General features: G+C 41.4%; 1 protein-coding gene across 8 annotated transcripts; it reads right to left on the bottom strand.

Moving 5' to 3' along the window:
- Positions 1 to 2,909: 2,909 nt before the first annotated feature.
- Positions 2,910 to 188,507, bottom strand: DOCK3 (dedicator of cytokinesis 3). 8 transcript variants are annotated; one of them, XM_066558288.1, is made up of 55 exons: positions 188,395 to 188,507; positions 169,231 to 169,314; positions 161,114 to 161,154; positions 159,221 to 159,276; positions 156,888 to 156,984; positions 127,947 to 128,095; positions 120,009 to 120,093; positions 112,404 to 112,445; positions 110,517 to 110,671; positions 95,220 to 95,301; positions 90,744 to 90,804; positions 88,604 to 88,751; positions 83,976 to 84,064; positions 81,769 to 81,894; positions 72,421 to 72,545; positions 68,216 to 68,378; positions 67,662 to 67,768; positions 66,795 to 66,966; positions 66,243 to 66,340; positions 64,509 to 64,592; positions 64,078 to 64,178; positions 62,748 to 62,829; positions 58,467 to 58,637; positions 54,382 to 54,574; positions 53,335 to 53,462; positions 52,238 to 52,384; positions 50,119 to 50,217; positions 47,920 to 48,014; positions 46,344 to 46,419; positions 45,370 to 45,470; positions 45,036 to 45,094; positions 43,490 to 43,638; positions 41,161 to 41,246; positions 39,342 to 39,368; positions 39,124 to 39,219; positions 37,399 to 37,459; positions 36,819 to 36,912; positions 35,987 to 36,135; positions 31,274 to 31,360; positions 29,626 to 29,730; positions 25,715 to 25,856; positions 24,872 to 25,038; positions 24,253 to 24,339; positions 23,615 to 23,794; positions 22,561 to 22,644; positions 21,184 to 21,300; positions 20,648 to 20,769; positions 19,046 to 19,181; positions 18,420 to 18,501; positions 16,380 to 16,532; positions 12,955 to 13,073; positions 11,965 to 12,052; positions 8,537 to 8,659; positions 7,871 to 7,953; positions 2,910 to 7,386 (listed from the first exon to the last, which is right to left on the bottom strand). In XM_066558288.1, the coding sequence occupies exons 1-55, from the start codon at positions 188,429 to 188,431 to the stop codon at positions 6,880 to 6,882; spliced, it is 6,297 nt and encodes a 2,098-aa protein (XP_066414385.1). In that variant the 5' UTR covers positions 188,432 to 188,507; the 3' UTR covers positions 2,910 to 6,879. The 8 variants fall into 8 exon arrangements, with proteins under 8 accessions (XP_066414385.1, XP_066414387.1, XP_066414388.1 ...); XM_066558290.1 differs by having other exon boundaries at positions 12,955 to 13,055; XM_066558291.1 differs by having other exon boundaries at positions 16,380 to 16,472.
- Between the last annotated feature and the right edge of the window lie 42,443 nt (positions 188,508 to 230,950).

The following is a 230,950-nucleotide window of genomic DNA, read 5'->3' as shown; positions in this document are numbered from 1 at the left end:
GTTTACTTACCAAAATAGTGCAGTTATGAAACATCTTCACACTAAGAACTTTATACATTTTTGTAGAACAGACGATAAGTGATTTTATTTGGTTTGGGATTGGGAAATGAGTCTCTGTATTTCAATATGGGATCTTCAAATGAGTCTGAGGAAAACCAAGGACTCCTTTTGTGGTTTTGTTTTTTTTTCCTTCTTTTTATTTATAGTTTGTTTCAGCATCTAGAATAGATTCCTTGCATTTTACTTTGTGCCATTCTTGATCCATGGTGAGGTTTTTGGGGCTCTATTTGTTCCACCACCCTCCAGGCCCTGTCTCTCTGAAGCATTAGGGATTGTCCTGGCTGAGACCTGGGTGATGCAGAGCTTGTGCTGCTCCTCACTGTTGTTTCTTCCTAGTATCCAATCTAATCCTGGTCTTTGTCAGTGTGAAGCCATTCCCTTGTGTCCTTATCACTCTAGGGCCTGGTCCAAAGTCCCTCTCCTGCTCTCTTGGAATGCCTTTAGGTGCTGGAAGGCGCTCTGAGGTCTGCCTGGACCCTTCTCTGCTCTGGGCTAGTCAGCCAGTTGAGTGGGCAGGAGAGTTAATTTGGCTCAGTGCGTCTGTGGGGATTGGAGTCCTTGGGAGGTGCAGGCAAACAGAGGCTGTTCCTGGCAGCTGTGGGGGCTGGGGCTGTGCTGGCTCTGCCTTCTGAGAACACAAATCTCTTACAGCCATGGGGAGGGGTGCAGGGGCTCAGCCTTGGGTGTTGGGCTGCGAGGACAAAGTGATTTCTGTCAGGGGGGACAGGAAGCAGTTTGGGAAAAGTTAATGCAGTACTGCTGTGAATGAATGCTGAAAATAAGATGAAGTGTAATAGATCTACTATTCCAAATCTGGGTTTAATTTATGTGGGATTGACAGTAAAGGCCATCAAAAGAGAGAAGTGGTGTGTGAACCTTCTCTTAAGACACCTGAGCTCGGAGCTCTGCCTTGTGAACTGTCTGTGTTTGTGTCCATGGCTTGTTAAGAATCATCCAGAAATGGAGGCACATTTATGCATAGGGTGTAGAAGGCTGCATCTTTCATCTGCCAGGTTAGAGTCATTTCTAGAGGTTTAATTTCTCCTCTTATCAGCTTTGTAGTGAAATTCATACTGAGTTGGACAAGTCATATTTTGAAACTGTGTTGAAATTTTCTTATTTAGATAAGAAGAGGTATTTGGACATGGGATTTAGATTTCAATCTGACTAGTGGCAGCTTAAATAAAGTATTGGATTTGCACTGAAAAAAATTGTTCTGTTGGTTTAGCAGAAACTAGAGTATTTTTAAAACTCTTGTTTAAAGCTGAGGACTTCACACATCTTTTGTTGTGCCAAAACACAGTGTTTATTACCTGTCCTTGGTTAATTTGTCTGAATAAAAAATACTTACTTAACTAAGGTTTAATAAGCTGGCTTAGAAACAGTCTCAAAGGGTCTGATTGAAGACAGGGTGAAGGGTTGGGAACATAAGTCCCAGGAGGAGTGGCTGAGGGTACCAGGGTGTTCAGGCTGGAGGTCTTATCACTCTCCACAGCTGCCTGAAATGTTGTGGCCAGGTGTGGGTCAGCCTTTTCTCCCAGGGAACAATTGACAAGAAAAGAGGAAATGGCCTCAAGTTGTGTCAGGGAAGATTCAGATTGGATATTAGGAAAAATTTCTTCTCTGAAAGGATGGTTAAGCCCTGGAACAGGTTGCCCAGGGAAATGGTGGAGTCACTATCCCTGGAAGTGTTCAAAAACCTTGTGGATGTGGCACTTCACAATATGGTTTAGAGGGCAGAGTGGTATTTGGTTGAAAGCTGGACTTGGTGATCTTGGAGGTCTTTTCCAACTGGAATGATTCTATGATTCTATTCTGGGACTGATACACACTTCAGTAGCCTGTTACAGTTTCTCTTCTCAGTATTTGTATGTGGTGTGTGCAAAGGGTGCCTTGGCAGTCCATGTACATCCTGAAGAGTCAGACTTGCTGCTAAATGTCTTTTGAGACAGGTTTCAGAAGTTTTTTTTTGTTGGTCGAGACATTAAATGAGTTATTTTGCCTCCTGTACAATGACCTGGCTTATTAGTGGTAATGGAAGAAAATTTGAGATTAGGAGCCTGTAGAAGTCACCATAGCTCTCAATTCCCAAATCCTGTGTTCATACATGTCTTAACTACTATTCTTTCACATCTAGTCTGTTAAAATGATCAGTATTTAAATACTATTGCAATAAAAGTGTAGCAATCTTTTAGGCAGTGAGACCTGGTGGTTTAACCCCAGCTGATAAGGAAGTGGCACCCAGCCACTCCACAGCTGTCCTAGGGGAGAGCTTTGTCTCTGAAAGTATGGCCCCAAAACTGCCTGGGGCTGTTTCAAGTGCCATGTCCATCTGCCTGCCTAGACCAGGAGGGGGCTGTACTTGCTGCTTGCTTCAAGGAGTTGATATTAAATAACACTTGAACATGGAAGCTGTTCCCTCGCTACACACGAAGTCCTTTAGGTTGGCCCCCATTTTGCCCATTCACACAAGGGTGGGAAGTGAGGGCTCTTCCTTGTCTCTTGTGAAGGCTTGGAGCAGCCTGAGGCTAGCCCTGCCTCGAGGACAGCAATGACCATATGTGGGGGCATAGAATGGAAGAAAATAAAGACAGTGCAGAAGGCAGTCTCACCCCTGAGGAGCTGCAGCTGTACAAATCACCAAAGATTAGGAATAGGCCTGCCCTTAACAGGCCACAGCTGTGTCCAATAAGAAGATGAGTGCTACGAAAGAGTGGGTTAGCTGGTTGAGGAGGGATGGAGTTTGTTGGTTGTGCTGAGAAGGAGTCAGTGCTGCAAGGAGCTGCACGTGAGAAATCACTGAGAAGCTATGGAACTTTTGCAATAAGATGACAACAACCATACAGCTGTACTGTTTTAATATCAGGTATTAATCTTTAATTCCACATCACAGCAGTCGAGTGAATGGGTAAGGGAAAGGAACCCAAAACAAACGGCAGATATTTACATCTAAAATTCACACCACTTATTTGTTGGTTCTGGAAACATGCTATCACAATATATACAATGAAGTACCTTTAGGACACTTGTACAAATTAATTTTTTCCTTTTGAATTTGATTTCCATTATAGATAAGATAGCTGTTTTCATTTTATTTTAAACATGAATACACAAAAGAGAAGTGGTTAGAGGTTTTTGCCTTTTTTTTTTTTTTAAATAAGCACAGAATGCCAGAGGTTAAAAACACATTTACAGGGCAGAATACCAGTCAGACATCACAATCTATACATTTTTTGCTCAATTTCCTGTACAAATACACAGCATTCAAATGGGGGTATTTACAAAGAAGCATGACCAGAGGAAATTTTAAATATCACATAATTTGTTTCCCAAAGGCTCTTGCTCTCTCCAGCCTCCCCAGTTTTGGCTGATACTCCACAGAAGGGATATGCAATATCCCTTACCTAAAAAAGGGTAAGTAAGCTAAAAACCAAACAGAGGAAAATACGAAAAAGGATCTGATTCTTGCATACAGCAATAAAACCAACCCAACTATTGGAAAAAAAAGTAGGATTCAGAGAAATTGTTTTAATTGCTTTTCTTCTACCACTGTAGCTCCGTCTCAATTTTGTTTCAGATGGGGCCAGCAGGTACACTGATGATGGAGAGATTTATAGCAGAATTCCACCAATTTTCTCAGGAATGCACATGCTATTTTCTTATGCAAAGAAAACCCAATGAAGGCAAGTACACTGAGGTTGAATTAGAGTTAGGTATAGAATGTCAAGGTCCTGTTCAAAACATCCTCTTGCTGTGTTTTATACAAGGAATCTTCAAATCCTGTTGGGCAAGTGCAACAACTGCTGTTGCTTCCACCTACTCCAGGACTGAGCTTGACGTTGGAGTTGTACTATGCTAAAAGACACCTCACCCTACAGAGAAATAGTAGTTCCAGGCAATATTAGTTCCAAGATTCACAAAATCTCAATAATAGTCTTTCTATCTTCTGCTCCCTTTAAGGCAAACACTGAAAAGGGAGACAGAATACTTGGTAGATATCAGAACAATAACAGAAATTTAACTCCAGAGAGGCTTAAATTTGGTAAATTCAGCAATTTATTCCACCCTTCTTTTTGTGGACCTGCCATAAATTAGGTATTTGTACACATCATCTGATTGATCTTCAAACTCTTGCAAATACATAGGAAAGCCAGACTCCCCAAATGGACTCGCTGCTGTTGTACCAGGTCTCTAATCAGAGCAGGATGATGCATTTTCAGAGACTGCTTAGGGATCTGGTGGGCAGGTTTTCCAGCTGCCTGGGACTCAGTCCCATGGTAATTGCATTCTTGGTTCTGCAAAGTTTTAGTTGCAAGACCTGCTGGTTTTTCACATTAAGGAAGCTCGGTAAGTCACTACATTTACTACTTTTAGTCTTGCTGCCAGGAAAAAAAAGAAACTGGGGCAAGGGAGATGGAATTAAAACTTCTTTGAAGAAATTCACTGGAAGAGTCTCAGTGGGATTGGAGGATAGCATATGTGAAAACATTTCACCCTTTTCTAAGGAATTACCTTGACTTACCTTTACTGAAAACATCAGTTGTTTTCCTACATTTGTTCTATACCAGAGATCCAGCCTGGTTTGTTAACATTGAGGACTGTCCTAACATTGGAAAACTCTCCTTCCTGCTAAAGATGAAACATCCACTATAGGCCAGATTTTATTGTCATTGTTTAAATTGTGAAGGATATAATGATTACAAGCAGCCTGTGTTAGTAACAAAATAGAGGAAGCAAGAGAGATTTTGTTCCAGCCAAATAGGCCATTTAAGAAACAAATCCATAACTTAGTAGTTTTGCATGGGCTAGAGCTTGAGAAAGAAAACAAACAAATCCTCTTAAAGTCCCCTTCATACAACTGCTGAGTCTAGACTTTATACAGCCAGACCTTCTTTAGCCAGTTCAGAAACCATGTACTCTGCCCAGTCACTGTATTTAGAGGTAGTGCTAAAGGTGACCTGTAAAAGATTTATAATAATCCTTTTTTGCTTCTTTATGCTGTTTTTAGCAGGAGAAACGGAGCAGTTAGGCAAGAATTCAAGATGTAAGTTGGGTGCTGTTCCTGTTTCTGGCACTAATTTATATGGTGGAGGTCTTGAATGTGCTTCAGATTTTTCAGTGGTAGGAAAGAGGGAGGGCTGTTTCCAGCCTACGGAGTGTGCTTTGCAGTCTGCAGGTGAATGGGTTATAAGGCAGGCTAGAATGTGTGTGGGTATAGCAAGGGAAAGGAAGGTGGCTTGTTCATATAAAAACATTAAATATTGGATACTATTTTGACTGAAAATTTCTTGATAAATATGAAAACAGGAATAAAAGGTTTCTTAGAACCACATTCTTTTCTTTGTAAAGAACAATATTACCCACTGATATTTTTCTCCTGAACTGTACAAGTGCTGATTAAAAGGCATGTTTTGGGTTCATAGACCTGAACTGTCTTCAGCTCTGCACAGTTCTGGTTTGTGTGGTGTGGCTTGGTTGCCCTACAATGTTCTTCAGTCCTTTCTAGAGCTTATTAATAAAAAATACAGGATGGGGAAAGGGTGTATTGCTGCCTGAGGAGAAAAGGAAAAAGAAATCAACCTTCCAGAAGAGAGGAGCAGCAGCTCTAACTACACATTCTAAAGAAGCAAAAGAGGAAACAAACACTTGTTCTTTACAGGTTGCCTTTAAGGTCCCTGACTCTGGGGTGTACACTTGATACCAGGCATTGCTCAAGTCTTGGTGTTTTCTGTCTGCTCTGAGAGATGGGAGATTCTGCACACCAGCTGCAGTGAGTTGTTGGGAGGGACTGAGGATATTAACAGGAATGAATCTCAGCTCCTGGGTGATGGAAGTTGGTGAGAATTATGATGTTCAGCCCTGAGGCAAGGATTGTTGGATATGATGCATTTAAGCCACCTTTTCTTTACTGGCTGGGTCAGCAACCAGCTTGTGGCATGAGAAACTCAATTTGGTTGGTTTTGTTTTAATCTGGAATAGAAATGCTGGTGTCAACAGCCTGCCCAAAGCTGGGCATGGGAAAGGCCTACAATGAGGTTGTAGCTCCAGTAGCCACCAACCTCCTCTCATTCTGAAGCACAGATGAATAACACGATTCCCATGAGAAAGCAGGTTGGCTTAGCCAGTGAAAGCAAAATTTAAGAAATGAAACAGTACATAAAAAACAAAGGAGGCAGAGTTTGTTGGAAATGATATCTTGGAGATCAGTGCATCAGCACTGCTTTAGATTGCCTCAGCACCTATGAACGAATGCAGGGAGATCACTGCACAGATATGTACAATCCTGCTCTCAAAAGAGCCAATTTCTTCTTAGAATTGCCATCTTTCCACTGCCTGCAGCTCATGCACCTTCCAGCCTGACAGTTCATAGAATCCCTGATTTCAGCAATGAGCTTTCAATTCTGTACAGCAAAGAAATATGTCCCTAGTGCAACTGCTTCTACTCATGTGCGTCTCAGAACTGGGAGGAAAGCAGGTTCAAAATCAACTTGCCACATTCCCCCCATTTTCCCCTTCGCTTAAAATTGTATTTTTCAGCTTCTGCAAGTCTCTATGGCTCATATGCCGTGTGATGTGGTTAAGAAACTGCAGAAGGAATAAACTGTCCACTGCACAGAAAGTTAAAAAACATAACGGAAAGGTGTAAAAAGAAATTAAAAAGGAAAGCAGCAACCTGCCATGCTGGCCCAATTGCTTTTGTGGGCTTCAGACGTAACCTCGCGGCAGTAGAAAATCGGTTTGCTGTTCTCCGAGTCCTGCTCTCTCTCTGTCGTATCCAGACCTGGAATGCCAATGCCAGCTGCGTGCCAGGAGCTGTCCCTACTGCTCGCTGATGCCGTGCTCCCATGCCACCCTGGCCTGCTCTTCCTTTCCAGCACTCACTGGTTGGGACACTTTACGATGCAAAGGGCGGTGTTTGTCATCATCTTCAATCATCATCCCCTCCTCGTTCTCCATGTTTGGCAGCCGGGAGTGGTAAGGTTTGGGGGGTAAAGCAGGAGGGTCCATGGTGTCCTGAGGAATGACTCCAGATGGAGCAGAGTGGCTTCGGCATGGCTGGGATTTGAGCGACTCCAGGACATCAGGCTCAGAGAGACTGTACCTGACAGGGAGGTAGGGTGTCTCTAGATCTTCGTCAGTGTTCCAGGCCTGGCTGGGCACAGAATCCATGGTGTCTGTGCGAGGAGGCGGTTCAGAAGAATGTCCAAAATTGCTCTCGCTCAAGGAAGAGACACCACTGCTGGCACTGCCAGATAAAGTGGAGTTACTGCCGTCTAGACCAGACTGCGGACTGGTGGGCGATGCAGGGATAGGATGAAGAGGGGACTGTTTGGAGAGAAACAAAACCAGGTTAAAATTGACAAACGAGGCAATGCAGCACCTTGTGTGTTGATCCCCATTTCAGCTTTTGACAGCCTTGTTAACAACGGCACAGTTCCATTTATGTTCAGAATGTCAAGGATTATTGGTTTACATGTATGGAAGTACCACTTGTGGGCAGACAAGTGCACTCAACAACACCAGAGCTGTCAGAGAAACAGCAGCTGAGGTGATGATCAGGGTGCTGAAATCACAGCATATGGTGCAAAAAAGGAAAAGGGAAGGACCTACAACCCGTGAGTTATTTCGTAGCATTCAGCTGTGGAATAGTTTAAGAACTTTCAGTGGGTTTTCTCATGTGCAAGTTACTAGCATGTTATAAATAGTGTTTCTGTGTTCATAAGCTGTTTGGTGGGAGCAGAGAAGGGGGGGATCCCTTTCAGGGGCCCATTGTGCTCCTGCATCCCCCTCTCTGCTCTCCTGCCATTACCTTGCGCAACGTTCGTGCAGGCAGTGCCGGAGGAGCATCACTGAGCTGGTGGTGGAAGGCATCGAAGTGCAGTGAGTAGTGACCTGGAACGAGACAAGGGTCAGAAATGCAGACTTGTGCTGTTTCATTGCAGCCACAGAGCTGGGTTTAGCTCTGTAATGCCAGGTAACAGCTCCAAATGCTGCTAAGGCCAGCCTAGGGCTGCCTGTCTGATGGATAATGCGGAGTGCATCTGTCACACACAGGCTGCTAAGGAGAAATTAAGTGCAGAGAGAGATGTTTCACTGCTCCATTATCGAGAATGTCATGGCAAGGCAACAGGCTCTTAAACAATGAACATTTAAAGTTTCATTCTGTAAGCCTAAATTATTGCTAAAGTTGGTCATTGGTAAGAAGCCACACCAAGCTTTGGCACTCTCACACTTACTTAATTCTAGTCCCAAAGTACACACAAGTCCACATTGCTTAAGGACTGCAAGAACTTGAAGATTGGAAAAAAAACAAACCTGAAAACCTAGCAGACCAGTAAAGACTATGGAGTTTTTGTTTCTGGTTGTTTTTAGAGAGGTGGGGGGAAAAGGCCATAGTCAACTTTCAGGTGGTCTGGTTTTGTGTGTGTGTGTGACCTGCAGGCACTGGCAGCAGGCCTGCTGGGCACGTCCTTACCATGGGGCAGGCTTCGGGGAGGCACTGGTGGGGCCAGGACGCTCCCAGCGTGGGCTGACAGGAATGGCAGTGCCTCTCGGCTTCCGCTGTCCAGGCTCCAGCTACTGGGTGCAGCTGGCACCGCTGAAGGATTGAAACAGATGTAACTAACTCGGGTAACAGGACAGGGAGTTTGTGGGGCCAGCACTGGCTCTCCACTGTGCTCTTCAGCAGCAGAGAGATAGATTCCAGGGACTCAGTGAATGGCAGGATTGAAAGCACAGAAAGGCTACAGAGTGTTAAGTTTAGAGATGCTTTGTTAAGGAAGTGAGAGTTAGGTGATTGCAGGGCTAGTCTGCCCACCTCCCCTACATCCCTGGGCTCATTTCTAACAAATCTGAAGAGCATCAGGACTCTGTCAGGATTTTTGCAAATCAGTGTGGAGGTAAAAATGAAATCCCACCAAAGGAATGGTGGCTGGATCTCAGGTGTGAGCTGTCCTGCTTTGTGGGGAGTGGTGACAAGGGAACAAGGCAAAACCCTCTGGAAACACAGGACGGCCTGTGGCTGCACTGCAGGCACAATGAGGACTGAATAAAGGACATGAAGGAAATTATACCTCAATCTGTTTCAATCTGTTGCAAAAGAAATTACTTCAAATCTTCAATTTACTAAGCTACAGAGTTGATCAAGAGCTTTGATGACAAAATATTTAAAGACAACAGTTTGGCCTCCTTGTATTACAAATTCTCCTGAAGAGATCAAGTCTCTGTGAATCAGGAAGTATAGAGAGAGCAATGCTTGCTGCATTTAACAGAGAGTGAATATTAACTTCATGGACTTGGTTTTTCATAGAAATAAAAGCTGCTTCTTGACATGAACATGAACCTTTTTCAAGATCTTGAGAATTCTGTCAACCTTGAACATTATTAAAATGCACCTTCCTTCCAAACATGACTTGATTTATTCTGAGAAGAGACATACAATAGCTGTATGTTTATTTAAAAACAAATAAGCTACTGCAATTTCTTCAGATTAGCAAAGAAAGAAAAAAGTAATTAATTGAGCCTGTCAAAGAAAACTGAGATAAAAATAGCTTTTTCCATCTTCAGTTTGCAAAATGGAAGCCTGGTGAAATAAACATGGAGTTTGACATCTGAAGAGGATTTCTCCTTAATTAAAATGCCTGCAGCCATTCTTGGTGCATTTCTTTCTAAAATGACTTTGAAGGGTTTCTCTTTTTTTTTTTTGTCTCCCTAGTTCATGAGTTAGCATGAGCACGGGCTCCCCAAGGCCTAAAATTCCCTAAAGTAAAAAAGATCACAAAGTGACAGCTTTGTAAGACAGAACAAATCCCATCAAAATATAAAAGTATTTTTTTTTTTAAAGAGAGACTCTCAGCCTGAGAACCTGAGAAAGGCTTATGAAGAAGAATCTTGACAGAGAGCAGGTTCAAACCAGGGCCTACCTCTCTATATAAGTAATGAGGCTCCAGATGGATTTTCCCTGTACACATGCCAGAGTGCTCTAATTTGCACTACTACAATTGGTGTCAACGAGCTAAAACACAGGGACAAGATGCAACAGCAGTGCCAGCCTTGCTCATCTCTCCTGCCATATCCCATCATCAAATGAAAAGGAGAGAAAACCTGATTTCCTTGGCCTATAAAATTATTGCTGTGCTTGTTATTTTGGGGTTTTTTTAAACACTGAGATGCAGAATGTGAATGCGAAGAAGAACACTGGGTACCCAGTGAAAAATCCATTTTTGCTTTCTCAGTGTTCCCTCATTCACAGCCTTTTTAGTATTTAGGAGTGCAGGAAGAAGGTGAGATGATTTTGAAGAGTGGCTGCTGCCCAGTAAAACCAGTGTTTTAGCCAAAATGCTTCAGGGAAGAACCGAAGCAGGGAGCTCCCAGTGCTGTGACTTAGCCCAGGTCTCTGTCTGTGACTGTTCAGTGGCCAAGTTTCATTAGTGGGGAGGCTGCATCTGAACCATTCTGCCCCAGGCGACTGATGTCACCAGTGTCACTGGGAATTACCAACCAGAACTTCTGACACGGCCAGGAGGGGCTGGGGGACTGCCGACAAAATCCAGGGCAGATGGCATCTCAACTACATCGAATGCTGAGGCTTCAGGCCTGCCAGCAGCACCTGTAACTGCACTGTGCCACCAGCCAGGCACAAGAGCTGGGATTCCTGCCTCACCATCCCCACTGAACATCACCTGTGTCTTTGGTGGCTTCTTAGGGATTCTGTCTTTGATCTCCTGGCACTGAATACCACACTCCTGCATAATATCACCCACAGATACAAATTCAAGTATTTTTCCTAGACAGACAATAAATACTTATCAACCTTCCTTTTTCAGATCTTTCTCCTGTCCAGTACAAAGATCTCACCATCTCTGTCATATGTTTGGTTCAAACTAACATGGCTAAGATGGAGCTCCTAATGCCTCACTCCCCATCTGAACTCTCGTCATCACTCATTATTGGCATCAGGTCATCATTCTGCCATTTATTCAGAACTGGTGTTTGGTTTCAATCTGGACCACTCATGTTGAAGTAGGGGATTCTGATTTATTAGAAATTCTAAAATAAAATTTGCTTGTTTTTTTTTTTAAGGTACAGTTTAGTTCTGAAACAAAAAGACAGATAAAAATCTGAATGTATGATGTAGGTCAGACTAGATAGTTGCAGTGGTCTTTCCTGGCCTTAAAAATCTTTTAAGATACCATTTTTCCCAGCTGTACATGACTGTTGCTTGCTTAGGCAGCCTCCTTGTCTCAGATTCTGATTCAGGAATTTTGCCCTCTTCTGCTTTTTCAGAATGCTGCCTTTCAGATACTTTTTGAGCCCATTATTTTGTTCATGGCACCTCCTTCACAAGCTGCTCCTTTTCTCCTACCCCAAACAAATTCTTTTTCCTCTTTTAGTTTTTTTCCCCCTGCAGGGACTCTGCCTGTTTTTTTTCAAAAGAATGAGTTTAAAAAGCACATATTGCTAATGATAAATAAATATAAAACTACCTCAGAGAGAGATTACAAGGAATGCTTGTATTTTGAGCAATACATGTGTATTAAAAACCAGTATAACTCATGAGTAAAAAATAGAGTCCCAGTCTTGGGCTGTTCTTAGATAACTTCTCATTTGCTGCTTTGCAAGTTTGCTTGACAAAGGCTGCAGGAATTGTTTCAATAACAAAATGCTAAACTCAGAAAGCTTTCTGAAATAAGGAGGTCTGTGCCACCCCACCCTACTGTGAAGGCTCTGAAATGATGGTAGGTTGGCAGAAGACCCAGTTAATTAAACTGTTAATTAGAAAAGTGTGAGAGAAATGCACTCCGCCAGGAAATGTAGAAGCCCATTTGTTACTTGCTGTAGCATGAGCAGAGGAATAATTTTTAGCTAGCAAGCATGCATGCTGCAGAGGGAAAGGAGGAGTACCTTTCTCAGCCACAGACAGGTTGGGATCACTGCAAGGTTTGCATGGTCCAATCATCTGCTGGATCAAGGCGCGCTGGAAATTTGGAGGCTAAGAGAGAAGAAAGTTAGCAAAGAAGAGTTAAAAAAGTTACAGACCAGCTGAGGCAACATGGGGACTTTCTGTTCCTTTTTTTTAAGCGAAGAAGTTCTTAAACTAAAGATTCCCTGGGAACCTTAACCTGTGCCTACATTGGCAGGTACTGCAGTGCAGGGTGAGTGGATCCCTAGGGCGTAACAGTGCTGAGGGCCCACAATTCCTGCTCTCAGGAGGAGTTATTTCAGACCAGCTCTAGCCTGGCCTTGTGCCCATTAGCAGCTGGAATACATTGTTTTCCCTCTGAAGCTTATCTTTGGCTTTGTTTGATCATTGACTTTGCATGCTTTGAGACAGCTCTCCAATACAAGTGGGAAAAGTGGGCAGGATCAGGAGATGCCTCTCATCAGTGCAGGCCAGGGTGAGATTTAAATGCTTACATGTAGGCATACTTTTCAATTTGTCCCTGGAAATTAGGGCACAGATTTTTTTAAACCCATGTATCAGAATATTATTTCAACCTCTCATGGTTTCTGATACCTCTGGAAATCATAAAGTTATTTAGAATAAACTTGGAGGCTAGACTGTAGGATGGATGGCCATGGTTCTAAACAAATAAAGAAAATGGTGTGACAACTTGCAATGGACCAGGGCTCACAGGATAAAGTTGGGAAATGAGTCCATTTTCACAGGATGCATCTGCCCTTTTAGTAGTCACTACAGCTTGTATCACTCAACTGCCACAGTGAGTTCCTCCAGGGGTGGACTAGGAAAGCTCTGCTTCACCTCTGAGAATGATCCTAAATTGCTGTGCTTTCCAAAACTACAAAAGAAAGCTTTAAAGTGGTCAAAGCCAGCAGAACTACAGGCACAGTTTGAGGTGGTTGAAGTGAGCCAGCAGAAATGAGAGCTGCTACCTGTCCGTTTTCCATGATGGCTGCGGGATACATGGCGCTGCTCGGTCGGTCCCGGTGGGCTGGCAGCAACATCATCATCTCCCGAGAGTGGCGGTACTTATCTGGTAGAGAGGGAGAGCCTGTAAACAAGTGAGAAAAATCACGTACACGGGACAAACAACAGCCATGTCTCTGCATGCCCAGGGATCTCAGTCCTGTGCACTTGGCTCGGACACATGAGCTCACAGGACTCAAGGAAACATGGTGCTGAGCCCACTAAGCAGCTGGCTGTTGGTGGGTGCATAGCACGAGGATGGAGTAAGAACTGGCTTCTTATATACAATTAAGGACATAGCACGTAGGGTGTGTAAGATGTGTGTGTCCCTAGTTGTATGTTGCAAAGTGCTTCCTTTCAAACAAAAAAAAGTGGGCATCTGTGTGGAATCAGCTGTGGCTGTGCCTAATGCTCCTTTGCCCCATAAATTGTTGTAGAGTTACAGAAATGCCATAAAATTGTTCATTTTAGGACTGAATGTGGAAGAAAAGGATAAAAGCTTGAGATACACCATTCAGTTAAAGCAGAAATCTATGGGAATATACTTTATTCCTTGGTTCTGGATAGAGGTAAATGTTGCCATTTGATTGGTGCTATCTTGGTCAGCTTCCTCTTGTTAAAGCAAACCAACCCCAATAATAAATAGCATATTCTATAAATGTGAGAGGCACTTTGCTTACAATGCTGCTGTAATGATGATTACTATTGTGTTGCTGTACTGAGCCCTTTGATGACACCAGACATTTACCAATGCTTGGAGTTTTGTAGTAGGAATAATAAGTGGGATAATAAGGAATAATAAGATTTATCTATTAGTTATCTGTATAGCTGTCATTTAAGATATTGGGGTATTTCATGTAACAGCTTCCTGGCAGGTGGAATTACTTGGGACTCATGTCCTTCAAGATGAGTGCCACGTAACAATACACCTTCTGATGTGCAACAGCTGACAGTGGGTTTGCCAGAAGAATGATTCTCATTAGTGACTTCCTAAAGTCTGACACTACTGATACACACAACCCTTGGGATGCACAATATTAGGCAGGATTGATGTTGTGAAGCTGCTGAAGTGAGCTGTAATTTGCACTGATAGTTTGATTGCGTCACAAACACGCACTGAACAGATGGCAGCACACAGCGCATTACAGAGCCATGCCGGCTTTTGGGGAATACATGCCCCCTCTGGCAAACTTCCACAACCACACACATTACCTGGACAGCACTCCAACATATGAGCAAAGGCATTGGTGCTGGCTGATGCAGCTTTTACCCCAGCAAAAGCAAACATGCAGTTTTGGGGACTAATATTCAGCACACAGTGGAAGGAACAATGTGTCCAGCAGAATGCAGGATAAAGTCCTACAATTGCAACATTTCCATGAAGGGGGGCAGATGCCAGATTAATCTACACCCCCACTCTGACATGAACAGTAGCAGAGTATCTGCATTCTAGTCCCGAACTCATTTTCTCCCCAGACATAGAACAGAAACATAATTAGACGACATTCTTTGCTTTATGTACAACATTAGCTTGGAGAACACAGTGTTAACGCTTTGTGCTGAGTCTTTTCCTCACAGGTCACAGATAGTCCTGTTCTGCAGGACAAATGTTAAGATGCTGAACTTTTAGGTGTGCCCAGAACTACAGCACAGCACAACCTACACTGCAAACTTTCTTTTTATTTATCTTGTCATCCTTGCTCTTTTATATCAAAGACCAAACCACCTCTACCTGCTGTCAGTTTATATGGGATTACAGAGTCAAAAGACCTTGGACTGCAAGACCAAAAAAATCCCACATGTGCTGGCAGAGTGTAGTTTAAAAAACTGGTACCCTACATTTGTCATTAACTATAGCTATAAAAATGGTAACAGATTATGCCAAGTGTCCAGTCTGCAAACAAAATATAAGTATTGCTGCTTTGGACAGATAGCACAATAACCGCAGCTTCTGGCTGGCAAAACTTAAACAGCAAAGTCAAAAAAAGCTTCTAAAGCTTCCAGAGCAGACAGTGGCCATAATAAAATGCTGCAGCATGTGCCAGGGCTTACTCCTTTTAGCATGTAGCTTGGTGCACTTGATGTGTGCAGCACTGCAAGTACTTTCTAATGAGAAAGGAAAACCTCTGCTAAGGCCAGAGACAGTTTTGCTTTTGAAATTATAAATATATTAATCCACTTGTGACAAGTATTAATTTTAAGGAATAAACTGAACATTAATGTAAACTCCAAAATAATTTAATCTCTTCTGGTTCATCATTTTTATTATGGTTATGAAAAGTTTGCTCCTGCACCAAATACTAATTTTTTTGATTTAAAAAAGGAAGTTTTAATATAAGTACATGTATTCTTGTGAAGTGCTGAGTAAGACACCAGGACTCAATTTCTACAGGGGACAGTGTTGAGGAAGCAGCAGGGATGCCTTTAGAGGCCAGTCAAGTGTCATGTGGGCATTGCTTTTTGAGTGCATTGGAGGAGTCCTAATTGCATTTTAAGTTAAATTACTGATAAACCCTAGCTCACTCCTAGCTCTCTCCAGGCCTTTTTGAGGTAGTTTCTTGCTTTCTGATCCCTGACTTGTGTAATCTTTTAACTGCAGTAAAGTTCAGCAGTGCCTCATGAGCCACCTCAAATGAAGTCAAACTGAATTGAATTTCTTATTGACCTTTTACACAACAACAGTGGTGCTTCCCTGACAGGGAAGGAACTACTCAAGGGTCAAGCCGGGTGAAAACTGAGATACATACTTGTAATAATGTCTATTGTTAGCACAGAATTAGAAAATTCTTGCAGTATTCTGGGTTCAGTTCTAAGACTTCTGTAACAGTGATAAAATCAAATAATTGATCAACTTTCCTGATGACTATCCTTTAAAAATTCTTTATAGATTAATAGCTTAGTTATTTTCTTTGGACAAGCCAAAGAATCACCTATGTTGCTATTTTAAAAATCCATAAAAAGGTAATTTTTTGGAAGTGGAGAACAATTTAAATTCCTGGATTCTTAATACAAAAGGTCATGGCTTCCTTTGGTCACTGATGGAACTAATTTGTTTTAAAGATACCCATCTCCTCAGGAAAGGACTCTGCAGTAAAACAGAGAAGGTGGTCTAAGTACCTGCATTATCATTTGAATAAATGAGAGAAGCATTTAAAAATCAGGCTAAACCCTAGAAATCCTACCCAACCATGCTCAGGTTAAAGCCACACAGGTGGCAAAGATGTTAAGTTGATAAATTTAGGTGGCCTTTACGAAACGAATTGTTGGCCTTTGTCCACTTCCCATCTGACCAGTGTTCAGCTGCAGCATCGTGACTCTTGTAGCTTTGGTGGCAGTCTCAGCAGAAAGGCCAGGGGTTGGATGGGTCATGGAGACTGAACTATCCTCTCACCTCTAGAGGTGGTCCCTCCAGGACAGAGATGAGGCACATGGGTGGGGGCAGCGTGGGGGAACTTGCACAGCTGCCGCCCATGCTGTATCTGCTCTGTGGGGAAATAGAGGGCTTCAGCCTCCAGTGGTGTCAATCCAGCACCTTTCACCAGCGCTAAATTAAAAAGAATATAAATAAATACCAAAAAAAAAAGGGAAAAAAAAAGGATAGAGGTGCATTGGCAGAGCTGCATGTCATGTCTGTGAAGTACCTTACTCCAGCCAGTGATACTGGTCTCATTTTCACAAGCATCAAATTCACCCAGTTAAAAAACAAAACAAAAGGAAGAATCACCAAGGAGAAGAACACAGCTGCATTATCACAGTGGAATTTAAGTGTAAGGGCTTTTTCTCATTAGGAAGAGCTCCATTTCCAACAGCAGTGTTGTAATAACCAGGACAGTGACTGGCATACTGGGAAACACAGATTGCATCTGAGACCTTACTAGAAGTGAAATCCCACGACTGGGTAATGTCTGAATGCTGTGCTCACCTGATCTAGAAGTGAACAGAATAGCAGAGAAGAAACATTGTATCACAGGCTATATAAATACTTTTCAAACTCATTACTTCTCTTACTGTTTCCCATTTGAAATCTGTCTGGGTCCCATCCCTGGGAGGTGCTGTTGGCTCACCCAGAAGCCCAGAGCCTTTGAAACATTCATCACGTTGGTTTCTAAGCAACAGTGAATAATACCGTAAAGAGGGAAGCTGGTGATGCTTTGCAGTCACCAGGCTCAGGAAGACTGTCACAGCCTGTCACAGCCTGTCACTGTGAGCCTGTCACTGGACTTGTAAAGTGGAAAACAGCGTGAAACAGTACAGCAGCAAAGCTTTCAGATCCCCCCAAAGATTCACATGCCAGCTGAGGCACATCCACTTAGGGACCTCTTCCTGACATGACAGCCCTCTCCTCAGTTCCATCTTCCCTCTCCTGATATTCCAGTTTCACCAGGTTACTGTTTGTCATGATTTTCCTTCCAGCCCTTGGTAATTAGTGCAGCTATTTGCCTTTATTTGAAGATGTTCACTTCTCACCTTTCTACTCCATCTGATCCCTCAATTAAATCACCTTGCTGCATCTGTGTCATAACAACAGCCAGTCAATTAGGATTTTACTGGCAGATGGAGCAAAAAAGCCCCAAGACTGCTTGAGAGAAAGGGCTCTTCTCCATATTCCCTCTCCATCAGGAGACACAGAATTCCCCTGTATGGGAAAAGGGGTAAGATTTAAATATCAGCCTTTATCTCTGACTATATCCTGGGCACCTTCTTCAGAGGCCTGTGAAAAGAGGTGTAGAACCTGCAACTGAGAATCCAAAATGAGAGGAAAAAACCAAAAACCTTGAAGAGAAGTTGTCAAAGTCAGGAGATCACATGGAGTGGTTTTGCTTCAGCTGGGGAAGAAAATAATTAGCAATATCAAGACCAGCTACTGTAACAAAAAGGCAATATGAGTACCCCCAGAGTCTGCTTTTATATTTTTCCTTTCTTCAAGAATTTCCCAGCAGGGAAGCCCTTCTTTATCTCCATTATTTAAAATTCCTATCTTTCAACATTCATCCTATATATCTACTTTGGTATACACATGTTTCTGCTAAACTGCCTCAAGTCTTTTTTTGTCATAATATCTTTAAGCTTGTAAAATTATTTCTTTGCCTTTGTCTTCATGATCTCTCTTTTAAGTACTATACTGAGGACTATTCTTGTTTTCCTCTAGACTGCCTGCCACAATTTTGTGGTGGAACAATGGAAATCATTATGAAATTCAACTGCCTGAAACCAGCATGTATTAGAAATACATTTGATATATGGATGAAAAAAAGCTTAAATGGGGAATTAAACCATTTGTAAAGAAAAAATATTGAAGAGGTATTTACATGTCCAAAAGAGAAACAGTGTCACATGTCAATGTAGGTGGTGTTTCACCTGTAAGTCAGCAAGGTTGCCAGCTTTAGGGAGCACCTGCAGGTGCCCCCCAGCAGGGCCTGTCCATGCTTACCTCGAGCGCTGGAAGGGGCAGAGTTAATCATCTGGGATGGTGCTGAGTGAGTGGAGCTCAGGCTGGAGGTGGAAGGACTAGCCTGGGATGAGGATAAAACAGAGGCATTGGTGACTGAGCCTTGGTACCTGGGCTTAGGATAAACAGGAGGCAGAGAAACCATCGAGCGACCTGAGCACATCAGTGCCTTAGGGATTTACCTGTCTCAGATGGGCCAGGGCAGCCTCTGCCCAGCTTCAGTGCAGGCCACTGCTAACCTGCACTCAGGACTGTGGGACTTGTTCCACCTCCCCAAACCAAGAGCTGCACTAACTGCACATGTTCAACAGGGCAGGTTAACAAAATGGGACAAAAATGTCACTTTCTGAAAGCAGCAGGGTGACCTTGGACTGCAGTACCACAGTCACTGTACAAACACAGGGGATTTCTTCTCAAAGTTAATCTAGTGAGTTACTGTCATATTTCTTGAACAACGTTAGATTCTACCTATCCAGTTCTTTGAAAAAAAATATCACAGACAGATCCAAGCATGTGCACAGGTAAAGTGTACTGCTCCTAAGCAAAACCCTCTGGAAGGTGTTCTGTGCTGTTCCCACCCAGCGCTGCTGGCTGTGCTGGAGCTGTACCTGCATGTGGTACATATCCTCAGCAGTCTCCCCCACAGAGCTGTCTGTCAGGATAACCAGGTTTCCTGTTTCACTGGAGGTGTGCGACGACAGAGAGGATGAGGAGTGTCGGACTGAACCAAGCATGTTCAGCGGGCTGGAAAAAAAAACAGAGCAAGGGCATAATTATTTTTTAAACCTGTTTGTGAAGCCTGATTTTTTTCCAAACTAGTAAGTACCTGCAGTTACCTGCTGCTTTAGGTCACCTCTAGAGGTCAAACACTTTTGAAAAGGCCAAATGAGCTCAAACAAATCCATAAATGTGGGTAAATATGAAAGAGGTGACAAGAAGATTACAGACAAAACAGAATAGTATATAGGATGTTGAATTTCAGAACCCCAGCCCAGGGTATTGTCACATTATGACCTTGGGTGCATATTTGTTTTGTTTATAACAGAACACACTGAAACCACTCATATTTTTAATGCTGAGTGGGAGCAGCTTAAAAAAACCATTCCAAAGGAATCCAAGCACAAGACACATGGGTCAAAATCCAGTTTTCCTTATTGCATGCATTGGGCCTCAGCATTACAGTTGAAGGCAATTTTGTAGCTGACAGTACATTAATACAGCCCAGCAGGTGTGCAGGCTGTACCCTGATCTCCCTCAGGGAATGAACTTTTCTTTGTCACTCTGAACCACACACACAAATACACTGTACACTACAGCATTTCCCTAGTTTGTCCTAAAAACTAAAAAAGCCTTTTCAAAGTGAGGAATTTTGAGGGGAAAAAAAGCTATCACCCAGATACTGTTTATCAACTGCTAAGCCATGGGAGCAGTATAAGCTACTCTGTACTAGCATAAAGAATGTCACCATCCTGGATTCATGGACCAACTTTCCACAGCTTTTTATGCCAGCCTTTAAAACCAGCTAAAATATAGTGACCCAATAAGAAAAATAAACACAGAAGAGCAATTAGCATTTTCAAATAAGCAATGTTGTCTGGATATAAAAACCACTATTTTGTCCTTGTAATGACAATTTTTATCCTCTGTCATTATCTTAGATTTAATATATGGGCATTCAGTTTGAAAAAGCACCACAGGGTAATTTTTTGATGTGCTGATCAAAACACCACAGCAGCCTTTCTTGTATTTGGCTTCTGAGTTAGTCAGAATTATAAAAATAATGATGTTAACAATTTTGACCCTTCCAAATGGGTACATATTGAGTTGGGTTCTAAAACAAGCCATACAATTTTATGGTAGATAAGGACCCAGTTATTTGCTCTAGGTGCAACAGAAGTAGGAGAGGCTGAGACCTCCGAAGTCAGATTGAGTCTGGAGAACTGAGGGGCAGATTTGTGTTTCTGCCTCTACAATAAGTAAAGTGGTGGAGTCACACCTGAAGGTGTTCAGCATTTGCTGCAAGTTGGATTTCTCAACTTTCTTATTCCAATTGTCCAACTTCAATAATTAGCACTGAGTGAAGACAAAAGGCACTGCTGCCTGAACTCCTGCTGCCCTCCTGCAGTCCTGCTAACACTCCTTGGATCCTGGAGCCTTGGTGGAACAGCGTGCAGAGCCCCTGGTGTTGGGAAGAAGAGGGGAGGGGTTACCTGTGTCGATGCACCAGCTTGATGCTCTCGGGGCTCATGGGGCCGTGAGACACCAGCACATTGCTGCGGGGGGTGCTGGAGCCAGAACAGGCTGGGCTCAGCTTATCCAAACCAGGCAGCTCCTGCAGAGCAAACACACTTCAGCTAAGTCACTCATGGAAAAATGCCAGTTTTCTTCATTCATGCTACTTCCAGTTATGGGACTTCTTTTGAAGAGAACATCCAACACTTCCTGTTAATCTTCCTCTGTCTTACATAATTTTCTGCTATGTGAAATAGCAATTGAAAATTAAGCTTTACAATTGCTCTGTGATACAACAAAGAACATACAAATATTAACAATTCTTGTTGAAAGGCCAAGTTAACCTATTTTCTACAACTGCCTTCTTGCACAAAAATCAAGAATTCCATTGGTAATTTGGCAGTCCAGTAGGTTTAATCAATGCTGTATCAGCCCAGTTCTTTTGTGAACCTTACTACAACTGACAGATGTTTAATCATATAATTCAAAATGGGAAAAGTGACTGTTGGCTTACATGGTACAGACTGGATCGCATCATCTGGAACTGATCTATCAGTTTCTTATGCAGGGGACGCATTTCGGGGTGTACAAATTTCTCATGGACTGCCAGACCCACTCCTAGGACATGTACCTGGAAAAAGAAAATGCAACATCAGAAACCCAAATGAATTGTGTCTGAGAGAGAACAAAAGTCTGTCCTGCAGTTCTGGCAATGTGCAAGGAATATGCCACTGTCCATTATAAGACTGCTACTAATTAAGCCAAGCCTTGGAGTCCTGGCAAGTTCATACTACTCCAACAAGTATTTAAGTGTGAGACAAGTACATTTGTGTCATGTTGCATTGCTTTTCTTAGGAGATAACTGCAAAAAAAAAAGCCCAAAAACAGCTAGATTCTCTCTGCAGAGTGAACAGCATTTAGCCCTCACACAGATAATGCCCTGTGACAAAAACTCCTCCCAGTGCCAGGGACAGGGTCTGAGCTGCCAGCAGAGACTTCTAAAAGGAGTTTCTGATAATTGAGATGAACAGCAGCAGTGTGGCACACGCAGTCACTCCTCCTGTTCCTCATTAGTTACTTCTAAAGGTCACTTTTTCAAAGGACAAACATATAATATTAATGATTGAATGAGATTATATAAGGTCTCAGATGAAAGAAAATAGCAATGATAGGAGGCTTAAGATGTATGTAATTCCTTACATGATCCAAAGTCTGTACAAACAATAACTAATTAATCTTCAAACATCTCCTGAGGATTGATGGGAGATAAGCATTATTTTACAGATGGGGAATCTGAAATGCAATTCAGTGATTTGTTGAAGAACAAACCTAGTAGCTCTATTCAGATTTGGGCACATTGTTTAATGGGGTATATCTTTCCAAACTTTCAGTTAAGAGGGAGGTGATTATCTGATTTCATTCCCATCAAAGCATCCCGCAGCTTTATCTACCAAGATGTTTCAAAGAGGACACTATGGAAAAATAAAACTGCAGATAATATAAATAGGCATTAAGTTTTCATACATGGCTCTGCCACTTTAATCTCAAGCCTGACCTGTCCTGCCTCCGATTATCTTTGAAATTTGCTAGGAAGACATAGTTCAAAATGCCAAAAATGAATGGCAGGCTTGAAATGCAGAAAGATGTCTGTTGGATAATAAATGTAGAAAACAAAATAATTGTACTTTCTGCTGAGCTTCCTCATATCCCATAAGGTGACTTGTCATAATCGCCTTGCCCACTTCCCTCTTGTTTTTTGTTTGAATGTATTTAGGTCTCCTGTACCAAAAATCTTTTGCTTGTGAATGAATCAGTTGGATCTGATGTTTAGACTGACTGCTGATGAATCCAGACAATGTAGCAATGTTCTTCTGCACATGAAAAATAGTACCTGTTCCTGCATGAGTTCCTTGAGCTGGGTGATCTTCTCTGCGTCTCCGGGGTGCTTTGTGATATAATCCTTATCAAAAAAGGCCTGCAGGAAGAGGAAAAAAAAAAGTGCCTTTTGCTTATAGGAAGGTAGTTTCATCATAACTTGGAGTCAAAGGATGAAAGGAAAAGGTCCAAAAATGTTAGGAAAACAAAAAATATATTAAGGTAACAGCAGAGCTTAATTTTATTGTTCTTTAGCACTCTGGGATGCAGAGAAAATGGGCTTGGCAGCTGAAACGATTCTGTTGAATCATGACTCTGACCAAGTTTCCCCCTGTGACAGTGATGAGCAATACCACTAAGCCTTGTATCTTCCAGTTATTTGAATTTTATAGTTTCCTTCACATAACTGCCTAAAGCTAAAGGAATTTAGTGAGTAAATTGGCAACTGATGTAAAGCCTGAAGAGCATTCTCTCCATGGCTCCGTTGCGAAGACCAACCCAAATCCCTGAACCACTCCTGCAATTTTTCAGTATTTTACCCTAAACCTACCTTTTGCAATGCTCAGTTTAAGTAACAGCTTGCCAGAGATAATGCTGGATAACATATTGTATTTAACATCATTTTAGTTTTACAGTGAGTCTGAAATTAGCCCATCAGCAAAGATAATGGTTCAATAGCATGAATTAGTGCTTTTTCCTGATTCCAGACCTAATCAGTTACCACCAGTCCCACAGCCTCTATTGCAAAATGAATTTATAATATAAGCAGTATTAAAAAAGCTGTGTCACTGTTTCACCTGCCAAGTGAGGATTTCCAGATAAGCCAAGTGTCATCCTTGAGAAACCCTGCTGTTACCTGTACCTATTTCCATGTGAGATCCCAGCTCCACCCCTGGAGCCTCCTTGCACGTGGCTATGCAAGCACTGATGCAGAATAACCAAGTAGGGGGTATAACCCCATTTTTAGATAATGCACATGAGATTTTCTTATCTTATTAAGCCATACTGTAATTGAAACAGAAATGCAAATAGGAAGGGTGATGCTCAATGAGAAGCAGAGCCTGGCTCACCTCCTGGTACCGCGCAATTCCCCCGTTAACGGCGGCATCAATCACTCCGTTCAGACACATGCTGAGAAGATTAATGTTGCCATGCATTTGTTTATGCTGGTACTGGCTTATCAGTGTCCTCAGCTCCTGGTTTTTGTTCTCAACCACTTGAATGGCATTTTCCAAAGGACTTACTTCAACCTCAAAGGCAATAAAATATACTTTAATTCTGTGGACACTTCACTGAGATTTATTATCTTCCTTGTAATAAAATGGTACTCCAGGATTGTTCAGTGAGCTCCCTTTGCTTTTACTGCTTTGTAGAAAATTAGCTACATTAACAAACTCCACTGTTGGCAGTGCTGGATTTCAGGTCACTCGGTTGCAATAATAGATGTCTTTCTATATACCAAAGACATGGCAGCAATGCAATTATTCCATCCTTTTGGCACTGTCTCCATTATATTATTAGCTAATACAATTCCCCTGGTTACATTCAGCCATTATTTAAATGAAGTGGTAGAAAAAGGATGTATTTAACTCTTGGTAAACACCATTTTAAACTGCAAGATTTCAGCCCAACAAGTTTTAAGCTGCCTATCCCCTGTCCTCAGTAACTCATCATTTCGACCCCCAATTACAGGAATTATCAATGTTACCAGTTCTCTTCTCTCCACTTCAAACCAGCGAGAGATCCCAGGCAAACTGTGAGTCAGGGTCAGAGTAGTGCGTTCAATCCACAAGCTCTGCAAGGAGTAATTGAGGCTGTGAGGAACAGTGATCACAACCACATCCTCTGTACTCCTACTACAAGTGCAAAGGGGGCAAGGCTCAGAAAAGAATGCATTAACCTCCCAAGCATTAATTCTGTAGAAGGTCTTCCTGAAAGTCACTTAAACAACAAACCAGGAATTCAGCATGCTTGAAACAACACATTCAGCATTTCTATTGATTTTTAAAACTTCTCCAATCACCAGTTGCGTCATGGGACCCAAAAAGACATTGTAGACCTATATGTCAGTAATAAAAAAAAAGTCCAGCCAAACAAACAGTGTCTCTGAGCACTAAAATAACACACCTTTAAACTGGACAATGCTTTAAGCAGGTCAGAACTCAACAATATTCAATCAGACCGTGGACTTAACCTGTTACTTGAGTGGCTGTAGTATCTGGCTATCAAATCAGGATTATCTAAAAGGCTCTGTCAGCATAAAATAAGAAAACAGTATTCACCTTGAAGAGATGAACACTTAAGCACGGCTTATTTGCTACTTGTACCTTAAACTCGTTCTCCTTGTCCTTGGGGCCCTTGTGGAAGGGTCTGTCGTAGCGGAACTTGCGGATGTTGTTGACGCGGTAAAAGCTCTTGATGCGATCGGGGACACGGTCCATTTGCAGCACGTCTATATTGTCTGGGATGGGAGTCACTGCATAGATCTGCAAATCTGGAAATTGTGCAGTCAAAGAAAGCTTTATCCATGTGTTAGGAAAGACAAATAGGAAACAGCAACCCACACAGGAGGCTCCATTTGCTGACAGTGACATTATGGTTCCAATCCTGCACAGTATCCATGCTGCTCTCTCAGAAGCCAAATAGTGCGGGTTCCATGACTAAGCTCTGCAAAGTCCCTGCAGTCCCCTTAAATGTGATGTGGTTCAGTCCTTAAATGCACTGAGCATTGTACAGGTGACCAGTGAGAAGAATGACATTCACAGCCTTGGGTATAAAAAGGTTCAACAGTTTTAAAGAAAGGGAAATTGCAAAAAAGTAAAATATAAGCAGAATGGAAAATAGTGCTTTGGAACTAGTATCTGTTCCCAACAAAATAATGGCCCAGAGAAGGTATGAGGAATACTCCTAAGGACACACTCTGTGTGCAATGCCAGTGCTGTTGGTAAAGCATTAAAACATGGATATGACTGAGCACAGCCTTTCCCTTCTACATGGAACATGACCTGCACTACTCCCCAAATAAAAATTCACTGCTCTCTCCAACACCATGTCCCATAACAAAGCAGTTACTGTCTGCTGCAGACAAGGTCTGTTTTTGTCCATATGCAGCTCTACCTCTGTGCTCTGCCCCAGCTCCAGGGAGCGTTTACCCTTTCACAGAAGGATACACTGGGCATCACACTGCAATATGGAGTCGTCGGGGTGGTTTGGGTGCTGCATTGCAATGGCTTGGGGGAACTCGCTCAGCATCCTCTGCTGGAAGGCTTCCAGCCTCTCATAGTCGTGGCCCCGACACACATATTCTTTGTTCTGCAAGAAGGACAAGCGTAAATTAGTCCTTAAAAGTAAGTTAAATTCTAGTGACTTCTGTCTCACTTTAAATGTTACTTCAAAACCAAAGATAAATGACTGGCAATGTGAGCAGCTAACATGAGAGCAGATGTATTTTATCCCTTCATTTTTCTTTACAATGTATTTCATGAAGAAGTGATGAATGAGGAGACTATTCCACTGATCTCTGATTCAGGCACACCCAGCATTCAGTCTTGTGGTCCCTTCTTACCTGCTTTTCGGAAAAGGCACTATTTTTAATTGGACTATTCTGAAACCTGTCAACTAAAACTTAAGTCACCAGCTTGGCTGTTCTACACTGGGAAAGCTGCTGTCAAATACAGTTTATACCAGATGGATAAAAGTCCTGAGCTTCTGATAGAACAGAGGGAGATATGTGTTTATCATTTTATCAGTTGTCCTTGGAAAGAAGTTGCAACAAACTATTCACAAAAATCACTGTTTAATCACTGCTGTATTATCACAGCCATACAACCCAGCCCTGATGGTGATGAACAATACATGCTCAGGAACTCCCCTGTCAATAGTACAGTAATACAGAAAAGCTTTACCAACAATTCTCAGTGGCCACTTAACAAATTCCCCTTCAGCCCTAAAAGCACTTTCCTCTTGATGAACAAAATTTCATTTCTGCTAATAATGGAAAGCTGCATTTAGATGACTCTTGAGGCATTAAAGCACTTGTGCAGAGTTCTTGGATGCTTTTTGAGCTATCTCTTAACTCCAAACAGCACAATAAAGGATTTCTAAATTCCTCAGTGTCAGGAAGATTATATTCCAGTGTCTTAACCCTCACAAACCACAATTTTCATCAGTATTAATATCTCCTTGTGCAAGACCAATCAAAGCAGGCAAATTCTCTAATTTTGGTAGTTTAAACTCTCATACAAATAATAACTAGAAGAACAGGGAGGCTTTTCACCTTCATAAAACAATTAAAAAATTAATAAAAAAGAACAGTCTTTTATTTATTGCATTTAGAGACTGCAGTATATTCAAGAATGTGTTGTTAATTGCTCTGGAAAAGGGATGGGGCCAAGCAGTTCTTGATCTTGGTAGGAAAATCGAAGGGAAAGTAGCAAAACCAGATCATAAAACACAGCCAAGGAGTTATCTTTGGCTTTGCATTTCAACTTTGTGGAAAGGAACTCCTGTTCAGGCTGTGACATGTGTCACCTTGTATGCATCAGTCACAGCAGCCAATGGACTGGGAGAAGAATCACATGATGAATCTTGACAGTTCAGTCTGTAATGCTCAAACTTTGCAGCTATTATTAAATTTGGAGTGAGCCCACGTTTGAAGGTGAATCTCTTCATGACACTTACTGTATTCTCTGTTTTAGCTTTTGATTGCAGCAATCTAGAAAACTGTAAGCCTATAAATAAAGTTATTGTGATTCTAAAAATAATGCCCTCAAAACACCTCAAAGCTAAATTTAATAAGACTTCAGACAGATGCCAGCACAAGATCTCAAAACATGGCTTGTCAGGCCTTACTTGAACTTCTGGTAGATGGAAGATATGGACAGTTTTAATTTAAATTTACTTTTGCAGAAAAGCTAGAAATAGATGCAGAATTCATGGAAACATGAACAATGACTTTTCTAGACAAAGGGTCTTCAAAAATCAAAGATACAGAAAGAAGTGGTTATTTTCTGTTTTAAGCTATACAGCAATAGAAAAATAGATGAGAAAAGGGCTTGGAGTTATTTGATCCCTTTAAATCACTCCCATATCCATTTGAAGATTTTAAATCCATGTAAATCTTTTTCTTCTCTAGAATAGCTGCTTCCAATCTCTTTACAGTGTGATCCATGCTGATGTGACTGCTAATGGGCTTAGTCTGTGCTCCACAATGTGTGTGCTGTATGGATCATTAGGGAGAGAAAGGAGGAGGATGACTTTTAATGAGATTGCTACATTAGTAATCTGCTATCAGAAGTACTGCTACCAAATATAATTGCAGAATTAACAAGGATTATAATTATGTACGCTCGTGCTCGCTGGTAGTTTCTCCAGCCAAGGATCCACGTTGTTACAGCACTTTGCAAAGAGTCAGGGCTGAGCACAGGAAGCTCAAGCAGTGTCAAACACCTTGGCCATGCAGGATCCAAGGGAGGATCCACAAGATAAAAAGATAAACTCTGACAGTACTTCAGATGTTAGGAATGCTTGCGTGCCAGGATGACTGTGTCGTCACTCACTCGCTGAAATATTTGTTGTTAGATAATAAAACCAGGAATTGTCACTTTTCTCTGGAGATCTTCATGGGGCAGCTCTGGGTTCACACTGCAGCACCCATTCTTTCTTTGGATTCCTCTGCAGGGCCTCTACACACTGCTTCAGGCTGCTGCAGTCTAAATTCTGTGAGGAGCAGCTGGGGAGGAGGGGCTCCGGCTGGAGAAAAGGAGGCTCAGGGGGATCCCTCTCACCCTCTACAACTCCCTGACAGGAAGTGGTAGCCAGGTGGGGATCAGGCTCTGCTCCCAGGGGACAAGGGACAGGGGGAGAAGAAACTGCCCCAAGCTGCACCAGGGGACATTCAGGCTGGACATCAGGAAGAATTTCTTTGTGGAAAGGGTTGTCAGGCATTGGGAAGGGCTGATGAAGCCCTTCCCTGGAGACAAGTTGTTCAAGAAACAAGTGGACACGTAGCACTTGGTGCCATGGTCTGGATGACAAGGTCAAAGGTTGGACTGAGGATCTTGAAGGTCTTTTCCAACCTAAATGATTCTGTGATTCTCAGATTCTGGCACTGTTCACCTTCAAATAACATTAACCACCATCCTTTATGCACTGGTATTTCTTCTCCTCGACTAATTTCAACTTGCCTTTATTACCCCTGCCTGTGTTTCCATTGAAAGACTATAATTAAACCCCAATGTGGAAATCCTTCTTAAAAAAAACAACAAGCAACTTCATAATCAGAGGGGAGTATAAGAGGGCAGCTCTCAAAATAGCTTGGTTTTGTATGGCTTCATCCTGTGTACCTTGATTGGTACCACCTCTTGTCCAACCATTCCTTCAAAGAGAACACAAACCATGCACCTCCAGTCCTTGAAAGCTTGCAGTTACCTTGTCCTGTCACATTCAATGGCATCTGCCATCAATTTGCAGGCAGCTCTTGGAGCACTTGTCAGATTATATTCCTTCCTTGCTCTAAACTAGCAACAAGACATTGTATAAACAAATACCCATTTAAAGTTTGATTCCTCATTAGGAAAAGAAGAAAATTTCACTTTTTAAATGGATTGGTACACCAGCAGACAATGAGCTCCAAGTGAGGACGTGTCCAAAGAAGCTGTTTGGCTTTTGTCAAAGAGAGGAAATTTTCACTTGTACATAGCATAAGAGTCATCAGGCTGGGATTAGAATTCTGTCAAGTGAGACTTTTTTTAAAGTGTGATAATTTGAGATGATGAAAATTAGTTGTAATGACCCAACATTGCTGCAATACAGCATTTTGCTTAATATAGAGGCAATTTGTGCTGCATCTGCAGAACATCAAAAATTCACAGTGGCATGAGTCAAATTTCTGATCTCTGTTCCCAAGAACATTCCCAGTGGACCGTGTCCTTCAGTTCAGCCAGAAAACTGTTTTTATTTGTGCAGGCATAAAAAAAATATGCTGAATAGTAGGCATCATATCTCCAAAACAAAAATACAAAGCCTTAACAGCTACTCTGAGCCTGGTCACTTTGTCACATCCTGTATAAGTTTGGCTTACCCGCAGGAAAAAGGGGAATTTTCGACCATAGAAACCAACTCTGAAAAACTCCGGTTCTAAGCGCTGCTGTTCCATGATATTGTCATAATAGGTAGCTTCCATTTTCTGTGGAGGAAAGAGATAGCTGCTATCAGACCCTTAAAGCTGCACTTAAAACATTGACATCTCAACACTCATTAAAATATCACATTACTCTTTTACCCCCGTGATTTTTTATGAAAAGACCAAAATTCTCTAAAGATAAAAATGATTAATTAAACCAGTCTACATGGTAGAACAGACTGAAATATCACCATACTCATTTTACATTTTGCAAGATGACATATTAATTTTTCCCGGTTTATCTTATTTTAAATTAAACAGGTCTTGCATGTAATTTTCTTTGCATTGCAGAATTAATGGCAAAGCTGAGATTAAGATCCACGTTGCCTGGCTCACAGTGTCCTATTCTCTCCTACAGATCAAAATCCATACCACTGCCTGGAAAATTACATCTAATTGGGTTTGCCTTAATTGAGTTGAGGGGCATGAAAAAGGATATAACAAAATTAAATCTACAGCTCTGCGCACCAGAAGGTTTAACATGGAAGAAAAAGGTGGTTGCAAAGAGGAAAAGGACTTTTTTCTAGTTCCAATCAGCAGTTTTGTGGAATTGTGCCAACAAAGATGAAGAGTGGGATTTCCAGACTCTTTGGCAAACTGAACTTCAGGAATTTCACTGTGGCAAAAGGTGTCTCTTCAAGGAGAAGAACCAGTTTGACACCATTGCTTCCACTGCAAGGAACCCTAACTCGCAATACTGCATCCTGGTTTGTGGTCAGTTCCCACAAACATTAACTCCCAAAGTCACTGCAGGAAGCATCAGGGAATGTGGTGGTGATGTGAATGGCACAGAGAGTGCACAGCCAAGTGCTCTCTTTAGGGGCACTTTGGAGAAAACAGGTTCTTCAGAAGTGCAGTTTATCAGACCTTGTTAGACAGGTGTCTTCAGATAAAAATAAACTGGACTTTTTAGAAAGAGAATTTAAACCACTGCATATGTCCATGCAGCATAAATCTCAAATTTGGATACGTGTATGCTACCCCAGGGGACAGGAGGAGATGAACTGTTTTTCACATTCAGAAAGTTTTTAAATAACAACAGGAACTTCAGCTTTTTCTGATTAAAGCATGATGCTGCAAATGTGCCCTGATTTCATCTTGTGTTTGATTGTACCAGAGGACCAGATCCCTGTAAACTGGTAAGAATGCTATAAACATTGGTCTTCTTCATTCTCTCTCTCATTCATCTTATCTCACTGAGGCACAAGCTGTCCTTGATTCTTTTGGAATTAAAATGAAATATGTATTAAAAAATAGGATATTTTATGCAAAAATATATGTAAATATGCCATTGCAATAGCAAGCCCAGCTCCTGTGTGTGTGTGCTGCCTTCATATACTCACAGGATTTTACTGCTACCAGACTCTGGAATTATTTCAGTGCACCTACAAAGTCATCAATATGAATCAACGGCAAGGAGTCTCAGTGAATGCATGGAGCTCTATGAGGAATGTGATACTTTGAAATTCAGAATCTCTGACAGGAGAGCAGGATGCTCTGGGCAATGAGGCAGGAGTGTGCAAGGAGGGAAGGTGCAGGCACTCACCCGGATCCAGCTGAGGCTCTGGTAGTCATAGAGGCTCTCGTACTGGATGGCCAGCTCTCGGCACAGCGGGATGCCGAACTCCCAGCTCTGCGGGGCCAAAGCAAATCACACTCACAGCAAACACAATGCTGCTGCCAGCTCAGCTCACAGCAATATGGAAACTCAGCTCTGGGAACTCATTTGGTATGAAATGGCAGAGATTAGATGGGAAAACGCAATGTGGTGAAACCATTTCCATTAAATAGCAGATCAATTCCTTCAAAGATGGGAACAGAGGCATATGTTCCATGGAAATTGCACACACATACTGCTTGTTCTGACAGTTCATTTATGAGACTGGGAACTTATCTGGGAAAGATAATAAAACTAACAATTTCTCTTCGTGCTAGACACCCCTTCAACCCACCCCCAACAGCTCCTTTGCTTTCTGCACTAGAACTCCCTGGAGTACAGAGTTAGGGCTTGGCTCTCCAGCAAAGTGCTCCCCTTCCAGGGCTGCTCCTTCCCACTGGAAGCACAAACTGTCAGGCAGTGGGAACACTCCAGTACACAAAACATCCTCAGAGCTGACCTGCATTACTGCAGTGAATCAATATCCATATTCAGAAAGCCACTCTTTTCTTCAGCTCCCAGTCCCACACAATGGATCTCTCCTAGCACACCATACTCATCATCCCAGAGGTCAGGAGGGACAGAGACCCACACCCACACTGAGAGAAGGACTCTCCTGTTACCTCAAGTGGCTTTTTGGAGAGCTCATTTTACACTGAAATCTCCTCTTCCATCACCTTTTACCTGCACACACTGGAAGCCTTTTAAGGGAGTGGCTGTTTCTTACCATGCTTATGGTAAAGGACTTAGAGCACCAAGGTCTCAGTTGAACCCTTACTGGATTAAGTTTTATTATGCATTACTGGGCTAATTTGCCAGTTGTTTTACATGGGACCCTGCTGTAGTGAAAACAAAATTGATGTGTGAGTTAGACTATCATCTTAAGTTTTAAGAATATTAATAGCAATATTGTAAATTCTTGGAAACAGTCATTAACAGCAATTATGTAAAATATTAGCACTTAATATGGAAACAGTTTTTCTGCTTACATGTTACCTTCACATAAAAAAGTGAATCCCTACTGTTTGATATAATTTATGAGGCAGTTTACAGTGTTTCCCTTTAAGCCTTCATTTGTAGTGTCTGTTCTCTCCTTACTACCACTTCCCTACTACAGCTCTTTAGCTTCATTTAATTACAAAAGCTTCAATAAAAACTTGCTAAATAAAACATTGTACCAGAATACCAGAATCAATTTGGATATTCTGATAGTATTTGTAGTTTGGGAGAATGGGAGGCCTGAGATTTATTTAGATCAAAGCAATAGACACAATAGGAAAGGAACTGAAAGACCAGTTTCTTGACTACTCTGAATATTAGTGAGGTATTTGTGATCTCAAATTAACAGGATTTGTGCTGTGGGTTGTCAAAATCCATGACACACAAACTGATTCACTGAACTGAGATCAACCATAGTCAGTTAAGTGCATTTGCAAACTCAAAGACCACTGCATTTTTTATGGCTGCAGCACATTCTTTACAGAGATACTATACCTAGATTTTCAGTCCTCAGCTGATCTATGTTCACTTCTAAAACATCTAGCCAGGAATAAATGGCTTTTTTTCCCACAGAGAGTGTGAGCAGTCTTACTTCCAGATGGGATGCTGTGACTAAAGCCTACCTAACTCTCTAATCTCTCTTCTGGACAGAAGCAGAAATCTCACCAGCTGTTTTCCCTCCAGATGATCTGAGGGATGTAACCTTTTCATGCTCCTTTTCTGATGTCAATTAAATTAACAACATGCAACCACATCTGATTTCTCTATATACTACCTCTTCTCCATGTACCCTGATACAATTCCTGTCATCCTAACTCAGGCTCTCTCTTTGTCTCAGTTTCCACACCAAGAAATTCAACTGTGCTACCTGAGTATTCTGCAGATACAAGATGAGATAAAGAAGTGAAGAACAACAACATACAGGTAACTTCCTAAAGAGAAAATGGTTGGTAGATGTTTGAAAGGAAAAGGAATGAATGGATATCCAGGTCATTGGAGCTTCAGTTTAAAAATCTGTGATGCTAAAAAGTAACATCTTCACAGTACAGATAATTAATATGTAATTCCATGTGACATGCAAGTGCCACTTCCCTCTTCAAATAACTTCCTGATGTCTCCACTGCTAATTTTCCTCATTAGTGCTTCCTGTTTTTCTGACCTGTGATGTGTTTGCATGCTGTGTATTACTTGAAAGCCACATTCACAGGGCACTTATTGCAGCTTTCTCCTATGGCACCAGTAACTCTCAGCTGACTGCACACAAGAGGGCTCAGGTAGAGACAATCATCCCTTCTGAATGCCAGCCTTTATTCACTCACATCCCAGTGTGCAGATTTCTTTTGGAAATGATTCCCATGAGGGCACACAAGAGAAATGACTTCAAGTGTTGGGATATGGAGCACATGATGAAAATTCCCTAAGTGCTTTGGGAATGCTGCTTTGGGTCTCTGTGTGCACTTGGCTCCACAGGGAGGACAGACCCTGCAGTGCCATGGTGGGAGCTGCTCAGAATTGGCAGGGAATAAATCCAGCAGTGAACTGGACACAAAAGGGCTGAGTAGATTTTGAGTATTGCTGTGCAGAAACATGATCAGTCAGCTTCAAACTGTTCCATTCACAGATGTCTTCAACTAGAGAACTTTTAACGGTCAAAATTGTAACTGAGGGTTAAAAATATCTTCAATTTAAGTTATGTACTTGCACATACTGCCAGCTGAGCCACAGACCAATTGACAGCAGAGCAGAAATCAGCAGGAGGAGGCACATGACCAGTGAAGGCTAAAAGGGCTTTGGAACACCATGTTCCCTCCCAGCACAGGGCTGCTGCTGATGCTGCTGAGGGTGGGAGTCAGTTCTGCACCCACTGCAGCATCCCAGGCCTGCCACAGGCTGTGCCACTGGCATGTCACAAGACACCCTTGTGGGCAGTTTTCCTCCCATTCCTGTCCTGAGAAAATTCTCCTATAAAGAAATGCAGAATTTTTACAGACTTTACACTCTGCCTTAACACCCTCACTTGGTGGAAGAGGCCAGGAGCAGCATGAGAAATGAAGGACAACAACAAATCCTGCTCTGCAGAACCTGAGGAGGGACCATCTCAGGAGAGTGCAGAAAGAAGCTGTCAGACACGAGTAGAGGGAAGCAGGTTTCTTCCATTCCCTGAGCTGCTCCCTGTCACACAACAAGAGTGCTGAAAAGGAGGCTTTGGCTTCTCAGCATCTCTCAGTTCCATAGTCTGAATGACATGCACACTGCTTAAGTGGATTATTTAATCATTCAGCTACCATTTGTAATAAAGCAGGATTAAAACACAAATCAAGTAACTCCAAAAACATCCAATGGGGAGAAAATCTCAAGAGGTTAACACTCTATAATCTGTTAGGAGTTTTACAGCCTAATTATATCAGTCATTTTTTACTCTACTTCACTGTCTATATGGATTCTCTGTTGTTGTCAAAAATACAGGCTCACTTGCTTTCCATGTGCCTCTATCATCTTTGTCTAGTCAGAAAGTACAGTACTACAGTATTTGCACAAGCCAGTTACTTGTTTTTAAATGCAGTCTGAAAACCCCTGAAAATTCCTGAAATGAGAGAACCATATGCAGTGTTATCACAAAAGAGCAACTCTGGCAGACACAAACACAAAAAAAAAAAAAATCACTTCCTCATAAATGGGCCATTTCTTCCTTCACATAGGAATCTGACTTCCTTTTGCAGGTTCTTTAGAAAATGTTTCTGCCATATGCAACTCCTATTACCAGGACTGGGAATGAGTTATCTGGAATGGCAGCCCCATAAGAACCAACTCACATTTGTATTTAATGCCACTGTCATTGCCATCATGGGCAAAATCAGCCCTGAGGCACACATACAGACATTATCTCCCAAGAACATAAGCTGTAGGAATTTTCCTAGAGAAGGGAAAAAATTGAAAATACTCCAACAGATGATGTCACTTTTAAGGTTCACCTCTGAAATGTTCCCAAAACACCATGACACAAGGGACTAAAACATCTACTTCTGCAGTAATTGAAAAAAAAAATAATTAACTGTAGAAAACTCATACTCAATATATGAAATTGAAATGGATTGATTTTCTTCTTGTGCAGTGGATGGAATTGCACTTTAATTGAAAATAACTTTAAAATAAGTGACACTGAAAAGACTTAAATATTTTTCAATAAAGAGACCCCTATAGCATTTGCCTGCCATTTCCATGTGTAGGTTAAGCAGAAAACAAGTTCTCAAGTGAGTCATAGCACAGCAGTTTGCATGGGGAGCTACAAAATGCAATCCCACCCCCCAAAAGCCGAGGAACAAGCACTCTGCCACATCAGCTGATTCAAGGCTTGGTTTAAAGGTTTAAAAATGTTTTGGTGTTTGTCCTGTTGGCCTCCCTAACCCATTCCAAATGCCCTACATAATGAAATACCTTTCCTCATATCTTTTTTTTTTGTCCAGAGAGCCAATTTGTCATGTTATAAACCCTTTTGATCCAAATTTACTTCCAGACTACTGGACTAAGATGATGGCTTGCAAGCCCCTAAGTCAGTCAGGAAAAGGGAAGGAAGCTGCTGGAAGAGAGAAGAAGTTGGCATACCTTCCCTTTGTTGAAGTAATGGATAATCTTACGGCACAGACCTTCCTTACGTTGCCACTCTGACTGAGATGGGTAATGCAGGAACTCTCTCAGAGGTCTGTCCTCCCACTGAAGCAACTCACAGTACAAAAGCAGAGTGAATGCAGCCTCTGTGGGAAAGGCAATTATGGAACACTGAATCAATGAGAGCACATAAACACAGCCACTATTAAAGGTCATAGGCCTGCTTCTGACACAGTCTGCGATTTCTGACTTACAGTTTGTGAAAAAAATCTCAACTCTTAGGGGACCATTAAATTAGTCAATTACTTAAAATAGAAGCACAGGATTTTTAGGTTCAAATCTGTCAAATTTCTTTTTACCAGCTACTTGATTTAAATGCACAGTCAGATGTTCAGATCTGTAACTAGATTTGGGGCCTGCAGCTGTAAACAGAGCTTGGACAATGCAGCATTAGAGTCCATACATGTTCCAGTGCTCCCTCAGCACTGCAAGGCAAGGAAATATGACAAGTGATAATATAATGGTGCTTTTGCTAATCTTCCTTTAAATTTCATTCTGCTGCTGTGATTTTTTTTTAATCCATCTTCTTCAAAGAACACTTTAATGTAAAATTTGAAGTGTAATTCAATAATCATATGGTTGTGCAGGCATAAACAGACAGTATTTAACTTGAGGAAAGGAGCTGGGCCTCAGCTTCTTGCCTTCCCAACTGCAATAACTGATTCATGCCAATTCTTCCCAAAAGAATGAGCCAGATATTACATACCATTGGGAGAGTTAAAAAATGCCATGAGGAGCTCAAGCAGACTCCAGGGAATGTCCCTCTCACCTGTGTAGTTCTCAGCCTGCAGGTGCATGTCACAAAGCTTGTGGATGTAGCGGATGTACATCTCCTCCTTGTTAATTTCAGATTTGTAGAAATTCTGTGAAAGAAAAAACAGAGCTGTTACTCTTGAGACTCTCCATTCAAGCACTCAGCAGCATCTGTGGATGTGAAAAGTTATTGAAAAGAGAACACATTCTTAGTGGAAAGAAAAGTAATAATTCTTTTCACACTCACACTGATCTAACCCACTAATTTTATTATGGCATGACTTTTTTTTCCAAATGAAGGTAGTCAAAAGCTGAAAGAAAAGGTGAGAGAAATTGTAGAACCTGTGTCACAGGGATACACAGAACTCAGCTGGACACAGCCCTGAGGAGCCTGACCTATCTGGCCCTGCTTAAAGCAGCGAGTTGGATCAGAGGCCTCCAGAGGATCCTCACAATCCTCTGCATTTTCTTCTGTCATCCCAGTGCTTGGATTCTGAAGCTACACTTGCCTGACATAGATTCCTATCCCAGCCTCTCCCATCCCAGTTTCAACAAGATTGCACAGTATCACAAAGAGATAAAGGAAACACTTTTACCATTAGGTTAACAGTGCAGCCAATCTTCTTGTTTTCTGTTTCATCTCCTTTCATACAGTCCCTAAGAAAGCAGAGCAGTGTTGAAACAAACATCTGCAAAAACAGTCCTTTTAAAATAAATTTGAAGCAAGGCTTCTCTGGATGACAAACAACAGATAATCATATACTTAATTTTATAAAGTTCCTCTAAGAAAAATTTTCATATTAGGGCTTAGATGATGTGAGAACTGAGTGTCCCCTTACAAGTTTGCATCTGTGAACAAGCCCCTGAAATGACTGTTCCTTCATTTCTTACAACAATGTGAACAACAATCAGATACAGTGGTCAAAAATAATCCAAATGCAAGATCTACTATAAAAGTAAAAACTCTTATTCACCCAGATGTAAACATTTAGTCCTCGTCAAAGGGTTGGCTTCCATAAATGCAGCTTGCCAGCGTGGTGTGGCACACAAGGACAGAACCTGAGGGATTTAGACTAGATTTCTAACTTTTGCAGAGGTAAGTTAAATCACAAAATTTATCTTTGGTTTCTGGAATATTTTAGAAATTATTTCTATTCAAATGGTACAAGAGACTTAAGTTTTTAAAGCAGTGACACAGCAAATCATCTTGAGAACTTCTACAGCTACTGACTGGCAGCTGGACTCTAAGAATTGCCTGTGTATTTCCAAATTCCAATGCCATATTCCAGTTCCCTGTTCTGGGAATGACAAATCAGCTGCAGACTGAAAATCAACTAAAAATTGGTATGTGTTTCTCAATTAAGCATGGAAATGTGTACCAGTTTGTCAAAGCTGCCTTCTGGCAGCTGTTTATCATTAAAAAACAAAAAACAGAAACCAAAAACACACAACACCCTCCACCTTGCCCCCCAGAAAACCCCAAGCAGCTCCCCTGCACTCCCTTTAAACGTGCCTCCAGTACCTGGTTGTGCACAGTAGTTGTAGAGCAGTTGTTGCCAGGAAAAAACCAGGAGATTGGATTAAGGTGGTAGGGATTACAAAAAGAGCAAACTAAAAAGCACAGAAAAGGATTTGGGACTGCAGAACACCCAGCCTAGTCAGGGTTTCACCTCTAATGAGCAGCAGCAGAAGAAAAAACTATTTGAACTCCTGTCAGTAGGCTAAAGATAGAAATATCTGGGGCAGTTCTATATAGGCTCAAATTGTCTATTATTAAAAAAAAACCCCTCTGAGTGTGTGTATATATATAAATCTAAAGTTAAAATATTTCCTTCTAACTAAGTCAAAGCACAGCTGCATTGACACAACAGTCCTGCAAACTTCAGTTTAAAACTAAAGGAAGGCTGCCTAATTTATAGTGAAATCTTGCTCATGAGCCACCAGCTGATGTGCCAGAGTTCCCAGATGGAAGTTCTCCTGCCCTGCAGGCCTGGATGAGGCATTCAGCATACCTTGGTTCAATGAGGCTTTGGAGATCACTCTTGCATTTATCATCTATTTTGCTGAATTAGGTGAGATCATTTCAGTGATAGAAAGAATTAATGTTTGAGCAAGCTGAATAAACCTCAGTGCAAAACTATCAGGAACGAGCACACAAGAATGAGATGAGGATCTGGAATGGTTGCTCAGGACCCAGCAGTGATGTGTTGGCTTGCATGTATGCAGCTTGATAGTCAACAAAAACCTTCCCTGTAGGAATTTGGTGCCATGTCTTGACAAAGTTCCCACACTTAGAGCATGTTCTTGCTGGTGCCAGGTACCTGTAGTCGAGCAGACGCTCCATGAGCCGAGTGACGGACGTGACAAAAGAGATCCCAGTCTCCCGCCAAGTCTCCTGCTCTATCTTCTCCAGCAAACTGTTTGGAGATGGAAAGACAGCAGCTGAGGCTTCCAGGGAAATGGTACAGGGCATGCACACTGATACAGACAACTTGGTTTCTCCTTCATACAACAAATTCCAGAAGAATTAGCATCTTACCTGGGATAAGGCCCAAAGAGTTGGGTTCTACTCCAGGCAGCATGAAGTAAAGACAAGGAAATTACAGAACTGACAGGAGAAGGGAAAATATCCTCACACTGCCATTTAACAGATATGAAAAAGAACAACACTCATGGCAATACTTGATTCCCACATTATTACCTGTAGCTTAAATACCACTACCAGCAGTCGAAACTGAAAAGGAGTCCAAACCTACTGCAAATATTTCTTCTTTGCTCATCTCTCCATAAATTTTCATCTCTAATCAGCAACAACCGACCCTGATTCACAGTGTATTTAAACTGGAAATAACAGCAATCTGCTCCTACCTAGCATAGACAGTACAGTGAGCACCCATGTCACACAGTTGTGAAGGAAGAGAGAAGGCTGGACCAAGAACATTGAACATTGTGTTTAAAAAGTGAAGAAAGAAAGCAAATTTACATGCCAGTTTTTGTGAAACTGGATTTCCAGTCAAAGAACTTGCCACTTCTAGGAAAGAAATTCTGTTGGGTATCACATCCTCCAAAGAGGCAAACTCTTCAGTACTGGCAGCTGAGGGAGCCAATTCCCTTTACAGCAGTGTAGTTGAGACAGTAAAATTCAGGGTCAACTGTTTTTTCACACAGCATTTACTAATTTGTGGAATTTTTTCCACAAATTTTATGTTTCCTCATATTGTTCTCAGACAGCTTGGTGGGAGATATAAACTAACTGGTTGCTGTAATTCCTGTGTTTCTTGGTAATGCATTCAATCACTACCACCTAAAAATGAGTAAAAAGCTACAGCCCTTGAATTTTTAACATTTCAGGTAATGAATGTCTTCAAGTGGAGCAAAGGCACATGATTCCTCTTGCCACATGAATAAAAAAAAGAATAGATATTTCCTTTCCTTTATTCCTGAAATAGACTTACTTTATCTGTACACATAAGATCCAAGACTTCCCAAGGCTGAATATACACAAATCCAAACTGAATACATTTCCATACTTCCTGAGGATAAGCACATGGGATGGGCAGGCTTATCTAGCTTGAAATGAATGAATGTGCAAATTCAGAAACAATTATTGATTCCAGCAAAACAAAGGTTTATGCCTCAAAAGCTGGTGTGCTATTGGAGGCCATGTAAAATTGGAATATATGGCTAAAATTCTCCTAATGATCTCTCTGGCTCACTAGAGTATTAAAAAACTTGGTTTAACTGCTCTGGACTGTCAAGAGTTTGAAATAATTCCTTCTGAAATAAACTAGGAACATTTGAAATTAAATTTGGAGACGGATCAGTAATCAAAGGTGAAGTGTAAAGTCAGACATAAAATCTTCAACTTTATCCTTCTGAGTGTGAATTGTTGGTGTCACAGGAAGTGTCACAATGGACTCTGGAGGAAGCAGCTGGCAACTGTTGAACCAACCAAAACATGGCCTTCAAAAATAGGAGGAAAGAAAGGAACATGCTGAGGAAAATCTCCTTTGCTCTAACAAGGCCTGACTGTAGATAGTACAGTGTCTCTCTAAACACTCCTGAGACCAGGATCTCTCTCACTCACTCCTATGGAAAGAGAAGGGCCCTGGCTCCTCCAGCAAATGAATTTTTGATAGGAGGATGGTAACCTGTGCAGCCTTTTATTAGCTGTCACAGGGAGAAGACAAAGAGGAATTTAGGTCTCTGCATTACCTCCAGCACTACCTCACTGAGCCATTCCATGGCAGCCAGGCAGCCCCTTCCTGCCCTCCCCAAAGATCTGTGCCTGCACACATCAGGGCCTGACTCCTGCAGTGGCCCTGCACAACACAAGAGCATGAACTGGCAGAGCTTACAGCAGGCTGAAGAGTTCCCTGTAGTTCTCATCACCTTTTCCTTCGGACACCAGGCTGTCCAGCTTATCGATCAGCTCAGCCTCCACCTGCAGGGAGAGACCACATCCATCACCCAGAGACTCTTCCAGTGACCCAGCACATCAGGCAAACTGGATCCTGAGCTGCAGCAGGACATCCAGCACCACTGCTCTGCTCTGCTGGTGGAATTGATTTGCAATCACCCAGCCATCATTATATTAGAAGATTATTTGTTCATTAAACCCCACTTTTTAAGCCTCTCTATGATTATGTGACACTTCTGCTTTTTTCTTTCACTTATATGAAGGGCCATACCAGCATCATTATGTTCTCTTAGAAAGGTTTTGAATACATATTAATTCCCACCCTAAATATCAAGTGTGATATCAGATATTCTCATAAAACTGATTCAAGTGCAGAACTTGATGTATGTAACATTAAACAAAAACAACTTCATGAAGTCAGAAATCTTGCAGAAGACAGTTTCACTACTAGTGAAGACAGAGGCTCCTAAAGGCTGAAACTATTTGCAGAAACATGGCTTACTTTTATTTAAAGACAAGCATAGTTTAAGCTTCTCTATGTTTTTCAGCTGCCAAATAGCAGAGGAAGTAAAAATGGGAAGGAAAACCAAATCAGCCAGTGGCACACAAATGGACTTGGTGGTCTTGCTGCTGAATCATTAAAGGGAAACCTGATTTCATCCCTGAATCAGACTGTATTGTTATCCAGCCTTGCTGAAAAAATAATGTTGTAAAAACATGAACTAATGAAGAAAATTTAAAAAGAGCTTGAAAATGAATTTTCAGGGGTTTTATATTTTCTGACAAACAACTGAATATTCAAAAGGCGAAGAGAAGCTCAGAATTAAAAAAAACCTCTCCCTTTGTTTGTGATCTACAGTGATTACAGAAATCAGTAATGCCTGTGTCCAGCTATCCAGCATTATACTGGAAAGCAAATAACTGCCTGGTTCCAGCAGATAATGTTAATGAGGTTTATTACCTCTTGGGGTATTTAACCATTTATTTAATCACTAAAACATATGATTATTTCATCTTTAACCTTAGAAGGTTACAATATATGCTTCATAAAACAGTGTGGAAATTTGCTCCATAGGTAATTTAAGAAATATTCTTGGAGCTGTAGTTTAAGATACATTAGTGAGTATAAAAATTAAATTAAGATTACAAAGAGTTCATCTTGATACAGAAAATATAAATAGGCCCAGAAACTTGAAGGTGACTGTAGATGTTTCATACTGTAAATTCCAGAGAAAGACTGTTCTGTTGTTATGCTAAAACAAGTGGAAAGAGGACTATGATCAAAATGCTATTGCAATAATAATAATAGTAAATAATAACAATTATAGCAATCATGGGAGCTGCAGAGGAAGAAAAACAAGCTCCTGGTAATACTTTTCCACACAGCCTTTAATAGATCAGGTTATGGGAAGGGTCTGCTATTCTCCTGGAATGATAGATTAGATCTGGCATTTTAATGACTGTGCAAATAACTAATCACATGAATTATGATAATTTAATGGTGATTTACTCCTTCACAGCACTCCTCTGCAGAGACTGGCCCCCAGTATTTCCCCAGCACAATGACAATGAAACACTGTCATCCAAGGATCCAGACCAAGCCCATCCTTCATTAGCAATGCTCTGCACTTCAGGGATCTGGTTTGCAGTGGAAAATCTAAGCAATTCTCTGACCATGACTGGGAAACAATGATGAAGATTTCTCTCCCTGATTTGCAATCAGAGCTCACAGCAGGTAGAAACTGCAGAGCTCTTGCTGGACTTAACCCTTCCCAGAGAGCTGCTGCAATTTCTGAAAATAAAAACAGCTACAAAGTCTGTTTCAAGGCATGGTATAATGATTTAATTATACAATACCACTTCCTAGCTGCAACCTGAAGACAGAGAAGCAGAGAGCCCTGTTTTCACAAAGACTGGCTAAATCTTTACATCTCCATTTTTGGTTCTCAGTCTGACCCATTTAATGGCTGACTAATAATCTAAGTGAAACCACTGGGAGAGTGATAGCCCAGCACTTACACAATTCTTTTCCCCATCTGTGATGTGCTGAACACATCCCTCCTCTTCCCCATGTTCATGGGAAGTGCAGTTTGCACTGGTGAAACAATCTTGGGGGCCTTATGAATTAGGTTTTGAATTTTCTATTTTATATAGATTTATGTGACATATTCACAGTCAGAAACAGATCAAAAAATACAAACTCCTTGCTTCCAGCTGGACACTGCAGAGAGAGAGCAAGGAAAGGAAGGCTTGGGCAGTGCCCTCACCTGTTTGAAGTTGCCATTCTTTCTCTGCTCCCAGTCCATCATGTCGTGGAAGATTGGGATCATGATATTCCGGACTTCTGGTTGTGGAACAAGGGTAACACCCAGAAAGGGGCCAATCATTCCCGGAATAAAGTGAATCTTGTGCTCACCTGTACAACACAAAACAATGGTAATTAAATAAAGGCCTTTGCTATCTGCCACTGAGAAAACAGGGAACCCTTGCAATAATGACATTTGCACAGTAATAAGCATGAGCACTACAAAAGCAAATATTCTTTTCCTGAAAAGGAATGAAAAATCAGTATTTGCTTTACACCATTTCTTGCAAAGTCTCCAAGAACATTTTTAATTTCACTGTGAAAGCCTTCAGCAAAAAATGTCAGTGCATTTTACTTTGCAAAGGAATTCAAACTGCCAAAAGTAAACCAACTAAAACATACTAACTGGGGGAAAAGAGGCCAGGGTACTTCCAATTCATGAAGATTTTGAAAGGGCTGGTGAGAACAGTGGTACTTAATAGACACTTTTAGATTTCAAGGAACTACAGAGCTCTTGGTCCCCACTGCTGTCTGCATTTCCTAACTGCCCTTGACTGGGACCAGTGGATCTTGTCGAGGAGGGACCTGCGGCACTTTGCTGACAGCCTCTTCTGAGCCATGTACTGCACTGTGCAGAGAGAAACTCAACAAAGCCTGATCTGGAACAGCATCCAGTGATAAATGTCTGCATCTCCACATCCAAAACTGGCTTCTCCTCAGCTGAGAAGTTTGTCAAGTTTGTTTTTCTGGGTATTGAATCTCTGTTACCTTGGAGGGCCTTCTATTCTCCACACAGCTCCTTTGAACTGTGACCAGTTCTGGCTGTATCATTTTAGTTCTACAAGACAAATCAGGCTTATTCGGTTTTCTTGCTTCCATAGTCTTCCTGACTGTTGTCTGAACCTTGTCCAGCTTGCCTTGGGTTGATATTTTTTTGTGTTTTGTTGTTTCTTTTAGCTGTAGAAAGCAGGACTGGGCAGACTGATCTAGAATCAAGTGCACTTAGAGAAAACATCATGACAGTAATATGGTGCCTCTTCTCTTACTCCAGATTCTTATATATTTTCTCAAAAATTACAAAATTTCCTTTATTCATAGCATTTTACAGGTAGCTCCCCTTCAGCTGATTATCACCATGGTACATTTGTTGTCTTTGATTGTTTGAATGACAACTCCTACCTACATTCCTACACACAAAATGTTTCTCTTTGGCTTGGTGAATATTATGCAGCCATATTATTAAGGTATCCAATCTGACTTGTGTCACTCCTTTGCTGTCTTAGTGATTCACCCCTTCTCACATCCTTGTATTTGTGATCTCTATCAGCAACATTTTGTTATTTTCCTCTAGAATATAGTGCAGAAGAGAGTTTTGGTGAGAGAAGTGCTTCTCTTCAGAGAAACAAAGGATTCTGTGATGCCACAAAACATTTAAAAAATTTAAAAATCTGACAGGAACAGGGTTTTCCTTTGGCTTTGGTTGTCAGGTGAGAGAGGGAGAGGCTTACCCAGGTTCTGCCACATGCTGAAGAGCTCATAGGCCATCATCACTCTCATATCACCATACCTGAGAGAGAACAGAGACACAGATGCCCAGGGAACAAAAACTTGCAAGGCAGTGATGTGAAAAAATAATCAAATGGTTAAAAAAATTCAATTCACATTTATGTCAATGTAAGAGCATCAAACAACTTGACTGATCACTGATTGCTGTATTGGGAGATTTAGTTATTTATTTCCCAGGCATTTCCACATCCCAGGTTTCATAATAAATCACAGAGACTTATAGTAGGAAAATAAGGCTCTTTTTTGAGGTGGGAACCCAACAAAACATATCCTTACTTATCCAGAATCTTCTTCCTCTTGGGTGGTGTGGCATTTTCTAGTTGGAGACTCGGCTGGTTTATAAACAAAACTGCCAGGCTGAAATAAGAGTTCCACACCTGTGACAAGCAAAGGAATTTTATAACATTACACTCCAAGAGTAAGTTTTACAGAAGTGGAGAAAGACAGACTCCTTTTGGTAATCAAGGGGTAACTTCATTAATATGTCTCCTACTATGGAGATACAAATTAACTCTTAAAGGCACAAATGCATTATTTAAACCCCCACAAAAGCAATGCCACTGGGTTTTCCTCTTTGCACCAGAGCTCAAGAATGAATAAATTTGGTGACATCAGCAAATTTTTAAGTTGTTTTTCTGTAAGTTGAACAGATATTATCAAATCTGTTCAACCTACAAAAGATCTCTCTCAACCGGAGATCAAATGATATCACAAATAGAATCCCTGAAATTTGGTCTGTTTTCCCAAAGGCATGAGGTTTTTGCCAGCTTGGTGTGTGCCCTTGTCCCTAGATGCATGTCTGGCAGCTCTTCCTTACCACCACTGAACTTACTGCCCATCTCCAACTACATCAGACACAGGGACAACACACCCTAGGACTGTGTTCCTCCAGGTTCTGTGTCATCAGCCAGAGACCTCTGGGAGAATGCCCCAGCTTCAGGAAAAGCATTGCCCGAGTTTACATTGCATTATCCATCAGACAGGTGCTCCATTGGCCCCATGCTTATGGAATTACCAATTTCCTTTATGAGGGACTCAATTTCCCTGATTTGATCTCACACTGTATCTGTTCTATTTCCCATCAATTCCACAGCAGATTCCATTCCTGTCCTTTATCTGTTAGGTTATCTTCCTGACAGACACTCTAATAAATGCTGCAAATATCATCAGCTAATGCAGAGGGCAGCTCCTGTTCCTTTGTTACTGCTGGTTTGAAAAGATGTCAGAACATTTTCTGAATCAATTCTTACTTTAAAATCGAAGTCCGTTTCTGTGAAATTCTTATGCAGGGCAGAAGACAAGTATTGAACTGTTGTAACTATGATACTGCAGCCAAAAACAAAGAAAAGAAAACAAAAGAGAACATTTGAATCTGGAATACAGCATATTACAGGGGTTGGTGGTGCTGGTTTTACTACAGGTACAGAGAAGTGCGTTCTTTGTGTGATCTCTGTGATATTTACACACAAGTCACTGTTCTTTGCTTTAATGAACAATTTGTACTAATTAATACAAGATTATGAACTTCCACTACTATTGTAACTTCTAGAATTTACACATGAGCATTTAAAATCCTGTCTATTTTGTATGGCTGGGCCATATGACCACCAGGGAAATGGAATAATACACTCCTTTTCCTCCTGTTGTAAGCAGAAAGGTTTTTTTCCCCAGAGGAGAGTAACTCAAAAAGTTTGATCTGTCCTTGTTCTTGTCTATGCAACAGCCCTTTATCTCACTCTCACTCAAATCAAGATATTTGTGAGTATTTTGCTAATTTTTGATTCTGTGTTATTTTTTGTTGGTGGCTACATACACCTTAGTGAAAGGCAATGAAGACACATGATGGATTCAGGAATTAATAAATGGCATGTAGATAGGGCAACAGTAATATCAAAAGAAGAGCACATCTCTATTCACATGCAAGCAATACTCCAGCAGCACTGCTAAATGGAACTGTCAGCCTAAAGCTTTGTGGCAAAATGATGCCCAAGGCAACAGGTAACCTGCAGCATCTGAGGGAGCCACTGTTTCAGGTGGATTTCTTTTTTCTTACAGAACTTGATTGAATCTTTATGCTTGAATTCCTGAAATCCACTTCTTTCACTTCTCATTAGCAGGATGGACTTGCAGAGCATTCAGCTCAGCTGAGCAGGCAGCCTTTAGGAGCATTTCCATGGTGTTTCCTCAGAGTGGGAATGCTCCAGCTGTCATTCAGTCAGTGGGAATTCCACAGCTAGGTTAGCTAAGGGATCATTCCAGCCACCCTGTGTTCAACACTGCTGCTGATCCACAGTACTTAACCCAGCAGAAGCAAGAAACTGAGATAAAATGGAGCATGAAAATGGCAGATGACAACTGAATTGAGAAGGAACTCTGTGTAATGCTTTGGTGTCATGGCTGGGGTTTGCTCCCCCTTTCCCAAAATACCCAAGAGCCTCTCCCTGCTCGGCTACAGAGGGATGTTCATGGGAAAAACCAGAAGTTCAAGGCAGGGATTCCCTGATAAGGGAGGGAGAGGCTCATAAACAGCCTTTGGTGTGGGGAGCTGGGCTCACCCTGGGTGCTGGAACTTCTGGGTCACTCAGCCCCTCACCCTCAGGGCAGCTCCTTCAGCTCTGCTTTTAACTCCTGGCTCTGAGAATGCTGCTGGAGTTTAACAAACCCACAAACACAGGTTTGGTCCAGAGTGTTACAATAACAGCAGAATGAGGATGAGCACTCCAGAATTCCTGTCCTGATCCTCACATCTCAGTCTGAGGAAAAACACTGCCCCCAGGCTTTAACTGCCACAGAATGGCAACATTTTATACCTGCTCCTCTACTTACTTGCTGGTGAGCAACCTCATCACCATCCAGTCTCGAGGAAAGACACTCATCTTCATCAGGTTCCGAAACACACAGAAAATTTTCAGGAGGAACTCCTGTCACACAGGGGAAAATATGTAACAATCAGCAGCAGTTGTAGGTGAATCTGTTTTCTTGATTCTAAGAAAGACAATTAAGCTAAGTGTGCTCTACTTGAGCTTCGTGTTGCAAGGCCATTCACCTGGAAACATGAAAGCAACACCCCTTGGAATATGGCTCTATTCCTTTTGTTTGAGTTTCATATACAACTTCCAGCTTCTTTAAAATCTTCACTTCTACAGGGAGATGAAAATCTTCCCAATGTGCATAATTGTATCTGACATCTCATATTATCACCCAGAGTTCAGTGTCAATTTGCAGCTATTTTCAAATATACTGGACTCATAATCACTTTTTAATGCATTCATTTTATTAATTTATCTGTCCAAATTTCTTTGGACTTATGTCACAATTTGAGAACTAACCACACCCCCAAGCCCAATAAAACTCCTACACAGGCTTTCTAAAATAGTAACAGAAAACCCCATTTCTGGCAACACACAGCAGCAAAGAGCTCTTAGACACATTCAGCTGGATGTTTGCTTTCCAAAAAAAAACAAATCCCCAAACCTGAAGACATTTCTGGTTTTTGACTACCTGCACCTCCATATCTGTACAGAACAACAGGGAAGATCAAACGTGAAAAGTTGTTTGCCTTGCAACCTATGATTTTGTTGTTTTGTTTTCCTTCCAGACAAAATCAAAATAGAAGAGAAATTGGCAGAGTTGGGATTCTTCAAAACCATGCTACCATTATGCCTTAATGGAGGGTGTCTGATTAATACCTTGGTGTAACTGAGCTCAGAGTAAAGCATTAGAAGCTCCTTGACTTTTGGCTTCATCTTGCCTGAAGTGTAACAGTGGTAAGTGAATAAAATGCCTTTCCATGCCAGAAGAAGTACTGAAAATATTATAACAGCCATATTTGATGGGAAAGTAGAGTAATATGTAAAATCTTCAGCCTTTGTGGTACTCTTGGAACATATACTCAGATTATATGAGATAAAACAGTTCTTTTGGGCATAACAATAAATTTTAGTTCAATGACCTTTCCACAAGTCTGACATAAGAACTATAGTTTAGATGGCTTTTAAAATTTCTATTAAAATTTATTATGAATTAATTTAGTAAATCATTTTCCTGTGAGCAATTTCAAAGTTATCAGAAAGGCAGCAATCTCACATAACTATCAACCTGAGATACACTGAACCCTGCAACCTAAAGATAAGAATTTTGTCATTCCAAATTCATGTCCCTAACTTATTCAGCTTCTCTATATGCACACAAAATATTTAAAAGCTGAAAATCTATCCAGAAAGGACTTCTCACTGCTTCTCCATTTCATTTGTTAAGGTAACAGAACATTGTTAAGGTAACATTACATTGTTCTTATTGTGCATATTTGAGTGCCATGCAAAACAAAATCATTTTATATAAAAGCTTGTCTTTATTTATAGGATTAGTCTGCCTTTTAAACAGGCTTTTGCTGGAGATACTCCTCTTCCCCACTGAAGGTGAGTTAAGAAGTTCTGCTGGTATGAGATGTGAGATGTGCCACTTCAAAATGTCAGAGCTCTGTGCCCCTCACCAACCCCTGCTGTTCCTGAAGAGCCATAATTTAAACTGATGTTCTCAAAGAAGCATGCAGCAAGTGAAGTGGTAAGGTTACAGCTTTCCCAAAAAATATTTCATCTGCTAGAGACATTTGTAACCCCCAAAAGGCTTGAAATTCTCTTCTGGCATAAAATCAATACCCTTTGTAAGAAAGCTCCAGTGCATACTGAACATGTAGCAAAATACTATAAAACAACTGACTTCACATTCACAGGACTAAAAAGCCCTGTTCCTCTGCCTGTCTTTTATATGTAACAATTACAATATCCTTTATGCCCAACAACATCTATCCTGGGACTTTATTTGCTGTTATAAAGATAATTCAGTGCCTTGTGGTCTTAAATGTGTTTGTGCAACACTGCACCAATGACTGTAAAAGTGAAAGGGAGGTCCCTGAACAGAGTGCCAGTGGATAGGAATGATTAACAGGCAAGTGATGCTGGAGGGATTCCCCTCTGCTCTCCCATTCTGAGGGAATCACCCCACAAACATCACATCCTTTTATACCTTCAGCTCATCCTTGCTTTGGAAGTTGTCCAGTAAGTGCTGGAAGTGAGTGTCTGACATCTGACGAAGCAAAGATAAAAGGCAGGAGACATATTCTCCCTGTTGACCAAAGGAGAAACTCTTTCATTCAGACAATCTGAAATTTCACAGATACAAAGCTTAACCAGGGGGAAGGTATAAAGGGAGGGGTCTGAAATGGCCCCAATGCCAGTGAGGGGACAGCTGACATGCACAGAGATTGAAAGTACTGCAGGCTAACAGTTCCTGAGTTACTGTTAATACAGGGATACACCTCCAGGAGGCTCCTCCACAGATGCCAGTTTTAAAGGTCTTTTAATCAAAGTTGTAGTCTAAACAAAAGTAATTTAAAATTATTAATACAGACATTAACAAATCCCCCTCCAAGCATGCAGGTTTTGACAATACCTTTTTCAGGTACTTAATACCCAGTGTCTGTCAGAGGCGTGACTGCAGCTCATGCCAATAGACATTTGGTTTGCCAGCAGTTATTTGAACTAAGTGAACATCTCTGACCACTAAAGCAGTGACAGCTTGAGATCAGGCTGGGCTACAGAGGGTGTCTGGAAGCTTGTAAATGTATGGCTTATTAGTGTTCACCAAGTTCTGTGCTGTCAAAGCTCCAGTACTGACAGATCTGCAGCCAGATTTCCTGAGCACAGTTTGGGTAAGCCTACATGAGCAACAATAACATTTCTGTAAATTTGCAAAGCAGATGCACCCTAACCAGTTACCACAGCATCCCAAAGTGTTTTCCAAAGAGGAGCTCCCCCATTTTACAAATCTGAAAGCAAAGCACAGAGAAGTTAAGCAATCTGTCCAAGAGAACAAGCAAAGTGGTGCCAAAAACATCAGGACTGGGTCTGTTGACTGCCAGTCCCTTGCACGACACTATTTTTTTCTGCAACAGAGAAACTAATTTGGAAAATGCACAAATCTAAGCCATATCTAATAAGAATCCATATATCACTGTGCTGTGAAATGTAAATTGAGGAGCAAATACAAGGGACTGTGCCTTCCATTTTATTGCTACTCTTAAATGGCTCAAGCATCTACCCAGAAGCTTTGACACGGGCTGTTGCAAGAAACTTTCCAGGGCTGAACTTCACGAGGAAGAAAGATGTGCTCTTCTGTGTGGGCTGGCATGTGGGAAACAGCAATAAGTCAAATGGCAACAGTAAAAAGCAACTGAGATATTACTGGACATTTGCAAGCCAGTCCCTTTTCCTTCAGTATCAAAGCACATCTTGTTAACTGAGCTAACAAGGAAAGATCCAACCTTCTCTCTTGTGTGAGAAGTGAACCTTAGTGCACATCTGCCCCCAGCAACACTGCTGAGGTTTCAGCCATTTGCTAAAAAACAAGTCTAAAAAAAGGATGTTCTGAACAGCAGCTTAACATCCTATATTGTGCAAAAGCTGCATTAGAGACTCCGACAAACAAAAATAGGCTAAAATAGAAAAGGGCAGAAATCCAGGAAAGAAAAAGGCTGAACATCAAAATTCTATTCTTTTTCTTCTCTTCCACCGCATGTGAAAGAAAAATTTCTTCCCTGTGGCTAAGGCTGCCAGCCTGGGTAAAGTGGTGGCTTCTCCCACCAAGCTCACTCAACAGCTCACTTGACTTAGCATCTCTTAATTTCTTTTGAAAAAGTATGGTGTGTTTCATTTACATGAAATAATCAGTGACCCTGGACAGCAGCTCTCCAGGGTGTTAAGTAAAGAGATTTAACCACAGAGCACTGTCATATCCTCAGTTTTGGGGATCACAGCCTGATACTCATTATAGCCCTTGGTGAAACCACCTCAGGGGTGAAGCCCCAGGCAGCTCCCTAGTACCTCAAGTCTTAAGCAATAACTCTCAATCACAGCTGCAAAGACAAAAAAATAATCTGGAAATCCACTAAAGCTTCCTGAGCTCCACTGCTTCCTGCAGCCCTCACTGTGCAGGGAGGAAGGAATGGGTTTGTGGCTTATTAAGGGAAAGAGACAAAGCCCTGGGCATTCATGCAGCAGAGATGATGATGAGGTGCCAGTGGTGGTGAGGGACTGAACCAGAGGTTAGAGAAGCAGGAAATAGAAACTGATTGTTAGTTACTAACAGTGATTTCTGCTGTGCACTGCGGGCAGCGCTGCCCTCTTACCGCCTCCTGAGACTGCGATTTACTCATGATTGTGAGCAGAGTTTGTAACAGCACGTCCAGGAGGCTCTCCACCATCATCTCAACCTCCTCCACGACATCTCCCTCCTACAGCAAGTGGTGAGCAAACACACAGTTAGGAACTGGAGAGCTGGAACTGGTAAAGACAGCTCTGCTGAGTGAGCCATACCAGGCTCCCTGGGACAGAGAGCTCTGGAACAGGCTCACAGAAGTACAGTCAAATTCCTCATTGGGCCCAGATCCTGTTGTTCTGTCAGAGTGTGTGTGTGTTACCTGGACAGTCTCTGATGGAAACATTCAGGGTCACAGCCATAAAGGTTAGTCTTTAATCAAAGGTCTAGAACACAACAGGAGCAGATTATGTTCAGGAACCTTTACTCCATGGCAGTATTATTTTAGCTTATTTCCATGATGCCTTTCATCTCATTCTTTTCACACAGAACCTTGACTTGTAATTGGAAATACACATATTGGTATGAATTATATTTAGCACCGTGAGCTTCCTACTTTAGTCAGGTGGGGAAACTTCACCACCCCCTCTTTGTGAGCATTGCTTCACATGATCCAGTTACCATTTGAGATCAGAGTATTATGACCGTCAAAGCTGGGTGTTGAAACTCAGCAGCAATTTCCAGAAGTAAGTGGGAATTCATTGATTGGATAATTTTAGAGTATTCTTTTAATGTGAACCACAAAGTGCTAGTTACTGTCTCTTGCAGAACTACAAGTCCTTGAGCTGTGTAGAACTTTTAAACTCCACTGACATCCAAGTTCTGGGCTTGCATGAAGAAAATTAAACAGTGTCAAAGCTGGGTGTATGTGATTCCCTGCTCCCAACAGCAAGCACAGTCTGTAATCAGGATGCTCTGAGTCACACACAGAGCCAGACCCTCATTTCAGATGCTCTCCTGCTGACAGCACAATCTTGTTTTTAAAAGGTTCTTTGAAAAACCTGTATTAACCTATAAACCTATACAACCTTCATTTTGCTAAATCAGAGGTGCAAATAAAAAATTAAAACCACGTAGCAGATTTACCAAAGAACTGGTCTTGATTATGGAGAAGATACTACTGAGGATCCCAGAGCAGATAAGCAGCTCCTTCTGCTGTCGTAGGTGAAGGTGAATGTGGTGAAGGACCACAGGCAGCAGGATGCGCCGGGACTCTGGATGAAGGAAAATCATTACAAATGTAAGGAAAGAAAATATTTACAAACAATGCCAATGGATGGTTTTGACAAAATTCTGTGGTGTTATTCTCACCTTGTACTGAGTACAATAATTTAAGTGCACTAACTTGAGGTCCTCGCTACAGGAAAGAAAAACCCAGTGGAGCTTTCTATCTTCCACTTTTACCTTCATAATTTCTTTCATTCAGACCTTCATGTATGAAATACACTCACAGTCTTCAGCCATCTTCCACTGAGTTCTTAAAGATTTTTTAAAAAATTCTGTTTTAAAGTATATGTAAGCAATAATATAAGTATATTTAAGAAAAATTTTAAGAATTAAAGAGTTACTAAAGTAACTTTACAGTTGAGCTAAAGAAATACTAAAGTTACAACATAAAGATTAAAGATACTTTAAAGGCATGTGGTGGGTTTCTCACAAGACTATCCCCCCTGCTTCTCAGGCATAAGCTGGCTGGAAAGGAGATTTTCTTCCTGTCCATGGTAAGAACAATGTGAAATGTAAAGTGAGATTTGTCAGTTTTAAAAATTAACTAATTTTTTAATGTATGTTAATCAACTTTTAGTAACTACAATTTATCTATGATGGATTGATAAACATTTCCTACCACAGTGAAACTTGTAAAGTATTTGTATTGAACAGTTAACAGAATTACTGAATATTCTGAGCTGGGACAAACAAGGATCACGGAATCCAACTCTGAAGTGAAAGCCCTTGGGAAAAGAGGGATCAAACCCACAATGTTGGTTTTATTAGCACCCTGCTCCAACCAACCGAGCGAATGAATGCATTTATCAATGACGCTGCCAAGAGAGACAGTGACCAACATTACCGGCATTCAGCAGGAATTGTTCCCAACAGAGGCACTGCAGAAGCCCCCTCAGGCCAGCTCACCTGAGAAGGAGAAGAGGCGGCTGTCGACCGTGCGGGCGATGGACTGGAGCTTGACCACGTCCATGGACTGGCCGATGTGCACCGTGCTGGGCATGCTGCCCAGCGTGCCCCGCACGAACTCCGCCACCTCCTGCACCGTGAACATCTGCAGCAGCTCGTCAAAGATGGCGGGGAACGAGTTCAGCAGGGCAGCCTGCGGGGACAGGAGCGGCTCAGCACCTGCAGCTCCCCACCTGCATCCGTGCAGAGAGGTGGCAACAACAGGAACACTCAACTAGGGTCTGCACAAAGCTACTACAGACTGTGCTAGGGCTGGTGGTCATGGCTGGTGGTACCTGGAGCTCAGAGTGAACGAGTCACATGTAGCATAGAAAAATCAAGTGCTGCTGCAATAGTGAATCTTAGGATAAGTAGAGCACATAGATACAGCTTCAAAAAGCTGTATTTTAGGAGACAGCTTATAAAACAGAAGAAAAATTGAGATATCAGACAAGTTAGTCCATTTTTGTTGATTTACTTTTTTCAGTTAATACAACACTTGCTTCTGATTAGGGAGTTCTATACCAACTGTTAGTACTAAGCAACTACCTAAGACAGTTAAAACTCTTCAGAAAATATTCTGAAGTGAAGAACCTGCTGACAGACCCTTAACCAGCTCTGCCATGTGACATTCCAGGATTTCTGCAGCAGGGGTGGGGTGTGAGTCCATGTGAAAGAGGCATCACATCATGCGAGTGTGCATGTGATTCTTGCAGTAGCAGATATTTCCAGTAAGCTGGAGCTATCCTTGAAAGTGCTTCTTGAAGTTCAGAAATGGTTCAACACAACAGCAACAAAAATCCCTTCACGTCTTATTTCCTATTCTCCAATTAATTTTTTCACAGGAGTAGTAAATTCCATGCATCAGCCTGTGCTCAAGTTCTGCACATTTGGTGTCCTATCAAACAACTGCCACCACCTCTAATGTTTTAAAATTCTTCCATTCCTCCACATCCTACCCAAGCTTCACACCTGCTTCCTCATTGTAACTATTTTAATTCCTAGATGGTTGTTTTCTTGAGCCAGCCTCACCTCCACTCTTCCCTTCCTGCCATTGCCACCTCCCTTCCCTGAAGTTCTCCACACAAACCCCTCTCAGTGTTTTCCTGCACCAGCTCAGATTTATCAGACTTCACTGCAGATCTCTGTTCAGCTTTGTCCTTCCAGAGTCTCACCACTGTCAGTATTTCCTTTTCCTCAGAGATTTTTTTGTTTTCTCATTGCATAAACATTTCTTTATCTCTTCCATACTGACATGACTCTTCTAATCCATATAATCCCAGCCTCCTTTTTTGCCAGGTCTTTTTTCCTTCAACAGTGAAATCTATTTAATAGTATTTGAGCAAAATCAAGTTATTTTTACAACTAACTTGGTAGAGCTCATTAAATTATTTTGAATATAAGTTTACCTCCTTCTTCTACTTGTTCTCTCTCAAAATCTTGTTTTGTTACAATCAATTCAGATTACACAAACCCCCACAAGGCCTCCTGGGTGTTGTCACCTATTTGTTCCTGCATATCTACAATGTACTAACAAAATATTTAAGTATAAATTGTTTCCTAGCTCCTGGTACTCTTGGAAGGCAGTAACAGCACAAATCCAGTCACTGTCTTTATCTTTGGGATAATACAAGTGAAATTACAGTATTGGCTCAACAAATCCTTACAGGAGTTTTCCTAAACTTTCTGTTACTTTTAAAGCAGAAGGATTTCTGTATAACCCCCAGCAATCCAAGGGTAAGCATGGGATTTCTTCAGGAAGATTTGGAGCTGTCCTGAGGCAACATCATTTCAACAGTTCTTTGAAAGGTCCCATTATTGCTCAACACCCTAAAATATGCTGGAGCATTAGTCATGTCAAACTAATTGCCTGGGAGGAAGGAAATCAGTTTTAATCTCATTGCTGGAAAAAAACCTCAAGATACTGAGATCTCTCAGTTATCTTGGAGAAGAGGACAAGTGTGAGGGAAATTGTGTGCCAGGGCCTCGAGCATTTCTGTGGGTATTTAACTATTGTCCAGATTTCCAGAAGTAATAATCAAATAAGAAACAAATGCTTGGCTACCCTGAACAATTTGATTTATATAATCTTGTGTACACCCTCAGTACTGTCTTTTTGGTGTGTGGATGCCATAAACTGATCCATGAATAACTGAAATATTCCACATCTCCAAGTTTTAAAGTACCGGCCACTTCAACATCACACTCTAGTTTATATGCAGGAAAAGAGTGTTTGGGGTAGGGAAAGGAGATTAACTGGGAACATCCACAATGAAACACTTGAGCAGTCCTGGGGATCATTACTTACAGAATTAAATGTCGGCCTGGTTGTGCCCCCACCTTTTTGTGGGGCACCTGTCCCGGCTCCGCTCGCCTGCCCTCCAGGCTGGGGGGCCTACGGGGCAAGGGGGTCAGGGGGCAACACAGTGGCAAGGGGGAAACAAAAAGTAAACTTTTCAAAGATTCAACAAGGACAGGCTTTACAAATTACAAAAGTCCAAAGTAAGAAATACCATAGTGAAAGGAGAAAAAAAATTAAGAAGAGAAACAAAGAAAAAAAAGGAAAATTCCCCATCCTCAAAGTGACTCTCCCTCTCTATTTGGGACCAACACAACTGGAAAACATTCAGCAGATACTGTTTCCATTCACCATCACTTGGTCTGCAAAATTCTGTGCACTGATTGCTCTTGTTCCTGGCTCATCTTATTATACCCACTAATGGGTGATTAAATAAAACATTAGAGCAGCTGTTCTCAAATCTTTCAGAGCATCTCCTTAAGAAAGGGATCACTCCACTGGCAGCTTCCTGAACCAGCAGAGTCACTGCTTGGCTGCAATGTTCACAGCAGCTGCTTCTTGGGCAAAATACAGCAGGTGTTCCAAACACCTGTAATTCTGCATTAGTGATTACAAACCACCTTCACATTAACCAGGGAGCTCTGGGTGCTCCATTCTGACATTCTCTGAGCAGAGGCATCAAACAGGATGTTTGACATTTAAAATTTAAATGCAGCAGTATGTAATGCAGTACAGAGGTCTTTAAAACTGAGCCCAAAACTCAGCAGCATCCTTATTTACTTGGAGTATTGTCTTCAGCCCACATGGAATCTTCATGAAGTCCCCTGGGCCATATTTAATGATGCATTAAATATGAGTATGGGCAGCCCAACATGTTTGTGGTCAGGCTGCACATGATTCTGACTGTAATTTTAGCACATGCTGGAATTGTTTACCTGAGTGCAAATACATCAGTTGAACTTTTCACTGTGATGCTGCTGTGACCATAAGTATTAGTTTGAGGTACTATAATGAAGGATTTAGAAATTCTTGAGGCCAACTGTTGCATACAAGTAGAGATATTATAAAAGAAAGGCCGTATAAAATCAGGCCTTGCTCTGCTAAATTAGCACCTGGCCTGTTATTTCTTCTAAGTGCAGCTAGCTAACTTCCCATGTGAAAAATCATAAGAATGAAAGCAGTTAACACAACAAGCTATTCTGGTAAGAAAACCATTTGCACCTGTTTTAAACAAGAATTCTGTCTCATAAGAATCAGTGAAGAAAATATGGAAACTAACCAAATATAGAGAGATTTGACAGGCATACACCCTAGCTATCACCCACCAATAAACTGAGTGTCAGTGTATTGCTGACCAGTTAGGTTTAACACAATGCCTTCTGATATTTCCTATAAATATGAACTATGTGAATAAAGGCTTTTCCTGCATGAAGAAACTGAGTCCCATCTGCTCTGTTGCAACAGCCAACCATAGGAATGAGGGAGACTTGAAAACACAGTTTACTTTTGTGAAGAACAAAAATTGCATTCTCATGTGAGAAGTCACTTCCTCCTAGAGCGCCCCCAGTCCAGCTCACCTGTGCAAATCCACTGTCTAATGCCATTAATGGGTGTCTTGTTTTCCAGCATCAGCAGCTTGTTAGGAGGGAACACTGACCTGCATTTCACCCCCATGTGCCCACACCTCCTACCCGTGCAGGAACAGCTGCCTTGTGGTTTGCCAGTGGGAGTGTAGGAAATAGCAAACCTGTGTGAAGATGAGAGTCTCAGAGCTCCTGCTGTCCAAGCTGAGCACAAATCTGATGGACTGGAAAAGCTCCTGGATGCTGGAGCGGAACTGCTCCTCCTCCATTCCACAAGTAGCTCTGGAGTAAAGGATCCGAGATTGGACAATGAACTTGAAAAGATATTCCAAGGCCTTAAGGAGCAGGAGAGGAAGGAGATCAAGGCAGAGAAAAAGAGAGAAAGAAAAATAAAGGAGCTTTAAAGAGAGCCAGGAAAGACTTTACATGCATAATAACTAAATTCTTGAGCTTTAGAAAGGAGAATGAAAAACAGGCTTTATAAGTTACATAATTCAGTTGAGGAAGAACTACTCTTACCAAGTACCCACTCTCAACCAATAATCTTTTTTACCTGCATGTGCCACTAGCAGAAAAAGTATGCATTTACATCAAAGGAGACAAATCTGAGTTACATCATTTGAGGAAAACTCTGGTCAAGGTATGAAACTTCTGGTTTTCTCATGACTTGGCACAATGAAGTGTCTGAAGAAGCTGTTCTGTTTTCTTTCAAAATTTTGTAATGGCATTATATAGAACTGCATTGATTTGGCAGCAGTGACCATGAAGAAAACACATTGTTCTGAGCAGCTGTAACAAGTCACTGTCCTATCAACAGTTCTGAGACACCAGCCCAGCAAGGTGACACTTCACACACCTCCTTGATACTGGCTGTGCACAACTGGCTGTGCCAGAGTGTACCAAATATCAGGGACATCACTCCTGCTGTTAGTGCTTAACAGGATTCACCAGCAAAGCAGGATTGATAGAAGACATAATTCATATTTTGATGATATCCTCAAAAGCCAGCACAGGAAAACAACAGGCTGGAGATTCAGCAATCAGGCTGTACAGAAACCTTACTAATATTAGTAATTTTTCACTGTATTCCATGGAAATACAGTCATATTAGTTAGAAATTTTTCACTGTATTCCATGGAAATACAGTAATATTAGTTAGTAATATTTCACTGTATTCCATGGAAAATGCTCGTCTCACTTCAATGCTGGGAAACTGGAAGTTAATTCAAATACAAGTTTTGCTCCCAAGAGATATTTTTGCACCCATAAGAGTCCCTCACTGAACCACCACACAATATGCACAAGTATGCAATGCTATGTTGTAAGCTGTAGAATGCCACAGGTTTAAGGATATAGAAAGGGAATGTGAAATTCCTCATCAAGTCACCATGGATTTCAAAATGCCATTGACTCTTACAGCCTCCCCCCCCAGAAATTATGGCAATGTTGGTAATTAGCAGTTATTATTTATACTTCTGTACTAAACCATCTCTCAGTGAAGTTTCCTTACACCAAGGAAGTTGATCAGGAAATATCAGCTGTGTTCCTGGCTCCAGACAAGACAAAGGCCAGTTGGTCCCAGTCAGCTCTCCAAGGCTGACAGCCCTGTGCCAACACCAAACCCAGCACATGCAGTGCTCATAGGAGCTGCTTTAGGCCTTCAGTACACACAACCATGATTCTCATCTGAAGGCTCCTAACTTCAATGTGAGGATGAGGTTTCGCAGTGAACAGAGCATTTGTGTGTGAACCTCCATAATTCCCCATGGAAGGTGAGACAGCAGGGCTCAGAGCACTGCACTTCCTTAGCACAGACAGTGAGCCCACACAGGCAGTGAACCAAGGAGTTCCCAGTGTTTGCACACGTGGCTGGGATGCTAAAAACACAAACCAAGTCTTGGCAGCACAAGTCAGCACCAGGACTAACTTTGGCTCTTGCTACCTACAGCATCACAAATATGATGTGAATTTGTGACTGAAGACATACAAGTGCACTGAGATAAATTCCCAGCCTTCAGTGATGTTTGGCATGATATAAAAGATCAGTGTCAAATTAAAGTAGGTCCCTTACAAACACAGTCTGTGTGCACGCTCATGTAACAAGTGAGCACCTCTGCCCTGTGACCAGCAGGGAAGACTCAGGGAAAACCTCCTGAGGGAGAAAAGCCCTTGCTGTTGGTTCCCTAATCGAGGCAAAACCCACTTATAGTTCTGCTGGAAGATAACTGAAGCTGGAAGGGCATTTCCTTGACACAGTTCCTTAGTTCTTAATTTCCTCAGGGACAGCAAAACTGGCTGTGGAGCCATTCATGGACACTTGGTTACAGAAATCCCCTGCGAGGCACAGGCAGCTGTTCCTGGATGGAGCTTTTGTGGAGCTTTGTATAGGGCACAATAAAGGAGCATGATGCTGTGTTCTAGGTAGAAATGTCCTTTCAGTTATAGCTTCTCCAAGTTGCACAGGAGGTTTTGAGAATTAAGAGCAGTCTTGAGGGAGGTAAGAAATTTTAGAAGTCCTCTAGAACTCTCTTTGCTACTGCCAGGGTTGGAAATCAGAATCCTATGAGACATCTGCATGTCCATGATAAATGTACATGAGCAGCCAGGAGTTGTAAGAGTGCAGAGTATTTCAGCACCAGCTTTAGGGCACTACACTGAACAGGTAATTCAGGGGAAAAGGGATACAGAGCTATCCTGTTTTCTCAGTCAAAGAACTTCTAATGCAAGGAGTGTGGTGAACAATCAAAGACCACAGAAATCCCCAACAGTAGAATCGGGTACTAGTAATGACACATTAGCAATGATAATGTCTCTGGTACAAACTTTCTCCAAATGCCTGAAATACAATCTGGAAACAAAGAGGGAAATCAATCACTTCACTGTAATGGGAGAAGACCTGAATTTGGGCCTGCAAGAGATACCTGCAAAGGCAACTGTCTGAATAAGATGTGACAGCAGCGTGGGTGGCAGAGGATGTGCTGTCAGGTCTGCACAAACTCTGCTGGTAATTTTAATTCCTGTGCTTGGAAAGGCTTGGGCTGTCAGGTCTGCAAACTGACCTCCCTCACAGAGGGAACAGCCACATTCCAGGCCAGCACTTGAGAGCCTGAGTAAGCAAAGAGCTGCCTTGGAGGCCGACACACAAGGTACCATATTCACAAACTGACTTCCCTAACCCCAGCTGCTGAAAGACATTCCAGCATTCCTGTCATTACTATTTCCAAACAGGACTGCTGAGGTTCAACAAATGCAGATCACATAGGGACAATATCCTACATCTCTATTTGCTGCACTGCTTAAAGCACTAATGAGTGATTTGAGAGGCAAGAAAACCTCTTCGAAGTCATTCCAGCTGGAGATCATCTTCTCATCTCATAACTTTAACAGCTTTTTTCTCAATTAAAAAAGGGAAGATAATGATAGGAAAAAAAAAGAGAGAAAGTTCCAAACTCCTTGAAAAGGATCTTTGCCCTATTTTTACCATTCCATATGAATCTGTGGTTGAAGATTGCAAAGAAGATGTTCCTAAGCATGTCAATATCTACAAAGCCAAAGTGAGCACTGCTGTAATGCCCTTTGTATTATCTGAATAGGATCCTAGCAGGGGATCTGGAAAGTGAGAGGATGACATTGGCAGTGTCCTTCACCTGGAAGAGGTTGCACCTATTTGAACTGACAAGTGATGAAATCCAAGTGCTGATCACTGCCACTGCTTCCAGTTCTCCAAGTGCCCAGACTCAGGTGTTAGGACACCAGCCCCCTTGGAGGCAGGTGGGCATTCACTCAAAGAAAAACATCTTCCTGCAAATGTTGGCATCTTGTATTTGTGCCTTGACACACTGACTTCCAGGCTTACACATGGTTAAATGAATATTTATCCTCTGTAATAGCACCAAAACATTCCTGGTGTTTCTCACAGCTGTGCCTCCCTGGGACATCATGCTCCTATCACAGAACAATAGGTCAGGTCCTGTGCTACTTCTGAGGATTTTCCATCCAAGATTTCCATCCACTCATTTATCTGCTGCTTAAAATACTCCAGGACTTCAACCCGTGCTACAATGGAGCTGTGTCACAGCCAGAAATGAAGAGCGAAACTTTGATCCATAGCACCCATGCCTGATACACTCAAATCTACTGCTGCTTGGAGGGCAAGGGGTAGCCCACATCAATGGAGTATTTATGCACTGGATAAAAGGCCATGGATCTAAGTCCCATTTAAGTTCTCCACAGGGTTGCAAAAGGGCTTAAAGGGACTTAATTCTTTCAATTTTTTCAGCACAAGAATGAATCTCCCCCTAAAACTAAAACTGTGGCTATATATAAAAAAACCTGGTTAAGCAATTCTAGGAAACCAGTGCCACACGACCCTTGATTCCATTTGCAGCTTTCCCAGCCCTTCTGTGTCCCAGAGGAGCAGGCAGCAGTGCCCATTGGATACCTACTCTCATTGCCTCCTGGATGTGGTCCTGGCGCACGAGCTCGGCCGAGCGGTCCATGTACCACTTCAGACAGCGGATCAGCTCCCTGGGGAACAGGAACAGCAGCTTCAGCACCACTTCTGACAGTCAGCAGACATCCTGGCTTTAGGGACAGATCTCTAAACCAGTCTCATTTCACTTTATTTCAGTGGTCAGTTACAGCTGTCCTTGATACTGAATTTACATTTATTTAAGTTTCAAAACCAGAAAATTATTTCTTCTGTGTAATTGACTTGGACCATGAGGAACACTGAGAGCACATAAAAAAGGTGTTGTTAGAAAGACAGCTTTGATAAAGGCACGGTTCTAAGACCAAAATATACATTTGTTTTAATAAGAGATCCCAGCTCTCATCTTAGTAAGAAGCTTTTAGAAACTGAGATCACAAAGAAAATACCTGCATCTATTTTGCTAAGTACACGAGACCATCTGGACTAACTTACAAAGCTGTATTAAACCCATGTTTTATTTCAGACATCTGAAAGAGGTGCTAATTAACACAAAGCAGAACACCTTTTTACCCTCTGAACACAACTATGCCTTCCAGTGTTGTATATTATCTATGGGTCTCTATCTATGGGTTTCTACCATTGATAAGAGTATTTTTTACATTTATTTTAATTACACAAAAATGTGAATTGCTTAAAAGAATCAAAAGAAATTATTAGCTGTTTTTTATAGTTTACTGTGGCCAAAGATAGAATATACTCAAATATACAAAAGCAATGGTCTAAAAGAAAAACCAACAACCTGAAGGGTTACTGTTAATGCTTTCAAAAGGTCTGTCTTATTCTCTGATGCAAGACTCTTTTGAATACCAGGAAATAAGGCAGAATCATCAAAGTGACAATGACATTTAAATTTCTGATCTACTGAAATGAAACTGTAACCAAATAGAACATCTTCTGTGAATATCTGTCTACTTTGGAAGTTACAATTAGTTCTCTTAGCTTTCACACAAGTCATGTATCCCAACATTCTTAAGATGAGGAATGCACATGCTCTTGGGAGCTCATTTGTATAGACTACAGACTGACAATGAGTTGTTGCTGAGTGTCTCTTCAGCTAAAAGAAAAAAAGAAAAGAAAGATTTGCCAGGCCAGAAGGGAAGGAGAAATGCCCAACCATGCTCAGTCACTGGTGACATTTGGCAGCTTTTCCCTGCAGCTGTGCTGGAAAACTTCCAGGTGAGTAGTTCTACTTTTGGGGACACTGCTGCCAGAAAGGTCATGATGGTGGCACCATTCCCAAGCTTGGTGATGCCACCTCTCAGAGGGAGGAACACAAGACCTACTTGTAAGCCAGAGCTCCTGCAAAGTGCTTCTGGATGTAGGTGTCCATCACGGGGCGGAAGTGGAAGTACTTGCTGTCACGGAGCAGGTTGATGATGAACACCTGGGGACATGGAGAAGGGAACCCAACTCAAGGAGCTGCCAAGTGACTACAAACAAGTGACCCAAGGTAAGGAGCATGCAAATACAGGAGCTGCTTTGAGCAGTCACTGTTGTTTGAACAGGTATTATTGGTTGCTTTTCCCACATGACAGTGAATAGTGCTGCCCCTGCATGTGCTGAGGTCAGCCTGCCCTCCTCAGCCAAGATCATTACAGAAAGCATGGCTGGACCAGCCGAGTATTTCATATCTGACAGAAGTCCAGTGACTAGTAACATGATCATAAGAAACTTAAAACTCACTGAGCATGAGGTAAATAATCCAGCAGCTTACCAGAGACTGAAAGACCAACAGACCATATTTCTCTGTGTTGTCATCCAAAACTACAAACAACGTGTCCAGAATATCTTGTAGGAACTAAAACAACATAAACAAGGAAATTTAAATTGTATTCAAAAGGTTATTTCTCCCCTGCTTTAATTAGTTCATATATGTTAATATCGTTGTAAAACACTTGGCAAGGATAAATCACTTCAGGTTCATCCATATGATGTGATAGATTTTAATTTGATTTTACAAAGACAAATTTTTCTCTTTATTCTGCAAGGAATATTTTCAAACAAAAGTGACAGAAAACCAAAAAATAAGAAATATGTACTCTATACCTGATTTTTAATTTTGACTGAGTGTTCCTCTCACTTTAAGCTGACTGGAAGTGCTGCCTGACACCAGTGGCAAAGAACTTGCTCTCATTCTCAAATCATTGGAGTCTCAGGTACTGTTCAGCATCAGATCTGAGGCTGGGCAGTACATTAAATTATGTTTAATATTGAAATTTTTGTTAAATGAGAGAAAGTAAAGCTTTTCTAACAAGCATTAATTGGGGCAAGTTACATGTTGCCAATTGCTTCTTTCACCCTTAACTCCACAGCTTGTTGAGCACTGACAGTTCAGTGATTCTCTTTCTGAAAGCACAGTCTCCAAAAGGATGACTGTGAAGGAGAGTGCTGGAGATTGTTAACTGCACACTCTCTCATGATTTTTTAATCTATTCTACTTAAATTTCTGATGTGGACAACAAGAAATAAATTATAACAATTTATGAAGTCCCTGAAATGATAAAATGTCTTTTATTCTGAATTATTACATTCTGTTCTTCATATCCCAGTGCCAAATGACAGCTGATTTATGGGGAGAATCAATTACTTCTCCCCATGAAATAATTCAATCCATATCTTTCTTCTTCTTTCTCTATAAAAACCAGATACTTGTACTGCCCTACAAATGAGGTGTACAAAACATGACATTCTTGAAGAATTCCAGTATAAATGGGATTTGTGCTGCCCTGTTACTGTTACCAAGTTATCACAAAGAGTAACATTCATAACAGATATGGCAGCACTCAAATGAGTTACAGTGAAGTGGCTTTAATGATAAACTCCTTATTATGTGATAGGATTTTTCTTCAGCTTCTTCTCCTTGCTTGTTTGTGTTAGAAATCAGCTTTTACTTCCAGATTTATAGAAATAAATCCTAGAGAAAGTTCCCAGCACACCTAAGATTATCAGGAACGAACTTTGTTTTGCTGGGACTACAAGTATTCAAAGGCACTTGGAAGTTCTGGGCCCTAAGGAAGCTCAGACAACACCAGATTATCATGGAGAGCAGCAGTGGCTACAAAACCTGGTGAAATGATGAGCTGGCAGCCAGAAGACTGGTGCACTGCTGGCTGGATGCAGCAGAGAGCCTCTGCCAGGGGCTGTGTCTGCACAGCAGCTGTGTGGGACTGCAGACTGCAACGACTGGTGCTGAGGAGCCAGCACGTGTGGCTGAGAGAATCTGAGCAAGGATTAGCTCTGCTTTGATCCCACAGACCGACTGTGCACTGATTCTCAAGGGTATCTTCCTGTCCAGTTTCACATGATAATAAAATCCCAATTCATACAGGGTGGAAATTCACAGTGTGAATCAAAAAGCACTGTGAGAGGGAGCCTTCAGAAGTGGCCTGCAGGTCTGAACTCAGTGCCTATCACAGATACATCCAAAGGCTGTTATTTCATGTAGTACCTTAACAATCTCCTCGCCACTGACATGTCTCAGTCTTCCCAGAATATCCATCACTCGATCTGGGTAAGCTTTCCATTTGAGCAGGGCAAGCAGATCCACTGCAGAGAGAGGAAGGAAGAGCTAGAACCACACACAGAGGGAAGAAAGGCAGCCCCAGACCCATCAGAGATTCACCACTTTGCACTTCACCTCTGGATGCAGACCACACTTCTTGGGAAATGACAGGTGTATATATATAATGGAAAACAGGAAGTACAATATGGAGTGAGTCAATACTGCCAATGGAGAAAGGAATGGCGGGATGGAAAAGGGCTTTGCAAAGAGTAAAGGCTGCATTTTTCCCCGTGTGACTTGACACTGCACTGTGGACAATCCACTCCTGTTTGCTTGTGCTTTAGGGACGTTGCTGTAAAAAAAAAAAATCTTACTGAGCCACTCTGTCAAAGCCAAGCAAAACAAACTCTGGATTGTGTAGAAGTGCTAACAGTGAATGTTTTTTCTCTCTTTCCTAATTCCTGCTGCCTTGGACAGTCTGAGGGATCAGCAACTCACCATTTTGGGTCAGTTTGGTAGAAGAGAGCTGTGTGGAGACTGAGAAGGACTCTTTGGTGCTGCGCTGGAAGATGAGGCTGGAGGGGATGTTGGGGCAGCCGTTGTAATCCTCCTTGCAGCAGGGCAGCCCCAGGTAGAGCGCGTGGTTGTTGAACGTGCTGTTCTCATCACACTGCAGGGACAGCACAAGGGATGCAGTTGCACCTTGTCCATCTCATCCCACACACCCAGAGCCTGTCAGCAGTTCCCCAACAGTGCCTGTGTTGGGATTTTTGTGGGTGCACACCAACATTTCTAAGGAAAAGCTGTGCTCAGGACCCTGGACACACCCAGAAGAGACCCAGCTCTACAGAGTGATCTCCAAACCACTGCCTCCTTAGAACTCACCAGATCTTCCAGTTGTAAAATTAGTGCTGCTGCCTGAAAATTGTACTGAACAAATAAACCCAGGTGAATCAGCAGGAAGGAAAAACCCCAAAGCCCAAATCTCTTGCTGCAGGGCTGCCAAGCTGTGGCACTGCAGCACGAGACATTTGAATCCAGCACAATGTCATCTTGCAAAGGCACAGAGCAATGCCTCAGGCTGGTAGAAGTGCTGAATGCTCACGAACACCAGCGTGTTTGAAGGCAAAATGGATGGGATTAATAGCAGATAAATCATTATCACCAGGATGGAAAAGGTAAGCTGCACCTAGAATAGAAGGCTCTAGCCAAACCATGTGATTCTGAATGTATAAAATTTTGAAACTACTATTAATCTGTTCCTCACAAACTTCTAATAAGGGGGAGATGGATAATGTAATGACCATTAGTCATTTAAGTAATGAAGTAGAGATGAGCAGTGAAAAGTCTGCAGAGAACTGGTACCTTATAAACATAAAGCTCATGGATATCATCTGACAAGGTCGTGCCATCATCTCTCATCAATGGGGTGAATGCAAAACCAAAGAGCTTCTTTTCTCCCTTGTCTTTTGCTGCAGCAAGAGATAGAAAGAAGGAATTGTATTTGTGCATACCCTGTCAATATATACAAGATTACTCACCAACTTCTCCACATGCCTAAAAGAAAACAAGCTACATAACAACTTTTCTAATTCCAATATATTTTTTCTGACAAGCTTCAAATCAAACACAGACATGCCAAACATAGCAAAATCTAAACTGTTTATCCTGCAAAGAAAACATGTAGAAAACAACAAAAGAACAGCAGGAACAAACATCTACAAAGTGCTTTACCCTGCACTGATTGTTCACCATGTTTTCAGTGTGCTGTTTGATAAATTCAGCACAAGGTGGCTTAGCAGAGCCCCTTCAGTGTATGTCAGGCTGGCCTCCCTTTGCTGCTCCCACCCAGTGCCAGCCTCATGCAGCTCTGGCTGGGCCTGGAGGAGCCCTTTGGGTTGCCCGCGTGCGGCACTCACTGGAGCAGTGGCGGAACTCGAAGCGCAGGTGGGAGCCGCGGAAGCGGTCGATGGGGATGGGCAGTTTGATGATCTCGCCCCAGCGCGGGCTGTTGTTGTGGTACAGCACGAAGGAGTGGTAGGCGCTGCGGCTCGGCTCGCCCGAGCCCAGGCTGATGCAGTCCTGCCACCAAAGGAAACAGCACCATTGAACACAGCACATCAGCACCCAGGGGGCATTTACTCAGCCAGTGATAACCTTGATATAATTCATGACTTTCTGTAGACATAAAGGAGCCAGCAGCAGAAATTCAGACACAATGAAATGTGAACTTTTAGGAGATCTTGAAATTTTGTTTTGGGTCAAAGGGTGAACTAAGAGACCTGTGCTACTGGATGAATCCCAGTATCTTAAGCTTTTATTTAAGCTAAGTTTTCCATCAAGTACTGAGTAGATACAATAAACACCTAAGTCCAAATAAATAAAATTGAGTCCAAAAAATAGGACACAATAGGACCAGCACTTGTAATATTAGCTTTCTGTGAAAAGATCCTTTAACCAGATTTCTGCTTCAGTATCTCAGTTCAGAAGTGATAAGTGACCTTTCCAAGCTCTTTACAAATATTCATCTTTCAAAACTACAACTATCCAGCCTCACCAAGTATCCCAGAAACTTCTAATCAAGTTACTTCCTCAGTGGTAAGCAAAGAATTACTGTGTTAACACTCATCACCTAAAAACATAATTGGATCTAAATTTCTTCAGATATAACAAACTCAGAGATCTTGCCCAATCTGTGCCTTTACAATAATACAGATGAAGAAAAACATGAACTGATATTGTTCAAAAAATAAAAAAAATTCCTAAAATCTTGAAGTCTTGAAAAAAGGACAGTAAAAGGTCTTTTGTGATGAAGACATGGAGCAGGAAGCCCATTTTTTACATATGAGCACTAACCCATGCTCTAGACCCAGCACTGACAAAGAGATGCAGGAGATACAACATCTCTCAAAACCAAGCAGAAAAAAGACAGCTTGGAGATTCTTCACTTTCAGCATGTCCAAGGATAATGAATCCAGGAAGAAACAAGCTAAACAGACCAAGAATAACACATGTAATATAAATTCTGATGTAAAAACCCCCCATGGAACAGTATGATGACAAGAACTGCTACTGGTCATTTCCCCAAGGCATCTCTAAATTCTAACCCAAGAAAATACCAGAAATGTTGATTTTTTAAATCTGTAACCATCTGACTGCCCAGTCAAGAACATCCCATTAACCAGACCCAGTTAATTCAACCTCTGGCAATAATCTGCTGGCTTTGAGAAAGTTAAGAATTTGTGAAGGAGCCCAAAAGGGAAGAAATGCTCTCTGGAATTCTGGGATTCAATGCAAGGACAGCCTACATTGACAGGGACTCACTGCAAAGGCTCTGATCCAAACTGAGTGACTGAAGGCTGAACTTACACAGCTCAGTCCTCTCAAATAATCCTCAGCAACCACATGGGATGAGCCACAACCCCACATTTTTTGAATACAGCAGCAAGAACTCAGTGATGCAGATAACAACAGGTTAGAAGAGAGCAGTGCCAGCAACCCAGAACACCTCTAAGATCCCAGTTCTGTTCTGTACAAGAGTAAATGGTTGGGCTTCAACACAGCAATTCCAAAACCTCATTCTGCATCAGGCTCAAAGGAGCAAACAAAACAGTATTTCTATTTTCTCTACAAGGTACAGTAAAAATTCAAATTTTAATGTGAGCTTTTTTTGTCCCATCAAGAAGCCACCTGCTCTGGCTGACAAACTGCCAGTCTTTGAATAGAGTTGCATGCTGTGAACTTCAAATAAATCAATAGTGTCTCCTTCTGGTTGTTAACTTAGCTCCCATGCAGTTATACTACAATCTATTGTCTGAGGAGGGCAGACTGGTAAATCTTTAATTCTAAATTGTGATCTGCAAAATACAAACATCAGACTAATCTCCAGACACCTGGTGACCCTGAGACCCAAATATGCAGGGGAATTAGAGGGCAGAGGCAGGGAAGGAAAGCTAAACTAGAAAACCAATCAGGAAATCTCTATTGTTAAAGGTGTGCCTTGCAATTCATAGGCTATTCCTGCTACTGGAATAGAAAGAAGAGAGAAAGGTGTCAAAGGATTTTTTTAATATTTTTCAGCCTATATTGAAAGATACTAACAATTGAGTAAGACCATTTTGAGAAGGAAATATTCATTTTCATTTTAAACAGCACTACATTCTGGAGGTAATTTCACTCCTTTCAGTAGGACTATTTCTGTATCAAGATACACTCAGCAGCAATGAGGAGCTGAGAAAATTCTCATTAATGCTGTGCATGGTTCTGCTAAAGGCTTCACAAAGGCACAATTCAGATTTGGGTTGTGCTACTGGTTGGGACAAGTTTAGGATTTTACTCTAATATCAGATGAAAACTCTGGCCACTTCCCCATGCTGTGTAACTGCACACAGTGTCTCTGTTGGCAGCTCTGCTCCAGAAAGGCCATGGGGCAGGGATGGTGGAGGGGATTCCAGCCAGGAGCAGCAGCCAGTGCTCCAGGGTCAGTGAACTCTCAGGGTTCTGCCCACATTCACAGGCATCATGAAACACCAGGAACCAAAGATCTCCAGACACAAACCAAGTGTCTCTGCTGCTCTGGCTGCCACCATACAGAGGAGCAATACCATAAAAACTGGGATAGAGAGTTTCTTTTAAATATGTAGCCTAAATTTTAAAACCCCACAAAGATCCTTTATATATAAAGTCTCTCATTTATGGCAAATCCTAGAATGGTTTGGGTTGAAAAGGATTTTAAAAGCTCATCTTGTTCCAAACCCCTGCCATGGGCAGGGACACCTTCCACTAGACGAGGTTGCTCAGAGTTCTATCCAGCCTGGCCTTGAGCACTCCCAGGGATGGGGCAGCCACAGCTTCTCAGGACAATCTGTTCACCTGCTTTTTTCTAACTGGACTGACCATCCTTTCCAGTATTTGTGCCATGCCTGTCCCACCACACCATGTAAAGCCTCGGTGTACTTTCCAATAGTAATAACAGGCAAAGACAATGAAAAACCAACTTCATCTCTGTGAATGACCATTCCAACCAACATCACCCAAGTTAAGACTGATAATGACTAGAAACTATCTGGCTTTTGTATGTAATCATTAGGCACCATTATGTATCAACATTTGAAGATGCTGGTACTGCAGTTTGAGGGACTTCTCTTTGTCCTTGGCAGACTGAATTCAACTCATGATTACAACTTTGCCACTCAGTTTGAAAAGCTTAGGCAGAAAAGGAATCTGATCTTCCTGCAGCAGGTCTGAGCACAAATGAGTTCCTTACAAGAAATACACTTCACATTTAATGAAACCACAAGCAGTTGTAGTAATGAAAGTTCTCCTTTCAATTAAAACCAGAAGATTGTGGCAATGTATTCCTACACACTTCTAGGTGTATAGATTCTCCACAGTAATGGCTACAAAGCCCATTTTATTGCAGTGGGGGTAAAAAAAAGGTAGGGGGAAGTTATTTCTGATAGCTGCTCATGCTGAACTACTTCCTGTTTACTTCTCTATATTCACAACCTCCCACCCACCTCCTTCTCTTCAACAAAACTAAAAAAACAGAGGAGGTAAAACAGGAAACATAAACAATCCCCATTCCCAGCTGGAATGGAGCCAACCCTGGGTGAAATTTTATTCAAGTTATTTTCCAGAACAACATTCAGTATTGTAACCCAACAGCTCAGATTTAGAAGTCTCCCTTGGAATCACATTTCATCGTGTTTGAATGTTGTATGACACACATTATTTAAGTTTAGATATGCCTATACTCCTTAGTTCTGATTACAGTTACTCTAAATTTTTTTACTTTAGCCACTGACATCACATTTGGAAATCACACAGGCTTTTCAGTTTATGAGTATTTTCTCCAAGTCTTCTATCCCCATATAAGGGAAGTGCTCCAAATCCTTACAGATTTATAACGGACCATAATACAGAGCTTACAAACTTCACAATAAAAAAGAGAGAGAGAGAGAGAGAGAGAGAGAGAGAGAGAGAGAGAGAGAGAGAGAGAGAGAGAGAGAGAGAGAGAGCCAGTTTTATTTTAACTCTTCCCTTGCATCAGAGACTCTGCAAGAAGAGGATGTGCCCTGCAGGGAGCACCTGAGGCTCTCAGGGAAAGGAGAGCTTTTCTTACCTTGAGGATTTCCCCATCAGCATAGAGCACGTACATGGTCACCTCGATGTTCTTCTGCACACTTTTGCCACCCCTCTCAAAGTCCCCCTTCTCCAGGGTCAGGTACAGGTCATTCCTGATGTCACCTGCAGGGACAGAGGGAGCCACAGCCTTAAACTCCACAGGGGACACCGGGGCTGTCCCAGTTCCATTCTCACATCGTTCTCTGTGTTCTGCAAGACGATGGCTGATGCCCAAATCATTCCAAGCAAGTTAATTGTTAATAAGGATGAACAGTTTAATATCAGTGCATAAAATCAGACCATTGTTAGTAATGCCTTTAATAATGTGAACTCAGGATCAATACTGGTTTTAATTATGTAAGTGGGGAAGGGAAAAAAAAACCTCTTACTGCTATCCTGTGCCTTGTTAGCTGAGCTGGAAGTGTCAGGCTGAGCCTGACAAAACATCCTTAGCTTCAGACTTCCTATTTCCAATACATTTTACAAAAAATAAGTATTTTTGTGATGATCAGAATAATGTTATGTTCAGCTAGCCTTTCAAGCATTTTCTGTATTTTCATGATTTCCTTTTATCATAACAACAAAATAAAAGCAGCTTTTTTGGGAACCTGATCACAATTCAGTTCAGATGGATTAGAAAGGAATTATAAATGTAATTTTTTGCTAGATTTTGGCTGGCCTCTGGTATCCATATGCATGGCTATATGAAAGCAGGCAGTATGGACACTTGCCAGCTTCTCACTACGTCATTTTCAGGAGCTTTCAGACCAAATTACTATATTCAGAAATAGAAATGCTTGTGTCTCAGCATCTTGTTATCCTGATTTTCACAGACTCTAGCTCACTTGGTTTGGTTTTATTTTAGAATCTGATTTGGGAAACTGTTTTCAAAACTAATGTGCTCAATTCTACAGCCTACACCAAAAGGACAGCAGGTATCACCTATTTTTCTGTAAGACTGAGTTACTGTCACCATTTTATGATGGCTCACACTTAACATTTCTTTTTATCCACTTGCCAGAAAGGCAAACATACTAAAGGGCAATATATAAAAATACCAAAACCAAACAAATAAAACAATTCAAACCCTTTCGAGGCAAGTATTTTGTTAATCAGCCCCAAGACACTAAATAATGAAGTAATGGAACAAAGCAGAAACTCCTTCAATGTCTGGCTTCTTCCATTTGGAGAAACTGATGCAGTTAAATCTCTGTATTAATCAGAAGCACAATGAAATAAGGCAGCATTTCCTTTCAGGCACTGAGGGACATCCTTTTGTGCCCCTCAAAGCAGCACTTCAAATTCTTCCTGAAGTCTAAAACCCCACAGAACTTGTTCCTTAATCTGCTGCAGGGACAAACAATAGAAGCTCTCAGTCCTGCCTTTGCTTTCAGTTTTATTTCTGGAGATAAGGACAACTCTTTCAGCATGGAAAACCCAGCTCTGTGGCTGCAGCCAGTGTTTCCTGCTGGGAGCTCTCTGTGAATGGCAATCTGTGTGCAGAACCTGCTCCTTTTTCCAGGAGCCTCCCTCTCCTGCAGGGTCAGTGCTGGGAACACCTCCCAGCCAGAGGCTGAGCTGTCAGGGGGCATCAACGGGGAAAAGCTGACAGCAAGAGCCTGGTGAAAGAGCTTGGATATTGGATCTGCTTTGGCTTATCAAAGCACAGCACCAAATGCAACAATCCACAGGCCACAATAGAGAAAATTATCTTGGGGATCAAAATCAAGCTGAGATACCTCTATCCTGATTGTAGGGATAGCAAGGAAATACAAAATTCATCACAAAATATGGTTTGAATCTTTTGCTTTGAAAATCCTCCTGCTTAACAGACTCCATCCCTTTCTCTCAGTGGTTTGCTCAATTAGGAAAAAAGTTTCAATTTGTATGCTGTAAATCTTAATAGAAATTAATTGTGCTCACTATAATTAGCATTTTGGAGCTCCCTACTTATGACCTCTTTTCTGGAAGGCAGTCTGGCTACACAAAGTCCAATGTTAGATAGCAAATCATTTTCCAGCCTAAATTAAAGGCAGCATTTGGTTATATATAGCATCTTATCTTCTATTAAGCTTAACAGGAGGGATATTACTCCACTAATTAAAAAAAATGCCTTTGGGGTGGGGTGTAGAGGATCTAAAAACCAGTGGATTTGCATAAAAATTAAGGGAAAAGATGGGAAAATGTATTATAGTGAAATACAACAGTGTATCTTCTCTTGTAAAATAGTCTATTGGCTCTTCAAAAACTAAAAAAAGGTCACTACATACAGGAAAAATAGGAAGTAAATGTATCTAACAAAGACAAAAAGCAGTTAACCGTGAGGTAGAGTGATTATTTTGGTGGAAATCACCTTCCTACAAGGAGCAATCTCCTTTTCCTAGCATATGAGTTGACCTGAGGCCTCACAAGCCTTGTGGTTTTGGGAGATTTGAGCTCTGATACCCCAGTGGGTGGCACAGAACCCAGAACAAGCGCTTGAGCACAGAGCAGCTCATTGCAACCTCTGCTCTGAGCGTGCAGGGCCAGAGAGAAAGCTCAGCCCCACGTGGGGCTGGGCACGCAGGGGCACCTGAGGGACACCTGAGGGACACCTGAGGGACACCTGAGGGACACCTGAGGGACACCTGGCACAGCACAGCCCCACGGTGGCATCAGCAGCACCAGGAGTGGCCTGGGCAGCTCCAGCCCCACTGACTGCGACGTGCCCGGGCAGGAACCTGGGCACACAGAGCTTGGCCAGATGAATTCCATTGGAAAGAGACAAACAATGAACTTGTTTAGGATGTCAGACTGTTCATGCAAACGACTGCACAAACAGCCCTGTGCCTGTGACAGAAATCCTGCATTCTGGGGGATGGCCAGGCTGGTACCTCAGCCTGGACCACAGAGACCTCAGACCTTCCCAAACAGCAGCACAGAGCACAAAAGTGGGTGAGCTGTGGCCTCCCACCATCAGAAGAGGAATAAGAAGTGCTACAAGGCCAGTGGGCCATGGGTATTTATAGAGCAAAGCCTGCTGATGTCATTCATTTTAAGCTGAGGTCTCTGTGCTGGAGGATGGCTGTCAGGGATGAACTGAAAACCTCAGAGTTTTCAGAATGGGATTTGTTTCAAAACCCATCTCTCTACAAATGTTCTCCAGTTAAAAACAAAAGTAAACTTCTTTTTAGCATAATCCATGTAGTTTTTATACACATGGTTACTGACATTAATTCTGTATCAAGTGCCTTGAAAGACAGTATTTTCCAAGATAATATCAAAAAATCATTTTCTGATATTTTTGGGGCTCTTTCTTTATCAATTCCCTTCACCTTTATTGGGGTTTGGTTTGTATGTTTTAACCTATTTACAAGGCCCAACGTTCAACATACCATTGTTTAAATTATAAATCATAAATTATAGCTTGGGGCGGGGGACTCACTTGCATTGACATGAAACTATTTTCATGGTAATGGGGGGAAAAAGGAGAGGTGGAAAAGGCTACGTGAACCAAATATTGATTTTGCATTTGCAGTATAAAGGAATGTACTGGAAGACTTCCAAATAGTTATTTATAATTTTCAAGACTTAATAACCTGAAGCAGCCCAACAGCCACTCCTTGTCCAGTCTCCAGCAGAAGAAATGGGAGTTTATCCTGACAGGGTGTGTAGGTTTTCCACTGAAAGATTGACCAGTTACTTGTACTGCAAAATAGTAACAATTTACAGGAACTGTCTCCATTCAATCAAACACTTTTTATTCAGGGATCCTAAGGATTTTGGTCCCTAAGGATAGGAATGGTCTCTGTTTTGTACAGAAGAATACTATATCAAAAAAGGGTACATAATTCACAGAAATTTCTGCAGGAGAAAGAGACACAAATTTCTGATCTCTCAATTCTAACAATTTCTTTTTCTGAGCTTGTGACTTTGTGGGCATGTAATATATCCCTGCAAGCTGGGGAAAAGTGGCAGCTCCCAGAAGTCTGCATGTGTAGGTCTAGTTTCAACTAAGTAAAATAGCTATTTAGCCAGAGAATATTGGATTTTTTAAGGTGAAGGTTTGGTCTTTAACAATTTAGGCAGCCAAGGAAAAAAAAACCAAAACAACAGAATATTAGTGTTTAGGTCTATTTTTATCAAATTGCTGCACTGGTCCTATTCACTTGGGCCCCACACTGTGATGCACTGTCTGCTGGACTCTCTTAACACCCCTGGGTTTGGCATCTCTTCAAAAATAGTGGCACTTCACAGAAGAGTGAATGGGCAAGAAAGATATTGAGAGTCTCTTCCACAATGGCTTCTGAAGAAAACCCAAACCTGTGCATTTATGTTCTGTCCATAAATGAACAACCAGAGCCAATCAGCATCACCCCACTGACCTGAGCCAAGTTACAGCAGCTCCAGCTGAGGACTTGGGCCAGCAAGGAAAGGCTTTGAAGCAAAGCATAAAGTGTAGAGGATTTGTGTTCTTGTGCAGTGTTATCTATCACGTGTTCTGGCTCTGTTTGTCTGAGCTCCCTGCAGGGGAACTGCTCTGCTTCCTGGCTGAGCCTTTCCCACTACCCTGCACATTCCCCCTCTGCATGGGAAGCATTCCCTCTCTTCCCAGGAGCTGCTGCTTTGGAGGGGCCAGTGATGGGCTCCTGATCTCAAAGAGCACAACTGAAACTCCACCCTCAGCTGGAGGTGCAGCTGCCTCCAGTGCAAGCCCACAGCTTCCTGTGAAGGGCAGGGACTGCAGCACAGCTGAGGCTGACGGGAGCAGCTTTGTGCTCATCACATCACTCAAACCAAAGGGACAAGGACAAGTGGCCAAGGGTCACTGGGAAGGGTCTCCAGCACCCCTGTCCAGCTTTCTGGCTGCCCCTCAGGACTTGTTCTCCCCACTGTGGGACTCTCCTGGCTTTACCAGTGCCACTCCCTCTGCAGCCCCCCCATTTTCCCACTGCACTCCTGGCACAGTCCCACTCTGGGGATCACATTCCATCCCTTTCTGCAGCTCATTTCTCTGGCCCTTCACCAGCCAGGCAGCAGGTTTTTTTTAAGGCCTATATTCTTGAAATAGTTACAGGGAGCAACTATTAACATAATTGTGAGCAATATTACAGCAACAAGGGGAAACAAAGCTTTTATCTGCTGCCTCTATGGCAAATTAAATTAGCTTTTTTTTTCTCTAAGAGAACATTATGCAAGTTTAACTCCATGTGCTTCTCCAGCTTTCACTGAGCAGAACACAATTGTTTCAAAGAAAAGGGAAAAGCAATACTTATTAGGTTATTTGCTACTCATTGTTTGACTTCTATGTATAGAAAAGAATTCATACAAGGCCCTTGTTAAATGCAGTGATTTCCCTGGAATGGTTGCCTTTCAGTAGTAGGAAGTTGATTTTTAATGCTTTTTGTCTCCACCAATTTTCCATTTCTACAAGTTTATTTATGACAATAACACTTTTTATTCTCACTGTAGATACTTTTTGGTGATAATCATTACATAATTATGGCTTTTGGTCTTATTAACACTCTTGCCATGAACATTCTGAGAATGGCTGATGGATTTTACCATGTCCTTTCCTCAATGCATTTTCGCCATGACTTTGTGCTCACTGACTGAACAGATGCTGCGATGCTTCTCACCTGTTTCTTACTGATTCACCTGTCACAGTTACTGAATTTGCCTGAAAGCCTGTGGTATGAAGAGAGACAAAGTCTCCACCTCCCTGTTATCAAAGTTTCCTTGTGATGTTATGATTTGCTGTCTTTATCAATCCCAACATTCCATGGAAGATATGAAAATGGGAAAAAAGCAAGCAAAAAGCAGACATTACACAGAAAAGCAGAAACTTACACCCAACAATCTTCATCTCTGCATCAGAAACAAAGGGGAGAGAATAAAGGGAAAGGAACAGGAGAGAAGCCAGGAAATTAAGACAAGGAGAGAGAGAAAAAAGAGAAAGAAACATCACTCACAAGTCGGAGCTGAAGCATGCACTTTTCATCAGAGGATCAAAGGAAAGACAGAATACTTATCAGCACATGGGCAAGGGGAGGGATGTCCTTGGGGGACTGACAAACACCAAGCCTGTGCAACAGATTTCTGCTCAGCAAGTCCTGCCCAAAGCCCAGCTGCAATCCCCAAGGAGCAGCAGAGGCCTCACTGCTCTCAGCTCTGGGAAAGGTAAAATTGGCACCATCAGATGCATGGCCTTAAACCCAGGAGCAATTTAAAAAAGGAATTAAAAAATCAAACCACAAATGAAACCCCACCATAAGTTCTTCAGGAGGCTGGTTTGACCAAACCCCCTCTGATTTTGCCAAAAAAGATAACTGAAGTCTTTATGATGCTCTTGTCAGATCACAACACAGTAGGAAACAAAGAACATTTTATCTTTACAAAAGAAGGCAGGAAGGGTTGTTTTGTACAATATTAAGCTTGTTCTGCATAACCACGCAAGATACAAACCCATAAAGAACCAGTTTCACTTTGTTTCTCAATCAGCTACCACTGATGTTTCTCCTATCTGAAGGACAGAAAAAGAGGGCTTGATACAGGGAGCTAATGCTCCAGTTAAAAAACAAAAAGGGACAGGAAAAGAGTAATGAGACACAGCTACAAAATTTTAATAGTTAAGATGTGCACATGTGAGAGGATTTCCTGTTAAAAAAGAAAATGAAAATGTTCAAACCTATAACAAAAACATTAAGTTGAAGTGCTAGAGCTATTTAGTTTTTTTAAAAACAGATTTCTTGGTTCAGCAGAATGATCACTGCTTTTTTGAAGTACCAGGTGACATAGCCTTTATTAATTTATTCATAAAAAACATTTTTAAACCACACTGTCCTGAAAAATCTGTATCCACTTGCAAAATACAAGTCATGAAGTTTCTGTGCTGTTTTCTGGAAGAGGAAACCCTGTGTTTAATGACAAACAGTTCTGAAGCAAAGCAAGAAGAGCTAGTTTGACAAAGACTGTTAGAGCAGCAGACATGGCTGAGAACTGCTGATGTGCATGGCAGGCTTCTGTCTTTGGTTAGGGGTTTTTGTTTCTCTTTTTTTTTGGTCATGTCTGTCCCCAGTGAATTATTTTTCAACTTCAGACAATACTCATAAAGCTAAGGAAGAATGTTTGAGCCTGGCTGTAGAAACATAAGCACAAAGTCTATTGATAGACATTCCTGGTTCATGCAGCTGAGTTCTACCCTGGATGTCAGGCAAACTCCAACCCCAACTGGATCTGTTGTGTTAAAAACAAACAACAGGCAAATATCTGCTGTCACTTGAGTACATCAAACATTCTTTGAGTTCTACAAAAACCCTGATTAGTAATTAGACTGAACACTGCTTGCTGCATCAGTGGAGTTCCATTACATTTCAATCTCCTCATTTTCCAGAGATTTCATTTTTCTGGGGAATACCCAAGATAGTGAAAGCCTTTGTTTGGAGCCCCATTCATGACTATCCCTCTCTTCACAGCTCCTCTCTACTCTGGCAGTTTATACTCTGTCCTCATTTATAACTACAGTGAAAGTTGATTCACACTTCCTCAACTGCTTTGCTTTTCTTCCTTGGTGTTTACAGACATGCACAAGCTGCCTTTCCTCACTAATAGAAGCATTATTCCCACAATGCCTAAAGCTTTGCATCTAAACTCAATATATGAAAACCTCTTGTGGCACACCTGGAATCAAGGAGAAGTTCTGTGCCCAGACCCTCTAGAGAGGCAGGAAGCATTTAATAGCAGAATGGTGATCCTTTCACACATTTGCTTATATCAATCAGCATTTTGAGCATATATATGTGTGTGTGTGTGTGTATAAATGTATGAGTCCAATCCCAAACAGGTTATTATCTTAAAACCCCAGTGTCTTCTCCAAAAAGAATTGTGGTTCTCACAAAGAGAATCTGGAAATTTGGATTAGCTGCAGTGAACAGAGAATTTTAAAAGCTTAGGGTGGAAGCACTTTTTGTATGAGCTCTGCTGACCTGTTTGCTCTAGCCCTGGCCCAAGCCTTGCCCAAAGCAACAAACACAGGGGACACTCTGTGCACATGCAGAGGGGCCAGGGCCCAGAAAACAAAAAAAAGTTACTCAGGGGAACACAGAGGACACAAAACTGCTCCTTCAGTGGCCTGAACCACCTGAGGTACAGCTTTATCTACAGAAAAGGAGGATCAAGCAGTTCTTGCAGGAGAATCAATTCCCTTGCACAGGTGTGTAAGTGTGACACACCCAGGTGTGATCTCAGTTACAGCAGATCACCCTGCAGCTGCTGTGTCTGTACACCAGCCTGCAATAATTCATCCTTTCCCTATTTGATTGCTTTGGGTTATGCCTGGAACTGCTATGAGGTCATTAAGAACCAAAACTTATAATTGGCTTTATAGCCCACATCCTCTGCTGCTCTGTTATCACTGTTTTCAAGTTCATTAGTAAATATACACATGTTGTTCTGAATCCTTTGACTCTTCAGTTTCTAGAAAGGCTTCCCACCTACTCCCTATTTTATTGTGGTTTCTGAAGAGCTCCCATAATGAGGCTACAACTACTTCTGGTACTGATGTCTCACTGCAGCCTTTTGAGTAATAAAATCTAATGCTTTTCCCATTATGCTTTCATCAAATCTCCCATGTCTGTAAAGTCATCCTTGGGCTTGCTCATCACAGCAATGAAGTAATAGTTCAAATGCTACTAATTAGCAAACCCATTTCTTACCACACTGCAAAAGTCAAGCCACTCTAACACCAAGTTTTATGTGGCTGCATGACTGCCCACATTCTGGGCCCTTCTCTAAATGAACTCTTGGCTGTGCTGGGGCTGCCAAGCCAAGAAGCATCTCCAGCTGCTGCTCCAGAGGTGAGGAGCAGAGGAAGCACAGCAGGGCTGCAGCCAAGACAGTGCATGGACCAGCTGCTCTGTGAGGCCAGAGGGAAAATCCAACCAGGTCTGCACCTTCTCTGCTTCTCATTACAAAAGGATCACACAAACTCAAAAACATCAAGGTTGCAAAGTGGAAACTCATTTTTTCCATGGTTGGGATTGTTGGGAAGAAGAAATGTCATGCATTTAAAAAGAAACATCTCTATACTGAGGGTAAAAAAGGGATATTAACTGGCAGGGGTTTGGGGAATATCAGAGCAATCCTTCCAGATCCCCTTCTATCCACGTGGTTTTAACACTTGCTATCACTGTAATGTCTGTTCCTGACAATGTTTTAGCATTGGCCTCCCCAAATCTGGCATTTACTGATAAATAAGACAACTCTGTTACAAATCCCACTCAAGTAAAGTGCCCATCCCAGTGGCATTCCATTGGGAGAGTATGAGAAAAGAATAAGCAGTATTTTAGCTTGGAGCTACTCTGTTTACCTGGCATTATAACATCAGGAAATCCCAGCTTCCTGGTGACAGAAACACCTCTGTTAAAGATCATGGGGTTTTCCCTTCGGATCTGCTCCATGTCACCTCGAAGAAGCTGAAGAGATATTATAAGTCCTGGGGAAAAAAACCAAAGAGGTTCATTGTTTCTGACCTAAGAATTAGATTCTGTGTGTACAAAGCATGCAGGTAAATTAATGTTTTGCTCCACAGTTAATTTAATACAAAATATAAACACAGATTTCTTTTCTCCCTTGGAGTAATTGAAAATGGAAATAAAGGAAACAAATCTGTTATAAGGGATCAGTTAAGAACACAATTATATTAAAATACAACTCCTAACAGTCAGAATACTTAATTTTGCAGACATGTCCTGGCTACAGAAAGTACTCCCATTATTTCTTTTCCTCACATGCAGCAGGTTATGACACCTCTGTCTGAGGGACCACCAACCACACAAAGCTCTGGAACATCTCTAAAGCACCTTTAATTTTGCTTTATTCCATGAAAAAATGTAAGTCTCAAAGTGTATCTTTTCCACTCATTTCTTTAACTGCTTCATAGAGGGCTGATGGTTTTAATGAAATTCCCAGCAGTTCCTCAACATGTTTCAGGAGTGCCAACTGGCCAAAGTGACTTCAGCAACCAGCTCTGTGATTCAGTGGATCATCTGAACTAGGAATAATTACACACTTCATCTCAGTCCAGCTGTTTTCTCTACCTGCTTTTAATTTACAACATAGGAGAGTGTACTGGGAAAATGATGAAGTCCAGCATTACCATATGAAAAAATACTAGGATTGAGCTCAGCCATTCAAGACCAGTCTCATTTGCTAAGCACATACTACCAGCTCCACATATCCATGAGAATTACCTGCACAGAGCAATTTTCCACATTCTTTATCTCCTTCAGAGTCACTTGGTCAAGAGTTCTTTCTGTCCTCTCTGTTCACTGCCCAGAACAACACACACCAAACCAAACCCTGCCTTGGATGCACATTTTTGCACGAGCCAAAGTCAGGCTCTTTCCTAAGCTCAGTATCTGGGCTTTGTGACCAATATTTAGTCACCATTTTCTCAGACAAGTTACCAGGGAAACAAAACCAGGAGTATCATGTACCTCCCACCCATTTCCTGCCTTCTCCCCCTGAAATAATTTTCAAGCCTGTTGTTTGGCTTCAGTCAAATTTGGCAAATAAGTAGATACCCAGATTACATGAAGATTGTATACATTTCATGAATACTGGGAGTTGGTATAAAAAAAATTGAGGATAAAGCCTTAAAATGAAGGAAAAGAGAGGCCAACCAGCCAGCTGGACAGTCAGCATGTATGTACTCAAAAGCTGCCAAAACATGGACTTGCAACTGCCCAGCTGGGTAGGCAGGAGAGCACTGCAGGGAAAACACAGGCTCTGAAACCATGGAAAACATCCAAGCCCTTTGAATACCATGTATGAGGGTGGCTGTGAGTACAGAAGGTTTCACAGCACACAAGAGACATGTTCATTAGAAATCAGCCTTGACTACTTTTGACAATTAGAGGAAAACTTGTTCATTTTATATCCTTGATTGCTATTAAAAAACAAACTAATGAAAATAAATCTTAAAAATTCCAGTATAAAAGGAGTGGAGCAAATTTGGAAGTTCAGACATGTTGCTCAAGTTTTCAAAGTTATAAAGAATTTAGGAAGATCTTTTATTAATGACTAGTGGATAACTTTAACTGTAACAGGAGGAGCAGCAGGGAATGAAACCAGCTTTACACACAGTAAAATTCCATATCTGCAAAATGTTTTATTTGCTTATTGTTGTGCTTAATCTCTTCTATGGGAGTGTGCACTACATATTCCACTAGTGTCTCAATATGCAAACAAGCAAAATTAAGACAAATTCAGTACTTGGACATCAGCATGATTCAGGCACTTGGTAATGAATGCAGAACTGGCTGTAATGAAGCTGAACTGTACCCTATGAGCTGCTTCATTGGGAATGGGAGAGCAGTGATATCTCTGAATTAGCAACTGCATACACCATTACATGAGGTAAACAGATAAGACAGGCTTTACTTTCCCTATTTATCTGTCATTAGCTACAAAAGGAAAACCTCCCATCTCAGTGCATTTCTCTGCTACAAATAATCAGCTGTTTCCTAGAGGAGATGCTCAGCTGTGGCTCTGACAAGCTCCAGAGATATTTACCATAGTTGGAGCTGGGGGCTGTGTATTTGGTGCTGGACTTGCGGATGATGTTTTCATGGATCTGGCACCATTCGTTCTCATTGGTACACCTGCAATAAAAGAACACTCATTCAAGTTAAATGCTTTCACTGAACCATCTTACAACACAACAGTCACCTTTGCTGTAGAGATAATATGAAAGCTTGTAGGGTTCAGATGAATGAGAGAAATCCCACATAACTCTTATTTTTAAAAGTGGAAGGAAACAAAATATTGTCTAATAGTTATGTCCCTTCAATGGACGCTTGGAGCTGGTGGTGACTCTTCTGTCATAAAAGCCATTGTCCCACTCTTCAGATTATGATAGAATGAAGAAAGCTCTGGACATTCTATCTGAATTGTCATGTAGAAAATGAGTGATTCACTTCTGTTCAGGATCCAAAGCACAGCATGCAGGAATTGAAGTGCCACTGAGCCAGGAACCAAGGAAACCATTCCCACATTCTGAGGCCACAGGCTACTGTCCCACAGGATGGGAGAGACCTCAGACTGGGGAGAGAAAGGCAGAGGACTGAAGTGGCCTTCTTTATCAAGCTTTTAAATGAAAGATGAGCCATATAACCTTCTCCCATGTGAAAAAAATGGCACCTTTACCCCAAACAGTGCTAGTGGTAAAAAAGGAAGGCAAAGCAGTATGTTGCTCAAGTCTAACTGCATTTTAAATACATCTGTGCTTTACTTAAATTACCATGGCAAGATTCAATGATACCCCACAAAGTCAGCAATTTTTAACTCAGCAGCAATAGTGAATCTCATTTCTCCTGAAAAGCAATTGGATTAAACCATTTAATTAAACTTCTGTCCTATTGACTCTTAAAGGTTAAAAAAAAAAGTAAAGCTAATGCTCCAAGCTTTCAGCTCCTAGGAGTTTTGAGAAATAAACCACTTTGTAAAACTTCTCCAAGGATATTACCATTTTTCCCCTTTTTTGCTTCCCCCAAGAGTACAACATGTCAGCACAGCCAGGGTAAGACACACAGCAGCTCCTGTGAAGACAGGGGGGATGTTTTTCTTGCTGCATTATGTAACTGAAGAACAGCATGGCAGAAGGAATTCAGGCTATCTACAAGTAGGAACTGGTAATTTCCTACAGCTTCAGTTTTGCAAAACCATGTGCTGCCAAGAATAATGAGGTAACCCCCAAAGCCTGTGATGGCACAATTACTGACACCCCTAAATGTTCTCAGAACTGCAAAAGGAACAGAGACAACTTGGAACAAATTAAACACAGAATATTTCACTTGCTCTACTGCCCACCTCCTGTAAGTACTGTGTCCCTTCTGGGAGGAGACACCAGATCCCACAAGGTCACACAAGGCAGATCAGCATGAAGTGACCTGGCATCCTTCCCAGGATGGTAAATTGACTCTATTTGCACCCCCAAAACAATCCCTCAAAACCAAAACACAACAGAGCTAAGGCACTAACGGACAGGACACCCTGCCAGTAATTGTAGTGTTGTGTGATAATTCAGCTCACTCATCAAGAAAAAAATTATCTTCACATTGTCAACACATTAGAAGCCATTTATCCTACACCAAATAATATTCTCCTAAAAACAGAGAGAGAACCTGTAGCACAAACTCTAAACCATCCTCCCTCCTCACAGTTACAAACAAATGTCCAACTTGTGGCCATTTTTTAGTTGCTGTACCAGCCTATGCAGTGCAAGTTAAAATAGGTTTCAGCCTCCAGTGACTTATGCCTGCAAATTAACCTGCAACCAAGTCATCCCAAAATCCACTTAAAGGCAGCTTAAAGCCAGTTTTGTACCAAGTGCCATTGGAAGTTGTACTTTGCATTTCCTGAGTGCCAGGAAGGAAGATCTTCTCCCAGCTTTGACAGGCTGGCCTGGAAACACTTGGAATGTGTCTTACTGTGCTCACAATTTACTTGTCCAAATAACAAGTGGATCAAAGAATCTATTTCTCCTTTAAATAAGAATTCACTCCTGAGCCATCCTTCACCTTTGAGGCTGGCTGGTTGTGCAGCAAATGCACATTTGGAATGTTTTCCATCCCACAGCAGCTGGGGACAGCAATGGGATGGGAGCTCTTGTCCAGCTGGGCAAACAGCAACAATAGAACAGCAAAAGGGAAAGGCATTCAGGCATTAACAGAGAAGAATTTCAAGATCTAGGGCTGGAGAAAGAGGAAAAAAAAGATTGAAAGAAAATAGGACAGGAAAAAAAACCCAGAAAAAGTGAATATGGAAGAGAAATGCATGAAGTTTTCAGGGGAATTGTAAGATGAACACAAAGACTAACGTTCAGTGAGCAAAAAATTTCAATAAAGATAAAAATTAATACAAAATATTAAGTTACTTCAGAAATAATGGACTGAGAATTTAGCTTTCATCTCACTTTTAAATTATTTTACATATATATTATAAAGAATAATAAAAGTATGCTTTTGCATAATGAGCTTATAACTACAGTTGTGGTATTCTATCCTCTTAGGGAGATTTTAACATGACTGTGGTATTAACAAAGAGAAAAATCTCAATTGTGAGAAAAAAATATTTTTCAGACATAAATCTTTAACAATAATAAGGCAAGCTGAGAAAGATTGGTGAAGTAAATTGATTTTTTCTTCCCCTCCCATAAGCATTCTCTTGTGGATTCAGCAGAAGTCTCCATTTACAGACCATGTATTTGTTTCAGCCTTTGTTAGGTTTTCAGTCTTTGAAATTTTTTCCAGCTTATCCCTATGAAAAGGCTTTTCTAGCTGCCTCATTTGTGGCAGCTGTAAGCTTTAACCACATAGAGTATAAAAGGAATGCTTTTTCCTGCTCCTTGAAAAGTACAAATACACCTCTCTCCTTACTTCATCTTTATGATGTTTAGGAATTGGCCTGAGGCATTTTAACAGTAATCAAAATAAGAGCAGCAGGTAAGGAAATCAGTTCAGGGCTGTTAAAGCACTCATATTCAACTTTAAATTTCCAAAGGACAAAACCCTGTCATTTCAATTGCAGCCAATGAACAGGAAAAGGCAGGTTAGCTAAAGGAATGAGCAAAGAGAAGATGCAAGAGACAAACCTGTGACAACTCTGTCATGAAAGACCAACAGCTACCAAAGCTGCAAAGGGAATGAGCTGGTATCCCTCAGATATATCCATGTTCCCCCTGAATATTTCTGCTGGAGGTTTACACAGAACACTGCAAACAGCAGCAACATAAAAGAATGATGTACAAGGCTTACAGCAGCCCAGGAGAGTGATAATAGTGATAAAGAATTACAAACATCTGATTACAGAGCTGAATTCAGCCAGGGGCTCTCCCTGCCCAGGTGAGGAACAGCTGGTGCAAAGCTGCTGAGGCATTTGGGCAGAAACTGTTGGTGCTCTGGGTGCTGTGAAGGGAATCCACACTAACAGAACTCTGCAGATGAGCAGGAAGAAAAGGGAAGCTCTGTTGCCTGAGATTTTTATTCCATCACTGTACCAAGACTTTGTGCTGCTCTAAAGGCTGTGTGACTCCACTTGTCACTGACAAAGTCCAGTGTTTCAACAAGGTTTTTCTGTTCTATTTTTCAGAAGCTAAAGAAGCATTAAATGGGCGACAAAACAGAAATCTAATAATCAGAATGTTCCATTTCTGTAAACATTCAAAATGTTGCAGTTGCAATATATTAACACCATATCCACAAAGCAAATAGAATTCTCCAGCCAAAACCCACTGCTCTGAGATAAGCTGGAACTGAATGTAACAAAAGGCCAAGACTGGCCAGATTCTACTGACAGAGAGAAGAAAGAGGACCATTTTCTTCTCTATAATTTGACATTTTTGCTACAGTTTTCATAACTTCTGGCAAAAGAGTAATGAAAGAGCTGACTCTGAGAGACTTTTGTTTGCACTTAAGAGATTTCTAATGTATGAAGAGACACCCAATAATCTTCAGTGAACAGTAAGACAGTTTTTCATTTAGTTTCCCTTGAAGGTCACATTTTCTGCTGCTGAATGCACATCCCAAAGAATGAGAAAGTTCCATAACCCACCAAATTATCTTATTACTCTCAACAGTGGCCACAGACCACAAAGCAGTGTCAGCTGTGCCTCAGCCCATCTGCAAAGCAGATCTTGCCAGTATTTATCCTCACTGACAAGGGATTTAAATATTCCCTGCAGTCTCCAGACAGTTTGTCTGTGGCCTCTTCATTACAACTGTGAGACCACATTTCATAATAAGAATGTTAGTTCAAAGTTCAAAATCACAAATAACTGAAGACAGATTCCTGCTCAAAAAACGTTGATTTGTTTTGAGAATTTGGTCACACACTGTTGGCTTCAGTTGTTTTCTACTTCTTTTGTTGGTTACCATGAGTGGTAAGGAACAGCAGATGAGGCATGAGATATTATTCCCTTCATCAGATGAAATGCAGCACATTTCTTTGGGTTTGAGCTCAGCAGATTTTAAATAATTCACATTAATAAAAGAGCAGCTTTGCAAGTCACATAGATTTGGGCAATATTCAATAATTTCTGAAGCATTCCACACACCTGAAAGATCTGTGAATAATATTCATTAGTTTTTATGAGCTGCTGGAATAATAAAGAAGCAAAAAACTTCCTTTTAGGAGTTACTCACGTGTAAACTTTGAGCACAAAGTCCTTTTCCTCCTTGATTTCCGAGAGGGACTGGAGCACGTCCATGATGCTGAGCACGGCGCAGCCGTAGGGGCGCCGGTAGTGCAGGTGGGGGGGCCCTTTCTTGGAGTCATTGAGCAACATGCGGCCTGAAAGGAGGGACACTCAGACATCAGGGACAGACACACAGCCACATCCTGCCTACTGTGCTCCTTACAGCCAGCACTTGCAGCCCCAGGCTGCAGGTGACGCTCCTGCCTGGCTCTGGAGGAGCTGGAGGTGCTTTTGCCCCAGCCCCACGGGCTGGGCTGTGCTGGTGCCAGCCCAGGGATGCTGGGCAGGACTGGCACAGCACCAGGGCTGCCTCTCTCCAGGAGCCTGGGGGGCAGGTCTGGGAGGGGACACAGCCAGGACAGCAGACCCACACCGGCCAAGGGATGTCCCAAACCTTGTGACATCTGCTCAGCAGCACAAGGGAAAGGAGGAGTGGGGACATTGGTCACTGGGAGGTTTGGCTTTGTACAGACTGAAGCCTGGCTTCCTGGGAAGTGACTGGATACTGATGGCTGATGGAAAGAAGAGAATCAATCCTTTGCTTTCCTTTGCTTCTGCTCATGGCCTTTGCTTTATCAGACTGCCTTTATCTTCACCCATGAATTTTCTTCCATCTTATTTACTCCCCAGCCCCATCCTGCTGATGAGGGGAGTGACAGAGAGGCTCGGAGGGCACCTGGTGTCAACCCACTAGAGCTCTTCACTCAAACTTTTCAAATCCAGAGGTCCATTTGAATCTACACCTCACGCAGCCAAAACCAGCCAAGGGCAAAGTGAAAAGCATCATGTCTGGCCAGCTTTGATTTGCAGCTCCATGACACACATTTGCATCCAGCTGGGCTGACTACAAATCATCTGTGGATGAGCCAAGAATATGGCTGTACTCATCAGTCAGACCCACAGAGATTCACTGTGCTCCTTCCTCAGAGTGCACTATTTGCACAAATTCTCATGCTATTCAACTGCTTTAAGGGAATGTATGATATATTGCATATAACACATGTAATATTATATATTGCTTGTTTATCATGGTTGGATGGATCCTTCTTGGAGCACAGGAAGGAGAATTCTGAGGTGCAAAGCTGCTCAGTGATTAACATCCTATTACTGAGGCAGTTTTTAAATAGAGCAAAAGATGCCAAGGCCAGAAAAATCACTGAGATAATCAAAGTGAACTTGTAACATTACACATAATAATTTGTCCAGCCCTTGCATCAAGGTTAATACAGCATCTTTGCACAGGCTTCATTTATCACCTCAAGTGATAACAGAGCAATTCTGATGTGTAGGCTCTTATGATATGGGAAGTCAGATAATGAAACCCTGACCTCTCTGACACATTTGTGGCTCTGAAGGCACACTGCCATTCCCAGCACAACACACAAAGCTGCTTAGAGCTGCTGTACTTCAGAAAAGGTGCCTGTGGCTGTAATGGGTGTGAGCAGTGACTGGGCTGGCAACAGGCTTAAAAACCCTTTCCTTGCAAACACTGCCTGGCCATTCTTCAGTCACCTGAAACACACGAATGGCACTGCACTTCTCACTTGTTTGCAATAATACAGCTGAGGAAACTGTCTCTGCTGCCCCTACTATACACTGCTAACATTTCAGGACTAATATTTAAAATAAATCATACTTAACACGGGTAAAATATGTATTTGCACCACAGACTGATACAGCAGCACACAAATCTTGACATAAATTTGTCTAACAGCCTCTGATTTACTTGATGTGGATGGTCACACAGACTGATGTCCTGCCCTGCAACCCAGCTATAGCACCAGTAAAAAGATCTCATTTGAAATTTTTAGACATTAAACAAAAAGCCTTTTTACTTTGTCCCTCTCCTGTAGATGTAGTGTTTAATCAAAAATTCAGTTTCAGACTCAGAAAAACAAAATCACTGCTAAACAGTCACCAGTAACTTTCTAACACTTAGCTCCATATGGTCTGAATGTCAATCAGTCTATGACTGAGTTTTCTAAATGTATAAATCATTATAAAGTCAGCTAATTAAAACATACATTTAAGAACACTCTAAGAGCTCTGTTTATTACATACATTTCAAGCACTAAATCATACTGTACCTATTCGGATTACATGGGCAACTATGTACAAATCCCTCTTCATGTCCTTGCTGCTGAGATCCTGAAAGATTAGAAAAAAGAGAGACATTCCAGCTTAAGTGCCTGCAACTATAAATGTGGATGAAAACTCTGAAATCCCATGTTACAGAAAAGCAGGCCAAGAATTTTAAAAATGAGCTTCAAGAAAAACCAAACAACAGGAAAAAGAGAACCTACAGAAGAGCAAAAGGAAAGTTGAAGTTAAAGAGGACAAATAAGTGTTATTAACTCTGAGAGAAATTTAAAAATAAATAAAAAATTAAGAAAATATACTTAGGAAACTTTTCAATAACTCATTACTGCAGCAGTTTGCATTCACATGTCAGAAGCCACCTTAATTGCAATTCCTTGGTATCTTGTACTTTTCACTGATAACTTCATAAAGAACCAGCAACTTCTGAGACATTCCTCCTGCATTTGTATTTTTTTTTAGTTACAGGAAAGGTCTAAGAAACATTTCTTCCCAAAAACCAGTTTTCCCTATGCCCCTCACCTCCCAAACAAGACTTTGAACAGATACTGTGTACTGGGAGAATATTCATCTCTGGTTTAGACTGATGCAAAAAGGCTCCTTGTGCTCTACAGCGACAGCTGCTGCCTCTTTCTCTACTGAGTGCTGCCATCTCACTGTCAGGTAGTACTTACACAAAAATTAACGGCAACAGTTTCTGATTCAGATAAAATTTAGAGGTTTTCTTTAAAAAGTTCCTCAACTATGTGGTATTATAAGCACTGTAAAAGGAAATAATGCTATTTTTATATAAAGAGGGGAAGAAATTTAAACTGTGGACATCTAAGATCTGTCATCCCTAATCTGAATGAATTTAGAATTAAAACCTGCATTTTGCTGAAAGCTAAAACATGAACCTTAAATCACACAGGGAATTTCTTTCTCATGTGACTTGAGAACCCAAAGCCCAAGCAGTGAGATAATGATGGCAATGCAACTCCAGACTACAGTGCCACACAGCCAAACAAAAGCTGGCACAGTGACTCAGAACTAGGCAGAAAGGGAATTTATCCTAAGGAGAAGTTTCAATCCCTTCCCAATTGTGTTACATTGCTGAACTACAGCAGGCAAGTAATAAATTCATGGCTGTACCTCCTTGCTCTCTAAAAGCAGCTCTGGATTTCCCAGGGCAGCATATGCAGGGAGCTGCAGAGCCACTGTTTGGGATGCTGCTAACCAGCAGATCTGTCTCTCCAGAGCCAGAAAATGAAGCCACATCAACCATCCTTAGCATTTCCTCCTCAGGCTCGATTTTGCTGCTGCACCAAGAAGGGAACACACTTTCTAGGCTTTCTCCATCACCCAACATACCAGGGTAACATATGGTAGCCTTTATCTTGCATGTCTTGGAGACATGAAGTTCCACACTAAAAGGGATTTGACATAGTTTTAATCTCAGAAATGCCTGACAAGACATTTCAAAAAGCAAAAAAACTTGGAGGTAATACTTAATGCTCTAGAGAGCAATAGATTCCTGAAAATATCTGTGCTTTGACAGGGGGAATTTTACTATACCATCAGATTACCAGTTCTAATTAACAGCAATTTAAAGAACTATTTTTTTCAAAGGGCAGCTGTCAAAACATCAGAAAACGGCAGGGCATGAACATATTGATGGGTTCACACTTTATTTGTGAAATTGGAAAAGCAACTAAAGTGTCACAGGCAGAAGACAAAAAATGTGGGCCCAGATGGCCTTGCATTTCAGTTTGTACAGCACAGGCTTTTTATAAGGCAAGAAATTCCTACCATGACATGGACCAAACAATCAAAAGCCCCAGCCCCTGTGAGGAAGTTTTCAGATGATTCCTCTGCAGAGAATCCATGTACATCTCCAGGATCAGGAGAGGATAAAACACATTTACTGTTTACTCTAAGAACTGCACCCAGGGTGGATATTTGTGGGTATTTCCCACATCTTTCTGAGCTTCCTAAATGATACTGACTGATACACAACATAATTCCATTATAATTCTAACTGAATGACTTTTTAGAAAATCACCCCTAAATTTTCTCACCTCTATTGGGTATGGAAGAGAGTTTCTCTACAATAATGGTTAGTTCTTTACAATGCTGGTTTCTAGAAAGGTCTGTTTGTGTGTTAAAAAACCCAAACACCATCACAACAACCCCCAAACCACTGGAATCAAGGATATCTGTCTGCCAGTAATAAGTTATTTAATTCACCTGCCAACCTCACAGGCCACAGAGAGTAAGGTATTTAACAAAAATAACAACCTTATACAGTGTAGTTACATTTTAATTCAGACCCAGGAATGTTTCTTACATGTGCAGAGGCTGAGGTTTGCTTGAGTGAGCTTTGATCTTCAGAGCAAGCAGTTTCTCACCTTTGCTGTGATATGACAGCAGATGTAAAACCCAAGCCTGGGTAATTTTGATATCTTACACAAGGAGACAGCTGAACCCTTAGAAGTAACAGAGATAGCAGGAAAAGACAGGGATCCCTTGAATTATCTAAGATATGGGCTGCTTGCCTTGGGCAAAGAGGAGAGTTTTAGAAAGATATTGTGGTGTGGTGATGTAGGGCAAGGAAATAAAGAAATAGATTTAAAGTCAAGATGAACACGAGCCTGGGAGAAGACCTGAAAATCACAGAACTATCTTATCTTAGAAGCATTTCATAATTAAGAAATTATCATAAGATCAAACCAGATAAAATGGTTATTCAAAACAGCAAATATTTATTGCTCTTTTACTACACTTTGGAAAGGTCTTTAAACACATTGATGAAAAATGCTGTTTTAGAAGTGTGAGATCTTTTGCACAGATAATTTTTCCAGTTATAATTCCTGTTATGTAGAGTATACATTCATTGTAATTTTTGTTATGTAGAATACACACTCTATAGCAGAAGAGTGAGAGTCTAAGCACCTCCACCAGCCAGTGCTGGAGTCTGAGCACCCTGGAGAGCAGAGACTGCAGCAGCTTGGGCATTTTTGCATAGTAATAGGAAAGGGAGCTCAGGAGGTATCTCTGGTCAGGACTGGGGCTGCACTGGCAAATCCTGCAATCCCAGGGCTCCCTGCTCTTGGACTACACTAGCCCTGCTCAGAATATGCAGCAGGCCTCTCCTGGAATTGTGTTATGGCCCTGGCTGCAATTTATCATTATTTTTTAAAGGCTGTAAAGGCTGGTTTGCAGATCACCAGAGCAAAACTGTTTCACACTGTTCACCACACAGGGAGAAACAGGACACTTGTTCCATGACCCCAGGTTGTGTGGCATGGGTCAGGGTGGGGAAGCTGGATGCTGAAAATCTTTTTCACGTTGATGAACCTCAGAGGCCAGAAAGTGCCAAAGTTGATACAAAGCCTGTGCTGCCTTTTGAGATTATTCCTTAGGGCAGCTCCTAAATCTGCACTCCTGCCTTTCACCTGACTCGGACATCAGTGCTGAACCTTAACCCCTGCCCACCTTCTCTCAGCAAGAGCAGACTCTGGGTTTGAGTTACCATCTCTGAGGTGACACTGTCACCTTGCTGATGTTTATTCAGCTTTCAGCACCTCACTGATGGTACCAAAACCAGAACTGCTACTGATGTCAGCATCCAGGTCAGTGCTACTTTTGGATTGCAGCTCTCAGATCCAGATGGAGACAGAACAGAGCATCCTTACACCTGGATCTATTCTGTTCCCTAAGAGGAGGAATCCTGCTGCCTTCTTAAGGGAGAGAAGGGAACAGTGCTGGGGGAACATGCCTGGCTCAGTGTCCAGCCCTGCCTGACCTCAGGGAGTGTCACTGCCAGAACCAAAGCTCTGCCATCTTTCTTCTTCACTGCAGGTAAAAATACTCCTGCTACAGAGCTTCCAGCATGTGCACTAACTAAAGGTGAGTCACGATGGAAGGTGTTTATCACACTTGGGATCTGAGATTCCTTACAGTTATTCTGTGAGGAGCTGTTAAGTTTCAGTGTCTCTAGATTTTCATATCCTTTCTGAGAAGAAGTAGCAGATAAAATGATGGTCTGACACCTGATTCTGTGGGAATTTTGAACACAACTTAAGACCAGCACTGAAGCGATTTCTTACAAGGGCACATAGGGACAGGACAAGGGAAAACACTTGTCTGATTTTCATTCAGAAAAAAGTGCCTTGTTTTAGGTTCAGGCCATCACAGCATTTTCCTATGCTCTGTTATCAAAGAGCACAGCACATCCAATGAAAATATTCAAAATTTCAAACCATCTGCAGGAACAAATGCAAGTACTTCAGAATATTCACTTAGCCATAAAAAAATTTAGAAGTACATTTACTTTCTATGTTAACACTTAGCCAAAATCATAACAAAACTTAGAAATGATTTCTCCTTTACTGATTATATTGGAGAGGAAGAACTGGGTTTCCTTCCCCTCAGGAAACCTCCAACCCCACTGCTGTGAGGGGGGAAGGAAGGGAACAGACACGTACTGTGAAAAGTGCACACATTCGATCGATCTTCTCCGGGTTCCTGGGGCCTCCGTTCTTGTTTAACCTCACCATGAACCTCTCACTGAAAAACAAACAATGGTAAAAAACAATCAGCTTTTCCTGTACATCAACAGAAAAATACAGGTAGATTTGGGTTTCATTAAAAAAAGATGCAGTGGTTGCTATAATTCCAAAGTCTATAAAACAGTATTCACTGTCTACACAAAATTACAAGGAATAGCACAGATTTCTAATAGTAAGTAGTCTGCATATGAAAACATTGTGTTGATGCATATTCATGATGCAATAACATTAAAATAATGTGAACATAAGAAGCACAGGACCTGTATACATTACAACTCCTCCAGGCAAAGGCTAAGGCAAACTTGCTGAGAGGTACACTGCCTTTGGTAAATCTGAGTTCATTAAAATCCACTCAAAACTAAAAGTTACAAGAATACCAATTAAGCAATCTCCTTCAACACAGAACATTTCTAGAAGCAAGACTAATTCAAATACATTAAGGTTCAATTTATATAACTCTTACCAATCAAATTAAGCAGCCCTTTGATGAATAAAACCAGCACGTTTAGCCAGACTGCAAAATGAATAATACTCACAATGCATGGTAAGATATAGATATTCACATTTTTTTCTTAAGACAGAGAATTTATGTGTAAAAGTAAGTTTGATGAGCATTTTTCCCTAGTGTGCAACAGTCCCCTAAGTATTGACCACAATTTTTTCCTAGATTTTCACAGAAATAAAGAGAGAGCTTTAAAGAGAGATTATTAAATCTTCCAATAATCACAGATCCTTTCAATCCTATCCAGTACAACTGCATCAACTCCAGTAACCTTCACTTGATACATTTGCCAGCATATTGTCCAACCTTGGCCTGAAGAAAATGAAAAGCACAGTGTTCACACTACCTCCTTTGGCAGCTTGCTGCAAGGGCCACTCATCCCTGCTGCTAAAGCACATGGACCATGGGAAATGCCTGATTTCAGTGCACAGCCACTGCTTCTTGTCACCTTTCTGCATTAAAGAGCCCTTTAGAGAAGCTCATTTTTTGCAGGGCAGGAATAGCAGTGATATCCCCACACACAAATAAGTAATTTAACACTGTTAAAAAATCCAAGAAAAAGTGCTGGAATCATTTTGTAGAACTCACCCACAGTGCAATTTTTCACCAGCATTTCAGGAGCAGTTCTAAAGCTGTAAGACTGTAACAGTCTGGTACTGAGACACCTGCACCATGAATACACACACATCTGGGGGTTCCACACAGGGGAAGCCAAGCTCCTGCTCAGTCTAACGGTGATTTATCAGACATCACCTCTTGGCCCTTCCACACAGCTTTATGCTGTGAGTTCATGTGACCTTCCATTATAAACACTGATGTATTTTCAGAATTATTCTTTTGTTAAGATGTTCCTTAATTCTCAAGCATGACCCATACATCTCATTATACACCTTTGCATGATAATTTATGTAAGTAAATGATGCTCAGCAATTCAGATCATCCCTCTCTCTGGCTGTTTCACTCTCCCTGTCACTCACTATTACTCCAATCTCCATGTATCCCACAACCCCACTCAGTTATAATTTTAATTAATTTGCTACCAGTGCTAATAACCAGAGACTGCTGAAATGCCACAAAGAAACCCATAAGAAACAGATATTTCATGATTCTTTTGAGATGTCAGTAAGTTAAGAACATTTTACCAAATGTTTTAATGATATGGTAAAATCCATTTTTCAGTACTTTTGTGATGTGTTAAGTGGAGAGCAGGACAATACTAGAAAGTCACAATATTACACTGACAGTCACATTACAACAACACTACATCTTCACAGCCTCTATCTACCTAACACATAAATCAATGTTACATATTGTATTTTAAATTTCCAGTAAGATGTAGTCTTGAGCTTTCAAAACAGGTTTTTTTAGGGTTTCTTTTATTATTATTTCAGCTCTAATGAGCATCTCATTTTCACACAGGAGCTGAACGCAATCCTGGGCACACAAAATCCTGTGCAGACTGTCCCTCAGACAATGGCAGGGAAGGGGCTGCCAGGTCTTTGAGCTGAGCTGCCTGTATGGATTTCATTCATCAACAAAAGACTGCTTAGTGTGCTTTTAAAGCACCCAAAGAGGGATATTCTGGAGATTCACTTGATGGTCTCTTGCAAGGTTTTCCTCCATTAATAAGTGGAATTATTTTAAAATTTGCAATTCATCTTTTCCTTACTAAAGCCATGGAGAAAATCTGGTTCCTGTCACTCTATTCCAGTGCTTTTCAAGAAATGAAGCAGCCACCACCCCTCTCACCTGCCTATTGATCACCTGTTCCCTTATGCCAGCACCACTGCAGTAACAACCTTTACATTCCTTCCCCTTAATTTAGAGTCCTCTTGAGTTTGTGTGAATAAATAATTAAAGGGACTTTGAGTCAACTGCAGCATTTGAGAACTGTGGAACAGGAAGAGGCATTTGGCCAAAGGAGATGCAAGGACAGGAGGCAGAGAGTGACAAGGCAGCAGTGCCAAGAGGCCACCCCAAAGGACCAAGCCAGCTCCAGTTCTCCCTCTTTTCCTTTCACATCACTTCTCCGAAACTTGTGGGCTTGTTTCTCATCTCCAGCATTCCTCTCTCTAAGCTTTGATATTACTATTGATCAAGAACAGTTTACTTCTGTTCTGCTGTTCTGTTATTTTTCTAAGGTCTCAGTGGTGCTGATGCTGTCAGGGCTGCTGGAATAGGACTGGAACCTTTTTTACACTGGTGACCCACATTATGAACTAGTTAGTCAGCTGCTTCCCATTTTACAACTGCAAATTTATTTCTATGTCAAAGCAAATCTGGAAGAATAACCCTGTTTCCAATGACCTGAAAATCCACTGCCTTCATCTATCATTGCAGGTCTGTTTTTAGACAAAAATACACGCATTTAGGGTCAAGAAACTTAATGGGAATTCAGTAGCTTAATTTCTTCTTTTAAGAGCTACGTCCTTGGGAAAAGTTGAGTCTCCAGTGTGTCTTTTCCTCAATTTTATTCTCTGCACAAGGACGAGAGCACACACAGAATTCAGGCAACAATAAGTCCAGCTTAGTAGGACTGAAATATCAATTCTGAATAAACTCCATGTGGGAATTAATTAAAAACCCAGTAGTTACAACTGCCAATGTGGTGGAAATGAAGCATGGGAGGTACTGAGATGCAATCTGACTGCTCGATCCTACTGCTGCCCAAAGCCAAAAAAACCCACAAAACACCCACAACTAAAACCAACAACGCAATACAAGTTTTCAGCTATTCTGAATATACACCAAAAACAGTTCTTTTGCATAAAATTGGAGATAAATTCATCAAAACTGAGGAAAAAAATTAACATTTTACCCTGCTGAGCTCAGACCCAAGAGGTGCCACATCAGAAGCAGTATCTTAAACAAAAGCTTATTTATTCCTCTTCCTCCTATATGCTATAAGTAAGCTCCAATTACTCTAATTGCAGCATCTCCTCCTGTGCTAATTCACATCATAGTGAAACCACCTCTTGTGCAGCACTAAGCCAGGGTTTACAATCACTCTCATGATTAGTAATTGCTACAGCTACTCAAATATAAGAACCACTGCTCTGACAAGCAAAGTCAAACAGCTTCTTGTTCCTTCACTTGAAAAGGAGGAAAAGTGAAAGGAGAGCAGTGTCTCACTTCTTGGCTTCCCCCAAAGTGACTGCAAAGCAGAACCATACTGCACTCCGCAGAAAGGAAGGAAGCCATCACTGGCTTGGGATGTTACACTTTCAGCACGAAAAAGGGGGCAAACAGGGACAAAATTTCCTGTTGGTGAGCAGGAGTGGCATTGTGTCCCCAGGGAGTTTTTGTGGTTGAGGTTTGTTTGGGATGTTCTTCACACAATCTGTGAAGATGACAACAAAAGGAAAGGGCTGGCAAAGAGCTTGGGCTGGACTGGTGAGCCCCTTGTGTTCATTCATGGGCACATTTCATTACTGGGGGAGTTTTAAGGCAAAAATCCTGACTGAGCACCAATTTGGGAATATAGGTACAGCATTAATAGATGCATAATGCCAAAGTATGGACCCCCTGCAATAAGGTCACAACACCAGTCTCCAATTCCATTTTCTGTTTGGAGACTGGTGCTGGCATCTCATTCCAGGGGTTCCACACTGTTGTCTCCTTATCACAAAAGTTCCACACCTGCTTGGTGTTTCTCATGGGCAGCTCCTCAGAGCACTGACTCTTTCTTCTTCACAAAGCAGCCACTGACTCCAGTTCCCTCTCAACCACCCACCCCACTCTTTTATAGCATCTTCTTCTCATTGCTCACAGCTGTGGCCTGGTAAAGTCAGGCCTGTTCCTAACCTTTGATAATTGGCCCAGCTGCAGCTCCTTAGGGGTAAGATTACCTTCTACACTATCTTTATTTTCTTATATTTTATCCCCCTACAGACTGGTGATAAAGAGTACAGACTAAAAAAAATAATTCTTTAACAAAAACAGGAGATTGGTTTTCTGAAGCAGAGACAGCAGCATATTAGGGCTTCAATTTCCTTAGGCAGAAACCTCACATTTTATACCCTTCCCTGGTCTTAAGTAATGGTCCAGCAGCTATTTCTCCTAGAAACAAAACCTCCTTCACCCTCTCCATTCCAATGTGCCACTGAAAGGGAGAAGGTACAAATATACAAATGGCCCCTAGTTTTTCTTATTCTGCTCAGTGCTTCTTATTTCCAGAGAAAACTGGGGGAACACTAAAAACCCCCAATATTATTAAAAATACTTCAGTCCTTTCTCAAAAGCTGTATTTAATTGGGTTTTCAGAATTTAGCATGTGGCCAACCCTTCTAAGAACACAGGTTATTTTAAAAATACATATTGGTCCATGACACATGTAGAAGTGCTCAGGGAAGGGGTAACGTGGCAGTGGAAAAGATCATGTAACAACTTGTATTTTAGACTTTCATCTTCTCTTGGTGCCTCCCCATGTTTCTTTCTGACATTTTTAGTATCATGTAAAACCTTGCCTGCATGCAAAATACAAAGTCAGGAACAAAAATCTGAAAATGCTGCCACAGAAGTCAGAATTTTGCAGGAATAAGCTACAAGCACTTACCTAGCCAGGACAGTTCATCTCCCTTCAGTCCTACTGCTTAAAAAACAAATGATAAGCATGATATTATTTCATTTCTCCTCTGCCCTCCTTCCTGAAAAATGTCTCTCTTTTCTTTAAAGAATGTTAACATGCCTGACAATAATTCTAGGCTAACATTTGAGCTGGCATATGAGCACCATAAACATTTGAAGATGCTACTGTAAAAGCACCCTATTTTGTCCCAGATAAATCTCAAGAACAAGCTCCACACAGCCCATCCAGGAGAGAGCTTGGGATGAGCTGGTCACTCTATGGCAATTCAACCTTGCCAACAATTCCCTTCAAAATATCCCAGTCTTGGTGCACACACCACATGTCAGGAAGTTTACCTCAACAGTGCCATCAAACACTGCATTCTTCCTGCCCCTGTGTGTACAAGCTCTACAAGGACAATATGTTGACCAGATGAATGGAATTATGTTAAGAATTACTGGTATAGGATCAAAGCATTTTCTTAAAGTTGCAAATAAAGGAGCTTGTTTCAAAACATGAATTAAGTTGGAAGAGAAACACCATGAAAGAGATCCCTGGGGCTTGGTGGGAGGGGGAAGTGGAGAGAAAAATGAACTACAGTCTCAAAACCTTACAGTTTGGTCAAGCTAATATCTGCATGGATTAACTTGGGAAGTTGTTCCTGTATCAAAAAGGAAGTGCACTGACCCAGCAGAGCAGAAGTTTTAAAGCCCCAGGAGAGCAGCATTAGCCAGTTTTCCAGAAAGCAATTACTGCTCCCCACCATCCTCTTTGGAGGCTGAGGGAAAATCAGGCTCTACTGTCCTGGCTTTCCATTTCTGCTGCACCCTGCAATACAGTTAATGATAACCCCACGAGGCTTCTCATATTTGCTTGCACAACTTCACAGAAGAAACAAATAGACTTTTATTTTCATTCCATTGGCCAAACTGGAAATTGGAATTTGGAAATTTGTTCAAATCTCTCGAGTTTGTAAACTGCAAGAACATTACCAGAGTCAGTGATTGAAACGGTCACATCAGGACAGCACTGCAGCCTGATGCTTTTGAGAATACCCTGTGGGAACTTTCTAAAAAGGAAACAAGCCTCACTTCAGGCCTTCTGAACTTGATTTCATGAGCTTTATTTCATCTCTTGTTCATGAAGAAAGCACACACCTATATCAACATTTTAGTAATTTCCCATTGTGAAAAAGAATTAGTTTTACTCTTGAAAGATTATTTAAGCAGTAGGAGTATCCTCTGAAAAAGCTTTTCAAGTTTATTTTCTATTCATCATGATTATCTTTTAGAGTTGCTAATTTTTGCTCATCCTCTTGGGAAAAAAAATCCAGGCTCTTACAGCTGCTGTAAAACTGACCTAATAACAAAATCTCCCAGAGCTCCACAGAATGAGTCTCCATTCTCAGTGTGAGAGTGACAAGAAGCCAGAGCATATGTAGAGAATGGAGCCATGTCTGTGAAGAACTCAATTCCAGTGTAAACCACCAGCATCTCCCAGATCCCAGCAGTGTTTGAGCAATCCATCATGGACAGCGGGCACTGCCGAGCCCTGCAGACAGGAGCATCACCCCTGCTGAACTTTCAGTTTGCTCACTGTCTCAACAGTGACTCATGGACTGCCTAACAATCTTCCTTTTCAGGCAAGTGCTCACACAGTGTGTTTGGTTTTTCCCCTTTTCTTTTGCTGGGGGAGGCAGGAGAGTTCTTTCCTGAGCTGTCTTATCCAGCAGCTCTGCAATAACCCCGCTTCCACAAACAACTGAGGCACAGTACATGGCTTTGGTTTATGGAGTGTATTTTATAAAGACATCTTAGAGAAAAGAACACTGAATCTGTGAGGGAAATCAATCTGGCCCTGAGAAAACGGCTCCAAGCAACACAGTTTGCTTCCTAGCAAATTTGGGCTTAATGCTCATGAATTATTAAATTACCACATTGGCGAGAAGCCCCAGGGGAGGATTACAGAGCTTACAGTAAGACTGTTACTGCAAACACTGGGTTTCCATGGAAACAGAAAATAGTGAAAATAACTACCTGTCATTTCTTTTGCCACATTCAAGGGAAAACCACCACAATGTTAAAGTGTTATTGAGGCTTGCAGGGGAAAGGGAGCCAAGCACCAATTACATTCTCCTTGGCTTCTTGTGACTCTGCCACACTTGAACATTTGACACTATCATAAGGATTTTTCTGTTATTTCCATCATGAAAGGTACATATTTTTGTTCCTGAAAGGAATTCTGTCAACTAGAAAAGGCTTCTATTAAAAAAAAAAAAAAAGAAAAAAAAAAGAAAAAAGAAAAGACAGAAAAGACAGAGAGACTTCAGTCATTGAGTGCAATTCCCCAGTGACAGTGATTTTAACTAATGGAAGGCAAGGCAGACTGACCCTGCCAGGTGGCAGGTGAGGGAAGCTTTGCAGGGAAGACTTCTAATTTTGGATTACAGGTATTTTGTAGAATAAGGATTTTATCACCATCTCTACCCTGGGAGAAGCTAATGGTTCTGAGGTCTGGTACGGCAGCTGTCACATTTAATTCCTGCTCTACAAGAGCTCTGCACATGACAATTTCTGTCAGGAACACAGACCTGGCTTTTAAGGGGGAATTTCCCCACAGAAAGAGCTGAAGCACAAGAGGATTCCATCCACTGAGCCTTCTTACAGACAGAAAATTACTTGGAAGTGCTTTCTCTGAGCTCAGTTACACATCTAAACAACACAGATTTCCCTGCTGCCCCTCACGTGAGCAGAATTTCTTCCAGCCGTGTGTTCACAACACATTGTCAATTCCTCCTGAGCAGGAAAGGGAGGAAGTTCCAATGCCTGCAACTCACTGATTTATTCCTGTTAAACAGCTAAAAAATCAAAATAATCCTGTAGAAAACTCTATATCCCTGCCTATTTCTATGTCATACTTGATCCCCAACCAAAAAAAAGCCCCCACTTGTGGGGGAAGGGGGATGGTGGTAGTGAGAGATTCAAAATAAGATGGATATTTGTAAAAGCTCCTGCTTTGGAATAGCTACATATTAATAATTCCATAGGAACTAGGAAAACCAGTAATTTTATAGAAAAGAATTAACATATTTAATAACACCACTTACATTTCTTACAGCAACTTTCATATACAAATCCAGACAGCAGCAGTTTCATTTGCATACACTATTAACAAGACAGAGAATAAATAGGAAAACCAAGCAAATGCAGATTCCAGAGAGATCCAGGTAATGAAAGTCAGCTGAAGCAATCAATAAAGAAAATTAAAATGCATCACTCCTCCTGTGTCCTTTTCTAAAAATCTACCCACTAACAAACCTTATAAAATACTCCACAGGTTTTGTCTTAGTGATGACAAAACTTGTGTTTTGTAGAAGTTCCATATTCTACCAGCTGTCTGTGTGCAGCAGACTTCAGAGACACACACATTTTCCATGGTCACTGCAGTGACCAGAACAAGGCCATTGCTGTGGGGAGCAATATTTCTTAATGCTTGCTTAGCTTTTGAGGAAGTTCACCTTGAGCAGGGTGAAAAGCTCATGCTGCTCCCATTACAATTGCTATGAATTATCTATGGCACAAAACTCAGAAAAATACTGCCCTTGAAATACTAAAGCCACAACAAACTGAAGTACAGGAGGAGCTGATGGAGGATTAGCTATCCCAATAGATCAGATTGCTAAAAGACAGGTAAAAATATAAAGATGGGTTTTTTCATGACTAAGCAGAAGAAAAATCTCATTAGTTGGTAAGGTTAATCCCTAAGAAATTTTCTAAATATTAAAGAAGTAATTCTGAGTGATACAAAGTTATTTTTTCCCAGCAGCCAAATCAGTATACTGACAGTGAATGAGATAACTTTGCTATTTTAAAATAGCTATGCTATTAAAAACATAACAAAAGGAAAATTTAGCGCATATTGCACAATAAAAGTAAAATATAATTTTCTACTTCCTTACATAGCAACTGGCAATAAAGGAGCATGATAATATTTTAAAGCAATTAACTGGGGATAAATGCCCACACATTGTCCCAGCACTCCCAGAGCCATTACTTGAGAGAAACAATTCAGAAAAAGGATCTTCAGGTCAGTTCCACATCCTGGGAGAGAATGCAGTCAGGCTGACACAGTTTTTACTGGGGATCCTTCCACGTTAATTAACAACTTCTCCTTCAGCTATTCAACTTCAACCATATTTACCTACCCAGTGAGCCTTCTTTCCTCTTTCTGACTTTATTAATGCCAGTCTTACTCTTTTTTATTTTACCTGCTCCCCCTCTCTCCATCTGCCCAAGCAGATTCTGGTGTCCAGAACGTGTACAAGTTCTACAGCCCTGCTTGGGCAGGCAGGGCTGCTCTGTACAGGTGTTCCTGCATTAAGGATGCTGATCCTGCACATCAGAGCTTTGAGGGGACTCAAACCCCTTCCTGGACAGGACCTGTGGGAAATTTGCCATTGCATTTCACATGTTGGCTCAGTGTTTGAAATGAAAGCTCCTGAGTGCTAATTGTCTGCAATTAGCAAGTGCTACAGGAAAATTATTCAAGATGGCATGTGTAAGCACAATGTAATTTTAGCTACACTGTTCCTGCTAACATTTTTTTAGTAGCTGATATACATTCCTATTGACAGTTAAAAAGGAATTAAAAAAAAAGACTAAATGATGATAAGAACCATGGAGCTAACGGCCATCAACAAATACAAACAGAGATGAGGGATTCCTGTCAAATTTGTCAAGGTAACCTTCAGCAGCTTGGTACAGATTTGTATTCTGACGTCTGAACCAGGAATACTGTGTCTCAGAAACTCCTACTACAGAAAGAGTGAAAATCAAATTCCCTACAAATTCATCATTTCTAAATCCAGTGTTTCCAAGTGGTGCATTTCATTCTACTCTACCTAAACGCTGGCACAAACATTTTCTTTTTCCAGCCTTCCTGGCCACTCAAGTGCAGTATTGGGACTTCTACAGGACCAGGTTACACAAATGAGTAGCAGCTTGAGAAAACTTCTAACACTCACACACTGGTTAAACCAAACCCAGGTTGGTCATGCACCAGAAGTTTACTTGTTTACAAGGACACATTTAAATTGATAACTACGTTCTCTCATAGTTTTATCCCTTTAGTATCTTGAACTATTTACACATTTGTCTGCTGATTTTTATCACAGAAAATAATTTGGTTGGAAAATGACCCAAGATCCAGAGAGAAATTACAAATAGGAAATCATTATCTCCATTACCTCTGCAGTTACCACCAAACCCCACCACAGAGCAGTACTGACAGCCAAACACTGCCACTGAACATTTGACTCAGCCTTGAAAAATAGGGGCAGATGATTTTATGTCAGATGACTTTTGAGCAGCTGAATCCAACTATCCTGCTGTAGACCCAGGGCATTTTTTCAGTCCATAATTATGTTTCCAAACCATGTTTCTCTCCTGAGAACTGCTTTGTCAATGGTGCTAAATCCTTAAGACAAGACTTGGGACAGACTGTACTGCTCACATTCTCCCCATCATCCACCCACAAGCTGAGAACATTTCCACAAAAAACATCTTTCTGTATCACCTATTAGCAAGAGCTTTAAAGAGCAAGCTTATATATTTTCTCATTTTGGCTACTGCTTTTAAATTTTAACACTGAAATAGATGTTTCCCAATCAAACTCCTGGCCCGTGTTGCAGTGTTTACAATCCTGTCTCACCCCAAAGACATGGCAGCTATTTAAAACAGACACTGCAGAGAGCACCTGGTCTCTCAACAAAGGGTTTGAACAGTTGCTGTATGAGAAATGCCCACATGGACTTGCTCAGTGAGTCCCAGCAGCAGCAGCAGCAGCACAGGCACTGAGCACATCTCCCAATCCCCCAGTCACGACGAGGTCGCTGCTATAACGGGAATGGCAAAGGCTCAGTGAGTAGGAGGAGGCAGGTGGAGGAGTTACCAGCAGAAATATGCACAACACCATCTCTCATGCATAATTACTGCTTAGGCCCCCAGATCTTCAAATTCAATCACATCAGAGTTTCTCTTTTGTTCTATTCACTCTCCATAATTAAGGATATTTCTAGATGACGAGAAAATTTTAAATCCCAGTGGTGTGTGAAATAGGGTAACTGGTTGAGGATGCAGGCAGAATGAAAAACATTCCCATGTTTAAACATAAACTTTATAAAGAAAAAATAAGACATAAATTTATTTCTCCTTTTCCATACTCAAAAGGCTGACAGAACTGGGATTGCTCAGCCTGGAAAAGAGAAGGCTTCAGGGTAACCTAGCTGCCCCTTCCAGAACTTGAAGGGAGTCTACAGGAAAGATGGAGAGGGACTCTTCACAAGGGCTGGAGTGAGAGGACCGGGGGGAATGGCTTTACACTGAGAGTGGGGGTTCAGATGAGATATCAGGAATAAATTCTCCCCTGTGGGGGTAGGGAGGCCCTGGCACAGGCTGCCCAGAGAAACCCTGGATCCCTGGGAATGTCCAAGGCTGGGCTGGACAGGGCTTGGAGCAGCCTGGGAGAGTAGAAGGTGTCCCTGTCCATGGCAGGGGGTGGAACAAGATGGCCTTTTAGGTCCCTTCCAACCCAAACCCCTCTGGGTTTCTATGACAGTTAGAATGGACTTAACAAATTTATTTTCAGAAAAAATCCCACTATCATATGTCTGAATGTGTCATTTTTTTAAGTTATGCATAATTCCATGCATTTCCTGGAAAAATAAAGTTATTATATAGGTATCTAAACCTCATTCTTTTACTGAATTTAATTTATTTTCACTCATCAAAATCATGCTAAAAATGTCAAGAAATGTAAATATATCTATTATTTGTTGCATCTTTCTAGCACAGACAACACTCTGCATCCCTTTGTCTACCAGTTTCCAGCTCCTTTAGAGCAGTTAATGCAGCCTGTATCTCTTTATTCTATCCAGTTTAATACTTCTCTTCTGTTGAGGCAGGAGGTGCATTGCCATATAACAGAACAAAATTAGTTGGCTCTGATGTGATTTGTGCTTGACAAATCTATGTTGACTTTTACTTACCATCTTGTTAGCTGCTTAGTGCTAACAAGTAGTTTATTTGTTCCACAACTTTTCACATTTGTCATCGGATTGCAGCTGACCTTCTTATGGAGATTGAGGCAAAACAGCCATTAAATACTCCAGCTATCTTGGAAACATCTGCTCATGGCTTAATGTCCCCTTTAATCTGTTCAGCTATTTCTTCATTTTGTAAAAAAAAAAAAAAACCAAAACGTTTTTTGCTGGTAAAGCATTATAGAATTATTCTTTTGTTTTTTTGTCCTTGATGCCCTTTAGTAGTTCCATTTTTTTCTACAAGTTTCTGTCTCTTCCTGTCCCTGTTTGTACAATTTCATTTGTCCTGTTTTATACTGCCTTTCCAACCACAGAACATGATACAGACTTTTTGTTGTCTCCATATATTTAATTTTTCCTTCATACTCAAACAATTTGCTTCTGTGCTCTTTCACAGTATCATTCAGAAACACAACTCTCCAATAGCTTTTCTCCATATCAGTTTACCTATCTCTATTTGATCTTTACTGGCACCTTCCTTACTGAGGTCGCCATCTTTCCAGTAACATTTTCTTTGCTGCTACTCTCAACTCCATCACTCCATGATCATTCATGCCAAGGTACATCTCCCAGTGGGGTATAATCACTGGCTATAATCCAAACTACATCAATTATCACATCATTTTCCAGTAATTTCCACTCAGCAAACAAACTGAGGTATTAAAGCTGAGTCACAAAGTTGCTAGACTAGTGTATTTTGTATGCAAGAAAAAAAGAAATCCCAAATACTTTAAAACAGACAAATAAGCTTTAATCCCTTTTTAAATCTGAGCCTTCAAGTTCTATTTACTTAGAAGTATTACTTTCTATATTTCTGTCAGGTTAAAAGTGAAGTAACTTTTTCCTTGTGTTTACCTCTAGGTCTGACCCCTCTGCTGGCAGTGCTGTTATTCTGCTGTCCACAGCTCCCCACTGTCACCCTTTGCCTGCTCCTCCTTTGCTGACAACCATCAAACACAGGAACATTTTTGTACTCAGAACCTGGGAACCACCTCAAAAGGTATTTCAGCTGCTGCTCCAAACTTCTGATTGCTAATCCCCACCTGGTGCATGCTGTTGCTTCAGCCCTTGAAAAACACTGGAACTTTCAGCAATTCTTCACTTAACCTCCCTGGGAAATAGCTCTTGGCACCAGCAGGTTCAGGGAGGTTTGTAATCCAGCACATGTCCAAGGCAGTAATGCTGAAAGCCACTCAGCCTCCAGCACGAGCTGCTTGGGTAAGAAATTTATCAACCTCCAAACCATTTCAGAAGTCAATCTGTCCCTTTCATTTAGAGTGCAGTGTGCAGAAGCCTTGCTTGGGTTTTTTACCTTAATGTACTATTTCCCGAGAGGAGAGAAAATGTTTTAAAGTAGATATAAAAACATCATTCTAAATTTGCAGCAATGTGTTTGTCTGTTTTCTGGTTTCTTCTCCAAAACAGAGCTCAGCCTCATTACACATTTCTTCCCCAGCACCCTTTGGGTTGTAAGAAAATGTAAAAATTATGCTGTTTTCACTACAGCAGACCACTGATGCTCAATTCAAAGAGCTAAGTAATAACAACTGTTTGCACAAAAAGGCATTACTATATGTATTTAAATTTGCCTGGACCACTCTTTGTGCTTTTTCTCATTATAATGATTATTTCCTTTTTTTTTAATCACTGGCAAAACCTTTTCCTTAAGGCTCTGCACTCAGTGTTTACATACAAACTGCAGCCCAAGACAATTCATCTTTCACAGCAATTTCTGCTGGCAGCAGCTTGTCTGCCTGTCCCTTCCTCTTCCTGGCAGCTTTTCTCATCTCAATTATTTAATATTTTATTGCTTTGCAGTAGGAACTAGTTGGGTGTATCTTTTCTGTTTGGTTTTCCATTTTCATCTTTCCCTCTTAATAGCTATTTTCTGGTAATTCTCTCAAGAGAGGAATCATAGGCACATCCTAAACTCCATCCACTGGAGAGTCAAAAGCTGCAGAGATGGGAAGGGTCTGGAGGAGGAGCCTTGTGAGGAGCAGCTGAGGGCCCCTGGCTTGTTCAGCCTGGAGGAGACTGAGGGGAGACCTCAGTGGAGCCTCCAGCATCCTCCTGAGGGACAGGGGAGGGGAGGGAACCAATCTCTGCTCTCTGTGCCCAGGGACAGCAGGGAGGGGCTGGAGCTGTGTCAGGGGAGGTTTAGGCTGGATTTCAGGAATACCATCAAGTCATCAGAGCTTTCTAATATAGACCAATTTTCAGTGGGATGTTCTCTGAAGAGATACAAAACTGTTCTCACTTACTCTGAGCTTTCTTCCTAAGAGAGGAAGGAACATTCTGAGGCTCTTCCCTCACTTTGAAACAAATCTAAATCTAACTGCTGAAAACTAGGAGAGTTTTGACTATGGCAGCAAGTGAATGCCAGGAAATGCTTTTACCAAAACTCAGAACACTGCACAAATATGGTGTTCTTCAGATCAGACCAAGCTGCATTTGCTAAACTTCCAAGACACAAAATAAATGCTGCAATGCTCTTCTACATACCCTGATCTTTTCAAAACACATGCTTGGAAGAGAAAAGCCAGCCCATCTCATGTTTGCTAACACTGGTACCAATTAGTTCAATAAACTGAGACCACAGACATAGGGATGAATGTTAAGAGTTTATGTTGAGAGCAATACAGTGAGGAGAAAGAGCTCTTTTGTGACAGGCCTGGAAGGCAAGGAGTGGAGGAAAGTTACAGAGGCACACAGCAGTCTCTTCTCAAACCAGCCCCACAGCCTGGCCCTGTCATTATTTCTGCTTCTTAACCAATAACCCTAAGGAGGAAGCTCCTGTAATGTCTGGAGGCAAAGTCAGAAAACTAAAAAATTCAACCATTCTGTGCCTTTAATGCGTCACTAAATTTCCTATGCAAGGAGCAGTCTGATATACCCACGTAAGAACTGCAGGGCCAGCAACCTGTGATGTCCCAGCTCTGTCCTTCCAGCTGGGCCTCAAGAACACCTCGTGGTTATCTCCAGTGTAGCTGCTCTGCTCACAACTCTTTTCCTAGGAAGCTTTTTAGCTCTTGAACAAATTCCTACCTGATCTGTTTGCCTTCCCGGACATCGTACAAGGAAAAAAAGACATCAGTGTCCTCTCCAATGGTGTTGTAGGTGAAGCTCTTCAGGCTGAGGAAGAAGTGATGAGGCACTGGCATCCGGCAGGCGTCCCCGTGCCGCTGACGGATGGTGTCCACCTGAGCCAAACAGGGAAAACCACTGGCACTTCCTCACACAGAAAGGACACCTGAACACATCAACCTGAGCATTTCAACAGAGATCCTGCTCTCCTCTCACCCTCAAGTAAAAGTTTAATCTCAAATATATTCTGCCTCAGAGATAGGGGCTAGATTAAGCTTTCTGGCTCTATTTTTAATGCTTCTAATTTGAATAGATTGATGAAACTGTGATAACCAAGTAGATACAAAACAAATGGTTTATGCATTGCAAATCTAATTTTATCAAGTAAACCAAGTCAATCCTATTTCTCAAATTTTGCTTTGATTCTGGTACTGAAAATGAATTATAAGATGGTACTGGAGTGGGTCCTGATGATTTCCATTTAAAATAGATGGACTTAAAGCATTGTTAGTAACATTTGTTACATTATTTCTTTTGAGCAGCTGCAATTCACTTCTAGAGGTCATTTCTGTAGCCAGTAGGATGAGGGCAGTGACTGTCCCCCTGTACTGGGCACTGCTGAAGCCACACCTCAAATCCTGGGGTTTGGGCTCCTCACTCCAAGGAAGAACTGAGGTGATGGAGCCTCTCCAGGGAAGAGGATGGAGGTGAGGGGGCTCAGCCTGGAGAGAAGGAGGCTCAGGAGAGACCTTATTGCCCTGTGCAGCCCCCTGAGAGGAGGTTGTAGCCAGGTGGGGATTGGTCTCTTCTCTCAAGGAACAAGTTGTGTCAGGGAGGTTTAGATTGGATATTAGGAAAAAATTCCACACTGAAAGTGTTGTCAAGCACTGGAACAGGCTGCCCAGGGAAGTGGTAGAGTCACCATCCTTGGAGGGATTTAAAAGATGTGTAGATGTGGTGCTTAGGGACAGAGTTTAGTGGTGGCCTTGGCAGTGCTGGGGGAACACTGGGACTTAATCCTAAGGGTATTTTCCTCTCAAAAACAATCCATGACTTAGAACAAAGCTTAACAGGCCAGTTTGTCCTGCAGGTATAACAAACTTAACAAGGGTTGATAACACGAGCAACCAATCAAGCCAAATAGTAGAAAGGTTTACATTTTGGCTCAACATATCAAGACCTATTCACCATAGCAGTGAATGCTGGGGTGGCCAAATTAAAAAAGACTATAAGCAAATGTAGGCTTTCAGTTTTTACAACCCTTTACATCCATTCATGCTGATCTTAATAAACAGGTTGCATGAATATCCTAAGTGCTCTATGCTCACCTCCTCTGAATGCACAGACAGGTACAGTCTAACCAAAAAAATCTTACATTTCCAGACTTACAATTCAGATTTGTACTCGTTTAAAAGGAATTTTGTTCTGGACTTAAAATTAAACCCAAGGAAATCCTCATTCTTTAAAGACAGGTACCTGTGGAAGCACAGATCTCTGTAAAGATCAAAGCCAGATTCCACGACCAGGACAGGATTATACCAGCACAGAAAGGATGTGTGAAACAGAAGCCACTAAGCCACCTGTTAGCAGGTAGACAGAAGAGTCACAGGGGCAGAGGGAAGCTTTTGATCTCTCTACACAATTGTATCTTTTAAGAACAACAGTTACAAGCTCAGGAAAAGAGACCTAAATGGAATTTGAAGCAGGACCTTGGTGACTTAAATACTTGGGAATCTTCTGAGGAAGTGTTCTGTTGGTAAGGACTTACCCAGTAATCTCCATCATACCTTTACCTACATTACCAAGAACTTAAAGACAACAAAAAATTCAAACATGAATGATATTTACCTGTGATGTGCTCTGCTGGACACTGTGTCTACTTGACAAATGCTGTGGATATACAAAATAGTAAAATTTAAACCTTTTTGAAAGTAAGAAATATTTACATTATATTTATATAGCATTAGAACAGTAATTCTAAAATGCTACTATCAAAATAATTACCAACTTTTCATGCCTTTTTTCAGTGTATCATCACTCACAAGACCACTTGCTTTCCTAAAGGCTTTTCTCAGTTAAGCTGTTTCTTTACCTACCTATTTGAATTTACAGGGAGTATTTACCTTAGCTTTTAAAGTAGAAGGCTGTCACAAGTTAGACAGAATTTCAAAAAGAAATGCTATTACAGTGTTGGAAAATTTCATTATTCTGTATAATCTCTGTCTTCTCCTGCTAAATGGGAAGATACCTCACCACTAATCCTCATCTCCTGGTATGTTGTCTGTGGAAAGGTGCATTTGTTAAAAAACACAGGCATCTAGAAAGAAAGATGGATTTTAGAGGTTGTTAAATCTTTTTGCTCTAATAAAAAAATGAAATCCTGAAAATTGGTTAAAGACTCTTCTACAATTTTAGCTGCCCAATACCTGTAAATAAGAATCAGTATAAAGAGCTACATGTCTAAAAACTCAGAGGATGATGCTGTATTTAAAGCCTTTTATGCTAGAAGGAGATGTTATAATCAGAAAATGGACTGCAAGACTCACTGAAGCCATTTAATCTCCAAAGGGAGATTTAAATACTAATCTAAATTGAAAAGGTTTCAGAGAGCTTTAAAAAAACCATCATTAATGATTCTGCCATGCCTTTCCCTGCACATCCTCTTAATATTGGCATTTTAAACCAAAATATTAACATTGACACTGCCAGGCATTATTAAATACTCTCTTCATTCTCCCCACCTCTCTCCTTCTATTACAAACCCAACATCTCATTCTGACCAAACATTTACACTCTGTATCAGAATTAGCAGATCTGTTGACAAACATGAAGCTTCAAAGGAGGAGAAAGCAGAAGATTGTCCATGAAATGTATCTGGCAATACTCAAACTACAACGCTGTCTTTCACCCAGGTAAGACTTTTTACCACAAAAGGAGAGACATTCTTCATAATGAGAACAGAGCAGGGAGCTGCTGGGGTACTGAGGGAGCTGCCACGAGTGCTCACTGAGCCCCTTGCAATCCCTCACCAGCAGCAGGCCCAGCTGGCCAAGGATGCCCCTGGACTCGACACTGCTGATGCCACATCTCAAATCCCGTGCTCAGCTTTGGGCCCCTCACTACTGGATTGGTTTTAGAGAAAATGTTGTCACCCAAAGCATTGTCAAGCACTAGAACAGGCTGCCCAGGGCAGTCCAGGGTGGAGTCCCCAGCCCTGGAGGGATTTTGAAGACTTGTAGCTGTGCCACCTGGGGACAGGGGTTGGTGGGGCTGTGGCAGTCCTGGGGGAATGGTTGAGCTCAATGATCTTAAAGGTCTCCTCCCACCTAAACATTTCTGTGATTCTAAATGGCATTTTTTGACATCTGTTTACATTCACAGTTATAAAAATGTCCTCATTCACACTCTCAGTGGAAAAATAATGATCTTCAGTTCCATTGTTTGTGTAACTACTGCATCATCTTCTGAATGTTAAAAGCTTTCAAGTTGGCTGAGTTGCCTATTCATCTTTGTGTCACCTGCAACCACTCAGAATCAGCTGGCATAGAGAAGACCAGTTATTTAAGCTATTCAAGGTGTCCTGAGTTCTTTTGATTAAATTAATCTCTAAATCCAAGTAAGAAAGTGAGACACTCAGGCAACACAAATATGAGAGGTGGTCTGAAGAGATTAATCAGCAAACACTGCTGCTTACAGAGTGTACACTGAGGTAAATCTATGACAATAAGTAGTAAAAACCTCAGGTTTTAAATTTTTCCACAACCAAAAGATTAGATTTGACTAACTCTCTGCTTTCATGCTTCAGGACCATGTTACAACAATGCAATCACTGACTGAGTTAATTTATGTGCCCTTGCCTCTGGCCAGGCAAAGTGCCCAGAGGGTACATGCCATTTTTGGGTACTTGGATGGGAGGGTGACTGAAAATAACCAAGATGGATTTATCAGGGGTACATTATGCTGGATCAAGTGATTCCCCTGAGGTAAGATAACCAAATCAGTAGATGAGGGAAGATCAGTGGCTGCTGTGTCTCCCCAGCACAGTCTCCCACAGTATTCCTGTACCCAAGCTATAAACTTACACCTTCATAGACAAACCCATTATTTGATTAAACAAATCCAACAAACAATAGGATTTTCAGGCTCCAAAGGTAGTGGCTGATGGTGTGTATTTTCCAGGGGTCTGTCCTGAGACTTATGTGGTCTTAAATTCCCAGTCCTAAACTGGAGGCAGGGTCCTACTAAAGCAAGTCAAACAGAAGTCAGGGGAGCACTCAGGCAGCAGGGACATTTAGCAATTTACTGTTTCTGTTACCAGAAATGGAGCCAGTAGACTGAGAATAACATTAATTCATTTTTCCTCAGCACTGAGTAAACTACAGCTGAAATGCTGCATTCAGCAAAGGCCAGTGAAGCAGCACAAGGTGTTTGAGGAGGATGCAGGGAATGCAGAATTCTGGGTGTGGAGAAGAGAAGGTCTGCAGGTGACCTGTGGCAGCCTTCCTGTAACCATGAAGGTCCCAGCACTAAGAGGCAGCCAGGCTCTCCACAAAGCTGCACAGCACATTGGCCAAAATACTGTGGTCATCAACTACACCATGGGATATCCCAATGTTCCAACAAGGCAAAATGTAACCCCTCAGGGCAGCCATTACAACATTCAAACCTTTCCTTTGAAGAATTTCAACATCCAGCTGGACAAAGCACTGAGCAGCCTGGTCTGAATTCAGTATTGACCTTGTATTGAGAGCAGAAAGTTTGCCTAGACCTCCCTGAGGCCCCTTCCAACCTGAAAACCCTTCCAAAGTGATATAAAAATAGACTGCTAAGAAATTATCCATCTTCATTCTAAAAAAAAAAAAAAAAAAAATCAGTTTTACCTTTATTTTTCCCAAAAAATAGTTGTCTGCAAAGGTTGTGCAAACTTTAACAGATACAATGTTCAGTATATCTTTCCTCATCAAAGTGTTTTCTGATGCTTAATTTGATTCCTTGCTATTGTAATCTAGGCCTATTGATTCTTTTCTTATCCATCATTAGGATGAAAAGATTAATTAATGCTTAATCTTGTGATTCCATTATAACCTCAAATCTCCTCGACAAACCTACCTAAGCTTGGAGTGTCCCAATCTGCACTTCAGAGCCAACAACTGACTGCAGGAGTCAAAACCTTACATTTATGACTCTCCCTGGTATACTACATTTTTCACATAATTTCTTAAATTTCTCTCTATTATTTGGAATTCTGATCCTTACCTCCACTGAAACAATCAGAAAGACCATTTCCAATGTTGTGGATTTTGTATATTTAGTAAGCAGACTCCTTATTTCAGCATCTAGTCCTTAATTAAACATTAAACTTGAAGTACTACAAAATGGAGGATAACCCCAAGAAATTCACTTAATTCATCCCTCCTGCTATTTAATCAAATTATTGACAACCATTCTTTTTTTTTTTTTGTATGTGTTTTCTAATTAGCTCTGTGTTTACATTACTGTAATTTCATTTAGAACTAATGACCTTTGGAGAATGTAAATTAAAACAAACATTTAAAACCTTTACCAAAACCTAAATATGGCATCAGCTGCTTCTCCTCTATCCACTTGACTTATCTATGTTCTGGAACTTTTAAAAACTGCTTATTCTGGACAAGTTCACACACACTAATACTCATGTCCTTGCTGCAAGTAATTATTATTTTCTATTAATATTATTTTCTAGCATTTGTTACAGAGAGAGAACAATTACCAGCTCCTCCTCCATCACCTATTCTTAAGGTGTGAAATTGGCTTGCCCTTTGCTGGTATTCTGGAACCTTATCCATCTTCTCAGTGATTATCACTAACATGGCTGATATGGCTTCTCCAAAGATCCCAACTGGAATGTACACAGCTCCAAATCCCCTGGAACTGAAAACTTCTTGAGAAAGTTACCAGAGTTCAGGGGGGTAAGAAGGACATTAAGTGCCCTGTTATTTTCTTGCCTCATGTGCCAGTTGGTTTTTCCCAGTATAAAAATTTTATTTTAGCTTCCCAGTTAGTACCAGGTTATTTATATAAAACCATTTCTTGATACAATTGACCACATTTGCTCGTTATATTTGAATTTGTGCATTGCCTTTCTAATTTTTCTATTTACCCATTTCTGCTATTCTATTATATTTCTCTATAATTCTGTTCTTGTAAACTGGCTCTCAGTAATCTCAATTTCCCTTTCACTCTAATGCCTAGAGGAGATGAAGAATTCTGAATTTATCCAACTTGGCTGTTAGAGAGCATCTGTGGTTTTGTTCCTAATTTACTGAAAGAACTATCAATTGTCCTTACCTGCACTTTCTCATGGTATCTTATCTACCAGTATCACTTTTCAGTGTTGTTCTTCCTCACTCCTTCCCTAACAATGCCTGGTGAGTGAATCCCATCATTCCCAAGTCAGTCTTAAACTGCTTTCTGCTCTGCCTTCATATTCTCATCTGACTTTTTCCTGGGCTTTAGAACCTAACACACACAAACCTGTTCTCTGCCAATCTGCTTTGTTTTACAAAGAACAATCAAGAAAATAAAATTTTAAAAATCAACAAGGATTTCATGATCTTCTCTCCAGTTTGTGCCCAGTTGTTTTCCTTATCTAGAAGAGTTTTGGATAACTGAATTCTTATTTTCTTGCCTATTCCATCTCACCAATCACATTTACCATTTGAATAAAGAATTAACAGTTCAGAGGTGATGGCAGCATTAATTTGAAGCTATTTATTTAGGAGCTCTATTTTTTAAATTAGAAACTCTGGTGAACTCATGGCATTTCTCTCACACAGCTGGAAGAAATGGCTGAGCTGCAGCAGTTACAGAGCTAACAGCTGTGCCTTTCATGCACCTCCTGAACTTCTCCTGAAGACACACACCCACTTCAATAACCTTCTAGAAAAGCTAAACATAATTAATCACCAGCTTTGAACATTTCTGATTTGTGAAATGACTTCAGACATTTGTGTCTTGTAACCCTTCCACTAAAATGTGCCATCCAAGTGCTCCTGACATCCTGCAGGACTTTGTGTTCCTAAATGACAACTTCAATCCAGGGGCAGCTCCAGCGCTGAGCTCTGTGGCAGAATTCTGAGAACATATTTTCCCACCATTCCAAAGTAATATGTATTTTTAAAAAGTGTTCTGTCATATTGGTTAAAGTCACAAACATTGTCATAGGCAAAGGGCAATTTGCTTTCCTTCAGGAGCAAAACAACAATTCCTGACAAGTGCTGTGCATCCTGCAGCCACTGGCATTTAGCTTCAGAATGAGTAACATGGAGCAGCAGGATGTGCAAGGCCTCAGAGCACAACAGCTCTGCCAAAGAGATGAATACAGCATCACCCAGCAGTCACAAACACACTCAGCAATGGAACATGAGAGCTAAAAGAGAGGCTCCAATGTAACAACTTACAATTTATCAAGAAGAGCAGTGCTAAGTCTAATGGCTAATGAGTTAAAAGTGCTTGAATCTCTCTTGTCACAGAGAGCAAAGTCTGATGTGTTGCCTCACCCATTGCTCGGCTAATGAGTGTTTTCTATGTTACATTTAACATCCTACAATCCTGAAAATATAAGAAAGTAATTTGGCTCTCACAACTACTCCTGCAAGATTATTTTACAATGTAAAACCTCACTGCTCATTTGAGAATCCATAAAGTATTTTGTCATAAATAAGGAGGATTCTCTCCCTGGGTTTTTGTTAAGTAATAAAAACAATCCCCAAACCACATTAAAAATAATTCTAAAACACCCTAAATCACTAATATACCTTTCCTTCATTTTTTACCAAATTTAAGTTAAAAAAAAGTAACAGGTTTTCAGCTGCTTTGGTTGCTGAAATTGCCTCCTGACTGTGAAGAGATGTGATTAGACAGCACTGTCCTCTTGCATCTACACACTCCAGCAGCAGTGAAGTGTGAAGTGAGTAATGGTGCTGTCCTGAGCCCTGCCCAGCATGGAGCAGCACAGACACAGTCACAGGACTAGGGGGTGACATAATCAGGCTGCTCTGGCAATAAATATTGCCTATTTGCAGTACTCCAAGGATTCAGAGTAAAAAAATGTGCAGAATAAACCTCAGAGTAATAAACCAATCCTTAGTTAGCAACTGATCTCACACCCTGAGTCCTCACTGATGGAATTTGCTACCGAGTTCTTTCCAGGCTGTGCTGAAGGAAATCTCTGCTGTACTGGCACTAAACTCTCCTCAGACCACGGCAAATTAGGAACAAACTTTAAAAATTAGCACTATAGACTGGTGTACTTTCATATTTCTTATGCAATAATTCTTACTCCTTTCCATGAAATCCACTATTATACAGTGCAAATAATCCAAAGCAGCAACAGCACCCAGCTTGTTTACAAAACATGCCCTTGGTTTAAGGACAAGTCACATCTTGCAACCAAACCCATCAGCAAGCTATGGACCTCTCTGCCCCTAATCTTAAATAGCTGAAAGTCAAAACTGCTTCAAAACAGGAAATTAAAAGCTTCCTAGAAGTGAGTGACACTCTAACAACATTATGTAGAAAACAACTACTTTCTTTGGAAGATATTAAATGAAGTAGTTGCACAAAATAATTGCTGAGGGTTTTTTGTCTTTTTTGTAGATAAAACAGCATCTGAGGAAGGGTTTTCATTCACTCTCCTAAATTATACATGTTGTTTCTTCCTCTGCAGTTACATCACAAGGCAAACCAAAATTATCTGTATTAGTTCTACTAACAGAGAATCCAAACACAGGTAGTAAAATGCATCAGTGGCTTTACAGTTCACTAATGGCACAATTCACATTTCCAAAACAACTTCAACTTCATTAGGTACAAAGAGGACTGTACAAGTGACTAATAATGACAGCGTTTGGAACTCACTACAGTGAAGGAATTATAATACTTCACCTGAAAATCCAAATATTCTTATTCAAATGCACTCCATGCTTTCCAAGGAGCAGTGACACACAACAGGGACAGCATTAATGTTCAAGGATTAGTTTTGCTTAAATTAACTTATGCACTGACCTCTCCCTCCTCTCTCCCCTTTTTTGTGAGCTCAAAAAGTCTTTGTAACAGGGCAAAGATGTTTATTATCTATGCAACTACAAAGCCAGACTTTTCACTTAGGTATTTTTCATCTGCAAATCTGCTCAAAGAATCAAATAATGGCTCTCACAGACTTTCTGGACTCAGAGAACCTTCCAAGAATTAACACCACATTACTTTGTAAATTGAAGTAAAAATGTATCAAAGCATGCCCCTGCTTAGAGTAGGAGAGACACTGCTTTGGTGGTCAGGGTGCAAATGAAGAAGACATTTAATTTACAACACCATTGGAAACAAGAAAACATAAAAGAGTAAAGAATGAAAACATTTTCCCTTCTTTCCCTCCCACAGTGAAAACTCAGAGGAATCTCCCATAGAATTTCTTACCATTTTATAAAGGTCTGAAACACTGATCTGATCTGAATCCACAACCTCAAAGTCCTTCCGTGGAACTAAGTCAAGGCCCAAATGTCTGCAAGGGAAGGAAGGAGCAGAGTCAGTGAGGCACATGAATGTCACCAGCACCTCCTGCATGTGCCTCCTCCAGGGTAGGGACACAGAAATACTCTGCTATTCCAGTCTTACTGCAATTGTTAACCATTAAACAATTCTAAAGAAAATTTAATGCAAATATCAAAAAATCCCTCTACAAACTTGTTACCTTTTGTTCCCCAAATTCAGTGGAGCTCTGGCAATTAATGCAGGGGAAGCTTTTGGCCAATATGTTGGTGCAGTACTCAAAACAAGGTAATTTTGTACATGGAAATGTAGCAGGCAAACAGAGTTCATACTCTGTTTGCTGCTGAAGTATTTGAGTAAGATCCTTCATTACATAATGAAAAAGTTCCATTAACAGTCCTGTTCAAATGTGCCAACAGATTCCGAGCCTTGGGAGCTGCTTTGATATTCCTGGTGTTCATAAAACTTCACCCCCATGTAAACACCGTAATTTTTGTTAGTAATAAACAATAATCTTAATCTGTATTTGTAACACACACAAAATGTTTTTAATTATTCTGAACAGAATTATTATTTTGGCTCAAATCAACTATATAAACTGACAAAAAAAATACCAGTGCAAAGATGACAAGTTAAGGAATTCAGCTGCAGAGAAGGCAGTTCAGGTCACAGCTTCACAGGAGGAGCAGACAGAATAAGATATTCTTTATCCAGACAAATAAATGCAAACTGTTAATGATTAATTAATAACTGTAGACTGCAGAACAAGACAACCTTAAAGGTGACAAACCCCAAGTTTTTCCCCATAGATCTTTAGTTTCTGAGGCACAAAGAGTTCTGAGCATTACAATAAAAAGCTACACTAAACAATATTATTGGGAGTAAATTTTTAAGAAACCCAACACATGAATTAACCATTTTCCTGCTTTTGCCTTATATAACTTTGATACTTCACTTCCAGACATTTTATATTGAAATTCTTAACAATCTTAAAGAAAAAAAACAAACAGAAGAGGTGCCCTCACGAATTACTGTGGCACTCCTGTCACAAACTATAAAAGAAAAGCAGAAGCCAATTTAATTTTGTAATCAGAGAGGGAAACATTCTGCACAGACTTGTTCCTGATGGCAAATGAAAAATTTTATTGAGAAAAACCTCTCTGGTACTGTAGAGTAATTGTGTGGAGCAATAACAGAAGGCTCCAGGCAATCCAGTGTCTCTTTCTGGGCAATTGGCTTAAAACAACAGCTGGGGAGAAGCAGCAGTTTGGAGGAAGCTCAGCTACCTTTGCTCACCAAGGTGCTTTTAAATGTTACCCAGAAATTTCCAAACTCCATAATTCTTTTTTTTGAACCTTTGCCTAAGTAGGTTTTCCTTCTTTCAATATATCCATAAACCATCACATCTCCAAAATACAGCTCAGCCCTGTTCACTTGCCCTGGCAGCACTGTATGGTCATTGAAACCCCCTACTGACCAAGTGGAAATTCCATGTTCTGAGTTCTTTGCTCAAATCAATTGTATTTTCAATGGAGAAAAGGGAGCAGCTTTCCTTCTCCAATGCAGTTTTGTGTCAAATACCAAATTCTAAATTCTAATGCTACATTGTGAAAGTCACAGTTTCACACTTTGCTTTGATTAAACCTATCAAACACAAGTATCTGTGGCCCAGGACCAGGATCTGAAAACTGCAGCTGCAACTATGAAAACGACTACATCTATTTACCAAATGGAAAAGATTAAAATAAGGACACACTAGGTAATCCTTACCTGCAGCTGTCAGTTGAGCCTACTTATCACAGAAAGTCAAAAAATGTAATGCAAAAAAATGGTAAAATCAGTCAGAGATCACTGCAAAGTTGTTTTTTGGTTTTTTTTAATGTTACTGTTCATCAAATTCATTCACAGAAGCTTTCCTGAATGTATCCAAACAACCTCCAAAACACCCTGTCATTCACATGTGTGCACACTCCCACCCCTAAAGTACATTGATAAAGGGATTTCCCCTCAGCACACAGATATGAACAGATTATTCCCTACTGACACTATCAAAGCCACTGTGTGTGCACTGCAGCTCCAGGGCAGTCTCAGAGCTCTATTCAAGTTCTCCAGGAAAACCTGGCCAAGCCAATCCCAGCCTGACGAGGTTCTGCTCACATCATTTCAGCTCTCTGGAGAGCTGGGGTGAAGCAGTGCCTGCACTCATTACTCAGAACATGACAAAAGTATTATCTTCTGCTTGATAATGTTCAACACAACTGCAGCAGCATCCCTGTGAAACTTATCTAATACCCTATTTTTAGTTAAATCCCTTAACACCGTGGATTTTCAGCCCAGAAGATTCTCATTCTCTAATACTATGTTAATCCTGCACAACACTTGCTCCCAGCAAATAAGGGTGTCTTGGCTGGAGCACAACCATGCAGCCATTTACTGTGCAGGTGGAAGTCCAGGTTTGTACACTCAATTTGTATCAATTATTTTTTTGCCTGTGAAGGACTGACAACATAATGCTTGAGATGGCAATGACAGTCAGTGGCCCACTTTCCCTCTCTATTATCAAACACTGGGGATAGAAGAGCCCCAGCTGCCAGGCAGTATTTCTCCAAAACAGAGCATGCATAAAAATTACATAATGTGCTGGTTTGTTTATTTGACAGTTCCTGTCTCCACAATACTTCCTTTTACAAGCAAATGCTTGTGCTCTTTTATTCTGCCTTCACACTGAACTGCCCTTCCAAAACATTTCCCAAGCATACCTACAAAGTATCCCCAAGCTTATCAATTACCTCTTGATTGCATCTGTTTGGGATCCCTCCAGCTGGCATTTGGGCATTCTTCCTCATCTACACAAAAATCTTCATGATTTTCCTTTCTTTGGGGGATAAAAATTTTAAAAATCCACCACCTGGAATCTCTAGATAATTTTCTCTCAAGTAATATGAAATCAAGCCAACTGACAAAAACAGAGGGCTTCTGAATAGTGAAAGGGATGAACACACAATTCAAGGTTACCTGGGCTTCTAGAAAGAAACCAGCTTAGGTTTAATGGTAATTTTGAGGAGCAGTCCTAATTTCTAGTACGTTCGCTTATTTACAATACAAACACTACAGCACTTAGAATTCATAAAACCACAAGTCAGCACAACTCTTCCTAAAAGAACCTTGAAGAAATACAGCATTTGATGTAAAAAAGCCAAAAACATTTCAGATGCAAACTCAGTCTTGAAGAACAGATTGGGAGAGCTCATCACGTCTCTGGAGGGTGCAAGATCTCATGCCCTTTGCTCCAAAAACATCTACTTTACCTCAACCTTTTCAGCTTTAATTTTGCAGCCACTACTCTTTCTTCTATTCCTTCTCTTAGTTTATCAAAGCCTCACTTAATATAATTTGTATTTCTCTCACACAAATAAAGATGGTGAAGGGAAAGAAAATGATGCTAGCAGTGATTCACATAAACTGTGTACAGACTTTAAAATGGACTTTGAAGGAAATACAATACAGAAATCCACAGAAAACTAAATACATGAAAAAACAAACCACGTTTGTCAAAATGAGACTGCTAATACAACCCAACAGTTTTCCTTGATAGAATTAAGTTAAATTTACAAAAAAACTGCAGGGACTGCAATCTACAAAAAAATTAGTAAAGTACTGATGTAAAGCTACACAGGAAATTATTTCTTAAAATGAAGATGAGGAGATGAAGGTAAATAATCTTAGTTAGGAACTGATAAAAGGGAATTGGAGCAAATACTTCTGAGCATGGCAGTATCAGGCTCCAGAGAGAGGTTATTCAGGTTTTTCTCAAAGACTGACTTTCAGCAAAGCTCCCTACACCTTTAATCCCAACTGAGTCATTACTCCAAGGAGAGGGAAAGATGCTCACATTCAGACAGAAACGGCAGCTGCTCTTCCTGCAATTCTTAAAGGCATTTCTTCATGGTTGTTTAAGTTGGTCATTGCTATTTTGATTTCCTTTGATGTAATGACAGCTACTGCAATAAAAGTGCCTTGAATTCCCCAAACAGGTATCATCTGTACGTTTAATTCTTAACTCCAGATGCATTTAATAACTTTAAGCTCATTGTTACAATACTACCAAAAAGTCATTCTCATTCCTTTTATGTCAAGAAGATATGACAAGAGATAAATCAGTCCAAGCCCCAAAATAATCTACAAGTGTGAGCACTGAAATTTAGGGCTTTTTGAAATTCAAGACTGTGCTGACTTCACTAGCTCACACAATTCCTGCCCTCCACAGTTATGGATGTCAGTAGTCAGTAGGTACTAACCAGCAGCTGCAGGCTTTCCAACTGCAATTCTGAGGCAGGAAAAAACCCAGGACCTTAAAAGTGTGTTTCATTTTCTTTGTATGACAGTGTAAAAGATATATTGCTAATATTTTGCCCTTTGTTTTTCTTTTTTAACACTCATTTTTACCTTCTGGCTACCTGTGGATCTTTCTGCACAGAATTTATGGCAACTATTTGGAAAATTTCTTTTAATGCAATGATTTTAATAACATTTTATGGGAAAAAAGAATAACCTTTGACTAAAAAGTAATAAAAGCCTACAAACTCATCTTGTTCATGGCTTTTATCTGTCAAAAATATCAAGGTATTGGTGGCTCCCCCTCCTTACTCTGTTTCTGACCCAAAACATAGAATATATATTCCACATTTATAGGGAAGGAAGTGTCTTCCCTGAGTATGCAAGGAGACCTGGATGCTTTCTGTAATCTCCTGACAGATGCTACATTAATCTGAAAGAATCAGTCCTGAAGATCAGGTGAGATGACCTCTGATTTTCAAGTTGAATTACTTTGAAGAAAGCTTCATCTGCCTATCTGGCACACAAGGTATTGCACATACTGCTGCAATTAGCTTTTGGCACTGAAGCAGAAGCAGAGGATTCACATTTCAAATAGCAGCTCTGTCAGGCAGATTCCTTCATCTGTTTTTGATGCAAAAGTCTCCACAATGAAACAGCTCTTCATCAGCAAAAAAGCTGCACTCTGGTTTCCCTTTCTAAGCAATAGTGAAAGTGGAAAGACTTATCCATTCATGTTGAAGCAAAAACCTAAACAAAAATTTCAAAATCAAGTATCTATTTGATTTGAAACGTGATAGAAAATGAGATGAAGAACTGAAGATTCAACTTTATAACTTTATAATGTGACTCAAATGAGATGATAAATAGCACACTTCAGCTTAGTAACATTTGTTCCATGCTTTACAACTTTTTCCTTGTTATTCACAGACCATTGGACACTTCCACTTCAGACTTCCACAGATCCATATTATGGCCAATTGTATCAGAATGAAACATTGCTAGAAAGCATTAGTATTTGCAATATTCTGTATAAAACCCAGCAAGATAAACAGGAAATAAAACAGTAGATAAAATTTTGGCTGTGTAAAAATACACAGAGATGCTTAGAAGTGCAAGTCTAAAACCAGCAAGGTACTCATCTGAAGGTACCAAATTCTGATTGGGAAATATAAAAATCTCTGTAGCAGCAATGTCAGCCCTGCTGTGTACAAACCTAAACTACCTGGGGGTAAGTGGAACAAGGAAGAAAGCAGGAATGCATTAATGAAAAAAAGGATGAGTCCAGGAGCTCTCTTCTGTACAGGGGAGAAAGAATGTGTAAGCAACAGAAAATGGAATGGCTATAGGAAGGGGCCATCAGTATTGTGTTAGAAAAATGATTAGCAACAATACAGGGGTTTAGCAGCAATTATTGTAAATTAATATGCCCACATTTTAATAGGCCCAACTACAGAACAAAACTTCTTAGGATTTACAGTAAGCACACAAAATGAAGCAAACAAAGACTGTTTTCAGACAGTCTAAATGAGCTCTTTCACAAAAAATGCAACCTGTAGCTATTCATTCAAGGAGGGTATCTGTCCCTACCAGGACACAAGGGATGACTTCCAGAGCCACTGCCAGTGTATTTAAGGGAAAATTGTACCAGTTTAACAAAGTGAAAAAATCAGTCATTGGTGATTACAAGTAGTGTGAGTTTCATGTTTGCATCACTCCTTCCCAAATAATACAATTCACTGATGATCAAGGTGAGGATAAAGAGTCTCTCAGTAAATAGGCAAACATGTTACATATTAGATGTGTGAGATTACTATTTCCTGAAAGCTGCTCGGCAATGGAGTATCTCCTGTTACATTGTACTGTCTTGAGCAATTACAGCCCTGCTCAAACTGCAGGGAACTCAATCTTCTCAGACAACATTAATGCACATTAATAACAATGTTTTTAATTTCTTTTATTTGCAAATCTCAAGTATGACAGAACAGCAACTAACACTAGTATAATACTTGAGAAAGGGCAGTACTATGTGAATGTCTATGTAAGTCATTAGTGTTTTTAGCAGATGAACACAGGGGGTTATAAGTTATAAGTTTTGTGATAAACCTCAGAGAGGGGGGATAGAAAAAAGTGGCAGAACTCTTCCAGAAATTCTGTGGAAAAGAGTAATGTTGCAGAAACACCCCCAAAGTCCCAGACATTTACATTTAAATACTGCATGTATCTCTGATGTCATGCATCTCTTTCTCTAGGGATTTTAATACCTGTAGTAAGAAACAATTTTTTTTTCCTAAACAAGCATCCTGAGTAGATGAATACAATCCTGAACATATTTACTGATTTCACTGAGGCTTCTCCATAATTGTCATGCATTAGATTTACCTTTATACATCAAAAAAGGTCTACAGGCACCTCATGGAATAACCTATTCTCTTCACTGCTGCAGTGCTCTCTGCTCTCATCTCTTTTTCCTCACAGCATTTTTGCAGTTTCCTGTTGCTAATTTGATCATAAACTCTGAGCAAAACCAGGCAGGCGTAATGCTCAAACACAATCTCTTGGTTCCTATTCACTCCACTGGGAATAAGAATGGAAAATATCTGTAATTCTGCACTGCAGAAAGACTTGATGCAATCTATTGGTCTATGTCCTTCAGAGCTTTCTGTCAACAAGAGAGAAATGAAGTGCAGCAAAGGGGCTGCTAAACCTTTATCAGGGTGTTCAGGTATGTTCCTCAGAGGGGGTTTTGAGGTAGGTGACCAAGGAATGGAAACAAACATCGTTTAAAGGAAAACATTGGGATTTTCTCCTTAGCTGTCAAACTTAGAGGACTCCTCCCCACTCCCACATGCTCATTAGCACTAATCCCACTCCCAGGGGGAAATTCTCTGTTTGTCTGTGAGTGAGTGTCGTGTGTCATGCACAACTTACCTGTCTGATCCATATCCAGAACACACAAGTCTGGCCAAGGGCTGGTTGTTGTCTAATGACAATTTATTATCATTTCTGTGTGAATGAATTGCAGTTGTCTTTGCCTTTAAAAGAACCTCTCCACAAAATCACCATGGAGCCGACCAAGGTGACTAAACCTCTGAGAAGCGTCATGATACAAAAAGTCTAAATACCACAGCCTCAGCTCCCGTGTCCCTGGTTAACTGTGAGATTCTCTGCTTTTTGCAACAACCATTAAAATACTTCCTTAATGGAAGAAAAATGTATTTTAGGTACCTCTGAACACATCCTCCCAGGCCTAATATTCTGTAGGTTGATACCAAGTAAGTGAAGTGACCTAATCCTTTTGTAAGTGCAGGGAGCCCTTGGAAAGGCCTACTGGTAAACAGCTCATTTCACACCAAGAGCAAAACTCCCTGTGGAAGGCAATACGTTCAGGAAAAAGTTACACTTGATTTTCGAATAATCCCAAGTTCTCCCTGTGCACAAATACTATTGCAAAGAAAACATTGAGTAGGGTTTTTTTTGTTAATAACAGTTACTTGAGAAGAATGAGAAGAAACAGGAGCCAGTACTTACTCATTGCCCCAGTCCAGCCTCACTGTGAGGTGTCTCTTGACCTCTCGCACCTGATCCTGTGTCAGGTGCCCCGAGAGCAGCTGCCTGCGGAGGTCAATGAGCTCGTTCATCACATGCCGCAGTTTGTAGAAAAGATCTACCTTATGCTTCTGTAAGGGCACATTTTTGGGAGGAGGGGAAGGGGGGAGAGGAAAGGAAAGAGGCAAGGAGGGGAAAAAAGCAGGGGAAAGAAAGAGAGGGGAAGAGAATAAGTTTGGAAAGAGAAAATGCGAGAAAGAGAGAGAGAAAGAGAGAGATTAATAAGTTACCCAATTTTTATTTAATTACCCTAGAGGAACATCAGTTTTTGTGAGCCTTAAAATATTTACATCAAAAAGTAGTGTTAACTGATGCAATTCATACTAAATAACTTCTTATTCCTGTGGTTTAGGCTCAATCTGCTAAGAGGCCCATTTTCTGATGGAACCTAATGCTGAATAAGAGGATTCATTAGGCACAGCAGGAATCGCTTATTCCAATCATACAGCAAATGTAAAATTTTAGATTTCAAGTGATAGAGGTGAAAAAGTTTACTTCTGTCAGCAGCTAAATGAATGGCTCTGAGCAGTCAGCAACAATGAGTCACCACAACAAAAAAGCATTTGGAAATTATTTGTGATATTCCAGTTACTAAAGTTCAGCCAGGTATGAGGGGGGTGGGTGTGTGAAAATTCATTACCTGGCACTCTAAAAAGGACTAAAGCAATTAATGACAAAATCCACCAGGAAAACTATTTTGAAAGAGAAAAATTACCATAGGTAATATAAAACCCCCCACACCACCACCATCAGTAAAGACAAATAAACAGAAAATACCCTCAGAAACTTCTACAACTAACACTGGAATCCTTTCCAAAAGAACTAGTATTACCCCATGATGGAAAAAACCCTCTTCACCAAAACCAAATCCCCCAAAACCAGACGGAAGTGGAAATATAGTTATTTCCTGCAGGGGAAAAAAGTATGTGAATTCCCCAAAAAGGAAAGTTTAAGGCCAAGAACCAAGGCCAGCCATAAGATAAGATAAAATAAGGACATTTGTCTCTGTGCTGGGTCAGGACTGTGTATCAAGGGGGCTCGTCTCCATCCAGTCAGTCTCCAATACTGCATAAAGCAGCCAATAACAGGAGGCCAAGAAGGAAAACAAGATCCCCTGATGCAGGTGGATGCTGTTCTTTGAACAGCTGAGCTCCATCCCTCGGCTTTGCAAAGCCTGAAGTGTTTGAATATCACTTGGGAAAACACCGAGTGGATGGACTGACATGGAGCCTTGATCACATCTCTGCTTCTACATGAGTGGGCTATAAAAGCCCTCTAAATACAGACACCTGCATCTACCCAGATTACATCTGATAGAGGAACATCCACAAAGAGAAACATAAGTGTTTTCTGTTGCAACACATTATTAGAACAAGTGTTTTGCACTTGTTTACCAAAAATAGCTGAGATGAGATGAAAAAAGAACTTCCACCTACTTGAGTTTGTTTTCCTATAAGACCACTAGATCTGCATGACTTAGGAAAACAGACATCAATGCAATCCATTTTGATAAGCATTTTTTAATTTCTCTGAACCTCATTACACATCTGTTTTGCTGAAGCAGGTTAAGCACAGATGGCATCATCAGTTGTTCCTATCAAACAATTTTGAGATGAAAAGATGCACAATCTTTCAACTCTGCATCAATACTGGTTTTGGTCCCACTTGAAAGAAAGAAAAACAGACACTAGATCTAACAGAAATACATAAATTTCTGGGGCTGAAAAAATTTATGCAAGGAAGATAATCATGCATAGCTGATAAGCTTAAAATGACTCAATTTTGTTTAGGTTTTATTACTAAATGTGGTCACAAGTAAATCCTATATAAGCTGACAATGACAGTAGGTATGGGCAATGTCCATTTTTATATGCTATTTATGTGAACAATAAAAGGTTGTCACTTTTTAAAACACAAGATGAAAACAATTGAGTTTGGTAGTATCAAAATATCAAATTATGTATATTTTAATAATAAAACAGTTGGGAATGAAATTATCATGAGAATTAGGTCCCAAACCACCATATTCAGACTTCCCAACTAAACCTGCTAGGAGAGCCTCTTTCCCACTCCTGTAATGTGGTTCAAGGTTATCAAAGCAGGCAGGTCCAGAATACCATGCTGGTTAAATTACAGTATGTTCTATGGATATGTTTAAACTGTCATTTTATACAAGCCAAGGAGTACCAGAAGTATTTACTTTGAATACAAATAAATGAGACTACAGAACACATGTGTTTCACCTGCTTTAAACTCAATGCACAAGTATTGAGAGAGAGCTAAACACGGGGTGTCCTTCCAGAAAACCCAGGGTCCAGGGCAAGGAAAGGAAGAAGAGAAAGTGAAAGGCAGCAGAGCTGTGGCTGTGATCTCAGGAAACTGTTACAAAGAATCATAGATGCAAGATCCACAATAGTGAAGGAAAACACTCATGAGAGAGAAAGGAGAGCTAGAACAGAATTGAAAGTGGTTTAATTCCAAGCTTGCAGGCAGAAAGGAGTTTGAAGCAGTCAAAAATCAGTTTCTAACATCCCTCCTCACACTACAGGAGCCCAGGGACTAATGAGCTTCACATGGGAGAGAACTAAGGAAGGAAATACATTTTAATGACTTCTCTCTTTCAAGATGAAAAAAAACCCCTTCAAAATTCAACACTAAGCTAAGTTACTCAGGATTCTTACCCCTGTGTAAAAGACCTGTATAAGAGATTGTCCCAGACGCCACATTTAAGACACGACCCCCTCCACCCCACCTCCCCCAAATTTTAAGTATTAAAATCTGTGCATTTTAGTTAGAGTAGCACCATAATTAAACCTGAAACTTTATCATCTTGTTAGTAGTTAAATAAAAGATGTGAAAATTAGTCTGATGTGTAAACATTCATTCTGTTTCACAGTTAATTTTCATACAATCTCTAACCTCTCATTTTTTCAGCTGGCTTTATCACAAGCTCCCAAGCAAGGAGCACCTTATCAGTCCATCCAGAATGACCTGCTGTGTGCATTTATAAACATATTTGGCAAATCTGGAATATAAAAGTAAGCATTTCTGAAGAACTTTTATGGTAATAACTAAAATGAGTCACAAACAAAGAACCTGGATGGCTTTAATGAATTGGGACTCCTTACAAGCAGCACAAGTCCTCTAACATGTCTTGTTGCCTCATTTTACTATCCCCAGACACAAAAACATGTGCTGTATTTCTTTGATCTGTTATAACTAACAAGTTACGCTAATCAACGTTTGGATAATCTTCAGATGTGCAGCTATGCATCAAAAAGTGGAATTCTGACAGTATTTTTTTTCTTTTAAGGACTCTGTAATAACTCTGTGGAGTTCAAAAGATGGATTTGGTGTGGAGTGTTAAAAATAGGTTAGAAACTGTTGTAAAATAGTTGACAGATCGTTAAGCATGTACTGTTAGTTTGGTTATTATATTGTAAAGGCGGTTAAAGGGAAGGTATAAGAAATACGGTACTGACCGTACCGTATTACACCTAAGTAAAGTGCACCACACCCAAGCCAAACGAGCCAGCCTGGACAGAACTGGAATGGGCCAATCAACCTTAAACCTTCATGCAAATGAAGGATCCAAAAAGAAACCAATCTAAAGGGACAAAACACAGGATAAAATGGGGGTTCTGACCCACTGAATCCGTGCCGCTCCATCTGGGACATTGGGGACATCATCGGGGCCATCGCTGCTGAGCAGCGCCAGCGCTGCAGCATCCTCGACGGGAACGCTCCTGCTCGGCCCGCGGGCTCCCTTGCTTTAGGCCTTTCTTTTTATTATAATAAATACTGAAACCTCTTTAGTTCCTGCTCTCGTTTTTAACATAGAGCTTCCCCCACCTGGCCCCTCTCGCACAGACCAGGGCAGGGGGAGGCGATGACAATATTTATGGGTTGAAATAAAGACAGGGAGATCACTCACCTACGACCATCCCAGCACAACAGAACTCCCTCAGGGAATTTATTTATTGCCATTCCAACAGAGCTCGGCGAGGAGATACGAAGACACAAAGAGCCCTTGTCCTCAAGCACCCCCTGCCCAAGCCCAGCGTTTTTTCCCTTTACTCCCAACTCCTCCATCCTTCACAGAATCACTTCCTCCCCACCATGACACAATGGAGGGGTCAGTCCATGGCAGCTCTGCCCTGCTTCTCTCTTTCTCCTTCCACTTTTCCCCTGTGCCAGGGTGGGTTCTGCCCACACAAATCCCAGCGTGGATCCCAGCACGGATCCCTGCTCCATTGCCCGTTCATGTCTCCCTGCTCAGCTCCAGTGTCTGTGGGGCTGTTTCTCCCCCTTCTCCTCCTCATCTCCCTGCCCCAAAGCTGCTGTCCCAGAGTCCCCCCAGCTGGGATCGGCCTCTCCCCTCACGCCATGCCCGGGTCGGCCTCTCCCCTCACGCCATGCCCCGGCCAACACCCGGCACAGAGCTCTGGATCCCGGCCGGGCCCGACCCCCATACAGCCGAGCACAGAGCAGGCCCCCGCTTCCCTGGGTTCCCTCAGGTGCCTTTGGAACACCACGGCTGCCTCTGTCATCTTTTCTAAATAAACACCACATCATATGGAAATATATAACAGACCGGTATATTACGGCAATGACCTATTTATAGGCACTTTGTTACCATGACTTCATTTACCACCACTGTAAAGTCAGGATTTTGCCTCTCTCAAGAGCAGTCCCTTAAGACATTCCCTATAAAACTGCCTTAAGCTGTAAAAGGGGAGAAGGGTGCAAAAAATTATTTTTCTTATAAAAGCAAGTGAGTAGCTTTTCCCAGGTTCCTTGTTATGGATTTTGGTATCTACGTTAGATATTAAAGCCTGCAAGCACCATCAGCACATGAAAGGAAATACTAAAGCTAGAAACAACACAAAAATCCTGCCTTTCTTCTCAGTTTTGTCAGGATGATTTTAATTAAGCAAATTACTTTGTATTAAAACTCTGTTGGAATTTAAAGATCTTTGCAATATTTATAGTTTATTCTTACTCAAAATCTGTAATATTATTACCATGCAAACCTTAAACTTCACCTATCAAATTAGAGAATATTCATCAAGTGCCTGTTGATAATAAAGGTCAGACTACAGGTCAACACAAAGTTGTCTCAAAAATAGGAAAGAACTAAAAATTTGTGTGGGAGATGTGGACAGTACACAGGTGTGCTGACTGGCACCCACAGAAAAAGCAATTTGAGAACACAATTAATACTTGCACATATTCATCAGTTCTCCATATGTGCCTAGACAGCTGGTCCTCTTGGATTACAGAACTAAAATGGACTTTAAAAACTGTTAAAAAATACAAACAACAAATAAGTGAAAATAACATCCAGCAAGAATAAAGTTAAGAAATTACAACTTCTCCTAATTAAAACTACAAACTCCATTTACTAAGGGTTGAGGCAGCATCCTGGGGTTTTCACAAGAGGCTGGGTTTGAGCTCACCCCTCTCTGACAGGACACCATTAAACACTGAGAGTCACTGCATCATAGAAATGTTAAGGTTGGAAAAGGCCTCTACAATTGTCAAGCCCAATAAACAACATAAGTCTTCCAAATCAAGTAACAGATTGAGAAAGGCATCTCAGTTTAGGTTTATTTTCAATCTTCTATCCTGAAAGTCTCTATTTATTAGTCCTCAATTTATTCATAAGGATGCTCTATCATGAATTGTACTTATTTTGTCTTATGAATATTCATAGCTTTCAGCTTCAAACAGAAATTATTTACTCCAATAAAAATCTATCTAAATTGATTCTCTACTGTATTCACAGAGGGCATTTCAATTTACAGTTTGTAATAAAGCCCAGCAATCAGAGGGACAGAAAAAATAACTTCTTCAGACTTCTGCATTGAAAATAAGTAAAATATCTTAAAATACTGACATCTGACAAGGGAAGAACTTAAGCAGTAAAAAGAATGATGTAACATCAATAAGGAAAGCAAAAGCAGAGAATAACCAACAAAACAAAGCCTGTACAAGATAAACAGAGATGTTGCTACAAGCTTTTCCTTTCTATTAGATTAAATAACCTGCCTGAATTACCATATATCATACTTCAGTAGTAATTTTTTTCTAGATATACTATGTCGTAATGCTTCTTCCAAATAGCTCAAAAGCTGAAAAATATATTGAATTTACATCAGTAACTTCACAAAAATGTTCCTTGCACTCTTGGCAAGAATCCAAGGAGAAAGCAACAATCCTGGCTTTCCCTGAGCTGCAAAATAAAACTAAGTTCTCAGAAGAATGAAGCCTATGATATGAAGCCCTAAATCACAGAGAAGCTGATTGGATACAGGCACCTCACACTAGCAGTGCATATGCAAACTTCTCACCCCTCCTTATTCCCCCCATGTCTCCTAAATGTATTAGAAATTCCATTTGTGCTTGTGCTGACCTCCCCCTCTCCTGAGGAGCATTTAATATGCTTTACCAGAAACCTTGTGCAGCAAAGCAACAACTGGATTGCCTCCAAAATAATTTCAGAACTCCATTGGATTGGACTGCACATTTAAAAAAATAAATTAAATGCATTTAAATTCTTTACGATAAACTGAAAACAACAATGGTTTGTTCTGCTCCAAAATCAAAATGGTGTATTTAAATCAAAGCTATCTGCCAACACACCCAAAAACCTGGTGATATCTTTTATCTGCTGCAAACCAAACAAACACCCTACAGCCTTTCACAGCTTTAAACACCTTGCAGAGGGGAGCCCAGGTAGCACTGCAGCAATAGTAGCACTTAAGGACCAGCAGGACACAGGAGGACAATCCTCACAATGTCAGCAAAGCTCTTTTGCCTTGAAAAAGCTTTTCCTCAGATCTGCTGTGAGGGACAGTGGGTAATATTTAAACCTGTTGTCACAATGCTCTCTATTTAACAAATCAACCCATCTCAGTTCAGAGCTCTCCACAGAATATTATGAAGAAAAATGTTTTTACAAAGGGTTAGTCCCCATCTATTGCTCTTCTTCAAGAAGAGAAGTGTTCTCCTATTTGTTTGTATCACCTCACAGACTTTAAATGATTAACTCACACTAATGTGCAATTCAGGGCCTATTTTTATTTATAGCAACTCAGTATAGTACAAACAACTTCTCCACTCTAAACATCAATTATGCCACACATGTAAATAGCTCTGAGTACAAGTTATTACACTCCCTGGCAGTCAAGATGTGCATCTTGACTCTCATATCTCTTCCTTTTTACAGCTTCAGATGCCTGAGTTGTCTAATACAGCAACTTGGGACAAGTACAAGATGACAACATTTAACAGTTACAGAAACAAGTTAAAGCAAATCTCAGACAATTCTGGTATCTGACACTTCCTACTATCAGTATTCATATGCTGCTGCTACTCTTTATCATCATCATCAGGAAATGCACCCTGGCCAGCATGAGACAGGTATTCTGGGGTTAGTTAGTGTTTAGCTTTTTTGGTTAACAGAAAAAATAGGATGCAAAGAAGGGAGACTGGTCTTCTCCAGGAAAAATATAAGGGGCTCTGTGGGATAATTACTATGAGAAGAGGAAAAATTTGGTTGAAGAAATACCCTAAAGTTGCCCTCTGTGTAAAGCCCAGCCCTACCCTGGCTGCCACCGCTGACAGCTGCAGAAAGCCCCACCTAAGGAGATTGTGGCACAGCCTGCAGCTTACCATTGCTTGGCTGAGAGTGAATTGAGTTCCTAAATCTTTTGGAGCCACAGCAACATTAACCTCATTTCCTAACATCATCATAAACTTTTAACAAAGCTTATGGAAATGGACTTGAAGGGGATAAACTTAGAGGTTTAATTCTTCATTTTGATAATACTGCAAAAGAAGTGACATTAACACCCCTTTTCAATCCATATTACATTGACTAAATTCAGTTCAAATCCTTTGGATATTAAATGTACTTATTTGTTTTTATGTTATAAGAACATCTTGTTCTAGACATTCTGAAATGTAAGAATGTACAATTTAGGATAAAATTCCATTCTGAGGAAAAAACATATGCATGCAAGGCTTTTGCTATTTAATTAAGGATGACTCCCTCCAGTCTTGAATGCCTCCATCATGACACAGATGTGTTAGGACAGAACATGAAGGCAACACATTCTGCTTTATCATATTTCTTCAGAAGTATGACTAACAAGACTAGATAAGATAAGTTAGCCTTCTGAAAGACAATACACCAAGGAAAGAGCCCAAGAACAGGAAGGGGCTTCTTTTTCCCATTGTGATCTTTTTTCAGGTTGTTATCCTGCTTTTTGTCCTGCTCCCTCCCCCCTCAGGATCCTGAGCTCTCCCATCTCCAGGTCACTGCTGTTAAGGACACCTTTGACCTTCACATCCCCAGACTTTCCTCCCCTGTTTGTAAACACGAGGTCTCAGCAGAGAAGGAGCTTTAATAAGCAGAACTAGAATTGGTACCAAATGTTCCCTGCTCACATCATCACCTTCCATTTTCTTCATACACTTGTGTCTCCTGCTTGCATTAAAACCACAGCCATAATGGACCTTTCCTTTCCAAAAAAACATTTGGTGACTCATATGGGCTCTTCCAGAGGGAGAACTGACGGTCCTGAAAAGGCAAAGGTATTTCTTCTCCAGTCAGAAGTTCTGCTCCCACAAGGCTTGGAATATTGGTAAATGTGGCTGGAAGAGGAGCACTGCCAGCCTCCTGCTGGGATCTCACCCCAGGCACCCCAAATGCCTCCTGCTGGAAGCACTGAGTGCCAGCAGACCCCCTTATCCTGATGGACTGGGAAAGGGGAACCTGTGTGACCTTCACCTGCCAAAGATCTAAACCTACAGGACTTGAGGAAGATGCTGCATTCGATACTGACTGGTGCTATGCACTGTAAGCAACAAACAAAAACATTCTGCTCTAAAATAAACTGAAGCACTATTGGATAAGTGTGGATGCCTCTGTATTTCCCACTGTCAGAAGACTTTTTACTATCATTTAAATGCAAAAGAAACCAAGGTGTTCAGAGGAAAGCTTCCTACCCATAACTAAATGGTTACATTCTTTTGCAAATACAACACATCCCTCCACAAAAATCAGTATTTTAAGGTTGTTTTCTGCATGACAGAATTATATTACCTTTCACATCAGTTTTAAAGTAGAGTTAAATACTTTTGTTTACACTTTGAATAAACATGACATATTTATTGAAGTGGTCTTAATAAATAATTAACATCCAAACTAATTGATAATAGTCATGCTAAGTTAGAACTTGCATGATAAATATCTTTGAAGAAATTCAAACTGATTACAGTATATTACAAGTTCTGTCAGATAAATAATTTCCCTTTAGCAGTGCCTTACTGTGCCAAATTTTCAAGCTGAAAAATACTTTCTCCCTTAAGCATTTCCACTGCATTTAAATCAAACATCTGTTCTTCCAATGCTATTTACATTCTTAACAGGGAACTTCACATCCAGTGGGGTTCAAGGATACAACCTGATACTTTCACCCTTTTCCCCGCTCCTCTCACACATTGTCCCACAGGGCACAAAATTAATATTCTCTTTCACACATTGGAGGGCTCTAGGAGTATTAGTGCTTTGGACCTGACAAACAGCAATTTTTTCAGAGAAAAAAGTTCAAAAGAAGTCCCAGAATCTGCAGGACTGGGTCAGTATGAGTCATCTTGAACATTTTTAACAATTCTTTGTCTCTGTCAGGGTCCCTGCAGGTCATATAACATAAGTTCATTATGTTAGAGAAGATTTTGCCAAAAGCCACTTTAAAGTAGCATTAGGGACACTTAAAACACTAAGAAAGAATACCACAAGCAAAACACACACCATTATTCCCACAAAATACAGAACACAGACCATTATTTGCAAACTGGTTTGATTAGTGCATTTTGTAATTAATGATCCTGGGCATGGTGCCACCATTTGTCTTCCAACATTTCTGTGAATCCCTAAAGAAAATTGCTGACTGGATTTCAGTGGTTTTCCAACTAAACTGTCAAATGGAAATTGAAAAAGTAAAGCCATTTCAACTATGCTTCTCACAGACAGGTTCCAGTAATTTTCAGTTCTCCAAAATAGACTATTTCAGCTTCAAAGGAACAGTTCTAAGGAAAAAAGTCTGTGGTTTGCAAAGTCTGAGACCACTGCCCAGCAGAGGAAAATCCTTCACAAGGGAATCAGTAGCACATTTACCCAGCAGTTTCAATAGAGGTTGATCCATTTCTACTGCCCCACACAGATGTTTAGTACAACTCTAATCCTTCCTGGAAGCCCTAATTTTGTCTCTATAAAATAGATATATAAAATAATAACTTGGCAGAGTTCAAAAAACAGTACAACTCTTTTCTAAGATTAAGACCAAGATGCACTGAGATTATGTACACCTTACTTGTAAGCTCAGGATTTTTTGGACGGGAAGCTGATCACCCAAGTTGTTTTCTAACTTAAAAAATCTACAATTTCAAAATTTTCTGTTTCTACTGTGCATTATAATGTAGTTATTTCTGTTCAAACACCAGATATGAAGCATAAAATTGTGAGAATAGGAAAATCAAAATTCCCTTACATATGAGGATTTTCTCATTACTGAAGTAATGATTCCTTATGGCTCTTTGAGCTATTTCAGTATATGCAAACTCCTGTTGATTTATCAACAGTTTTAACAGTAATGCTCAATGGTGGCTCAGACACATTTTGTGCCTCCCACCACTATTAAAAAAAAAAAAAAAAAGAGAGAGAAAAATAAATGCAGGAGCCACAGCTCATTTCTGCAAAACATCTCTGATGTTCCTAATTTGGAGCATGACAGGAGGAGAAATGAGGTGCAGAATAAAGGGATACACACACTTGAACCAGCAGCTGTTACCAGTGACTACATAACTGTTCTCTCCCTTGTTCAAGTCTGGATTTTAGTGTGTATACATAATGAACAAAAGGTTTCTAAAGAGGAAGATCCAGAGAACAGCAGCTGTGGCAGTGACCGGCACCATTTTCCTACAGCCTCGATCTCAGAGGGGTCATGGACACAAAACTTGTGAGAGGGGGAATATTGGGGAAGCCAGGACAGACAGTTGTGAACCTTGCAGGCCGTGGTGGCCGTGCTCAGGTGCAGAGATCCCCATGTTTTAGGGATGATGCCTCCAGAGAGCAAATAACAAATGGAACTGCACTGTATGATCTACTCAGATACTCTGTGAGAGGAGAGTTTGGGTTTCAGAACAGCCAGAAAAGCTGTTAGGAAGAGCCAGATCCATCAAAGTAAGATTTATATAAACAAGTCATTTCTTCTGCAGCTCCACACATGGCCTCAGGAAAAATACTGGGAAAATAATAACTGATTCAAATGCAAGCTAAGCTACTTCACCCCATGAAAGAACATGTGAAGCTGAGGAGCTTTAAACTCTGGCACTGAGCTGATAGCCATCCCATAATACAGCAGGAGTGAAAACAAATTACAATTTAGCAGTGAAACAAAACGCACAAAAAAGAAAAGCAGAATGCAGTAAATAGGATGTAAATTATAAATAAAGCCTGTTTTTAAATATTTGCTTTCAGTCATTCTGTAAAATATTCAAGTTTTTGGTACATAAAAAATTAAAATAGTTGAAAGATGAGAGGCAGAATTACAAATAAAAAGCTAAGAGAAAACAGGTAAAACTCCCAGGATAAAGAATTAATTCCAGCCTCTTCAATTTAAAAATGTTTGCTTCATGTATGTGACAAAAGCAGTGCAAATATTTGTAAAGGGACCTGTGGCTGGCAGTTGTTAAAACTGTAGATTTTAAACAAAGATCCCAATAATGCCAGAACAAAAACATGGGTTTTGACTCTGGGCATTTCATTATTGTAAAAACTAGTACCAAAGCATTCCTGTTAGTGTGGAGTGCAGGTAATTCCTGAGCTTTTTTCCATCTATTTTAAATAGGGTCACCTTCTGAGGTGGAAGTTGGGTGTTTTCACTGGGGCTCAGGATGCTCCACAGACAAAAGCCAAATGGAAACGAAGAAAAACATCACTGCACAGGGAGAATGCTGAAAAGCTCCAGTTAATAAATGACAGGCAAGCAGTGTCAGCAGCATTATTTGCTGCCTGGCACGTCTGGCAGAGCAGGGCCCTCCAGGACACAGCTGATTCCCAACTGCTAAACCTGCCTGAAAGGCAAAGGAACAGTCCTGACTCCCCCTGACACCTTTACCAGGCAACTGAACCATTTCTGGTGATCTCCCACTCAAGGATATCCAAAATATCTGCTGCTCCCTACAGTGTTTGAAACGTAGGAAAGCCCAAAAAAAAGGTACTGAATGTCAATCTTTTCCACAGTTTCTATATAAATAGCCAAAAAGCATGTCCTCACCAAGGAGATAAGTCATCAAAAACCACAAAGAATGTGTTTAAAGGGGTACAAGAATTAGCACTTCATCTCTGACAGGCATTGCTAGACAAAGACTCCTAAAAAACCATTTGTCTTTTGCATACAATGCTCTTGCCTGAAAGAATATAAAACACATCAGTGCAGCACATCCCCTACTTCATAGCATATTTTTTTTTGTATTTTAGTAATGGTGTTTTTCAACACAGCTGGTCCTGACTAAACAGATTTAAAGATTCATCCATTCCAAGACTATAAAGGATTACTGTGATTATCTAGTCTGACTTCCTGCAGGGCACATGCCACAGAAACCTGCTCACAGATTGCTGCAACGTACTTCCTCCAGGATAATGTGGCAACAAATCATCTAAAATACAATCCAGTCTTGTTTTGAAGATATCAGTAATAAACAAACAACTGCTTTCCGTGATTAATCTATTGCTAATCACCCTAATTATTAAGAAGTGCCTTCAATACTATTCCAAATTTGCATGGTTCTGCTTTGTAAATACTGGGATTTGTCCTCCTTTTTTTTCTCTGAGAGAACTGACAGATTGTTGACAGATTACCACAATTATCAATCAGCTACCTGCAACCCTCCTCCACATACCCATTTATAAGTCACAATAGGCTGACTCCTCACTCAGCTTCTGCAGTTTGTCTGAGCAAATGTGCAAAGTAATCTCTTCACTCTGTCAGGTTTCTGCTGGAACATTATTCTCACTTTTATTTATTTATTTAATTATCTCTCTATTTTTATCTATTATACAGCAAGACAACATGGATAAACAGGCAATTCTTTCAAGCAATAATGAAAATATCCAGAAAACATCATATTTTTTAAAGGTTGGATTTGACTCTGACTTTTTAGTCTAGAAATGACAAAATTACAAAAATAATTTAAATCAAAAACTTGCAGGAAAGAGAAATGGAATGAGCTCTTCCCCTTGTTCATGGCAAATAGGATAAGGAATAACAAGCAGGAGAGAAGATTGAGCACAGGCTTCAGAAAAAAACTGTAACTCATATGGTCCAAAAAGTACTGAATTTTTGAGAAGCTGCTGCAGATACATTTTTTTAAACAAGCAACACAAGCTCATGTTGAAAATGTCATAGGTGGACATGAACTCACTGTAAAGGACTCAAATGCACTGGATAACCTGGAGATCCACTCCAGGTTCCCCCTCCTAGGACTCGCTGCCATCATGGATCACCCTGGACCTTTCTGGCTGTTCCCCACCTATTCTGAAGAGGACACTGCAGAATCAGTAGCAGCTGCCCAGCAATCACCTCATTAATTTATACAGAGAATTCTTCAATTATTCTCCCTCTCTGCAACTCCAGATGCCCCCTGTCTAGAAAGGCAAGACTTATCCTCTTAGCTGTGAAAAGCAAGGAAGAGGCTGATGTTGGATTGGTTTGCCATGGTAATGTTCCATCACGTTGAGTGTCACTGCACCTCAGGACACAAACACCATCTGTGGGGCCTTTCTATATTTGGATGTATTGGAATCAGTGCTTTTTAAATGAGCCAAGTGTCTGACAGAAACCACACAATTTGTGACCTAATCATTGTTCAACTTCCTGCATCATCAGCAATTTCTACGTCACTGATTTTTCCTGATTGCTATTAATAAGACTAGTGAATAACAGACTAGAGCACATCCCTGCAGGTCCTATTACAACCAGCAGCACTAAAAAAAAAATCTCCATTTTCAACTGCTTTCTTATCAATTCATCTGTTTTTAAAACACTTAGTAAGTGCTAGATTTAATTCTACACTTAATTTATTTAATCATTGTGTCAAGGGAGGGTTAGTTAATAGCATCAGATACTGGAAATTCCAACTAGATAAATGGAAGATATTTTTCCCTTGTGGGTGGTCAAAATCTAGGATAGACTTTTTCCAAGAGATGTGGGTTCTTCAAAAATATTCAAACCTCAACTGCACAAGATCCACAACAACCTGCTCTAATAGGGTCTTCTTTGGGGAGGAGGTTGAACTGGAGATGCCCAGAAGTTCCTTCCAATCTACCCAGTTCTGTGATTCTGTGCATGTAAAACTGAACAGCAGTAAAACTCCCTGTGAGCCAGCTGAATATTCTTTATCTAATTCTATCTGATTTTTAAAGCTGAAACTCCATGATGGAGAAAACAAGCACAGCAATAATCAAAGTTTCACAATAGAAGAGTCTGCACTTACAAAAATAATAAATCTGCCATTAGACGATTACCAATAATATAAAAACTCTTTTTCTTGGTAACCACTCAGTTATGACATAGAAATTTAGCACTGTGGCAGCACAGCCCATTTAATCCACCAGAAATTCCTGTCTGAATTGCCTTCTGCTTCACAATATGGATGAAGCTGCACTGCAATCCTTCCCACGGCAGGAGCTATAAATCACATTTCTTTCCTCTACACAGCCACTTATATGCAAGAAAATCAATTTTTTTTGTTAGACTGAGTTCAAACTGGTAAAGAGGTTCAACATCATGGGGCAGAGGGGTAGAAGAAATCAGGAAAGGAAAGGTGATGGCTTGGATTATTCAACCCATCAGAAGGTCCTGGCCAAGCCAACTTGAGGACATCTAGCAAAAGATGTTCCATAAGGCACAGATCTTTCATTTCCTCTAATAAAATGGAGGAACTCCATTAGAAAATGGTGTAATCCACTGCACAATAATGTTCTCAAAAAAGCAGCTGAGATAGTACCAGTGTTTGCATTGGAAAGAGTAAATGTACAAATGATAAACATGGAGTATAAATGGTTCAGCCTATTGTCCATGTGTAAGAGAATTCTTTTGCAAAGCCTGTCAGCTACCTAGATATGCATTTCCCAGATTTACTGACAAAAAAATCCCCTTGGAAAATAGTAGTGGAATGTGTTAGAGGTGTTACAAAATTATATCTTAAAACAGGGTATGGCTTTTCTAGGATAAATAAAACTGACAACTAGAAAAGATTTATTTTAGATTGCTTCACACAAGAGAATTCTTTTTAAAAAGGAAAGTACACAATGTGTTTCCTCTTTCTGCAACTATTTTAATACCAGCATTCTGTTCTTCATCTAACACAGCAATGCAGTGGCTTCAAGAGAAATATCAAATCATCATTATGTTCCTTCCAGAATACTGTGCTGTTAACAGAATAACTGTTAAACACAAGTCTTGCATTTAGCTGTGTTTCTAATGTAGATTTCCACGATGACAGCACCAGAATCACAGTGAGAGCTGACAAGCCTGGTAATTATTGTCAGCTCCGAGACAGAACACTCACCAGCCACTTCAGAGTATGACACCAAAATCCAACAACAAGCCTAAGTGGCTCATTAAAATCATCCTCCTGACTCTAAACTTGTCAGTGATGCTGCTAGTTCCCCAAAAACAAACTGCCATTCTGTTTCTGTTCTGTGACACAAGGACCAGACAAAAACTGGCAGAAAACTTATTGTTTGTATTTTCTTAGCACTCAATTGGTCACAATATTTTCCCCTTTTGAAAGGCAACTGGATATCCCCATTTCCCTATTCCTTCTGCCTCTTCAAGAAGTAACTGCAACATCTCTTCACATCACTCCTTATCAGCTAAACAAATTGTCCAGTCAATTTTTTAATTGCAGGAAAAATTAAGTCAACACTTCTTTTATTGTCCTCTTTCATAATAGTTAAAGTAACAACTAAACAAGAACAACGGAGTTATCTAGGAAAGCAAGGAGTATCCAACAAAATTCAGGAAATCAAAGAAAACACAGTAAGGTTTCATCAAATAAAGACTGGGATTAACTGGGAAGTGCCTGACAGGGAACAAGGGAAATGGAGACAATAAGTTAATGAGAAACTCAGATTGGCATCCTGTAAAAAAATGAGACAAAAAGGAAACAGATGAGGGGAAAGATTCAGGTGGAAGAAATGGGGTAGCTGAGCTCACTGCATAAAAGTAAAAATCAAAAGTTTCCCAATATTTAGGGCGGGGGTTTTGTCTGTTGAACATCTGAGGCCACTGAATAATTGATAAGAGTTCTGATAGACTCAGGGGGCTGCTCCTCAGAGCACAGCCATGAGCCAGCCTGAACTGAGCTGCCACCCTGCACAGGGCTTTGAGAGCTCCACAAAGGTGACAGGGTTTGATGTCTTCTAAAAAAGCACATCTTATGTAATAGGCACCTCCCAATTCCAAGTGACAGGTTAGCTGTTTTTTTTTTTAATGATATTTTGGAAATATAAAGATATACTACATCTCTCTAAGGATCCAGCATGTCCCATAACTTCCAAGATCAAAAGTTTCCATCATCACATACATTTAAATGAAATTAAAATACTAATAATACCTATATACAATAAAGTTGTTTGATTGTCACAAAAAAAAACCAAACCCAAATCCACACAGTGAGTAAAATCTTATTTTCCTCTTCCCTATCTTCCATTTTAACAATTGTTCCATAATTAACACTTCTATTTACAGTAATTTCATTAACTCTATGATGTAATCCTGCCACACACCTGTTTCTTTACAACATCCTTTTCATTAGTGAACACACAGTCAGAAAGATTAAAAAGAAACTGCTGCTGCTCTTTCCTTGTTTACCCAGAAAATAAGATAATTTTCTTTTACTATTGTGAGCCACTATTCTATGCTATGTTTTAGAAGTTCATTAAATTCCATCTAAGCAGCTTTCCAAGCATGTCCCTTTAATGAGCAAATAAAGCCCATTTGACAGTACCAGTAAAGGCACTTATCAGCACCGGGCACTCACTGGGCAGAATCTCACCTGCAGGGAAACTGAAGTGGAAGGTAGCTGGCCACAAGCACTTCAAATTAAACTTGAGCTATTCAGGTCACAAGAAAAATTCTGATACCAAAAATGTTACTACTTTACTCTTCAAAATGGTAACTAACTTCCTGCATAACTACCTTTAGATTGGTGGCTTCCCTGTGCACCCTGCACAGCCTGCCAGGTCACATACAGGCCAGAAAGACTTCATTGATTATTACCTCAAGTTCTGAGACTACTGAAAACAAACCACAGAGAAAGGCAGAGATGGATTCCCAATATAAAATTACTGCCTTCAAAACTTTACTGGCCTACCCTAAAATATTATTACATGCTGTCATTAATAGATGTGGAAATGTACAACACAGGGATCACTTCTGGGACTTTAACACCTGTTTATGCACCTGTACACAGTAAAGTGAGCTTAAGCTAATTCATAAAAGAAAGCTGGAATAATTATTCTTAAATTAAAGAAACACTTTCAGTAATATCACAGTCAAAACTCTGCATTTTTGAGAGGCATCAGTGGGAGGGCACTGAGCACTGGATCAAACTGCAGGGAAGCTCAGACTCCCAGCCAGCTGCCCAGTGACTGCCCAGGGCTGCTCTGTGCCCACCCCACTGCTGCTTGCCTGAGGGGTGGGTGGCAATGTCACGGGCAGGAGGGGACAGCAGGGGACAAACTGCCTCTCTCAGCAGCAGTGCTGCCTTACAGCAGTGTGGAGAGTCCAGAGAGGTGTTAAATAAGTGTCCCTCTGCTTGTGACAGGGTGCAGGCTCAGCTCTGCTCCTGAATGCCTCTTGCACAGACTACAGAACAGGCATTCACAAACCCCCCATCAACTCTGAGGATGTATCAGAAAGAATAAACTGAAATCTGCTCCATCAACCACAATTTAATTTAGATCAAACAGCCAATGCCTGAACAGCAAAGAACATAAAAGACACCACTGTTTGCCCTGCTCTGTAAAGGGCTTTGAACTCAGACTTCTGTCGCTTTGCTGAAACAAACACACACTTCAGATAACGAACTCAGGGCTCAGCATCTTCCAGATTTATGAGAAGCCCTTTCAGCTCAGGGAGATTGCAAAACTCACACCCAGCTCAGCAAAACACAGTGAAAAGAAAGAATTAATATAGTTATATTAGCCCTAGGAAGCCCTGTGCCAAGTCACACGAGCACACAATCTTAACTGCTGTGGGTAAGACTTTGACCAAAGAGCAGACCCTAAATACCATTTCCATAAGCAAGTAAATTTCTTTGAGCCCAAAGCTATTACTTCTCCCCCACCCCTAGAGTAGGGGAGGTTCCTGGATGTCCTGGGTCTGTGCAGCTGCTGTGCAAGCCCCAGAGCCCCTCAGCCACAGCCCTGGGGGATGCAGGGTTTGGCTGGGCACTGCTCAGGCACCTCAGCCCTCACTGTGCCCTTGGCAGCTGCAGCACAGACCACATCCACAGGAAGGCACTGATACAGGAGCTACATGTATATTATCAGAAAATAATATAACCCTACACATGATTTATGTTTTCCATTATTCCAGTGACAGTTTTTGCTGTAATATGTATTGGATCTCATCTAAACACTCTGGATCTTGACCTATTGGTGGCAGGGAGCACCGGCAGTAAAGAGAAATGAGTGTTTTATAAACTGTTAGGGTGCCCTAAATACCTTTTGGAGTTAATTCTTCATATCATTTGAAGGATTTTTTCCCCTTCAAAGGCAGTATAATAATTTCAGGGCTAAGCACACAATCAGAGTATCTTTCTCACTAAACAGTACAGTGATGGCAATGGCAGCAACTAAAGACTTTGAAATCAAACTTGGCAATCAGTATTCTTTTTATATTTAATCAACTTTTATGACTGAACCCAAGGCTGTATCTATGACCAACCAGCAAGCACAAGGCTCTACTCTAAATTAAAAAGGAAACAAAACCACCATGGAATTTACAGGAAGATGAACACAAAAAATGTGAGAAGCTGAGTTCCAGTACTCTCACAGAAACCTCTCCCAATTTTATTTTTCTTTCTTTGCATTCCTTATATTTTAAGCAATCTCTATGTGTAAAACATAGCATGATTAATTTCCATGAAATAATAAAACTTTAAGAAACAGAAGAATTTCTGAAAGGAGAACAACATTTCTCCAAAGGCCATTAATCACTACTAGCTTAAAAATAAGATGTAACAATCACCATTTAAGAAATTATGTGAGCAGTTTCCAAAGATAAAATTTATATTAATTTTCCCCTTCTTCATTCCAACAGTCACCAAAAAACTGTTATGAGAAGTCTGCTCAAAGAGAAAGTCAAGAACTCAAGAAAATGTGGATAAACAAGTGAAATTAGCCTTGCTACCTCTGTCTGTGCTTTACAGTAGTTTTTGATTGCATGACCACATCCAGAACCAATCTTTATTTTGACTGACCCAGGAACAACTATTCAGAGTTTCATTACCATTTGTGGCTCAACATACAGTTCTTAGGGCTTAGTTCACTAAAAAATATTAAAACCTTACCATAAAGGTAGATATTTCCCATTCCTAGTATTTCTATGTAACACTGAGCATCCAAATGCTTTAAACCTACAATATTTTTATGAAAACATATGCAAGACTAGAGATGTATTACCTTGGTCTTACAGAGAGATTGAAATTCTTATCAGAGCACTTAGGGACAAAGTAGACTGGACTGGGAACACTGGCATTTCTCTGGTTCTTGGATGTTTGCCTTTGTCACCCTGCTTATACCTCTAGAACAGTTTTAATTTACCAATTATCCCTACATTATATCCAATCATGTGGATGGAAGCTGAAATAAGAAAGAAGAAGCAGGTCTTCAATTATCTTAAATATTTTCATTTCACCTTAATACATCATGTAAAATTAATTGTCTATCCATTTGCCAGGCTTACCACTGAGTTTTTAAATTGAGATGCATTTTTATTCCTGTTTGTTTATCAACCATTGCCTCTTCTCCAGCCAAATGCAACAATGCAGAGTAATCAGATTTGGCAGCCCAAGTGCTGGCTGTCCACTGCTGCAGCCACAATGTTTGCTCACTGTCACTCCAGTCACAAAGGATTTAGTCCACTTGTGCTACACTGATCCATAGAAAATTGATTTTTCTACCCCTCTCACCTGTGAAACTTGCTGCTACCTCACTCCTCTTAGAAAACAAATAGAAATTTGTTATGTATATATATATTTAAATTACAATAACTATTAATCACTGCAATTGTTTTATGCTAGTTGCCTTTTTCTCTCTTTGTATTAAGGACAGAAACAGTAGAAAGTGGCATAAATGAGGATAAGACTGAAGGACACTTCTTGATACCACATGGACCACAGTGCCATCCAGGCTGCCAAAAGGACAGATGCTCTTTGCTTTTCTGCTGAAAAACAATTTCTGTCTTCTATGAAATTAAATCCAAACTGTCTTTTTAGTTCCAGTAAATACCCACTAGGGATGATCAGCCTTTTCCTTTGTAAGCCCTATCCATGCACAGCACCTTGCTCACTCACTCTAAAAAGTCAGACTGCCAGTCTCTCCTAGCCCTTTTCCCCCACTCTTAATTTTCTGTTCTTTAAAAACTAAACCAAACTGCTGTTTTTTCTCAAAGTCCATCTCTGGAATACTAAACTCCAACCACACTACACTTGCCTGTATTTCAAATGCAATTCTGCAACATCAGCAGACTTAGACCAGCTCAGGTGATTTTCTCCAGTGACAGATGAAGAAACTTCTGTTCAATTTTTTGATTAAAACCTTCTTTCCTTTACTTAATGCAATTCAACATTCAGTGTGTTTACAGTGCAAAAGAGACTGCTTGAAATCATCTGCAGGTCAGCCACTGGTCTCCCCAGAGTAAATTCTGTTTCCTTGTTGGTTTTTCCCAGCTGGTCTTGAAGCAGCATTCAATAAAATCAAATTCCTGTGTTTTAATATCATACAAGAACTTCACACGTGTACTGTAGGACTGTTTGCAGCATGCACACTGGATATTATTCAAAGAGGCAAGAGCTCTTTGTTAACTATAAACCAGATAATACTTGAAAAATTTAATCTAACTAACCCCCTCCAAATCCTCACACAATTTGCTATGAATGTCAGCATCAGTAATACAACTATTGCTTTATTTACCAAAATAAAAGAGCATATTATCAATGTCAATGACTCCCATATCAATGACTAAATAACATTTCCCAACAAAGCAAGGGGTTATAAAACACCCTGCATGTCATTTGTCACAGTAGGACTTGCAAAGGACACCAGAGGGTGACTTACATTTAATTCTGGCTTTACTTTTAAAATCTATTAAAATCTATCCATCTCCATGGTAACTCAAAACATATATTCCTCCCACACAGTTTGATTGATAGTTCAGAGTTTTTGTTTTATAGTCAATCTTTTGTTTGTTTGAAAATACATAAAAACTGTCTAGTTGATCCTAATAATCTTAAATGATACCATAAATCTGTATGTGACAGTAAATGAAAGGTACTGCATATATGGCTCCTTGTTATACTGTTGTTTAAACCCAATAAACTGCCATAGCATCCTCTGGTCTTCAAAGCAAAGTAACTTTCAAATCAATTATAATAGATTTTCAGATTTTCATGGTATAGACTTGCTTACAAATAAATTTTATTTTCCTCTCCTAAAAACTTACACCTATTTTAATTCCTTAGAGCTCAGAGTCTTCCACAAATCACTAGGAGAAACTGACTACATAAAATTTCTTAAAATTAAGGAAAGAAAAAAATAATAATTATGGGAACTTTTTATAACCTAAAGTATGAAGCACTTGAACTGAACATCAGCACGTTAGTGCTAAGGGGAGAAGTACTGAAATGGATTGCATTTTATAGCAGGAACCTAATAAATATTAAGTGTAATTTCTACATGAATACTGCTTTTCTGAGGAAGAAATGTAGAGAGAGGTCATGACATCCCCTAAAGACCTCCAAGAAACCATAGCTAATAAATTGATGTAAGTTCAAGTCTCAATTTGACACAGCAAGAGAAGGGCTTCTACTCAACTTTTCGACACACCCAAGCAGCAGAAGTCTCTGATTTTACCTACAAAACCTTCTAATTGCCTAAGATAACGAGCAGATATAAATCACACTGTGACACTTTATACCCTGAGGTCTTTATTCTGGTCACCACAACTTGAGAAAGATGGGACAGATGGAGCAGGTCCAGGGGAGGGACACAAAGATGATCTGAGGGCTGCAGATCCTGGCCTGTGAGAAAAGGCAGAAGCAGCTGGGTCCTTTGTCCCTGTGAATGCCATCCCAGCACTGCAGCACCAGCACACAGGATGGAGGCTCTCTGTCCACAGGACACACAGGGAAAAGACAAAGGGCAGTGGGTGTAAATTGCACCAGGAGCGTTTTCATCCCAGTGTAAGAAAGAAACACCTTTCAGTAAACACAACCATTCACTGGATTTGGACAAGGTGCTCCATAATCCCATGCAGGATCCCTTTCTGACAGAAGGCTGGGCCAGATGATATTTCAAGGTCACTTCCAACCTGCAACATTCCATGGTTTATCTCCAGCTTCCCCCTCCATGAGTAAAGATACTGAATGATAAAAATATCCACCTTCAGCATACAATGCTGAAGCGTTCATTATTCTGCATTCTCCAAATCATTCTGCACACGCCCATCACAACCCAATCAAGAAAAATCTTCAACTATTTTCTAGTAATCAAATAACAAATCTGCTAAAAGCCTCAGATTCAGTTGCTAAGCAATGAGATGATTTCTCAGTGCACTGTTCCCTCTGAGGAACTGGATGCTCCTGGAAGTGGAAATATTTACTCTTAGTTTCCCTTATATGCTGTGCAGCACTTAATGAGACTATCAGCTGCCCCAAACTCCCATCTGAGTTCCTGGTCACTCCATGAAGAGTCATCCTTCACTCCAAACACAGAAAGATATAAAAATATCCATACCACTGCTGAACACTATTATCCAGAGGCCTGTCTTCTTAAGTGGTAACTCTGAGTCTCTCTGGTAATGTCAAGTGAGGCCAGACAAGCTCTTCAGATTCTTTTAAAATGACTCACAAACCTGAACAATCATCCTAAAGGAATTTTCCTTCAAGGTTACCTTGAAAATGACATGAAAATGAGAAAGAGGAAAGAGGGCCATGTATACAACCAGTACTGCTTCTGTACATCTGTCTTGGTACAAATACCTCATCTGTCCAGGAGTCTGCTGGCACAGAATTTAAGAGTGTATTTAATATGCTCAGCCTTGACTTGAAGAAATTCTGTTCCTTGAAGGGAGACCTTCTGATACAGCACATCCATTTTAGGTCATGTCACATTTTCTTCTGCCTACATACTTCAGAAAATGCATCAGCAATTCCATGTTTTATCAGATGCAGAGCAAAGCACATCTCACTGAATAAAAATGTCTCCTAGAACACTCCCCATAAGAGTAAACTACCTTAGTGATTCAGTGAATGGCATTTTTCAAGATGAGTTTTAACTAGTGCTTCAATTTTAGGGACACCCAAAACCACCCAAACCACACAGCTGCAATTGCACCAAGTCCTGCTACCCACTCTGTTCCTTAATAGGATCCCTCAGGAAATTTAAAAGGAGCCAATGGGAAATTGGTTGCCACTGAGCTAGCAAAAATTCCACCTATTCCCAACACCATTAGGTCTTACTCCTGAAAGTGGACAAGAAGTCACCCCACACATCCCCCACTCCCCCTTGCATAAAAGTAGCAAATTAACATTATTGATCTGACCAAACTCTAAATTGGCAATTATGTTTGGTCTCTCCACAGTCATCTGCTCTCTCAACAGAAATAGTCCTCACATCACAACTTAGACTCTGAGGAATTTTTTTTACAGTTAAAATAGCTACTGTGCACCAACAGTGAGTTTCAGTGATCTCCTTAGCTGACTTAAAAACTCACAGGAGTCTTGTTTGACCTAATTAACAAAAGCTTACAGAGAACTTGCAGATCCTTCATTTAGAAGTAGTATAAAAATAACAAATCTTATCAACACATACAGGGTAAGAGAGAAAGTTAACAACCTTACTGGTATCATTTTGCTGTCTCAACAGAAGTCAGTAGACTGGTGTGGGCAACTACCCAAGAGCTGCACACACCCATTCCACTGTAACAAATACAGTTTTGCATTTTTATCCACCCCTGTGCCTAAACAAGGCTCCCCAAGGTTTGTTCTTGCTTTTCTGCTCTCTCTTCCTCATCCCTTTGGAGTAGGCACAAGAACAGGCTCAGCTGCTTACAGTAGTACACCAATAATCTCCCTGTTCCTTTCTCCTCCACTTCAAATTAAGTACAGGATTGGGGAAGGGAATCACTGGCATCTTTTGCTCATTGCCTTTCCAATTCTAGGAAACAGGAAGTAAAACCCTCTTCTACATTTCTTAGGCTTCCACAGAAGGACATAGCTCTGGTGTCCAAATGAATCTAAAGAACAACAGAGAGTATTGGAGCCAGGCAAAACAACACCACAAGATACTGGGTCTGTGCATCTACTGACATCACTCAAACACATGAGGGTGTGCAAACACACACACATCTGGCCAGCTGGGGTCAGCAGTAACCCCACCCACATTACCAGCAACTCCAACAGTACAGATTTTAAATACTGAGATCCACACTCACAGTGAATTCCCTCCTAATGATTTTTACAATAGCAGTGAAAGTAGGAAAACCCAAACCAAGTAGGTCAAATAGAACAGTGGCTTTTTTCACCAGAAAGGAGCTACTAAATCTCATTGTTTCAGTGCTCATCTCTGAAGCCTGGATACAGGATACAGTCTGGATACAGATCAGAAGGCAAAGAACTGCTTTCCATTTTCCAGTGGCGTGGCATTGCCTTGTCTGCACACAGATTCCACACTGAAATGGGGGAAAATGTGCTCTTCACATAAAATCACAGAATGGTTTGGGTTGGAAGGGACCTAAAAAGCTCACCCAGCTCCACCCCCTGCCATGGGAAGGGACACCTTCCATCATCCCAGGTTGCTCCAAGCCCCTTCCAACCTGGCCTTGGACACTTCAGGGATGGGGAAGCCACAGCTTCTCTGGGAAACCTGTGCCAGGGCCTCACCACCCTCACAGCACAATTCTTTTGCCTGTATCTAGTCTGAATCTGACCTCTTTTCATTAAAAACCATTACCCCTTGTCTTACCACCATGGGCCCTGCTAAGAAGTCTGTCCACAGAACCATAAAAGTACTATCATCTTTACTCCTTTATTAATTAATAAATATTTAAGTTCTATTCCTGATTACTGAATCTATTTTAAAATAGATTATTTTTAAGTAGGCATAGAATTTTTAACAAGGTTATAGTTTTTTGCTAAAAATCCCATCCAATATAAACAACAGATTCTGAGAGTTTCCATCCAAGTTTTATTTACATTGCTTTCCAATCGGAGAAAAACCTCTGGCATTTTCAAAAAAACTTGCTGTTTTGTCAGTATTTAAAGAGTTTTATGATCAGAATCCAACTACTTAGAGCATAATTTGTTATCATAGTAAAGCAAACAACCCATCATACATCTTTCTATTTCAAATTCATTTCAGGCACAACCCTTTCTCTGTGAACTCATTATGGACAAATGCCTTTTTCTCCTCAGACTAAAACTTGGCTTTCACCTTGATAGCAAAAATATAAAGAATATCACAGCCCTGTGCAATGCAATGATCTCAGGCTAACCTTTCTAATATATATTTCTCAGAAATCTAAACTAAAATTGCTGCACAACTCCTGTAACTCAAACCCATTCAAGCTTCCCCATGCACAGTTTATTCCCAGTACTGGCACAGATTCTCTGTGGTCAGAAGAAAACGAGGAAGATTCCCAATATTTTACACCAACTAATTTTCTGCAACTGTCTCAAAGCTATGCTTTACTTCATCCTCTCATTTCTCACTGTTCTCCTCCTCTCTCCAATTTTCTGTCAGTAGAACTTCCTTATCTGGGAACAACACAGCATCCCTCTCCAGGCCGTGTTTTAATCCCTGCAGGCTTCCTGGGTGTTACATCCCAGCTCCCATTGTTTCACTGAGAGACAAACACAAACCTTACAATGCACCTCAACAATACTACCAAGGTAAGGGCTGGGAATTCTTAATTGAAACAAACTTGGTCTTTCAAACCACAATCCATGTAGGGAGTTCCCCAAAAACCATGAGAAGAACATTGGAGCCTATTTAGGGATGTTCAGAGAGGCTGCTCACATTGCTTGGCCACCTCACTGACCAGTGAAGGGCCCTTTGCAGGCACTGACCTACTGAGAGTGTCTGTGCAACAACCAGCACTTGAATTTCCCCTATAGTAAGAAACATTTCTACAAAGCTGACTAGGCACAGCAGCATGATAAATAACATTAATTACATTTCTTAGATGATTCTTATTACAGTTTGGGAATTATAAAAATTTCTGCTGGTGCTGATCCAACAACAAACAAGGATTTCCATTTAGTCTTTCAATATATTTTAAGGTATGTCCTTACATAGCTTCCAGCCTGAACACCAAGGATAAAATTCTAGTCCCAGCTCTGCCACAGGCACCTCAGTGCATTTCCTCAGGCTTCCAACGTACAGCCCACAGATGGGACAAATGTCAGTTACCCACTTAACAGTGGTGTCAATTGTTCTGCCAGAGAAGCTGTGATACTGTATCAGTGGAGATAAGAAATCACTGAAGGTGCTCCAACATTGGCAGCTTGGCCCAGGGAGGCTGGGGAGCCTCCATTCAGAAGCAACTCAAAACCTGGCTGGTGCAGTCCTGTCAGCCTGGTCTTGCTGACCCTGCTTGAGAAGGCAGCTGATGATCTCAAGAAGTCTCTTCCAATCTAAACCATTCTGTGATTATTTCTATATTAGAATTCTTAATTTTTAGAAGTTTGGGGGGAAAAAACCCCCACAACACAAAACAATGTGGTTTTCACTCAGAAGCTCTGCCAATTTTGTCATGGGGCAGATGCCTCCTTCCAAAGTTCTATGAGAACAGTAAATTCTTTCCCCTGTTATTTAAGAATACAATAATGTTTTGTGCAATGTTATAAGAAATATAATGAGCTACAATAGAAAGCAATCCCAGAAAGAAAAATCACTAAATGAAAGTTTATAGCTAGAGCTTTCTCTCGCCTTCCCCTCAAGGAACTGGTGTTAACAATAAAAAAGAAATACTTTAGTAGAAAGGAAGCTTAGCTCATTTGTAGGTAAAATGATTCCCCTTTTTCCAATTTAGTACCATTGCCAATATTACTGTTGTCATCTTCAGCTGACACTGGGGAGAGGGGGAGAAAAAAAATCTTACATGAGGAAAACAGTAAAGATCACTTTATTCCCATACCCAGAGAGGTATGTATATACAAAGGAAAAAGGAGGATTACTAGGTGTTGTCATCTTATTGCAGGGGTTCCATACTTTGTCTCCTTATCACAAAAGTTCCACACCTGCTTGGTGTTTCTCGTGGGCAGCTCCTCAGAGCACTGACTCTTTCTTCTTCACAAAGCAGCCACTGACTCCAGTTCCCTCTCAACCACCCACCCCACTCTTTTATAGCATCTTCTTCTCATTGCTCACAGCTGTGGCCTGGTAAAGTCAGGCCTGTTCCTAATCTTTGATAATTGGCCCAGCTGCAACTCCTTAGGGGTAAGATTACTTTCTACACTGTTTTCTTATATTCTATACCCTACAACTAAGTGTAAAGAGTGGTAGAAAACATGATATAGACCATGTTCCATGCCCCTCCTGCACAAGATCAGATGCTCCTTCCCAAGAGAATACCTCCAGGGACATCTGACCCCACAGAAGAACTGGGCCCAGTTATGATTTCCTAAGAGTTGTTTGCTTTTTGAAGCACAGAACACAGCTGGTTATGCTGGAGATGCATTGGACTCGCTCCACTGGACCATTCCTGGGTTGGTTTCCTAGACATCTAACTGTTTTCACTGCAGGTTTAAATGAAGAAACAAAGCTCCTGCAGCTCTATGTAGAGGTATTTCTCTAAAGGAAGGACAGGAAGGAAATGCAAGCTTAGACCGCCTACAGTTCTTGATCCTTATCCCACAGTTAAGGCTTGCAATTACTAAGCTAAAAAAGACAAAATAAAAGCCAGGAAAAAATACCTTCAAATGCTCAAGTTTTTTATCTGCTGTGTCATGGGCTTTGGCTATTAAAATGTAAGAAAAGAAGAGGGATGAAAGCAGGAGACATTATGTGGCAGCAACTGAAAATTTTATAAAAAAGATATGTATAAAACTCAACACACCTACCCTAGTGTCTACTTCTAATTTATGGAGGAACAATTGTACAAAACTTCCCATAGTCTGAGTTCTCCTTTCAGACTCTAGACACTAAAACAACTACTTACAAACTGTGCTGAATAATTTTTGAAGTCTTTGATGGGATTTGCAAAAGTATTGTATTATATTATTTCTTACATACTTAATAGCACTTGAAAATTGTTGCCTTTTCTTATAACAATGAAATTTTCAGATCTGAAGGTAGAATTTCAGAACTGCAGAAAGTTCCAGAGCAGTACACGTGACTTTCACATGATCCATTATTCTGCAGTTGGGGAGCCCCCATTAAATACAAGGAATCCAACAATTCTGATATTGATTCTGATGGATTTTGAAAGCACAAAGGCAGGCAACATTCCTCCCAGGGTATTAGAGATGTGCACACAAGGAGAGGAGCAGTGCTCTTACCACATACAGCTGTTTCCAGAGCACAGCCCATTCCTGCAGGGTCGCTGTGACTTCAGTCACCACAGAATCTTCAAGAGGAACAACTGTTTCATATTGCCTGTAGAAAAAAGGGGGAAATTAGGAAATGTACTCTGGAAAAGGTAGAAAAAGAAATGTGACAGTAAAAAGTGCCGTAATCTGTAGAATCCAGAACTTGAATTTGTTGAACACAAGAATATCTCAAGGGGATCATTTTGTCTGTTGTAAAACTGAAGCAAGTCCAGAGTCACAGCTACTGTTCCTCCATTACATTCCACAAGATTAAGCTTCTGTGAAGCATTTCCTGGTTACCTGTTCAAAAGACATACTTTCACTCTAATCAAGGTCAATGAAAAGCTTTCACTACTACAGCACGTTAAATTAACTTGCCTGTAAAGTGAGGTCCTTCACAATTTGGGTCCCTTCCTTAAGCCAGTCCACCCCATTTTCCCCCCTTCAATAATGTTAGCCAATATCAAAACCACCCAAAATACCTGCTGTCTACTAACATGTCCTATCCAGAAAGTTTTTTCAACACTGCAGATTAAATCTGGGGGATCTATCCTCTAATCAAAAGAATAAAACTTGTTCCTTTGTGCTAAAGGTTTTCCAAAACCATTAAAGGAGAATCACAAGAGTGGCTTGGACTGAAAGGGACTTCAAAGGTCATCTCATTCCACCCCCTGCCATGGGCAGGGACACCTTCCACTGTCCCAGTTGCTCCAGACCCCACCCAGCCTGGCCTTGAACACTTCCAGGGATGGGGCAGCCCCCACTTCCCTGGGCAAACTATGCCAAGGTTTCACTATCCACATCCTAAAATGTCTTCCTTAAATGTAAACCCATCATCCCCTGTCTGACTCTCCAGACCCTGCCAAAGGCCCTCTCCCCATCATCTTACAAGCCCCTTTTAGATACTGAAAGGCCAAAAGCAGCTCTGTGCAGTGTCATCTCCTCTCCAGGCTGGCCAGCCTGTGCTCACAGCAGGGCTGCTCCAGCCCTGGGGACAGTCCCTGTAAATCTCTAGGGACGTTTGGGGAGGGCAGGGACAGTGAGCAGGGCTGTGTGGTGTTCAGCTGCCTGCCAGCTTCAACACTTGCTCTGTTATTTCACAAGTGCTTATAATCGCGCTTGAAATATACTCTGAAATAAAGAATTTTCAAACAAAACCTGAAATAACCATGCCCCTCTGGTTCAGAACTGCATTACATTCTGTTGTGTCAATTGGTGCACGAGGCTTTGATAGTTTTAAACAGTATATCAGCTTTCCTAATAAGTACCTGAACTGGTTGCCCTTCACAAACTCTAAACTAACATCGAGGACTAATTAACTACACATCACAGGGAACTGCTCCTTCCCCTAAGGGGAGTGCACATTAGGAGTGGTTATTCTATGCAATATATAGCATTTTATTACACCCCAAAATGATGAAGCATCACTATTACAGCTGCCCTTACTGAGGCCCTTTGGGAACAAATCTACAATTCAAGACAATCAGAAGTCACCTGTTTTTCTACAGGTAGTTCACTAAGAGCCATTTAATACATTTCATCTTCCACATTTAATTTGTTGCCTCAGGTCACTGTCTGAAACACTGCAATTATAAATCTCCCCACAGCAGCCTTTATCTGGAATATGCAAGTAAAAGCAGCAGTGAAAACACAAGATATTGATTTCAGGAGTCTCAGTCAATCTCACAGGAAACTTTGCAGGTTCCAGAGCCCCCAGTCAGTAACTTCCCCAACGTGACATTTCCACCAGTGTTGTTATTCCCAGTAACTGAAATAAACCCACTGCCAGCAACACATGAATACAAACAAAGAGAAGGGCAGAAGCTTTCAACAGTGCACTTCAGTCACTCTTTGGGTGAGGTGGGGAGGGCTGGATCCTTTGGAAAACATTCAAGGTAACACAGCTATGACTCTGAAAATCTGTAGGTAAATGAGATGGGCTGTCTACTGACTGGTGCCTCCACAACAAATAAGAAAATACAGTATTTTGCCAGTGAGAGAACAAGCAGAAATGGAAGAATATAAGAAGAGTTCTTTAAGTGAATGTGTTTCAGATGAAACCTCTAAAGTTACAATTTTATGAGCCAAAGCAAACAAGAGTAACCATCAGACCTGATTCTTGCTATATTAAAAACAAACAAGCCACCTCCCAACTCTGTAGAATTACATTTAATTTTCAAGCCCTCATACACAAAAATGATACAATGAACTGAAACATCTCTGTAAGTTTCAATAATTATTTCTTTGTTTCCCTTCTAGATAAAAAGCACTGTAGCTTCTGAAAAAGAAGGAAAAATACTCACCCTCTGTTACTGACAATTGCCTTTTTCAAGTGAATATAATTTGCAGGAAAAATCCCCTGCAAGAGAAAAAATTCAGTCCATTAGAAACATACATTTACAGTTTTCAGCATTGGTAACCTCGGCCACAATAAATAACTGCCAATATATCTATTAAGAACCCCCAAACAACCATTGTGTCAAAGCTGCCAGTCAAGACTCTACATTGAGATTAGTAAAAATTGGCTGTTTTATCTGCCTTAGACCAGGACACCACACTGGACCAAACCTCCACCTGGCAAGATCAGAGAAGTGGCTCTTCTGCAGTTTGCAGCACAGCACCTGCAGCTCCCAGAGCAGGCTGATGCTGATTGGGGGTGACACAGACAGAGGCTTAAAAAGACAAATTAAACAAAAACTAAAAGCCCACCATCAAATTTGCATTGAACCCCCAAGGACAGAAGTGTTCTATTACTTGCATACTCTGGGGCTGTCAGTTTTTCTCCCTTTCCAAGGCAAAGCTGGTCAAACCCACTTGGGACACCTCCAGTTATTTGTCTTTGGCTGCTCCCATGAGGGCTGCACTCTGCCCTTGCCTGTGCCAGTGTGCTCTTGTATGTTGAGACATGGGGAAAAGGGAATTTAATCCAACCTTTTCCCAGTGTTCCACATTCTCCCTAAAGCACACAGCCCCAAATCCTAAGAGCAAAGTCTGTCAGTGTGTAAGAACAGCAAGCTGCACTTCAGTGGGAAATAGAGAAGCAGCACTGGAAATCTTTGGATTTAAAACAGCTGACAGCCACTGACAAAAATGTCAGCAACCAAGTGTGGGCTTTCACTTTTTAGAGCTTTAAAATCATACCATTTCAAAAGAAAAATTTTTGGGGTGGGGGGCAAGGCAGGTTGAAAGGAATATTAAGTACATAGGATTCCAAATGCTAAGGAAAATTCCTTTTTGTTCATAGGCAAGACTAAAATTATAGAAGGAAAAAGGCTGAATCTGAGAGGAATGGCTTCCTCAGGAAATCAGTAAATGGGCTTGCTTTCAGCCACATGAAAATTAGGAAGAAAAGAAATGCTACTTCACTTCCTTGTTTGGTTCAGTTCTAGTTAATGCTGCTTATTTCTGGTATCTAAGAAACCAGGGAAGCTTTGAAGGGCTCTCCTATCAAAACTGAACATATACACAGGCAGAAGTACCAACACACACAATGACTGCAGACATTTCATTAAAAGACTCCTGTGGTCATGTCAATGTAATACAGGCCATTTTATATTTCATAATACATTATGGCAGGTATTAGGTAAACATGAGGAATCTTTAAATACAAGCAATATTTAAACCAACAGAAATAAATAAAGCTCATTTAGAAGCACCTATTGGCGTGTTTGGATACAAACATTTAAAAAAACTTAGATATCCTCACAAACACAATCATACCAGAACAGTCAAAAAAGTTCTCCAAGAGCAAAAACAATGGAAAAAAATGGCAAATAACCAAATCAAATTTAACCAATGGTTAAATGGAAAAAATCTGAGACCACCCCCAACAACTTACAAAATCCTTTTTCAACAGACTTTTTTCAAAGTTGTATTAGATTAATAATTCAATTTATTAAATGTTCTTTAAAATGCTGCATTTAAGCAATGCAATATCACCTACCTATGCTTTTCTTCGGGGAGTAGGGTGGAGAGGATCAAACTGGATGAGATTTATAAATGTTGAAAAAATTGCATGTTACATGTCAGGAAGGTTTCTGATCCTTTGAGTGATTAATGAGTATCACTCAATTAAAAAAAAAAATCAAATCCTCCCACAGGAAAAAAGTTAGAGAAGAAAAATTAAAAGTTTACTGGATTGCAACAGTAAAATAGATTTAATCTGCCATTAGATTAACAAATGTATTCATGCTTACCTTGACACTGGGCTTCTTAATGGAAACACCTCTGTACCAACCTGAAAGCAGATGAAACACATTATAATATTTGTGGCACTGCTGTCTTTACACAGAAGCAAACTGACTACAACTATGCAGTTACTGAGATCATCTAAAAAAACAGCTATGCCTCACATAAGTGAAATTTTTACAATATTTTTTTGTTAGGGCTTTTTGTAAAAATTCCTTTAATTTTGCTCTGCAATAATGACAAACCCTTAACAAGCAGCAATGCTCTTGTTTCTTCCCAGCAGGAATAAAAGCAGATTAGCTATTCTCCTACTAATAATCCTTAGGCACTGTGGCCAAGATTCATTCAGCACTCAGGGAAGAGCCTGCACTGAACACTTTTCTTCCAGGCTGGCACTTGAGTCTTGTTGCAGTGCTTATCTTGACAAAATCTCCAGACTTCAGAAACCTGTAAAAGCCATTATCATACATTTCTGATGGGCTTTAAACAAATATAAATTCTTTGCATGTGTCTGGTCTTACACATGCCTGAGTAGAGAACAGGCTTTAGGATCTAATTTACACACCCCATTATTGTTCTTGTATTCCCCATCAGGAAACAGCTCCAGACAGGACAATAAATGAGAAGTAAAACACAAAGCTGCTAAAGCTGCAAGCTAAACAGAAGAACTCAGTTCCTGCTGCTCCTCACAGGTGACAGTGGTGTCACTGCAGGACTCAGCTGGGAATAAAGGGGCTGAAATCCTCCCCAGGTGAGGAGTGGGAAAGCAGCACACCCTGGAGCCGGCCTGGAGCAGCCCCAGGCCTGCAGGGACAGTGGTGCCTGTCTGGACCAGGGAGGGGGCCTGGCCCTGCCCAGCCACCCCAAATTCCTGGGCAAACCTGGCCAGGCCCAAGCCAAGCTCAGCCCCCAGGTGTGATTAGAGCTGCAGCCAGTGCCAGCCAGGCACAGCCCTCACCTGCACACAGCCAACACTTCACATCAGCTCAATCCCATTCAAAACCCTCTCATTTTCCCACTCACTTCCTACTTACTGTCTTTTTCCCTCCCTTATTTTAAATTGCACTGGCAGAACCTGCCTGTAATTTGCTATGGAGAATAGAGAAGAACAGAACAAAGTAACTGGGTATTTTGTCTCTCTTAGAAAAATGACTTCAGATTTGGCTGAATTATAATAAGAGTCTCATTGAGAGGATCAGATGTGGGGAACAAGGCCTTGAATTTGCTTTAAAGACAGCCTGATAGTCTTGAATTTTTATTTTGTTTTAAAAAGGGAATCTAAGTCAATATGAAGTAAAATAACTGATGAATTCCAGACAATTGCAAACCTCAGTAGAGAAAAAATGTAAAAGTTAAAATCCATCTTTTTCATTACACAAATTTCTCATGAAGATAGGACATAACACAAAGATTTGTTTTCCTATGACATCATTGTTTATATCTCAAAAATAAACTACTGTTGTTTTGAATTCATTTTAGTTGATCAAACTTTAGAGCAATCATATCAATATAAACATAAATGCACAAACAACACATGCAGATCCTTAACATGAGTGATTTCTAGAACTCCACACAACTGTGCCCACACCTGCTTTTGAGCAACAGATGCTGCATATTTTTAAGGTCACAGAAAAAATAAATGCATTTATCCTGTGATTCACTGTTACTAATATTAAATACAGTCTGTACCTCAGAAATAACCAGACATTCAAGCTCTAAGGCAAACAGAATGACAAACTTCTTGGTAAATGGGGAAAAAAAGTGGTTTTGTCCAAGTTTGTGAACAGACCAGTAAAAAAACAAAACCCAGTAAAGGGGATGACCATCAATATTCTAGATCTGCAGGGTAGTAAACAAAAACTTAGCTAAATTCTGAAGCTTTTGTTCTTCATTCCAAAACAAATTTTCAAAGTTTACAAGCTCTGTGTTTACACAGTTGTGAAAAACAGGCAAGGAAGGACCCTGAGAAATCACCCAGCTCATCCAAGCCATGTCTCTAAATCTCTCCTCACATTCAGTCTGGTTTAAACAGCATCCAATCATTTATTACCAGGGCTGAAAAACACTGCACTCCTTGTCTGAGGAAAATTATCCACACATCTGTAAAACCCAAATTCCAAGGTATTGCTGCACCAAATTCCAAGGAAACTCTATTTCTGCCACTCCACACAGACCAGTTTGAAAGTAGTGGTGTTGCACAGGCAATTTTTTAGAAGAAACTTCTTTTACAGATCAACAGTGGCCAGTAAAACTGCAGGTAACATGTGAAATTTTGTTATAGTACTTGGAAATCTGGCATATCCCCCTTACAACCTGAACTTTCTTTGGTTCTATTTAAATATTGGACTTTTTTTTTTCTTTTGGACATCATGGAAAATATTTTGTTGACTTCCCTCTTGTAGTTTTCTTCATATATTTGAGAAGTTCCTCAATTTCCTTTACTCTTATAAATTGTGCTCTCCAGATCTTACTTGTTCTTTTATTTTTATATCTTTTTTAATGTAGTTCAATTTTTTTTAAGTCACCTCTCTCTATTTTGAGTTTCCTTCAACTCTGTGCAAGCAAGAGACAGTCAGAGCTCAGCAGAAGCTGAAAGCCCCACACTGTAAAATGCACAACTCATTCTGTATCACAAAGTAAAAGCTATGGGAAAAGGTACAATGCTTTTTTTTAAAGGCACATTTAGAAAATTGCATCTGCATTACATTATTTTCTAAAATGAACTAAACCTGCATTCTGGAATTAGTCTTAAACACATTAATATTGATGTAATCATTTATCTTAAAGAGCATTTGTTCTGGAGGATTTAATGACAATAGTCATCAAGCCAAGGCAGGTGCTTCATCTAATTGTGACCCCAACTTGCACTCCCTGGTCAGACACAACACTGCCCAACAGCTTTAGGTGTCACTGCACTGCAAATAAAAACTGCTAATATTTCAGAATTATGGCATGCATTTAGTGACACATGGTCTTCAGAGGGTACTGACTTCACAGAAATGGTGAAGATGAGATTTAAAATCAAGAAGGAGAAAAACAGCTATAAAGTGACAAGAATTTTGTGAATAAATGAATGAGAAACAATGATCATGCCTGCAGTGAAGTTGGGTGGGGATGGAGCTGAGATGGCTGACCTGAACCAGCCAAAGGGATATTCCACACCACACATTCATTTGGTACAAGAAAACCAAGAATTAGTCTGTCAGAAATGCCCCTCTAAAACTACCTGTACCTGTGGAAATCCACTGGGGGAACTTGAAGCCACATTAGAGAACCTGCAAACTGTTGGACAAAGACTGAAAACTCCTCTTTCCAAAGGTGTGCCACACTCAGGAGTCTCAGCAACAGTGCAGCCCTAGTTAAGTTACAAAAGTAGCTCTGGGGCAGTCCTGCACATCTCAACCTCTTCATTTCAGTGACTGGAAGAGCTACCAGTGATTTTTTGATCTTTACTTGAAAGTGTGTTGAATGAAACCAGATATTCTTTCTAAAAGCCATCTCAACCTTTTTCAGATTTCCACTTAATCCACAAGAGGTCTGTCACATGGAAACAGCTCACCCCTTTAGAGGACTCAGTTACAAAAAAGCAAAAGGGCCCTAATTGAAAGATATTGATCTACTTTTCAGAAAAATAAAGCTCAAGTATCAGAGTTACTGAGCTGCAGACAGTAGGAAAAAAGAAATTCTGCATATAATTTCTTGACAAACAAAATTCTAAAATTAAATTATATCAGTATTTAAGGTAAATCCTAAAGCTAAAATTTGTTCTTAAATAAAGTACTGCTAGTAGAGTCTGCTACAGGAACTCGAGCATTCTTTGTCCTACAAAAATAAATGTACTTGGCAGTAATGTGAGTAACCCTCACACCCAGAGCAAAGCTGTCTTTTGCATATACAAGCCAATAAACAATTGCTTTTACCTTGTTATCTGCATGTCACCTGCTCTGCAGAGCTGAAGGCACCCAAAGTGACCCAGGAGAGGGACAGGAGCAGCGCTCAGTGAAAGCTTCGCACAGGCTGGAGCGCTCTGTCCCGAGCCGGCTGCTCCGCGCTCGCCGGGCAGCAGCAGCAGCAGCAGAATCCCCAGCCCTGCCTGCCTGCACCACGTCAGGGGCAGCCTGGGGCCAGCAGAGCCACAGGAACAGGCTGATCATGCTGCCAGGGCTGCATCATTACCATGCCAGAAGGCAGAGAGAGATGGGATGTGTTTTACTGTGGCCACAGGGCTGTCAGAAGCCACTCTGGGCTCTGAAAGGCGACTTTCAAGAACTGGGCAAGATCTGCCACAGCAGAGGTGTGAGCCAGAGAGGCTTCACTTCCATGGACACATCCCACAAAATGCAAAGAGGGAAAAAGAATGGAAAGGGTGGGGGGGAAACCAACAGGAGAATGGGTATCTCACTGGAGACATCTTCCTCAGGCCAAAAACAAATGACTGGAAGGAGTCACTTTGGCCCAGGCAGCCAGAGGTGAGCTCCTGCCTCAGATGGGAGGAAACCTGCAGGGCTCCCACAGCACTGACAGCCTGCAGTGGGACTCCTCCCTCATCTGTATGGCACAGCTTGGAGGCATGGCAAAGGCATCACTTCTCAATCACATTAAATTCATCAAGAATTTTTTTTAAAACCCTAATTGCAAGTTATATCTGCTGCTTAAGTGTTCCAAATACCAGAAACACTTATTTTGACCATGGCATCACTGCTGGAATTACCTTTAAATATATTTTCTGCATGGTTTAAAAAACACAATTATTAATGTACACACATGAAAACCAGGTGGATAAATACTTGTGTGGCTAGCAGAATTTGCATGGGTAAGATAATATTCTTTTAACTGGTGCTTCAGGCATCAGCTGGTGTTTCCATTCTTCAGTGAATATACAAAACTCTCAAGGTAATAATTACAGTTACTGAAGTTATGGCATTTTTAATCTAAAGAAAATTGCCCTCTAGCAATAAAAACAAATGGACAACACAGACATTTTAAATTTAGTCTGAATGCCACTAGTTACTGACAGCCACTGCCTGTGGCAGGGCAATGGCCATGTGACTTGAAAGACAGAATGTTCTTCAGAATGCACAGTCCAAATGTGCATTTCAAACAAGGAGTGTGCTCATACTTTGCCACTTGACAAAAGAAAGCTCCATCTTTCAGCATTTCCAGTGGTACACTAACGTCCCTCTGGCATTAGTGCAGCAGAGCAGAGAACTCCACTTGGTGTTTCAGCTCTCCCTGAGTGCCAAGATCATAGTGGAAGGGCTCAGAGAAAGCAGCGAATGACAAGCACAGGTCCAAGTGGTGTCTTGGTGAACATTTCTAACATTTGAGTAAGACCAGTGGAGGATCTGAGAGTCCTCTGTGAAAGCAGTAACTACAAAACCTCCCTGGAACACCTCGTGCTTTACAGATGGTGTGTGTTTGATGGAAACACACGTGGAGCCTTTGGTGCCTGTAGAGGAAAGACAGGCACCAGGTCCATGAGTTTATTTACTGGAACAGTGGGCAGGTTCTTTGTCAGATCTAGGAAGGGTTAAAAACCAGTCATTCAGATATTTGTGGTCTAGTATGAAGGCACACAGAGGAGCAGGCAAATTTGGGGAAATCCAAAAGTTCCAATTTCAAGCATGTAAACAAAATCCAAACAAAAAAAGTTACTTCTATTTCACTCTATTTCGTTTAAAAACGCATACACAACCACAATACTTTTTAACATGTTATCAGTTGGTAGTTATATTTATATTTATTAACCTTAGAGATAAATACATGCATGTGGGTGTGTGTATGCACCTACATTTGCTTCTGTACTCTGCAAATATCTATAAAACTTAGCTGCAGTGGTACCCAGAATCTTGAAATAGGAAATTCCCTCCTCTTTCATTCAATTGCTCTAAAAGCAGGGACTGCTTCTTACACCAATCACTACAGAAGAGCACTTGCTCTTTTATAATACAAATACAGTTATTCAGTAAGTTATTATGATTAAAAATAAGCACATTCACAAGTATAGCTACTCTTTGAATCTTTGTCAGCTTTGAATTCTCTAGCGAGTCTCTGAAATCTTAGCTCACATCACTAAAAGTTTGTGTATGTGAATCTTTTCAACCCAGACAGAAAAATCCCTGCTGCAGACAATTATGCATAAACTATTCAAGAAGTGAAGCTGAAACAGCAATGGATCTGCAGTGACTCTCACAGCAGTGACCCTTATTTTGTGTGGGTTAATATTATTTTATCCAGTCTGTCTACACAAAAGAATCCCCAGCAAAGAAGGCAGAAGTAGAGGACCCTGTTAAACAACGACTTAGACAAGAATGCTTAAAAAGCAACTGCTTTTTTTTTCCTCTTTTAGGAGTCTGCTTTGCACATTGAGTGTGCTTTTTTGCATAATTCACACATGCAAGAGCTGCAGCACAGACCATCTGAATATTCAGATGAGTTTCATAGTGTGGAGTTCCAGATGTTATTATCAAAATTAATCTATCTTTTTATACACAAAGTCCATGGTAAAGGCACCTCAACCAAAATGACAGGATGGAGGGCTTAAACTGCAAATCCAAAAAAATTCTGTACAAATCATCTTCCATCCAGGAAAACCCTGTCTGAGGACCTCCTTTCTCAGCAATTTGAAGACTGGCATGAATTGCTTTTGAGGAATCATTCTCAAAACTACCAGCAAAGGAAATATTCAAAGCCTAATTATTTTAACACTGTAAAGACAAGTTGGATTATCCACTTGCTTTTCCATGAAAAACCTGCTCCTTGGAGATCGTGCTTTTATTTCCCAGTTTTAAAAATTTCCCAGAAATGGCTGGAAAATACCATGACTGCTTTCAGCAACATACAGTGCTTAATTCCCTTAGATTTATCTCATCCTAAGCAAAGGGATACTTTTTTCCTGAGCTTGCACCACGTTCTAATTTACAAGACCTGGTAGAATAATTACAATGTGCCCTCAGTGTGTGAGCACAGCTTAGCCCACCCCAGCATTTGTGGGTTTTAAAAAAGCATGGGATTGTTTACAGCAAACTTCTTTGTGGGCAATTTTCTCCACTGCAGTGCAAAGCTCTCATTCCAGAGAATTTTTACAAATGTATGTTACTACAAAAATTAGCATAGAGGTGACTTTTTGTGATGAGTTAAGGCAGTGGGAAAACAAACACCTGAGTACAAGAAAAAGCATCAAGAGCAAAAAACAGTTCTAGGCATGAGAGGCAAAGCAGAGCCTGCAGAAGGTCTGGGAAGCAACATTAACAGCGCAGATGAAAAATTACTTTAAACTGAACAAACAAAAAACCACATCTACAACTTCGTGGAATGTTAATTTGGAATTCAAATTTGTGGATCTGGGTTTTGAATTTGTTCAGCACTTCAGGAATAAGGTTACATTATTCCACCTCAGACTACAGTGAAACATGTACTCTTACTGTATCTCGTCAACCTATTTTTCACCAGACATGTTTTACAACACTTGCTTGAACGTTAGGATAAGAATAATTCTCCTTTTACATCCACCTTCAATCACATTCTTCATTGTGAATAAAGCAGAGCATTAGGACATTCGATTTATTCACACACAGACATCTCCAGCCACATAAGAACTATAAAATTTACAAGGGCATTTTGCTTTAGGTACGAAAACACATATCAAAATGAATTCAAAAAAATCCCCCTAAACCCATATTTTTTACATTTTTTCTGGTATTGCTAATCTATTTAATAACTAATATTTTCAACCTGTTCAGATGTTTCTAAGTAATTAAACTGATATGCTTAATAAAAATGCATAACAGTAACACTGAGAAAATACAGTGAAAAAAAAGATACCGATTCTGTACTTTACATGATGAAAATTCAGTGTAAGACCCAGTTACAATACAACAATCAGGTCAGGGTTCAAGATTTTCTGGACAGATGGTTAACTTCAAACACACTGACCCCCTATCAGACTGGATTAGTGCCAAGAGCACTCAGCCTTTCCTACGGAAAGTGGGTCAGAGTAGGTTTTATTCAAGTGCTTTGATTTGATGCATCATGATTTCCAAAGAACTTATTAAAACCTGCTAGATTAAGATATTGGTATATTCTTACATGGAAAATGGGGTTCCCTCTTGGACATCACACTTACCTTCACATTTCTCCAGGATCTGGACAGTTTCACCTAGTTCCAGGACCAAGCCTTGCGGAACAGTTCCTCGGAAGCTGCATATCACTGGAGGGTGGGGAAAAAGAGAGAGACACATATGAGGCTTGGATCTTTGTGTGAATTTTCTTCTAAGCATAGCCCTTTAGCTCACTCCCTGTATAAAAATAGCTCTTACATAGCTGCCCAGAAAACCTGTCAGCCAACTTTTCCTGATCAGGTGTGTTTATTCTGGCCCTTATCGGAAATTAAGCTCAACAACACCATAAAAGCTGAGCTTTTAAAAAGATTTTTAAATTAAGCAAGGCTTGTAATCACTTTAATCAGCAACCTCTGATTTATATTGCATACAAAGATTTCCTTGTCTCACAATTCTTACTCTACTCCACAACCCATCAATGGAACAGGCTGCCCAAACTGCAGAGATTAAAACAGGAAATCAACTCCAGCAATTACTTTTCTCCAAGTTGAAACTATTTCAAATATAATCTGTGCATCTAATAGACTGCAAAAATCCTACAATACCATAGATTATATTTAAGCAGACATATGAAAGAATCCATGAGAATCTGTACTTTTCATAAGCACTATCTAACATGACGACACATCTTACTTTTCCAGGTATCTTTAATTTTCATTAAGCAGGGAAAATAAGAACCCATCTTAATGTTTCAGAAAATATTGATACAATAAATAAAAATGCTAAATGAAACTCAATTGTTAAAAGAAGTTTTAAAAATTCACAGTGTATAATGATATATTCTTCAGCTATATTTATCAAAATCTTCAGGGACATGGACATGGGGAGTTCCCTCAACATGAGATGTCAGAACAAAGGGTGAATTGCAGGCAGGTCCTACCTGCCCCCAGGCCCAGCATTAAAAACTCCCCCAGGCACAGACTGAATGCAGTAAAACTTGCTCCAGGTAAACGCACACCCAGGAGGGCTCCCCTGTCACCTCCACACCCTGGAGCATTGCAAGTGGGATTCCACGAGCTCAAACAGTGACCCCCTGTGGGCACCATCCTCTTCTCCAATTCAGGAGAACATTCACTCCCTTTGGAATGCAAACACTCCAGCTGTGGTCAAGGTGCTCCCATGTGATGGAGGCACATTGCACAGAATATTCTGAGTTGGAAGGGACCCACCAGGATCATTGAGTCCAATCAAGTGAATGGCCAAAGAGGGCTCAAACCCACAGCCCAGCAGCTCCCAGCACCCTGCTCCAGCCAGCTGAGTGCAGCTCCTCCCTAAAGATCCTCCCATGCCAAAGCCATGAGTCCCCTCTGACTGCACGGGAAGCAGACAGGCTGAAGAACACCACGGAACCCAAGACTCCCAGCTGCACCATGCACCACAAGGTAGGGCTCTTGAACCTTGAATTTCTAAGAAATAATGAGAAATGCAGAGACAAAACTCCCACCAAAACAAAACTGCATTTTAACCCTTTGCACACACTTCATAATGGGCTAGGGAAAGGAAGAACTACACCCATCACCCAGATGAGGCAAACACCCAGATGAGACCAATACAAGAAAGAGTGAAAAAAAGATCTAAAGGGAACCAAATGGCATCAAATGCTTGCATTTCCCCAGTGAGACTCAATGTAGGACTTAATCCCAAGAGTTAAGAACTCAGAATTTCATCAAGAAGCCTCAACTGCTCTCTCAGCTCTTATGGCCCAGCAGAAGTCACAGTCAGTTAAATGAGGCTTTAAATTCTTGTTTACATCAGAGGAGGGAGAAACACAACAACTGGCTCCAGACTGGAATAATGCAGACAGCATAATCCAACAAAACCGCAGCTCATCAGCATTCTGCATCCATTCTTCACCCATGAAGAAATCATAAATATGGATTTCAACCAAAGAAAAACTACTGAAAGCCTCTCCCAAAGAGCAGGAACACTGACAACTGAAATGATGAACTGGCAGGACATAATCAAACCTCCAATGGCTTTTCCTTTTTTTTTTTTTTTTTTGCCTCTTCAGTATTTTACAAAGCTGGATCCTTTAAACACAGAAAATGTTTTCTTTTTTCTAATTTGCAATTTTACCAAATTAGGAACATACAAGTTGATTTGCAAAATACCCCAAAGTCCTGTATTAAACTGTGATTTTTTAGTTCAAACCAACAAAACCTCTAAAAAATTAATCTATGTCTCAAAAAAGGGAATTTCAAACACCTTGGGTAAAAAGCTACCTTTGAAAACACCAGAAAACAAAATGGAGAAGTGTTAATACAGTAATAAGATATTCATTTATGAGAGTAATTTTAGATACATTAATAATTTTAAGTATTAATATAGGCATGATAATATTAAAAACCAGTTTCCAGAGCACTTTCATCTGTTCTGAACATGTCAGGGATCTCATGACAGAGACACTAATCCTAGGACATGTGGGTGTTCCTGGTTGTAGACAATAGAAAAGTTAAATCATGGAGGAAAAACAACTCAACTGCTCTTACTCAGCCAAGCCCAACAAGAAACAGTAACTCTGAAAAGTATTATTACATGCTAACATTGCATTAGGTGCTCTGAATTAACAAACAGCAGCTGAATTCCTATGACAATTATTTACCATATTAAAGCTACTGAATCAAGGATGCAGCTGGGAAAGAAATTACCAATTCTTTGGCCATCAAATATCTGCCTATTATGTAACAATACAGGTGGGTTTGGAATAAAAGCTGAAGGAAAGGTACCAGGAAAAGACAGTACTGGGGTTTTTTCAATTGCTAACAGAACAATTTTTTAAAATATGGTCAGGAATGGTGACTTTAATATATTTAGTCTTACAGGAAGTAATTCTAACAGATGTGTTAGTCTACAGATGCAAACTGGCCATTTTGAATAGGATTCTACTAGTCACACAAAGAACATCTGATAGAAGGACTGTACAATATGTGATTGGCTCTTCAGAATTCAGAGCACTCTGCTCATAAGATAAACAAAACTCTTTTCTTAGGTCTACTTCACTCAAAAAAAGACTAAATAAGCAAAAATTAGAAAACAGAAATCAACTGATTCCATCAGCTCTAGATACAACCTTGGTGATCATACTCAATTAGAAAATTAATTCTCATACAAAAGTAACACTCCTCCTTCATTCTCAATACAACAGTATTGAATCTAATTCCTTTTGTAATAATCATTAAATTATGTTAGTCTCTTCTGTTTGACAATTTTTATAATCAATTCATAGGATTGGTGAATTTCCATATGGGTATTATCAAAACAATAGAAGCCAAATCTCAAGAGTAAATTATTTTCCAGCCACACCGAATCAAAGTCAGGAAAAATTAAAGAATCCAAGTAAACTGACCCAACAGACCAAACCATCTTGCTAAACTGTGTAACAAGAACAAAATGTAACACCTCTGAAACAAAAAAGAATGGTAAAAACAACTCCTGATTATGACAGAATCAGAAATTTAAGGCTCTTTTATAGTTTGATTTATTATTCCAACAACTACTTCCAAAAAAGTTGTGGATGTTACTCATTTGTTAAGCTAAAAATGCATTATGTAAGACAATCTTATTTATAGAGTCCCTTTTAGGTACACAGTTCTTCTTAGCAGCATTATTTGAAAAACGTGATCACAAATATAAATGAGAAATACAGAGTAATTCAACTATTCTGAAGAAAACCATTTACAGAGAGGACTCTGACAGCTGACTTCTTCCCTTTCCATGTAAAGAGAAATTCTTTAGCCAACATGATCACCTACAAACTGTCCATCCATCCATAAGCTCCCATCATTTCTTACAAGATGCATGTCCTCGGTCACCAGAACACACAAGTAACACATCATCCAAACAGGCACAAAGCAAAGCTTTTACCCACCAGTTTACAGATCTGACTGATCCCTCTTGGACTCCAGGACACACTGCAGAAATATTTAATATCCATTTTCAGCAATGAAGCCCCTTGCCATCGTTCAGCTCTATAAGGAGGTCATAGTTCCCCTCACAAAGTCATTTCAGCCAGCAGTTACAGCCAACATTGACTAAAGATGAAAGCTTTGAAAAAGCACCACATGCCATGTGATGCAGGAATTATCTCCAAGACTGAAGTCCCTTATCTGTGGTACTTAAACTGGACCACAGCAAAGGAAATCCTTCCCTCTTCACCTCTGAAATTTATCAGTAAGAAAGGCACAACCCAGCTCACACAGGCAGTGACTCTCATGCTGTACCAGAACACACGAAGGGATTGTGGGGTACAACGTATAAGAACAGATGGCATTGAAATAATGGTTTCAAAAGTCAAGGATCCAAGAGATGACAGATTTTTCCTTGCCCATGGATATGCCCTGACACAGTATAATATAAACAGCTGCACTGCAAGTCCCCAGCAGAAGAGAAACTGCATGAAAAGACAAACAGGACCTGTTAAGCCAATGCATCTTTGCACACCTCTGATTCCTCCTGGGCTCCACCTAAAGCAGCTCCTTGCTATGTGAACAAAGACAATCCAATTGATACAATTCAGGAGGTTTTACAAACTGTGTTCTCAAACAGCCCCTCTCAACAGCTCTTGGAGAAACTGCACTTGGCTGTGATAAAGTGGGCAGGTGTTTGCACAGCTAAATAATCAGCAAAGTGATGTCAAATAAAAAAGCCATTTCCCTTAGTGAGGACAGATTGAGCAGCAAGCTCTGAAGGGATCTCTGTTGGAATCTTTCCTGTTTCAAGTATCTTTCAATAATCCAAAAAGCTCATTGTTTAGAGAAGCCACACAGTTTATAAGGCCACTGAGGCTATTCAGAGTAAGAAAGAGCTATAGCTGGACCCAAGCCCCACAAGCAGAAGTGGCAGATGAGCAGTGTTCAGTTCACCTGCGTGGCATTGCATGAGGGATGAACAATCCTCAGCTCACACACAAAATCATCATCTCCTCCCTTGCTAGTGCCACGCTGAGAGGAACCCTGGAGTGTCAGAGGTCTTACCATAAAACTCAGAGCTCACCACTGTCAGAGACCACCCCACATCACACAGAATATAGTCTTGGGGAAAAAGGGAAGACACCATGGCCCACAGTACTGCATAAAATTCCCAATGAACCCCATGTGCCATTTTCCCCTTTGCCAAAAAGGACTAAACAGCATAAGAGCAGGCAGAAAGAAGTGAGAGAACATAGCAAGGACTGAATAAGGACTTTTATGTGATTGATTGTTAACCACGATGGGACTTCTGTACCAGGAAGGCTGAAAGGGTGGAGAGGGGAGAACCGAAGGAAGGTGCACAGGGAACTGTTGCTATCTACCTCTTCCAGCTCAGAAAGCAGAGCAGTGTCAAATGAAGCAGCAGAGTTCAGAACTTAATTAAAGTACTTTTCCACACAGTGCATAAATTGTGAAGCTCCTCATGAGATACGGTGGGTGACAGAAATTAAATAATCACTCAAACTCCAAAGCCAACAGGACAAATCCATGGATGTGCCCCACGCTCGGCCCTGCCCGGGTCGGGAAGCAGCGGAGCCTGGGGAAAGCTCCGCCCCGACTGCCGGGGCAGGCACGGGGCTGGGACGGGGCTGCAGGGCGGGGATTATCGAGCAGCCACCGCCTCCGCTTCTGCTGTGCTGGGCCAGTGACTGCTCTGGGACCTCATGTGAACTCCAGGACGGCAAAGAGGAGAGCACAACCCGGAGAGAAATGCTGAATCAGGTTTCACCTGTGTCACTGTTGCTTTCTGCTGCCAGCCACACAGGTGGTTTCATTTTTGCTGTGATATAATTGAAAATGTATCTTGCTCTTACAATCCTTTCCAATTCAGGTTCCCGTGCCCCAGCCTGCCCACCCAGTCTCCCCTGGGCTGCAATGCTGCCACTGATCATCTCTCTTCTCAAATGGATGCCAATGCCCTGATAAGCACAGTAATAGAAACGTGTCACATTTGTCACATCAACAGCGGGAAAACCCAAGACAACAACAGGGAAACGCCAGAGGACTACACAGCCCAACACATCCAGCTGCTCATACCCTTAAAACATCTTTTTTTTTTTTCTTAGCATTTACTCAGTTATGCAATGAACTGACAGGGCTATATGCCTTCTCATGTACTTTCTTATTTTTTTAACCTATTTCTACACATTTCACTGAAGACTACAAAAATATTTTGATCTTGCATAATGTTCTATTTACACTACATAATATCAGTTCAGCTCATGAGTAATTTATTTTCATAAAGGAACAGAGCCCTTTCCCTCCTCATTGTCCAAGGTGTAACAATGAAAATCAGAAGAACTTAAATAAGTGAGGGCTGAGAAACAAAATCAGTTCAAGAACTTTCCATGTTTACATTGTTTCTTTTTCCTTCTCCAAATCTAAACTATGTGTCTCTAAATCATTAAATCGGGCTAAATCATTAAAAATTATTATTTATTTCCCAGGTTTTCACATCCACAATAGAAATCATTGCTACTGGAACAGATCCAATATGCTAAACCACATTTTGATTTTTCTTTATCATAAGATGTTGTTAAGGCCATGATTTAATGGACTCTATGGGTTAATTTGGGGGAAATTTGTAATTTTGTGAATTTTCAACACATCTCCATTTACAAAAGACAGATCTTCTTGGACTTCATGACAGTTTTTTCCAGTTCTCAAGTCATTGCAATATTATTATCTGCCTTATTAAAATTCTGGTGGCTTGCAATATTTTTAGATGACTTGCAGAACAAGTAGTTCAGGTTAAAGTACGTAATTTAATTTTTATAAAGAATTACTGAGTGTACTGCACTCAGCTTGCAGTTATTCAGATTATGCACTGACCATCCCTCAGTAGATCTCCAACTAAACCCATTCCAGGAGGAATGACAGGGAGAACATATGGGAGAGGCACAGCTGCAGTTGTATTGCTCCATACCCAAAACACCTTGACAAGGTTTAATCACACTGAGCAGACACTGCATTGTGCTCTGTGCTACAAACGTCAAAGTTCTCAAGTTCTCTGATGGTGTAATTTATGCTTTATAACACATAAGCATGTTTCAAACTCACACCTCTATCACACCAGCTAAGAATTTGGAGTATGTGTTTACTTAGGGTAAACACAAACTCTGAAATTTCACATTCCTTATACAGCATTTTGTATTCAACTGCTACTCATTGTCACCACTTAACACAGAACACGAGTCAATCCCTGAGCTTAAGACTGATTTAGATTGATTAGTATGAAAGATTTAATTAAATACTAGATCATTATCAAATGAGCTAATATTTAATATTTAAGAAAATAATGGAATTACTCCAAACTGATAGACTAATATTATGATGAGAATGTATCTTTCCCTAAAATATTTTTTCCAATTCATCCAGCTATTAAAACTGTCTAGTATGACAAAACATATGCTAGGCTTAAGAGCTGAATAAGATAAAGTTTATTTTCTTCCCTCTGACACCCAGGTGATAAAAAAGGCTCCATGTAACCCAAGAGTCACCAGGTGAGACCTAAGATGGCTCTAAATCTAATACTTTTCCCTAACAGAAGCTAAAACAAGGAGGGGAATGAAGGATATTAGAAAAGGGTAAGGATGTGGCTTCCTCCAACTTAAGACATCTGTGGACTAGGCCTTCCTAAAAGAAGGCTTTTATTTGTATTAATTTTATATTGTATTTAGTAGCATTTTCTTATGGAGCCACCCAAATGTTGTGGAACCACATCCACTTTTAAGAGCCCCATCAGCCCAGAACTCCACATGACTCTTCCAGCACAGAAATGGGGGTTCACTTGTTTGGCCTCTGTGCACCAGCACTCCCAGGAATTGTATTGAACAAGTGAAACAACAATTTTTATTCTTCCACTCCATGGTATTTGTGTTTTGAGAATTTTCTAAGCTACCTTTGCATAATAATGTATTTTCCAAGAAGAGCAGATGTGGATTCGTTGCATTTAGGGATGGCAGAGGGAACAGTCTCCAGGCCAGGGCAGGATGACTGGGCAGGAAAACCAGCACTGACACAAATTATCCCACGGAGGACAAGAGAGAGGCGAGATTTAGCTTTACCTTTCTGTGAGGCAACCGCGTTGCACAACCACGCCTACGGGCAGCACTGAATTAATACTTCCCAAACCTCCCCATACCTTCCAGTCTGAGCCTCTCTCACAACCACAAAGCTTTTCCCAGCAAAAAGCAGAAGTTCTTGAACATAGAAAATTGTGGGTTTAATAATTTAAAATAACAAGATGGAGTTTATGATGAAAAAATCCTTTCACATTTTTATAACAAAATTAAAGGCCAATATGATTAATTTTTTTCCTTTGTGGAACTGCTTGGTTAAACCTGGCAGCTTCATAGATTGCACAGTTAGAGTCTGATAATATTTGACAAGAGAGCAGAACCATGAGGAAATGAAAAGAAAAATATTTCCATTTTATTCTACAAATACCTACAATAATGTTTTCACCCTCACAATACACCTTCCAAGTATTTAAATTATTAATTGTGGGTGAGGGTTTCAATTATTTGCCAGAAATGAATCTGAGACTTGCAGATTTATTTGCAAGTCCAGGCCTCATTCAGTAAGTACATCTACAAAGAATACAGGGAACAGACCCCAGGTCCAGCACTTCTAAAACATTCCTGTGTTTAAGCGAGATGACAAAATGAATAATTTAGATATGGAAGAGAGGATATATCCAATTACACCTTAAAAACCCAAGTAAAACATGAAATTTTTGTAGAAGGAGCATTTCCTGCAGAGTGCACTGGTACACATGACACAGAACAGGGCTCTAATCCGATTGGAATTGCCAGGCACTAATGTAATACACACACACAAAAAAGATTATCAAAAGCTGATTAAAAGCCATCCAAACATTACAATCGAAGAGTACAGATTAAACAAAAGACATGATTTAGAAGAGGGCTAAATTTTTTTGACCTTATTAATGGTCTTTATGAACTTTTATGCCAAATCTCAATGAAGAAGAATACACCTCAGACCTGAAAGCAAGGCATTACACTTTGGTTCTGTGTATTGCCCAAATTACAGTACCATTAAGTGAAGGTATTTCAGGCTGCTCGGGGAGCAGTGGCAGTTGCTAGGCAGCATCTGCTCCTGTCAGAGATGCTTCTTTCTTTGTGCAGTACAGAACCTCAGCCAGGAATACTGCCACCAATGGATTATTCCAAGGCAGCTTACTGCCATCACATGGCATCTGCAAAGTGCTCACCCGCTGCCTAGCAACACCGCCTCTTTCTACTGAGTCATACCAGCACCAGGACAATATTCCTGCAAAAAAAGAAACAGATGCCTGAGAAGAAAGGTGATCATTCAGCAGCAGAGCAAAGGATTGCAAGCATCCTTCCCCTGCCCTCCAAGATAAAAATAGAGATTGGGCTCAAAAATCATGAGCTGTTTAAAATAGTTTTGCACATCCTGGTGGCAGGAGGTGGGAGAGAAGGAACGGACCAAAACCCACAGCGTTGTCCACTGCTTTAGCTGTGTTAAGGAACTGGTCCTGAGCTCCCAGCTTTGCAAGGATCTATCCTATTACTTCATCCTCTTCCTGTCACTCTATTCCATCAGTTCATTCACCCATACATCATTCCCTCTATGCAGAAAGTGAATGCAGCAGGCTTTTTCTCCCTTCTAGAGAGGCAAAGGCTGTTTCAGTTTCTGAAACCTTCTCCCTTCTTTCCAAACCCAGCTGGCAAAGAGAACTGGGCAGGCTCTGCCCAGAGAGGTGAGGAGCTGCTCTGCACTGCTGCGTTCCACAGGCTGCAAACGTGAGCCTGTTGAACACTTCACTGTTCCACACCGGGAAACAAGGTAAGAAACCAAGCAAGGTTTGGCTCTCCTGGAGGGTGGAGACTGCACCACCTCTCCAGGCACCCTGCTCCAGGGCTTTCCCACATGCACTGTGGGAATCGCTGTCCCTGACTGGAACTCGCCCCCACGGCTCCTCCTTTCACCCTGCAGCTCTGAGCAGCGCCTGGCCCTGTCTGCACCTCCCCAGACAGCAGCTATCCCTGAGCCAACCCTTTCCTACACTCCACTTCCCAGCTTGTACCAGCCTGCATCTCACAGACCCTCCTCTGTCCCCGTGTTCCCACCTCCTCACCTCACCCCTCCTACTGTGAGGTGCAGCCCCAGAGCAACTACAGGAGGAAGAGAGCATTTCCATCACCATGCTGGTGCCCAGGAACACAGCCAGGGATGTGGCTGCCTGCAGGAGAACACCACTGGCTCATGTTCACACAGCAAGGCCTCAGGGATCACCCCACAGTCCCTTCCAGCCTGTCCCATTCTGCACAAGCTACAGCGTGAGACTTGCAGATCTCCCATCTATCTGTTAAATAACTTCTTAACACATTAAAGCTCCCTGGGCATTTATGGTCAGTTTGCACACTTTCAATGAGCAGCAGGAAGGGAAGGATAGGGCAGATTTATAAAAGTATATTTACCAGCATACAGCTCCTGCATTTTAGCTGAAAACTCCATAAATAGAGTCAGCCTGTACTGGCTGCTACACAAGAACTCTGCTGAAGACATCTATGCAACCTGTCAATCCACCCATAAGAACTTTGACTTTTTTGGTTTGCAACTAAAATACAAAAAAAGAAAAAAAGCATTTGACTGGCAAAATTGAAAATGCTTTCTTCTCACGATTTTTAACTCTTCCAATCTTGCCTGAAGCAAACGTGCATTATTTAATGCTATCCACATCATCTGAGATGTTAGGGAAATCCTCCTTTTCTATTTTTGTGTCCTCCACACAGGTTTATTTTATTATTATTATTAACTTTATTATTTGTTTTTATTTAATAAACTATTTTTTCCCGTTAAAAGGAGAATACAGTCTTCTGCCAGAAATACAGTCACTCCAGAAGTGGGGGAGAAAAGGCCAAAACCAAACCAAACCAACAAGATCTGTATTTGCAGTTTGGGGCCTTGCTGTGATGAAGAAAGAGAGAGAAGCCTATTTTCTATCTCCTCTGCCCCAGAGTCCAAAGAGAAGCTGCTTCTGCAAGACCAGTGCTTGAAACACAATCTTCCTTGGCATAAACCCCTGGGACCACAGAGATTACCAAACACTTATCTGCTAAAAAGGAAAAAAGAAAGACAAGTGGTCCCTCCTCTCAGAGCAGTGCACTGGGAAGGGCTGAGCTGGAGCAGCAGGCAGGAGGATGGATGATGGATGGGTGGATGGATGGGTGGGTGGATGGGTGGGTGGATGGGTGGGTGGGTGTAGATCACCCTGCAGTGCCAGGGGAGCTTCCCCAGCAGGCAGGTTCCCAGTGGATGCTCTGCACACACAGCAGGGCCAGGACCTTTGCAGGCCCCAGGACAGCTCCTCCCACTGTAACAAGTCCCTGCTGGAGGAATGGCCTCACAGCATCACCTCGAAACAGAGCTGGCACAAGCATGGAGGGGACTCCCCTCCTGTCTCATCACACCAAGCCCACAGGCAGTGTCCAGCTCCATTCTGTACAGCTACAGCAGATGTCAGGGCAAGACTATTTCACAAAAACATTGATCCAGCTCTAACAGGTCTGGCAGAATGATACTGTTGTATCTTTGGTTTATCAAAATTCAGGTCACCAGTCATTCAGATCGTGAGCATTTAGAGAGAGAAACAAAACACAAAGCTGCACCAAAGTTCAAACCACAGTTTTCAGTAACCCTTTTTTCCAGTAATTCACGCATCTTTGGATTCCTTGTCCCACTCTGGCTGAAACTTTCTCACCTGAGCCTGCACTCTCTGTCCATGTAACACAGCCACACCTCCACAAAGCAGTGCCTAGGTGAAGCAGGCAGCTTTCTGCAGACACTTCCACAGGCATTTTTCTCCACAAAGGAAGAGGTGGGTGAAACAGAAACACCTCCTCCCATCCCCCCACATCCAGACTCAGTTACTGGGAACAGCCATTGCTCCCTACAGGAGTATCCAGCACTGTCTGAGATATTCTCCTATGAAAGGCTCTCTGCTCCCTACACCACTAGTTTGGGCAGCCCACCCATCACGGCAAAGGACCATGTGCACTGACACCCAAACAGCCATATACTGCCAGCAAGTGCCTTCTATTTAACAGTTCTGGGTTTCTCTGACATGAATTCAAGGATTCCTTTATCAGGTTCAGAAGACTAAAAATGCAGGTACCCATAAACATCTCGTTCATAAACATTTTGAGAGGGAAGAAGGGCCCTGCTGCTCAGAACCACAGCCACAAGAGGTTTCCAGAACAGTGAGACACCTGCCAAAGCACTCTGTGCTACACTCTGGCACCTTGGGTAGCTCAGGGACTTACATTCAACTGAAAGAAAATAAAATAATTCACCACTCCATCAACTGCCTACTGCCAACACTAAAAGCATTTAGTGCTCAAGCTTCCTTGCACTGAAATAAAAATAAAGGTTTGTCTAGATGTTTCAGAGAACACCAGCTTACCTCTGAAAGCACAAAGGCTGCTTTTAATCACCAAGAGTTAGCTGGCACCACTTGTCATAAGCTTTTCTTAAGGCTTAATATCCAGAAAGACTCAAGAAAAGAAAAAGTAGTTAAAAGCTGAAGAGGGACGGAGGGAAGTCTTATCCTTGGAATAAGTAATCACCTCACAACTGCACTAGAGAAAGCACTCAGGCTGCTCAGAGCCTCAGTTCCCTGCCTTCCAAATATATTCCCTAAGTTTGGACTAAGGACTTATTGTTTGAACAAACACTAAAACATGTCTAAGAGGAAGGAATTATGGCCAAAAAAACTTTAGAGATGCTTTCAGGATCTCAGAAGACCTCAAAAAGTTCATTTTGACATGGAAAAACTTGAAGAGAGGTTTGATTTTAACATCAGGCACTTGAGTGAGATATTTTGTATTTGCCCTGAGGTTCAGTGAGCAGACAGATTTTGAAGCAGAATAAGTGAGAAATGTTGTGAGATTCAGGTTGACTCATAACTTACTTAAAAACAATCAGTGGAAGGACCACTGTCAATCACAACTGGTTTTGGACCAAGATCCTGTGGCATGCTTCCTTTGGCCTCCTCCTAAGTGCATAGCACAGCTGAGAGAAGAACACAACAAACTTAGTAACCACACAAATTAAAGATAAAATTTCTCTGGAGGAGGAGGGAAAGGTTGCATCAATCTCTTCAAGAGCTAAATAATTTTCCACAGATGTCCTGTTCTTAAGTGTTTTCACAGCCACATCTGAAAAGTGCTCCTGTTCCTCAAGAGAACAAATCTATGAATACATATGGCCACCAATAACACCAGTTGTTGGTCCCATCAGGCAGTTCCAGCTCTTCTGTATGAGAACCATTTCCAAATAACTATTTAATGTGTTAATCATAAAAGCTTGTCTATCTACATGTCACTGTGCACATGAACACAGAAAACTTCCTCATTCTCAATCATCCCCCTCTTGTGGGTTCTGAAATGCCAGCAAATACGTGGTAGAGAATTTTTCTAATTACAGATTCTGGTAATAGTCCATACATCCCTGATGTCTGCATTGGAGTCTGACTTGTGAAGGGCAGAATTGCTGCAAAAAAGGCTTTGCAAGGGTAGTGGGACTCAAGTCCAGCTGAGCTATGCCACTGACTGTGCCCTAAGGAAGCTGCTTTCAGAGGACCAATAAAAAGTCATCCTTCCTCTATTCCCACAAACAGCTGCCAACCACAACCTGCACCATCACCCCAGAGTCACCCACAAATTTTCTATCCCTTAAGTGGTTCAAAAGTGAAATTATTTTACATTTCCTCACTAATTTCACTCTGAACACTTGAACAATGAATTTAAACCCAAAGCACACAAGAAACACCTGATGGAACCTGATTAATCCTTTTTTTTTCAGCAAGCCAGAAGCTTTTGATCTGCACAGAAATTCCAATTTCAAGCTCTTCCCCACCCAACCCTATTTCCATTAAACATGGAGGAAAAGTTGTCCAAGATTGACAAGTAACATCATCAAATGTCTTTTGTTACTGGATGTATTGTTAGGCGAGGACAGAAAGCCTGAATACCAAAATGTTTCCACCCTTAGAAAATCATTCTAAAAAGAAAATTCCTTCTATGCTGGGGATAAGCTCAGGGAGGAAGTGCTTTTGCCCCCACCCTACTGGCCAGTGGCTGAAGTCCTGCAGGTCTTAAATGAATACCTAATACAGCACAATAACAAAGAAATGGAGAAAATTGCTCTAAAACCCATAAAATCATCCAAATTTAAACTCCATATTGAACTGCTATCACTTCTTACTCCAGGATCACCCCCACATTCCCATAAAAACCATGCAATGAACTGTTAAACATACACATGTCACTTCTTGCCTTTGTGAGCAATTTGCTTCTCAACTTCATTCTTCCTGTATTTAGAAAGTTTTGGCTAGTTTCTACTGCAAATGCATTTGTGGACAACTGCTATTTAGATAATCTCAAAGTAGTGATATCTTACAGGTTAATTCTCATCCAGTTCTGCAAATCAGCTCTTCATGAGAGCTGGTCTAACCACAATGTCTTTGGCTTAGACTTTTCTAGGACAGACAAGCCAAACTATATCAATCTCTTGCCCAAAAGAGAACATTTCATCTCCAAGTTCTATCAGCACCCACAGAACCCCAGATTCACCCTGCTCTGGAGCTGAAGTTGCCCACCTCATTTAATGACACTTTAGTAGCCTCTCCTGTCTATATGATCCTATCCCATCAGGTGCATCTTGGGAGCTGCTCTTTTCCAGAGACACTTCAAGGTGTGATTCATTTCCCATCCAGTTAAATAACACATATACATTTCCTTTATGATCCCTGTCTGACAAATGCCTTTGCTCATTCTTAAGGCCTACAGGTTAAAAAAAAGGCCCTTAGGAGCAAAGTACTGAATGGCAATGACTCCAGTCCCTGGATCATCCCATTTTCCTGAGCCACTTCCCAAAGCAGTGGAGCACAGAAGGTTTCAAGGTGCATCCCTGCACGTAGCTCTGGTTCCAAGACAGATCCCTGAAGAATATCCTTAGTCACCTCCCTCCTGCTGCCAGACAATGACATCCCCTGGCACAGGGACACGGGAGAGAAAATGAAATGTAACCTATGTCCCTACCACAGCACCCATGCAAGGATTGATGCTGCTTCCCATCCAAACAATAGACGTTTTCCTAATCTGGGAGAGGGACTTCTCTCTACCTCTCTGAAACTTTTCATTTTTAAACCTGTAACAAACCACTCCAGTGAGCAAGTAAAACCACAGTGCCACTCACAGCCCCCTTCAGCAGCTGCCTCCTGTGTGAACAGCTAAGGCAGGGTCTTGTGCCAAAAGCCCTGAGGAAGGAAGGAAGACTTTTCTAAGTTCTGCAGCCCTGTTTTTCCGAGCATAAATATGAACTGGAAGTGTGCATGCCAAGGTCTAGTGACAAGGGGGGGAAAAAAGAAAATCAAGATACTGATCAAAAAGCTGCAGTACAAAACCATAACTAGGACATTGTGATGTTCCATCCCTTCTTAGTAAGAACAAGGGAAAATTTATTTGTATTTATTTGTACTTACGATTTCAATTGTTACCCAGTAAGCAGTGAAAATAAAGATTTAAAAAGCATTTTTAAATAAAACAACAGATTTTAACCCTAATTCTTTGAATAAACTTAGAACAGATTCTGTTGATGCAGGCAGGTTCTCCTTCTCCTCCACGACTTAATATATATTTAATATGGTCAGCCATACAAAGTGGTTTGTTGATACAGCATCAATCGAATAAAAAAAAAAAAAACCCCAAACAAAAACAACTTTCCTGAGAGCCACCTAAATGTGCTCCTTGCACAAAAACAAAAGAGCAAAAACTGACAGCCTAATGAAATTATCAGTTCTTACAGTAGCCAAATGTTGTTTACTAGAGTTCTATTTAACTTTTTCTTTTAATACATTAATATTTAATACTTGTTTTTAAGACTAAACTAATCAGATCACTTTAATAAATATTTTCTTAGAGAGAGACTGCTTTAAAAATACTAAAACACTAGAGGGCTAGAGAGCCTTGTATTCAATAATCAGCTCAGAATTCTTATTAATTGTGTTCATCATTGGCCATCTTAAGCACCTGTGGAAGAACTGTGCTTTGCTTGAGCAAGTCTCAAGTTTTAAAAGTAGAGTTAGGATTAGAGGCACTGAATCTAAGTATTTCTAAATAGAGGGGAATTACTCACAACAGCCACCAGGTAGTTGCTATAGCAGCTGAGAAATAAAATCAAGGAAGATCTTCAAGGTTGTTAGGAGAGTGTTTAATTTATTTAGAAATGTCCTGAGCCATTTTTTAATATCTTTGCTGCGGATGCACGCAGTGATTTGTATGAGGACTGGGCAATACAACGGTGTTCTACAACCGCAGGTGTGGAAAACTTCTTGTGATTGCAGGTAGGCACAGAGAGCTCCAGAACTGGCCAAAGCCACCAACATTCCCATCAGGAAATGTCACACATTGTCCTGCAGCCAAGAGCCTGTGGAATACCTGCTGAGGGCTCCAGCAAGCACAGGAGAAACGCCTCTGAGGCTCCCTGGAAGCCAGTGCAGAACACAAAGCCCTTCCCCAGGCAGGTGCTGAGAGAGGAACACGGTCTGTTTCTGAAGGATCAGTTTCTGTGAATTATCACCTCTGCCAGACACCCAGGTAAGGCAGCAGAGCACAGCCTACTTCCACCTGGCAACAGCATCAGGATGAACTGCTTCAAATGGCACTTTCCCTTGCCTTGGTACACAAGGACAGCTATGGCTAGGGCCTGGATGCCCAGATGTGCCTTTCTGTTCCTCCAGAAACCTCTTTGTGGTACTCCAGTTACAGAAATAACTGATCCCACTCAGCTTCCATCAACAGGGACACAGAGTTTATTGCCTTAACCCAAAGGCAGGAGCACAGAGAAAACACACAGTGGTTTTTTGGACAGAGACTGCTCTAACCAAACCCAAACTACTAAAGCCCAAAGGCATAAGCTCAGAACAGTGACTCATGCCAAGAAGATTATTTTTGCACATCTTACTTGTGGAATCAGGATAATTTACACTGCTATTTCCCCCTCCCCTCCCCTTTTTTTTTGCCAGTGCACCTCCCAGCAGCAAACCCTCAGGTCCACACTTTCTGCAGACTATTTGCTTCAAAATGCACAAAAATGACCCTTCCAGCCAGCAATGACAGATCTACTTTTGAAAAACTGATATGCCACTCCTCACTTGTAGTAACTAAACCCCAGGTATAAGCAGCATTTTTCACCTATTTTCCTTCTCTGGAGGATTATCAACAAATTTCAATTACAGGAAAAGTAATTAAAGCTACTCAAGAATAAAAAAAGCCTGCCCAGAGATCATCAAAACTTGCACAACTCAACTGTTACCTCAGCCCTACCTACAGGTGTGCTGTCTGCAAAAGAAAAATCCCCATCCTTAGAGGAATATTCTCCAGCCCAGGGAACATCATGGAAATCACACTTGTTTTCATTCACTGCTCTCCCTTCCACACACCTCTTCCAGACTTGTTTACAACCTGAATGGAGATTTCCCAGCTTCTCTTTTCAAATATCTGCATAAAAAAATTAGTTCACCTGTTTTTTTGGATCAAGGTAAAACAAGGATTCTCTTATTTGAGCACATGGGCCAAACACAAAAACAAACACTGAATATCAAACCCTGCGACACAGCAAAGAAAAACAACTACAGAAGCAGAAGGAAAACAACAAGATTTGGAAGACAGATAATGATTTTTTGAAGCATCCATTACAATTATAGCAGTCAGTTTCATCCTAGGGTAACAGAGGTGGCCTTTACCCAGCAGATGAGGTATGACAAAAAGTCCAGCATCAACTACATTAAGAAACCCCAGCAAAACAACAACTTGGTATTCCTGAATGCATCCAGCTGGGATGTATCACGGCTTGTTAACTTCATATACTCCCAGTGACCAACGGACACAGCAACAGGATTGGAAGCAATGACTCCCAGGTGTTATTTTCTGCCACTTGTTTTTATTACCCTACACTTACAGGTTCTCATCTGATGCTGCATTTGAATTTATTTTTTTAAACAAAAGTGATTTGCTTCATCTCTCTTTACTATGAGGACAAGTGGGATGTACTAAGCAAAATATTTGCTGTACAAGATTAAAAATTAATAAGAAGTATTTTTTTATTATTAAATTAACAGAAAGCATTTTAACAAAGAGGCATTAAGGCTTCTAATTGCTCACAAGTTAATTGCCAAAATCCCACTTAAACAGTTCCGGTTAACAGATCATGTAGCAAATTTATTGATACTATTTTAAATATTTTGTAGAAATCAATCATCACTACACACTGTGGAACTTAAAAATCAATATGCACAACTGATAACTATAAATTTAATGAGGCGTTTAAGTAACTAATCAGGGTAGCAGTAGTAGCTTTTATTATTATAATACAAACCAACAGTTAAAAAAAAAATAAATCGAAATGAGCAAGAGCAAAGTAAAAAATTCTCTATCTTCCACTTCGTTAGATATAACATTTCTGCTTTTATCAGGGATTTACACGCTAAAATAACAAACCAAAGCCGCCAACGGTGATGCCTCAGATTAGAGCAACCACGATGCCAGACGGCTGTAAAATCTGATTTCCCAAAACAAGGAAAAAGCAGCGCACGGAGGCCCCGGGGCTCCGCTCCCGGCCCGCCGCAGCCCCCGGCCCGGCCGCCCCCTCGTCCCCGCGGCCGGGCAGGTGCAGCACCGACGCCCCCTAAAGACACCGCGGCACAGCCGGCCCCTTCCCAACTCCATCCACACATCGCCTCGCTCCGCAGATGGAAACGCAGGGAAAAGGGAACCGCGCGCTTAAGTAGATTAAGGGCTCAGCAACTCGTTTTCTGATTATTAGTGCGATCCCGACCCCAGCGCGGGCCCCCGAACTCCGCTCGTCTCTGGCGTCGCCGCGGCGGCGCTCGGGGAAATAACGCGAACCGAAGCACACGCAGAGCGCATCCAGCGGTGCGGGCAGGGCAGGGGAGGCAGCGCCGGGCAGCCCCCACAGCCCCGCGGCAGCGCTGCCCCCATCCCGGCTCCACCTGAGGGGCAGCGCCGCGACCACCGCCGGCCCCGGGGGAGGGGAACGGCCGCCCCCCCACACGCACAGCACAGCCCCGGGGTCCGGCGGGGAGAGGAGGGGGCGAGCGGGGCGGGGGAGGGATGCGGCAGCACCTACCCACGCCGTATTTCTCCTCCTCGGTGGGACTCCACATGCTGCCGGATGGCTCGGCCGCGGCCGCCGGTCCCCGGGCAGAGCGCGGCGGGCGGGCGGGCGCCGCTCATCGAGCGGGGGCGGCTTCTCCTCCCCCCGCGCTCAGCGGGGGCGCCGCGCCGGCAGCCCCCGCCCCACGCTCCGGCCGGGGCTGCCCTCAGGGGTCGCTTCGCCGCTGCCGGGGGGCGGGGGGAGGTCGCCCCCCGCCCGCCCGGGCGGTACTGGCCGCCGCGCCGCTCCCCTCCGCGGCCGCTCGCCGCCGGCCCGGCGCCTCTCCTCGCGCGGCCCCCGCGGGCTCCGGCCCTGCCGGCGCGGCGCCCCCGCGGTGCTCGGCGGCCCCGGGCCCCCTTCTCGTCGCTCTGGTTCTTCTTCTCCTCCTCCTCCCGAGCCGCCGCTCCAGCCGCCGCCGCCTGAAGGACTCGGGGCTGCCGCGCCCCCCCTCACGCTCCCGGCGGACCTGGCGCGCACGCGCGGCTCGCGCCGCCCCCCCCTCCCCGTGCGGCCGCACGAGGCGCGCGCGGGCGCGAGGCGCGTGGAGGCGCGTGCCCTCTGAGGGCGGCAAGAGGAGCGGCCGGTCCCGGGACACCCTCCCGAACCCATCCCGTCCCCATCCCATCCCCGCCGCACCTGCCGGCCCCAGCGGCTCCCGGGAGGCCGGACCGCAGTGCAGCACCGAGCCCGGCCGTGTTGGTCAGCAGCGGGGCCGGCCCGACCCCCGCCCGGCAGCCCGGGCTGCCCGCGACACGGCCCCGAGCCCTGGCAGCGCTCAGCTCCCCCGGCAGCGCTAACCTCAGGCACCAGCAGCGTTTAGATCAAAATTGGGCTGGTATTGTGTTCCGTTTTCTTGTCGGTGTTATTAATCGCCAGAGCTTCTAAAGAGCTGGCGAAATTCGCATGGTTTCCACAATGAACACGTACCCAAAAAGGAAAACAGTCTTTAGATTTCATCTCTAAGTTCAGCTTCCACTTCCTTCCATAAAAACTGAATTTGGATTCTTCACAGCACAGGAAAAGCTGAAATAAGTGATACAAAAGTTTTCCTGCAACAGAAATTTTACTCCCTGCAGTGTTCTGATGGACCAGTGCCCTTGCCCCAGTCAGAGCCTCTGCAAAACCACTTTTTATACAGCCTTTTCAGAAACCTTTGTAAACAACTTGCATGATGTGAAGTTTTAGGATTGTACTAAACTTTTTAACAATACAACTTCAGATGTACCCAACACTTTTAATAGAATATCTGTTCTCTGATTATATAATAAAACAGAATGAAAGTCATCAACTTGCACTACAGAACTTGGGTTGCTGTGGAAACCTTCATTATTTATTTTTTTAACACGTGCAACTACTGTTTCCCCACCGAGCAGGGCCAGGTTTCTGTTTGGGTTTTGGTTTGGTTTTGGGATGTCGGGTTTTGTTTTCCTGTGTGGAGAGCAAACAGCAAGTGGCCAAGAACTGAGTGTGCTTGTACATTATTCATTTAAAAAACCCAACTTATTCCATCCTACCTTAATTCATATTCACATTTAGGCATTTGTATTTACAATAGCTCCGTTCCTTCCCTTCCTGAGGCACTCCCACAGCATGCAGAAATAGCTTTTTGAAGGGACAAAGCATGACAAAGTCATTGAGTTGCATCTGTTGGAAATAGGCTGCTCCAGGGTTTGAGAAAGTGGTTTTGGTTTTTTAACTCTGTATATGTCAATAATAAATACCTTTCCATCTCTTCTGAGTACTTTGGGAACAGAAAACCTCTGCAGTGACAGGAATTGGTTAATTCTTCCAGGCTCTTTATTCCACAGTCTCAGCCCTTCAAGGATTCTTCTTGCTGCCAAGCTGACCAGTACTTAAACTGATATTTTTCTTGTTTAAGAAAAAATACAGCATATTTTTTTACCAAATTACAACCATTTCTAAGTTGACTCTTCCTTTAAAGTAAACTGAGAATGAAGGCAAGTGAGATCCTTCTAGGGTTAGATAAACTCTGAGAAGGACACCAAAAGAGCTGGACAGAATAGGACCCGTGAGGACCTAACAGCATACAGAAAGCACTTTATTTAAAGGCCATACCTGTGACCATGGACATACAAATGACAGCACTGGCAGGGACACGCACTGATGGCAGATTACCTGTATTTGAAACACAATACATATTATTGCATGTTTATTCCTGACTCTTTTCTGCACTGCTGCTGGTGGAGAGAGGGTCAGTAGATGGCCATATGACCCACATGACTTCAGGAAGAAAAAAAGTCAATGTACTTACCTGTGGAGTCAGTGGAATGCAAGTTTGTTTAAGTTAAAGTTACCAAATATATTTACACCTGTTCCTCTGATCTCTGCATCCACCCCTTTAATGAGGCTCCTATCACCTCCACAGAAATACTGATTGCTTTAGTAAACACTCTTAGCTTAAGTGTAGCAAGGAACAAACATCTCATCCTCCCACGGAGGCAGAGCCACAAATCTCCCAGGCACCAAGCTGGAATTCAGGATTACCCACATGCACAGGAGAGACCAAAGCCAACAGCCCCTGCTGCAGAACAACTGTTTCTGCTGTCTCCTCTCTCTCTTAACAGAGCTCACTCCTGCCAGCTTCAATATTCATACTGCTGTGGAAAGCACAGGAAAAGCAGAGAAGTACTGTAGCAAGCAGAAACAAGAAATTCTCAGGGTTATATGCCCTAGGGTTTTCTCTCTTTTTCTCTCTTTTTTCCTGGAGCTGTTTTTGTTTTCCCTTATAAAGTTTGCACATTGAAAACACTACAAAAAAAGGAATCCAAAGCCTACTTCTAGTAAGGTTTTGTAAAGAGGTTTTTAAAATTTGTATCAGCAATTAAAATAAAATTTAAAATCTGATGTAAATGTCAGAGCTGCTACAAGAAGAGCTTCTGTTGGTGGGCATTGTGGATCCCAAAATTAATGGTTTTCAGAGAAAAGCAGCCTCCCCTTGCAGAAGCCTTCAAGGTGCTATTCTGTCTCTAAACTCTTGTGTTGCACTGTACTGAAATAAAAGCAAATACAAGCTTCAAGAACTTATTTAAATGAACAAGTCAAGTCAGCAGAAAAGCACTAATCTCTGAAAAACACTGTAAAGTTACTTAATGTCCACTGTGCTCATGAGTTGTCCTGTCAGAGGTATTGTGAGTTGCTTATGGTTCTGCTACTGCAAACACAGTTGTTCTTATCCAAACAGAGCAGGCAGCAATGTTTAACAGTGTTAATTAAAATACTTCAGAGAGTTCATCCTATATTGTCCTGTCTTGCCATAATATAGATGTGATCTGAAAGACAGCTGGCTTGGGATTGGAGAGATTTGACACAGTTTCTTTCTCTTAAATAGATCAAGGGAACTGCACAGTCCTTTCAAATGCTCTGCAAGGGACAATGGAAGGTCAGAGTGCAGAAAGCAGAAAGATTTTTACACCTCCCTGCAAGCAGCTTTGTCTCAGTTATGCCAGCCTTAAGGTACCACAGAACATGTCACCCTCCTGCCCTCTTTTTCAGGGAAGTGCAGCCCCACACTTTACCCTTTCTCCCCATTCTCAGGCCTATAGTTGCTGGTAACTTCCATTATTACTTCAAGTCTCTGTTTCAGTAAGATGGCCCAGGGCCCTTGCCATCAGAAATGAACAATCAGAGATGAATCTCAACTCCCTGTGACAGACTAGACAATTTATTTCATTACATTCCATCCTTTTCTACACTTGAGGTTCTGACTTTTTATTTTTGTTTCTCTAAAGTTCATATTCTTCCCCTGTTGTTAAGACAAATTAAGCCACTGAACAACTTTACTTTCCCATTAAATTATTAATTCCTCACCTTGCAGGGAGAAACAAAGAGATGCAAAGCAAATCCACTCTATCAGCATCTGTGATGACCTCACAGGTCCTTTTGAAGCACCAAGTGTTTCTACTTTATGCCTTAAAAGGGATTCTGGTGTCCCAAGAACTGAGCTATTCTTCCTTTGGTGAAGTCACCTTCTAAAACTTTTAAGCAGGTCTCAGGTTTTGGTGCTCAAACCCAAATTGTATTTTTTGTCCTATTGCACAGGGCCATCTCATGGATTTCTTTCTTATGAGGGATCAAACCAGCAACTCAGGAATCTAAATACAGCAAATGACAGATTTTCTCTCCAAGGCATCACAGTGTTTGTGCCCCACAACTTCACACACCTTTAATTGGGATGATTTTTGATTAGTGCTCAGGACTGGGGAGGATATTAAAGTCCATTATCCTAAGACTCTTTCCAAATTTTTAATTCAGGAGTTCCTTATAAACAAATCTGCTCCCAGCCCTCAACATTTCTCAGAGTGGCAGAAAGGAAGCAGAACTCCATCCAGCAGCAGCATTCCCAGCATGCTGCTGTCGCCCCATCATTTATTCCCTACGGAGTGCCTGAAGCAGCAGCTCATGACCAACAGCAACCAGCACACATTTCACTTTGCCATGTGAGATACAGCAAACAGAACTTTCTGGTAAACCTGGGAATATCGCAATTATAATAGTTCTGGTCTTCCATTCTAGATTTTTTCTTTCATGCAAAATGGAAGTCAGCATAAAATATTCCAGTACTTTCCCTATTTTGGTGTTGTCTCCCTCAGAGCAAAGGGAATCTAAAGTTATGAGGGGCAAAAAAAGAGGTGTTTTCATATCCTTCCAGAACATTAGGCATGTAGGGTTAAGCCTCACCAAATAGAACTCCCCATAAAAATGTCTATTACAACCAATTTACACAACAGTTACAAATATAATATTAAAAGCTACTTTCGCTCTATTTGTAACATTGCTTGAAAACAAATTACAAAACCAGAAAAAAACAGGACTTGTAGAAGAACAAATATAGATCAATGTGGTTGTGCCAGCACCCAAGTTTGTGTGTTGCTTGCATAGAAGTATCTGGATTAAATCAGGAGAGTAATACTGATTTTTTTTTTTTCAGCACAAAACTAGTGAATGGACTAACTAATACCTTAATACCAATATGTCAAGTACAACTACCAAAAATTTACAGTGCAGGTGGTAATTATTTAGTCAGATGGACCTTTATTTAAAAAATATCACAGATCATGCTGAACAAATATTTTCCCTGTACTAAAGGAACAGAGTATTTTGCCCTTCAAATATTAAAAAAATAATTTAAAACTTCTTGTACCATGAATAATTGAGAGACTTGAGGAAAATACTATTGCAGCTTCATTCTCACTTATCCTTAATGCTCTCACTACAGCAAATTACCTATTTAAAAGGGTGAGAAATCATAGGATGTTAATTAGCACTGTTTTGACAAATTTATACCTTTTCCTATTAATTTCTTTTAATGTTCAGGATATAAGAAACCCTATCACAAGTATTAATTAACTCCTGTCTTATTTTGTAAAATGAGAGTTCAGAAGCATTTGTGAACTCTCCTTGTGAGTACGTTTTTTCTGTTCTTTTTTTTTTTTTCATTTCATTTCTGACCTTATGCATTTCTTATAATTTATGTATTTATTGCCATGGAAGAGATCTCTTTCATGCTAAGAAATTTATACAATTGAAAGACAACATCAGAGAAGCAGTTCTATCACTCATGGAAATGAGCATGTTGCTGTTCCAGAGGCTGATTAAGTGATTTGAGCTATCGCACAATCAGCCCTCAGCCAAATCCCTAGCAGGGAGGGCAGGGCTTGGCTGGGGATTTCTAAGCGCTCTCTCTGATGTTCCGGCTTTGTTTCAGGGGCAGCAGAACCTTGGTTTGTGCCCAACATCCAACGCATCACAGGGAATGAGGGCTGAGCATCCCGGGCTGCTGCGCTGCCGTTTGCGGGCGCTGTGCGTGTGAAGGGACAGAGGTGTCCGGGCCGGCCGGGCTGAGGGCAGGGCAGCGACCCCGCGCTGTCCCGTGCTGTCCCATTCCGTGCTGTCCCTTCCTTCCCGTGCTGTCCCATCCCGTGCTGTCCCTTCCTTCCCGTGCTGTCCCATCCCGTGCTGTCCCTTCCTTCCCGCGCTGTCCCCTCCCTCAGCGCCGCTCTGTCCCGCGCCAGCCCCGGCCGCCTCAGGGCCGCTTTAATCCCTCGCTGGTACCCTGAGGAGCTCGGGCCGGCCCCTCGGCTCCCCGCCCGCTGTCCCTGGTGCTGGAGCCGCTGCCGGCCGGGCCCCGCTGGAGCTCGGAGCCTTCCCCAGCAGCGGAGATCTCCAGCCGAGCTTCCCGAGCGCTCCCGGCCGAGCGGGAGGCGCCTCCTGTTCCGCAGCTCGGCACCTTCCCCGGGCACCGGGAGCAGCCTCGGCTCGGCTCGGCAGCCTCGGCTGCTCCCGGTGCCCGGGGCTGGCCGGGGAAGGTGCCTCTGCAGGGAGTAGCTCGTGATCTGGAAATAAAACCAGCACTAACACAAGCAATCGGTAAAACTGGAATTTAGAACTGCTGAGATGGATAACTTGAAGTCATGCTGGGCCTATCTGGGTTCATCCCAATTTCCCTTGTGGGAATTCTGGGGCACACAGTGTAGATGTGGGCACAGCTCTGCAGCTCAGCTAACAATTACAGAAATACACAGTCCCAGCAAGGTGCTCAATACCCCAGGAACACTGTTTAACATTTCCTACTATTTTACCGTCCATACTAATCACATATTTATATTTGAAAAGTAAACATTCTATGTGTTTATCTGTAAAATTATTTTGATTACTTTTAGCTAGATAAATCCCTCACTGTATATATGTACAGTCAAAACAAACAGGACATTTTTATAGTAAAATAAATAGTGTATTTTTATGGTATGTAAATATTACAAATCTTAAAAAAATTAATTTTGTTAAGATGGAGACAATTGAACTGCCATTAGTTTGACAGAGAGCCAAATCAGGTTTCCAACTCCTAGTTTCATGTGCCCAGAGTGACAAGTAGCTGACAGTTAAGTGTTCATATAAGCTTCATATTCCAAAATTAATTTGAAATATATCCTTGTGAAAGGCATTACACTATTCCAATACTGAAGGGATATATTCTATTTGTGTTCCCAGCATGCCAAACCACTTCAGTCTCCTATAAAGCAGACTTGAAATTTTGTGTCATGCATGCCTCAATACAGCGACATCCAAAGACACCCACATGTGTCAGTTAGGTTAGCTGGGAGGGAAATCTGACAGGAATTTATTTTAAGAGCTTTGACCTATGTAATGAAACTGAATCTTCTTGAGCTGAATAAAAGAAAGCAGAATATTTTGTTACCTGACACAGCAGAACAATGAGTCAATTGTAGCAATTCTGCAGACTGGCATGTCCCTGAGTAAAAAGGATGAAGTTACTGTAAATCCATCCAAATACTCACATCGAGCTCTGGGAGTGAATCAGCACAAAGTGACCAGCAGCTGATTCATCTAAATAACAAAAGCCCAAACACTTCAGCTGTCCCCACACAGAAGTAATCAATAATCACACAAATTCACTCTCCTGCCATAATGTACTACAGCACAACTGGCCAGGAGCTCTTAAATACACCCAAGTGGTGTCTTCTGCTGAGGAGCAGAGGAGTGACACGTACACATCTCCATGGTGTTGAATATTCCCTTTTTTCCTTATCACTTCCTGACACCACAGCAACACAACGAGTACAGTAGTGGGAGTTGCTCCCTGTGCCAAAAGGACAGGGGTTTAGGAGCCCCAGGCAGTGAGCAGCCCCAGGTACAGCTCAGCAGTAATGATGCTGCCTGGCTGCTGCAGACACACACACTGGTCATTCCTGTGAGGCACCTTCCCGAAAACCAGCAAGCAATGTCCTGGTGCCCTGAAGTGACTGAGTCAGGTGATTGAATCAGTCAGCAGGAGCACAAGCCTAAATTAGACAGGTGGTATCCACATGGGGAAAAATTGCCATCTAAGATTGCTTTGTGTAAAGGTGAGGATGTGTCTTGATCTCCTGTAAAGCTGTGCAATCAAATTGTAATTCTTTATGTTCTGTTAGCATACTAAACAAATAGCAACATAAATCAATGTAGCTGCCAGGAGCAGGAGTGCAGAGCTGTCCCCAAAAGCCCTCCCAGAACCATTCCCTCTGAGGGCATGCCACTGAGAGAGGGAGGTACATTCACATTATAAAGCACTCAGTGACAGCCACAGGATGTCACACACATGGAAAAAACCAAGGAAAGCAGTTTGAAAAGATCCCTCAGGGACCAGCTATGACCCAGGTACTGTTTCAGCCACAAAAATGGAAGTTTGCAGACACGTTTAAATCCATTAATTCCTTCAAAGTGAAGGAAGGCCTGGAGAAGAATCTGTAAAAGCTATTTTTTACAGACACACTTTTACCTACAGTGTGACAGATTAAAGGATGCATTCACAAAGAAATATATTTTTTATATATGATTCAATGATTATCCATCAGGTGGAAGACCACCAGGGTTTGGAGTGACTATGACCACTGCAACTGTCCTACAGACAGTGAACAACCTTACATATTTATTTAGTAGTATTAAACCCAGCAACCAATACAGAAATAACATGCCTTGCAAGCAAAGTGCAAACATAGACTGCAAACAGATCTCTCAACTAATTGAACCTGTTCAGATTATGAAGATAAAATTCAGACAATTTTTAATAATTCATTTTTTTCTCCCTACTGGTAACAGAGAAGGGTCTCCAAGAGTTTATGCTCAGCACACACTGCTACAAATGTGCTACTGTTTAGAATTAGAAGAGCACAGATTGTGATGCAGCTTTTACCTTTTCCTGTTAATATGAAATCTTTTGGCCTCTGGTGCACCTCTTATTCCCCACTGCAGTTCAAAATGCTGGATGTTCTCAGGGTGCCTGGTCATGTCAGCTTGGGCTGCAGCAGGACAGCTGCTCCCTGTCCCCCCCAGACTCAGCACAGGGTGAGGATTTCAAGCTGCTGTCTGGAGGAGCTGAGGGCAGGATTTCCAGGATCCAGGTAATCTTCCATTAATACTAATTCCACTGCAACCTGCTAAAATCTGTTCTTCACCCAGTGAAAGAAATTCCCTGTTCCTTGTGAGTTTGTTTGGAACTCATATTAATAGTTGCAGTTTGCAAACTGCTCACCACAAATAATGAAAAAATATAAGTACCTTTTATTAGATCAGCTCAGGTAATTTTGAGGGAAAAAATGGACACATTTTTGGGTGCAAAAGCCACTGAAAAAATAATGTTATTAAAATCACTACCAATGCACATAAACAGGCAAAGACTGCAATTTATTACACAAATATAACATTTTATAGTTGGAATTATGCAATACAGCTTTTTCCTGAGGAGTATAAAAAATATAACTAATAAAAAGAAAAATAAAAAATATATAGTAAGATCATGTAAAGGAAATATTTTAATGTTGTGTGTTGTGTGTAAAGGAAATATTTTAATGTTGCTGTCTGAATAGCTAATAATTAACCTGCATGTCTAATGCATAATTTAAAAGAACCTGATGAAAACATCTAAGAAAAAATATAGTGAAAAGTGATAAAAATAAATTACTGAATTAAAGTTCAGAAATACAGATTTACTTGTGTTATGAAGCAAAGAGAACAAAAATGTGAGCAGCATGGACAGAACAGAATTTGTCTGAGATGAAATAATTTTGGAGAATGATGAGCAAATAAATGAGTTTGCTCAAAATTTTCAAGAACATTCTAATACCGGATTTAATGAGAAAGCTTTTCAATTTTATTGCTTCTAGAAATGGTGTCAGGATAGGAATTAACTCTCCATACAGCAAGGGGGAAAGAAATGTTCCTGTTGCTGGTAGCATTCACACTCTGATTAGTGAGAGAGCTGCCACATTTCTTTCCAAAACTTTTAGCCAGTTCTCATAAAGTGACACCAATGTGGTACCACTGGGATCTTGATTTGCAACAAGAAAAGCTGAGCAAACAACCTTGGAGCAAATGCAGGTAAGAGGATTCAATTTAAATTAAACAGAATGATGAACAAACATTGGGCTCAGTCTTTACTTTAGAAGAATCTTTGAGTAACTATGGTAACTGTTTACTGAAAAGAATTGGACTGAAAAACTTTTGAAACTGAACATGAAGGTTAAGAATATATTTAATTTGTAAATAGATTACTATTTCTAAAATGTGAGTACCAAAGAAAGAGCTTTCAGTAAAACTGGGCTCCAAAGGAATAACCACTCCAAAGGAGGTTAATGGTGCAAATGAAGATCCTAAAAGGGCTTTTAAAAGGTATGAATTGGAGAGAGAAGGGTACAACTTACAACTGTAAAATGTGAAGGGAGAAATTCAGAACTTCCAGAAATAAATCTGAACTATATCAAGGAAAGACAATGAAATAAAAAGATTTTTCAGACCTGATATTTTGAAAGGCAAAAAATGGGAGAACATTATGAGAAAAACGAGACAGAGCTTAAAAGCAATTTAGAAAATAAAATCCCTTTGTTTTACAGTTTTCTGTAGGGTGTATGGCAGGTTCATGTGCTGCATGGTAAATTTGGTGTCCACATGGAAAGATTCATGGGGAGGAGGCAAAGGTTGAAGAGTTCAACACAACGGTGAGCAGCCACTCTATGGCTCCAAAGGCTATAATATCTGATACTTTAGTGCCTTGTTCTGAAATCAGAAACTTTTTATATATTTCACCTTCACATTCCAGTCTTAAAATGAGACAGATTCAATACTTGCATTTCAAAGGAGGAACAACTGATCCAAGCAATAACCACATTGTTGAACAATGATCAGAAGCTGCTGGTAGATCATTACCAGTCCAGTGTTCAAAAAAAAAGATTTTGTCTTGAAGTAAAAGATTAGATTGCTACTATAATAAAATAAATATTTTATTCAGAGTATTTCCCCCTTTTTTTTTTTACTAAATACATTTATCACCATTTTCCTTTGGAGAGAAGAATAATTACATCTCATGTAACCATGATAAAAGCAAACAAAAAGTAGCATAACCTGCTTTTTTGCTGCTGTAACCAGCCAGAGATTAGGCCCAGGAGCCAAAACATGCACCCAGAATGAACATTAGGGAGCTTGTATGGGAGCTGCCTTGTTCTTCCCAAACACAGAACATGACTGATGCAAATAATACCCTCTCATGAACACTTCTGGAGAAATTTAGCACAATATTAGGAAATAATTCTGAAGCCAATAAACTGCCTTCTGATCACAGCCAAGACTAATTGCAATTTTTTCTTAATATTACAAATATTATACTAGAAGAGATCCTATAAAATGAGAGTGAACTACAAGAAATCTGTACACAGTGAGATTGCTTACAAAGATAAACAGAAACGAAGAAGTCCCATTTTTCTGTTTTATTCTAAATACATGTTTATGGGAATTGCAGCCACTTGATTCAGAGGGCAATCAAGGCTATGTGATTCACTCGAGCAAGCTATAAAATAGTGATGGATCCTACACAGGGAACTTTGCATTCCAAAGCTGTGAGGCATCTGATAAACTCCAGGAAATGATTTCCACCAATTCCGACCTTTGCAATGCACAGATGACTGATTTCTCTAGGATTATTTGCTAAAATAATTTAAAAATTATATTTACAATAAATATGAATCATAGGAGGCTTTCCACTAAATTCCATCTAAATGTCTTAGGTGCTAAAAGTGCTAAAGTACTTTTGGGGCAGAAGTATTATAACACTGAAAAACATAATGGTAATTGTCACTGCTAAATCCCATTGATGTGTGTCCTGGGCATTCCTGATCTAATGCAGATTAATACAACACCCTGGAGATCTCACTACTGGTAGGAGCAGCAACTCAGGCCAGATAACTCAAATAAAGCAACCAAAGCCTTATCAGCTCCATAACTGAGCACCACAAACCTCACACTGCTCCAGGCCTCAGGGAGCTCAGATGGATTCAAGGGCCACACAGAGCTCAGATGGATTCAGATGAAAAGGAAACATTTCCCTCTAACTGATTTGCATGAACCTAATCCCACCACAAAGTTTTGCATCCCTCTCACATTGCAGCATACTGTGCCAACTTCTGATGTCCACCCTTCCCCATAAAGAAAACAGAAAAGGTTCAAGAAAAAAGAGCCAAAAGAATATGATCTGGGGAACAAAAAACCTCCTAATATAGAGATTTAAAGAGATCAATCTCTTTAGCTGTGTCTAAGAGAAGTGTAAGGTCTGATATGATGCTTTCTATAAGCACATACACAAGGAGTTTTCTGATTGCGCTTCAAACCTAGCAAAGGCTCAAGGCTGATGAACTGTTCAGACTGGAATAGCTGCAGTTTGTTAACCATGGGAATGAGCCAGTACAACTTACCAGAAGATGTAAAAGATTGTTTATTGTTTCAGCCTTTCACTCTAGGTTGGCTGTCACTGGGAGAAACATCCATTAGCTCAGCATGAAGGGCAGTCTTGAGGTAGTTCTTAGGTGAAATTCTCAGATCCATGTTTTCCAAAGGAGGTTACTGTTACCACTTTCTATAGAACAAATTAAGTAGGTGATCCTAAAAAAATTATTTTAATTATAAAAAAATATTATATGAATATACTAGCACATACAGGTATTATTTTAAAATTACATCACTAGAGGCTACATGTGAAATTTTCTATCAATAAGCATTATGTTATGAAACAGACATTTTGACATTTCTAATATTAAAAACAATTTTTGCATCTTTTTCCATAAAGAATTCCATTTGTGCCTGAGCCAAAGGAGAGAAGCCTTATCATTTACTGCCCAAAACAGCCTAACAATAGAAAGGATCACCACAAAACATGGCTGCTTTGGCATTTTCACAGCCAGGGAAAAAATAATTTAGCTGTTAGGATCCTGTCACTTCTCTTATTTTTGTGGTTGAACACTTCCTTCAAGGCTTAATAAACCAAAAGATGCTACAGACATGACAACTCTCACTGGGATATCCCTTGGTCTCAGTGGGCAGTACCATCTACACCTGGTACTAAAGAGAGACCTACAGCTTTAGCTGTTCATTGAGAAATGCAGCTGCTTGAGTCTGCCCAGAGATTTGGAATGGCTCAATAAATCCCAGAAATGATGCTTGGCAGACAGGGTGTCAGTAATATGGCCAATACTGACCACTGGAATTCACAGCTATTGGCAGTTTTTAAAATATACTTAAAATCAAATTATATCTACTCAATATTACTTATATTTGTTTTGTTATCTGGCTGTCTACAAACTTGCTCTTTCCTCCCTGTCATCAGTCCCCAGTGTCCTCAAGCTTCTCTTTGCTTAGAGAAAAGGACTTCTAACACTCTAATTTCTAACAACTTTTCTAACCACGTACAGCTCTTGAATCATACAAGCCTTGACTCAATTACCAAGTGGCTCTGACTCAGATGTTCAGAATTTTTCCAATAAGATCATGACTTTGTGCACTTTCAATACCAAAGTGACTTTGTGATGCCAAAGGCAGTCACGGTATTTTGCCATCTGCATCCTTGTCCCAGTTGCCAAAGGGATAGTGACAAACAGACCAAGGGGGTCTCTGTGGAGCAGCTCCCATGGAAAACCTGGAAATGCTCCACTTTGAGCAGCCAGTTTTGTTTCTTCTCAGTGCTGGCTTTCTGAAACATGCCAGGTATATTTCTACTTGCTGTGCACAACATTTGCATTATGCCTTGCTTTTCTGATGATTCACTGGGTCAGCTCATGCAATTAATGTTCACAGGGATTTTTTTCAGATTAGGCTGAACCTGCCACAGTTTTATCATGTCAGCAGTCTCTACCAATTACTTACAGTGCTAAACATTTGCTGTAGCAAAGGCCTTGATTAAAATGCTGAAGGAAAAGGCCTCATCTCAGGGATTTGGAGAACCAAGTTCACTTTTGTGTGAGATTTTCAATACACAGCTCCATGAACTCAGCTGCCTGTGGAAGAGAATTGCTTGTGCTTGTCACTGCCCTGGAGTGAGGAAAGCTCAGATGCAGAGGATTAAATCTGGATGGATGAATCTTGCATTTTCTGACAGTAGTTATATGGAGCAAGGCAGCCAAGGTTTGTAGGGAAGCAGCATCTTTGGGAAGTACCTGTGCCATCCTTCCTCAGGGGTCTTTCCTGATGAGAATGACTCTAATGATTCCTGGGAGCTGTAACTTGGGCACACATTGCAAAACCAGACTGCAAACTGCTCGTGTGCCTCTCCTGTCCATGGCTCTGCTCTGGGTCTTCAGATCAGGGACTGACCTGAGCCAAGGCAGAGGAGCAAAATTCTCACTCAGCTCAGCTGCAGCAGCTGCCAAAAGCACAGCAGGAACAGAGATGGGGAACAGGGCAGACAGAGCTGAGCTTTTTGCCTCTAATCCTGCTCCTCCGATGGACTTCCCAAAACTGGGGCAAGCAGGAGCCTCTCAGACCACAGCTCTCCTTTTTGTTCAGGATTCACATCTCCATCAGCTCAGTGCTCCTGCAGGGAGAAGTGAGAGAGGAGAACACCTGCACAGCAAAGCCCTTGGTGCTGAGGACACAGACTCTGCCATGTGTGTCACTTTGGTTAAGCTCTGGTGTGGACCAGGAACTGACATTCTCCAGCTGCTCAATGGACACCCACAGGTGTTCCTGGAGTGCACATTCCAGTGTCATTTTAACCAGAAGGAATTGAATCTGTGTGCCCTGAGACACCACTCAGTGATGTGAGGCTAGGTGCAGTAAATGGGAAGGACTGAGAGATTCAGTTCAAAACTGCATTGAAGGTAGATGCACTCTGTGGTAAAAACTGCATTTCAAGCTTTATAATGAACATTGTCTCATGGTAGACCCTGAGATTAAAAGAAGAAATCAAATAAAAAGCTGAGAACACTGTTTTGGAATAAAATGTGAAGCAGCTCAAACTTTCTTAATTTAGCGTAGAGAATTGGGCTTTGCTTTGAAGGCAACTTGACAGATATTAAACAACTGACATGAACCCTCACACAGAAATGTACTTTTACCACAGTGAAAGATGTGCTAGAAAACCCTGCCTGTCTCAAAGAGTGAACACATTCCCCCATGCTCTGGGCCAAAATCAAGACTCAGTGAAGTAGGATGAGGTGCTTCTGTATCCCCCTTAGATTGCAAAGCCACAAGGTATGGCATAGATAGAAGGAGATTCAGCTGTCCTAGGAGCAGATCTAATAATAATTGAGTAGGGCATTTATCACAGAAAACAGAATGATAAAATAGTAATTTACAATTAGTTCCAAATCAGGTTAGAGATAAAAATATCAAGCTAATTGGCTTGCCAGGCAATACTGAGTGGGAGGATCCTACAGGATTTCTGGAGCCTTGGTTCCCAGTGACTCTGTTGCATGACAGAGTAAAGCTGATTTATGTGAAAAATGTCCTTCAAGAACCTCATAGAAAGGAAGAGATACAATGAAATTCCTCAAGGAAATAAATCACAGCTTTACTACTACCAGGACAATCACTCACATGGCTAAAAAGAAGTGCAGTTTATTTAGGGATAGCTGTCTTGCCAGACTAGCCAATAACAGGAGCAATTGCAGTCTGAAGTTCCTATGAAAAGCCAATTTTCAGGGGCTGTGGTTCATAGCTTTCAATTTCACCCCTGCTGTGAAAACTGATGTTGAAAAAAATGATATCAAATTCTGAACTTGTATAATTGCATTTCAAATGACATACACAAGCACACAGTTGACTAGCAAAATGATCTGATACTTAACCTCAACAGCTTTAAAGAAGGCCACTTTTTGTCATTTAATCTCAAAATTTGTTTCATAGGCAATTTCTACATTTTTCTTGCTGTTCCAGTTCTAACTTTCCATTGCTGGTGATCCACATCAGCAAGACATGACCCCAACGGAGATTTTCAGAAGCATTCACTTCAGAGCTATCTAGAGCCTTGTTACATATTACAAAGGGACTCCTCATGCCCCAGCTTTGAGAGAACTTGAGGAAATAAACTCCTGGAATTGACTGCATGGCTCCACACCAGCAGCTACAGCCAAGTTTTCCCAAATGCTTCACTACCCTGCAGAATCCCACTAGCAGAAATGAGCTCTGATGGTGCTTGCACAGCAAACAAGCTTTGCAGAAAACCTGGGACTCCAGAAACCTCATCAAATCAGGGAAGAGTGCTCAGAGCTGAGGCATAACTGTGCTCTACCCGAGGCTGCTATAAGAACTAATTTAATTAAATGGCAGTAGCAGTGCATAAAGGAGATGTGAATCACATTTTAGGGATTATCTAAATGGGAACCTAAATAATTGTGGTTTCTATTGAGATAGGAAGACAAAAATGTAAATTATTCTAATTTAGGTATAATACTGACTTAGGTCTGATTATACAAGTTTTAGAGATAAAAAGACTTTGAAGGTTCAGATTTAAGTAATGCCTAAATCTCTTTTAAATCTAGGGAATTATATGAATATGTAGCTATTTAAATACTTTGTAATTAACTTCGTAATTCAGAACAGATTATCTGAAATATTTAATAAATGTGTTGTCATCTCATTCCAGGGGTTCCATGCTGTTGTCTCCTTATCACAAAAGTTCCACACCTGCTTGGTGTTTCTCATGGGCAGCTCCTCAGAGCACTGACTCTTTCTTCTTCACAAAGCAGCCACTGACTCCAGTTCCCTCTCAACCACCCACCCCACTCTTTTATAGCATCTTCTTCTCATTGCTCACAGCTGTGGCCTGGTAAAGTCAGGCCTGTTCCCAATCTTTGATAATTGGCCCAGCTGCAACTCCTTAGGGGTAAGATTACCTTCTACACTATCTTTATTTTCTTATATTCTATCCCCCTACATAAATGCAGTTTAACAATACACTAAATATACAGTATATACTTCAGGTCCCTGAAGTTGATGAAGGTACCATAAGGAACACATTTATTTGAGCCACAGGGGTTGCTGCTGCCACCCAGGAGAAAGAAACACCAGAGTGGTGCTATAATTAGAGACTGTGATGGCAGAGGGACATGGGGAAAGGACAGGATGCAAGATACAGAGAGTTCTTCTGAGGTGTCAAAAGTCTCACTATAGCTCAGGAAACAGGGTGGGAAGGGAGCACATAGAGCTATTATGAAATAAAGTTTAGCTGCAGAGAACTGAAGGGATAAAACCAGATGAGATTCTACTGAGAGCTCGTGACAGGAGTCCCCAGTGAGCCAGAGCAATCTGGCTCTGCACTTGAGTTTTTGTATATGGGGAGAAGAAAAAGGAGAATCTATGGTTTCAGTGATGGGTATGAACCATTAAATGTGCACAAGCCCAAAGTACAGGGACACACACACACAGCAGGGTGTTGGAACTTTCAGAAGAAACAGAACAAGTTTTGGGAAAAGATGTTTCAGCACCACACCTAGAGAGTACTTTAAAAATTCCACATACCCATGAAACAAGATTGGAACAAAGCAGTCTTGTTCCATCACTGTCAATGTGGATAAGAAGCAGGACTTGCAGGATTTCCCTCCTTTGTTTTCTAAGAGCTGTGGTCAGAGGCTTCACTGGATGGTGTGTGACCAACAGCTCCTTGGAACAGCAGCCACCATGTCATTCAAATTCTAAATGTAAGATTAACATGTTGCTGCAACAGAAAGCAAGCTAAAACATGTCATTAGTGGCCTTTCACTGATGTAATTTAATCAATTTGCAGCTTCAGAAGGAATGAACATAATCCCATGGACATTGCCAGGAAGCCTGAGCTGTGTACAGTGTTTGGAAACAAAAGTCCATCATCTTTCCCTTTTTATGTGCTAATGTTTTGATTTCCAAGCTGAGGATTAAAACTCCCTAAATTTCCCCAGGTAACCACACTCTGCATGCTCCATGTTTATTTGCTAACACCGAGTAAAACTCACTGGTAGTTGTTTCTCTAATTTGGAAACTCCTCTAAGACTATAATCACTTCAGCCACTTTGCAGTGGAATTGCTGTTGAGGCTCTGGGTGCTGGAGATGGGCTCTGCTCAGCTGCTCTGGCTGGGTGCAGATGTGCAGAACTGCAGGAGCAGCAGCACAGCTCCCAGCCTGCTTCTGACAGGAATCATCTGCAGGCCCTGCAGGGCCAGCTCTACTGGCAAAGGGTGCAGAGAGAAGGAGCTCAGGGTCCGGGGTGTGTGAGGAGCTCAGGGTCTGGGGTGTGTGAGCAGCTCAGGATCTGGGGTGTGTGAGGAGCTCAGTGCCTGGGGTGTGTGAGGAGCTCAGGGTCTGGGGTGTGTGAGCAGCTCAGGGTCTGGGGTGTGTGAGCAGCTCAGTGCCTGGGGTGTGTGAGCAGCTCAGGGTCTGGGGTGTGTGAGGAGCTCAGTGCCTGGGGTGTGTGAGCAGCTCAGTGCCTGGGGTGTGTGAGCAGCTCAGGGTCTGGGGTGTGTGAGCAGCTCAGGGTCTGGGGTGTGTGAGGAGCTCAGTGCCTGGGGTGTGTGAGCAGCTCAGTGCCTGGGGTGTGTGAGGAGCTCAGTGCCTGGGGTGTGTGAGCAGCTCAGTGCCTGGGGTGTGTGAGCAGCTCAGGGTCTGGGGTGTGTGAGGAGCTCAGTGCCTGGGGTGTGTGAGGAGCTCAGGGTCTGGGGTGTGTGAGCAGCTCAGTGCCTGGGGTGTGTGAGGAGCTCAGTGCCTGGGGTGTGTGAGCAGCTCAGTGCCTGGGGTGTGTGAGGAGCTCAGGGTCTGGGGTGTGTGAGGAGCTCAGGGTCTGGGGTGTGTGAGGAGCTCAGGGTCTGGGGTGTGTGAGCAGCTCAGTGCCTGGGGTGTGTGAGCAGCTCAGTGCCTGGGGTGTGTGAGCAGCTCAGGGTCTGGGGTGTGTGAGCAGCTCAGGGTCTGGGGTGTGTGAGCAGCTCAGGGTCTGGGGTGTGTGAGCAGCTCAGGGTCTGGGGTGTGTGAGCAGCTCAGGGTCTGGGGTGTGTGAGCAGCTCAGGGTCTGGGGTGTGTGAGCAGCTCAGTGCCTGGGGTGTGTGAGCAGCTCAGGGTCTGGGGTGTGTGAGCAGCTCAGGGTCTGGGGTGTGTGAGCAGCTCAGGGTCTGGGGTGTGTGAGCAGCTCAGGGTCTGGGGTGTGTGAGCAGCTCAGTGCCTGGGGTGTGTGAGCAGCTCAGGGTCTGGGGTGTGTGAGCAGCTCAGGGTCTGGGGTGTGTGAGCAGCTCAGGGTCTGGGGTGTGTGAGCAGCTCAGTGCCTGGGGTGTGTGAGGAGCTCAGGGTCTGGGGTGTGTGAGGAGCTCAGTGCCTGGGGTGTGTGAGCAGCTCAGGGTCTGGGGTGTGTGAGCAGCTCAGGGTCTGGGGTGTGTGAGGAGCTCAGTGCCTGGGGTGTGTGAGGAGCTCAGGGTCTGGGGTGTGTGAGCAGCTCAGGGTCTGGGGTGTGTGAGGAGCTCAGTGCCTGGGGTGTGTGAGCAGCTCAGGGTCTGGGGTGTGTGAGTTCAGAGCGCTCAGAGTGTCCCAGATCCCAGAGTCAGTGTGTGGGGCTGCTGGGCACTCTCAGCTGCCCTGGGTTACAAACAGGGGCCACATAAACTTCCAAAGCTCTGCTTGCAAGCACTGAATTAGGTGCACACACAACAAGGAGTTTGATCCAAGAAGTTTCACAAAACTCTGTGTTTGAGCATAGCCACAGCATGTAAACAAGGACCCAAGGTCTCCAACCCTGGAAAATTTCCAAGGTATAAGCAGGTTGTTTCTTTCTGTTCCTTCCTCATCCCACTGATCTGCTCAGAGAGAGCAGAAGCACAGCACAGCCAGCATCTTTCAGTGTGCAATTACCTGTATTCCTGATGAATGTACTTTTAAAAGTTTCACTCTGTGCATACTGGCAATGAAAGAAAACATTCAAAGATGAAAGGGGCAAAAAGAAAATGGAAAAAAAAATCTATAGATTGTCTTCCTTGGGGGGTGGATTACATGATCTCCAGAAGTCCTCCTCAGCCCTAACAATTTATCCTTTAATGACTTAAGTCATTCACATATCTTGATTTTTCTGCCCTGAAAGATCATTTCCATACAGAAATATGTAAAAATATAATTGCATTTCTAAACTAGGCTTCTTCAGCATACTCAGTGCTTGTTTTCCCAATGTCTCAGCATATTTCCTGCAATCCATATCCTTCACACAGCAGCAACACACACATTTTTGGTGTAAATCTGTTTAGCTCCATCCAAATAATTACTAGCAGAGAATCTGGCCTAATACATTCAATAGATAAATTGTCTTCTACCAGGCTACAGTGTCTTCAAAGCTATAATTTATCTGCACATTCTTCAGAAAAAGATAAGAGTCTCAGGAGACATTTTTATCAAAGAATCCCATCCCCAGTCCCTCCACTCTCCCCAAAGAAAGAAAAAAAAAAGACATAAACATCCAAACTTCCCTTTTTGTACAGAATATTAAAAACTTACTGAAGACTTCATGTGGTACATGGAGGACAATGTTCTGCTTTGTTGCAGGACTGAAGGGATGAAAAGGGGACAAAAATGGAAGGTCAGAATTTTAGAATTGTTAGAAAAGTCCATGATTTATTTGCTCAAAAGACTATGTATAGGAAATAGGTTCTTGAAATCACACGTGGAAAATAATTAATTCACCCTGAATAAACAGATGAAACTTCTTTCTTTCACCAGATATTCCTAAATTTTTCTCAAAGCAGTATTCCTTCTCCTGCCATTTTTCTGTACTGTGAAAACAGTTTTGAATACAAAGCAGCCTGTTCATTAAGGCAATTTAAATATAGATAAAAATCTTATCTCTGGCAGTATCTGCTAAGTACAGCCACCTGCCTGTACTGAAATCTTCCTGCATGCCATACCTACTATCATTCCCAGCAATTTGTCCAGCTTCTCTTTCTTATCCAAAAACAGCCCCAAAAAATGAGCATCAGCCTCCTGCAGTGCTGCCCCTGCCCCAAGAGCCAGGATTCCTCCATGCTGGGAAGTGTCCCAGGAATGGCACCAGTGGGTTCCTGAGCTGCACACGGTGGCAGGAGTGAATGAAGCGCAGATCAGGCACTCCCAACACAGTCCTGCCAGGCTACCTTGTGATGGTGGATTGGCAACTGAAAAACAGGATTATTCAACTAAAATGAGAAATTGCAGTGACAGAAACATAACATGCACTTTCCTGTTAAGGAAAAATCTGGGACTTGGATCAGCATGAGAACAGAAGGAGAAGAGGCACAGCACAGCTAAACCAAGATGGTGCCAGCAGCACGTCCTCAGACACAAACATGACTGAGGGACATGACGACAGCTTGGTAGCCAGAACTGTGAAAGAGATTGCACACAACCCTACCCTAGTAATCAGCAAAGAAAAGTTTCAGGGTTTCTAGTCCTCTCTTTACTTGCAAAATTCAGGTAGCAAAATGAAAATGGTAAAGAATTGCTGTGCAGTTTGGAGTGTCACACAACTACAGCAGGTATGGGAGGAGAAATTCCTGCCACTCCTAAAAGAGCTTTAAAATTTATGAAAACATGAAAAAAGGGAGAAAATACTTGAACTTGTGCATTACTTTCAGCTGCCTCTTGAGTGCTGTCCTGGTTTCCTGCCCCATGGTGAGTGGCAGAGGCAGCAGGGCCCATTGGGTGCAGTCAGTCCCACTCACCAGGTCTGGGTCTGAGCTCAGAGGCAGGTACAGCTCCTCTGCCTGCTGAAACAAATACAGGGACTCCACTGCAAACAACTGCAAGAATCACTGATATTTCTGCCAAACTAAACAAAAGCACCTGGGCCTCTGCCCTAGAAATGATCTTGAAGACACAGACTCCAGGTCTGCAGCTGTTTCTGGGATTTTTTAACTGAGAAGAACAGAAGAACTTTATGGCACTAGCCAAAGGCTTACTCTGAAACTGCTTCAAGCACTTGGCACAGTGAGACATTTTCTAAACATATACTACTGGAGAGAAATGCTTCCATAGCACCATATGGATTGGTATGATATATATATATGTATTTTTTGCTATTGTCTTGTAAATTACAATAATTTAGAGCATGCTTAATCAGCTTCAGTGACAGCTTCTGCATGGAAAGTAAGTGTTAAGTTTGTCTTTAGCTAAAGAGAGGGAATTTTTTTTTTTTTTTTGTAAAATCCTGCCCAAGGCTTGTAAATGAAATCATAGAATGATGTTTAGGAATATGTTTGTTTGCTTACATGAATTCAACATTCATCAATTAATTGCTTGTAGACTATATATTTCCCCCCAAGTAGACAAGATTCTTCAGATATAGCTATCCTTAAGGTTTCATCCTTTTTTGATACAGACCATATGGTTATATTGGATCTAAACCTCATTCTTGGCATATAAGAATGAAAATGTTGCAGTTCCTAAAGGAAAAAGAGAAAGCAAAAATTTAAGAGAGAGAAGGACAGGGTCCTACATATATTTCAAAAGAATTACACTTTCAGAGAAGAATTATCCACTCTAAAAAATAAGCTCTTTCACTGCCAAACCTCTTTTTATGTCCTAGCCCCAAGGAACAGCTTTTTATTCAAAACAAACAAATCCAAACCAAAACTTCTCGGAGCAAAGCAAACAGCCAGAAACCCAGGAGGCTCTGCTTTGGTACCTCTTCCCAATCAGAAGGAGGGGAGAGGAGCTGGGGGAGACACAGAGCAACATCCCTGCTTCCAAAAGGCTGCTGAGTCATGTGACAGGCAGCCAGCTCCTCCTTTCTGTCTCTTTTGTCCTGTCACATTGGAATGCAGCACGAACATCATCTGCTGCTAAGATCAATATTGCTGGTATATTTTCATCTCCCCCAAAGCAACATATTTCCCACAGTTTTTATTTCAAGTTTGAGTGAATTACAGTGATGCTGTAAGTTATCATCCTTCTAATGGCACGAGCTGGCACTGGGGCTGCAGGAGCTGGGGCATATTATGGACTATTTCAGTTTGTTAGCTGAGGAAATCCATTTAGACTTTTATGCTGAGTAGTGCAATACTAACACAAGGAGACATTTAAACAGTACAAGAAAAACACCTCTGTTTTCACTTTCACAGACATTAAACAGGGCTTATTTCCTTCTAGGACTCACTAAGATTCTGCTAAAAATGTGCTAAAGCAGAAAAATACTCTTCACTAAAACTGTTCTGACACTTGACATCAGGAGATGCAGTTTTTAGTTAGTAATAATTTTGCCAAACTTGACTCATTTACTCTGATCATTCTGATGCTGAATATCACCTGCAGGGTAATTTGTTTTCTTCCTTTGCAGACAGATGGTTTAGGTGGTTGCAACAACAAAGACAGAGAATGGAAAATTGTTTTGCTAATATACAAAATAAGTTTGGGCAACTTTTGAAAAGCAACCAACTCAGTTTCACCAAACTTTCAGTGCTGGGCAATGTCCATGCTGCTACTGAAACCCACACTCCAAGTCCCTTCACTTTCTCACTCCAGCTTGTCCCAAAGCTCTCAGGCTGCTCTGCTTAAAAGAAGCCCATGGCCACCTTGGCATCCTTTTAGAGAGCAGTCTCCAGAGAAGTGCAGAAAAAGAAACCAGACAAGCAAGCCTTCAGTGGGCTCCAAAAGAATAAATTAGTATGATCTCCTGTTTTAGAAGAATACAGAGACTCCAGAGCAAATAAAAAGGAATGCTCTCACAGTCAAAATGGCTCAAAACTTGAGTAAGGAATCTTACCTGCATTAATTTTTATGCATAGAAGCTTTGCATAAAACAGAGGACTGGTCACTCAAGTTAATCTAGTAGTCTTTATGCATAAAATGTTACTTTTATTATAGTTTTCTGCAGGGATATTTTAATTTCTTTTTGATAGAACAAATGAATTTCCCATTGGCAGAAGCCTTCTTTGTTTACTCGATATCTTGGGCAAAACCAAACAAAATAATCCTGCAGGTATTCTTTACTCTTTCTTTATGTTATTATTGTATTTCCTTCACAACAAAATCCAAATCTAATCAAGCTCCAGCAGGGAAAGAGCAGAAAGCACATGCTCCTCTGAAGCCTTGTCAAAGGAAGGGAGGTCCCAGCCACCCACCCAGGGATGGGGCTGGAAGGTGCCCCTGGAGTAGGGTGGAAGGTGTTCACTGGGACATCACGGGAGGGACAGGGAATTTTGCCCTGCCCTGTGCAGAGCCAGTGCCAGGGGGCTGGAGAAGAACCCCTGCCCAAAGGCAGAGCGAGGACAGATGAGGTGATGGGGTGGAGCTGCACTGAGATCCCTCAAGGAAGACAGAACTGGCAACTAAACATCAAACCAGGCCATTTTCCCAGGCCAGCAAGATCCTCAGACATGCTTACAAAAAGGGAAGAACTCCTACAAAACAGGCCTTTAGGTATTTGTATTTTAAACTCCTGGAGTCAGAATTTAAGGAAAGAACAATTGTGCAGAGAGAAGCCAAAGTTTTGTGAATATTCAAAAGGATCTTTTATGTCACATCACACCCACATAACGGCCATTAGAGATGGCAGAAGGGTTAAATACACCTCTCTGAAACAAAGGGGAAACGTCACTACTGGAGCCTCTTGCCTGCTGCTGGATCCATTTTATTCTGAAAATAGCATGTGCTAACTGGCAGGACTTGCCAGCACAGCTGAATTAGTCAGAAAAGCTGTCAGGGAGGTGGGAAATCTCCAAGTCTCTTTGCGTGCTCCAGGGCTTGTTTCACCATGGCACAATTACAAATACACAGCTGTAGGATCTGCTGTGCTGCTGGCTCTGAAACAATAGTCCAGGGTCTACTTTCTTTATGAATTTGGCAATTAATGCTGACAGGAGCTGCACACACACACTGAGGAAAGCACAGACTCAGTCTTCTCCCAGGTAAAAAATTTCACACAGATGGCCTGTGCTTAAGGATAGAATAAGTTCTTCAAGCATGGATGTTTCAGAGTTCCTATAGCTCTAGTTCCTTTGAAGCCACTGCTCTCCTTCGTTGCTCAGTAATAGTAACAAATTTGTTATGGCATTACAGATAATCCATGGATTAACAGATGGGCAAATGTAAACATTTACAGAATATCTGGATGGGTAATTACAGAAGAGAAGCCCATTACCTTGCCTGAGGTCCTGCCAGCTCTCACAGAAGTGACCACGTCAGGCCAATCAGGCATAGACAGAAATTCAAAGATCAGGACTCAAGCCATGGTAAAAGGGATTCTGCAGATGAAAATCATGAGGTTTGAGCTAAATTGGCCTTTGAAACCTTTAATCACATATGCATAGTCTCTTTGTACATAAATTATACTGCATATTCTTTCCATATCTTTTGCATAAAAAGTAAAAAGAGTTTGCGCATTGAGCCCTGGTGGCTCCCAGGTTTCTATTTAGCAAGGGGTCTGGGGGAATTCTTAAAAGAGGAAGAAGGAGAATGCAGGAAATAACTGCAACAACAAGAACATGTACATGGAAAAACCATGATGAGATCATTGGGCAACTTTAAGAAATTAGCTACTGATTAGTTACTAATCATGGGTGTTCTCACCACCTCTGTCAGAAGTCTGGTGGTGTAACATTACCAGCAGTAACCACTCACATATCCTGTTCCTTGCATTTCTGGAATTAAATCTTTTCTGATTCACCCTGAGGATTTTGCTCTCTGGGAACAGACCAGATGGGCTCTCGGAGATCTTGAAGTCATGGGAATAGTTCCTAAAGCTAATGAGACTTATGAAATGCAAAGATTCTATGAAGGCAAAATGCATCTTGAATGACCAATGAACAATTTTGGAGGCTCCAGATACTCCTTTCTTCTCTTCCTTGGCCTTCCAGGAGAAAGAGGTGAAATACCTGAGGCACTGCTATGGCCAGGCTGAGTAGTTCAAGCTTTACTGAACCCAACTGAGCCTCCACTGCCTGACTGCAGGGATCAACAGCAATGCTACAGAAGTTAAAGTTGCTATAAAACAATCCAAACCAGCCTTTCCCACTGGGGTTTGAGAGGGTTTAACACCCAACAAATCCATGTTGAGGGACTCCTGTTGTATGACTATCAACAGCTCAGTCCTTAGACTTCAGCCTGAGCAGCACTTGGGGCACCTGACCTCAATGCATCTGCTTCTTCTGCACCCTTCAGGTTAGACAGTGTCCTGTTAAATGAGACTATTATATAAAATAGTCTAATATAATATATAAAATATAGTCTAATAAAATATATACAATATTCCAATATCAGCTTTACACTTTGCCTTCATAACTGGGGGATTAATCTGTAGATATATTCACTTGAATTCTTTTGTCGTTTCAGTCTAAGCTGAATCAGTTTAGTTACTGCATTTTTCATCTTTGAGCAACTTAATTTATGCTTATTCCGTTTTCAATAAAAACTATTAAAAGCATGGAAAAAATTACATTTCCTAGATTATATTATAGGCTATGAACACATTGGCATAGACAATCTCAGATAAGAAATCTCTAAGGCACTTGGCTTTGCTTATAATGTAAAATGCTTTTATATCTAAAGGGAGCTATGACCTGAATGCCACAGTCTGCCTGTGAAAAATAGAAAAATAGACAATGCACAACCAGATGAGAAATAATGGAATGATGAAAATGGAGAAGGAACCAGTATAAAAACTGTAAGATGGGGTTTTGTTTTGTTTTTTTTAAAGTGTTCTGAATGGGAAAATGCTGTGCATGAAGATGATCACTACTGGTGTTCCTCAGCTTCACATCTGGGACCGTGTTTATTTAGCATTTTAATTAATAGTGTTGGTTCATAAAGTAGGGGAGCACTTGTGGGAGTTCCTGATGACTGAGGGAGGCATAGTCAGCATATGCTGAGACTACATTATACACAGGAATTTTATTTGTGGAGGATCTTGTTTAAGAAAATAAATAAGGAGGATAAAAATTTAATAATATACAGCTACTTGTAATAAAAAAAAAAGGTTACTATGGGCCTTAGCCTTACCTGTGGCCAGTGACAGAAGAAAGATCCTCTCTTTATTAGGAAATCTGGAGCTGATCCCAAGTCCCCTGTGTACCGTGGGCAGGACATGGGAGTGCACAGCTGGGGAGAGAAAGGTAAGGAGGAGGCAGAGAAGTATCAACCACTGGGTAATTTACCTCCTCTAGAACTCTGGCAGTGGGGTTTTATTTCATAATTTAATAATTTCCTCTGTGAGGCCAGTTTGAGGAACCACTATAACAAGATAAAGAATTGAAAGCCTGTCTTTTTAAAGGAATAGAACAGCCAGCTTGTCTAAAAAAAGGGTGAAGAAGAGAATTATTATTTGTTTTAAACACTTTAAAAGGACAAATACTCAGACAAGTGAGGAGGAAAGGCTAAAACATCTGCATCCCAAATCAATGGCTGGAAACTGGCTGAAGTAAAAGGAAATCTGGAATAAGGTTCTGCTACAGTCCTCCAAGAAAAGCTTCAGGGGCAACTTAGATTTCTGAGAGTAAGCCTGATCCACCTGCCAGAAGGGTTTATACTGATATTGTTGCTCGTGATAGGAATGGCTTGGACTCTTGACCCAAGTGATGCCTCTTCCTTTTATTTCCTTGGAGCTTTAACAGAGGGTGGATTTCCTCAGGGCTGCCTCGGTAGCACTCTGGGTTATCAGACAGAAGACAATGTGCTACTTCAAATCTGATGACACAGGGCTGGAATTTCCATTACATACTGCCATTTTAGGGGGCTCCTGAACTCCTTCCAAAAGTCAGGCTGCAATTTTTTTAAATGGATTTGAGAGAAATTTGTCAGAAGTGGAATATTTAAAATGACTACTCAAACTTCTTTAATTTTAATCCTAAGATTAACTGAATACCAGTTAGTTGGTATGTCCAGTGCAGAATTTCTGGCATTTTGGTTTCCCCTTAAGCAGTGGTTAGCAAGATTTCACTCAGCTCATTAGATTCATTACCAGTTTTAGGCTAACACAGTATTGGTCATGGTGTCTTCCTAATATAATTATTGAGCTGATAAACATCAATTCACCTTACAGGTGAGTATTTCAGGGCAAGCCCTCTGGGGCTCTTCAGATAAAAGCTGTGTAAAATGTGATCTGTCATGAGATTAGTACAGCTTGATTTGGGGTGCAAAGTAGGAGTTATGTGCCACTTGCATTTTCCTTGGTGGATCAAGTCATGTTTCTGCATTTTGGTGTCAAGGATTTTACAAGGTTACAAGTCCTCAATAATTAATCAAACTAGTAAAAAAGTTGACTTTTCATGACAACTGTAATAAGTGGTGTGCATTCTCTGAAAGAAAGGAATTTATGGAAGAGAGTTGCACTTGCTAAACCCTTGTCAGAGATTTCTGTATTTAAAAACTGCCCAGAGTAAATAAAGCTTTCTGCTGTACAATCCTCAGCAGGGAACAGAAATGGGCAACAAAAACCTAAACAAAACAAAATCACTTTCCTGTAGCTCAGGAACATCACTGGTGGTGTACATTCACATTCATTCAGATAATAAAACAATTTCATGGGGAGGAAAAGAAGTCATGTGATTACCAAAGTCATCCCAAAGCTAAAAGCATATTTTTGAGCCTGAAAAACACAATTTCAGATGCAGGCTTTGGAAAGAATAAAAAGTCTACTTGTCCAAAGTTCAGAACCTCCTAAGCATGCAAACAATAAAATTGCCTTTCTGTGTTCTTAGCGAAACTGAGAAAAAACACAAAAAGAAGCCAAAACCCAAACTCCATTCAAATCTCAAATTATAGAAACATCATGAACAGGCAATTTTAGTCAGTTTTTCCATCAAGAAAATGAACCACAAAACCAGATTTTTCTTGAAACACTACTCCTATCTTTTGTCTTTTCCTTTTGTTCCACCCACAACCTCTTGATTGATTTGAGCACACATTCAGATCCTACAAATTCATAAATCAGGCAGTTTGAAGGGAAAACACTGATGTAACACACCTTCTCAGAACAACAGACTGAGTCCTGATAAATAAACACATGCAAAAGAAAAATTGTTTTGAACCTGCACCACATTAGATACTGGGGTCACTCAAGTGAGATGTGAATAATAATATTTTTATTAATACCAGAGCTTACAGAACTATCTCTGTTATGTCTCAGTATAAATTAGCTTTTCAGTAAAATATTGCATTTAAATGTATTTTTATACAAATGCAAAAGCCCACATCTCACTATGTGATATACAATGCAGCCATGATTTAATTCCTGCAGAAATAATTGACTGATTTTATTCCACCAGCAGGAGAGATGCTGATAAAGTACTCAGTGGGCTGGACCCAGGTGAGCACAGCTCTGTGTCACCCCTGCTCCCACTTGGGATCACCCAGCTCACTCCTGGGAAAGAGGAGTGAGCACAATTGTGCTTTCTGCCCAATTCTCCCAAAAAAGTCATGCTCCTAAAGGCAGGTGTGGCAGCAGAGAATATGGAGGGTGGTGCAACATTTCAGCCAACCAACAGTAGAGACTGAAGAGTTTTCTCAAAAATCAAATCACCCCTGGTCTAACACACCCACTTGCAAAGACATTTCAGACCTGGGATTAACCTGTCTGGCTGAAGGATAAACCTGCACTGCAGAGAGTGAAGAGCTGAGTTAGTGCTGGAACTGGACAGAGCCAAGGGTTGCATGAACATTAATCAGCTTTACTGGGGGAAAATGGTTATGGATTTTATCCCTCTAAAAAAGCCCTGAAGTGAAACTCAAACCTTGCATGGATTGCCTCTCCATCACTCTGTGAAGGTTTTCTCCCTCTTATTCTCTTCAGCTTCCCTGATTTGGGTTTTTTTTCCTAGGCACTGGAAAATTTGTAATCTCATGGCAAGAGCTCTTCCCTGGCAAAGAAGCAACAAAGGTTTGAAGTCCATGGAGCCCATAAGAGACAAAGAACCAAGATCTCTCAGTACCATGTGGGGCACTGACCACCACTGCTCTCCCTCTCAGCTTTGATCCCTCTTCATGCTGATCCAAATGGTGCCTCTGTGTGTGTCCCACCAAGGTCAGGCACCTCAGAAGCCAAAGATCCCTGAGTTTATTAATCCCAAAGGGAGAGACCAATATGTACCAGGGCACTGGGCAATTATTTTGAATTTCATGGAGTTCTCTCAGGAAGTGAGAGGTCAACACATAATTACCATCCCCTTGCCCTACTGCTGTCCTTTTGTAAGCAGTGGTGTCTCAGGAATGTAGGAAAGTGTCTGGTTTTTATATGCATTGACATTCTGAACATGCCATGCAGAAAGCCAGGGGATCAGTAAAAACTGTATTTTAGAATAAGTTATATGGTCTGCTTTTCCCAGCTTCCAAAAAGGAAACAGCAGTTTGCAGAGGAAGCACTCTCTTGTGTTCATATTAACTTTCTGAAACTGTACTATGCAATGTTCTTGCATTAGAGCTCAAAGAATACTCCATGTCATCTTTTAAACATCCATGGAATTTGGGCAGATTTCTTGGGAGATTCAGGTTTGCTTTAGGAAAGAAACACAAGTACAAATTTACACATTGCAGAGTGCAAAACCACATCCAGCTACGCCACAAGAAGTGCCCAAAGAATCCAACTTACTAATTAAACAGTAGTTCTGCAGGAAGGAACAAAAGGTATTTTCCTGCTCCTAAGAAGCTCTTGAAGCCAATTCTGCCCTTGTGCAACATCACCTTCCTCAGAGCAGCCACCCAGGCCCAGGTTGCAGCTAAATGAGCTCAGCCAGGGCAAAGGGAAGAGCTGTTGTTCCAGTGGTCAGGAGCCAGGTGCATGTGAGTGCTTCTCAGTTCCTTAATTGATGGAGCTCCTGTTCCTCCCTGAGCAAGCACATCCCTTCCCCAACACTCTCCAGCACACTGCTCACAGAAATATTTTACAATGCAAATATAACTCTGAAGTTCAATCTACAGCAGCCTGTAATTGTTCTTTTAGCAGTGTCCTTAGAAACAGTCCTTAAACTCCCTGGAAATTGCCAGATCACAAACTAGCAACTGCTCTGAGTGGTGTCTGTCTCTAGAAACCACAAACTGGGGACCTGGGGACTGAAATGGATGACAAATGATTCCCTCCCTCCTCACACAGCCCTTCCATTTACCCATTGAGGTTAACAGTGAATAGTTGCTTTGTTGCTGGACTAACTTGCACAGAACTTTTAAACTGGCCATTATATTAATCTCTTAGTGTGCTCTGAACAGAAGGTTAAGTGCAAATAATATTTATAAATTTACTACCAAACAAGGGATTTTCTTACTTAAAACATTCTGTATAAACAGAATACACACAAAGAAGATGGGTTCTTGTTGCATTTTTCTGATGTCTGTTCTTATGAAGCTCTTCCAGTGGTTTTGACTGCACTTTAAAAGCTGGTTCTACCACTGTCTGAAGTCAGGGGACCCTGGACTTCCAATTCCCACAGTTTTTGTCTCAATTGCAATTCCTGTTTTAAGTCATCGCACTGTGCTCCCTGGGATGACTCAGAGTTGAGACCCATCAGCTCTAGCTGCAAAGCTGTAGGGTCAGCTCTACATTCATGCACCAATTTTCATCCTTTTTTACCTTGCAGTAGGACAGATAAAATATATGGCACATAATACTTGGGGTTTTTTCCTTGTCATATGGACCTCAGTTAATAACACAGAATTTGAACCATAAAAAGTCTTTAAAAGTTTTTCCTCCTCAATTTACAGGAATGGAACTGTCTGCCAAAATGTAGAAGAAAAAACAGATACATTTCAATCACACTTGAAGTTCTTTTCTCTTTTTATGCTACTTAACTGGAAGAGAGCTTATACTATCTTCCATGAACTATTTTGGAGAAACTAAGTTTCATCCAGAACCTCTATTTGAAATTTGTGGAATTGCAGTGAAACCAACACGAATTAAGGAAATTCTGAATGCCTCAAAACCTTACTTTCCCTGACGTAAGTCAAAAGCACTTTTAAGATTTCATAAGAAAACTCCACCAGAAGGGACCTCTTTAACCATTATCTCAATTTTTAAAGGGGAAGAAAGGTTGAACAGATATAACCAGATGCTTTCAGGAGTTAGAGAATTGTTAGTTTTTAACTTAAAATGTTACCTGTTGAAGTAAAAAACGAAAAATCCAAAATCTGATTGTGAGAACTCCATGTGGAGCACAGTGGGCAGAGCAAGGCCTGGGGATTTATCCGTGGGACAGGAGGGAGCTGAGCCGAGGCCCTGCCCAGGAGGGGTTTGGTCCTTGGGCCGCTGCTGCAGGCCCGGGACAGGGGCAGCGCTGAGGGACCGGGCTCAGCCCGGGCAGCAGCAGCAGAGCCTGGCCCAGGGCTGGCCTCACTAAGCCGAGCTCACGGCCAGGCTCAGGCGTGCTGAGGACCCGGGACAGGGGCAGCGCTGAGGGACCGGGCTCAGCGGCAGAGCCTGGCCCCGGCCTGGCCTCGCTAAGCCGAGATCACGGCCAGGCTCAGGTGCTGCTGCAGACCCGGGACAGGGGCAGCGCTGAGGGACCGGGCTCAGCGGCAGAGCCTGGCCCCGGCCTGGCCTCGCTAAGCCGAGATCACGGCCAGGCTCAGGTGCTGCTGCAGACCCGGGACAGGGGCAGCGCTGAGGGACCGGGCTCAGCGGCAGAGCCTGGCCCCGGCCTGGCCTCGCTAAGCCGAGCTCATGGCCAGGCTCAGGCGTGCTGAGGACCCGGGACAGGGGCAGCGCTGAGGGACCGGGCTCAGCGGCAGAGCCTGGCCCCGGCCTGGCCTCGCTAAGCCGAGATCACGGCCAGGCTCAGGCGTGCTGAGGACCCGGGACAGGGGCAGCGCTGAGGGACCGGGCTCAGCGGCAGAGCCTGGCCCCGGCCTGGCCTCGCTAAGCCGAGCTCATGGCCAGGCTCAGGCGTGCTGAGGACCCGGGACAGGGGCAGCGCTGAGGGACCGGGCTCAGCGGCAGAGCCTGGCCCCGGCCTGGCCTCGCTAAGCCGAGCTCATGGCCAGGCTCAGGTGCTGCTGCAGACCCGCGGCTGGGTGCAGCTCCAGCCATTCCCCAGCATTTCCCCCGGGCTCTGTCCCGGCACCAAGCCCCGGGTGCCCTCAGCGCCGGGCAAAGGCTCCGCTCCGAGCGCGGCCTCCCCAGGGATGCACAGGGGATGGGAGAGAGAGGGAAGGAAAGGGAAAGGAAAGGTCACAGAAAGAAATATGAGAAAGCAGCAAAGAAAGAGGGAAAGAGCCACTTGAATCACAAAATGGAAGGTTAGGAGTAGTTTTCTAATCCTGGGCTGCTCACCGAAGTTCCCTCAAGGAAAATCACTTAATTCTTCTAATTTCATTTGCCTCATTGGTGTGCGATTTGCACGCTACAAACAAGTCACTGTTCCTCAAAGTACTCTGAAGCTACTAGAGGCTTATTAATAAAGATGAGACTGAGTTGCACTGAAGGAGGAGAGAAAAGAGAAATTGAGAAGAATAATTAGAATAACATGGGATGGATTTGCAGCTGATTTGAGTTCTGGTGAAGCAATAAGAGAAAAGCTGAATCAAATGGATTCAGAAAATGTATCAGCAGAATCCTTCCAGCCCAAACTGTCTACAAGACTGACCACAGAGAGGTTTGTAGGTGACCCACTGGTGGCCTTTGAGACTTTGTCATTCATGATAAAGGGTTATTTTCCTAATCCTAATTCATTTTCAAGCACAGCAGATTAACAAGAAGGGATCACTATCAAGCTGAATAATCTCCTAGCTCTAAATAATCACTGAAAGAAGAGCAGAAAAGGAACCATAATAATTTCCTTTTAATACTGTGGATGAGGAATGTGCAAAAAGCCAACACAGAAAGGTGCTAGCATGCTGTATTTTCATAACAATTGGGTTTTTTTATCCTAAAATGAACCCAGTCAAATTAAAAAGTAATCTTATTTATTTCACCCTACAGTGTTACCCACATACAGAATTATTCAAGATAAGGGGAAAATTATTGGTTGTCTATCTAGCAAGTTAAATCAGATTAAAATACTGTATAAATTTTAAGCAGAACTGTTCCTACACACACTTATTTCAGGGGAATTTAATTTACTTAGAGAGAATTAAGCTAAAAGAACCAGACTTGCTGAGTTCTCAGTAGCAGAGTGCCCAAATTCAGCTATGCTGTGTCTTATAGCTACTTTTCAAATTTTCTTAGGCCCTGGAAGTCACCTTCCTTTGCTGAACATCAAACACAGGACACTCATGGGCTCCTACAGCTCTTAACTCAGTTCCTGCCAGCTCTCATACACTTAAGCAAGAATTCAACTCTCCAATTTTTTATGTGTACATATGTGTGCCCACAGACATTCAAACACACAGTTTCCTGAATTTAACTGAGAAAATTACAACACAATCTAAAATCCTCAATTCTTAGAGAATTAAAATATAAACCATAGAACAGAATGGAAAACTTGGCAATTTTACCTTACATCAGAGGAAGATAAGAAGTAAGAGATGTTAAGAGGAACAATATTGCCCATGTTACACAAAGAAACACCTGAAATGTGTGAAAAACAAAAATCTACTGGCCAATATCCAAATCAATGCACCTGTTGGCAACAGGCATCGTGTCTCTTAGTCTAACACCAGGAGCATGTTTGCTTAAATCTTATCAAGTGTGCCTCATTACTGCCTGGCTTTTTTTAAAACCTTGTTTATAAGAAATAGTGCAAATTCTAGAGACTTTAGAGGAATTATTTTTCTATTACTCACGGCATAACTCTCATTAATCAGCACAAGCTTTCCTTCCTGTGAGCAGGAACACAATCTACCAGAGTGGAACACAACTCTCCCTCTGATTCATTGGTTAGGCAAGGTGGGAAGAGAGGAGTTGGCAGCCCCTCCTGTTCCTAGGTGATGCTGTAAGATCACTGCTCAGGGTTCCTGAGCACACAGATAAATCTTCCCCCTGACACAGCAGGGAAAGAGTGAACCAAGCATGGAGGAGCCTCCCAACTTCCCCTGCCAACAAGACAAACTCAGCAAACCTTGTTTGCTCCCTCAGATTTATGAGACATTATTTACAAGATTTGTGTGCTGCTACTGCCTGTCCTGGGATGTTTTATACTCATCTGGTCACTGAACACTGCCTGTTCTGTAACACAGAGCTCCAGCCCAGCAGCCAGCCAGGGGAGAAAAGCCATTCTCATCAGAGAAAACAACAGAGGCATGACAGACTCATGGATTTTAAGCTGTGGCACAAGAACTAACGTTAAAATATTACTTCCGTGAGTAATTTTACCCCCAAATCAAACAAAACCAAAAACAAATGAAAAACACAATAAATAAAATCTCAAAAAAAGAGTAATTTTGAGTCTGAATACAACTCTAACAATACCAAAACATATGTGTGAATTAAGAGAAGTGACAGATAGGAGCTTCTTGAAGGTAGCAGGGAGTTGTTCTCACCATCAGTGGCACGTACCTGGCGCTTCCCCACAGAGCTCTACTGCTGTGTCACCATCCTCCCATCTCCTTCCATCTCCAGCATGTCCCTAATCCATTACCTGAGGAGCATGGGTCTCTCTGTCCTCCAGCATGTCCCAATCCATTACCTGAGGAGCATGGATCTCTCTCTCTTACAGCATGTCCCAATCCATTACCTGAGGAGCATGGATCTCTCTCTGTCCTCCAGCATGTCCCAATCCATTACCTGAGGAGCATGGATCTCTCTCTCTTACAGCATGTCCCAATCCATTACCTGAGGAGCATGGATCTCTCTCTGTCCTCCAGCATGTCCCAATCCATTACCTGAGGAACATGGGTCTCTCTGTCCTCCAGCATGTCCCAATCCATTACCTGAGGAACATGGGTGTCTCTGTCCTCCAGCATGTCCCAATCCATTACCTGAGGAACATGGATCTCTCTCTGTCCTCCAGCATGTCCCAATCCATCACCTGAGGAACATGGATCTCTCTCTGTCCTCCAGCATGTCCCAATCCATTACCTGAGGAACATGGGTGTCTCTGTCCTCCAGCATGTCCCCAGTCCATCACCTGGGGAGCACAGCTCTCTCTCCCTCCTGGCCATGCCAGCCTGCTGCTCCATGTGTCACCCATGACATCAGGATCTGCTGTGTTTGAGGTGAGAGCTCCCTGCCAGGACCTGCTCTGCACAACTTGCCAGAGGTACCCCTGAGGTGTTGGCTGGATTGTTGTGCTACCAAGGTCAGTGTCCATCACTCAACACCAATTTCTTTATTGTTCCTGCTGCACACCATGAAATGCATTACCTACAGGTGAATTAAAGTCACTGCGGTACTTTAGGCAAGCAACCATCTAGACACTCACTTTAGAATTAATTCAAGACTCCCCTCTTTTTTTTTTTTTTCTTTTCTTCTAATATCTGAAGATGGTACCTTGTCCTACTTCTGTGATCTTTTTCTCTTAAGATTGATTTATGGTAGCAATTTTCTCCCATCTGCTTATCCATGCAACTTGGGGGCCCTGCAGCAGAGCATAAACTCATTCTAAAAATAAGGTGGCCTCACAAAAACCTGAAGCCATAACAGAACAGCCCTGGTGAGCCATGAGCACATCACAGACAGCACAACAGGGACCCTGTGGCACACAGCAGCCCTAAACTATGCTAGGCACAGTTTTATCTTTAGCAAGCAGATAAAAGATGACTCTTGGTTTTTCAATTCTAAAGAATTAGAAGAAATTCACCTTGGATTAGAGTAGGGACCATGTATGAAAAGAGACACACAAGAGATTTCTCTATGGGAGTAATTTTTCTCATGAACTTGTTCTGATATTTCTGTGGGTTCCTGGTTCCTCAAATTAATGATTTGTGACTGCTTTAAACATTTGCAGTATTAACTTACTGGATCAGAACCAAGGATTTATGGCTTCCTTTGGGGAAATCAGAAAAAACCATCATCCACCAGCATCTATGTGGAGGCCTTACAGGTTTTATATTTTGGTTTGGTTTAAGACATGTCCTATGTGTAAATCACAAATAATTATCCAGGCAAACTTTTAAATAACTTACCAAACATGCAGGTACTGAAAATAAAGTGAACAGAAAAGTGCTAATCTCCAAGCTACTAACACCACCTACTTCTCAAGGGGAACTGGACTGCAAACTCCATGTTAGGTGTGTCTATGGATAAAGGGAGAGGACATTCAGAATGGAAGTGCATTCCCTACCACAGCTGTCACCCTCCCACAAGGGAGATGTAAATGCCAGCGTGGAGAGCTCCTGACACAACTCCAGGTGCCAAGGTTGGATGTGGAATTCAGACATATTTTACACCAGGAATGAGTTTGAAGGGTCCTCTGAAAGTCTCAGGTAGGGCTGAAGAAGATAGAAGGAAACTGTTTGCAACAGTTCTGCCTCATAGCCAAGCAAAGGACATCTCACTGATGCTGCTGAGTCTGCTTCTTGCACAAGCACTAAGTTCACATGGTTTAATTCCTTTCTAAATTTATTTTTAATCCATGAAAAATGTTCCTGGACTTTGGCAGTACAGGGAACTGAGGAAACCCTTCTCAAGGCTGTGGATCTGTTAGCACAGCATGCACAGCCTGGTTATTGTTAAGAACTCCAGGAATAAACACCATTAAAAAATTCCCTAATCTCAGAAAGTTCATCAGCATAGTGTAAAGTTCATGATTGGACATGGCAGAGGTTAAGAAAGCATCTGCCATGAAAGGAATAAAAAGCCTGGAAGACTTGGTTTGGTTTTAATGCACTGAGTGTGGTTACCAGTTAATGCAGAGTACAAACTTCAACTGTGTGCAGAAAAGCTGCAGTACAGAATCTGAGAACAGATGACCTTGGAAAAGTTGTGCTGGCCAGTCTATTTTAACACTGAGAAATGGTGATTTTACCTTTTGTCATCTCCATGCAGAACTCTCAGTGAACTTCTGAGGGAAGGCAAACTGCTGCAAATATCACAGTTGTGTTCTCACTGTGTCTCTTCCCTCTTTTTTTTCCCTTAAACCTGGATCTAAACATAGAATCAGTCATTAGGTTTGGAAAAGACCTTTAAGATCATTGAGTCCAACTGTACACCCAGCACTGCAAAAGCCACACTAAACCATGTCTGACAGTTCTGTCCTGCTCCCCCTGACACCAACTCCTGAGATTGTGACCCTCAGGGCAAAGGAAGCCATTCCTGAACAAGGCTCTGGACACTGCATCCTGAACAAATCCACAGGGACAGAGGAAAGGATTGAGACAGTGTGCCCAGCTAAGCTTGCATATAGAATAATGTAGACAGTTTTCAGTCCAGGTCAGTCTCTACTGGTATTTCCTGTAATTTAAAATAATAATTGAAAAAATATTCCTTAAAAAAAAAAAAAAAAGGAAAGAAAAAGAAAAGGCTGATAATTGCAATAACTCTGGTAGTTTGCTTTCCTCTGCTAAACCAGAAAACTTTTGTAACTTTCCTTCCTATCTAGAACACAGTCTTTGATTGCTCATGCAGAAAGCTGGCTTGTGATTATTGGAACATTCTTATATCTGGTAAGTCAAGTATTTTTACAAATAAAAATTCTATGCCTTCTATGGGACATCTAGAGAACGACCCTGGGCCTCATTGTGAGCACAGAAAATCACACTGTTAGATTGTAACTATTAGATACTGACATTCACCTGGCTCAAGATACATTTTTTGTTATTTAGTGTCAGTTTAAATTTTAGGATGAAGGCAGGACTTGGATCAAATGAAAGGGTGAAATGAATCAGAACATCCCTCTGGGCAGGCACCACAAACCAGCTTGGGTCTGTTACCACCTGAGATGATCCCATTGCAGATCTGTAGGGCCACGGTCTCTGGATCGCTTAAGTTTCCCTTCCTGCTTCTTTTTATTAATTTTAAGTTACTCCTCCAAATTTTCCTTTTCAATCACCTGGGAAAGCCAACCCTTCTGGCTGCCTTGCCAAGGAAAAAAGTGCAGGCAGCACCCAAGACCCTGTAATCCAGCAAGAGGCTGTGGGGGAACTGCAAAGAAAACCTGGAGCCAGGGAGTGTTTCCCCATCTCCAAGCAGGAAGTGACACCAGTTGCTTCTCTTTGCAAAAGCAGTAAATGAATTTCCATTGCTGATGGGCTCTGGGCTGCCAGCCACATCCTGCTCCCTGCAGAAGGAGGTGACACTGCCCTGTTGCTCAGAGAAACAGGGACCTGACCTTACCCTGCCTGCTCCAGAGTGAACCTCAGCTGCTCCCTCTCTGCAGTGTATAAACTGCTCCTGCCTCCTGTGCTGACCTAAATACTGCAAAATCTTTGGTTTACAAACACATCAAGGGAAAACTGGTTTTGCCCTTGCCTTACATTTCCCCTTCTCTTCCCAGTTTAATGTCTCTAACATATTTCACTTACACAAACTATGGAAACTTGTTTTTCACATAACATATTTTAGTGATTTGCTAGAATTCATAGGCTTGTGAGGGGACTCCATCTTCACTGTTTAGGTGGCCAGCATTGAATCAATTTATTTATATTAAATAAACAATTAACAATAAAAATATCAAAATGATCATGTTTTGATTAAAGTTTGTGAGGCTATTTTTCAAAAAATAAAAATTCATCCTGTTAAGGAAAATGTTTCTTGTTATAGCTTATAATGCATAAGATAGAGACTCACCTCTTCTGACATTCATTTTTTTGTTCCATCAGAATATTCCCTCTGAACACCTGCTCTCTAGCTCCATTTGTCTGATTAATTATCCTCACTTCTTCTCTACAGGCTTTGACAAGTTCCTCTTCCTTCTCCAGCTTCATCCCTGTTTTTCACCTTGTGTGGCTTAAAACTCCACCCTCAATGCACTGGCTCCTCTCAAAATGAAACAACACAGAAACTACCAACAAACAGTTTGAAATAAACAGTAAATAGCAGAACATCTTGGCTATAAACCGATTTTTTGGGAATTCATAAATGAAGCATTTTTTAGAGTAGGAGCTGGCTGAGTGCTTTAGGTTTCCATGTGATCAGTACTCCCATGGAGAAAAAGTCAGAACCAAAGAGGTCTTTAGGACAGCATTTCACAAATCATTTCCCCTAGATGACAAGGATTTTGAATTTATAATAATTTCTAATACAAATGCTGAGCAGCATTTTCTGTATTTGAAAGTATCACATAGGTACATCTCAGTTTATTTTTTCCAGCACCAGAATTGCCTGGTAGTATCTGCTATAAATTAATTCTTCTCAGGATTCCACAATTATTATTCCTCTCTTGTCCTGCTTTCAGTTTGCTGAACCTTGCCAAAAAAAAAGTGCTGTTAAACTAAAAGATACCTGTGCTTCATCACTCATGCAGCTTTTAATATGGAAAATTTTAGATTTTTATTAGTAAATAATTGAGAAGCAGATATATCACCTGCACAAAGATGGGTCTGAGTGTTCCTTGGGCAGCTGTAGTGGAGAGGACCGAGATGGTTGGGTGTTCCAAGTGCACCTGTGATACCTGGTTGTGTGTTTGGTTTCCTCCTCTGCCCAAAATCCATGTAACCTTTCCAAGTCTTTCAGCTCCAAATTCTCCAAGGACAGTGAGTTCTTGAGTATCTTTGAAATCAGAGCAGTCTCACTATTCTCCTTTCACCATTTTGTGAGACTGGTACAGGTTTGAGCATCACCATGGGGAGGGACTTCACAAGAGAGGGAGTGAATGGCACCACAGAGGCAGAGCCACAGCAAGGGGTCAGTTGTGTTGTGCTGTATTCCTCACCTGTGTGAGGAGCTCTGTGGGACACCACACACACTGCTCCTGCTCTTGGGCAGAGGGCAACATGGTATGAGAAAAAGGCCAAGTTGCACAGAAACATTTAGAAGCAATTGCAGAGTCTCACATTCCACCAGCCTGTTCCTCCACACAGATCTAAACCACTCTGCACATTTTAGATGCTCATTTCATTCTTTTGCCCTGGAGTTCTGGCTGTGATTCATTCTTTACATTTAACAAAGAGAATCAGATCACATATATAAGGTGAGTTGTGGGTGTCCTGACAGAAGGATTTGGCCTTATATGTCCCACCTCCAGATATTTCTATTCCCTTTTTCTTTTTTTCCCCTCCAAGCATGTTGTTACTGTCCGTGAGTCATTTCATTAATCTGGAGAGAAGGCCAGAAAACAAGTGAATAAACACCCTGCTTCACAACCTTCTGCTGCACTGTTTACTTCTCTGCTAATGAATGAACAGCTGGAAACCAGAATCATCCTAACTGGGGACACTCAAAGGGACATTATCTCCTCTTTGTCAATGGCTGGTGCCTGGCCCAGCCAGTGGCTGCCCTGCAGGATCAGAGGATGATCTCTGCATGTTCCTGATAACTCACACAGTGAGTGCAATGACTGTAATCACAGAGCAGTCACACAACAGTCTGGGTTTGAAGGGACCTCAATCCCAGAAACAGTGGAAAGGAACATACAAGCAAGTCAAAAAGAAGAGCACAGGAATCTTTTACCCTTCCTATTAAAAAAAAATCAAACAACAAACAGCTGTGATGCCAGACACAGGGGCCTGCCTGCAGCAGCACAAGGTCAAATCTCATGTGAACCAGGCTGGAACTCAGCCCATGCTCTGAGTCCTGGGCTTGGCTCTGTGCACATGGCCAGGGCTCTCCATTTATCATGGATCTGGCTGGCAGCCACCTGAAATGTCCTGCTCCCGCTCCAGAGCTGTCAGAGCCATCCTATCTCCAGTGACATGAATAAAGACCGAAGATCAAGGACTAAAAGAGAAACAAATTAATGTAGTCTCAGTTTTGGCTTCCCAATTACAGGAATTCAAGGCCTATCTGCCATCATGGCAGCCTGGGTTTGACTGTCCCTTGCAGTCCTGCAGCTGAACTCAGTGGTGCTCAGTGCAGCTCACACTCCATCCCAGCTCATTTGGGATTCACAGAATCAATGAGCCTCCCTTAAAAGCACAGACAGACCTAAACCTTAGGAGCATAATTTCTAACACTGTAAGGTGTTTAGTAAGTCCCTTTCAAGTTTCAAGGATAGGAATGTTACCTTCATTAAAGAAATATCTGATGCCCAGAGATGGCACTCTAAGTAACAGGCAGATTACTATGAATTATTTTCAAAATAAGGCATGAAACTAAGCTTGTGCACTTTACATACTCCTTCCCCTTTGTTGCTACATATACTTGAGATTTTGGAATTTAGATTAACGTTTATATTTCTGCACTTTGATGCACAGTTGAACATACCCTGCTCTGATCCACTTTCAAAGAGAATCCATTAATTTTTATATCAAGGAGGGTGATGTTCAACCCCTCAGCTAAACACACAGTCCAACAGAACATGAAATTCAACATTTGATGACTTCTTTTCCTGCTCCCATTGCATATCAGGACAGCAGCTTGTACATGATTCCTCATCTGAGTCATGTACAATATTTCCATTTTTGTGACAATTGGTCACACGTGAGGTTTTTGACCCAATTGTACACAAACAGAGGAGTCTGCCTAAAATATATCCCTGTCTGTGATACTGCCACAGCACATTGAGTTGTGTCACCTGGACTCCTCAAGACTTACAAGGATGGACAGAGAGCCTCCAAACCTATGTGAGACAGGATGCTGGCATCCTTGTGGCTGGCAGCATTTGAGATCAAGTCACTATTTCATCACACTCCTTGATGGCTTGTGACACACAAACCAACACAAAGCTGGCATTCAGCATATCACACAGCCTTCCCCTAATGTAAGACTGTCAACAGAACATAATTTTCTTATAATCCAATTATTGCAGAAAAAAACCGAGAAGAAACCCCAGATATGACACAGAAGTGGTCATGATCTGCCAGGCAGCTTCCCACATCACTGCAGTT

Source organism: Molothrus aeneus, chromosome 12 (genome assembly GCF_037042795.1).
Source record: "Molothrus aeneus isolate 106 chromosome 12, BPBGC_Maene_1.0, whole genome shotgun sequence".
NCBI lineage: Eukaryota > Metazoa > Chordata > Aves > Passeriformes > Icteridae > Molothrus > Molothrus aeneus.
The sequence above is the reverse complement of the archived record's forward strand: the minus strand, read 5'-3'. Positions and strand labels throughout refer to the sequence as shown.

Bases quoted from the DNA above. Each gene is read 5' to 3' on its own strand.
- DOCK3 (XM_066558288.1), bottom strand. From the start codon at position 188,431: ATGTGGAGTCCCACCGAGGAGGAGAAATACGGCGTGG. The intron at 22,645-23,614 runs GTGAGCCAGGCT...CTCTTCCTGCAG, and splicing joins GAATTGCGCGGTACCAGGAG to GCCTTTTTTGATAAGGATTA. The intron at 8,660-11,964 runs GTACTCCTCCTT...TCAATCCTTCAG, and splicing joins CCTGTCTGTGGCTGAGAAAG to CGGTGCCAGCTGCACCCAGT.